The following is a 213,359-nucleotide window of genomic DNA, read 5'->3' as shown; positions in this document are numbered from 1 at the left end:
CATCCAATGGTGTAATTGAAGCGCAGAGATTTAGAGTGATTGCCCTCCAACACGTCTTAATAATGGAATTAGTCCAATAGTACCAATAGGTACAGGTGATGATTAGAATGTAATGAGGGATGAGAAATGCTCTTCTGGAATTAAGTCAATTTCTCCCATAAACATTAAGGAAAAGTCACAGCAATATCAAGTCAATTGAGTCTTTGTCCTTCTGTGCTCTGTTCCCGTGGCCCCACCTCCACCTCCGGGAACCTTGGCTTCCATCCTTCCAGCTTTCCTCCAACACATCTGGAGCATCACCCAGATGTTCAATTAGGGTTTTAAAACACGAGGCCCCACAGATATTGTGTGTGTGTGTGTGTGTGTGTGTGTGTGCTGTTTCCCAGCCATACATATATATATACATATACATATATGTGTGTGTGTGTGTGTGTGTGTGTGTGTGCTGTTTCCCAGCCATACATATATATATACATATACATATATGTGTGTGTGTGTGTGTGTGTGTGTGTGTGTGTGTGTGTATATATATATATATATATATTTTTTTTTTTTGGCAAAGAGCAGCGAAGAAGCGACAGCACGTGTCCGACAGGTGTTCCACACCTGCCTTTGCAGAGGGGTTGATGTAGTGGGAGGGAAGGCTGTGCTTGGCTGATGTTGAAGAAGGGCAGATGTATTTAATGGTGTTCAGTGGGGCATGATTTGCATAGCCTGTAATTTGTATAGAACCATCACACCGAAAACCCAGGGCTTTCTGATGGTGAATGAGTCTGATTTATATCTATTTCTAGAAACTAAAACTTTCTGTAACAACTGGAAGGCTTACTTGATCATTTGTAGGAAGTATAATATAGGTAGGTGAGGGTCTTTTTTTTTTTTTTTTTTTTTTAAGAGAGAGAGAGGAAGGGAGAGGGATAGAGGGATAGAAACATGGATGAGAAACATCATCCATTGGCTGCCTCCTGCACGCCCCCTACTGGAGATGGAGCCTGCAACCTGGGAATGAGCCCTGACTGGGAATCGTACCAGTGACCTCTTGGTTCATGTGTCAACGCTCAACCATTGAGCCACACCGGCTGGGCTTTCCTTTTTAAACTAAACCTCTTGACAAATAAATGATGATTTTAAAAGCATAATGCACAATTTTTTTTCTAATTCTGCCCTAAAGATATACACTTACCATCTGCCTCGATTTCCAAGATCTCAGACCATATTTATGTGTGTAGTGTTTGCTGTTCTTCAAAGTGGGAGCCATCCTGGAAAAATCAATTGCTTAATGAGGTTGGGTGTTCAGATTTGTGGTGGTTTGCTTCGAAGCAGAATGTCAATTCGGAGACACGTTTAAAATGGAACCACAGGCTGATGTAAGTCAGCAGCCACATGGGTGAGACAAAGGGATGGAAAGAATGTCTCCAAAGAAGACAGGACAGAGAGTCTGTTTCACGGTGAAGCTTCTTGCTTTGACTCAAGGACACAGTGAAGGTCCACGGTAGGAAGAAGGCTTTTGATTTTGTTTTTGATGTCTTATCCAGCCTTTGAAGTGCTTCTCAGAAGCAGAAATAGGGAGGAAGGTATCTGGAATTCCATTCCACTAGGCTTTGGAAGGCATGGAATGTTTATAAGATGATCCAAGAATTTGTAGATGAAACAGACATAATCTTTGGCCTCAAGAAATGAACTGCCCCATGTGGTAGATCAGCATCTCCCAAATATGAGGGAAATGTGCTGTAAGTTTGGAACTTGATCCAGGGGGTGGTTGTGCAACACTGTAAATGTACTGAATGCCCGGGAATTGTACACTCCGCAATGGTTAATTTTATGTTATGTGAATTTTGCCTAATTTTTAAAAAAAGCATGGTGAAGAGCCCAGCCGGCATTGTGGCTCAGTGGTTGAGCGTCAACCTATGAACCAGGAGGTCATAGTTCGATTCCCGGTCAGGGCACATGCCCAGGTTGCAGGCTCGATACCCAATAGGGGGCATGCAGGAGGCAGCCGATCAATGATTCTCTCTCATCATTGATGTTTCTATCTCTCTCTCCCTCTCCCATCCTCCCTCATGGCGAAGAGGCACACAAGGAGGAACCCCGTGTCCTTGGGAATGTTTGCCCACCATCGGGAGAAAAGGAGGCTAATGCTTGGCAAAGAGGGGGCACTTGGGGGCCTGCAATACCCGTGTGTCTGAGCTCTTCCATTTTACTAGTGGGCACCTGGTATTTTGAAGATGTTGCCATTCTCTGGCCATTCTGGGTTGGGACACAGTCCTGGGAAGAGTGTTATACTGGAAGGGATTTGCCTACCTGGTGAGAGCTGGGCTCATCTGACAGGCCTTGCCCTGGAGGAAAGAGCATTAGATTAGAAAACCAGCTCTCCGCTTACTCACGGTGAGGCCCTGGGCCACTCAAGTTCATTACTTCTGTGACATTCTGCTTCCTCCCTAGCAAATTGGGCATCATGAAAACAGCCTCCCCTGGCTTTAGATGACTGCCACATATGCAGAGTGTCTTGCCCAGAGGAGACACGAATGCATGTTAAAAGCCTCCCTTCCTTTCCCATCTCCCAGCCCCTCACCGCACCCCTCGGCCTCGACTTGACCTTCTCATCATAGAAGTCGTTTCCCATGATGAAGCAACAACACTGGCCTGAGAGATGACCTTCGTTTGGTTCCAGGCACACGGTGCTGGTGTGAGGCCTTAGAAGGAAATGGAGGTCTGTGGGTCTGGGGTCCAAGGAAGAAAGACCCTCCTTTTCTTAATTTAGCAGCGAGGAATGTGGGGGGCATCGTCATGGAACCCAAGAACGTTCGGATTGACTCCTAAAGATCATTTTCTCCCACCCTCTTGTTTTATAGCTGAGGAGGAGGGGGGTCCTGCCAGCCATGCCTCCTCAGCAGCCCTCCAGTTGGTTTCTGTGAGGGAACGTGCTGATTTGCCCCTTCAGGTCCACTCTCCCTCCTGCCCCCTCTCCTCCCTGGCTGGGGGGGGCGGGGGGGGGGTGGCGGCTCACCTGGAAGGAGCACAGCAGTGGGCTCCCTTGCCCTCTGGTTTCTAGTTGTGTTTGACTAATGGGAAGCATCAGAAGTGGATCAAAGGGCAGGAGGGTGTGAGGTCAGGATATTTCTATCCCGGGGTCCCTCCTTGCCAGGCCACCACAGGTTACACATGACCCTCTAGCCCAGGGGTGGGCAAACTTTTTGACTCGAGGGCCACAATGGGTTCTTAAACTGGACCGGAGGGCCAGAACAAAAGCATGGATGGAGTGTTTGTGTGAACTAATATAAATTCAAAGTAAACATCATTACATAAAAGGGTACGGTCTTTTTTTCTTTTTAGTTTTATTCATTTCAAACGGGCCGGATCCGGCCCGCGGGCCGTAGTTTGCCCATGGCTGATCTAGCCAATGGCCAGAGCTTCTGAGGGGCAGCCCTGTCCAGCACAGCCCTCCCCTGTGGGCCTGATCCATGCTCCCTTCCTTGCCAGATCATGCCTCGGTTGGAATATAGAAGCAGCTCCCAATGTGGCCCCTCCTGGTTCCTTGTTAGTTTCCCTAAGCCCTGCCCACCTTTATAAGTAAGCCTCAGGCACACAGTTTGAATATGTCACCTGCAGAGACCCTGACTCATAGAAGGAGGGACTCTGTTTCCCTAACTTGGCATTTTCTTGAGGGAGGACTTCCACTGGATTGTGCAATCAAAATCCAGCCCACTGTCTGTCTGTCTGTCTTAGCTGCCCAAGAGCTAAGAATATTTTTATTGATTTCAGAGAGGAAGGGAGAGGGGGGAGAGAGATAGAAACATCAATGATGAGAAAGAATCATTAATCGGCTGCCTCCTGCACGTTCCACATTGGGGATCAAGCCTGCAACCCGGGCATGTGCCCTGACTGGGAATCGAAGCATGACCTCCTGGTTCATAGGTTGACTGCTCAACCACTGAGCCATACCAGCCAGGCAAGCTAAGAATATTTTTTAGGATTTTAAAAAATGCTTGAAAATAAATCAGAAGAAGAATATTTTGTGATACGTGAAAATTCAAATTTCAGACTCCACAGCCATGTCCATTATGTATGGAGCTGCTTTCACACGGTCGTGGCAGAATCGAGTAGTTGCAGCAGAGACCCAATGTCCTGCAAAGTGCGACATGTTTACTCTCTGATCCTTTATAGAAAAAGGTCATGACCCCTGACCTAGTTATCACTCCTGGCCTTTCCCTTCACCCTTGGCCAATTTTGACCAAGAACCGTAAGGCACACAATGCTTTGTTTGGGGTTCTTTAGGAACTGCAATTTGGAAACACGGATCTAGGTAGAAATTCCAACCTCAATCCAAGTGGGGGAAGAAAGGGATAGGGCTTATTAAGACAGAATAAAAGGGGCGCTTCCAAGTGGAATACACAAGATGTTTTGAAAGCGCTGTGATTAGTGCTGGCCAGCTGACGGGTGCTGTGCTATGCATGATTAATTGCGTATGTCTGTTGCTAGGTGAAAATTTCATTTTTTAATAGAAAGTTCAGTAATGCAGAGCTGGTTCCAGGAACTGCATCAGGACGGAGCCATTGTGGGTTAGCCCCATTCCCGAGTTCAGTTTCATACGGACAGGGGCGTATTAGCTCAGCTTCGTAGAGGCATCCTGGCCCCATTTTTTATTTCTCTCTTGACAATGCCAACTCCATCTTGCTGTTTTGCTTTTACACCCCTCCTTTCCTCTCTGTCCTAGACCAAAGGGATGGCACCACTCTTTCAATCCAGACTTGCTCTGGGCAGGGGTGTTCCAAGGCCTTGGCAGAGAGAGAGAGAATAGCAGGGTTCAGAGAGTTTGAGAAGGCAGATTTAAAGCACTTTCTCTAATGGGCTATCTCTGTTTGACCCATGTGTCCATCTCTCAGTTGATTCTGAGCTCAGGAGGAAAGAGAGTATGATTTATTGACTCCCCGGAACCCCTAGCAATTTCTTTCTCCTCCGTCTCCCAATCTTAGTGTATTCATTAGAAACCTTGTCATCTCTTATCTGAGTCACTAAAACATCCTCCTATCTGGCCTCCCTGCCTCCAGCATCACCTCGGTCCTAGCCAATGTCATCTTTCCAAAATACAAATCCGACCTTATTTCCTGTCTCCTGTGATGATTGATGTTATGCCTCTCTCCCCCTACACCCTGGACAGTGCCTTTGTACACAGATTCTAGACTTGGGCATGTGGCCTGCTTTGGCCAAGGGGATAATAACCAACTTGACACAAAGACTAAAAACAATCACTTGCCTGTTGCCTCCTTTCTTGGACTCCTCCTGGTGCCACAGAACATGCCCAGAGTATCTGGCTGTGGAGAAAAGCCAAGTTGTCCCAGACAAGGCCATCCTAGATGAGCCAGGCCCCAGCCAACCTGCTAGCTAACCACAAATGCATAGCAAGACTAGCCCAGAGCAGCAGAACTGCCTAACCAACCAGTAGACTTGTGAGGAAGCAATTAAAAGTTGTTCTACATCTCTAAGCTTTGGGGTACTTTGTTATTCAGCAAGAGCTAACTAATACACCCTCTTAAAGCTCTTCAGTGTCTCTAACGGCCTCTTCAACAAAGCCTAAACTCCTTCGCTTAATAGCACATAAGGCTTTTCATCGTCTTCCTGAGCCCCGTACGTTTCGGCTAACCAGCCCACTCCTGTGATGTGCAACTAGCACTGTAGAGACTGGCTCCCTACACCCTTGCTGTGTCACCAGCGAGCTCCGCACCTTGGCGCCTGGTTTTCTCTCTCCTGGCAAGTTGCTGGTCTCCTCTGCCCTGCTGCCCCTCACACTGAGTTGCCCTTGGCTTCCCTCTTTGATTATAACTTTAAGTCAGCATTTTCCAAACGTTGAGTTGCGACCCATCGGGTCACGACTAGCGTTTTTAGATGAAATACAAAAAAAAATAAATAAATTAGTACAGCATAAAATAGGAAATATCAGAGTGAATCATATAATAAGAGTAAAATTTCAATGTATATGTGCTGGTTTGCCATGTAAAATATTTTGTTTTTGGTGAGATGTAGTTGAAACGTGTGCAAACACACTGCTTTAGACCCTCTCTCCTTCTGGCTACTCTGAGTCAATAACATCCCAAGTCTCCCTGGTCCTCACGCCCCACCCCAGAAGGGCCCTCACAGGCGTCTTTCCCCAATTCTCACTCGACCTCATCAACCTCTCCACCCACAGTGCTCCCACCCCCAAGAAGCCCCCATCACCCCGAAGCCCCAGCTGCACCTTTGAAATTTGTTTTTTCCTTCCCCAGTAACAACCTTTCCTTCCTCGTTCATCTGGAAAATTCCCATGTGTCCAGGGGACCGTGCGTCCTGCTTTGTTGCATCTTCAATGTCCTCAAATGGCACATTCTCAGGGCGGCCTCTCTATGCCCTCCCCTGCCCCCGATTCCGTTCCCACTTGTGATTTGTCAAAGCTTCTAAGTGTGTTGTTTTTAACACTTAACTTCTACTTCCCTGGAGAGCCCCCTGTGTCCCTACCTGCTCCACTGCCCCGTGCATGCAGCTGTCGTAGCCCCGAACAGTTGCTGGATTATAATCGTTGGATCTGTGTGTATATTTTCCGCACAAAATGGAGCCCCTTGAGGTCCAGGCCTGAGTCTTGCTTATCTTCCTACCGCCGGCACCCGGAGCGGCGCCCGGCAGCGATAGGAGTTGGCACTCAACTTGAGTTGAAAGGGTCCCCTGGGTAGATTTTGGGGGCGCACAGGAGACCCATGGGGATGAGCTACAGGTGGGCTCAGTGGGAAGGTGATGGCCCAAGGAAGCCATTTTCAGAGGGCACGTCAGTGCTGGAGCCCCGCAGAGGAAAAGGGGGAAGCCGGCAGCCGGGTCCACTGAGGACTCCAGCCGCCATGGTCCCTGGAACTTGGAAAATGAAGTGAAATGAAAAAGCCCAAACCCACACAATGTGAAGAAGCAGGGAGACACGCGCAGCCTCTTCTGGAAGGTTCTGTGTGCGGACGGAGGAGGGGAACGAAGGAGCACAGCAGCCATCAGAGGTGAGAAACCCCCACGAAAGGCACAGGAACGCCAGGGCTGCGAGGCACGGGCGAGTCCAGGCCCGGGGAGGGAGGGAGATCAGAGCTGAAGCCCAGACGGGTGCGAAGAGGGGCGTGCGAGGAGCCTGGCTGTCAGAAGAGACTCATTTCTCACGCGTCATAAAGGAGCAGAGTGAACAGGAAGTAACGGGAGCGCCCAGAGGCCCGGAAATACTTTAGTCCCCGGAAAGTGCACTCTGCAGGAAACGCAAATGAATTCCTTGTTGCGCTGCGTTGGCACAGATACCGTTGTGGGATTTTCCCACGTACCTCTTGTCCCAGATACCAGGTTTCCAATAAAGGCCTCTCGTGTGGCCACCAGCAGTTAACTACAGGTGCAAGGAAAGGTTGCCAAGCACCAAAGGGGGAAGCCAGCACAGGAGGCTGGGAAATGCCCCCCCGAGTTATGCAAGTCATAGAAGGGGAATTAATTTCTGAGGGCAGGGGTGTTTATAAACAATTGCAGGGCCTAGCACAGTGCCTGGCACACGCGTAGGAGGGGACAGCTGATGAGGAATCAATGCATCATCTTGTAGCGCTTTCACCCTTTTAAAAAAATACATATTTTTATTGATTTCAGAGAGGAAGGGTTAGGGAGAGAGAGATAGAAACATCAATGATGAGAGAGATTGATTGGCTGCCTCCTGCACGCCCCCCACTGGGGATCGAGCCTGCAACCTGGGCATATGCCCTTGACCTGGAATTGACCTGTGACCTCCTGGTTCATAGGTTGACGTTCAACCACTGAGCCACGCTGATCAGGCCGCTTTTACCCTTTCTAAAGCAACCAAACCCTGTTGGTTTGTAAGAATAGCACGTCCCCGGAAAGGCCAGGATGTCTTTCGAAGGCTGTACTAACCTGGCAAGGCGGGGCAGGGAGCGGGAAGTGAGGAGGGGGAGGCGTTGAGAAGTTTCGAGAAGGAGAAAAAGGCCATCTCCCTCTCAGGCCACATAGATCAGTTTCAAGGAGACAATTTCCCGGATGAGTGAATCTCGCAACTGACTCCCTCCATCAGATTCGGAGGAAGAGGAAGCAGGTGGCCGACTTGGACCCTGAATTCGCAATGAGGTGTCTCAGAGAACATGAGCTCGCTGTCAGCTTCCCGCAGCCGAGCCAGCTTCCCGCTTTGCTAATGGCTCGTAGCATCAGCTCGGGAGGGAAATGTGGGGATCGGAACCGGATGATGACTCAATTACCTCCGCGAGTTAAAGTGCCCCGCTCCGGGCAGGCGTCGGAAACTCCTGCGACAGAAAGACGCTGTCAGGTGACTTCTGAAAGGCGGGTGGAGCCAACCTCCTGATGTCAGCTGGAGTGCTGGGGTCACAGGGATCCCGCCCACCGCCACCCCCAGCCGGGCTCTGCTGTGGATGAAGAGAGAGACGAATTCCTCAGGTTTAGTGAAGCTGTGTGTGGCCAGTGTATCTTTTCGCCCTCATTTGTCTGCCCAGGGTTTACTCATTTGCTCCACACCTGTTTGCTGGGCACTTACTATGCGCCAGGCCCTGTGCAGGATGGAGAGGACACAGTGGCGAGGAAGACATACGTGGTTCTGCAGGAAGAGGAGACTACAGCGTGTTCCGGACACACAAGCAAGGGGCGTCTGACCCTGACTTTGGGGTCCGCTAGGTCTCACCAGCCGCTCTCCAGCCAGATTGACTCCCTCCCGGTTCCCTGCACGGGTCCTACATATTCCTGACGCCACCCAGCCTACGCAGGCCTTATTCATTCTCTAAGGCCCATCTTCCGTGTCAATTCCTCCCGAGGAGATTTCCAGCGAAGAGGCTGTGAATGAGCACTTTTGGGTCTGCACCCTGTTCCAGAGCTCCAAGCACACACAGTGGTAGACAAAAATAATTGTTACAGAAACCCGCACACAATGGGCATGCTCAGAGACAAAACAAATCCCTGCATGGACCCCAAACGAAAGGAAATGCCGTGAGCGAGGCTGACGCCATGGGCGGCGGGTGCGGAGGCAGCACGGCTGTGCATGTTGGTGTTCGGGGTGGTAACAGGGACCCGGCGTGTGCCGTGAGAGGCAGGGGGAGGGCAGTGTCACGGTGGGCGCCTGCCCCGTGAAAGAAGGAAGACAACAGGATGCCCGAGGCCCCTGCCTGGGGCAGTGGGGCCTACGAAGCTGAGTATCTGGAAAGGTGGGAACTAAGGAATTTCACCCTGAAGCAGGAGCATGGGTCAGCATCCCACTGGGCTGATAACTGGCTCTTTTCAATGTCAATGGAACAGGAAGCTCTGAACTGCTGAGAGAGAGAGAGAGAGAGAGAGAGAGAGAGAGAGAGAGAGAGAGAGAGAGAGAGAGAGAAAGAAGGAGGAGGAGGAGGAGGAGGAGGAGGAGGAGGAGGAGGAGGAGGAGGAGGAGGAGGAGGAGGAGAGAAGAGAAGGAAGAAGAGAGAGAGAAAAGGAGGAGGGGGAGAAAATGAAGAATAAAAAAGACTGGGTCAGAATAAAGCAACCACAACCTTGCCAGAGCTGGGGGAACAAAGGGAGGGAAACAATGAAACCGCCTCCCACCCTGTGCCTTCAACCCCAAATTCTAAAACCCATGGAGGAAAGGAGGCGAAAGAGATCAATAGCTAGGAGATACATTTGTTCCAGATGAAATGACAATAATATGAAGATGTCTTTAAAGTAGTCACGGTTAAGATCCTCAAAGAGATAAAGGAAGGAATAGCATGCATGAAAAACCAGGACAAGAAATTCTAAAACAAAATCAGTGAAACAGAAACAGGTGGATATAAAAATAACTAATTGGAAATCCTGGGGTGGAAGGGAAATAAAATCATTGAAATGAAAATCACAATGAATAGGCTGTACTCTAGACTGGACCTATGTGAGCAGCTCAGTCAAGAACCGGGAAATGGTACTGAGAACCTGAGCCAGGAGGCAGCACAGAATGAGGAAGAGAGGATTAAACTATAACACAGCAACTAGAAAACAGAGAAAAGATGGGGTGGCTCTAATAGGAACTCCTGAAAAAGGGAATGAGATGGCAGCAGAGAAGATGTATTGGTGGAGACCATGGCTGGTAATTTTCGGGACTCCAAGGTAGATAAATGTGTTCAACTAGTGCCGAATGGAGACTTTTTTTTTGTATTGCCTTTTGTGACCTAGCTCCTTCCTACCTCCCTGACTTCATCAACCATAGCTCTCTTCCTCACTTGCATTGCATTGGCCATACTGACCTCCTTGCTCAGCCGATCAAAACAAGTCCGCACCTACCTTACAGCTTCTCTGTTTGCTCTTTCCCTGAAATGCTTTCCCCCAAGATAATCTGCATGGCTCCCTCTCTTTAGATTTCTCTTATCAGCGAGACCTTCCCTGACAGAAGCACATAAATATTTGCGTAGGAAATGAATGACAGGAACCGGCAGACGAGCCAATACTCTCCGTTCTCTACCTCGCCAGCTCCCCACCCACAGGTCCATGGTACCTGGCACAGTGTCGGGGACATGGATCCATGGTCAACTTAGTTTCGGTAAATTTTAATGCAAAGCCCTGTCTGTGTCCTAAAAGCCGGCATCGTTGTGTGCATGTGAATTAGTATTTAGCGACAGATATGCTCAATCTGTTTTCCCTGAAGTTTATCACTCTTGATAGTGGAATAATTAAATTATGGAACATTAAAAGGGGGCTGAGCCCTGGCCAGTGGCTCCGTTGGTTGGAGCATCGTCCCGTACACCAAAAGGTTGCAGGTTCAATTCCTGGGCAGGCACATACCTAGGTTGTGGGTGCCATCCTCGGTCAGGGTGCAAATGGAAGGCAGTCAGTGGATGTTTCTCCCTCGCATCAATGTTTCTCTCTCCTTTCCTTTCTCTCTAAAAATCAGTAAAAACATATCTTTGGGTGAAGATTTAAAAAGGGGGAGGGTGCTCAGTGATCATTAGCTTCCACTTCCACATTTTACGTGAAACATTGAGGCCAAGGGAAGGGAAGAGTGGCCACCGCCTGGCAGCTGAACAGCCGGGACCAGAACGCAGACTCTGACTCTGGGTCCTGGGCCTTGTGGGTCAGGAATAACCCTATTCCTCCAATGAGCATCTCCTTACCCCGTGTCCACACGCGCCGTTTCGGGGTAACCACAGGGCACCCCTACCAGCTTCGGGGAAGATGGGGCTCCCACTTCATTTCAAATGTGATTTCGACGTGTTTTTATCTCTACAGCTTCTTGTCATTAAGAGCCTATAATTAAAATAATTAGACGGAGACTCTTGCCTGTTCATCAGTCTACATTTCAATAAAACATTTTTAAAATTCACAGTCCAAAGCTGCTACCTTGTTATTTAAGCATGAGTTCCCTTATATAAATTGTCACCACAGCTCTGCCAACCAGTTATTTATAGAGAAAAATCTGTGCACTTTTCCGCGTACAAAACGCTGAAGTTACCGGAGGGGTCGCAGGGGATGGAGGCAGGGGTGGGGGAGCTCGCGTCCCCGCGTCGCTGGCTCTGGACGACCCCCAGCCCCTCTTTTGGGGGCGAGGCTCATCAAGAGGGGGAGAAGGAACAGTTTTGCAGCAGCAATGGGACTCCTGGTGCTAGATTTTGGGTGTCGTGCGTACATATATATACACACACAGATGCACAGATGGTGACAGGGATGAGGAGAGATTGTTAAGCTGCTATAATCCAGGCAGGCTACACGCCAGTGATACCGACAGGCCTGGGGCGCTAAACACACTGTAAGTTGTAGCCTCTATGACGTCTCATCGCAGGACTCTGTTCTCTGTTTACTATACGCCCTTGGCCTCTGGGAGCCTTGGGCCGGAGCGTTTCTGTAAACTGTCCTCTGTGCCTTCCCCACAGAGGTGACCAAGGGGGGTCAGGGCTGGAAGGCCATGGAGGCGGGGTTTGGAACTGAGGCCGGGGATTTTGTTGTTTTGTTATTATTGTTATTTTTTCGTTAGTCCTCACCTGAGGATATTTTTTCCTTTGGTTTTTAGAGAGAGTGGAAGGGCGGATGAGAGGGAGGGAGAGAGGGAAGAAGGGAGAGAGGAACAGAGAGAGAGAGAGAGAGAGAGAGAGAGAGAGAGAGAGAGAGAGAGAAACATCGATGTGAGAGAGACTAAGTAAGGTAACCCAGAACTGTGGCTTTGAGTTCCTGCTACACCATTTAGTGACGGTGAGACCTGGGTTAGTTCCATTTCTTCCTCAAGCCCCAGTTTCCACCTCTCTAACGTGAAGGTAAGATTTCCTGCCTCGTGGTGCTGTTGGCAGGAACGTTTCAGAAATGCCATCATCGCCACCGACTTCACCCAGGGGAAGGGCTGCCACTTTCCCGCCGGGGCCTTTGGCGTCATGGAGTCGCTGGCCAGGCTGGTTTTGCTAGCTTACTTGTTCCCTCCAGCCAGGACTTTATATTTTAGGGAGACAGGGTGCCCTTCCGTTCATTCCTGAAAAGGTTTTCCTTTCGTGGGTCTTCTCAATATTCTCTTCTCGGGGTGCAACCCAGTTCCTTTCGTCTGGAGCAAAACCAGGGAAACACGGGCGTGATGAGGTATTAAGGGTTCCTTTGCAAACGAGGCGACAGTTGACATTCCCTCAGCGACACGGGGATCTGACCTGAGCCGCGGTCCAGGCGGCCGCTCTGCTGGCGGGGGAGACTCCATTAGCTGCCCCAGAGCCCCGAGCTGTCAGTCAGAAGCGCCCAGCAGGCTCCTGCCTTTGTTGGCGTTAGCGTATTAGAAATGGTGACATTTCCATCCTGCCCGTTCGCGGTGTGAGTCAGTGCAATAGGCAGACACTGCAGCCCATTGTGCAAAGGCTCCTCACACTCTGTGCCGGCGACACCGACCCGTGAAACAGAAACTGCAATTTTGCTCCCCTGCTCCGTCCTTGTGACTCAAAATCAGCGGAGCTTTATATTGAAAAGTCGTCCAGTGGGGAAAGCCAGGGAAAAGGAGGTCTCTTTTGCAAAACATGCGACGGTTATCTGCTGTTTCCTGCTCGACAGGAAGGCTGGGGGGCCTTTCTCAAGGAGGATCCGCCCCTTCCCTTCCCTGAGAAACATACAAGGTGCTCTTTCCCATTGCCCCGCTCCCCTTCCCCAAACTTGCCTTTCCATTTCTTTTTTATTTCTTTCTTAGTCCTCACCCGAGGCTATTTTTTCCCCATTGGTTTTTAGAGAGTGGAAGGGAGGGAGGAGAGAGAAACATCCATGTGAGAGAGACACGTCCATTGGTTGCCTCCCACACGTGGCCAACCGGGGCCAGGGAATGAACCTGCAACCCAGGTATGTGCTCTTGACTGGAAATCAAACCCATGATCCTTCCGTGCGTGCGTGAGCGGATGCTCTACCGTTGGGCCACGCCGGCCGGGGCTGTCTTTCCATTTGTTACAGCAGCAAAACAGAACAAGTGTTCTGTTCAGGAGGAAGATCCGCAGGCGTTGGTCCCTGGTTGGCACATAGAGCAAGAAAGTACTTTGCAGGGCCCTAGCCGGTTTGGCTCCATGGATAGAGCATCAGCCTATGGACTGAAGGGTCCCAGGTTCGATTCTGGTCAAGGGCATGTACCTTGGTAGCAGGTTCACCAGCCCTGTCTCACATCGATGTTTCTCTCTGTCTCTCCCACCCCCTTCCACTCTTCCTAAAAATCAATGGAAAAATATGCTTGGGTGAGGATTAACACCAACAACAAAAAGTACGTAGTTGGCAGGAAACCTCACGTTGACCCCTTTGATCTTGCAGCCTCCCTGAAACCTTCAAAAGTGAGGGAGTCCTTAGTAGCGAGGCATAACTTCAACTCCCGTTTATTATAAATGTATTCTTACATGAAATCTGTGGTCTTGCCGCCAAACACCTTTCACCTCCGCCAGCTTCTGAAAAATTGCATAACCCATTTGAGCCGCATCATAAATAAGCAGCGTTCTATAGTTTTATTTCCTTATTTTCCGTTGGAATCAGTGTGATCCATGAGCCTTCCAAAGCCGATGCTATCCAAAACATCAGTCATAAATCATACATATTTATAGCACTTCATCACGAGGCCGCCAAAGAACGAAGGAAGTGTTACGTTATCAGCATCTCATTAAGCACCCAGCATGCTGATAATCCGGCGGCGAGGCCCAAGAAGGGGTTCCTTGTCACCACTTGCCTTGCCTTCCGGCTCATCTGTGGGAAAAAGAGATGGTTAATCTCACATCCGCGGGCTTCGGCTGTAGCCGGTGTGGACCAAAGTCAATTAGACAACAGCATCCCCTAAGCCCTGGAAACCTGTCACCTAATTGAACAGCACACCGCATCCTCCTCGGCCTCCCATCACAGGAGGAGGAAGGGAGAGATGGGGGGTGGGCTGCAAGGTGGGAGGGAAGAAGACAGACAATTACCGAACCCTCCTGTGAGCGAGGCCGTCATGGCTGGAACATCGCATCTACGTTATTAATGACTGTTTCATTTTCATTCCCGATCCCCTTTGTTTGATTATTTCTGAAGGCCAATTAAATGATCGGGTGTGTCACCCAGTACACGGGAAGAGCTAACGATAAGATCCATTCAACTGGGGTGTGGGGGCTCCCTTAAGGTACCTCTCAGTGTTGGCCATGTTCACGCAGAGTGGGTTGTCCCTCTGTCAGGGATTTTGAAGAGGGGATTTCCTATCAGAAAAGATGTCCAGGGCCCTGGCTGGTTTGGCTCAGTGGATAGAGTGTCAGCCTGCGGACACATTGTCCCAGGTTCGATTCCAGCAAAGGGCACATGCCCAGATTTTGGGCTCAATCCCCAGTGCAGGGCGTGCAGGAAGCAGCCAATCAATGATTCTCTCTCATCATTGATGTTTCTATCTTTCTCTCCCTCTCCCTTCCTCTGTGAAATCAATAAAAATATATTTTAAAAAAAAAGAAAAAGGAAAGGAAAGACGTCCAGAGTCACTTCTTCAGCAGACAGAGTTGCAAACCACCTTGTCCTTCTCTGCAATAGGGGTGTACAGTCTAGAATGCCCACTTCCCAGATAGGGAACGGTAGGAGTGGCCATGTGACGAGCTCTGACCAATGGGACGTTAGCAGACCTCTCGGTGGAAGAGGTGGGGGAGGATTTTGAGACAAGGTTTTAAAAGAGACTCATCTTGACCCTCACACTGCTGGAGGGATTGTACCACAGGGCAGCCACTTTGGAAAATAATGTGACAGTTATCAAAAAAACCCGAAAACATGGAGTCGCTATGTAACTCTGTTACCAAGCAATTCCCCTCCTAGATCTATGCTCCCGAGAATAGAAGGCACGTTCACATAAGAACTCAGACACAGTATTCATAGCAGCATTATTCATCGCAGCCAAAAAGTGGGGCTAACTCCACTGTCCTTATCCAATGTGTTACATGCACACGGCTGGTGGAGATTGTACAACAGTGCAGCCAGTCGGGAAAAGACGAAAAGGAGTGAAGTGCTGATATTTCCATTCAGTGGGCAAACCTTGAGAGCCTTATGCTAAGTGAAAGCAGCCAGACACAAAAAGGGTTCCATTTGTGTTGCGTGTACAGACGAGGCATAGAGACAGACGGTGGATAGATAGTGACTGCCTGGGGTGGGAGTGGCGGGGGAGGGGGTGGGGGGGAGGGGAGGTGGAGTAGGGAGAGGGAGGGGCCAGGGGCACTGGCTATAATAGGTTTTTCTTTGGAATGACTGACATGTTTTGGAATTGCGTAGTGGTGATGATTGCACAACCCTGTGATATACTAAAAGCCACCGAATGAGACACGTCAAAGGGGTGAATTGTACGGCATGTGGATTATATTGCAATGAAAAAAGAACTGAGCCCTGGCCAGGCGGCTCAGTTGGATGAGTGCCATCCTGTACAGCCAAAAGGTTGTGGGTTCGATTCCCAGTCAGGGCACATACGTAGGATGTGGGTTCCATCCCTGGCTGGGGTGTGTACATGAGGCAACTGATCAATGTTTCTCTCTCTCTCTCTCTCTCTCTCTCTCTCTCTCTCACTCTCTCTCTCTTTCTCTCTCCCCCTTCCTCTATCTCTCAAGTCAATAAATACATATCCTCAGGTGAGAATTAAAAAAAAAAGAAAAAAGAGACAGACAAAAAGAGACAGACTCAGTGGGCCTCCCAGGAAGGCCTTTGCTTGTGGCTCTCGCCACCCCTCTCTTCCTCCCTGACGGCGAATGCGAGGCCTGCAGGTCGGTCGCTGTGCCGTGACGATGAAGACCGAGGCCACGAGAGGATGAGCAGAGCCGTCAGGACCCACTGACCCTCACACTTGTTTAGGCTGCTGCTTGTCGGGTTTCTGGGGCTGGTGGCGGAAGGCAGTCCTCAGTAACGTACCTCCCCAACACAGTTACTGTTGAGATGGGAAAGAATCGAGTTATGAAACGCGGTACCTGGTGAGACGTAGAAAAATGGCTCTTCCGAAGGTGCGGTTGAGAGAGGATTTCCCGTTTTACAAAGATGTGTAGCGCCTGTGCTGCTAAAGGAATGGTTTCAAGTTCAAGCTTATGAAGCTGCATTATGATACAAAGCAATGAGAAGTGAAATATGTGTTTAAGGCGTCTTTAAGGAGAATATAATAAATATGAATAATTACCACTATAACTGTCCCATTAAGACATGCTCTGCCGTCAGAGATGAAGAGTCTATTTTTGGATAGTTTCCAAGATGCCTGGAAGGGAAACTCATGATGGTGGATCCTAGATAAGACGGGAGACATTTAAAAACAATTTGTTACGTAATAAATAGCCATAATTTGAGTATAAGAGGAGCCATTATGAGTGAAGACAGGAAAAAATATGCTGACATTTATAGTCTTCACTGTGAGATGAGCATGTTCCGGTGCCATTTTAAGCCAAACTTTCTGAAATCTGGACTCATTAGTTCACCATCTAGTTCACATACTTTGATCGAATAGACAGACATCTTCGCACCCCTGCGACTGATTTTCCGCCCTGCCCCCAGGTTATAAAATTCTGGGGTTCTGAATTTTAAAGCCATTGACAAAAAGAACACTGTGCTTCCAGTTTGCTTAAATTGGCTTCAGCAAAACGAAGTGAAGTTTGATTCCCATGCACCATCATTCTCAGAAATAAGTCCTGCGAAAAAAAAGAGGGATCCTCGTATTTCGCACCCATCGGGCATTTTAAACGACCAACGATTTTGTTCAAAGACTGAAAAATCAAATTAATCACAGAGATGCCCGAGAAAACAATTGACAATTAAACCAGGAATTAAAACACCGAAGATGAATTCAACAACGCCAGGAATTCAAACACCACGGACAGACCAAGACAAATTTTTAATTCCCTTTATAAACATTTGGGGAAGACATAGAAGAGGGCAGAATATGATAATTTGGCTAGCACCCCCCCTCCAAATCTCTTTTTGGTTTAGACCTGATCTTAGCATTGTGTGTGTGTGTGTCTTAAATTTATTGGGGTGACATTGGTCAACATGAACATATAGGTTTCAGGTGTGGGTTTCTGTGTTAGAAGATTCTGTATGTTGCACCGTGCGCCCACCACCCAAAGTCCAACTTAGTGCTTCTTTTCCTGGTTGTGTAGTCAGCTCACAGTTTGGAAATCTGGGCTGTTCCTCGCAGGTCACGACTTGAGCCGTATGCGTCTCGGCTACGCTCATTTGGTTTTAAATTAATAGGTGTGTCACCTCCTGGTCCGCAGAGCAAACAAGAATGTGTGTGAAAGCCTTTGGAAAAGTCCAAGAAATTATAGCAATTTCGGGAGTTGTGATGGCGATGGCGTTAATAACCATACTTTGTATCTAATTATTATTCTGTTCTTCTTTTATTCTTCCTGCCGCTGTGGGCGTGACAGCTCCAAAACCTCTTCAACTCCTGTGGATAAATGCTCAGCAAAGAGGCCATCTTTGATATAAAACTATAAAACTGCGGATAATCATTTTTCAGGGACTAAAAAGTAGTTTTTAAAAACCCATAGCTTCTGCCATTATCACGATGTGTCCACTCATTATATTGAACTGTAGCTTTTTGGTTACCGGCTGTGTGCACAGCTCTCCGACAGAGGTCCTCAAAGGTTGGGGGGGTGGGGGTGGGGGTGGGAGGTATTATGCACTTGGGGGCTGCCATTGGCGCTGGGTGGCTTCCTAGAGCAGGTCCCAAGCCAGGGAGAGCAGGGCTCACGGTTTCTGGAAGCATCCGAGAGCCCATTTCTTCAGTATAGGTAGACGACAGATGGAATTCCTCCAAGGCCTGAAATACTTTTGAGGGCGGGAAGGAGAAAATAGATATGTTTCGCCCTCCAGGAGCCTTTGCTGAAGAAACGGATCACAATAATGAGTCCTTGCAGCAGACATGCATTGTGGAGCGTCGCTGGGCCGGAACAATGACGGTTCCCCATCCCACCGGCCTGTAGAGCAGCGTCATCTTGCAGTCACATTTCACGTTCAGCCCCCGCGTGGCAGCGCCCACGGCCTGCGCGGGACCCATTGTGACGCGTGTGTCTGCGCTGAGATAGGTTTATAAACAGACGCAGATGTGATAACAGGAAGGCCCTTAGACGTACACCCAGCGGCTGCGGCTTCCTTCCAGCAGTGCCTTTCCCTTATGTCAGTGGTTCTCAACCTTCCTAATGCCGCGACCCTTGAACACGGTTCCTCACGTTGTGGTGACCCCCAATTTCATTGTTACAAATTGAACATAATTAGAGCATAGCGATTCATCACAAGAACAATATGTAATTATATATGTGTTTTCCGATGGTCTTAGGCGACCCCTGTGAAAGGGCCCGTTCGACCCCCAAAAGGGTCGCGACCCACAGGCTGAGAACCGCTGCCTTACGTGCTCTTGAATGAGTGTGTGTGGTGTGTTTGTGTTTTTTAACAAATGTTTTGCGTGACTTGCTTTTAGCTTTTCTAAGGAGCGCCGGCTTGTCAAGAGGGCTCTCTGGGAGTTAGCTGTGAGCCTGGAAAGCCGGCGCCTTCCAGGTTGTGGCGGAGTGGGATCTGAGCCCTGGGACAGAGGGAGTGAGCACTGTCCCTCCCCTTTGTGCCCTCGGGCCTCACACGGCCTAACCCTCTACCCCAGCTGAGGACGGATGCCAAGAGGAGGCAGGTGAGTCCTCCTCCCGAGGACGGCATGTGGCTCAGGTCCCGGAAGTCATATGAGCTCCAGGTGATCATGGCTGCTTTAAGGATAAGTTGAATTGTGATATTTTAGAGACATTAGCCTAATGTTAAGGTTCTTAAGATGTAGGGCCAGTGTCTGTGTCCATTGGTTATGCTAAGATGCATGCATACAAGTCCTTTGGTTGCCCGAGGTGGGAATGGCTGGGGCAGGGAGGTCAATTGGGGGGAAAAGGAGACATATGTAGAACTTTAGACAATAAAAATAAAATAAAACCTCCCGCTTGATTCTGGTGCACAGACAGTTGAGAAACATTGCTATAACGCATTTTCTAGTTCCCAAGCTCACTTTTATTTTTAATTTCCATTTCAATGGTTCTAGAGCCAAATAAATAATTTTCAAAAAAAAAAAGATGTAGGGCCAGCCCAGCCAGTGTGGCTCAGTGGTTGAGCGTCCATCTATGAACCAGGAGGTCACGATTCGATTTCTGGTCAGGGCACATGCTCCATTCCCAGTGAGGGGGGAGGGGAGGGGGTTGGGAGCATGCAGGAGGCAGCTGATCAATGATTCTCTCTCATCATTGATGTTCCTATCTCTCTCCCCTTTCTCTCTGAAATCAATTTAAATTTTATTATTTTTTTTATTTTTAGAAGTTGTAGGGCCACATTAAGGGAGCAACTATTGCGAACTTCTGAAAGGAACCAAATCTTTATAAGAAAACATTACCTTTGGCCGATGCCACGTGACTTCCACGTTCTTATTCTTCATTCGTTATGGGATGTTGTATTCTGGTGTTTGTTCCGACCCTCCCCGCGCCCCCGCCTTGTTAAATCCTGAAGAATCAGTCAGCTCTTCCCCCTTCACCAGCTATTGGGAACCATAGGAAGCTCACGGGGGTGGGACCCAGAAAGTGACTTTTCTAAGATGCTCCGTTCAAAGGAGCTCTGCGATCTCAGAACGTGAGCGGCAGCGCGAGGCTCACCCGCCGGAGCAGCGCTCAGCGGCCTGCTCGCTGTGCTGTGATGGGCCTTTCAGGAGCAGCCAGGCAGCATTCCGCACAACACGCTCCTCTGTGCCCTTGCCCTGATCTCCCGGCGAAGGCGTCATGCTCCCTAGCACCGCGAGCCCAGCGGACCTTCCACTCACTCCTCCCTGCCAGCAGGCGTCCGCCCCAGCTCACTGTCTCGCTCCCCGGGGACCCGGGCACGGGAGTCGCTCATTCCTTCCAGCCACATCCTTGCTGGGTGGCACAGGGACGTGACCACCTGTCTCCCCCACCTTGTATTCTTGCTCCTTGAAAGAGGAGGAGAGAGCGGGAGAGGAGGCAGCAAAATGAAACAGCTGCTACAAACCCCACTTTCAATATGTATAGGCTTCTGGGGACGAGGGGGGGGGAAGAATAGTTACCCCAACTTCAAAGGGATGAGGACACCTCTTCACACCTCCCTAAAGAGCACGAGCCATGACGCAAGCATCGCTTCTCTGTGGCGCCCCCATGTGCCCTGTGAGGCCCGTGTGCATGGACTAGGCTGTGGGTGTTGGGGGGCGGGGGTGAGGAGGAGTGTGGGACAGAGGTTCCCCTTTCCTACTCTGCATGAAGGAGCATCTCCCCGGCAGCTCAGCTCTCATACACGCGTGCAGTCTCCCGGCTGGAAAATGTCCTTCCTTCTCTGGTTCAAGGTCATTTACACAAAACCTCCCTGACACATTCTTTCCAGAGCTCAGTGTCAAAACAGGCTTGTCTCCCCTCAGCCACCGGCCTGTTTGCCTCTACAGTGGGGCCTTGACTTACGAGTGTCCCGACTAACGAGTTTTTTGAGATACCAGCTGTCTCTCAGCGATTTTTTGCATTGAGTTGACAGAGTAATTTGAGTTAATGAGCTCCTTAACGAGCTCGGTCTTGGAACGAATTAAACTCGTAAGTCAAGGCCCCACTGTATTAGAAAAAAGGAAGTGACGTAACTCGCCGTATTTCCCTCTTTGCGTTGGTTACGGGGAAGCTAAAAGTTGGCGTGCAGACACGATGGCTTTCCTCCCCCATGGTTTGGCTGAAAGATGATTTTCGCCTCTCTTTTCCCCTCCTCGCCTTTACTCCTATGAAATGTGATGGGCCCGAATGCTATTTGAAACCCACATTTGCAAAGTGTATAATACAGAAACTAAGAATAACAGTAGCCATTCATAGGAAATGGTCTGTAATATCGGACCTGGGTAGTTTGCCTGCAGACTCTTGCCTTTTTCATAGTTTCTGCCCTATGTCCTCCCAACCCTTCCTCTTGTTTTTAATCCCAGACCTCTTTTTAAAAAATTATTTCAATTAAACTTCAACGAATCAGCAGGGGAATCAATGCGTTCTTTGGGTCACAGGATTCAGAAGGATTGCTTGGTGGGAAATTCTGAGAGAACCATTGATCATAAAGGGGTGTTTGCTTTTCTACCTTCTTTTTAAAAAGTGTTTTTATTGATTTCAGAGAGAGGAAGGGAGAGGGAGATAAAGATAGAAACATCAATGGTGAGAGAGAATCATCGATCGACTACCTCTGCACGACCCCTAATGGGGATCGAGTCCGGAACCTGGGCATGTGTCCTGACCGGGAATCGAACCATGACCTCCTGGTTCATAGGTCCAATGTTCAACCACTGAGCCACACCGACTGGGCTCTACCGTCTTTTTCTCGTTTTAATTTACTAGGTAGAAATCACACTTGCCTCATTAAAATTAGACTAACCATGGTACAGATGATTTTCTGCATTCAAATTTGAACTCTACTTCTTAAAATTGGGCATTTGTGGGCAACCTGCCATTAATATCATGTCCATACATCTCTGATTATCAGGGACTTTCCAGATTTCAAATATTCTGATTCTTTCCTATGAGAAAAAAAGTCCCAGAAATTCCTGTTAACTCGATGCCCTCAATATGTCTCACAAAATATCTCATATACTTGGTCACAGGATGAAAATCCCAGGTCACACTAGATAACCCCACTTGGCGTTTAGAGACGGTGGCCACCAGTACCCTGAGTTTTAAGAGTCACAATTGGGGGAGTCAGGAGACTGCAAATGACTGTAAGAAAATGGCCGACCGGCTGCAGGGCCTCCCATATTCGTAATTGAACCCTGATGTTCGTAATTATCGACTCGTCATGTTTCTTACCAAGACCATTACTGGATAATGATCACATTCTTCCCCAGGCATAGAATCATTCCAAGGAAGCCTGGGATCCAATAAAAGAGAGGTATTTTCTAATGATAATAATCCTCTCTCTGCTACTCATTGATAATTAGTCTATTCCCAATGACGATCTTAGAACAATGTGTTTTTGTAAATCTATCTATCTATTGATTGGTAGATATAGATATATTACTATTTCCACCGTATAGATGGACAAAACAGCTCGGAGGTGTCCCGTGGCCTGTCCCAGTGCTCTGCCCCTCCTATGTAAAAAAGAATGAAATGGCATTTGTATTATCCCTCACTCCGCATTTGTAAAGGTTAGCTGGATTAATCTGCCTTAAGCAACACGCAAGCACTGAGTAAGCAGGGGCGTGTGGACATAAATGAACCGTCATACCAAATAGCTATTAGCCTAGATATATTTGAAGAAGGCTGCCCTAGGAAGAATTCTTAAAGCTAAGCTCCAGAACTAAAGGCTTTTATGCAACAGTCCTATTCATATTCTACAAAACTATTTAGAATTGATTAGGTCACTATAACATACCACTGCAGAGACAGAGGAAACGAATAATTTTGTGGTGTTTATGACGGCCAGGTGAAGGGCCCGGGCAGTAGCTGAGGCAAACAGTGAACATTCTTTTAGGATTTCTATATCGTCACTAATATATCTACACAAAGAAACACAAAATGACAGGAATTTTTTTGTCTGAATAATAATCTCTAAGTTAATTTTGTGTGTGTGTCTAGAACAACCGTGGGCAAACTACGGCCTGCGGGCCGGATCCGGCCCGTTTGAAATGAATAAAACTAAAAAAAAAAAGACTGTACCCTTATATGTAATGATGCTTACTTTGAATTTATATTAGTTCACACAAACACTCCATCCATGCTTTTGTTCCGGCCCTCCGGTCCAGTTTAAGAACCCATTGTGGCCCTCGAGTCAAAAAGTTTGCCCACCCCTGGTCTAGAAGATAGATGTAGATGCCTGGGTTGTGGGCTCGATCCCCAGTTGGGGAAGTGCAGGAGGCAGCTGATCAATGATTCTCTCTCATCTTTGCTGTTTCTATCTCTCTCCCTCTCCCTTCCTCTCTGAAATCAATAAAAAACTATTTTAAAAAAAGGTAGATGTAGAGTTGAAAATGATCGGAAGAATAGAAGTGCCTCTGATGTTTCTGCTAGTGGAGGCCAAGGGGAGAGGAAAAACCTACTTTCTGGGAAGTCGGCAGCGGTGGCCTTGGCTCACTGTGAGCGTCAATAAGAATCAATGAAACATGCTGCCCTCTCCTTGCCCCTGTTCTCGCTCCTCATCTTCAAGGTCTCGTTGAGTAAGAAACCCTTCCCTTTCTTCAAAGCATTCCTTTCAAGAAGGCCTGCTCTGGCTCAGCACTGCTCTTCCAGCACCCTGTTCCTCATGCCCAAAAATCAGGACTGTTTGCATTTCAAATTCCAGGGTTGGCGTGGTGGTGATGAAGCTCTTGATGCATTTTTCGGTTTGTTTGTCTGTCTTATAATTAAGATTAGTTCGTATCGTGTGCAAACATTCTTCTCATTCATTAAGAGAGATGTAATTGGCGGTGCAGGCATGGAATGTCCTCACGTCCACCAGTGTAGGACCTGTTGGCATCTTCAGAGGCCAGGGAGCCGAGGCAGCCTCCCCTGGCTGGTGAGGTACCTGTTGCCATTACTCTTGGCCGAGGTCTGTTCCCAGGAGCCAGATCATCTTCACACTCCAGACGTTCCGTCCTCCCTCCCCCATGGCGTCGGTGAAAATGGTCAAGGTGACTTCGTATGAAGCAGCTACTACGCTACCTCATGGATACTGCCGATGGCATAGACTTTTTCTCTAAGGGGAGATGTTAGTATTACCCTTGGGATCTCAGAATAATTTTTTTTTCCTTCACAAAGTAAGGATGGGCTCTAGTCTTGATCTCCTAAACAAGAGTATAGCTTAAGGAAACTGCTGAGTGTTTAGACTTAGGTAACAGGAAGGTATTTGAGAGGTAGGAAACAAGCGTCACGCCCATGAGGAAATGATGAACTAGGCGGGACCAAGACAACGTATGAGTGTCAAGTGAACATTGCATATGGCATTCTAGACACTCCAGGCGGGAGGGAGCACCTGAAGAGACCTCTGGGCCAGGGGTCAGCAATTTTTTTCTGGAAAAGGTTAGACCATAAGTATTTTCAGTTTTGCAGGCCGCATGGTCTTTGTTGCAACTAGTCAACTCGCTAGTTTAGTGCAAAAACAACTATGGACAATAATGCGTTTGATTGTGTCCCAATAAAACTTTATTTATAAAAACAGGTGGTGGGCCAGATTTGGCCCGTGGGCCATAGATTGTTGACGCCTGTTCTAGACCAAACTTCACCCAATGCAGAAACCTCTTTTGCAGCACCCAGACCATTCTGTATTTGGACAGCTCTGACACCTGGAGGTTTTCCTCAGACAAAGCTATACACTGGTCTCTCTGAAACTCCCACTGCCATCTCTGACCTGGACCATGGCAGTAGCCTCCTGACTAGTTCTGGGTTTACCTTTTTCCCTTTCTATAATCTATTCTCTCTGCCCGGCAGCCACTTAAAAAAATCCTTATAAAATATAAGTCAAATGATGTCATTCTTCAGCTGAGGGACCTTTGACAGGAGCCTTCTCCCACTGCTTTATTGGTCATGTTTATGCTTTTCTTTTAAAACCCCTGTTCTATTTTATTTCAGAGCACCTAGCACTATCTAACATTTTATTATAAATATGTGTGTGTGAGCCCTTTTATATTTGCTCCCTCACTGCATGCCAGGTTTACATTAGTAGGAATTTATGTGCCTTGCTCATTATTATATCCCCAATGCTTGCACCAGTGACTGGTATATAGCAGGCACTCACTAAATATTTGTCAAATACATGATGAATGTAGCTGTGCCCTCTGCAGTTTCTAAAAATACATATGACCCACATTTACACACGAAGGCAAGCTCTACATCCCCCTAAACCTCCTGGTGTCCGTGGAGATGTGGCTTTCACATCTGTGACACTTGGCATTATTCCCTGAGGCCCATCTCGCTTCCAAGTATTGACCGTGGCTCTTGCCTGCCCTTGCCCATCAGATGACACACACCTGCCCCTGGCCACGCTGGGGGTCCACCCTCCCAGGTCCAGTTTGACTTTGGGGGACCATTGTTCCCTGACTTTGGCCCAGGCGCTTGTGAAAGGGAATCAAACCTGGTGTGCGGATGTTTGAAAACCCTCTTGGGCTGCTCCGCATCTGAACCCCGTCTTATGCTTGAGGAATCCCCCACCTTGTGAGCCAGAGCCCTCTCTCCGTCCCAGAATCTGAACGGCCCATGCATTCACTTTCCCACCTTCCTGAGGGCGAGAGAGCGGTGACAGGTCTGCCTTTCCCAGTCGGATAGGCTACTGCCGGCCTTCGCAGCAGAACCCAGCGAGGCCCAGGAGCACCCACGGCCCCAAATCCACGCAGGTGACACGCTGACAAGGCAGCCGTGACAACCCGCCTCAGAGGCAGCAAAGGCAGAGATCCTGGCGCGCACAGCTCTTCACTTGACTCACGCACGATTTACCTGTGTGTTATGTTTATTGTTTATTGTTCTAGAGCAGTGGTTCTCAACCTTCCTAATGCCGCGACCCTGTAATACAGTTCCTCATGTTGTGGTGACCCCCAACCATAAAATTATTTTCGTTGCTACTTCATAACTGTGATGTTGCTACTGTTATGCATCGTCATGTAAATATCTGATATGCAGGATGTATTTTCATTGTTACAAATTGAACATAATTAAAGCATAGTGATTCGTCACAAAAACAATATGTAATTATATATGTGTTTTCCGATGGTCTTAGGCGACCCCTGTGAAAGGGTCGTTCAACCCCCAAAGGGGTCGCGACCCACAGGTTGAGAACCGCTGTTCGCGTCATTGGGGCAGGGAGCCTTTCTTTTGTTCCCTGTGTGTCCCAAGCATCTAGAGCAGCGCCTGGCACATGGCAGGAACCCAGTGAATATTCATGAATGAGCGCATGCTGAGGTGGCATTCTTTAATCTATCAGATTGACAAAAACAGATCAGTCTGATAACGCAAGGTTTATCACCGAAGGCCAGGAAATAAACATTTACATATTGGTGGTGAGATTGTAAACGGCCTCAGACATCTTTTAGATCTCAAATGTAATACCGCTCCACCTCCAGAAATTTATCCTACATACGTTCACCAAGATCTTACTTCAAAGAAGTTCACTGCAGCATCATTTGCAGCAGCAAAACATGGAAAATAACCTAAATGCCAATCAATAGGGTGCTGGCTCAATACGTTATTATACATTCAAAGAGGAGAGCTATGTGCATTGACATGGAAAGGCTTTCAAGACTCAGAAAAGTCTGATATAAATAGGACCTCGTACTAGTTTGCAAAGACTTTAATTTAAAAAATTCAGAAGGGTATGAACCAGAAACTTTTGCAATGGCTGCTCTGGGGAGCAGGGGAGGTTGAGATGGGCAGGAAGAGGGAGATTGTTGCTTTTTTACTGTATGCCCTGCTATGCTACTTGACTTTTTTTGTATGCATGTACTACTCGTATTTTTAAAAACAAAGAAAATTGAGACATTGTTTTTGCTAATAAGTAGGCATAGTGTTTTGGTTTTGTTTATTCTTTTTTAAAAATATATATATTTTTTTTATTTCAGAGAGGAAAGGAAAGGGAGAGAGAGATAGAAACATCAATGATGAGAGAGAATCATTGATTGGCTGCCTCCTGCACGCCCCACACTGGGGACTGAGCCTGCAACCTGGGCATGTGCCCTGACGGAAATCCAGCCCTGACCTCCTAGTTCATAGGTCAACGCTCAACCACTGAGCCACGCCGACTGGCTGTTTATTCTTTTTTAATGATAATGTTGTCAAGTGGACACCCCTACATTACTAGAGGTGTTGTAAATTGTTACAGTTCTTGTGGGCAGTGTTTGATTATATATAACAAAAGCCTTAAATATTTACATCTTTTAACATTTTTTTTCTTGTAACATTTATATCTTGTAATATTTTTTAGATATCTAACTTGAGGAAATCTGTCCCACCTATCCAAAGTGCTTTATACATAAAGGTATCAATCAAATTATTATTTTACATGTCCCCAAATTGGAAAGAACTTAAATATTCAATACTATATTAAAATGCATCCGTAAGAAGTCAACATCTAATTAAAGTGATATTTACAGATTTTGTTACACAACAAACATGTTTAGGTATAACGCTAAGAGAAAAAAATAGATCCACTATCAGACACAATGTATGGAATGATTACAACCATATTAACACTTATTCCTAAAAAAAAATACTAATGACATAAATGTTATTAGTGGGTGGCAGAACTTTTTCCTACCCTAGTTTTCTATATTTTCCAAGTTTCCTATAACAAGTGTTTATTATTTATAGTGGGAAACATAACTATTTTATAAAGCGAGAAGTGAGCCACATTTGGTATGATTTGTTCCTAGTCTATCTATTCTGATATTAATCTACCAATTTAATTTCTAAGTTCCGGGCTCGCTTACCATTTCTGAAAACTGCCTACAGCATTTTGCCAGGATCAGTCATCAAACCTGTCAATTTGTATTATTCAAAGACACTGGTACCCAGGGCTGACCCTAATGAGATGCCTTCTTCTTCTAGCCTTGCTTCCTGCTAAGCTGAGAGAGCTGTGCCCGGGGAGGCTGAGGAGTTGGTAGGGAGAAGAAGGATCTAGCTGACGGGGAGTCTTGGAACTAGTCTAAGGAGTGGTGTTGGCTGGTCAAGCATCATTTATTGAGTACCTGGTCTCTTCCAGAGTTAGTGCTGAGAGCTTCATGCACGGTGCCTTGCAGAGTGGTTAAGAGCCAGACTCATGCCTGGCTTGCATCCCAGCTCTGCTCCATCATCCCATCCTCCCAGCATTCACAATTTACACATGAAGAAAGCTGACACCCTTAGAGGCCACGTTTCCCAAGGCCCCTACCTAATGAGTGGTAGAGAGAGTTCAAACTCACGCCTGCCCGATGCAGAAGCTCATGTTCTTCCCACGGCTCAGAAGAGCATCGTGGTTAAGAGAGGAGGTCGGACGTTGAGGCCATGAAGGAAGTCATTGGTCCACACTTTCTGGTGATGAGATCTTCAGCAAGTTGCTTAACCCTCTCAGGAGTCGTTTCCAAATCTCAAAATAGTAGAACCAGCTCCCCGCACTATTGTGCGTGTCCAGCAGCACCTATACCTGGCGCCCAGGAAGCGGCCGCATAGGTTAGTTATGGTGATTATGCCCCCGAGTTGCTGAGGCCGGGAAGGACGTAATGGAAAGGATGTTTGTGGACACTCTCCCTGGCAGCTGGGTAGAAGCGTTTGGGTAAAGGTAGGGAAGGGCTGTTGTAATAACCGCGATGTGAAAGAGTGAGAACTTGACCCTGGCGGCTGGCTTTGGCGGGCGTGCGGGAGACGAAAGAAAACAGTGGGCTCGCAAGAGCGTGAGGAGGAATTGGAAAGGGGCTGCTGGAAGCTTCGAGCGATACGTCTTCTATGTCTTCCATTTTTATCCTACTCTATTCCATAAATTACACGTCTCTTTAGAGCAACATCTATTTCACCAAACATCTTAACTTCGTACTTGGAAGCTCTATTCAGTACGTGTCGGTGACGACCATGATTTCTTTGTCAACTTTATTTCATGACCCGGGCCTTGAATTTTTCATTGATGTTACTGCTGAAATGAATAGGAATTGAAGATATTTTCTAATCTGACAGGAGAAGGGGGCGATCTCTGTTAATTCAGTCAGGATTTTAATATGCGCCAAATATCGTTATAACAACCATCAACCAGAAAGCCATGTCTGTCGAATGGAATCTTGTCATAACAAAAACTCTGTTAGACACACTCTTCTTAGTCAGTACGTGTTTTGGGTTTTTTCCCCTCCCAAGCCAGGGAAAATACTGCCAGCGACTTGTTAAGAATTGATGGCTAAAAGCCTTTTGTCCCAAACGTATGCTGGCCTCGACACCACTTCCTTCTCGAAGGGCAGGAATCATTTCATGGAAGTTTAGAGGTGACAGCAGTTTAGGTATCTGAGGGAAAAGTGAGGGGTACAGATTGTTTTCACTGAAGCAACACAAACAAATTGTGAAAGGCTTAGCTTAAAGCAAGTGGTTTCCGTCTAACATGTAAACTCTCAAAATGAATCGGCTAATAAGGCCTCCTCAGTAAGTCGACATACGCAATACATGATCTGGTGCCTTTAGTGTGAAAAATGATTGTTACCTAGCCTGGGGAGGTGGAGGGTGAAGGGGAGAGATAGAAAACATGCAAGGAAACGCTTGAAATAGCGAATCTGTTGTAACCACACTGACAAAGCCCAGTTATTAAGGGGCGTCTTGTGAGAGACTGACTATACAGAAGCACGGCGGCCGGCCCATATATAAAAATAGCACTCGGACCCACAGCCAGCCCTGGCTGATTGCCCCGTCTCTACAGTAAACAAGCTGGGGAGCCAGCCAGCTATAGATCAGCCTTGCAGGAAGCCGGGTGACTATCTCTGCTAACAACCCAGGAAGGTGAATAATGACTTCGGTAACCATCAGCCCCAAGGGGTCAGGACTTGATAATAACTGACAGCTCCCCTACATTTTTCTCCTGCTTCCAACTTGGGGCCAGCCAGAGAAAGGCCAATATGCTCCCTAACCAAGCGCACAGGAGGCTCCCTGTAGTCAGCCCGCCTGCAGCTCCCAGGACAACAGCCTCCAGCCAGGCCCCGAAGCCTCCTTTTCTCCCAAAATAGAGCTTCCCCACTGCTCCGCCCCCTCTAGTCTCTGCCAAGATGCTCGGTGGTGGCTGACTCCCTTGTTACCGTAGACTGAGAAGAAATGGCCTTTGCTTTTCTCATCTGGTTGGTCTTCATTTAATCCCACCCCTGAGAACAGGGAAATAATGGGAAGACTCAGGTTTTAATAGTATCAACAATAGAAGCGATGTTGCCTTTGATATCAGTAGCAGTTGTGGATGCTATAGACAAAGCTACAGGCTTCTATGTCCAAATGATTGTGAGCACAGAGCAGGGTAGGTGCTGGGGGGTGGGGGTGGGGGGGGTAAGCAAGGAGTGGGGGATTTGGATAAAACATAGCCATGTGGGGCCTGGCCACAGGTGTCTCAGTGGTTGAGCATCGACCTATGAACCAGGCAGGAGGTCACGGTTCGATTCCCGGTCAAGGGCACATGCTGGGGTTGTAGGCTCGACCCCCAGTGCAGGGCCTGCAGGAGGCAGCCGATCAATGATCCTCCCTCATCAATGATGATTCTATCTCTCTCTCCCTCTCCCTTCCTCTCTGAAATCAATACAAATATTAAAAAAGTAGCCACGGGGGAAGAGGTATGGAATACACCATTTCCCTTTGCAACCACATTTCTCTTTCTCCCCCGAGAACCAGTTGCAGGTGTATCACTGTGAGTGACAAAAGGACCATGACCCTGGACCATTCCCTTCTCTCCCCCCTCCCTCTCTTGCTTGCAGTTCCCGTGTTGCTTCTCTTCTTCCACCAGCTTGATAGGAGCCTTTTCCTTAGAACAAATAGGCGTCTGTATGATCACAGAAGTTCCCTGGGCCTCGGGCAAAATGAAAACACGAGCCCCCGGGTTCAAATTTATTAAGAATTTCTAGACAGCAACGGCAGAGGGCTACACCCTCCTGAATGCAGGGCCCTGTGTGACCACATGGGTCACCACCCCTGAGGCCAGCCCTGCCGGGCCCAACAGTAAACACATTCTAGGAAACATTTGGCCCTCCCTCTCCTTCATTTTCTCTCTGCTTTACTAAGGGGACAATGGCTGGAAAATGAGCAGGACTTTTGTCCTGAGCTTCCTCTACCCACAGTGAACCCAGGTTGCATTTGGGAGGCTCCCAGGAAGGAAGGAGTGTGTCCCTCCCCCCACCCCCCACCCCCAGTCATCATACCTGCACTTTGTCAGCTCTCAGATCCCAAAACCCCTGGGACCACCCAGGGGGCTTTTGCAGGAGGCTGGGAGGCCAATGAGTTCTTTTTCAGAAAAAGCAGAAATCTGTCAGTGACAGATAAAAGTTAGATACTGGAAGTTTGTAAACTGGGTTAAATGAATCATTCGATAGCCTGTTATTTGTTTAAAGTAATAAGAACACACGCTGAATAGCAAGTGGCCATGACTGTTTAACCATCGCATTCGTTCTTTCGAGAACAGTGCATTGCAGCTGTTATCATGTTCCACAGAGAAGGGACCGTGGAAAGCATTGCAGACAAAAAGGACATTCTTTTCCTGTTTTTACTCTAAAGGGGCAGCTTCTTTTTTTATTTTTTTTTTAATCCTCACCTAAGGATATGTTTTTATTTTATTGGTTTAGAGAGAGAGAGAGAAACATTGATGTGAGAGAAACACCTACCAGTTGCTTCCTGCATCCCCCCAATGGGGGATCAATCCTTCAACCTTTTGACGTATTGGATGGTGCTCCAACCAACCCAGCCACCCGGCTAGGGTGGCCATTTTTTTTTTAATTAAAAAAAACACACACACACATGTGGTCCCATGGTTTCAGAATACTAGTCTTCAGCGACCAAGACTAGATGAGTCTTCTATCAGACAAAAAATCCATTAGTCATCGTCCTCTGGAAAATGTATTGGCATCAAGCTTAGGGTGGAGAATTTCACAGAAGACCCGCAAGCTTTCAGAACAGGGTTTGACAGGACTGCATTCTACAAAACGGAACTAAAAGGTGATGTCCAATTACCCAACCGAACGCAAGCACCCTTGAACTGCAGCCTGGCTGGCGTGGCTCAGTGGTTGACGGTCGACCTATGAACCAGGAGGTTCCAACCTGACTTTTCTACCATCGCAGACCTTGGGATTTGTGAGGTTTGTGATCGAAGGAAGTAGGGGTCCTCTTTGCACTTATTTTGTTTTTGTGTAGGACCTCAGGCCTGCAGAGGCCAAACACTCATAGGACAAGTCGCCGAGTCTGGTTATGCTTTCCTTCAGGCACCTGCTCACACCTTCCTTCAGAACCAAGTTCAAGTCTCCTGCAAGACACTTCTATACACCGGTATAGTGAAAAGGGCAAGGATGTGCCGACAGCCTTACGACCTGGAATAAAACCACAGTCTGTCTGAGCCTCAGTTGTCTCATCTAGGAAGCGGGGAAGCAATAGGGCTGTTGGAAGGATTCAACCAGATACATGAAGGACCTGGCGTATGCTGGGTAGTCATAGGAGTCAGTTGCCTTTCCAGTCTCTCCCCGCCCCTAAATGTAGGTCTGAGATCATCATAATACGGCCCTTCACGTCAGCCAGGCTCTGACTTAGCATCCCCTGGACACTGTTACACAATCCCACCTTTTCTTAGATGTCCTTCTCTGTCTACCTTCTCTGTCTACCGTCCCTGGTTCTCCTCACCTACCTAAATCCTACTCTTCCTTGAGGATTCATCTCAGGTCTCCCTAATTCTCTGCAGCCTCCTAAGACCATGGCCTCAGGCATACCCGAAGCACTGCGGGGTCCCTGTCATCCACTCTGCCACTGTCATTAAACTTTTCACGCTCGCCTTCCCTCCCCAAAGGTGCTGAGAACTGCTTGGGGGCCAGGACGGGCCCTTCTTCCCCTTGGGTCCCCTGCAGAGCTGATTACAGTGTGACACCCACGACAAGTGCTCGATAATTACACGCTGAGTGTGTGAATGAGGGCTGCCTCCTATTGCATTTTGTTAAATTATACGTGTAAGCCTGGAGCTTGAGATGCAAGAAAATGACACCATTTCTCCTCCTAATGCAGATTGCTTTTTAAAATATGATCTGTCTAACTATTTTTTTGTTTACATATGGCATTTCTCCTCCAATATTTCAATACACCACTTAAAATGTGACCGGAAGAAACGTATCGAAGCGTGTGTGTGCTTGAAACGGAAGGGAAAAAAGCACCGGCGATGACTAATGTCTTCAATTTATAGGAGATCCAGTTGGGAGCGGACCGTGCTTTTTCATAAGGTTGCATAACCGCTAACAAAAACCTTTCCTGTTGGGGAGGGCAGTGGCCCTTCATTAACTGAGGGAAGATGTAAAAATCCAAGGCACAGCTTTCCTTGACACACATCTTACCCTACATGCAGAAGGCACTCAAGTATTTGTCGAATTGCATGGTCTCTCCTCGTAGAATGTTTGATGGACAGAAAGCAGATTGGAACAGTCTCCATGAAAACGCTTCGTTTTAGTTCTCGACATCGAGTCCTTGTAGCTACGGTAGGAATTGCCAACTATTGAGTATTAGCATCACGAGTGATTAAAGGAGGCCCTGGCCGGGGAGCTCAGTTGGTTAGAGCATCAGCCCGATAGGTCAAGGTTGCAGGTTTGATCCCCAGTCAGGGCACATACAAGAACTAGCAAATGAATTCATAAATAAGTGGAACAATAAGTCAATGTCTGTCTGTCTGTCTCTCTCTCTCTCAATTTTTTTAAAATGGTGATCAAAGGAAATGAGTGAACAATGACATGCATTTCTACTGCCACTATTCTGGATTAAATACTCAGAATATGAAATAAATGTTGCCCACTTCCTAACACTTGTCACAGCCCTTCCAAGGTAGAATAATGAGGAATAGTCCTCTAAAGCTGTGGTTGGCAAACTGTGGCTCACGAGCCACATGCGGCTCTTTGGCCCCTTGAGTGTGGCTCTTCCTAAGCCTTAGGAGGACCCTAATTAAGTTAATAACAAGGTACCTACCTATATAGTTTAAGTTTAAAAAATTTGGTTCTCAAAAGAAATTTCAATCATTGTACTGTTGATATTTGGCTCTGTTGACTAATGAGTTTGCCGACCACTGCTCTAAAGGAATCATGACTCCTAGAACTCCATTTAACTGGCTGACTACAGTTCATGTGCCAGGATGTACAACCCAAAGGTGGATCATAGGTGACATTGGCGAATAGCTCAAGTTTATACTGTACGTTGGCTGTCTTTCCTGCTCTCATACATGAGGATGTAAAATCTGGGCCAGACCAAGCTGCTGTATGAGTCTAACTTAAGAAGGAACTGAACACATTCTCCTTAAAATACACAAAAATAGCACTCTTTAAAATTTAATAACTATAACGTCATCAGTCCAATGGAAAAGTTAAAATCCTGGTTGTGCAACAATTCAAATTTTTTATTTTTAAGTTTGCAAAAACAAAAAAAGTGAAGGAACATCTAACTGTGTTATCTAAGTCAGCCGAATAAGAAGAGATTTTAAATTCTAAACTCTTCCTCTGCTTCTGATCTCAAGGATTTGTGTTGCTCTGATGTAGATGTGAGAATTAAGATCTATAAAGCAGCATTTTGAATCAATCATCAGAAGCACAAAATGGTTTTCAAGGACAGGAATGCGTCCTGACATTTTAATTACAGGCTCAGTGGAAAGTTCAGTAGTCGAATGGGAGCCTCGAAAATTATTATTGTGTTGTCCTTATAAATTAATGACTGTAAAAGAAATCAGTTTGAGTGGTAGTGGTGAATGAATTACAGAGAAAACTTATGGAACTGCTTTCCATTTCCTGATGTACTGAGTATATTCATCATAATTTGCTTGATTAAAAACACTCCAACAGTGGGAAAATGCAGACGTACATTTTTTAATGGATTATATAAATATAAAGCAGCTTTTGCTTAGTAATTTGGAAGATTCTTATCCTAATGCTATTTGTAATATCAAAAAACCTATGCAATCTAAGGGTTTAACAGAATGGGGATGAGGAAGTAAATTATAGAATATTCAATGAGTGGCTGATGCAATTATTAACAATTATAAATATAAAGATTATCTCACAAATTAAAAATATAAATGATGCAAGGTTTTAGACATTTTATAGATGCAAACATTTACGAATGCTATGACTATAAGCATGTAAAAATAGGCACAAGAGAAAATAATGAGCGAGAATGTGCAGAAATGATTGTAGAATTTATGTTGTTGTGGTGAAGTTATAGATTTTTCTCTTTTTTTTTCAAATCTCATGGATTTTCAAATCCTATTTTTAAAGAACTATTATATGCTGGGTTAAGTTCATTAGATTGAACTGTATGAAATTGCCAATTTTTAATCATTTTTGAAAACTTACAAAAATTGCAATACATGGTTGAACCTAATAATGCATTATCATTGCCCAACTAAAAAGGAATCCTCTTTGGAATTAAAGTTACTAATTCCCATTCTAAAGTGTTATTTAAGCTTGAGAATAGAGTCTTTTTGAAAAATTTTAATGAAATCAATCATTTGAAAATCACATTTGAAACTGTGCCTCCAACATCCAGAGGATTTTTTAATTTTTAAGAAAAAGAACTCAGTTCTGACTGTTCTGAGTTGATGCAAAGCTACTGCCATCACATCTGTTTTTCCTTTACATTTTTTAAATTTATTAATTTTTAGAGAGAGAGAGAGAGAAAGAGAGACATTGATTTGTTGTTACACTTATTTACGCATTCATTGATTGCTTCTTGGATGTGCCCTGACCAGAGATCAAACCTGCAACCTTGATGTATTGAGATGATGCTCTAACCAGCTGAGCTACCCAGCTGGTTTTTCCATCTTTGAAATTGTGTTCAATTTCATTGTGTTCTTTTTTAAGTTACTCAATGGCCAGTATAAAGGAAAACATTCATAATTTAATAAGGAAATGTGCTTCTAACCTGTGCTGGGAATGACATTTAAATTGCTTCATACTCTGTGATTACTGAGAGATAATTAGTCCTCTAAATATTACTATAATGAAAACCATGGGTTTAATGAACCATACAAATTAAAACCAAGCACAATCTTTATTTTTTTTTACTGAGTGTTTAAGTTCAACATAGAAATTGTTTAACAATTGGCTAGAATTTAAGAAAATAGTTTAGGGCAAGCCGGCCATAAAAATGTGGAGGGAAATTAAATGGATTAAAAGCAACTTTTAATAGCTGTCATAGAAAGAAGTTGATCAACCCAGATCTGAGGGGAAGATAGACATCACCTTTTCTGTCCAGTTGCTATTTTAAGGATTTAATATAAGGATCACTTGCAGTCTTTGATGATGTGTTTGTTAATAAAGTACAGAACTATGGACTCTACTCTTGCCAGGTAGTAGAGAGAGAGAGAGAGAGAGAGAGAGAGAGAGAGAGAGAGAGAGAGAGTGTGTGTGTGTGTGTGTGTGTGTGTGTGTGTGTGTGCCGTTCGTATGTGTACCACCAGCCCCAAGCACAGTGCCTGGCACCTGGTAGATAGCCAGTAAAAGTTTGATGAACAAAGAGCTGGGTTCATTGAACAGGGATATTAAAAGCAGTAGTACAGATTAAGGGCTTGAAGAGAGGTCATTTGTGGACTTAACCTTGGCTGTTCCATCCTGTTTTCAGTGACTTGGATAGAGACATGTGACTCATACTAAACAAATACTTCAGATAATACAAAGCCAATGACATTGAGATGCTAATCCTTCTTAGGCATGGAAGGATGAGTTAAAGCCTGAATGATGAAATTTTAAAGCAAAAATGTCAAGTCCTCCATTTAAGTTTTTTTGGGGAAAAATTCATTTCATAGGTACAGGATGACAGAAAGTGAACTTGGTGGTAACTTGTGTATTAAGAACTAGGGAACTCATGTGACTACAAACTTAACCAGAGCCAACAGTGCTTTTATAAATACTGTAGTACAGACCACATAACAACATTCACCGTGTTAACCAGTGCAGTATTGGTGACTATATGTACATTGTCGTGCAACAAATCCCTAGAAATTTTTCACTTTGTAAAATGGAGACTCTATGCCTGTTGAACAACAACTCCCCACTCCCCCTCCGGCACCTGGCAACCACATCATGCTTCTGTTTCTATGACCTCGACTACTCCGGATACCTCTTATAAGTGGAATCCTATGGTATCTGTCTCTCTGTAACTGCTTATTTCATTTGGCATAATGTCCTTAAGATTCATCCATGTTGTAGCATGTGACGTGACAGGATTTCCCTCTTAACAGCCGAATAATATTCCATTGTAAGTATGTGTTCATATATCAGTGGACGCTGGGGTTGCTTCCAATTCACACTAATTATTGTGAATAATTCTTCGGTGAACATGGGTGTGCAAGTATCTCTTCAAGTTCCTGTTTTTAATACTTTTGGATATATACCCAGAAGTGAAGCTGCTATATAATATGGCAATTCTATGTTTAATTTTTTTAGGAACTTCTATAGTTTTTTTTACAAAGTTGCTACATCATTTTACATTTCCACCAACAGTCCACAAGAGTTCCAAGTTCTCCACATCCTTGCCAACACTCATTTTCCTTTTTTTTTATAGTGGTCATCCTAAGAGATGTGAGGTGGCATCTTATTATGGTTTTGCCTTGCATTTCTCTGATGATTAGTGATATTGGCATCTTTTCCTATGTTTTTTGGTCACTCGTATATGTTCTCTGGGGAAATGTCTATTCCAGGCCTTTGCCCATTTTTATTCAGGTTATTTGCTTCCTTGTTGAGTGTAGTTCTCTATACATTCTGGATATTAATCCCTTGTCAGCTATATGGTTTAAAAATATTTTCTCCCATTGCCTTTTTACTCTGTTGATTGTTTCCTTTAATGTGGAAAAGTTTGATTTAGTTCCGTTTGTCTTTTTTTTGCCTATACCTTTGGTGTCATATCCAAGAAGTCATTGCTAAATCCAATGTCATGAAGCTTTCCCCCCATATTTTCCTCTAGAAGTATTATAGTTTTAGTTCTTACTTTAAATCTTTATCCATTTTGATTTAATATTTGTAGATGGTGTAAGATAAGGGCCTTAAGGTTAATTAAGTTTGGAATTTTTATTTTAGATATTTTTATTGCCTTAACACTATTACCATTCACATAGAAATAAGCCAACAAACAAATTTGAACTTGAGAATAACACCAAAATGAACAAAAGAACATATCATTGATTTTGATAGTAAAATGGGGGGAGTGTTTAGTGCATATTTGTTAGAAACATGGGCTTTGGAGTCAGCCCAGCCTGAGTGTTGATCCAGTGGCACTACCCACAGTGGGCATTCTGGGCAAATTCCCTGCCCCCGCCAAGCCCCACCTTCCCTTTTGGAAGAGAGAAACTGGTTTCTGTCTTGTAGGAATTTCATCAGTTCTTGACAGGTTTCAATGAAATAATGTAATTACAGTGTATGAAACATAATAAGCCTGGCTGTTATTCTTATCAAATATTGATTTATTGAAGAATTCCTGTTCCTTCTAGCTACCCCCAGACTTAGAATTAATGGAAGAGACAAAAGTTGGACTTTGAGAGCGGATAGGTCTAGTTTTACTTGTTTCTAGATGTGATGGGAAGGATTTTGCAGCAGTCTCTCCCAGAAAGTCTGTTGAAATGTTACTCGCTCTGGAAACTTAACTGAAGCGCCCCACAACTTGGCTAGGGCTACGATCTCATAATGCCTCGGCCTGAGGGACCCTCTGTTTATCTCTCTCCGGGGCATGTCTGGAGCTTGTCTCTGCTCTTTTTCTGGAAATAACAATTCATTTTTCCTCTGGGGTGCTGTCCCTCCCTGCCACATGCAGTCTTGGTGAAACTGTTAGTGAAGCTGCCTGGCTCTCCCTGGCCAAGAGATGGGCATGTGACCCACCTTGACCAATCAGACTTCTGGAATTTGCATTGAGTGAGAATGATTGACAAGATGCTGGGAAAGAAGGGAGCTAATTTATTCCAACCTTGGAGCCTTGAAGAGGTTCTCTATTCTTTCCTGTCCTCTAGGTCTTGGAGCTCCTTACGTTTCTGTTGTTTGGAGGACCTGGTTCTTCATCCTTTCCTTGAGTTTTAAGAGCTGACTCATATCCATCAACAAATATATGTATATTTAATGCCACAGATAGCAGGTTAGCATGTCTTGCTTGCCCCTGAGGCCTGGCTGGATTGGCACTCATGGCTCTGTACGGTTTACTTGTCTATCTTCCCAGCACCATGTGCTCCTTGGGAATAGGAGCTGTGACACTGCAACGTTGCATTGCCACTGCAGTGACCACAAACTTGTTTAGTCAGGAGCCGGAATCATTCCTGATCTTGTATTTGTAACAGGAAGTTCTATGTTCAGCTTTTCTTTTTAGGTCATCTTCATGACACTTAAAATTGTTGGGGCAATTAAGAAATTTTTTAAGAGTACGTGACTCTTGCCCAACCCCAGATTCTCTCCTCCCTTCCTGTACATGATTCCTCCCCTAGACATGTTCTAGAAGATGGCAAAAGTAACCAGCTGACCAGTTGCAAAGCCTACGAAGTCCTCGCATTAGCTGTTCAGGGTCTATGGCTTTTTACAGGCTTTTGTGTGTGTGTGTGTGTTTTTAGGGGAGGGTCTCTCTTCCTCCTTCCTGACAGTTAGTGGGAGCCGAGTGAATCTTTCTTCTATGATGGCCACTCTTCCCAATCTGAAGACCCTATTTGTTCTCATTACGAAATCCAATAAGCTATTCAGCTTCGCCTTGCTACAGTGGGTAATGGCCATCCCTGAAGACCTCTGGGTAGGGTGTCACCAGTCTTCGGAAGAGTCCTTTGGAGGTATTTCTTTACAATGAGTATTGGGCTTAAGGTCCATCTGTTCATTCATTCATTCATTCATTCATTCATTCATATTTATTGGGAGTCCACATTGTACCTACACTCTGTGCCAGGTACGAGGGATGAAGTGTTGAACAAAAATGGACCAGGGGAGTAGCTCTCATGGAGTTAGCTGTCCCATCAGAGACAAGGGACAATGAGAAGCTGTATTCAAGGCCATAAAGGAGATGTACCCAGAGCATTTGAAAAGGTGACCCCTTCTAGTTTGGGTAGTCAAGGAATGTACATCCAAGAAAGAGACCTGTGAACATGCTAACCTCCAAATGCTTGGGTTCGAGGGCCTATAGGATAATAGCTGCCTCCATGACCCTAAACACATCACTGAACCCATCTTGACCTCACTGACTTCCTCTGCAAAATGAGAACGCTAGACTAGGTGGTCTCTAGGTCATTTTCATTTCTAATCTAGCTCTTCAGAAGGATTCTTATTAGCAGCTGTATTGAGGTAATACTTTACATACTCTAAAATTCATTCATTTTCAGTGCTCTGATGAAGTGACTTTGGGCATTTTTTTTTTTTTTTTTTTTTTTTTTGGTAAAAATGGCTTTCTAGGTAGTAGGGTTCACTTATTTTTAAAAGTCATTTAAAGCTTCACAGAGCTTAAAAGAGGAACACCTTCAATATTTGGAAACTACACTTCAGCATTTGAATCATTTGCAGCTTTCTTTACTTCCTCAATTTAATTGCAAACACCTTCAACAGAGTGATAGCAAACTAATTAGCAATTCCTTTTTCCAAAAAAAATACTCCTAATCAAGGAAGATAATCATTTTTGATTAAGCAACAACCAGCGTTATCAAATGTAAATTTGCCATTGATTACAGGAAAAAATATAGAGTGTGCTCTTCCTCTTAATAACAGTAAGCATTATATCTTTTCCACTTGGTTATATTTAGTTTCTCAAATTAGTTTAGGTTGAGCCTTCTCTTTTGATGGTGTATTCTCTTGGAATGCCTATATTATATCCCGGAAGAACTCTACCTGTGCCAATAAAATATCCAGATGTAAAAGAAAGAGACATCTGGCAGTTGCCCCAATATTTAAATAATTTGGATTCTACTAAACTACTATCACCTTCCCAATCCTTCAGGGAATACTCAGGTCATGGGGATTGAACGCTACACCTAAGATACAAACCTGACTGTCTCATCTTAGAAAACAATTCATTCTTTCATCCACTTATTCATTCATCTAGTAAAAAAAACCCCACAAAAAACCCAAAAACAAACACACACACACACACACACACACACACAAAAAAAACACACCCATAAGTAAAACCTACTATGTTCCCCAAACCATCCAAGGTCATGGGACTCGAACAGTGGACAAGCCACAGTTCCTGACTGTGGGGGTTACAGGCTGATTGGAAAACAGGCACGCTCACAGGCAGTTGCAAATCAGTAGGACGTGAGCTACCAGGGGGAATGGTAGACTACTCGTTGTGACATTGTTGGGGTGGGCGTTAGGGAGCCCAGGGCATGCGGCTGAAGGACCTCTTAGGGGTTAGGTAGGTAAGGTGGAGGAAGCAAAGATCAATAGGTGCAGAGCTTCTGAGGTGAGAAAAATCATGTCTTTGGGGAAGACCTATAAGAAGTCCAGCGTGTCTAGAGTAGAAGGGAGAGGAGAAAATGGTGAGAAAAGAGGCTGGAATGGTAAAGAAAGGAATGTTTTATAAAGAACAGTATGCACCCTCTGAAATAAATTGCACATCCTTCTGAAGCGATGAAGACCTACTGTAGAGTCCATTTTAATGGACTTTTTATGACGCATAGAGATGAAATTTGCCTTTCCCTCCCACGTGCATTATACTGATTGCAAACTGGATCCGTTTCTGGTTCGGCAAATGCTGGGCAAAGGCAGAACATGCAGGCAGTTAAATATTCTTTATTCTTGCCCGGCAGGCGTGGCTCAGTGATTGAGCATCAAGCTATGAACCAGGTGGTTGCAGTTTGATTCCCAGTCAGGGCACATGTCCGGGTTGCAGGCTCGAACCCCCGTGTGGGGTGTGCAGGAGGCAGCCAATCAGTGATTCTCTTCCATCATTGATATTTCTATCTCTCTCCCTTTCCTTTCCTCTCTGCAATAAATAAAAATATGTATATTTTTAAAATTCTCCATTCTTGAAGTTACGCTTTATCTTGGTTTAGGTAAACAGAAGACATAAGAGTGATGACAGCAAGTGACCCCCAAATTTGAAATCACTTTCTGAAATGTGATAGGAAAATACGGCACATAATCAGATCAACATGTGTTAATCCTGAAACGGCGTCAAACTTAAAGCCCAGGTCAGCAATTCCTGCTGGACAACCAGTAGGACATTGCCTATATGCCAAAAACAAAGCAAGAAAAGGAACCAAGAGCCCCCATCTTCAGTCACCAATGGGCAGCAGAATTGTTTGGGGGGAAACACAGATTCTAATCCCAGCGGCCAGAATGTGTTGTCAAAATATCATGACTGCCTGGCCGGCGTGGGTTAGTGGTTGAGCATCGACCTATGAACCAGAAGATCACCATTCGATTCCCAGTCAGGGCAGTGCCCAGGTTGTGGGCTGGATCCCCAGTGTGGGGCGTGCAGGAGGCAGCCGATCAATGATTCTCTCTCATCATTGATGTTTCTAACTCTCTCTCCCTCCCCCTTCCTCTCTGAAGTCAATTAAAAGATGACTAGTTGGAATGTCATAAAATAGTTTGGGCAGAGAAAGAGCTTCTGAGTGTCTGTGGTTGCAGTGGGAGAGGATATGAGACATCGCGGTAACCCCCATGGACGGACATGGAGAAGGAGTTGCTTTGGAGCACTCTGGGGTCCTTAATGGAAATTTGGAGGCACCGGTTGGAGGAACCATGGTCCAGAGAAGGAAATGGGGAACCGAGGCGTGCAGATCTCCTCCCCGCCAGCTCAGGGAGTTAGAGAAAGGAGCGGCGACCGGGCAGAATTGCCAGAGGCCCTGGAACAGAAGAGTACATTTCCCACAAAATATTGTCAGTTGCAATCAAAACAACACAGCACATGGTGCTGGGGGTGAGAGGGAAGGGGACAAGGAAGGGAACGTGGACTGCGATAGTACAGACTGCGGACGGAGGTTTAGCAGGAGGAGGTAAAAGTGGGGAGGGGTGTGCCTCACCCTTTGAGGCATAAACATCAACGCAGAGAAGATCGTTGGAGGGGTATGCTGGCCCCGGGAGAAGGGTCCTGTTAACGTAGTGAGATGTAGTTGGCAGAGAAGTTTGTGACTAACCCACCAGAAGGTTCCAATTAGCCTGTTTGCATCCACACAGTTCCTCCCTGGACGTAGGTGGTGGACACGCTCGGATGGTTGATTCACAGTTTTGTCCCGTTTGGGTCCTACTTCACTAGGCTTATAATCCTATCCACCAGGCTACTCCTTTCAACTCTCCAAGACTGTGGTAGGCTTTCTAGGCTGTGCTACTTCTCCTGAGAATGAGGCCAGAAATAGAAGCAACTAAACACCCCAAGAACACGAGAAGGTAGAAAAGAAGTGGCCCCCAGGAAACCAGGTCAGCGGACAACAGACACCGAGCAGTAATAGATCTTGGCTGTAGAGTCGGGTCATTTGTGAGAACCCTTGTCGAGCCAACAGGAAAGAAACTTGGTAAGTTTGCTCACAACTCCCCGGGACCCATTAATAATGCAGGACCCTTGACTTCACAGAACCGTCCAAGACGTGAACCCTGAATTCGGTGCGTGCTGTAGTGACACGCATCAGGATGAGGGAAGGGGTAGGAGAATGGTCTTCTGTATATTTTAATCAGCAGGACTGAAACACGCTTTATGTGGCAAGCACTATAAATATTTATTGATATAAATATTGCCAAGTAAGAAGTCCTAGCTGGTTTGGCTCAGTGGATAGAGTGTCGGCCTGCGGACTGAAGGGTCCTGGGTTTGATTCCGGTCAAGGGCACGTGCCTAGGTTGTGGGCTTGATCCCCAGGAGGGGGCGTGCAGGAAGCAGCTGATCAATGACTCTCATGATTGATGTTTCTATCTTTCGCTCCCTCTCTGAAATCAATATATATATATATATATATATATATATATATATATGCCCATTCTTAGTGGCTCCCATTCTGGAGGTCTTCCTTGGCAAATGCATCGCCAGGGCAGGAAAAAAACCAGCACACACGTGTGCCAAGTTGCCAAAAGAGCAGCAGAAAGAAGACTATTAAAAGCATGGCGCCCATGAAGACCCAGGCTCTGCATCAAAACGGCTCGCTGAGAAGCAGAAATGTCTTTAACGTAGGGAAATTATCTACATGGAAAGCTGCCTTTTAAGTGACACAAATGTGCCTTAATGTGAAGAGAACCAGGCTCATCTTGTTGGAGGCAGCAGCTATTTGGCGTTGCAATAGCGGAACGTTACAATATAGAAAGTTCTTTCCCTAACAACGGAAAAATGACCCTTCCCTGTGCTGAGAGCACAGCTGGTGTAGAGCCACCCCAAAGCGCAGAGCCAGCAGCGGCAACAAGTTCAAGTGTCTGAGGTCAGCCCTCAGCGGCAGCCTTGCCCTGAAGTCCAACGACAGGTGTGTGTGTGTGTGTGGGGGGGGGGGGGGGGTGGCGAAAGAGGGATGGCGAGCCTTTGCAGCTCCTCCTGTTCCCTCTCACCAAGGTCCCACTACACTGAGGATCCAGGACGACAGGCAGGGGAAAGCCTTAGGGAATCAAACAGCCGGTCTTTCTGTCCACCCCTCCCCGGGGCCAGGCTCCATGGAATCCTGGCGTTCTGCCGGGCCGGTCCGCACTTCTTCCTCACGGTCATTGCTCTTTCAATCCCAAGGGGACTGCTCCTCATTCTACCTCCATGCTGAAAATCGTGCAACATCTGTTCCCGGGCCCACAGGAACATAAGGCTTGAGATGCGACATTCTACCTAACGGCAGACTCTATGAGGACACGGAGGGTTCGCATTTCAGGGGCTACCAGGGGTGGATGGATCTTTCAGTCACGAACTGGAGACAAAAGCGCTCACCTAGACGCACAAAATGCCGCCGTTTTGAAAATGTTTCCTTTGGGAGCCAAACAGACGTTAACCAGTGCTCCCCGTGTTTGCACATCTATGACAAGGGTTAAAATCTATTCAGAGTCGCGGCAAAGGGTAAACTGGTAATAGTGAGCAAAACTTCCTTGAAGAATTCTTGAAATTCATCAAGAAGACATCTCACAATGAGAATCTGAACTAACCTCCCCAGAGGCAGAGAAACAATTAAATTCTTGTAAATATTTAAGAATAGCTAGTCGCGGTCCGCACGACTGACTATTCAGCAAGGACCGCCTGCCACGGAGAAAACAAAGACGGGGCCGGGACACGAGGGCCTGGTTCGCCACTCTTCAGGGTGAGCGTCGCATCCAGTTTTTAAGTGGCATCTCCCTTTGTGCACATTCAAAAGAAGCCAGCAGCCAAATTCTACTTTAAAAAGAGGCGACAGCCCTCGAACTGCACAGAGCCTCTCTCAAAGGGTGCCTGCAGGCTGCAGCCTCCTTCTACACGATCCGGCAGAACCCAGGTCTCCCCGGAGCGGGAGGGCAGCTTAGAACTCCCCAAGGAGATAAGGGGGCAGAGCCTTTCCTGAGACGAGCGTAAACAGAGAGATCGCTCGCATTTTAATGGAACCCCAACGCAGTGAAAGTGGATTTCTATCACCTCGGCTCCTTTGTGGCCGTCTGTAAAAAGTATGATATTTAAAAAATAATTTAAATCATACGTTGTTGCCAAAGCTTTTGATTTTCTTGACTTCCTCATGGCCTGTCGTTATTTTTTTAATTTATCTTTATTGTTGAAAGTATTACAGATGCCCCCCCCCCCCCCGTCATTGACCACCATACATTTATTTCTTTGTCCATTTCACCGGTCAGACCGTGTTAGGCAGCAAAGGCACGCCATGGCAATATCCGCTATGGGTCAGAGGCAGAAAAAAACTAAGATTATTTCAATGAGCTTTTATTTTGCAAAAAAATATTCGATTTATAGTAAAGTTGCAAAGGGTTCCCCTTCACCCAGTACCCCCTTCCATGTCCATGAAATATTTGTTAAAACTCAGAAACCAACATGAACCTGTTTTCATTAATGAACTCTTTCCCATTCAGGATCCAACCCAGAATTCAGTTTGTTAGGTCTCCACAGTCTCTGGTTGTGACAATTTCTCATCCTTTCCTTGTTTGTCACGCACGACCTTGACAGTTTTGAGGAGTGTTGGCCAGGGATTTTGTAGAGTGTCTGTTGGTTTGGGTTTGGCTGATGGTTTTCTTATGATGACACTGGTATTGTGGGGGTTTTTTGGGAAAGAATCCCACCAAGATGAGGTGTTCTTCTCATCACACACATTAGGATGAACATGACATCATTGGAGATGTTAGCCTTCATCCCTTGGTTAAGGTGGTGTTGGCCAGGTTCTCCGCTGTAAAGAAACCGTTTCCCCTTCCCATACTCTGTTCCTGGGAAGCAAGTCATTAAGTCTTGCCCACACTCCTAGGAAGTCGGGGGGAGGGAAGGGGGTTTGCTTTTAAAATATCTTACCTGCAATAATCTGAATGTACAATAAAGCTCCCGTCTTTCATTCAAATTCAATTCAATACACTTTTAGGATCCCGTGAAGAGAAATATTTTGGAGATTTATACAGCAACAATTGTAATCCCTAGAAGTAGCTCTGGGTATTACCATCGTATGGAAAGACACAAACCTTAATCCTGGTAATGATGATGGATACTAGGAGATGCCTATCTTTGTCTTAGCTGAGTTGTTATCAAAATGACTGCTTACTTTTCTGAGCTCTTTTTGAATATCTGATGAAATCCCTGGGTGACTTTTCTTCCGAGGCTGAACATGCTCCAATGCAAATTGTACACAAGCTGGAAATCTATCTTCATATAATTGTACTCTGGGGTCGCACAACATTCAAGTGCGTGTTGCCAAGATGCTGTTTGTCTGCAGGATCATAAAAGCACAAATGAATTACTCTCTTTCAATGGTCATGCATTTATACATTTTCTCAAAGGCTTGCAAGCTACTAAACAGCTTGCAAGCTACTGTACCTGGAAGGGCATTCGAGTTCATCATTTTCATTATCATCTCTTGTGTCAGGCTCCCTTTTAAAATGTTTTTATTTTCAGTTACTGGTTTTTTCTGTTTGTTTTTTTGTTTTTTTACGTTCTCCTGGCTTTCCTTAACCTTTGAGCAATATTTTAGTTGGCACCATGAACATAGCAGACAACAAGATGAAAATGTGTCCTTCTCAATTTAAAGGAATTATGCGACCATCTTGCCAATCTGTAAGTAAGGTCTTGAGTGAGTTACATTTTTCTAATTTGCTGACTTACGTTTATCTTTGTCCCGAGCAAATTATGTCACCATAAAGATAGAGCTGCGGTAGTTAAAAAGGCATATCAACATGATCACATTTTCTCCTCAGGCTTTCATTATTAATTTTTTTCAACATCCATTACTATCTTAAGACAATATGCTAGACACTGTGGGGGAAACAGACAAGGAGCTTTCTTTTCAGTAGAGAAGCTCAAATGTATACAAAATTTCTCAGAATATAAGGTAGGAAACATGAAGTGGCACAGAAGCAGTACAAATGAAATGTAAAGCGAGGAGGAGCGCAGAAGGCTTTTGAGCAGGATAATGACAAGACCAGAGATGTACCGTAGAAAAATTAGTTCTGTAGTGTTGTGTTGGGTGAATTATAGTGATAGCCTGGAAGGGAAGGAGGATGGAGAGGAGAGAGGCAGGGGCCAAGAGATGAACAGGAAACTTTTAGTCTTAAAGAGCTAATGTGAGCTAGAGTATCGGCAATAGAATCAGGGAAAGATGCAGATCCAAGAAATACTGCAGCGGCAAAGCGAATAGGTCCTGGCGACTGATTGCGTATGGGGAACGAGGGATGGGAAGAATTCAAATGAAACGTTGATTCTTCAAGATAGGAAATGTGGTGCCAGCAATAAAAATGTAGAAGGAGCATTTTCTATTTTTACTTATTTATACCTTTTCCCACAGTGAATTCTGTGTGCGCTGAAAGCTGGCCTACCAACATTAGAAGATTTCCTTATCTTTATGTTTCTCTTGAGAGCCACTCATTAGAGCAGCCTCTATTCCTTTCTGGGATAAGTTGCAGCATAAATAAATGAATATGCATTCATTATGTGATTATATAATTGTCTTCTTTCTCAGCCACTGTCTCAAGGTGATAATGTAACGGCTGCCGCTGCTAACTAAAATCCAGGGTATCTGGGAAGGGGTATGGGCGAGCCCTTTTGTCATACTTTATAACAGCTCACCTTAGCAACCAGGAGCAGCTCTCTATGGAAAAGAGCTTTCTCATTTAATTTGGAATCAAGTAAACTAATAACTCTCCTGTTTTCCCTGAATTAGGCATTGGCATTTTTCAGTTGCCAACACCACTGTTCACACTTATCCCTTTAGAATCAAATAGCTTCTCATTTTCTGTGTCACCATTAGGCGAACCTTTCAATAATAATCATAACAACACAAGCACCACGAACTTATTATTTATGTCCGAGGCATTGTTCCAAGTTCCTTTTACATAGAATCCCCAGAATAGGGACTCTATTAGAAACCCGTGGTACAGATGAGTAACCTGCACAGGTTACCACAGGATGAGGAACTGTAGGACCCGAATTTAAACTCACAGCCTGGGTTCGGACACCAGGTGCGTGTCGACTCTGCCCCCCACTACGGCCTGAGGGGGGAAGACTCTCCATCCAGCTTCACCCTTAGTGGGGGGCTGCCATCTACCTCAAATTTTCCTGACATTGGGGCTGTTTTGTTTTTTTGTTTTTTAAAAAAATATATTTTATTGATTCTTTTTACAGAGAGGAAAGGAGAGGGATAGAGAGTTAGAAACATCGATGAGAGAGAAACATTGATCAGCTGCCTCTTGTACACTTCCCACAACCAAGGTACATGCCCTTGACTGGAATCAAACCCAGGACCCTTCAGTCCGCAGGCCGACGCTCTATCCACTGAGCCAAACCGGACAGGCCATTGGGTCTGTTTTAATAGAGGAAAAAAATCTGCGATGCCCATTGGCATTCTCAGGAGCCTTATTCATCAAGAGTCTGCAGAAACGTAATTCCTTACCCACCACGACATTTGATTTGCTGATTTTAAAATATTCACTTCCCGTGGATAGCTGCAGGAAAGGAGCATTTATACTGAAGCTGAAAGCAGTTAAAGAAGGGGAGATAAATGGAGTCGCGTTGATTTTCCAGTCGATAAAGCATGTGCAGGAGCTGGAAAGGTGCATCCGACGTCGGAGCTGCATGACGACAGGGATGCGGGACGGCGGGTGTGGGCCCAGGGCTTCGGAACCGGCCACCGGAGGGTCAGCGGAGGCGGCGTTGTGCAGACATTGATCTTCGTAAAGGTTTTTCAGGTGAGACATTGACAGCTCTCCTCATGGGTGCCTAGGAGAGACATAAATCTTCTATTTAATTCAAATATATGAAAGGGCCGAGTTATTTCTGAAGATCCCGAAGCCTGGAAGTCTATTTCATCAGGCACTCATTCCCCAAATGCCTTTATGGAGAGCATCTCCATAAATCACACGTGCCAGAAAGATCACCCATCAGAGCGGCGAATGTGTCAGGCGGAGGGGCCTTCCATCAAGGGATCGCCAGCCTGTATGCTTTTTGCTTACTTGCTGCACTTTGCTGGGTTTGGGCCATGAAATCAAGCAAGGCGCTCTCTTCCCCCCCAAAACCCTCTCCACACACACACTCTTTCTGCATCTTGGGCAATATTAGGTAACTAAGACAAGATGATTTTCCCGGAGGAACGGTAGAAGATAAAAAATTTTAACCCTACTGATTTTTATTTTTTTATCCTCACCTGAGGATATGTTTTTACTGATTTTAGAAAGGATGGTGGGGGAGGGGGGGTCGGGTGGGGGAGAGAGAGAAATATCGATGTGAGAAACATTGATCAGTTGCCTCCTGTATGCGCCCTGACCAGGGATCAGACGCGAAACCTAGATATATGCCCTGACTGGGAATCCAACCCACAACTTTTTGATGTACGGGAGGACACTCCAACCAACTGAACCACCAGCCAGGGCAAACCCTACTTTTAACCTGATTGAAATTATCCATCATATTAAATTGGATATCCTGCAAGTTTCTTAAAAGCTAAAGAACTTCAAAAGCAACTTATACTTTATTGGATATACTCACAAATAAATGTATACACACACACACACACACCACACAGTTAAACAGAAATGAATTTCCTTGCCTTTTAAATCTTAAGCAGGACAGGTGAGAAATCACTGACTGCTGCTCTATTTTGAATCTGGGATCAGTCCTACTTAGAGACATCTAATATTCTGGAGTTTTGTTTAAAGGTCACATTATTTTGAAAGTAGGAGATTCTTTCTCGTCTCAAGCTGCTTAAATATTTCACCACAAATGAATTTCCCCCAAGTTCCCAAATCTGCTTTTCTCTGCAGTTCTCTAAGAGGACGTTATGGAGGAATGGCAGCGAGGGGGCACCTGTATTTTGGAAATTGCTTCCAAAGTGGTGGAATCGGGAAGAATGAGATGAAATAACCAATGAAGTGTGTCTCAGAGTCTTGTCCCAGGAGAGTTAGTGGGCCTGAAAAGCTGGCCCCGCATCACCTAAGAACCTCCTCGAAATTAACATTCTCCAGCTGCCCCAGTTCTTCTGAGTCAGAAAGTCTAGGCGTGGAGCCCAGCGATCTGCCCTTGACCAGCCCGCCCAGGTGATTCTGGGTCCTGCTAATGTTTGGAAGGACGAGATTAGAATCACCTGTAGCAGAACTGCCTGGGGTGCTCGTTTGATTTAAAACTCAGGTTAAAGGGCCCTCCCACACCGACATCTCTAACGGGGAAACCCAGGGAGCCGAGATGCCAGCAAGCTCGCCAGGTGATGCCTATGCTCAGTCCCAGGTGTGGGTCATGGAACCTAGAACCGGTAGGTGAGCCGTTTATGGTGAAAAGGGAGCGATCGCAGGCAGTTTGCTCCTCGAGATTTCACTCGGAGGCAAGATCGCTGGCTGGAGAGTCGCCCTGCGCTGCGTTTGATTCCAGGTAGGCCTTCTGCGTATGCGACCCTTTCTGCGCCTCAGCTTCCCCATCTGTAAAATGGGCGTGAGGAATCCCCAGCTTCATCCGTTACAGGGGGTTAAATGAAACGGGGCATATACTCTGCACAGTGTCACTTCCACAGGCAGTAATCCCTTTCGTTTGGACACTTGCCCCTTTTAAAGGTGTTCTAGCCCATCTCAGTCACGGTGCCTTTCGCTGGGTAATAGTTGCCGCACAAACAGGAGGTTCAGTGCAAACAAAATTGGATTCGAGTCGCAGCTCCGCTGCTCATTAGCGGCGAGCCCGTGAGCGAGTTGTTGAACTCTGTCAATATCTAGAAAATTCGGATAAAAATAGCCTTTCCCTCTCAGGCCCATCCCAGGGATGAATCGAGTTAACACGTGTGAAAAGCTCTTAACCAGCGCCTGGAACACTAATTCTCTAACGTTATGGAGAGAGAAACATGTCTCACAAACAGACTTCGAAACTTCAGAAGGGCTCAGCTCGCAAAGAAAGAATGCAATCCAGTCACTCATTTGCCCACCAACATCGGCATAGACTGTTAGGGGCTCCGTGTGAGGCCTTGGGGACACCCAGTGCAGAGGGCGAGGCAGACATTAATCACATAATCATGCAAATGAGCATGCAGACAAGAAGGAGAGCTGGGTGCTTGGAGGAGAACAGCTGGGTGGCTGGTGTTCAAGGAGCAACGCTGGGTAGGGGGTAATGGGACAAGGGAAGCTAAGGGGTGAGGAAGGAGGAGGAGGCAGACCTAACAGGATTATCCGGCTTGTGGGTGGATTTCCAGAAGCAATGGAAAGCCTTTGTAGAGTTTGAGCCAGAAGGTACCACCTTCAGATTTGTGTTCAGAAAGGTCGTTCTGCTGGCAACTTGGGGAGGAGGTTGGAGGAGGCTCAGATGGGGAGCAGGGAAGACCCATTAGGTTTTTACAATAGTCTAGTCCAGAGACCGTGGTGGCCCAGAGTGGAGGCAGTGGGCATGGAGCGATGCAGAATCTGAGAACCAGGCAGGAGAGGCAGTGGACGGGATTCAGGATGAACTGGGAGTGGAGGCGTCTAGAGTGATTACTCGGAGTGCGAGGGCACTGGGAAGGGACTGGGCAGATTTACTTTGATGTCACTGAGAACTGTCCAAATGCAGCTGTTGAGCAATTGGACATATCAGTCCGGGGCTAGGTATCAAGGTCTGGGCCAGAGAAACAAATCAATCGGACTGTCACCGGCTTAGGGATGGAGACGGCAGCCAGGAAGGGAATGAGGTTCCCTGGGGAGAATACGGATGAGGCCCAGCTCTGTGGATCTCCTACCCTGGGTGACCAGGGGGAGGAAGATGGACCCGCAAAAGAAGCTGATGTGGCAGGAGAGTCTGTGGAAATAATAATTTTCGTTTTCTCTCTCATTTTCCCCTTTCATCCTATTCTAAGCTAATAGCTTGCTTTCATTATTCCTGGCTTCAGGGATCTTGGCAGGGCCTAAAGTAGAAGGATTCTGAAATGAAAGCCTCTTGCTGTTTTTGGTAAAATTTCAAGAAGACAAAGAAAAGCTGTGGGGCCAAGGGAGACAGGCCCAAAAGGTCTCAGCTCAAGGTCCCAACTTCAGCCAAGATCCCCGAGCCTTTCAGAGACCTTAGATCAGGAGTGGGGAACGTTTTCTCTGCCTTAAAGGGCCATGTAGATATATTTATAACATCATTCGAGGGCCATACAGAATTATCAGCTTAAAAATTAGCCTGCTATGTTTGGTCAAGCATTTAATTAACTCACCCCTAGTCCCTTGGCAGGGCCAGACCCAATGATTCCTTGGCCCTTTTATGGCCCGTGGGCCGATGTTCCCCACCTCTGCCTTAGATGCAGCAAAACCACGGAGCCTGGAGGCCACAGGTGCACCTGGGCAAGCATATTGTAGAGCTAATGAGAATGGATGACCAATGAGTGGAAAGCTCGCCCCAGTGCCCGGGGTAGGGGTGGGGGGTGGGGGGTAATGGCTTCCAGATCTTTGCCCAGTTCTATGATGGGAAACTCCAAAGAACCACTGAGGCTAAATTTCTCACCAGGCTGGTGGGACAGTAGGAAAAAGTCTGAACTTTGGTTTAAAAACATAGAACAAAATGTGATGTTTCCTGACAGTTCCATTTATATGCCATAATGGAGTCTGAGAAAGTGGGAAGTGTAGCCCTGGCTTTCACAGAAGCCAGCTCGTCAATAACATTTTCTAAATCTGCTTCTTTGTTTGCCTCATTTCCCATTAAGACAACAGAATTGCCATATTCTAAAATTTGTCTTGATCAGGTGACAATCTTAATTAATTAACTTGAAGTAAAATCATAATCTAATTTTGGTGTAAATAAGACATATTAAACTTAAAATAATGTATTAATTACATCTATTTTTCAATTTTCCAATATTTTTCCCAACTGGGTCAATGTTCAGGGAACAAATTAAGCATTACAAAATCCATAAAGACATGTGTCTAGAAGTATGGAGGGTTTTTTTTTTCTTTTGCCTTAGGCTCCAAGCTGAATATGCACAGCCCTGGTCTTCATTTAAAATTTTTGATATTTTGTTCAATGTGGATTTTTTTTTTTGACATTAATGGAACTTTAAAAAAATATTGTATTAAAATGTGATTTATGTTGTTTAGTAAGTTACTTAGCACCCTCTTAAATTTTGCACCGAACTGAGTGCAAACGCCTCACCCACCTCACCCTACTTCTTCGGCCCCATTTCTTGGACACCTAACTATGGACTAAGAATCATTCCTGGTCTATGGGAAAGAAGTAGCAGAGATTAGGGAAATCCAGGAGCGTGAGTGTCATCACAAGAGGATTTCTGACAGGGAGAGGGCCGGCGTGTCAAATGCGGCTGAGAAGTCAAGTAAGACTGAAGGGTACCTTTGTTGAATGGCCTGAGCGTCACTGGTGGCTTACAGTGAAAAGCCTGGGTGGGTTGCTGGGGTGGAACTGGGCTGAAATAGACGGGGGAGTGAGTAGCCAGCAGGAAAACTGGAACTGTGACTGTGGAGGACCCTCCCAAGAAGTTTGGCTCTGATGGAGAGGGAGGGAGAGAGGGCAGGAGCTGGAGAGAGAATGGAGTCTAGGGGGGTTGCTGTATTATTATAGGGTCCAGTTGAGAGGGAGAAGCTTAATCCACAGGAGAGAAACTGGGGTTGACTATAGTGGAAGGTCCTGAGAAGAGGACTGGAGATGCATCTGAACCAGCGATAAGAGGATTTGCATGAACAGGGCAGGTGAGAGCGGCCTCCTGTATAGCCGCGGAGGGAAGACGCAGATGGAGTGGGTTTTATAGATGATACAGGAATGTGAGAAAGCTCCTCGTGAAGCCCTCAATCTTCTCTACTGGGAGGGAGACAAAGCCCTAAAGAGAAGCAGGGGGTGATGGTGTTTGCAGGGAGAAGCAAAGGGGTGGGACCTGCAGTTAGGAGCCTGAGGTTGGTAGGCGGCACTCGCTGAAGCTCCTCTGCCTCAGGGTAAAGAAACAGTGGTATCTCCACTCCATGGAATTCTGTGTAATTATCAAAACACCCTGAGGCTCTGTCTGGTGTGGTGCAGTGGTTAGAGTGTCAGCCCAGGCATCAAAGGGTCTTGGTTGGATTCCTGGTCAAGAGTACCTACCTGGGTTGCGGGTTCTATCCCTGGCCCCAGTTGGGGCATGTGTGGAAGGCAACCAATCATTGTGTCTCTTTCACATGGATGTTTCTCTCTCTCTGTCTCTCCCCCGCCATTTTTTCTCCCCTCCTCCCCCTCCCTCCCTCCATTCTACTCTCTTTAAAAATTAATATGAAAAATATCCTCTGGTGAGGATTAACAAAAACAAAACAACAACCCCCCAGAAAACAAACCCATAAGTAGGCAGTCTAGAAGATGATGAAACATTCTCTAAGATACCCTGTTAAGTGAAAACAACAACAAGGGATAGTACTTTAGTATAATACCTTTTGGTTAAGGAAGAGGGAAAATAAGAACATAGCATTATATTAGTTGAGTTTACATAAAAAAAATGGGAGGAATACAGGGTGGGGTAAAAATAGGTTTACAGTTGCTCATTTGGGAAAATAATACAATAATCAATAAATAACAAGAATAAACTATTTTTGCATACTTACAACTGTAAACCTACTTTTGCACCACCCTGTATACAAGCAACTCATAAAAAAGTGGTACTGGAGAAATTGGGACAAGAAACGAGGTGAATGGGCACAGAAATGGGAAAGAAACTCACTGTCTACCTTTTTATTTTCACCGTTTGATTTTTGAATCATGTGAATGCATTGCCTATTAAAAAATAAATTGAACAATTCGAAAGGTGACGTTCCTCTGCAGAGAGGTGCATAATGAACCCAGAGTCTGTTTTCAAGCCAAGTCCCAGCTGTCAGGCGCCCTCATGATGCTCGACGATGACTGTCCTGTCAACGGGATTATTACATTTTTACATCTTTCTGGGAAGATGTGAGGAGCGTCAGGGTCATAAGTAAAGAGAGTTGTTATTACTTTCCCACTCGACGCTGCTGTGTTCTATCTCTCACGGCCTGAAGCAGATGGAGGCCACCCGGGGTCAGCCTTGGATGCTCTTTTCCTCATCCAGTCCCCGTCAGGCAGCAATCTCATTCATTCCTCCTGATTGCACTGGCTTTCAGCATCTGTATCTCCAACCCTAATCTCGCTTCCAAATTCTAGACCAGAATCCTAATGGCCTGGTCAACGTGGTGTATCACTGAAGGTGTCGATAGGAAACAGATTTAAATTGGGCTAATTCCAGGAGGGTTTATTTACCAAGGGACGATTTACAAAGGTTTGGGGATCGGGGAACCCCAAGGGACTAGTCCACAGGGATGAGGTGAGGGAGTTGTGGAGGACAGGTTGCCTGGAGAGCACAGTGATCTACCAGGGACACCGCCAGCCTGGGATGGCCTCAGTGGGAAGAGACCAGAGAAATAAGTACCCAGACCTTACTCGCCTCCTTTCTTCCGATTTCTTGCTGAGTCCCCCACTGGCCACACTGGAACAGAAGCCAGAGGGCCGTGGTGAGAGGGAGCGGGAGGGGGCTATGGAGGTTGTCCCTCAGATGAGCCCCTGGGTGCCCAGGGCAGAGTGAGGGAGGTTGGAAGCAGATATGCTGGGGCAAACGGAGTATATGTGACAAGCATGTCTCAGTTATGACCTGCTGGCACTATAGTGTTTCCCAGCCCAACCATATAATCTTCCCTTCATTTCCCTGACCTTTCTCCTGGGTTCTTTAGTTACCTTGGCAATGGTGCCTCTAACCCTCAGTGTCATCCTGACTCTACCTCTCCTGCCCTGCGTGTGCACACGCGTGCACACACACACACACACACACACACACACACGGAGTCTCTCTTCCTCTGGACTGAGAACTCCTGGAGGCTGGGCTCTCGAGCCTGGACTCAGCAAATGCCTCAGGAATAATAACATCTATCGTTTATGGGGCACTTTCCCATCAGGCACAGTGCTGGGCACTTCATTTGAATTGTCTCAGTCAACCCCTCAACACCACCGTGAGGTAGGCCTATTCTTATCCCCACTGTACTGATCAATACACTGAGACTGGCAGAGGTTCAGCAGCAAACCCAAGGTCACATTCTAAAAAGGGGGCATCTCACCTGGGAGCTTACCCTCAAGCACTCTGACCCCCCTCTGCCTCTCCGGTTCAAGGCTGAGTGAAGCACCCACATGCTAGCACGGGGTTCTGCTTGCTGAAGGGGGAGCCAGATGTTGGTCAAGCAGTGTCATTCAGAGACGGCAAGGGCTGGAGCGAGGGCTTGAGCTTGTCGCTGAACTTTAATGGACAAAGGGGAAAAGACATGCCCTGGAGAAGGCCCAGGAGCAGCGGGCAGGGCCTGCAGTTTGTGCCGAGAAGGACTTGACCAGATGAGAGAATGCAGATTCAGAACCAATGAGATAAGATTGAGGAGGAGACAGAACCTACACAGAACCTAGAGACAGAAGAACTTCGCTGGAGAGAACATGGCAAAAGATCCTGGACAGAAACTGGCCACAGAACCTAGAGACAGAACCTAGCGAGAGAACCTGGCTGAAGAACCTAGAGACAGAACCTGGCTACAGAACCTGGATAGAACATGGCAAGAGAACCTGACTAGAACCTGGTGACTGAACCTGGCTGGAGAACCTGGACAGAACCTGGCTGGAGAACCTAGCGAGGGAACATGGCTACAGAACCTGGCTGGAAAACCTGGCTGGAGATCCTAACCAGAACTTCGCTGGAGATCCTGACCAGAACTTGGCTAGAATCCTGGCTAGGCTAGGATCAACTGAACGCTGCCTCCGTGTCGTTCCTTCTTCACCGACTCCGTCCACACCTTTGGGGACCCCTGGACCCGCTGGGGCTGGACCCCAGCATTCCTTTCCTTCCTAACAAACCACATTTATATTTTTCTCTTATTATTTTATTTGGAACATTAATCCTTTTAAGACCTACTGTTTCATTTTAGGATAATTACCCAAATAGTATATTTATAAACTATCCTGTCTACCTATCAAAAAAAAAAAAAAAAAAAAGATTGAGGAGGACAAAAGGGATCTAGTCTGAGAGTGAGGGCCTTGCAGTTGAGGGAGCTGCTGGACCTCCCTCTAGAAGAAAATGAGAGTGGTCTTTAGGTAGATTAACTTGCCACTTACAGCGTGTGAGGGTGGATGGGAAGGGGAAGACCGTATGTGAGAGGGACCAGCTGGAAAGCTGTTCTCATGGCCCAAGAATGAATCCGCGAAGGCCTGGATGACAGTGAAGCAATGGAAATGAGAACCGAACATGGGATCCAAGAAACACTGGCCGACTGATTGCTCGGCAGGTGGAAGAGAAGGGCTTCGGTTCAAAGGATTTCATTTTCCAGCCTCTGCCCGTGATCTTGCCATTGACCTAGAGCTGGAGTTGGGTGGTAGAAGAACATAAGTCCCGTTTTAGACGTGTTGAGTTTGATGTGAGGGCTTTTGCCAATGTAGAGGTTTAGTCTTACTGGGCCCCAGAGGAGCAAGAGCTGTGGTCGTCTATCTATCTTTTATTCCTCTTGTGGATTTGCAGATTTCACCTTGGGAGAAACTTGTGTTTCTTCACTTTGAGCCTTTTTAGTGTTGTTCTCTGCTGAGTTTCGGTATATCTCGACTCTCGACACATCCAGGCCTCCTGGGATGTGTGCGCTGGGGCGGGAAGCGGGGTATAGCCTTGGGTACCGTAACACACCAGGGTCCCGAAGCCCTGTGATTCAGGACTAGCGCACTGCGGCTCTAATTGATAATATTTTCTGCTTCACAGTAACTGAGCCGAATTGCACAGACTTGGAGGAGTAAATGAAACAAGTGTTTTATGGAACAACAGGCAAACCATTTAAATCTGTAACTACTATGCTTATGTTCCCTGCTTTCTTGTCTACAATGGAATGTAAGTGGTGTCTGTGAGCCACGCAGTCACTTCCTTTTATGTTTGCAAATAACACTGCAAATGATATTATATCCTTGCTGTAGCTCATCGGAGACTTAAAAGGCTGAGCTGGCAAAACGGGAACGCTAAATCATTTTTAAGGGTGTAAACAACTAGACGTCCAACACCACTATCCTCTAAATGCTAGACTACGAAAGGAGTTCATAGGAAATCATAAATACTGATTTTCTAGCCACAGAAACAAAGATTGAAAGATTCTTTTTTTTTTTTTTTTTTTTAGCTAGAAAGAATAAATACTTCTCTGAATTGCCGACCAAGTGTCACCACGCCTAAAGTAGGTGGGTAATCACAAAGTTTAAAGATCACAATTACATAGAAAAGTACTCCTAGAATTCGACTGTGAAGATATTGCTTAGTATCTATAGCTTAATAGAAAACTTCAACTTAGAACAGAGCCTAAACGTCTAGGCAGAGACTGCAGGCACTTGTTTAGAACAGAACAGCAGCATAAGTAAAGGACTTCAGAGATAGCCGGAGCCCTGGCTTGTGTTGCTCAGTGGTTAGAACACTGGCCCGCACACCAGTTCGATCCCCAATCAAGGGCTCCATTCCTGGCCAAGGGCATGAACCTGGTTAGATCTCTGGCCATGCTCTCACATCAATCTCCCCCCCCCCCCGCCCCCCACTCTCTCTTAAAAAATCGATGGGAAAAAATATCCTCTGGTGAGGATTAACAACAACAACAAAAAGACAGCAGGCAATGTCTTCACTAATGGGTCATAAAAACAGTTAGGAAGGAGCTTGTAGGGCTGTCTGACAAATTTATGCTACGAAACAGCCTTCATTCTTCTAAAATATGGGACGCTAACATGTTCGTAAATTACCTCGCCGTGGGACTCAGCTGATGTGGGTGGTGGTGCTGCTTTCTAAGCAAAACTGCTCCAATAAGACTGTTGTCCTGGCGTCATTTGGACTGGTTTCCTCTTCTACTTTAGAAAGTGTCCTGATTTGGATAAAATATGGTCAACTAGACTTAGGTGTGGTGCACGACGCACTTTTTAAAAATCCAGAGCCCTTTATCAACCTTAATTCATTTAACATTATTTTATGTGTTACTTACCTCCAGTAAAGATGAAGCTATGGTCCCTGCCCGCATGGAGCTTGCATAATCTCAGTGCTAGTAATAACGAGACAATTATCAACTGGGCGTGTTGTTGACTCAGCCAGAACAATCTAAATGGTGATAGTGGTGCCTCGTTTTCTTGCTTTTAAAGTGAAGGGTTCTGGTATTTATTCAAATAAGTAATTTCTCTCCAGGGGTGGTTTTGAGATGTGAGATGGTTCTGTTTGTTTAGGGAGGGGGGAAAAAAATCCCAAGTTAGTTTGTTGCCAGATTCCTGGATTCAAATTCTGGCTCCATCACCTCATCGCCCAGGGGTGTTGGGCTCCTCACTTATTCTTTATGGCTCAGCGCCTTATCTATAAAAATGAAGGTAACTAGTGCCTACTTCATAGGGTGTTGTCAGGGTTCAAAGCTAATACAGCCCAGCCGCTGTGGCTCAGTGGTTGAGTGCCAACTGATGAACCAGGAGGTCACGGTTCGGTTCCCTGTCAGGAGGCATGCCCAGGTTGCAGGCTCGATCCCCAGCGGGGACTGCAGGAGGCAGTGATCAATGATTCTCTTTTATCATGGATGTTTCTAGCTCAGGGGTGGGCAAACTTTTTGACTCGAGGGCCACAATGGGTTCTTAAACTGGACCGGAGGGCCGGAACAAAAGCATGGATGGAGTGTTTGTGTGAACTAATATAAATTCAAAGTAAACATCATTACATAAAAGGGTACGGTCTTTTTTTTTTTTTTTTTTTTTTTAGTTTTATTCATTTCAAACCGGCAGGATCCGGCCCGCGGCTGTAATCTAGCTCTCTCTCCCTCTCCCTTCCTCTCTGAAATCAATACAAATATATCTTTTAAAAAAGAGCTAATGTGTGTGACAATTGAGAGTGTTGTTGGCAAATCAACAGTTCTTTATACTTGAGCTATTATTATTTAAACACTGAACTCAGTTCAGTATTCCTCACTTGTGATGGGGAGGAAAAAATTAAGAATCGCTGCTTTCTTATTTGTTTTAAATTTATCTTTATTGTTGAAAGTGTTACCATTGACCCCCTCCACCCTACACCTGCCCCCAACTCCCCCACCAAGAAGCACGACTTTAAAGGTTAACCCATTGTATGCCTTAAGCGTCTGTAGACATACGCATCTATAAAAAATATATATATTTTCCCTAAGTGGTAGCCCTGATCCACTTTAAAATCATTTTTCGTGAAAATTTCCAGCTCAAAATATTCAAGAGCACCCGAATTGTTATATATTTATAATATTCATTGCAAACTGGGTTTTTAAAATTAAATTCAAAATACCGTGGCCTATGGGGATGGTTTCCATTTTGGACGCGTGGCAGTTAACTGGTTAAAGAATTTTTTTGCTCCTCCCCACGTGAATGGAACAATGGGACCAGAGAAGGAAAATGGCCCTAAGCGGACACAGAAGGCATCAGGGACTGCTCAGCCTGTTGCTAAGGTTCATGGCAATGACAGGAGGGACTAGTTAGTGTCAAAGACACTGAATTCTATCCAGCAAGAGCCGGCTTGCAGCTTTTCCTTCAAAGATCACAAAGAGGCTCTTTCCTTAATTGAAGGAGGTGACTCAGGAGAAGGGTTACCAACTGGGGCAAGTTTTTCATGCTGACGAGTCTGTTTTGTTCCCAAAGCAGATTCACCGTAGAATGTAACATGGCCTCACTAAGTCTGTGCTGTTTTTCATATTTTCTCCACAACTCTCAGCGTGGTAACACCCCCAGTTGTCCAGGAATCACTTCTGTAAAAAAAAAAAGGGGGGGGGCAGAGGGGGACACAAATAGCTTGTACCTTTGTTTCTTAAAACAATTTTGAACCCACTGAAAGGAAACGGGGGGGGGGGGGCGCCTTGAAAGATTGGCAGGAAGTGAAATGGAGTGGGCACCGCATGCTGTGCTGAGAAGCAGGGGAGCTATTGGAGACTAATGGGTCAGGTCAGAAAGACACAGGAACTAGAGCTATTGGGGACTAATGGGTCAGGACAGAAAGACACAGGAACTAGAGCTATTGGGGACTAATGGGTCAGGACAGAAAGACACAGGAACTAGAGCTATTGGGGACTAATGGGTCAGGTCAGAAAGACACAGGAACTAGAGCTATTGGGGACTAATGGGTCAGGTCAGAAAGACACAGGAACTAGAGCTATTGGGGACTAATGGGTCAGGTCAGAAAGACACAGGAACTAGCAAGGGCAAGATACTGGGAAAGGAATGGAAAGAAATTAAAAAGTGGGGGAGATAGAGCCAATATGGCAAAATCTTGGTAGTTGTTTAATTTGGGTGGCAGGTGTGGGGGGTTCATTTAACGATTCTTTCTCCTATTTAAATTTTTTTTATTATAAAATAATTTACATAATTTAGGTCTTGAATGCAAGGCAACACATATGCGTTCTCAATCGCATTAGACAACACAGATGAATAAGATAAAAAGCATTGATGACTGGCCAGTGTGGCTCAGTGGTTGAGCATCAATCTATGAACCAAGAGGTCATGGTTCGATTCCCCAGTCAGGGCACATGCCCAGGGGGTGGGCTTGATCCCCAGTAGGGGGTGTGCAGGAGGCAGCCGATCAGTGATTCCCTCTCATCATTGATGTTTCTATCTCTCTCCCTCTCTCTCTTCTCTGAAATCAATAAAAATATTTTAAAAAGATAAAAAGCATTAGTAATTCTATCACTCGGAGATGATTACTGAACTACTATGAATATCTTTGTAATGCTTTCCTGCCATTCTTTACTGTATACACAATTTTTTTAAAAAAACCCACGAATTTCTTCTCCTTCAATTTCTCATGTCTTCCATGGCCTAAAAGCAGCACTTGTGCTATTACCCTGTTTTCTGATCTGCTAAAGTTTCCTGCGAGAGCTTACTAAATATAGCCTGGTCTCTTTGACATTCAAGGCCTTCCAACATTCTTTCCAGAATCTTCCTACTACCTTGTCTCCATAGACCTCTATGCTCCAGCCACCCTGGCTGGCCTATGATTCAATCCAGGTTGGTTTCTGTATAAATGTCATCATTTATCATCCGAATGAACTCACCCAAGACCTTTTAAAATAATGTATCTTGGGATTGCTAAGTTTAGGACTCTTGATACAACTGGTGACTTGCCCCGGCAGAGAGCCTAATTGTTGTGAAAAGGCCAATCTCTTACATAAGCATTTTGCTGAGATTCACAAAAAGGAATCAAGAGAGTGCATATCAGCCTGTAGGCAATAACTTGAAAATGAAGGGGGGGTGGGGGGCAAGTGGGAGAATCTGCTTCCACAGCTCACGGTGCTTCTGCAATTTTTGTTTCTGCCCCGGGGAGTGACGGAAGGAGAAACATCACACTTTTTGTGTGGCTGAGTCTGGGGAACATGAATCCCCAGGGGGTCTAGGCTTCACACTCTTCCAGAACCGGGCATTTGGGTTCCTTGACTAAACTTGTCCCTTGTTCCACCTCACTGCATTCCCTACACTGTACTTCTGCAACTATGAAAGGGTATAATCCTGGTTCTAAAAAAGTTGCTTTCATTGTTGTTTCTGAACTTCAACAATTCTGTATGTCAGTTCTTTGGGGTAGACATTTTTATAATTGGAAGGACTCTTACTCATGATAGATGAACATTCTCTCTCTCTCTCTCTCTCTCTCTCTCTCTATATATATATATATATATTAACATATATATATATATATATATATATATCAGCCAGTTTGACATGAATACATTCAAAACTGAGTTCCTAAGCATTTCCCAAGTTTTACTGCCTGCTTATGTTTTGGCTATGGCTTTATTAACGTTCTATAAAACTATTACATCACTTTCTTTGGGTATAAATTAACACCTGGACCGCGATAAACATGGACCAGAGCACTCTCCGCAAACCACCCCAAGAAACAAGCTGAACCCCAGGTCTCTCTAAAAACTAACATTGCTGTTTCTGCCAAGAGAGTCTTGTCCTAGTAACTTCTTTTTCAGCTTTTCATCACAACATATTCAGCTTTTCATGACAGCATAATTACGCAGAAAGCACAGCTTTTCATTTTCGATCTAAAACCATTAGAAGCACAGAACTGGCATCCGAACAGAAGTCTTGAACTGTCCTTGACTTCTAGCATGTCCACCTTTAGCTTCAGTTGGGCTGCTTTGGTGCGAGAGTGCTTCTCGCCAGTGTTGATCTACCCTTCATCTCATGTAAAGATAGTGAGCCCTGGGTAAAGTTTCATTTCTTATCAGCACAGACTACCTTCCAGGACCAGAAAATTCCCGACCTGAGTATTTCCTGCCCAAGTAGTCTGCTTTTATAAGGTTAATCAGAGTCAAAAATATCAAATTGGGACTTGGATGAGGTTCAGGACTGGTAGAGCTTCTGCATTGGGTGCTTGATTTATTCGCCCTACTCTGTGTGAGACACTGGGCGAGGCCACGTGGGGCACACGGGAAGTGGAGGTCTTGATGACATTTGTTTCTCTTCAATGTCTTCCTTTTCCTTCTTCCCCTTCCCCCAGTCCCTCTCCTGTCCACTTCACTTCCTCCTCTTCCTGGAACATGGTATTTTCATAGTTTGCTTTTTTTTTTTTTTCAAGCAACCTATGAAAATCTGGTTAACATCCACACAGTTACCATTTTTTCTTGTGATGAGAACTTTTAAGATGGACTCTCTTAGCAGACAGTTGTTATATTAAACGTGTCTTCCCAAACATGCCAAGATGAATGACAGCTTCTAAGCTCAGAAGCACCTCATCAGAACCCATAGCATCTAGATTCTGGAACAGCCGTGGGCAAATTAAGGCCCGCGGGCCGGATCCGGCCTGTTTGAAATGAGTAAAACTAAAAAAAAAAAAAAGACCGTACCCTTTTATGTAATGATGTTTACTTTGAATTTATATTAGTTCACACAAACACTCCATCCATGCTTTTGTTCCGGCCCTCCGGTCCAGTTTAAGAACCCATTGTGGCCCTCGAGTCAAAAAGTTTGCCCACCCCTGTTCTAGAAGGTTCCTCTGCTTCTGAACTGAAATTCAGCTCCTTCCCTCCCTGACCCCAAATCCAACAAGATCACTCTACAGGTTTTGAACGAAGTAAAACACAGACTTCGTTTGGATACTTTTGTTAAGTATAAGATAGGCCCCGGTACCCTGTGTTTGAATGGGGTGTGTTTATTTTAAGCCCATGGGGTGTGTTTCCAATCCTTTTTACTGTGAAATTTGAAAGTGTGCATTTGGAAAGACTTCATCTAGGCTTAGCCAAGTAAGTCAGAATTTTCCTTCTATTGAAGAAAGGGACCTTCACATCATGCTTTGCATTGGAATCTGCTAAAGACACTGGTTATTTGCTTTCCGTCTGCAATGAGCAACTAAGACTCCAGGGCCTGAAGTTTTCCAACTTGTAAAGGACCTAAAAGATGTTCTATGGTGGTAGAGCTCTTTTAAAACAAAGCTTGTGAGTGCCTTTGTAAGTCAAGAAGCAAATCTCACTTCTTCTATCAACATAACCCGTAGGTTAAAAGAACGATCTATGTTATTTCACCAACTTTAAAGTCATTGGATGTTTGGGTTGGATGCGACTTTCCTAAAGAGGTTAAACCAAACCCTTGAAGTTAACATTCCATCTCTCTGGATGCTCCTCTCCTAAACACAACAAAAGAAAGAACTGTATAAATTTAAACTTAATTAAGAATTTTTCCCACTTTTTATTTTCTAACTTCTTCCTTCATATCTTACTGTGAAGGGACATTTCTACAAAGCAATTACATTCCACAAAGCTTCTTATTAAGTGCAATTGTATCATATTTCTTTAACTGTGATCAGCCCAGGAAATTAAAACTATAATTTCTGATTTCCAGAGTGTCTTTGACAAAGTTTCAGCTTCACTTTTTCTGCTCTGGTCCATGGCACCATCCTCAGTCACTGGCTCCTCAGGGGAGAGGCGCCCTCCCTTTGCCAGGTTTCCATCGAGGATAACCGCTTCGCCTGTCACCCCCTTCCTTCTCCATCTGTCAATCAGAACCGTCAGTCTAAAATGTACAGCGGATCCTGCCACTCCTCCCCTGAAACTTCTCGTTATGCACCGGATAAAATTCAAATTCCTTTCCTTTGGCCTGACAAAGGCTGTGTGTGATCTGGCCTGCAGCCCAGCTCTCTGACTTTTTCCCTCCCTTTCTCTCCTGCATAGCCACACTCCAGCCATTCGCACTCTTCCGGTCCTCAGACTCAGACACAGGGCTGCCTCAGGTCTCGGCTATTCACTTCAGGCCTCAGCAAAAACTGTCCCCTTCTTAGCCGGACCTTCTCTGTGACCTCTGCCTCCCTCAGGTAGGCCGCGGCCTCTCCTAACTCCCCATCGCTTCGTTCTGTTTCATCGTCTCTTTTAATGATAATACTGTTACTCCTGGAAATTATCTTGACCACGCACCTGTTTCGTGTTTATTGTTTATGTTTTTTGTTTTTTTGTGTTTATTGTTGATGGAGTTCGGGACACGAGACCCCAAGAGGGCACCATGGTGTGTTAAGTATTTTAAGCTGAAGGAGTTTGGGCAAATGGCAGATGTAGGAAGGTCTCTCTGACCTTCCCCCTGCCCTTCTGCTCTGATGCTCACTCATGGGATAGGTGCCTCCCTCTACCCAAAGGAAAGGAGCGTCCGGATCTCCAACATGAGAGAATATCGAGAATAATCCCGCACACAGGCCTCGCGGGGTCCCCCCCAGGTCACCGCACTTAGCTCAAACTCTTTGCCTTCATATCTTTCCACGGCTCTCGGCTCTTGATCAATAGCATAAAAACACGCAGGTTTAACCATTTCTTCCGGTCTCCGTTTCCGTATAAAGGCTCCGGAGTCACGTTAAAACTATGTTAAAGAACTTAGTATGTTTTACTCCTTTTAATCTGTGTCAATTATTTTTCAGACCCAGGCAGGGACCCTAAGATTAGGGTTGAGGAAAAAACCTTTTTCTCCTCCACACTTTCTTTTTCCCCACGAAAGGTGGGACCTTGTTCCTTGCTGTAAACCAGCACCTAAAATAATGCCTGCTGGTAACTGGGTCTCTCTCTCTCTCTCTCTCTCTCTCTCTCTCTCTCTCTCTCTCTCTCTCTCTCTCGTCGGTATGAATGAATGAACAAATGTGTGCAAATGATACAGAAGACAAAGTGCCCAGCCAGTGCAGGAGGGAGGGGTGGAGGGGGAGGTGAGGGATGACACAAATGTTCTCAAGAATCTCGAGGCCCAGTGAAAAGGAAAACGCGTAGATGGCAGTAGGCTGTTGGTTCCGAAGAAGGAAGAGATGGGCCCCAGCAGCAGGAAATCAAGGCTGGCCTGGAGTAGGAGGCTGCGTTTAAGCTGAAAGATGAGAAGACGGGCATTTTGGTATGTTCTGTTTCATTCAGTGTTCTCTCTGCCCTGCTTTGTTAGCCAGACTTGGCATCTGACTGCCAAACTCTCTTCTCTAATGTTGGTGCTGTAGTTGATATTGAATGTTTCTCTTGTTCTGTGATGATTTGGGATTGGAGTCACTTGATCATTTGCAGGTAAGGGCACTTCTGGGCAAAAAAAAATGCACGTTTATGCATGAAACAAAGTAAGCCAGATTTTAGAGAATGAATTAGTTTAACTGAAATAAAATGTTCCATGTTATTGCTTTGGTAATTGAGACTATCTTAGCATTAGCATACAAATTAGCCCGTAGACCTAGGCAAATAAAGATGCTAATAAAATGTAAGGATCCCCAAGATCATTAATACAGAATTTGGTTAGGCTTTTAATGTTAGATGACGCTTACATCTATCATTTCCACCACAGTCCAGGTAAATCTGAGCATTTTCTAAGCCAGTGAAAGATTTTTTGTGCATCAGAATTTTTTAAAAATCCAAGAGGATTTTATAATAATCCGTGGGAATAAAAACCGGAGACCTGTTCTGTATAGGAGGCAAATATTTGTTTTATCTGTCCACTCCGCTTCACCCCCATCCCCTGCCGCCTTCATACTTGAGAATGACGTCATCGAAATAATGCAGGTTTGAGTTGCAGTTACAAGAGATCCAGGCTTCCATGAAAAGAAGCTCATGAGCATCGAACACTTCAGTGAAAGGTAACACGCCTCCCGGTGCCTGCCTCGCTCTGACAGAGCCGCGCACCGTTCCAGGGCGTTACCCACACAGCCTCCGAGGTGATGAGGGCCCCAACCTTGCCGGCTGCACAAGCTCCATCACCATCCCAGGCCACGCGGGGTTGTCCAGAGGAGCCACTGAGCATGGGCCATTTGAGAAAAATTGGAAATCTATACTGGCATCGATTGAACTCTATTAGGAACACTTGGCACAATATTATAAAACAAACCACACTTCCCACCTGGCGCCTCCCTCCCCGACCCCGGTTAGCAGCCAGTCCATGCTGAGCACGTGTATTTGTGGAGGGCACGGTGGAGGATCGCTCACCTGAAAGCCAATCCCCCCTCCCCACGCTGGCTACGAGCCCGCCTAGTAGCCTTGTGTAGCCATGTGCTGTATGAGATGCTGGGTCCCCTTCCGCTCAGAGGGTGGAATTGGATAAGGGTCTTCATTACCGTTTGCGTCTTTGGTTTAGGAAAGGACATTTGGGCAAGTCTGGCTGAGGAGCTGGAGGGGAGGTCCTGCTGGGGGCTGTGGTGGGAAGGTTTCCTCGATTTATGGGAAGAAAATGAGGCAAGGAGACACTCCCTTCGCCTCTTTCAGTTCGGACACTTCTGTGATACTTACGTTTCTGGTAGCCTTGCAGCCATCTTGGGACCCAGCTGGTGGGAATGCACATCGATACATGTCTGTGTATCTCTGTAGATTAGGTGGCTAGAGGGAGCCCCAAGAAACCTTGGAGATCATCAGCTATAACTTATTAGGTTATGTTATTAGGTTACGCACCATAGCAGAGATAGACGCTTGTAATGTGATTTTTTAAAATTATGTAGTTATTTCCGGAACAGTATCCTACCAGAATCAATTCACTGGGGTGGACAGCTATTTCTAGCGTATTTAAAAAACTGAGCCCAAGCTTACAAAGATGGGTGCATTTAATATGTACAGAATTCTAAAGGTGCCGAAACCGGTTTGGCTCAGTGGATAGAGCGTCGGCCTGCGGACTGAAGGGTCCCAGGTTCGATTCCTGTCAAGGGCATGTACCTGGGTTGTGGGCACATCCCCAGTAGGGGGTGTGCAGGACGCAGCTAAATCGATGTTTCTCTCTCATCGATGTTTCTAACTATCTCTCTCCCTTCCTCTCTGTAAAAAATCAATTAAAAAAAAAGAAAAAGAATTCTAAAGGTGATTAGCAATGCTGAGATCTTACTAGAGGCCCGATGCATGAAATTCCTTCCCCCAGCTGCTGGCACCAGCTTACCTCTGGCACCTGGGACCTGAGCTTCCCTTGCAGCCCGGCTTCATCCAGAAGGTCATCCGGAAGGATGTGTGCAGGGATGTCCAATCTAATTAGCATATTACACTTTTATTATTATAGAAGATATCTGAATAGCATGTTAAAGGTGTAGTAAATAACCTCATACTCTAAGCTTCTGTTAGTCGAATATTCTATTCCTTGTGGCCAAAAGTATCCTAATGGATACAATCTGGGCAGGAAAAGGTGTTTTCTCAGAGTTGCTGCAAAAATAGATGATGGGGAGATCATCAAGATTTCATTCCAGAATCCGTCAGTGTAGGCAGTAGTTCAGAAAAAAATACTCCAGCTTTGTCTCAGATCTGGGTAAATCTGAGCAGCCCACGTAACTGTGCTAAGCACCCCCCCCCCTTTTATTTTTTTATCTCCAGATGCAGTTTCCTCTTCTGTGTGTGTCTGACTGATGTGAACTGCATCAAAAGGCTGTCTTGCCCTTTGGCTTCCGGTTGGATTTGGCCATCAGGATGTTCCAGCAAGAGCCTGGTGGAGGGCGGTGAGTGAGGTATAAATCTCCCAGCTTCCTCCCTGGGTGATTCCATTGCTGGACAAAAGGTCACAGGCGTTTGTCAGGCTGCCCTCTCTGTACCAAGTTTTCCTAACTGTTCCTTTCACCTTGTTTCTGCAGATCTGGGAGCTTGTGGCCCCAGGGTTCCACATTCCCTTGTGGTTTCCTACCCTCCCCACATCTTTGTCAAGTTCCATTTGCTTCCTGCTAGGCCCTGGCTGATACAAAGGTGTGAACAAAATCACTGCAGCTGTGGAAGCTGGGCTCAGTCTGCCCAAGACTGGGGCAGATTCTGTGGAATTACCTCAGGGCTTTCCCCAACCTCTAAAGCAGTAGTTCTCAACCTTGGCTGCACATTAGAATCACCTGGGAATCTTTTTAAAATCCTGATTTCTGGGCCTCATCCTCCCGAAATTCTGTTTCTTTGTTATGGGGTGGGGCCACAACATTAGTAACAAAGAAACAGAATTTCAGGAGGATGAGGCCCAGAAATCAGGATTTTAAAAAGATTCCCAGGTGATTCTAATGTGCAGCCAAGGTTGAGAACCACTGATCTAAAGGGAGGCAGGAGAGTACCTCCATGTCATGTGCAAAGGTGAAACAAGCTATCATAGGTCAGAGAAGACACTTTCCACCTGAGGACAAGAAATCAGAGAAGGCTTCCTGGAAGAGATGGCATTGGGGCGGAGGAGGATGGGATTTTTAAAAGCCAGAGATGAGTGTGAGTCGAGCCAGGGAAGAGATGAGAGCTCCAGAAGAGTTTCTGGAAAGTAGTGGAAGGGACTTAAGATGCCCTTTATTCGATGGTAGTTCTCCCTCCACCTCGGTTACAGATGTGCAAGCTTGAAGCTGAGATCCGGCCAAGGTCAAACAGCAAGGCAGTAGCATGCCAGGACTCCAACCCAGGTCTGCTAGTTACTAGGCTAGTTCTTACTCCACCTTCTATCTCCACTCTACCCCAGCTCACCTCAGGCAGGTGGCTAACTTGTCAGTCTCTCCTAGACTGTGACCTTGAGAGCAGGGCTTCTGTTTTCCTTATCCTTGAACCCCAGTACCTGGCACACTTTCTGCCATAGAGTAATCCTTATCCTCAGCAGGCAGCAACCAAATGGTTAAGAGGCATCCATGCCCCTCCCAGGCACTATGCCAGCGGTTCTCAACCTGTGGGGCGCGACCCTTTGGGGGTCCAACGACCCTTTCACAGGGGTCGCCTGAGACCATCCGAAAACACATATATAACTACATATTGTTTACAGTAGCGAAAGTACAGTTATGAAGTAGCAACGAAAATAATTTTATGGTTGGGGGTCACCACAACATGAGGAACTGTGTTAAAGGGTCGTGGCATTAGGAAGGTTGAGAACCACTGCTATGCAGGTATTTTATATGCACCTCATGTTATTTCTCCAACAACTTGGAGGGGTTGAATTATCTCCATTTTTCGGCTAAGGATGCTGCCGCTCAGAGAGGTGGTCTAATTGCCCGAGGGCACACAGCAGTGTGTCCCCGACTCTACCTTTTATCAAAGGGACTCCCTGCCTCAGTGGACTTTCAATAACATTCCTTAAAAGAATGAACTAGCAAGAAACATTGCCTCAGTGTAAGGGATCGGCTGTAACAGGCCACCCTGGAGGCCCAGCCACCTCTGGCCGTGGACTCAGCCAGGAGTCTCAGGTCCAAAGTGCAGCCTCGGGGCTCAGCGTCCCTCCTGCAGGCCCCGCCCCGACTCCGCCCGGCTCGCCAGCCACGCCTCCACCTCGGGGAGTGGGATCTCTCTTCCGATCCGAGTTTACCCCGGGCTCCAGCTGCTGCCCGAGGGCCTCTGGGCCCTGCAATCTGGAGCCGGTTCCCCTCCCCTACCCCTCCCTCTCGCCCTCCCTCACTCTCCAAACTTCTTTTTTCCACCCTCTTTAAACTTCAGTCATCCCAGTGCCCGCCTCCTTCGCGCCAACCACCCAATCGGTGGCCCTCACTCGCGGCGAGGGCCCGCCCCCTGCCCGCCGGGGGCCAATCCTCCGCGCGCGTGTCGAGCGCTGGGGCGCAGTCCCGAGCGCCCGGCCAGTGACGGCAGCGCGCCGGGCGCCGCGGGCGGGGCGGGCAGGCGGGCGGCGAGGGCGGGGGCAGGGACCGGGCGGCGGAGGAGCTTGCGGCGGGTTTGAAAGCGGCAGTTTCCTGGCAGCCGGGGCAGGCGTCGGTCTCCGCGCTCCGGCTCCGCAGCGGCCACCTTCGATCCGGGCGCCGGTCTATGGGGATCCTGCGCGTCCCCGACGGATTGTTCCCGCCCCGGCGCTTCCCCGCCGACCTCCCCGCCCCTCAGCCTCCGCCTTTCCCGCCGCTGGGGCGCAGAACCCCCGGGGCCGGCGGTCGCCTGTGACCCCGCCCGACACCCCTCCGGAGCCGCCTGGGGACCGTGCCCTCCTCCTCGCCGCGGTCTAGCCCGCGGGAGAGCCCGGCCAGCCCCGAGGAGCGCTGCCGGGAGGGGCGTCCGAGGGGGCCGTCTCGGGGCTTGGAGCGGCCGGGCCCCCCGCGGGCTGTGGTCCTCGGGGCGCCGGAGCGGCGAGGCCCCCCTCGCCGGGCTGCGCGGGCCGCCCGGGGCCCCCGCCGCCGGCGCGGGGTCTCCCCCATGGTGCAGCGGGGGTCGGGATGTCGAAGACGCTGAAGAAGAAGAAGCACTGGCTGAGCAAGGTGCAGGAGTGCGTGGTGTCCTGGGCCGGGCCCCCGGGCGACCTGGGCGTGGAGGTCCGCGGCGGCGCCGAGCGCGGCGAGTTCCCCTACCTGGGGCGGCTCCGCGACGAGCCCGGCGGGGGCACCTGCTGCGTCCTCTCGGGCAAGGCGCCCGGCCCCGGGGATGTGCTGCTGGAGGTGAACGGGACGCCTGTCAGCGGGCTCACCAACCGGGACACCCTGGCTGTCATCCGCCACTTCCGCGAGCCCATCCGTCTCAAGACCGTGAAGCCCGGTAGGCTGTCTGCTGTCTCGGTGGAGGGGAGGTCCGGGGGGTGGGGGGCGGGGGGCGTCCTGGGAGCGGCGGCCCCTCCCCACCACGCGATCCCTGGGAGTCTCAGACCTCCGGGGGTGCGGGACTCCCTGGCGCAGGGAAGGGCGGCCGCGGGCATCCCATTTTGCCGCCGGGAAAACTGAGCTCTCGCCCGGCCGGCCGGGCTGCTCCGGGAGCTGCCACGGGGCTGCGACCCGAAGCCGGGTGGCCTGCGTGGGGAGCAGAGTTTTGGACTCGGGAGGACGCCAGCCCTTTTCTGTCCTCCTTTGTGGCCGAGGTCCCCAGGATCGGAGCAGTGCCTTTGGCACAGTCTGACGCCTTTTCCAGCGGGGAAACGGGTCTGGACTGTGGAGGGACTTGGCGCCAAGGTTACCACCACCCAGTGTCCCCGGGGGAGCTGAGCCGCTTGGGTGTCGCCTGCACCCCAGCAGCGCCCGGGGGCTGCCCGCCCGCCCGCCCGCCCAGGTGGTTCAGGTGTGTGGGCACCGATGGGGTCCAGCACATGACAGGCGACCGAGCACGGTGTGTGCCTGCAGCGGGCTGTTGCCTAGTCTGGGTTTCGAAGGAAGAAGACCTGGCTAGGTGCCTCGCTGAGTGAAATCCTGTGTCAGTCTTGGATTTTTACAGAATTTCATTGGAGGGGGTGGGTGAAAAGCCCCCCCCCCCCCCCCCCCCGTCGCTCTGGTGTCTCTTGTGCTAGTAAAATCGGCTGCGAAACACGTTACGTTGTATGACATTTCTGGTCAGTTTCAAAGCCTGGCTCTGCCGGTGAGCAGTCAAATCCGAACGTCTGCAACAGTCCTTACGCATTTGTAATTGACAAGAGTTGGTCGGTGTCAGCATCGGTAGGATGTAGTTCTGTTTTCTGAGATGTTTGTAGGAGAGAGAATGAAGACTACAACGTTATTAAAAATCAGACTGTTTTTGCTGCATGTGCCCGACTGCATACACAATGCATCAAAATAGAATGGGCTGCTTAATTGTGACTTGGGCTAGAAAAGGCAGTCCATCCCTTACCGCAAAATGCTAGAAAATTCTGGAGGAAAATTTAACATGTTGTTTTCCTTATGTGCCCACCTCCCCCCCACTCCACCCCACCCCCTTCTTAGCAGCTCGGGAAATACTTCTTTAATAGTCCTTGGGCTTAATCGCAACTGATGGTTCATGGTGCATTATACATATGTGCATATATTGTGGGTGTATGTATATACAGATACAGACACACTCACATGTGCCTGCAACCTCAAACTAAGATTTTCTTCATATGGTCTATTCCAGCATATTCATTTTAAGCTGATGAGTTTGTGTGAGGTTTTCTTTTTATTGCTGTTCATTTTTAAAAAACTTTGGAAGACTTAAAACAAATTTTTCTGGATAGTTTTGTGAATTCAAAAATTCTTAAGTCAAACTTTCGGAGCCATTATGTGGAGAATAGAGGAAAGGCTTTGGGGCCATAATATAGCCGGTCGGATTCTGTCTGGAATGTGCCAGATACTATATACCCAGCACTTCCTGGTCTAAGTGCCATGTAGTTCAAGCCCTGTGAGTCAGGGACTAATGAGAACATGGCCAGCATTGCTTTGTGTTTTGCTTTGATTAGTTGGGGCATAGGTGAGAGTATAACTTATTTTCAAAAATACTGTGAGAGTTGATTGGTTGAGGAAGAAGTTTATAGACTGGGGAGCGTATCTTTAATTAATATTAGTCTGGTCTGCATATTATACATTTTCCCAACCTTTATACCAAATTTAAGAAAATAATTCAAATTTAGAGTGTATTTAGTAGTATTTTTTGTGGTGAGTAAACATCCTATACCCCGGAATGTAGTTGACAATTTGTAGAGCAATAAAATTTTACTCTTGGCCTGGCCGGGTAGCTCAGTTGGTTAGAGCATCCTTCTGATGCACCAAGGTTGTGGGTTCGATTCCTGGTCAGGAATTCCTAAAGGGTATCACAGTGTGTCATCTAAGATTAATATTCTTGTTTCTAGGCAAGTTGTGATTATAAATTTTTTATCTCTTAAAAATAGTATTCTTAATTTCTTAATAGCCTCATGTTAAGCATTATGTTAAATGGCTTTCTTAAATGGCTTTGCTTAAGCATTTATTATAAAATAGAAAGGTTTTTGCAGGTGAAGCACACGACTTTAAATATTAGAAGAGGTTATTCATAGAACTTTGAGTGTGATTAAAAACCGCGTAAATATTACCTCCAGAGAAGATGAAGATTCTGTACTGTTGGGTTTAAATGAGAAAAGCAGGAAAGTACAGAGGAAGGGTATTGAGGAAGGAATCTGGCCTGCACATTGTTTGTTTTTCTTCCTTTCATCCAAGTTTGGGAGAGAAATGGATTTTTCAGTTTAATAAGTATTGAAAAGCGTATTGAGCACTCTGTCTCTCGTCTCTGTTAGTAACTCTCCGTTAAACTATATTCATAACATGTCATTTAGAAACCAGCACAATGCCAGAGTGAATGTAACCGTGCTGTAAGATGTAGTAATAGCGGGGCATGACCTCATACTGTCTTCTGACAAAGTCCATGGTAGAGGGATGAGCTGGGCGGTGGGGGTGAGCTGGGCGGTGGGGGGGAGCTGGGCGGTGGGGGGGAGCCGGGCCGATGGTAGTGAGTTGGGCCATGGGGATGAGCTGGCTGGTAGGGGTGAGCTGGCTAGTGGGGGTGAGCTGGCTAGTGGGGGTGAGCTGGGCCGTGGGGGTGAGTGGGCCGTGGGGGTGAGCTGGGCCGTGGGGGTGAGTGGGCCGTGGGGGTGAGTGGGCCGTGGGGGTGAGCTGGGCCGTGGGGGTGAGTGGGCCGTGGGGGTGAGTGGGCCGTGGGGGTGAGTGGGCCGTGGGGGTGAGTGGGCCGTGGGGGTGAGCGGGGCTGTGGGGTAGGCTGCTGAGCGCTGATTCTTCCAGCTTGCTCCTTTTCATCTATTAAGAGGAACCCAGCCAAAGCCACACCATCACCCAGATGACTTAGTGAAGGTTCTTTCCAGCAGTGACTGTCTAGCTTTGATTTGGGGTTTTGATTTTTTACTTTCCTTCGTTATAATCTTTAATGGAGCTTTGAAAGTAACTCTTTAAAATCTGGTTCCTAATTTGAGGCTTTTCCTGCGAGAGTTGGGGCATTTCTTACTGCATTGTTATTTAGTATCATCATTATTATAACTACCTAGCACTGGTACTTTCCTGCTTCTAGGAGAATCCTTAGTTCCACCTATTCTTGAACCAACTGGTCACCTGTTTCATAATTACAACCCTGTTGTTTATTTTTCTGCAAAGAAAAAAGTTTTCACGTGAACTTTGTGTTTTCCTGCAGTAAAGGAAGTTGAACTTTGGACTTCTGAAATTGTTTCATGATATAGTCCCGTGACCGCCATTGGGTTCTTTGATTTCACTTCGGTGGATGCTTTTAAACAATTCCTACCCCTTCCTTAACTTTTGGGTCTTTTCGTGGTTGTTTTTGTTGAGCGGGTAATTTGGGACTTGTGGTGAGTTTTGTTTAGATGGCTGTAATATTTGAAGACGGGAAGGGTGAGAGAAATTAGAGTTAATTGCTAGCCTCCTAGATTTGCAATCCAAACTTTTCTCCTTACCCTTTTTCAAGGAAAAGAAACTAGAGAGAGGGTGAGGCAGCCCTTGGGGAGAAAATAGCATCAAACGTTGATAAATTTTAACTTTGAAACTTTCCTGCTGACTCAAAATTTGGTAGCATTTTTTTTTGGGGGGGGGGTTCTAAAGTTAAAGTTAGTCTTAATAACCCAAGGTTCAGGTTCTGGGCTCCATTCATGGACACATGCAATTCATGATACTGGGCTTATTCCGTAGTGGCAGAACAAACACTTAACATTTGGCCCTTTCCATTTTCAGATCGTTTTTACTTCATTCAGTTTAATGCTAACACTGATTTTCTTGGCACACTACTCAGTGTTCCCTGGGAAGTATAGGGTGTCCCCCCCCCCCCCCCCAAAGGTATACACACACTTGGAATAATCATAGAGGCAGTGTTTGTTAAAATACATTTCATTTTCCAAGTTGAGCTTTCAGCTGTTAAACGTGTGTATACCTGTACTTTTTTTTGGGGGGGGGGGGCACCCTCTATAAACTGTTTTTCCTCTAAGATCCTGAGATGCCCTTTATGAAGCCTCTTGCCCTGCCTGGTTTGGTGCATTGGTTAGAGCGCTGGCTCTTGGACTCAAGAGTTGCGGCACCGATTTGATTCTGATCGAGGGCACATACCTCGGTTGCAGGCTTGATCCCAGCCCTGGTTGGGGGGTGTGCAGGAGGCAACCAATCTAGGTGTCTCTCGCACATCGATGTTTCTCTCTCTCTCCCCTTCCCTCCCACTCTCTCTAAAAAAAACCAATGGAAAAAATATCCTCGGGTGAGAATTAACCAAAAACAAACAAAAAAAGAACAAAACAACAAAATCCCACCCCTCTTATTACAGTAGACAAATTTCAGTGACTTCCTCCCCCTCCCCCTGGCCTCTAATTTATATAAACTGACGGTAAATCAAATCTCCTGCATTTGTTCAGGTACCTGACTTAGGAAGTCAGTGCATCATCTCAGGTGAATGGCTTCAGCGCATGGCTTTCCTCTCTCACCCTCAGGCTTTGTAGGGTTTGTGGGCCCTCAGTGTCTGGGGAGTGTGTCGTAGAATTCCATGCTTATGAACCATTTCAGTCTCACCTGCCAGTTTCAAGCTTCCAGTTTCCAAGTCAATTCCAAGTGGTTTGAGAACAGATAAATGTTTTGATATCGAAGACTAGAACCGTGTCTCCTTTGCTTAATTGATCGCTTTTGTTTCTCGTCTAACATCCTGGGAGACAATGTCCTTGCAGTACTACAGTCTGGTAGAGGGAAGAAACATCCTCCCTTACAACTGTTGCCAAGGGGAAGACCCTCAGGAGCTGGGGGGCTGGTGCTGAGGGACTTGGAGGAAGAGAGGCATATCCATCGCTCTCCTTGTCCTTGAACAAATATTATTCAGAATGTGTGTGTGTGTGTGTGTGTGTGTGTGTTTTTTAAAAAAATGCTTATTTTGCTTTATAAAGAGGACGTAAAAAGCTATATTGTTACTGGCTCACATTCATTCCCTCCTCATTTCGTGGTGCGCGCACCATGTGAGCCAGCACTGGCGATATAAAAAAATAAAATATAAAGATGAGTCAGAAACAGTCTCTGTCTTCAAGAAGCTCACAGTTTGGTGGGAGCTTAATAATTCATTGGTAAGGAGTACCTGGATAAAAGGAGCACCATTTTGTCTTTTGCACTTTATCCCAGTTCTTAAATAAAACTTCAGCCAAGCTTCATATGCCTGGCCCTTGTGGCTCAGTGGTTGAGCATAGACCCATGGAGGTCAAGGTTCGAATCCTATCAGGGCATATGCCTGGGTTATGGGCTCGGTCCCCAGTAGGGGGCATGCAGGAGGCAGCTCATTGATGATTCCCTCTCATCATTAATATTTCCTCTCTCTCTCCCTCTCTCCCTCTCTCCCTTTCCCTCTCTCCCTCTCCCTCTCCCCCTTCCTCTCTGAAATCAGTTAAATAAAAAGTTTCACATGAATTTTGGTGGAAGCTACATTAATGAGTTTGTTGCCTAGTATTCTGTTCTGAAAATGGTGTGTAGTTGCATCTTAGGATTTGGTGTTCTCAAGTCCTTACAAAAAGAGGGCGGTCAAATATAAACGAAATTACCTTTTGAAAAGCCCTTAAGATATACTGTGTTTTATTTACAATGTTTTTAATGATATCACCTGTATTTTATACATTGGATTTATATTGTACCATTTTTGTTGAAAACCAGATGAAATCGTTTGCTTACTTTAAAGAGATCTGTTGTTTGTTTGTTTGTTTGTTTTAAAGCCATCTGTTAATTCTAAGAAATGATTCTCATCGGGGCATGCGTAGTACATTTGTGGAAGTTACTTTTTTGTTTTACTGTGGTCCTTGCCACCTGCCCTTGTTTTCTGACTTGGCTGGTTGGGGAGGAAATGGTGAATAATTTTGAACTCAGCCTGGCTTTGAAAGATGGATACATTTTGGTTGAATGGAATTAAGATCAGCTCAGTGGTAAGTAAGAAGTGAAGGAGAGAAAAACGCGGGCAAAGAACCTGTAATATGGAAGGGTTTACAGTCTGGCTCATCTCAGCAGTTTTGTGTGTGCATGTAATTTTATTTTGTATAAAAGCACAAAATCCACTTTATGGAATAATTGGAAAGTAGAGGGAAAGCCATATTAATCGACCATATTAATAATTTACATGTGTAAGTAGTTCTATAAGTGTCTCCTATTGGCTTTTTTTTTTTTTTTTAAAAAAAGCTGGAGCTGGAAATGTTTTTTCTTCTGTAAATAATATTGGTAAGGTGCTTAATGCAGTTTCTACCTTCAACCGTATTCAACTTGTAATGTTTTCTGTATTTTAATTTAACCCATAATGTAGATGAAATACTAGCATTAGCACTGTACCTTAAGGTTAACAGGCTTTCTTGGGTTGCTTCGGAAACCTAGCCAGTTTTATGGGAAAACACCATTTGCTGGTCTAGTAAAAAGGGAGCCGAAAATGTGTTTCCACATGGACCCTGCCTTCTCTTTTGTTATAGTCACAGTTGACTGACTTGTTATAGTCACAGTTGACTGACTTGCAGTGCAAAGGGTAGTGCATATATCTCCACTCCCCTAATCCCAGCCATTTTATTCTTAGGCAGCTGTTACAGTGGTTCCCAGGGGACACCCCCCACCCCCAGGTCAGTTATACCAACATGGCCAGGGGGCACGGACTACATTTTGGGGACCATAATTTGACTTGTGACATATCGAAATACCTGGAAAAAAAAACAGACTGTGGGCATAGATCATAAGATACTTCATTTCATTCACACTTTACACTAGAGATACTGTATTAAAGCCTCAATAAGAAATATAGAGGGTCCAACTTTTCTGCTATAATTTATATGGAGATTAGGGCTTCTAAACCTATTATAGAATGGGAAATGTAAAGAAATTTTGCTTCAGATTTAGTAATTACTATACATTCTTTAAAAAAATTTTAAATTGATTTTAGACAGACAGCAAAGGAGGGAGAGGGAGGAAGAGAGAGAGACATTGATTTGTTGTTCCATTTACTTATATATTTTATTCATTGGTTGATTCTTATATATTTCCTGGCCGGGATGGGGGTGTGTTTGAGCCCACAATCTGGGCATATCAGGACAATGCTCTAATGGTTAGTAACCAGTTGAGCTACCTGGCCAGGGCTGAATTACGATCTATTCCGTGTAGAGACTTCCCTTCTCGTCTTGGGCTTACAGTATGAACAGTGACTGATCTACGCATTAAAACTCGCAGGCCTCTTAGGCTCTGTGCTATTTTTTTAAAAATTTTTTTGGCAGAGAATTTTAAACACAGAACTATTTTTCTTGCTTGAGGAAGCTTGTGCGAGGCTAACCTGTATCTCATTGACCTGATGGGAATTGCATGTGACTGGGAAATACGGGACTTTACTCTACATAAGGACATTTAAGAGAAATAGGCTTGCTAAGGGGAAATACTCCAAAAGGAAGGCAAGAAGAAGTCTTTATGCACAAAGGCTTTGTTTTGAACCTAATCAAATAGAATGAAGCGAAATTGGCTTTTCCCCTCTAATAAAATGACTTTAAAAAGCCACTTTAATGGAGGAGTCCAGACGATCTATTACTCTTTGGACGTGGCTATCCTGTTTACAGCAGGCACCCTGTGATATGTAGCTTACATCGCAGCAGGAAGGGCAAACAGTTCCTAACTCACAATCCAGTTTATGAACTTGGGAGGATCCTGTAGCAAGTGGCAGAAACTCTAGAGAGAGTAATGTAGGCGGAGAAGGCGTTCATTGGCTTACATACCTGAAAACGCAGGCACAGGGCGTGAGCAGCTCACTGCGCATCCTCCGCTCACCTGACTCCCTTTGCCTCTGGGCTGGCTTCTTTTCTCGGTTTGTTCTCGGTGTAGCGGGGAAGGTGACTTTGAATCCAAGTCAGAGTTCTTATCTTTTTTGTCTGGAATCCAGTGACAAACCTCATGCAGGGACTTGCATTGGCCCAGTGCCCATCGCTGGGACCAATTGTGGAGAGAGGGCAGTGGGGCTTCATGATGGGCCAGGCCTGGTCCCATGTCCACGCCTGCAGCTGGCATGAAAAGCACAATGATGAATAACCGGACCAGGACCCCAGGAGAGAAGGGAGGGGTAGGCCCTTAAAAGATGGGATGCTGGGAGACAGTGCTGGAGGAATTGGCCTCTTGTAAAACATTTAATCTCTCTTATTTTGAAACCAACAGCAGTACATAGTTTCCATAAAACTATCATTTTTTAAAAAAACAGTTATTGGCCATAGACCAAAACCGAGACACCGATTTTCCTAAAATATTATCTTTTTTGTTTTTACAGTTGTTGTTAAATCCTCATCCGAGGATATTTTCCCATTGATTTTTTAAAAAGAGAGTGAAGGGAGGGGGAGAGACACAGAGAGAGAAGCATCGATGTGAGAGAGACACATCATTTGGCTGCCTCACACACCTGCCCTGACCAGGGCCAGGGATTAAGCCTGCAACCGAGGTACAGGCCCCTCATCGTAATCAAACCTGGGGCCCTTCAGTCTACTGGCCTACCCTCTATGCACGGAGCCAAACCAGCTAGAGCAGTGGTTCTCAACCTTCTGGCCCTTTAAATACAGTTCTTCATGTTGTGACCCAACCATAAAATTATTTTCGTTGCTACTTCATAATTGTAATGTTGCTACTGTTATGAATCGGAATGTAAATATCTGATATGCAGGATGGTCTCAGGTGACCCCTGTGAAAGGGTCGTTCGATCGCCAAAGGGGCCGCGACCCGCAGGTTGAGAACTGCTGAGCTAGAGCAATGTTATCATTTTTGAAAACTTTAACTCTAAAAAATGGCTCTTATCTAAATGCTGTTTCTTAAAAAGAAATTGAGATGTTAATGATACCTTAACGTGCACAATTTAAAAGGCCTGCTTGTAGTTTTTCTTTGAATTTTTTATGTCAAATATGATTCTCTAAATCAATGCTGCTTGTTCTTAGGTAGATAGGCTACTTGGGAGGACCATTTCATTATCTTTGGCATTGAGAAAATGATTATTAGTCTAGTTAGCGCAGTTTTTAAAATATATTTTATTGAATTTTTACAGAGAGGAAAGAGAGGGATAGAGAGTTAGAAACATCAATGAGTGAGAAGCATCGATCAGCTGCCTCCTTGCACACCCACTACTGGGGATGTGCCTGCAACCAAGGTACATGCCCTTGACTGGAATCGAACCTGGGCCCCTTGAGTCCGCAGGCCAACGCTCTATCCAGTGAGCCAAACCAGCTAGGGCAGTTAGCGCAGTTTTTTTAAACGTAATACAAGGGTGGGCAAAAGTAGATTTGCAGTTGCATTGTGACACTCTTTTGAGTTAATGAAGCTATTGCAATAACCATAACCTCCATGTCTTTTTCTATATGAACAACTGTAAACCTACTTTTGCCCACCCCTGAGTTGTACCATTTTGAAAGTGAAATTCTCAAGTCATTGCTTTCCAAGCTGTTTTGCTTTTAAAACAATGGCCTTTTAAAAACGTAACTGGAGACTGCATTATTATTGTATTATTTCTAAGGGTTGGTTCCCTAATGATAGCTTTTTACCCATGATCTCATACAAGTTACACATAAAGGAAGTACTTCACTGGCTCTTAACGTTGAAACACTGCTTAAGTGTGTAATGTGGTATCTGTGTAATCATCAGAACAGTTGTCTGGCAAGCATTGCAGGGTAACGTCTGACCACCTTTGTGAAGTTTTTTTCCTGCCTGCCCTGCATGGGGGCACAGAGGTACTCGGAGTGGAGGTGGAGGGCTGAAAGGGAGGGGTGGGTACCCTGAATATCTTACCACACTACTAGAGGCTCAGTGCATGAATTTGTGCATGGGTGGGGCTGGCCACCTGCCCCGATGGGGGCCAATTGGGGCTGGGCCGGTGGGGGGTAGGGGACGCGGGAGGTTGGCTGGCCAGACCCGCCCCTGATCGGGGTGGGGCTGGCCAGGGGGAGGGGCTGCAGTAGGTTGAGGGAGGCCCAGAGGAGGGATCCCCTGATCAGGCCGGTTGGCCACTGCAATGCGTGTCATAGCGAACTGGTTGTTCTGGTTGTTCTGTCGTTCCGGTTGCTTGGCTTTTATATATATAGACTTTTATATCCTACTTAATGTCTTCAGCTTTGGTGCCATAAAAACAACTGTCATGTCAGCCTTCCGTTTGGGAATGGCGTGCACAGTAGCAGCTTTGCAGTTGTGCCTGTAGTTGGGCCTTCAGAGAGTGTGAAATGCTGGTAGGTTATTGGTAAATGCACGTGTTGCACATAAAAATGAGCATCCATGGAACTGGGTGTGAGGCATCAATAAGAATCATAGGAGGGCCTGTGTATGTTTACACTGGGTTATGTTCCCTTGGGATTTCTTTAGACCATCTGTGGAAAATCACCGTGTCTACTGCAGTAGCCTGCTAGGATCCGACTTCTCCAACATTAATTCCATAGATTGCCTAATTAAGCCCTGAAATCTGTTACAATAATACTAACGTCCTTACCTCTGCTCACAGAACTGTGTTTTTACCCACCTCACTGTCTTTCGACAGAACACTGTGTCAAAACATTATTCATTTTAGCTAAGGATACTATTCACTGATTTCGGGGTTTGATTTTTGTTGGGATGTACATGCTAATGAAAAAATTGAATTCCCTTTGAATAGGATTAGATTTGCTAACTAAAGCTCTCTCTCACATCGTGCTGTTGATGAGTGAAATGACACCTGCAACTCCCTTTGGTGGCAACTGTCAGTTGACAGCCTTGCTCTCAGTCTCATCGGACTATTCCGACTTGGGGACTTGTCATGGTAATACTGGCTGCCACCAAAGCAACAGCCATACACCAGGGTGTCATCCACCCACCTTGTTTGGTTTATAAGGACCTGCGTGTTGGCGCACATGTGTTGCCTGTAAAGAAATGGGTAGATTGTTACTCGCCATGCTCTGGGCCTTATCGCCTCCCTTTTACGCATGACAGAACGGAGGCGTGCTTGGAAAGATGACACAACGCAGGTCACACAGACTCCCAGGGAGGACCGTGAGCTGCAGCAGTCCTCCCTCACTTGCCAGAGAGCATTATTTCACCATGTCTGACAAATCCGTCTGACTTCCTCTTTCTCTATTAAAGCGAAAACCCCCACACTCCTGAATTGTTCGAGTGGGTGTCAAACCCGGTGACACACTGGGCAAGTGCCTAAAATAAAAGCTCCGTTGCTTGATTCTCTTTCTAAACGAAGTTTCTGGCAGTGCAGTGTCATCTGTACAGCTGAACTGCACAGTCAATCAGTTATTCCCAAGAATTACCAAGCATCACCGTTAGCATGAATTCTTGCTACCTTCGCGAGGCAGTATTTTCAGCGGTTTGGGTAGAATCGGCGCTCTTAGGGGACGCCTCCTTGTGAGATTGTATCCTTGATGCTGGAGATGGCACCTTGTTCTCCTGTTTCCTGTCCGCTTGCTCTGCAATTCCCTCCAGGAAGGTGTCGGTCAGCCCACTTACCTGGAGGCAGGAAGCCTTGTAAAAACGCTCTGATGAACGGAGAGGCATGAATATGCGTTCGAGTTAAGACGTTTTCGTAAGTGTGCAGACCCTTGTCAAAGTACACGTCGCTGAAGCAAAACTTTGCCAAGCTGGGCAGGGAGGAACTCCTTGTGCTCGAGTGGATGGCTCCCGTTCCAGGCCTGAAGGGCTGCGCAGGACGGCGGTTCTTTTGAAGAGGCGGCTGGAGCGGGTGCGGAGGATCGCCGGCTCTCATCCTTTAAGTGTTTGTGCTGTCGTGTTTTCCACTTGGGCTCAAAGTCAGTCAGCCGGTCACCTGGGAGGAACCAGAGCCATCCGTCCAATACCCCTGGTCTACAGATGGGTAGCTGCTCGGGACTCCCGGCAGGAAGCTGGCGGAGGGGGGACCAGAACTCAGGTTCCTTTTATTGTTTTTGTAGGAAGTTGAGCGGGTGGGGGTGGGGGGAGGTGGGAATCTGTTCAACAAGCCTGTCTCTTTAAGAAATCTGCGTTCTTTTGGGATTACGTGGGGCGCACTGACTGGGTTGGTGAGGCCATCACCACACAGGCGTGGATAGAGGCAGGGAGGAGGGGTGACCAGGAGCTGGAGCACGGGACAGGCGTTGGCATCACCACGTGCCACAGGCTTTCAGGGCATCTGCAGCCCCCGTAATGCTGCAGCGTGTGGTTAAGATGTAAACAACAGGAAAGGGTGAGCCGGCCCAATAGCCGAATGTTCTTGTTCGTTGGATTAGCTTTGCAAACGAAGCTTTCCATCAGAAATGGTCTTCACGGCGCTCACCGTGGGATCCTCGTGAATGGATGCTGTCACGTGGACATCGCCATTGCTGTCCTAGGCCCCCCCCCCCCCCAATCTCTGTACCCCCCAACCGGGGGATGACAGAGGGGGAAGATGATAAAGAGGGAGGATGAGTTGTAGGGCTAGGGCCTGCTGAGGGATCTGGTAGATGAACCATCGAGGGCACTTTGGCTCAGGGTCCTTGAGCTTGTCTGGCTGTGAGGATGGTTGATGTGACTAAAAGGAGGGCTGTGCCCCTGCAGGGGCCAAGACAGGTCGATGTCTCAGGGCACTGAGAGCTGGCAGCACAGAGGAGAAGGGGTGCACCTGTGAGAGGCCAGCTGAAGAAAGGGGATGAGGAGGCAACTGTGGGGAAATGGTATTCACTGGGTAAAACGGATGGGAAGGGTGATCTGGTGCATGTCTGGGAAGGAACAACATAACTGTAGACATGAAACAAATCTTGCTACAAACAGCCTTTGCAGCATCAGCCAGGGTTCCGTGCAGGAAGAGAAAGGGATATTATGTAGGGAGTCAGTTGCGTAGGGCACCTTTGTGCGGCTTGGAGGGCTGGGCTCCAGGCCAGGCCTCTGAGAACGACTTCCAGGACACCTTGCAGCCACTCGCCACGGGAGCTGCCGCCTCTGCCGTGGTCAGGGAAGTGGCAGGGAGGAGGGTGTCACTGAAATCACGGCGGGAAGATGCCACTGTAGCTGTGATCACAGCGATGACAATAGTCATTGCTGTCACCATCATAGCTGTTGGAGTTTGGAATGTAGCGTCTGACCACGGCTGTGACAGCTTCTTGAGGCCCGTGAACGGGTGGCTCGATGCTGGAATGCTGCATTTGGCACTGCTGCCACTGTCCTCAACACCCTCAGTGCTGGAGACTGGGCAGGGCATGGCCATGACCTTCTTTGCTAAGTTGAAAGCAGCTAAAACTACCGGCTGATGGGGCGCCGCTTCCCTCCTGCCTTCCTGACTGTGTCCTGCACCCTAACCGTGGCGTCAGGTCTGCAGCCTGAATGCTAGCTGTAAAGGAGTCCGGACAAATACAGTTTTCAGTTTCCCAACCTCTGCATTTCTGGAAGGCCTGCTAGAAGGAGGTGGATGCTGGGTGCCAGCTGAACCTTCCAGACACTCACCTTATTAAAGACAGGATTTTAAGTGCAAGGTAGCCCTTTCTTGACAACTGTGATGTCCGTGAGCTGCTCCTTTTGAAGGGACCTGTCGTTGGCATGATCATGGCCGACGGACTGTTAACACCTGTAGTGACCTTTTGTACGAGGTTGGCTTGTGTCTGTCCGACCTGCTGTCTCTGCTGCTGAGACATCTATGTTTTATGTCACTTGATCTCAGGCTCCCCTGCAACCTGCAGGCATCGCCACTGAAGCAACCACTTCGTAGGCTGGTCAGCAACCTGCGATTTCTGGGGCTTAAAAAGATGAATGGAGCCCGTCAGACTCTTTCCTGGGGATTTGAACGAAGACAGAATGGAAGGAATTTCCAATTAGGAGTCGGAGCTCGAGATGAGAGGTTTTGCCGTGATGTGCTGGGGTTGGCTGTACCCTTTCCTGAGATTGTTCAGTTTTCGGGAATTTGGCGAGTTAGTTGTCCAACACAGACATTTAAAAAATGATAATTAAATAAAGGAGCAGCAGGGCATTGTCATGGCAATGTGGTTTTGGCTATTGTGTGTTGGAGCAGTGGTCAGATTAAGGAACTCGAGGGTACGCATATAAAAGAGGCTGTTCAGCATGGAGAGGGTGTAGAGCTGGGTTTTTGGTTCCGTTGACCTTATCTGACACAAAAGGACTGTCGCTGGCATTGAACTGACGGAAGAAGTAAAACTTCCCCTATGCTTGACATCCTTACAACCTGAGATATTTCCAGAGTTCAGGGACAGGCTGGCTCCACGCCAGAGAAAGCTTTTGCTAAAGGGGCATTTCATGCTTGTTAGGGTCGCGCCTGTGGCCTTGTACAGGGTCTTAGGTTCCCAACAGGGAATTCACAGCAGTGTTCTCTGACGACCATCCCATGAGATCTGAGGGCTGTAGCGCCCTCTGAATGTGTGGCCCTGGGGGTGTGGGGGAGGGCAGGCTCCTCTGTGCTGACACAGGCCACTCACTGGCTGACCAGCTGGGGTATAATGTGTGCACTCAAAATTTCCATCCAACATTGGTTTGCAACATCATGTAAGTTTTGGGTTTGCAACATTACCATTCAGCATCTGAATATACTATATCGTGCTCACCACCAAAAGTCCAGTTTCCATCTGTCCCCAGCCAGTTGGCCCCGTGTACCCATTTCGCCCTCCCTTTCACCCCCATCCCCTCTGGTGACCACCAATTTGCTACTCGTCTCTCTGAGTATTTTGGTGGTGGTTCATTTTTTTAAGTATTCCACAGGAGTGAAAGAAGTCCTGAAGTATTTGCCTTTTTCTGTCTGGCTTATTTCATTTAGCATTAATTCTCTCAAGGTTCATCCGTGTTGTCCCAAGTGGCAGGATTTCGCCTTTTTATGGGTGAGTCGTGCTCCATTTACACATGTACTGCATCTTCTTTATCCAATTTTCTGTCGTTGGACACTTAGATTGTTTCCATATTTTAGCTGTTATAAACAATGCTACAGTGAGCATAGGGATGGACACTGAGTGGCCAGATTATTATGACCACCACCCCATCAGTACAATGAAGTGAATTAGTTATGCTAATAATAATAATAATAAAACCTGGAGAGTATTTGCTTAGGAAGTTTTCAGTATTCAGTATTTTTGGAAGTGTCAATGAAGTACTGATGGGGTGGTCATAATAATCTGGCCACTCAGTGTATATGTCTATTTGAATTAGTATTTTCTTGTTCTTCAGATACATACCCAGAAGTGGAACCCGGATCATATAGTAGTTCTATTCTTAATTTTTAAAAAAAATATTTGTATTGATTTCAGAGAGGAAGGGAGAGGAAGAGAGAGATAGAAACATCAATGATGAGAGAGAATCATTGATCAGCTGCCTTCTGCACGTCCCCTACTGAGGATCGAGCCTCAACCCGGGCATGTGTCCTTGACCGGAATCAAACCCGGGACCCTTCAGTCTGCAGGCCGACACTGTATCCACTGAGCCAAACCGGCTAGGGCTACTCCTAATTTTTGAGTCCTACTGTTTCCCATAGTGGCTGTACTAATTTACATTCCCACCAATGGTGTACAAGGAGGGTTGCACTTTCTCTGCATCCTTGCCAGCACTTATTCTTGTCTTTTTGATAACAGCCATTCTAACAGATGTGAGGTGATATCTCACTGTGGTTTTGATTTGCATTCCCCGAATAATTAGTGCTGTTGAACATCTTCTCATGTGCCTGTTGGACATCTGTGTGTCCTTTAGGAAAAATGTCTATTCAGATCCTCTGCCCATTTTTTTGGTTGTTTTTGTTGAGACGTACGAGTTCTGTATATGTTTTGGATATGAACCCTTTATCGGATGTATGATTTGCAGGTCGTCTTTTTCTAGTCAGTAGGTTGCCTTTTTGTTCTGTTGGTTTCCTCTGCTGTCTGCCCTCAAAATTGAGGTGTTGTGAGAAGGAATCTACTGACAAAGTAGATTAACAGGCATTAAAATGCCTCTGAACCACCTCTCCTTCCATTTCTTGCAGGAAATTCAGCTCCTTTATAACCTCATGGGGCCAGCGTCCTATGTGTTGACTTGGAGCATTGTTCGGTGCACATGACTAGTTCTCATCAGCTATAGACCCATGTTCTGCAGTTAGAGCCCCGGCCTTATTCATCTTATAACTGAAAGTCTGTACCCTTTTACTAACCCCCCCCCTCACTTGCCCCACCCCCAGCCCCTGACAATCAGTCACCATTCTACTGTTTCTGCGAGTTTGCCTTTACGTCATTTCCTAATTTCAATGTATTTTACGGCTACCCGTGCTCTTGGGTGTCTTTGCATGTATGTTTCCCTGTGTGGTAGGAATACGGTACAGTGGCCTGCTCCTGCACTTGTCTCCCCAGCGCCGTTTTCTCTGTCCTCACGGCTGTGGCGGGAATTGGTAGCATTTACCAAACGCACCACCGATTGTGGGGGTGGGGAGCAAGAGGCAAGGTTGCAGAGGCCAGGCTGACCGCGCACAAACTACCGTCATGGGAGAAGGAACTGTGAGTAAGCAGGAAAACTGACGCGTGTTGTCAGGCTGAGCGGGGAGACAGCAGAGCCCCGGGGAGGGGCTGCACGTCCTCCCCAGGCCCAGAGTCATTCTGGAGTCTTCCTCCAGCTCCAGCCCCGTTTTACTCCCCGCTCCTGGCGTTATGTGAAACTGCGAGTTCCTCTGTGTTATCTACCTTAGCATCACTCTGGAATTTTATTTTGCTTACCATGTCGATGGAGGAGGCCGTATGTTAAAAGTTTGGGTTCAGGTTTTCTGGGCTCCACGTGGAGGTACATTAGGGAGAAAGAAGTGAGATAGAGAATTTCCAGAGGGGACAGCTGCAGCTTGCAGTTCAGGGTCCTCCCCCCTCCCCCAATACATGCCACGTTAGAATAAGATTGAAATCTCTATAAGGGATGATTATCATGAGTACATATTTGTCTTTTTATTTACATAAATATACATATCTCTTAGCCTGAGGCATTTTTCATCTGTAAACATTGCCCAGAGGATGGATGGGAGCTGCTGGTCCGCAGAGCGGCTTGTTACTGTGTAAGTGCCCCCGCTTCAGGGCCAGAACCCCGGTGGGGGGGGGGGGGGCGCTGGCAGCTCTCTCTTTGCTCCTGTGGCTCCTGCCTGTGCCCATAGGAGCCGCGGAGGTGCCGACCGCAGATGTGCACCGTCTGTGTCGGCGGCTCCCAGCCTTGGCCTCCTCCCTGCCTTTGATCCGCTGCTCGCTCTCTGCCCATCTCTCCAGCTTTGTTTTCTCTCTGTGCCCATCGCCTCTCCCACGCGTCTCCGCTTTCCCAAGGAAAACCCGGCCTGTGCGGTCCCCCGCCGGCCAGGGCGGCTGCTGGACCTCGCCACGTGGGGTGTCTGGGGCCGGGGGTCCCTGAACACCTAGGGTGGGTCCTTCGGTTTGTTATGTGTGTCCTTCCTTAGACACCTGGGAGCGGCTCTTTACCCCTGGCACATGCGTGTGTCTGTGATTTTTTGGTTCTGTTTCTGGACTTGGAAATATTCCAGAAGCTTGGTCCCTAGATGGATAATACTTTACTGTTTATTTGATACCTTGTTCCAGAGGTTCGTGTTGGACTACATGTAGTGAACCACACCCTCTCTTTTAAAAGTCATTGAGAAGAAGAGCGGTGGGAAATGGGCCTTTGGAGGGCCAATAGGTAATCTCTTAGGGTACTTTCTTACTGAATGAAAGAATAAAAACGGTCTAATTGTATGTAGCATACGAATCCACTGTCCAAGCGTTATAATGCACATGAGAATTTAACCAGCATTTTTAATGTATTCAGTAACCTCTTTTTTTTTTTTTTAAATATATTTTATTGATTTTTTACAGAGAGGAAGGGAGAGAGATAGAGAGTTAGAAACATCGATGGGAGAGAAACATCGATCAGCTGCCTCCTGCACATCTCCCACTGGGGATGTGCCCGCAACCCAGGTACATGCCCTTGACCGGAATCGAACCTGGGACCTTTCAGTCCGCAGGCCGACGCTCTATCCACTGAGCCAAACCGGTTTCGGCATTCAGTAACCTCTTATGATGAAGAACAATATAGAAATACCATTACAAACATACTGAGTGGAAATGTGTGTAGTTTTTCTCATTACCCGAGTTTGCAAACTTTTCACCTTCTGAGGTACTGTTTTTCTCCATCGCTGGTACTGGTGGTGATTGAAGAAGCATCTGAACAGATGTTACTAAAAGCTCACAGCTCTCCTGTGGTCATTTTCTAATTTCTGGGGCCTGGCTAGACGAGTGGATACGGTCAGAATTTCTTTGGTGCCTATGCGGAGCCCCGTCTTTAAGTAGTGCTACAGCCTCACTGAGCTGTTCCTAAGTTTACTGAAATGCCTGGAGTGCGGTCCTCCCAAACCACTTGGCAAAGCCCCTTTCTCTCCCAGAAGTTGTTTTTAAAAATATATTCTTGCTGATATCAGAGAGGAAGGGAGAGGGAGAGAGAGACAGATACTTCAATGATCAGAGAGAATCATTGACCGGCTGCCTCCTGCACGCCCCCTACGGGGGATAGAACCCACAACCCCGGCATGTGTCCTGACCAGGAATTCAACCGTGACCTCCTGGTTCACAGGTCAATGCTCAACCACTGAGCCACGCCGGCTGGGCTAGCCCAGAGCTTTCAACATCCCAGCCGAAGGGAAGCGCAAGTTCAAAGGCCTCACCTAAGAAGTGGGTGTGTTACAGGACTGGAAAGGCCAGTGTGGCTGGCACCTAGTGAACCCGTACAGAGGGACAGGGATGAGATCAAAGCAGACAGGGCCAGGGGGGGTCTGTAAGCCTGGGTCAGGGGGCCTGGGTTTTCTTTGTTCTTAGTGCCCCTGGGAATTGCAAGCTTGGAGGCTGATTGTCTGGTATCCATTTCACAAAGCCATTGTGATTTGGAAGCAGGGGATTGGGGTGGGGGGAGAGGGAGACCTTTTAGTTTAGGCGAAAGATGATGGATCGGGCAGGTACAGAGTCGTGGCAGCGAAGTGAAGTGGACGGATTTGAGATGTGTTTTGAAAGAGGATCTAGCAGACGTGCTGATAGATTGCAGATGAGGGAAGAAGAGGAATTCAGGGTAACTTCTAGTTTTTTGCTTTGAGCAACTTGGTGAGTGGTACCATTTCCAGGGATAGAAAAGATGGCAGCCTGGGAGGGCTGCTCAGGCTTTCTTTCTGTGGAGGAGGCATATTTAGCACCTAGATCATTTTCTCAACTTTTTAGTCTTCTTGCTTGATTACATAGTACTCCCTCTCTACCCACCCATTAGTCTTTCCTACTTTTTAAAAAATATATATATATATTTTATTGATTTTTTACAGAGAGGAAGGGAGAGGGATAGAGAGTTAGAAACATCGATGAGAGAGAGAGAGACATCGATCAGCTGCCTCCTGCACACTCCCTACTGGGGATGTGCCCGCAACCAAGGTACATGCCCTTTACTGGAATCGAACCTGGGACCCTTGAGTCCGCAGGCTGACGCTCTAGCCACTGAGCCAAACCGGTTAGGGCCTTTGCTACTTTTTTAAGCATTTCAAAGTAAATTGAATACACTTCCCCAAGGAAGGCTTTCACATGCCCATTTTTCCTCCTTTTACAGATGAGAACAGTGAGGCTGGGAGAAAAGTGGCAGGCTCAAGGTCATGTGGCCAATTATTGGTGGACCAGGGATTAGCATACAGGTGATCATTTGTCTGGGACTCTAACTTGATCCTTTTTTTTTTTTTTTTAATGTAAATAAGAATCAAAGTGAATTTTGGAAACTGCACAAGTTTTGCTGCCAACTGGTTTATGTGCTAAAAATCTTTTGGACTCACATTTTGGAGGCAAAATGCAAAGGCTGCAGAACTACTGTTGCATTGGATTGGATTACAAAGTTAGCTCAGCACTTAGGACTTGTTGGAACTCACAGTCTGATGGTGTAGAATTGAGGACATTTTCAGATGTTTGGTCCAGGAATGTAGCTTGGGATTTGTCCAAGCGTTAATCCTCTTGTTGGCAAGGCCTGTGCAATTAATTAGCCAATGTTCCTTGCATGCCTACTATGCACTGAGCCTGCGCCAGGCCGCAGTACAAAAGGGAATGATTCATTTCCTTTCTTTCAAGGAATTTAGCCTTTGACTTTTGTTCCAGTTTTCTGAAATCTCTCTCCATCTTTCGCTGTATGTTTGTTTTAAAAATATGTAATAAAAGCTGAAGTTCAAAAAGATAGAGGAGCTTATTCAATCGAGATAAAAACACACACCACAGAACCACCTCAGCATCAGGGAAAAATTAAATGCACACGGACTTGGGCTGGAGATTTTTCCTTTGCTTCGTGTGAGGACCTTATTTTCTAAGGAGTGAAACTATGTCTTTTTCGTTTCTACCTGGTGGAGTTAACCAGCCAGGTTAACAGGTGAGTCCGCGGCAGACTTGGAAGTGAATGATTTAAGGGGGTCCAAAAAGCTGAGACATGTTTGTCTTTTAAAAAGCGACACTGTCTTATGTTAATGTCATTTTTATGTTTTCTCCAACAATAAACGTTTTCACGATTTATTGACTTCTGATCATTAGGGTTTTAAGGAAATGAACCAAGAGAGTGTGTGTTCTTTCCTTGGCTATGATTTTCCTCCGTTCTAACATTTACTATCCTCCAAACTCTCAACAATTTGCAGACTAATTTCTCACGAGTACCCAGTGTGGATCCTCTATTTTAGCCAAACCAAAGTATTTTCCAGGCTTCTTCAGATCCAGTGCTAAACTTATTTCCTTCAGGAGTTTTTCTAGTATTACTCGATTATCATTTGTATTTCTATGCTTGGCAACCCCAGGGTACTTAAGTAGTTCCGGACTTTGCCATTATACATTAGTAATATTATAGCTCTTAGTCCAGTAATTCAGACTCCATCGTGGTGATGGAATTGTTCTATTACCAATGCTGAGAAAAATGCTCAAATTTACATTAATCAATAAAACACTGTCTAGACTGGAGGGCACGTCTATACTTTCGACTGAAGGCCTTCACCTTGGTGGAAAGGTTCAAGGGGAACGCAGTTTACTCTCCGAGGTTTGACAAGGAATAAGAGAAACGAGTGGAATGTAGTTCCTTGTCAGTGAGAATTAAAAAAAACACAGAAGGAGAAGCAGCCCAGATTAAGGACCATTTGAATTTGTTTGGAATATGTTTCGCCCAGGAGTTGACTTTTTAAAACCTCCCCTTTTTACAGACACAACACAAACACAAAATGACTTTACGCAGCTGCATTAAGCAGGTCGTGTGTCCTTTTTTTTTTCTTTCTCTTTGAACTTCACCTTTGGGAACAAAGTTCGGTAAGGGAGAGAGGTGGCGTGGTTCCCCATACACCGAATATGCACATGGTTTTATAAAGTATAAGATTATCATATGGGAGTTTTTTCTTTAACACCTTTGATTTATCCTTGTGAAATATTCCTGAAATTTTCCCACTTAGCACAGGAAGCTTGGCTAGTTCGGTCATACTCAGTACCAGTTTGGTAGGAGACTTAAAGGACGTCGGCGGCGGCATTAGGGAGGCATCTGGCTGAGGCCTAGGCATAGGTAAGACTAGAAAGGGGAATTAGCACTTGGTAACTCCTCCCTCTTACCCCCCCATCCCATCCTCATCTTCACTTCTTGCTGTTATTTTCCTGTGTCTGGACACTGTCCCCTGCCTGTCCAGTCCCACCCCCTTCTCCTTGATTGGCACACCCCACCGCTTGGCGTTTCCCATACATGGGTGTCAGGAAAGCTATCTCATTAACCTACCGAACTAAGTTATACCAAACTGATGTGACGAATTGCCACGGCTGAACGCACTCAGGGATATTTTCCCCTTCACCTCCTTTATGACGCAAAAGAACAGAATTTTAAGCAAAGTTGTAAGAACTTTTCCTGCAGTCACCCCTTTCAACTTATTCTGCCTAATTGAACCGACTCTGGAGAGTACAAGGGAGGAGGTACCTGGGGTTCCTCACCCACCCACTCCTTGGTGGTCACATTCTTCACGCCTGAGGGTTACCTCCCCCCATCTGTCTTCTCACCAGATTGCTTCCTGGAACAGTGTTTGTTGTCCAAAATAAATTAATTGAGGGAGTGCCCTGTCTTCGGAGATTCTTTGTAAGCTGGACTGAAATGTAAGTCGGCTTCATTTTTCCCCGAGTGACACGCCTTTTGTGGGGTTGGACAAACCTCTCCTTCTATTACAAAGAGGTCTAGAGCCTGGATTTTGGTTATGAGTCCGAAGTTTGCTGCAAGTCTGTATCCAAAAGTTCCACAGAGTATAGAGAATCAGGACAAAAAATTACTCACCATTTACCACCCAGAGGCAATCATAATAATTATTTCCCTTTTTCTTTCGCTATTTTAAATTATTTTGGCTATGACAGTCCTAGACAAGATTACTTAATAAGAAACTGTGAACATTTTGGCGAATCTTGATAACTGTTACATTCTATCTCTCTGGTGCTGGAGCTAATAATACTTTTCCATTATACTAGAGCAGCGGTTCTCAACCTGTGGGTCGCGGCCCCTTTGGGGTCGAACAACCCTTTCACAGGAGTCGCCTAAGACCATCGGAAAACACATATATAATTACATATTGTTTTGTGATTAATCACTATGCTTTAATTATGTTCAATCTGTAACCATGAAATTGGGGGGTCACCACAACATGAGGAACTGTATTAAAGGGTCCCGGCATTAGGAAGGTTGAGAACCATTGTACTAGATGGTCTCAACATCTTCAGAGTTTTCTTGTATTTTTTTTAGACAGCTGTCAGAGCTTTTAGCCAAAAAGAAATCCTTTTAGCCAAAAAGAGGTTCTAAAAGTTACCCATTATTTTGGATCATTTGCTAAGCTGCCATCTCTGCCAGGCTGGTAAATGGTAGTGATACATGCAAGGTTGTTAACTGGCCCAGTAGGGGTGCCCAGTACCTATTGGTGATGGGTGGTGTTCTGTCTTCTACACCTAAAATTTTGCCTGGGTAACTGCTTTGGTCAACACAAACTGTCCTATGTAAGCATCTCCAACTCGTGTCTCTGGAACTTAACTCCTCACGTCCCAGTTTCCGCCCTCCTTCAGATAGCCAGATGGTCCTTGTGTAAAAGCAGAAGTAATCTTGGCTACACCACCAAGCTGTTAATATTTCCATTTTTAAAAATCGAGTGTCTTAAATTTCAAGTCAGTAAGCAAATCAGAAACCAAAGCCAAACCTGGCTAAGCTACCAAGTGTTTAAAGACGTGAACTTGACAAATAGAAAACCCTAATAAAGGAAGCCATGGTTCCCAGGAGGCAGAACTGGTCCTAGGAGGAGGTGCCAGGGGATACCAGGTATCAAAGGTAACTAATCTCGAGGTGCAGAAGGAGCGAGAGTATGAGGGAGAACTGTTTAAAGAGGAGTATGATTTAGATTTTAAACTTGTTAAAATGATGATAAGATATGAACTGAGACCTCAGGTTAGATTCTGAGCTTGAGCATTTAGACTTGTGTCTCGAATTCAGGGTGAAATGCAGAGTTCCATTCAAGTTAAAATTATATTAAGAAAGTACATGTTTACAGCATATGTGTGGAGTACTGTAAATAGTAAAGGTGATATTGGCATGTACTTTGTCTCTAATATGACATTCATAACTATTGAATCACCTTGGAACAATGGCCATTGAATTTAGCAGTTAAGTCTGGTGATTTTTTAAAATGTCAGCTTTATTAAGATAATTTACATGCAGTCAAATTCACCCTTTTTAGGTGTATACTCCTGTTGGTTTTGATGAATGTATGGTCACATAATCGTTATCACAATCAAAATTAAGAATATTTCCATCTCCCATAAAATTCTCTAGTGCCCCTTTATAGATTGGTGAATTTTTGAGAATGCAGTTTCATTTTGTAATATAAAAATTTTGAGTTTCAACCAATCAAATTATCACAGAAGTAAATTTTGAGGGTTCTTAAATTAGGGATCACATTTATTGGTCTCTGAAAGCTTAATTTGAATCCCTTATATTGTAACTGAGTACTTTAAGAGAGGGACTTAATGAATATGTATACTTATACTTTCCTACTTTTTGTTGTCGTCAATCCTCACCTGAGGATATTTTTCTATTGATTTGATTTTTAGAGAGAGTGGGAAGAAAGGAGAGCGGGGAGACAGAGACATAGAGAGAGAGAGAGAGAGAGAGAGAGAGAGAGAGAGAGACAGACAGACATGCAAGAGAGACACATCACTTGGTTGCCTCCTGCATGCACCCCAACAGGCCAGACATAGAATCTGCAGCCTTCGTTGCTCGTGCTGACACTCTAACCACTGAGCAACAGAGGCCAGGCATTCTTTTTCTACTTTTGATTTCTTTCCCCATTTGATTTCCTTCCTAAAATCAACTGCCTGTCCCGACCTCAGTCTCTGTACTTTCCTGTGAACTTTACTTTGCTCATCCATAGCGTAGATCACGCTGTTATGACTGATACTTGCTTTTCTGTGTCCTATTTAGCCTCAAAACCTCACTGATGTAGTTCATTGTCACGACCATTATTTTGTCCCTGTCCCCCAGCTCAGTGACTGGTATAGTAGGTATTCAGTGAATGGTTTCTAAATGAGTTTGCATCGTCACCCAGACTTAAATACTTTAGAATAATTTTAGACTCTTTAATCTATGTCATGGAAAAGAGAAAAGCAATGACCAAGTTTTGCCAGTCCTTTCTTTATAATACTTTTTTACATGCCCATCCATTCATTTTCATTTTTGTATCTAGTTTCTTGTCTGGGCTTTTCCCACCTCAACTCAGGGGTCGTTTAATTTCAGTTTTTTGCTTTTCTCTTTTCTGTGTAGACGGCTGCCAGTCCTGTTTTATGGAAGTCATTCTCTCACCCAGAGACCTCAGCGGGTCCCTGTTGTTTACCAGAGAAAATATGAACTTATTTGTCTACCATTGAAGGCTTTTATTTACACTGTATTTGAGAAGTTTCAGGGTCTCATATGTGTCGTGCACCGTGATGGGTGATTTGTTAGGCTCCGTAACTTGTCCCCAACTCACCTTTCCTGCCAACTTTTTCCGTTTCCTACATAAAATTCTCCACAGTGTCTAATTCGTTTGCTTACTGTTTCTTGAGCCTGTCTTTCGCCTTCTTGCCTTTACTGACGCTATGTCACTGGTTGGGTATGATCTTTTTTCTCATTTCTTTCTGAGCTCTACACCCGCCAACTTCTTTGACCATTCTAGTCTATAGAGCACTCTATTTATGTATGTGTTTTTTAAATTTTATTTTTAAATTACAGTTTATAGCCAGTATTATTTTGTGTTGGTTTTAGGTGTACAGCATAGTGGCTAGACCAGCCGTGGGCAAACTACGGCCTGCGGGCCAGATCCGGCCCGTTTGAAATGAATAAAACTAAAAAAAAAAAAGACCGTACCCTTTTATGTAATGATGTTTACTTTGAATTTATATTAGTTCACACAAACACTCCATCCATGCTTTTGTTCCGGCCCTCCGGTCCAGTTTAAGAACCCATTGTGGCCCTCGAGTCAAAAAGTTATCCCACCCCTGGGCTAGACAGTCGTCTCATTACGAGGTGATCCCCCAATATTTCCAGGACCCACCTGGTACCACACATAGTTATTACAGTATTGTCAACTATATTTCTTATTCTGTGCTTTACATCCCCTATGACGGTTTTGTAGCTACCAATTTGTTCTTCTCAATCCCTTCACCTTTTTCACCCAGTTCCCTACCTCCCTTCCCCTCTAGAGAACTCTCTTTGGAACTCTTTCTGGCACATAACTGTCTGGGCTGCTCATTTGTTACATTGCCTTGTGTTATTCCTTTTCCCCTCCTTTTGCTTATAAACATGCCAGCTTCTTGTACAAGATTGAAAGCAAGTTGAAGTTGGGGAGCATGTCTTATACACACTTGAATTTCCCACTGTTTTTAATGTCGGGCTTGGGCTCAATGGTCTTCAGCAAATGCATATTTGATTAGAATAAGTGGAGTCCTGTTTGCCCTAATGCATAGAAAGAAGCTCAGTGAGAAAGTATGATAGTGAATCATTTACTATCTAACACAATTCTGAAATGTGATCAGTGCACTAAATTTTAGCATCCACAAATAGTGTTGGAAAACCTTTAAGCTTGTGAAGTGAATTATACCAGAAGCACAGTGTTTATTATAGTACATTTGTACTTCTTTTCTCTATATCATTTTGCTGATACAAATGAATGTTGTCAGACAAAGCTATTATGCAACCATTTCACTACAGTGAAAAAAATTGGCTTAACCGATGCTGTACTTGCGTTTAATTGATTTTTGTAATAAATTCTACAATTTGCATGTTGATGAAAAATAAATATAGAGTTTAGGGGACCCAGGATTAGGACACATGAATGGTATACATAATGTAGGGAACTTTTTATCTTCACCTTCCTCAGTCATCCTATTAGTCAAGGAGTCATATAACCGCGTCTCAGCTAAGGAGGCATCTCTCTAATCTACATTCTGTTCTCTTACATCCTTATAGACGGGGGAGGAGGGAACTTGAGAATTCTAAAGGTTAAATTATATTTTTACAACTCAGTTCGGGAGAAGAGAAAGGAGGCCTCTTAACCTTTGAGAAGATCAGAACTATTGGGAGTTCTGAACAGTTGTTTCATGGCAACTTCATATTTACTGAGAATGTGCTTGGTAAGGGCAAGAGGACCAAAGGGAGAGGGCTTTCGGCATCATTGCTGGAGAGAAAATGTAACGCTTTGGGCCAGGAGAGGAGGTGCAGGGCAGGAGGAGGGAAACACGTGGGCTTTCAGACAAAAGGAATATTGGAAGTATTCTAAGGATGAGATTTGAAACTGTCATCCGGAGAGTGGTTGAAGCAGTCTTTCCGTTTGGAAAGAGAATGAGTGTATTAGTTTCCTATTGCTGCTGTAACAAGTGACCACACATTCGGTGGCACAGGAGAACCACTTACTACCTTCTGGAAGCCCGATGTCTAAATAGGTGTGCAAGGCTGTGTTTCTCTTCGAGGCTCTAGGGAAGGACCTGTTTTCTTGCTTTTTTCAACTTCTAGAGCAAGCATGTCAAACTCAAAGGCTAACACGAGCCAAATAAACAAGGTTTAAGTTTCTGTGGGCCGCAAAAAGCAAAAGCTTCAATTTTCATAGAAAGGTAGGTTTATTTTGGTAGAGACTTGCTGAATACAAAGGGCTGAAATAAACGAGTCATCGTTAACATAAAGTAATAGATCATTTTAATAAAAATGAATATTTTTTTCTTGAACATTAACTTACCAGACACTGAATAACTGCACAAATTAATAAGCGCAATGCAAATAAACTTATTTTTCTTGTTCTCCAAAAGCGAAATATTTCCTGTTGCGCACACCAAACAAGTCAGTCCAAGATCAATGACGTGGCCATCGGCTGCTAAAATATTCGCTGCTAGTATTAGTGGAGAGAAATGGTGCACCTGCGCGCAAGGTGTGTAAGGGAAATGAATGCAACACGATTTTAGTAATCAGTCATTAGCGAACGTTGTAGTTCATTATTAATAATTAAGTATAACAATATATTGTAAAGATTAAGTTACAAAATTTTTATTAAAACATTTCTTACGTACCGTTATATTGGCTGGGCCGCGAGTTTGACATGCTTGTTCTACAGCAGTGATGGCGAACCTATGACACGCGTGCCAGAGGTGACACGCGAACTCATTTTTTTGGTTGATTTTTCTTTGTTAAATGGCATTTAAATATGTAAAATAAATATCAAAAATATACGTCTTTGTTTTACTATGGTTGCAAATATCAAAAAATTTCTATATGTGACACGGCACCAGAGTTAAGTTAGGGTTTTTCAAAATGCTGACACGCCGAGCTCAAAAGGTTCGCCATCACTGTACTGCAGACTGCCTGCATTCCTAGGCTCATGGCCCCTCCTTCATCTTCAAAGTGCATCGCTCCAGCCTCTGCTTCCATTGTTACATCTCCTCTCTCTCTGACCCCGCTACTTCCCTCTTACGAGGACTCTGGCGATTACAATGGGCCAACCAGGATAATCCCGGCTAATCTCTCCATCTGAAGATCTTACTCACACCCGCCAAGTCCCATTTGCCATGCTAGATCATATTCCCATCGGTTCTGACGATAAGAATTTAGATAGTATGTATGTGGGGGTGGGGAGCATTATTCAACCTACCACAATGATCATGGGTGGCTTGGTGACTCTCTGTCCTACTATTTGACACGTGGAAGGTCGAAGAAGGCTGAGGCTTTTTCTGTGTGGTCCCAAGGGATGGAATTAGAACCTGTGGGTGGAAATGACAGAGAGACAGATTGGTACCCACTGTAAGAGAACCTTCTAGCAGAGCTGCGGGGACGGAGTGGGCAGCCTCAGAAAGCAGCAGCCTGTCCCAGAGACTGGCGTGTTAAACGGGACGAAAGGCCTGTTCCTGGAATTGCTGCAGACGGAAGCTGAGCCTCGGCTGGGTGTGCACCAGCCTTGGACCCTCGCAAGCGCTGACCTCGAAGGACTCGCGGGGCACAGCCCAGTGCTCTTAGCGTTTGGCTGTGAACGTGGCCCCTGCCTTAAGGAATTCAGCTTTTACTCCATTTGTTGTTTGACCGCGTTATTGTCAACACTGCAGCGAACACAAGGTCTAAAAAGAGAAACTGAAAGCAAGGGCTGTGGATTTGGAAACTCACTGCGAATTTTATTTGGTAAAAATTCTTATAGATTAAATAGGTTTTCACTTATTTTAATAACTCCAGTTCTTTCAGGGGGGAAAAATTAGACTTAAAAAAATAGCATAGATGGCATTCTTAAAAAGTTACTTGGAAAGGAGTTAGGATAGTTCATCCTGCAGTTTTCCAAATAGGGTATACATTATTTTTTGGAATTCAGTTGGTGGATGTAAAGATTTCTTTTTAAAAATATTTTTTTAATGGATTTCAGAGAGAAAGGTAGATGGAGAGAGATAGAAACATCAGTGAGAGAATCATTGATTGGTTGCCTCCTGCACACCCCACATTGCGGATCAAGCCTGCAGCCCAGGGATATATCCTGACCAGGAATGGAGCCGTGACCTCCCGGTTCGTAGGTCAAGCACTGAGCCACGCCAGCTGGGCTCTTCTTTGATAATTTCTCTCCTCCCGCCTTCATGCCTGAAGGATCGTTCCTCTGGATATAGAATTTGTGGTGGACAGTCCTGTTCTTTCAGTGCTTGAAAAAATGATGTTACTTCCTTCTGACCTCCATGGTTTCGACGAGAAGTCAATGTTGTTCAAACTTGTGTTCCTGTATAGAGAATGCATAGTTTTTCTCCGGCTGCTTTCTAGATTTTTTTTCTGTGTTTTTAGTTTGCAGAAGTTTAATTATGATGTGTCTTGACATGGATTTCCTTGGATTTATCCTGTTTGATGTTTGCTCAGCTTCTTGAATGTGTACATTTGTGTGTTTTGCCAGTTGGGGAAGTTTTTAGACATTATTTCTTTGCGTACTCTCTCAGTCCTATTTTCTTTTCTCCTTTCTTCCTGGGATCCTGATACAAATGTTGGTTCTTTCATTGGAATCGCACAGGTTCCGAGGCGTCGTTCTTCTGTGTTCAGTCTGTTATCTCTGTTGCTCGGATTGGTTAAGTTCTGTCATTTTTCCCCTCAAGTTTACTGATTCTGCCCACGGCACCGCTGAGCCCATCCAGAGATTATTTTTTATTCTTGTCAAAGTATTTTTCAGTTCTGGAATTTCCATTTGGTTCCTTTTTATAACTTCTAATTTTTTAACATCATAGTTTTTTAAAAATTGAGATGTAATCGATGTATCACATTATATTAGTTTCAGGTGTACAACGTAACGATTCAATATTCGTATACTTGTGAAATGATCACAATATAAGTCTAGTTAATATTTGTCACCTTACATAGTTACAAAAAATTTTTTTCTTGTGATGAGAACTTTTAAGATCTACTCTCTCTCTTTTTTTAAAAATATATTTTATTGATTTTTTTTTACAGCGGGAAGGGAGAGGGATAGAGAGTTAGAAACATCGATGAGAGAGAAACATCAGTCAGCTACCCCCTGCACTTCCCCTACTGGGGATGTGCCTGCAACCAAGGTACATGCCCCTGACCGGAATCGAACCCGGGACCCTTCAGTCCGCAGGCCGACGCTCTATCCACTGAGCCAAACCGGCTAGGGCAAGATCTACCGTCTTAGCAGCTTTCAAATATTATTTGAATAACAATACCATTAACTGTAGTCACCATATATTGCATCTTCATGACCCATTTATTTTATAATGGGAAACTTGCCCTTTGACCTTCATCCATTTCTCCCAAGCCTGCCACTCCTTGCCTGCGGCAACCACCAGTCTGTTCTTTGTATATATAAGCTTGGTGTTTTTGTTATTTTTTTCTTAGATTCCACATATGAGTAAGATGATACAGTATTTGTCTTTCTCTGAGTTATTTTACTTAGCGCAATGCTCTTGGAGTCCATCCATGTTGTTGCAAATGGTAAGTTTTCCTTCTCTTTTTGTGGCTGAATAGTATTCCATTGTATTTACAACACATTTTCTTTGTCCATTCATTCATTGGTGGACACTTAGGTTGTTTCCATATGTTGGCTATTGCAAATAACACCACAGTGAAAATGGGGGTGATTATATCTTTTGTTTTCTTAAGATAAATACCCAGAAGTGGAATTCCTGGATCATATGGTAGCTTTATTTTTATAACATGTACAGGACCAGGGAAGAGGTTGGAGTACTTGATGGTTCTGGAAATTATATACTTCTCTATGCTACTTGTAGTCCTTAGTACAGGGCCTGACACATAGTAGGCATTGAAATATTTGAATAAATGGAGGCACTATACTTAACAGAAATCTTTGATCCGATATGAAGTCATTGTACTTGTGGTTCACAAGCTAGGCCCTCGGTTACTGTAAACTGAGACTTTTTGGTGAAAGTGGCTGAGTAATATAATACAAAGTAATGTATGGCATTTTGGCTTTGTGACATTTCTTTAAAATATGAAAAGAGGTATTTGGGGATATAATTACAATTGAGTTAGTATATAATTTGGTATAACTCATGATGCATGATGTATGACGAGAAAGTGAATTGCTCTGATTTGAATAGAACATTATTAAAGTAAATCATCTCATGTTTTTTAAATAGCTCCCAAATCGTATTCACACAAGACCAGTTATCTGGCTAATTGTTCTGACATAAACACTGCCACATTGAAATCTTTGATTTCATCAACACTCCAGTGAGCTGACTTATTAAGTTCTTATTCCAAAGGCATTTTCCTAGTGGAATAGACTTTCCTAAAGTAACTTCTGCATGGTTCTCTTAAGTTAGGAAATGTTTAAAAAGTCAATGTGGCTGTGGTGTTAGGTTGAGCAGTCAAAAGAGCACTCATTGGGTTTCTTTTTCTGACCATGTGACTGCTTGACTCTTCCAGTTATAACAGAAAGTCATTTATTTTATTTTATTTTTTAATTTCTTTATTGATTAAGGTGTTACATATGTGTCCTTATTCCCCCCCCCCCCCATGCCCTCACCCCCCTGTTGTCTGTGTCCATTGGTTAGGCTTATATGCATGTATACAAGTCCTTTGGTTGATCTCTTACCCCCTCACCAACCCTCGCCTTCCCTCCTAGGTTGGACAGTCTGTTCGATGCTTCTATGACTCTGGATCTGTTTTTGTTCATCCGTTTATGTTGTTCATTATATTCCATAAGTGAGTCAGGTCATGTGATATTATCTTTCTCTGACTGGCTTATTTCACTTAGCATAATGCTCTCCAGCTCCATGCATGCTGTTGCAAATGGTAAGAACTCCTTTTTTACAGCAGCGTAGTATTCCATGGTGCAGATGTACCACAGTTTTTTAATCCACTCATCTGCTGATGGGCACTTAGGCTGTTTCCAAATATGAGCTATGGTGAATTGTGCTGCTATGAACATAGGGGTGCATATATCCTTTCTGATTGGTGTTTCTAGTTTCTTGGGATATAGTCCTAGAAGTGGGATCACGGGGTCAAATGGGAGTTCCATTTTTAGTTTTTTGAGGAAACTCCATACTGTTCTCCGCAGTGGCCGCACCAGTCTGCGTTCCCACCAGCAGTGCACGAGGGTTCCTTTTTCTCCACATCCTCTCCAGCACTTGTGGTTTGTTGATTTGTTGATGGTAGCCATTCTGTCAGGTGTGAGATGGTACCGCATTGTTGTTTTGATTTGTATCTCTTGAATGGTTAGTTACTTTGAGCATGTTTTCCTATGTCTCTTGGCCTTCCTTCTGTCTTCTTTCGAAAAGTATCTATTTAGTCATTTTAAGTGAATGGATGAGTCTGCAAAAGGGAAGGAGCGGGTTATGGGGAAGTGAGAGGGCTTTGTAGGCACTGGAGACCCTGGGGACATATACAGACCTGGCTGACCTCTAACCAGAGCACAGAGAAGCTGGGGAGTGAGATAAGGGCTTCCCGACCAGGTTGGAGACTCCTTGAGGGAAAGGACAAGCCAGTGTGCAGGGATTTTTATAAAGTACTCACCCTGCAGAAGTAGGCACAAGAAATGTCCTCTCTGGCCTTAGCTTTAAAAAAAAAAAAAAAAAAAGTCTCCCCTGAGAATGTATGGCCACTCCATCCTCACCCTCATGTGTACATTTGGGATTTAAATTAACTTTGTTTGCATGATCTGAAAGACTCTAAATCCAGAATTATAACTTAACACGGACCTGGATCTTTATTGCTCTAGGTGATGGGCAGAGCCATCCTCAAATTTGCCTGGAAGGAAACATCTTAAACCAAGCAGCAAACAATTGCTAGAGTTCCTCATGTTGTGACCCAAACATAAAATTATTTTCGTTGCTACTTCATAACTGTAATGTTGCTACTGTTATGAATCGTAATGTAAATATCTGATATGCAGGATGGTCTTAGGCGACTCCTGTGAAAGGGTCGTTCGACCGCCAAGGCGGTCGCGACCCACAGGTTGAGAACCGCTGTGTTAAAGGCACCGAAGAAGAAATGGAAACGTAAGGAGCAAGTGGCTATTCCTGACCAGGCAGTTTTTTAAACAAACCAAACAGAAATTGTAGAAATGCAAAATAATGAAACACATTTTTTCAAAAGTCAGTGATAAGATCAAAATGGCAGATTAGAGAGCAGAAGAGAAAAATTGCCAGCGGGTAGACCTGGAGCTAGTACAGAGAAGACAGCACAGGCAGGGGGTGGAAACTGTGATAAAAAGGATAAAAGACATACGGAGTACGTTTCAGAAGATGTTAAGGGAGGATGGTGAAGAGAAGACATTTGAAGTGCTTAATGGCTGAAATTTTTCCAGGAAAAAAAAAAAAAGATTCCAATCAACACATTTTGAAAGCCCAAGAAATACAAAGAAATGCAGACCTGGGACCATGGACTCGAGTGAAATCAGAACAAAGACAAAGATCTTAAAACCCGAAGACAGTGGAATAATCAAAGCGCTGAAGGAAAATAAGGGCCAGTTTAGGGCTGAATTTCTAGTCAGACAGCCTTTCAAACATGAGGGCAAAAGACAGCTATTTTCAGATAAACAAAAAGAGTTGATCTGCTTCCCTAAGCCCCTCCCCTCTTCCTCCACAGAACTTTACATGATTTACTTCTGATCTCAGAAGGAGGGTTTGGGATGTCAGAAAGAGAATAATAATATAGAATGATAAGTATGGGGATAAAGCTAAACATATATTAATTATATACAAACACAAACATCTAATTTGTGGAGTTTAAAACAGCTTGATAACATCAGGGTGGTGTAAAATACTGGACTACAATTTGCTATAGGTGGGAAGGGAATAGTTAGATTTAAAACCTGCCTAAGAGCCTGGCATTATGGGAAAAGAGTTAAAAAAAAAACAGAATTTCAGTAACTAGGAATGTTAAAAATTAAATTAAAAGAATGGAGATCTTCTAAATGAGGAAAGAAAAAGATATGAAATGAGAAAAAAAAAAACTAGTCAATTCAACCAAAGGGCAAACAAGAGGGAAAAAAAATAAACAGAAATGTGGGGAAAATAGACAAAATGAAATGGTAAAAATAAATCCAGATATCAATAATCAAACTAAGTATTAATGGGCTGTATTCTTAAGTGAGAAGACACAGGTCAGACTGCAAAGGCAAGCAGAACCCAGCTCTGTCCCGCTTGTAAGAGAACAGCACCTAAAGGAAAAGAAGGACAGAGGGAGCTCGGAAGTAAACGAGGGAAAACACTGGCAAATACAAACCAGAATATTTCCTATGTGGAAAGCATGTTTCAGACCCAGTATATCTTACGGCAGAATATTAGCATCCGAGAAGGTCAGTATATAACGATAAAGTGTTGATTCTACTAGGAAGCTATACTACTTCTACGTTTGTATGAACCCAATAGCCTCACTCCAAACGATAAAGAAAATTTTGACGAGTCCATCGTTTTCTTGGGAAATTTTCACGCATCTCTCGCAGTAATTCCTAGATTCGCCAGACAAAAATGAGTCAAGGTCCAGGAGATGGAACCTTCATAACAGATTTCATTTGGTGAATGTACATAGAACTCTGTTCCCAACCATTGGAAAATAAACTTCCCCTCGCCCCTCCCCCCCCCCCCCCCCACGAGCACATATTGGACATTTGTGAAAACTGATCGTGCTTTAGGCCAGGGGTTCGCAAGTTTTTGATAAAGAGCCAAATAGTAAGTGTTTCCTGCTTGGTGGGTCATATGGTCTTTCCTGCAGCTACTCAGCTCTGCTGTGGTGAACGCAGCCGTAGACCATATGCAGACACATGCTCGTGGCTACGATCCAGCACAGTTTTATTTACAAATACAGGTGACTGGCTGGGTTTGGCCTGTTAGGCCTCAGCTTGCCAGCTCCCGCTTCAGGCCATAAAAGCCTCCAACAACTTGAAGAACAAGTTGGGGGTGGAAGTCGACACTGTCCAGTATAATTACTGTCAATAATGTGTAGTTTGACAGTGTGGCAGCAGCACGGAGACAGAGGAATAGACTAATGAGGCGGAAGAGAGGCAAGAAACAGACCTTTATGGGAGCCCAACACGTGTCAGAGGGACACTGCGCATTAGTGGGGAAAGATAAACTATGTGCTGTGCGGCATGTTGCCGGAATAATTGGTTAGCTATATGGGAAGAAATGGATCCTCTCCCCCCCCCGCCCCCCCTTTCCAGATCAAGTTCAGGCAGATTAAAGACTTAATGAACCAGCTAGACTTAGGCTGCACTTGTGATGCGCTTGACCTTGCTCTGGCACTTGGCATAAGTTTACCCCTTTGATCATCACATTTATCTTTAATGGTAGCTGCTGTCACCATCTCCATTTCTTATATGAGGAAACGGAGGCAAGCACAGAGAAAGCAAGTCCTTTGTCCAGGGCCCCAGTAGCAGAGCCATACTCGAACCCAGGTCGTCTGGCTCCAGCGTCTGGGCACTTTAACCACCGTTCCTTACTGCCCCTTCCACTTAAAGGTGCAGGACAAAATTCTAAAGTCTTCAATGGAGAGGCATGTCCTTATGACCTGTGTATAGGGAAGGACTTTTTCAGGAAGGATTTTGTGTTTATCATAAAGGAACAACCACGATCGATAAGTGTGGCTACCTTAACATTGAGAACTTGTGTTTGTCAGGAGATACCATAAAGAAAGTGACACGTCAGAAACTGGGAGAAGAGACTTGTAATACTTATTACAAGAAAGGATCGTAACCATGACTGGAAAGAATTCCTACCGTACCAACACAGTCCACACCTTCTTCCAGGATTGGTATTGTTAGACTTTTAAATTTCTTCTGACCCTCACGGCATACTTATGGTTTTAGTTTGCAGTTCTTGATTTTTAGTGAGGCTGAACATCGCTTTTTATATTAATGGCCATGTGTGTGTTTTCTTCCATGAAGAGCCGGTAGGAGATAGGGCATGGGTGGCCAGTTGGCACTTGGGGGAATAGCTTCTGATTCCAGCTGTTCCTGGGTCTTTAATTTTATCAGAGAGCACGCATGATCAGATCGGCTTCTCTGGCTGATTTTTTATTTCGAGGGGATTTTTTAAATTTATTTTCATTTTGGACTGTACTCTTAAATCATTTAAATAGAACACTGAATTTGCTGGTACAGTTCATAACATTTGAAAGGATTAACATCTGATTTATTCTCTCTAAGTCCACAGCTATTAGGAAATAGCCTAAAACTTCAGGATTTACTTTGCAGAAGTGACTCCCTCCTCATGCACGCTCTTTTGAAGGAATTCAGAATCGCATTACATAAGAGGCTGTAATCCCATGCACTGATATTTAGTGGCCAGTTACACTTCAAACGAAAGTTTTAGATTTTTCTAATTCTCAAAGTAATACACACTCATGTAAGAAAATTTTAATATCCAGATCTTCAGTTACTTTTCTATTTGGTCTTCACCCAGAGAGCTTAGCGATGTGTATGTTAAGACTGACATCTGATTATTGCATGACTCTGACTGAGTTTCACTCTTGGGCTCAACAGCATTGTTTTGCAAATCGATGCTAATGCCAGATTTTCTAGAACTTGGATCCACTGGATGGTTTTCAGTTACTCAGAAGCCCCTGATCATTAAGTGCTACAACAATAAACACAACAATGATGACTAAGTTCAGCTTCCAAATATTGACAGGCAGCATAGAAGCTTTACTGTGACAGTTTTTAGAAGCTGTTTGGAGGTACATGAAGGAAAGACAGAAGACATGTTAGAAGCAGATGTGGTATGACTAAAGCACCCAGCTGTGTACTAACAGAATGAATCTCATGCCGATTAGTTAACAATTCTTTGGCAGTCAGAGACATATGTAAAGCTGTAAGCACAGCATGGGGAAATGAAAAAAAAAAATTAAAAGCATTTTCTAAGCTTAAAACATTGGCAGTGTCTAGTCTACCATCTGTGTTACTGAAAAGTTGAATTTGTTGTGGATAAGTCAGACTAAGGTCACTTCCCCCCGTCCCCCAAAAAACCCACAAAAAACAACATGGCTTAACCCATTAGTGTCTTTATTATTAAATATTGCCGTCACATGTCTTGGCACTTTGATTTAGTGAAAAATGTTATTTCAGTAAAATAAATTCCACTTGGTATATATAAATCTAAATAACTGTACATTAGCACTTCTCTTTGTTATGAAACAGATTTTTTTGTTTCAGTTTTGTTCAGTCCTTTGAATTCTTTCAGGTCAAATATGTTCATTATTTTTAAGTTTTCCACTGAAATGCTCCTTTGCCTAATTTTAGAGGTATGACCAGCTACCTACAGAGTATAGAGTTATTGACCCATATTGTCATGGTCTTCAATGGGAAGGGGCAGCGTTTCCCATCCTAAAAGTCTTCCCTCTTTGGTTGATGGTAAAATCTTTAGGATGGCCTACTGGGGCTGAAATTCACTCTCCCATACTTAAAATAATCTTCCATTTCATTTTCTCGTGTAGGACCAAAAATTGAAAAATGTATACCCATAGATTATTTCTGTGTGCTACATTAGCTCTTTACAATTAGTTTCTTTTGGTTCAGGCATTTACTTCCCCAGTTCTTAGAGAGCTTGCAAACCACAAAATGGGATTTTCTTAGAGAGATAATGAAATATCTTAAAACCTTATAGAAATCAAGGCTAATATAATTTACCTGAAAATGAAAGAAAAGTATAATTAAGCATTTCCTAATGTGTGGGTGTGATTATATTAAGCTGCACGAAAGATAAGCTTTGGTGTTCATTACTCCTGTATTAATAACCTGCATTAAATTGAAAAAACTTTTAATTTGATTCAAGAACTAAAGATGGAAGTTCTTATAATACTTTGGATCAGAGAAGATTCTTTCATTAGGGTAGTTAAGTTTCTTTATATATAACTTATTTTTTAACTAAAACCTAGAATTCTGAGGTTCTTGCCATCTCACATAATCTATAATAATAAAAGCATAATATGCTAATTAGACCAGACGTCCTTCCGGACGACCTTCTGGACAAAGCCAGAGCTTCGAGGGAAGCCCGGGTCCCGGGTGCCAGAGGGAAGCTGGTGCCGGCAGTGGGAGGGGGAGGGGGGGGAAGGAAGATCTACTCTTGCACGAATTTCGTGCATCAGGCCTCTAGTCTATAGTATTGTTCTGGTTATGATGTCTACGAAAATTTCAGCTCATTGGCTGGTCTTATTTTTGCCTCTGTACCTTTGCTTTTGATTAGAGTTGAAAATGTTTTAGGCACAGAATGCAGTGCTGTCTGCCTTGTGGAGCGCGTAGAGAGAAGCTCTGGCTAAGCGCCCATCTGGCAGCACCGTATGGAGCTTAGGTGGGAAATGGACCCTAAGAGAGGGCTGCTTGCAGGGAATGGAGTGAGTTATAGAAAGAAAGAGGAGAGAGGGAGAGGAAAGCCATTTTGTCATCGAGAGACTTGCTCAAGGGCCTGCTAGATTCTCCATTAACTCATCCAGTGTCTCTGTGGACCGGGGGCGTCTTAACCGAGGGGTACAGAAAGGAAGCTTCTCGTAGCTGTTGTTCCCATCCTTACAGTCACTCCTCAACATGAAGGGAATAAGGTTAATTGAATTTCTGTGTGAACATATTTCAGGAAATGTATTTAGTTGACTAAAAGCATAAATTAAAAATCATCATTAAAGATAAGTTTTTCATATTTAAGTTCTACCACATGATCAGTAAAAAAAAAAAAAAAAAAAAAAAGCAGCGCCTGGGAAGCACTTGGGGTTTCATAAAATTCTGTAGTTTATTATTATTATTATTTTTAAGGAATAGTTTCAATCATATTTACTGAAAACCTTTATTATAACTACGAGATTATATTAAATCCTCTCAGCTTTTATGCCAGTACTTTCAAATTTGCCGTTATCTCAAGGGGGCCGGGAGGGCTGGACGCGGTTTTGTGAAGGAAACGACGAATACTGACAGCATGCAACTTACTAATGAGCTCACGCTGTGTCTGTCAGTGGGCGGGGTGGCTTTGAGATGCTTCTTCATTCTGTGGGTCTCAGTTTCCGAGTCTAGAAAGTAGAGGGCATGAAATAGTACCGGAGCTCTACACTCTGTATTTTGGACAGAATCGATTCATTATTCAGTCCAAATCCCGTAGCATGGCATTCAAGCCCTTTCACAGCTAGAAACCTCTAGAATTCCGTCTTATTTCATTTACTAGTCATCGCTAGTCATTGTGCTAGTCATCGTTCTCTAGTCGGACCCCAGTTGAAGTAGTTAACTAATCTCCACCTTTGCCTCCACGTCCAGGTCTCCCTGTACTTCCTATCATTGTCAGCTGGACCACTGCTGACCTTGTCATCCCCTGTAACGGGCACGATGCTAAGTGCTTTTGCATGCAGTCCTTTCTAATCGAGTCCTCCTGACAACCCCACGTAGGCACTGCTACTGTCTCCATTCTACAGAGGAAATGGAAACCTGTAGCGATGAAGTCATTGTCCAACATACACATCTGGAATGAGTCAGAGCTAAACCTCTAACCCAGTGATGGCGAACCTATGACACACATGTCAGAGGTGACACGTGAACTCATTTTTTTGGTTGATTTTTCTTTGTTAAATGGCATTTAAATATATAAAATAAATATCAAAAATATAAGTCTTTGTTTTACTACGGTTGCAAATATCAAAAAGTTTCTATATGTGACACGGCACCAAAGTTAAGTTAGGGTTTTTCAAAATGCTAACACGCCGAGCTCAAAAGGTTCGCCGTCACTGCCCTAACCCAAGCATGTCGGGCCGCGAGCTTGACATGCTTGCTAACCCATGGGTGTGTTTTCAAAGCCTGTGCACGCCTTAACCTCTAGGTCAGGGGTCCTCAAACTTTTTAAACAGGGGGCCAGTTCACTGTCCCTCAGACCGTTGGAGGGCCGGACTATAGTTTAAAAAAAAACTATGAACAAATTTATATGCACACTGCACATATCTTATTTTGAAGTAAAAAAACAAAACAGGAACAAATACAATATTTGTATTTGCATGTGGCCCGCGGGCCGTAGTTTGAGGACCCCTGCTAGGTGATGTTGCTTCCTCTGTCCGCATTCACCCAATTCCTGTCCATTCTGCCTCCTCATCTGACCTTACCCTGCCATGCCCTTAATTTAGATTCTTCATCATCCCCATCCAGACTGTTGTGTTAGCCTCCCAACCGGCCTCCCCCAGTGCCTAATTGTGTGTAACACGGTAGATGGTTCAGATCATGTAATGGTTTCCTCATTACTTATAGGGTAAAGTAGAAATCCTCAACATTTATAGCCTGTCCCCAGTTTATATTGCCTGCTCACTTCCATCTTGTATTATATCATAAATTTCTTATTATCTTTGTAGTCCTCACAATGCTGTGAACGTAACTGCTTAGTGAATAGTTGTTGACTTAATGAGGTAGACGTAGGCAGGTTCTTGGCTTGGCAGTTCAGTATATTTTGCTAGAATTAAAATGAATTATTGGGTAGTAGGAGTAATACAATTATTTTAGTGTGTTAATAATTTACACATTGTTATTTTAATGTAGTAATAATTCATACAGTCCTCCAGTAATATTAATTTGAATTAATAAGATTTTAAGCTATTATATGCCATTGTTCTGAGTTCCTGGAGAATTGTCTTTTTTTTCCAGAAGGGCATTAATAGAATTGAGACATAGCAAAAGCATAAACACTAGGTTTTGGACATTTATTGTGGTGCAGAGTGAAAAATAGCAGTCATTGACTCCTTGTTAGAAATTTGGCTCTGCGTCAAAATTTTATCATCTCTACCTTGTGTAAATAAGTCTGTAATCAGGGTCATTTATGATGCTCAAGATGTACCAGAGACCATGAACCACCCTAGGGAATAGTGGAAAGGCTATAATCTTATACTTGGTTTTGTTTTAATTTGCAATTTTTAAGTCTTTTTTTTGTTTTAATCTAAAGTGTTAATGGATATATTGAGATATAGTAAAAGTTGTTACCCTTTGAAACATTATTTTTAATTAAAATGTTCATATCATAAAAGCAAGTTTCTTAGACGTATCGAAGCATAACTTTTCATGATTGATGAAATATTTAAAACAGGCTTCATTTAATATCTCATTAAGTTTCACTAACTGCACTTTCCGTGTGTTCATTTATTCTTTTTTTAAAAAAATGTAAACTATAATTCACATACAGTAAAATTTACCATTTCATAGTGTATCATTATGGGCTTTTGGTATATTCAGAGTTGTGTAACTATCACCAGCCTATAATTCCTGTACATTGTTATCACCCCAAAGTAAATCCATGTCCATTATCAGTCACCTCCCTTTCTTCTCTCTGCCCAGCCCCTGGCAACTACTAATTTCTGTCTTCTATGGATTTGCCTATTCTGGATTATTTCATATGAATTTATACAATAAGTGGCATTTTGTGTCTGGGCTTCTTTCACTTAACTTGTTTTCAGTGTTCATGTTATAGCATGTATCAGTTCTTCGTTTGGTAGAGAGAAGGAGAGAAAGAGAGAAAGACATTGATGTGATCAGTGTGAGAGAGATCCATTGATTGGTTGCCTCCCGTACTTACTCCAACTGGGGATCGAACCTGCAACCTAGGTATGTGCCCTGACTGGGAATCAAACCCTCAACCTTCTGGTGCACGGGACAATGCTCCAACCAACTGAGCCACACTGGGCAGAGCTGTTTTCCACTTTTTGACCATATATATATATGCTTAAGCAACCGGCTGACCGGCCAACCAGCCGGTAGCTATGACGCGCAATGACCACCAGGGGCAGATGCTCAATGCACAGGCATGAAAACGTGGAACAGACTGATGAATCTCAGAGGGAAGGGGGAAGAGATTACCCAAAGATCTTACATGCATACTAGAGGCCTGGTACATGAGCACCGGTGGGGTCCCTTGGCCTGGCTTGCACCCTCTTGCAATCCGGGACACCTCAGGGGATTGTCAGAGAGCCAGTTTCAGCCCAATCCCAGCAGGCCAGGCCGAGGGATCCCACCAGTGCACAAATCCGTGCACCGGGCCTCTAGTAATAAACAATGCTGTTGTGAACATTTGTATACAAGTCTTTATGTGGCTGTTTTCTGTTCTCTTGGGTGTTTACATAGCAGCCGAATTTCTGGGTAACACGGTAACTGTACGTTGAACCATTTGAGGAACTGCTGGACAATTTTCCACAGTGGCTGCACCGTTTTGCATTGCCACTAGCAATGAATGAGGAGTCCAGTTTCTCACCAACACTTGGTATCTGACTTTTTGATGAGAAAAATTCTAGTGGATGAGAAATGACCTCTAAGACAATTGAGTTTCCTTGTAACATGGTGTTAAATTAAAGGAAGATAGTAATTATTTTCCAGTTTATAGAAAAGTAACTGATCTTTTTTTAAAAAATTCTTTGTTGAAAAGTAATTGATTTTTAATTTTTCTTCTATAACTACTATTAAATAATTGAAACCTACTATTACTTATAGTAGCTCTGGATACACAAAGTTATATATTTAATTATTTTTTTAAAAAATTACACATATATAGGTTTCATAATTGTTTCTGGTGCTCCATCACCTAAATAAATTTGAGAACTATTTTTATATATTTAAGGCAGAGTACTTAAGCTCATAGAACACTGCTTTTTCTTTTATTGTTTCTGTTAATTATGAAAGAACAATTCTCTAGTCAGTAGGTTCACATTGGTTTTAAATGGTTTAACAGTGGAATTTAAATAGCATTTTAAGCCTTTCCTTTTAAAAATGTGCAAATGTTGCATTTTAGTAGGAACACTAAATGGATAGTGGAAGTTTAAATGACTAAAAATGAAAAAAATGGAAACCAGCTGTAACAGGACTACGTTTTGTGTTAGTGTGGGTAGTAGTCGCTATCATTTAAGTAGACAGATACTTACAAAGGGTGAGAACTAATGCTTTCCACAGTTTTCTTTGGTTGGGCTGCCAAGAAGCGTCTTCAAGGCAGTCATGCCCTGAGAAGGCTAGAGTTCCTTGGTCGCTTGATTTCCTGTGCTGAGAGTCTTCCTGGAGTTTTTGTTGTTTTTCTCTGTGGGCATAGGTAGCTATTTGATGAATTTTCTCAAATGTTTCTTGAGGATATAGCTAAGAATAAGGATTAAGTTTGAATAGTAGAATGAGCCTCCCCTTGTGCATTGGGTAACATTACTCTAGTAAGGACTCTTTCTTGCCCTGGCTGGGGTGGCTCAGTTGGGTATCGTCCTGTGTACCGGGAGATTGCCAGTTGCATTCCCGGTTAGGGCACATGCCCAGGTTGCAGGCTTGACATGCAGGAGATAGCCAGTCGATGTTTCTCTCTCACATTGATGTTTCTCTCTTTCTCCCCCTCTCCCTAAAATCAGTAAAAACATTTTATTTATTTTTTTTAAAAAAGATCCTTTCTTTCCCCAACTTCTGCTGGGAGTTGAAGTATCTGGGAGATCTCAGCCTGTTCTGCTACAACATCCCTTAATCACCAGCGCCCCTGCAGCTATAAGAGCAGAACTGTCAGGTATTCTTTTACATAACGGGTAGGAAAATTTATTTTACTTGATAAATAACCCACATAGGGTAGCACTTCCATATTCTCCCCTAATCTATTAGCCTGTCCTTCCTGAAAACTAATATCACAGCCCTTGGGCAGCTAGGACTTGCCTGCTCAGAATAATAGCAATATTTTTTCATATAGGTGACCCTAATTTCCTTTAATGTGACGAGTATCATATTATGATCTAACTCAGCGGTTCTCAACCTGTGGGTCGCGACCCCTTTGGCGGTCGAACGACCCTTTCACAGGGGTCGCCTAAGACCATCCTGTGTATCAGATATTTACAATATGATTCATAACAGTAGCAACATTACAGTTATGAAGTAGCAACGAAAATAATTTTATGGTTGGGTCGCAACATGAGGAACTGTATTTAAAGGGCCAGAAGGTTGAGAACCACTGATCTAATTGAATGTTTTAATTGTTACATGAGTTGCTTCAAAGCAAAAGAGCATTTTGCAGTATCAGGTGGCAATAGTGTGATATACTGGATGGTAGAATGTCAGCGATGACATAGATGCTTAGGCCAAACAAAATGGATAAAAAAGGGCTGATCATAATTGATGATGACGGTGACTTCACAGTGTCACAAGGTCCCTTGTTTAGTCTTATGTTGGGGCAGGAAATAAACGCCTTGTAAGTGTGGTATTATATTTGGTGTCTGTGTGTGTGGCTTCAATCCTTAAGTTATATAATGTTAAGAAAAAAACCCCACAAGATAATTCTTGGGGTTCAGAGCATGCTGGAAATTCTGGGTAAATTATATGCAAATATACAGTAATTGAAATTCTGGGTAAATTATATGCAAATATATAGTATAGTAATTGAAATTCTGGGTAAATTATATGCAGATATATGTATGTTAATATCAACATTCAATTTGCTAATTTTTTACAAAAGAAAAATGAAGTGCATCTGCGTAAGTAAAATTGGCCTAGCATTTGCATCAGGGGAGGCTGTTTTCATTAAATTTTGTTATCAGAATTATGTCAACTGATAGAACAAGCTGACCAATTTTCTCTAAGGATCATGCATTATTTGGGGCTTTAACCTCTGAAAATGATCTCACTCTAAATGGCTTCGAGGGTCTATCGATAACTGACTATTTTCCTGATGTCTGGCTTTGGGTCTCTTCAGATGGTTTTCATGTTCTGGAATTATTTTTGGTAATTTACATTTTTTTAAAAAACAGTCAAGTGACAGTAGATTTTTCAATCTTTAAACGTGCACATATGCAGTTACGTCACTCTTCGTCGATGATGCTTCAGAAGGCTTACTTTTGGATGCCAAGGGTTCTTGAAAGGGCCCTAGTAAAGATCACCACGGGAACCATGTTATACTTGAGATTTTTTGTTCCTTTTAAAGAAATAGGCACCCGTTTGGGAGGTGTTCTTTTTTTGTTTGTTTTTCTGAGGTGGACTTGGACAGTGCAAGTCTGTTCTCCTGGGGAATGTAGCATGGACGGAAGAAAATGATCCCAGACTTTAATAGTTTTCTTTGTATGATGGAATGGTGGAAGGGTTTTTTCTCTCTAGCATTTTCTTCTCTATTTTCGTACATTTTATAGAGAAAAAAATCAACAGATAGCAGAAGTAGTTGTGATCTTCATCGCCATGGCAGTGTGTCTACACATTAGTTTTTTTCTCTCTGCCCACCTGCCTCCCATTGCCAGTCCCCCAGCTGGTTAAGCAGAATGAGGATGGATGGACAGTGGTTTTCCATGATTACTTCCTTGGCTCCCAACAGGGATCCTGAGGAATCCCATTTCACAGGAACAGCCAGTTACAGACACACTGAAGCCACCTCTTTCTGCTCCGGAAGGGTATTCTTTGCTCACGGAGGGGAGAGAGATCAGTGTTTTTCCTCCCTGAGCTGTACAAGTGTAAACTGTTGATTCTTCTTTTTGCTGCCCTTTCTGGAGGGGAGGAGTGAGAGTCAGGGAGGTGAAGGGAGCTAGTCAGCAGTTACCTTCCCTTCGGAGGCCTGGAGTGCAGTTAGGAAGGCGAGGTGTGTAGCCTCAGGGCATTCTGTTTGGGAATTGAGATGCAGTGAAGTTGTTAGGCATTAATTCAGTTCAGGCTTTTGAAACAAATGCCGGCCTTCACGGCAGAGTTTTATTCTGCAATCTGTTCTGAAGATTGATGACCTTTCTGAAAGATCTCCCTGTGACCATGCCATTAGACATCAGTGTTAGCCGAGGACTGATGCGTGCATCCTGCGGGATGAGTTTCTGTGCGCGTGCACACACAGAAATTTCATTGTTCCCTGAAAATGTTATTTTTTAACGAGTTGACCTCTTTTTGTATACTGTTAAGGAAAGCTGTGGTGGAAATGCAACACTGAGATTGCGCGGACAATAGATGTGTTTTCTCTTTTTGATGTCAAAGACGACGCTAAAGCCCTTTTACAGAGCCTTAGGAATCGGGACAGTCTCTTAGAAGCAACTGCTTTTATAATATTTTTATAGCAACAAAAGGAGAGTCACAAACACGGTAGTTGGTTTGTATACTTTTTTCTCTTGACGATTTGAGGAGGATTAAACAACCTCTAGGGTGGTCTGCTTGTTGAGCAAAATGGCACGGCCCGAACAGTAAGGAGGTTGAAGTAAGATGAGGGAGAAACGAGAAAAATGGGACAAAAGAAAATGCAAGATTAGAAAGATTCAGTGAAGAAACTGTACTTAAGGACACGGAGAGCAATACGGCAGGAATTCTTGCTTTGATTATTCATTATCAAGCAAGTGAAAGTGGAATCAATAGATGGTAGGCAGACAGATACATTCTGCCTTGCATGCAACAGTCCGGGCCTTGGAAATAGGCTACTGTATGTCATTTTATAAATGACCTATATATATAAAAGGCTAATATGCAAAGTGTCCCCCTGGGAGTTCGACCGGGAGACCGGGAGTTCACTCACTCGCTCTGATGTGTGCTGACCACCAGTGGGCGGCACAGAATGAAGGAAGGCCCCGGTCAGCAGCCAGACGGCCCCGATCGGCCCTGATTGCCGGCCAGGCCTAGGGACCCTACCCGTGCACTGCATGTTATGTTATAAATGATAAGTATATAAGTATAAATATAGGTGTAAGTTCCACTTTCCTTGTGGGAAGGCAACCCAGCGCAGCCTTGCCCTGAGTATTGCCTGGTGCTGTCTTCTACATGTGGGATATAATTGGAGCCAACAGTTGACTGACTGAAAATCCTAGTTTCGGAAGAGAATGACAAAGGTTGACATATACATTCTATAAACAGTTTGTTTTTAATTAAAAGCACATATTATATGGGAGTTGGCAAAAATAGGTTAATAATAAATAATACAAGAATAAACTGTTTTGCATACTCACAACTGTAAACCTACTTTGCCCATCCCTGTACATGAATATCTTTGGATGTGAAGTCCAGTTCTTTTCATTGATTGGGTCCCCTGACTGGGGACTGCTGCCGTCGGTCTTGCATAAATGGCCCACAATGCTTAGCTCCTGTTTTCAATCCCAATTTCCATAAAATAGGCCAAGAAGTGAGCCATTGGCAAAGCAAACTAAGTATGGAACCTTCTTGATTTTTACATTTTTGTTTTTGTTTTGTTTTGTTTACATTTTTTAAAATGACAATTTCTCTTTCCTGATTTTCTAATTTAACTCGCCAAAAATTTTTATGTTTTCCCAAATCATTCCTTGTTTTCATAGAAACACCTTTTTAGAACTCACATTTCACAATGCTTCATTTTGCCATCACAAACTGCTATAACAGCGTGAACACAAAGCATATATTTTGACTCGGGAAAAACAGACTGTGACAGCAGACTGCTGGTGGAGTAGGCTGGATCCAAGCATTTAAGTTGCTTCGGATAACTGGGCGTTTTTTAAAAGAGGAAATGGAGAGCTAGCCCGTAAGTACAGTGAAGGCTGGCCCACGTGGGGAGCTTTTATTGTGTTTGATTTAACTAATGCCTATGTTCTTCTTTAGGGACTTGGCTGTGATCGGCCATTATGGTTAAGACTTTTAACAGTAATCTTTGGTGAGGCAAGTTTTTCAGGAGCTAAATATATACACGCTAGTATGAGAGGAGCTTGTGTCCTTGACCACTGTGTTCTCTACAGCTTCGCCGGTGGGAAGGATTAGCCCACAGCTCTGTGTCCATGACACAGCACTTAGATTAAGACAGAAACGATGCAGAGTAAATAATGGAATAGTTGTGACTTACTCTCTCTGTTACACAGAGTAGACTTTCTTTGTGGCTGTCTCTGGAAGAATTAGCCAAACCAATCTTCTATTAGGATAGCAGTGGAGCAATGAGTGAGTGAGAAGAGAAATTATGCAAACCATTTATGCAGACAAAATCCAAACAGAATTATGAGTTCATAACAACACGAAAAACCAAGTTGGCTGTTGATGGTTATTTGGGAGGAGTATTTTGCTCGCTGTGGATCAGTGTTAGTCTCCTACCTGGTGGGGAGCTCAGCCCAGTCCTCACCCCGATTCAGATCCTGAAGATAAGGGAGGATTACCTTTGACCCAGGGGCAATATAGTTTAGGCTCGAGGCCAGACTAACAAGTATGCCCAGCCCACACATTTTTATTTCACTCGGTAGCGCCACGTGACTCTGGGCAAGTTACCTAACCTTTCTCTTCTCAGTTGCCTCGTTATAAAACAGGGATTAGTGCCTCTCATACAGAATTTCTATGAGGATTAAATAAACTCACGTCAAGTTCTTAGAACAGCCTGATGTGGGGCAGGAGGAAACTTGACCTTCCCAGGTTCTTTCGGCTGGTCTGTTAACAAAATCAACATGAGGCAGATTAATAGGAGAAAACAACTGAATGTAACTACATACATACGCATGGGAACCCCACGTACGTGAGGAGGTCAGGGGTGGAAACATACAACGAGGAATACATGGCATTCTGAGGAAGGTGCCTTGGGGTTTCGGGGAGGGCGGGAGGGAAGGTCATTGCAGGACCATAAGAAGAGCAGATGTTCAGTGATTAGTAGTTTGCCCTGCCCTGTAGATGGGTCATAAAAAGTTATTTCTAGTGATTAACTCTTATTATGGGCAAGACCCCTAATTTAAATTCTTTAAGGGAGAGGTAACGTTTCTCACGGGCCCGCAGAGTCTCAGTTGCCTTCAGCTCAAAATAACCCACATGCCAAAGTGGCCCATCATGGGGAGGCCTGCTCTGAGCTCCGACACTGGTCTGTGGCAAATGCTCAGGTGATGGTAGCCACCGTCATCCTCGTCATCGATGAGAAAGGGGACACTGAGGGTGTGGTTGAAACGTGCCCCGAGAGGCGCGGTACTGGCGATGAGGCCAGAAGTGAGTCAGTAGGAGAACCAGGGAAGGCGAAAGGGAGAACTGGTGTGTGGTCTGGGATAGCTGTCATAGTCCTGGGCTCTACCTCTGGTTCATTAAAAGCTAAGCACTGCGTCAAAGTAGAAATAGAAAATCAGCTAAAAAAAGGAAATAATAAAAACGACACAGAAGTTGATAAGAGAGAATAGAAAGATAGTGTGGTAAATATGAGCATGGACATTAACCCTTTTCTTCCCGCTTTAATGGGGTATAATCGACAAGTAAAAATTACATATATTTCTGATATGCAGTGTGATGTTTTGATGCATGTCTACATTATGAAATGATTACCATAATCAAGCTAATTAGCATATCTATCACCACACAGGTTATCATTTTGTGTGTGTGTGTTAAGAACATTTAAGATTTATTCTCTTAGCACATTTCATGTTTACAGTGTAGTATTAACTGTCGTCACCACGCTGTACATGAAGAACTCATTCATCCTGCATAACGGAAACATTAGACCCTCTTACCAACACCTCCTCATTCCCCCCTCCTCCAGGCAGAACGGACTTTTTGAAAAGTCCCAATAGAATTCAGAAACCTCTAGCCAATCTAATTAAGGAAAAAAGAAAGAGGGGAAATGGTTTTTAAAAACAAATAACGAATATGATAAAGTTGGAAAGAGGTCTTAAAACTTATGAGACCGCAGAGTTTTGTGGTAATATATTTGGAAACCTTGATGAAATCTAAAATATCCTAGCAAATAGAGATGATGAAAATCTAGAGTGGTGGGAGCATCTGATATGCCATGCGTCTGCTTGAAATTCCCTTAAATAGCTCCCATGGTCCGCCAGACAGAGATGCCAGCACTGAACTTGCCCGCCATCCCGCACTCTGACCTGCGCCGGCCTCTCTTGCCAGGGGCCCTTCCCCACTGGCCCCGCACTCCAGCCACCTGATCTTCCCATTCGTCTAACAGCCGCCATCCTTCTTCACACCAGGGTCTGCGCTCGTCCTGTTTATTTTGCCTGGGATGCTGTCACCCTTGTTTCAAAGGTTAATATCCATTTATCTTTAGGGTTTCAACTCAGAAATTTCACATCCGGGGGAAACTGCTCCTCGCTCCACAGACCAGGTTTGGGTCCCTGTGCCACATGTTCTCATAATTTCCTGTACTCGCGCTTCCTACTTAACCCTGTTAGCAGTCGTTTCTGATGATTTGTGTTTCTTTTCCCCCAAGTAGACTGGACTCTCTGCGAGGACGGCGTGATGGTTTTGAACACCAGTGCCTAGCGAAGGGAGGGGCATTCCATAAGTCCTTGCTGACGGAATCAACACCTGCACAGTCATACAGCTCTTTCCATTTCTTCTTCTTTTTTTCTTTTTAAATATTTTATTGATTTTTTACAGAGAGGAAGGGAGAGGGACAGAGAGTTAGAAACATCGATGAGAGAGAAACATTGACCAGCCGCCTCCTGCACATCCCCCACTGGGGATGTGCACGCAACCTAGGTACTTGCCCTTGACCGGAATCGAACCTGGGACCTTTCAGTCCGCAGGCCGACGCCCTATCCACTGAGCCAAACCGGTTAGGGCCCCATTTCTTCTTTAACGATGAGAATTACAAACCCATTCTCTCAAACAAAAAGAAAACCCAAATCAAATGGTTTTATGAACAGATTCTTCCAAACTTTCTAAGAGATAATTAATTTTCTATATTAAACTCACAGTATACCTATATATGTGTGTGTGTGTGTGTGTGTATGGGACGCTATGCAGTTCATTTTGTCCCAGTATCAAATTTGACCAAGTACCAAAAAGTATTACAGACCTGGTTCAGTCATGGGAAAAGCCAATATAAAATTCAAGCAAATCAGCTTCAACCGGATATTAAAAGAACAAAATGTTATATAACCAGATGGAATTTATTCACCGAATAAAAAAAATGTGAGTGGATGTGAAGTCAAATATGAAAAACTATATGATTATCTTAACTGATGCCAGAAAAGTTTGATAAAACTCAGTATTCGTTTTTATTCTTTAATAGGATGAGGACTACTTTAGTTAAAAAAGAAAAAGAAAAAAAAGAACTGCTGTCCAAACCAATAGCCAATATCATGCCCTGCGATGAAGTGTTAGAGACATCACAGCATAGAGTAAAACAAGGCTCACCAGTACCACTGTTAGTGAAACTTCTGGTTGTTGCCCAGTTCTGGACAAGGCAGTAGGACTCAGGAAAACATCTTACTTTCTACTCATTGGTCTATTATAAAAGATAGAAAGACACAAATGGACAGCCAGATGAAGAGGTGCGTATGGTGAGATCTGGAAGGGTCCAGTACAGGAACTCCTGGCCCCGTAGAGTTGGGGGTGCACCACTCTCCTGGCACATGGATGTCTACACCAACCTGAAAGCTCTCTAAACCCTGCCATTTAGGGTGTTTTGGTTTTTTTGGTGAAAGTTTCATTATGTGAGCATGATTAATTACATCCTTGGCCATTGGTCATGGACTCGATCTTCAGGCCTTAGAGGTCTGTGTGGAGTTGAAAGTGCCAACCCTCATCTCGCTGGTTTGGCTCAATGGATAGAGCATCGGCCTGTGGACCGAAGGGTCCCAGGTTCAATTCCAGTGAAGGGCACATACCTGGGTTGCAGGCTCAATCCCCAGTAGGGGGCGTGCAGGAGGCAGCCAATCTATGATTCTCTCTCATCATTGATGTTTGTCTCTCCCTCTCCCTTCCTCTCTGAAATCAATAAAAATACATATTTTTTTTAAAAAGTGCCAACCCTCTAGTGTCACATGGTTGCCAGCCCCCACCCTGTAGTTATTGAGGGGCTTAGGACACTCACCTCATTATCCTACACGCAGTTGTGTTTGAAAGGTCCGCATGTGAATAACAAAAATAACCTTCTCATCCAGGAAATTCCAAAGGTTTTAGGACAGTGGTTCTCAACCTGTGGGTCGCAACCCCTTTGGCGGTTGAACGACCCTTTCACAGGGGTCGCCTAAGACCATCCTGCATATCAGATATTTACATGACAATTCATAACAGTAGCAACATTACAGTTATGAAGTAGCAACGAAAATAATTTTATGGTTGGGTCACCACATGAGGAACTGTATTTAAAGGGCCAGAAGGTTGAGAACCACTGTTTTAGGAGCTCTGTACACACACACACACACACACACACACACACACAGCGGGGCTCTTTGAAAAAGACAGTTATGCTAGGAAAATAGAAGGCAGCAGGAAGAGAGGAAGGTGAAATATGAGGTGGGTTGACTCCATAAAAGAAGCCACAAGCCTGAGTCCGCAGGAGCTGAGCAGGGCCGATGGGACGGGACACTGTGGCCATCACTCAGTCATAGGCTCCCACGGGAGAAGGACCCACTCATGGCGCCTAACACGCACGCCTTTTGCTTTTGTGTCTGTAAAGGAGGTAGGTAGGCTGAGTGACCCCTAAAGTTCCCTTTGGTTCTCAAAGGCCGTGACCCTTTTAACCTGAACCCTGTGGTACTGGGCTGCTGGGAAACTCTCCTTTTGTTTCTCTCTGTGTGGACGGGTATCCGTGCTTTTATTTCCTTCAGTCCTCACTCCTTTTTCAAAATCTCCATAGCTCTGGAGCCCAGAGTTTGGCAAGGAAGAGGTTAATACCAGGAAAAGGGTGGCAGTTCAGGGGACCAGAGTTCACCTCAATGGCCTGCCGGTTTGGAAGGGCTAAACACAGTTTCAAATGACTAAGAATGACCAGAATGTAATCTGAGTCGGAATCTGGACATACTTTTCTTTTGTCCTCTAATTGAGGAATTTAATGGGGGTTGTGCCCCAGAAATTGGTTTCAAATTATCAGTGTAAGTCAGGAGAGAAAGTAGAATTGGATAATGCTACGTTTTATAGATAGCAGTGGCTTTGTCCTATAGATAGATGGATTTAAAATTTTAAAAAGGCATTAATAAAAAAAAGATGCTCTTCTTCCTTTGGGCCCTGCCTTAAAAAGAAAAAAATATGCTTAAAAGAAAGTGCTTTTACTGAAAGCACTTGTTTTCATTATCTAAAAAGCAGTTCTTTTTATGGTTTAAATTTCAAGCGAGTATTTGCTGGGTGGTTTACAGATATTACAACTTTCACCTGTGCTTGCTTTTAAGGGTGGTAACTCGTTTTATATGTCTATACTTACATCAAAATTATATTAATTTGGGGGAGCATAAAATGCTGGTATCCTTCATGGGTTTTGATTAATGCATCACTTTTTGTGAATATGCCTCTTGGATATTTTCATTACGCTAATAGAGTTTTGTGGAAATACCTATTTGACCCGCACGGAGTAAGCATGTTAATACTGATCACCTATTTGAGTCTGAGACTGTGTGACGAGAATGGATCGACACAGACATTTCCGTTCCTTACCCAGTAAGGATGCTGAGTGTGTGGAAGTGGAGGCCATGTGCTGCCCTCTGTACCTCGCATCTTGTCCGCAGCCAGGACTACATGGCAACGTTCATGGATTCCTCTCTGTTGTCTAAATGGCTCCTATTAATTGACTACCTGGTTAGGGCCTGTTCTTGGTGTGGGAACGCCTCAGTGATCAAGATAGTTTCTACCCTTAAGGGGATTGCGGAGGGGGGTGGTTAGATAATAAACAGGTACAAAAGTAAGATCATTTAAATCATCAATAAGATAATATCGATTAAGGTGGAGAAGATGAAATAGGTATTGATTGATTGTGAAGGCACGGGGTGAGGCACCGGCTGTTCAGCCGGAGTCAGAGAAGCCTCCACTGAGGAGGTGGCATTTGGACTGAGGCCTGAGGCAGCCATGCACGGACCTCTGGTGAAAGCACTCCAGCAGGAAGAACTGCAAGGTGACAGCATGTGCGAGGACAGAAAGGAGGCCAGTGTGGCTGAAGAGCAGTGAGCCCGGGGGAAGAGTAACAGAGAGGAGGTTGGAGGAATAGCCAGGGGCCCGGTCACCTAGAGCTTTGTAGGCGTAGGAAGGAGCTTGGATTTTGGACAGTGTGATGGAAAGCTTTTAAGAGTTCCAGACTGGGATGTCTGTGGTCTGTGTGCACGACAGACAAGAGGGAAGCACAAGGCTAGAGTACGTGGAATTGGAGGTGCGAGCCAGGGAGATATTGCACCTTAAATTAACATATTAAGGCTCTATATTCATTCATGTCCTCATATTAATACTCTCTAGAAAGTTGCATACCAGCCCCTGGTCAGTTTCTCCTTTTCTCTCTCTTTTTTGATGATAAAAAAATTCTGCTAGGACTTTTAGTTGCATTTTGTCTATTAGAGACAAAAAAATACGGAATACTGGCCTGCATGTCTAATTTTATGATACAAATCAATAGGGAAACATTGAAATCTTTGTTAACCAGATCTCAGTTCTCTGGGATGCATTTAATACTTTAAGCGATATATACCTGCTAGCTAGATTTCCTTATCTTTTGGGGATTGTACAAACTAATAATTGCTCTCTGAATGATAATATGAATTGAGATAAGCATTTAATTTAGAATAGTCTAAAATTTGAATTCAGTTATTGTTTTCTTATATGAATGTTGCTTAGGATTATGAAGAACAAAGGTTCTGAAAGATATCTTTTTTATTTTTTTATTTTATGTTTTGAGTTATAAATAATTAAAATTGAGGAAAATGTCTTGAAACTCTTTACTGTAAGAACTTATTTGCTAAAATAACTATTGAATGGGCCAGTTTGGAAGAGTTGTGACTTGTAGTTAAAATATTATGTTTCTTTAAAAAATAATGTTTCTCCAGAGAGTGTAAGGGTTATATTTCCATTGAAGTTGACTCTGATCACTTCAGAAATTTTCTTATTTATCTGCTTTGGATTTAGAATATGGTTTTCAAAAAATTTAATTGTTTGGGATATCTAGTTATGTGCCAACTTCATAACTTTATGATTTAAGAGAATCAAAAGAACTACTTTACAACTTTTCATCTTTAGTCTTCATTTTAGTTATTTTGTGTTAAAATCTTAGTCCTCTGGGTTATATGTCATAGCTGAATATTGTCAGCCTGCTTAGACCATCAGACTTCCTGGAAGAATTCTACGTGATATTCCGGGAACTCAGTGGCAGTTAAAGAATACAGATGTCTTTTGGCTCTTGAAATGTTCCTGGTTGGCTTCCATTAGATGAAGTTGTTGGATGCAGAAAATATTTAGCATCATTGTCAGAAGTCCCTTCAGAGTAATTCCCAAACCTAGTCTCTCAAACTTTCCAAAGAAGCAACATCTCAAAATTTCTTAAAAGTCAACTGTTTAAAAGTTCTTTGGTGTTAGTGATAACATAGTCAGTCACTTGGCCTTATTTGAGATAACATCTGCCAAACTATTATTTTACATCTTTCTGTCCCAAAATTTGTATTTTAACATTTATTTGGCCTCTTGGACTGAAGACAGAGTTTCCTTGATTCTCCCCTCCTTCCTCTCACTTCAACGCTGACTTGTTTCTTCCTCCCTGTGTCCACAAGTTGAGGGAGAAAAGGTCTCCTGCAATGACTCTCTAGTACAGCGGTTCTCAACCTGTGGGTCGCGACCCCTTTGGGGGTCGAACGACCCTTTCACAGGGGTCGCCTAAGACCATCGGAAAACACATACATAATTACATATTGTTTTTGTGATTAATCACTATGCTTTAATTATGTTCAATTTGTAACAATGAAAATACATCCTGCATATCAGATATTTACATGACGACTCATAACAGTAGCAAAATTACAGTGATGAAGTAGCAATGAAAATAATTTTATGGTTGGGGGTCACCACAACAGGAGGAACTGTATTAAAGGGTCGCGGCATTAGGAAGGTTGAGAACCACTGCTCTAGTGAATCCTCCAGTATTACACCCCGGGCTGTGAAACTCTAGGATTGGGTCCCTGTCCAAGGGCTGGCCAGTTCATGTCTTTTGTAATTTTGAGCTATTCTTCGTGTTCCTGGTAAACCCTCCGCAGGTCCCGGGTCTCTTCTCTGGATTTTGTCCCTTAACCTGCCTTCTCTCTAGCCCTGCAGCGTCCAGAAGAGGGGCTGCTACCCACACATGGCTGTTGAACACTTTAACACATGTCTTGTTCTGTCCAGCCTGCTTGTGAACCCAATCCATGACGTTCTAATTTTTAGTTATTATCTTTTCCAGTTCTAGAACGTTTGGTTATTTTCCCTTCAACTTTTTAGTAAGAAAAATTTTGAAAATTTTAAAGATGAGAACTCCCAGTACTCATGTACTCTCTATCTGAATGTATCCGTTGAATACATTTAGCCACATTCGCTTTATCTCTGTATGTGACTCCATTTTTTTCTCCCTGACCATTTGAGAATAAATTACAGACGTGTATCTTCTTCCCTAAATATTTCATGATACCCTCCCCCCAAATACTTGAGCGTGTATTTCCCAAGAATAAGGATTTCTACTACATAATGTAATTAACACACTTTAAAATTTAATATGGATATAACCCTTTATGTAATATAGAGTCCATATTTAAATTTTCCCAAGGGTCCCAATAAAATTCTTTATAGCTGACCCACCCTGATCAAATATCACATATCGCATTCAGTTGTCATTTATCTTTGGTCTCCTTTAAATTAGAATAGTTTGGGGGTGGGAGTGAAAAAGGTCTTTTTTGGCATTGACATGTTTAGGTTCTAGGCCAGTTTTGCAGAATGTTCCTCAATTTGGATTCGTCTGTTTTCTCATTATTAGTTTTGGATTAAATATTGTGGGAAGAATATACTAGGACGTCGTGAACTTAGTTGGTCTCATTGGTGATGTTTGATTATTTCATGAAGGTGAAAATGCTTGTAAAAATCACAGTCTCTAAACGAGTAATAGTCCACACATAGTAAATGATGTATCAGGGCATCTTTCCTTAAAATATAAAACTTGGCAGAAACTCAAATCATTTTCTAGTATTAGAGCGGTTTCAAGGGGAAGGACTCCTAAGTGCCGTTCACATTTTATGCCTGTCACTGACAACTCAATTAGCATGTCCACAAACAGCTCTGTTTTAGTTCATTTTGAATTCTGATGGCTCGCCGAAGGCTCTTGAGTGAGAGCTGATAGGGTACATTAATATACTCAAAATAAGTGCATGGGTTTTCTTAATAATGGTTTAAACTAGCAAGGTTTTGTGTGTATACTTGTTTTCGTTATTTTAAAGAATGATGGATTCCAGATCTGCTGGGCTAGTTTAAGTATATTCTCAAAATAAGGCTGGACATTAACACAAAAACAACAATAACAAAACAAAACCAAAAACAATGTAGGCATTTATATTGGAAAGAATCTTCATAGTTTTTTGTTAGTACTTTAATTTTTCTAATTTTTCTTAGGCATTAACTCTTGTAAAGTACCTCTTAGAGTATATTGTCTGCAGGCAGATGCTCCATTTACTTCAAGATGCAAATCAGTTGGAGCATGTGTAACTGCTAAGTGATTGGAAACAATACTAAATACATGTTCTAAGAAATCATAAAAGTCTAAATCTCTTTAAAACCCATTTGCCAGGCTCTCATAAAAATGCAGTGGTTAATAGAGCAAGCTCCTCATGCTGCTTTAGAATTCAAGAAAGTTATTTAGCTTGTACATTTCCAAAGAATGGGGTTTTGTTTTGATTTAGCTTTTGAAGATACTGTACCTTTCTTTTTTATTTTCATTTTATTTTTTTAATGATTTCAGAGAAGAAGAGAGAGTTAGAAACATCAATGATGAGAGGGAATCATTGCTCGGCTGCCTCCTGCATGTTCCACACTGGGGATTAAGCCTGCAACCCGGGCATGCGCCCTGACCAGGAATCCATCTATGACCTCCTGGTCCGTAGGTGGACACTCAGCAACTGGGCCACACCCCGCGGTCTTTCTTTTAATGCTATCTTATGATGTATATTAGGACTCCTAACTTTGTAAGTCTGTGAAGGCAAGATATGCTGAGTAGGAACTAACCCTGATTAAGATCATCCTGTTTATGCAACATCATTAATTTTAACAAGCAGATAAACTGAATAACCATTTAGGGCTAAAGTGTGTGCTTGTCATTAGGGATATGAAGTCTGTTATCTCTAGGAGCTTACAGACCAACAGAAGAGACAGAAGGAATAAGCAAACGCTTGTAATAAATTATCCATAATAATGCATCATAGAAAATACAGAAACACAACAGAGGGCTCAGCTAACTGTCATATTAAAGCAGAGCTGTATTATGATTCCATAAATCAAAACAGCTGACATCATTAGGCCTGTTATGATTCATAGAGGTCTTTGTCTTTGACAAATGGTTGTGCTGTACAATGACATTCCTAGGTTTGCTTTAATATTCCAGCGGACTGGTGGTTTAGAGGCTCTCAGCAGTTAAAATTACTTGTCAACTTTTAAATTTATTTGTTTACTTTTATTTAATACTTATTTTAGCCTCCTTGTCTGATGAGGGTATTATGCTTTAATTTGCTGCTATTTTGCCCGTTAATGCTTTTTGAGATTTAAAAATATTGCAACTTTAATGTTGAACAATAAACCTTTTCAGATAGATAATATACTTTAACTAGTGGCCCGGTGCATGGATTCATGCACATTGAAAGGAAATTAATTACCACAGCTCAGCAGAAAACTGGATTCAGGGCAGACAGTGCCCCAGTAACAACGTAACCCATGGCCAAAGGTGGAATTGTGCAGCCCGCAAGGAATCAGGTCCCCCGTCCCTGGTTCCGGAGTACATCACCCAAGAACCACTGCTGCCGAGTCACCGCAGCTCGGCAGCTCCTGTGTTGAGCGTCTGCCCCCTGGTGGTCAGTGCACGTCATATGTACTGGCCAGTCGGACAGTCACCTAGCCTTTTATATATATATAGATTATTACTTCAGTTTAAAGTTTGCTGAAATTTGTCTTTGCCAAGGGTAAGGTTTGTGATCAATATAAAGAGAAATATTCTGTGTCTTTGTTCCAGAAAATGTTGCATGTTTTTGAGTTTGAGGTTTGAATTAGGAGTGGCAACGGGTGGATGGATGAATGCTTGCCGTAGCTCACTGCCTAAGAAATCTTTACATGTGCCCTAACCGGTTTGGCTCAGTGGATAGAGCATCGGCCTGCAGACTCAAGGGTACCAGGTTCGATTCCGGTCAAGGGCATGTACCTTGGTTGCGGGAACATCCCCAGTGGGGAGTTTGCAGGAGGCAGTTGATCGATGTTTCTCTCTCATTGATGTTTCTAACTCTCTATCCCTCTCCCTTCCTCTCTGTAAAAAAATCAATAAAATAAAAAATAAAAAAAGAGAAATCTTTACATGTGTTAAGTGTGACTGTCAGCACTATAAATAAATCAAAAAGGAAATTACTCTCCAACCCAAGTAAGGGTCTGCAAAGTCTTAGAATTTCACAGAAGGAGTGAACCTCTGCCTTGAGCGAATAAGCAATGATAATTCATTTCTTGTATATTATGTTTTGTTTATTTTATGTTTATTAGTCTGTTACTTTCTTGCTGTTATGATTGCATTTTACTGGGGAAGTGTTTCCTTATTTTTAAAATCACTTTGACCCAATTTTCAATTTTTTTATATTTTCAAGATGTTTAAATGTTTAGTGTTTATAGTTTTCTGCATTTTTGCTCAGTCTTAGAATAGTACTGATTACCAAAGAAAAGTTGACCCTTACTTAATAAGCAAGTAAATTTGCTGGCTGGACACACTTTTTAAAAAATTCATGTTTATCTAGGCCAGATTACCGTTCAAGATAAGCGGATCTATTGCCTGAGGCTTGTTAGCTCTCTTATAAAATGCATTATATATTGCCTGACCCAAATATTATATTAGCTAGGTAAAACAATGTGATTAGAGCTTAATTGATTGAACTAGATTAAAGAAAACGGTGCTAAATTTTAATTTTCTTAATACTGTAACTATCTTTTTCAATCTTCAGCTTGATTAACTTCTATAATTTGCAGTGATCCCAGTTCCTAATTTCTATGCACTAGAATTCCTTAAATTGATCTTGAGTGGCATTTTCACTGAATAGTCATTTTCTGTCTGTATACAACATATTTATATATTAAAATATATCCACATATACATTACATACCCATTACTTTACCATGGTTTTAAGGTCAGAAGCTGTGTTTTCCTTGTCTTTGTATTTTTGTTACTCGGCATAAAGTAGATAGTCATTGGAGGGGAATGAGGAAGGGGATGAATAATTTTTTGGCACTAAGAACATTATAATTTAATTACTAAGTCTGATGACTATTCTTTTATATATTTACTTAGTGCGGTTATTTCAGCAGGAATATGAGAAATATCCGTGACTCAGCATGAAATGAATAGGAACTGGAAAATGGGATGGAAAGGTCTAGAGAAGGAATGAGTATCCCATCACTGGAAATGAGCGAGCGGCGGTTCGGTTATTCTTGGACAGTGACGCTGAGGGTCCCTGTGACGGATAAAAAGTTGAAGGTGACAGCTAGTATCTTTTTTATCTTCAAATTTCTGTGAAAAGTCTATTACTTTAAAAATTAGAATATCAATATTTTGCAGTGTAGTTAAAATATGAGAGTCAGAAGAGCCAGGTATAAAAAAATGTGGGTTGGTTCTTAGCAAAGTACAATTTAAAGAAGATCTCTCATATTTTTGTGGAAAGGAGGAAGAGACTTTTATATTTAAGTAGAAATCATTTTAGAGAATGTTCTTAAATAAACAGGAATTCTAGAAGCTGGACAAGGAAAAAAAAGACTTTTGGCTCTATCAAAGTTAAAATGCATATGGTAAAATAGAACGTAAACTAAATAATAGTTCACAGCAAATTTGGAAAATAAAATATTTGCGATAAAGATATCAGATAAAAGTGTTTGTATCTATAATATGCAAAGACCTCTTACAATCTGATAAGAAGACAAACAACCAAATAGGAAAATGGGCCAAGGATGTGAATAGGCAATTTTAGAAGAAGAACAAATTCTGGTGGGCAATCACACTTCAAAAGATGGTCAGACTTATTTGTTGTCAATACAGTGCAATTTAAAATAGCACCAAGCTACCACATCCATGCCACTGGCAGAAATTAAAATGACCAGGAACACCTGGGCCAGGGTTGGTTTGGTATATTCTAGAGACCGGGAGACCAGAGGAGTCCAAGACAGAGAGGGTGAGAGGGAAAGTGTGGCTAGATGAGTTTGTCCACATTTCCTCACGTAACGAAACTGGATGTTAATCTGGTTGTGAAGGGAAGTGATTGGAGGGTTAGGAGCACCGGGAGCGAGCTCACTGGCGCTCGGGGCAGCTCGCGCTGGCTGCTGTGTGGAACCTTTTCGGGGGCACCGAGGAGAGCCCATGAAGACTGCGGCCCAGCGTGGGCCAGAGGTGACATGTCTCTATTAGCAAGATGGTAGCGGAGGCAGTGAGAAAGGGCTCAGATTCCCGATGGGTTTGTGAGAGTTATGAGAGCTCTAATAGAGTTTTCATTGAGCCTGCTTTGGAGTCACATTAAAAATACTTTAGAATTAGCATATATTTAGTACGCTCAGCCATAATAGAGTAAGAGAACCCTTAAGTTTAGGGTATTAAAAAGCAAAGAGATAAATTGAAGGGGGGTAGTAATGAAAACTTCTCTTTTTTGTGAATCTCACAGCAGTCGCAAATCCTCTCCAAACTTCAGTCTTTTTTTTTTTTTTTTTTTAATATAATGGTTCCAGATCACCCAGTGTTTTGCTTTTCCTATTCTTTCAGATTTGCTTTGACCCTCCATGTTGTTGTTGTGTTCGAATGCTAGTGAGAGTTGAGGGAACAAAACCATTTATAATTTATCACATGCAAGGTGTTGATTTAAGTGCTGTGGGGTCCAGAAAAGTCCACCCCAAGATGTGCTCAGTGGCACGCAGATTACTTGGAGCTAAAGGCACTTTTAGCTTCAGGCTCAAGAGAAACTCTTGCCCTCCCGGACCCTTAACTGCCCAGAAGAATTTGAATCAGAGGTTTAGCCATGAGAGATCATCAGAGATAACTTCTTTTGAGCTGTCCACGGGGGAGAGCAAGCTTCTGTTTTCGGAAGGTCTTATCATCATCTCTTCTTATCGTCCTGTAATGACCTTTTGAAGACTCCAAGGCACCTTGCCTCATCCCTCGATGGAATGTCTTACCTGCCTCAGTCCCCCTTCCATCCCTGACCCTCTCCTGTGTGCGAGGTCTCTGACCCCCTCACGTATGTGGGGCATTAAATTCTATTTTCTCTTGTCAATCTGCTTCCTGTTGAATATTCGGCCAGAGGAGGCAAAGGGATTGTTTTACTTTTCCCTGCAGTGCTTTTCGCATATGAAATGCTTCCATTCCCAAACAGCCCTGAGAGGTAGCTGCTGCTGTTGCTCCTGTTGTACCCGTGAGGAAGCCTCTAGCACAGCGGCTCTCAACCTGTGGGTCGCGACCCCTTTGGCGGTCGAACGACCCTGTCACAGGGGTCGCCTAAGACCATCCCGCATATCAGATATTTACATGACGATTCATAACAGTAGCAACATTACAGTTATGAAGTAGCAACAAAAATAATTTTATGGTTGGATCACAACATGAGGAACTGTATTTAAAGAGCCAGAAGGTTGAGAACCACTGCTCTAGCATGTGTGCACTTTGAGTGGCATCAGATAAGCCTTTGCATCAACCGCATCCTCGTTTTTGCTGTCCCCAACCCTACTTGTGAAGGGGTAGCATCTATGTTTTCTCATTTCACGAATCTTTTTATTCTTCTATTTTACATGGTGTTGAAACTTGTAATGTTTGAGGAGCTAGACGATGTCTTATAATCATGGCAACTGTAAAATTTGCCTTTTTCCTATTATTCTTCAACGTCCTGTTGACCACTTCTCCTCAGACTACCCAAATGTCTTCAAAGTTAGCTTAAAAACAAACAAACAACGAAAACCCCCAGTGTCTCTCAGGTGATATTTCTTATGCAGAAGTTACATAAAAATCTTCCAGCAGATAATGCCTGGATTTCTGTGTCACAAAATACAGTCCCCATTCTGCTTGCTTTTATATCCCCGGTACCCAGCACAATACCTAGCGCTCAGCAGGCGTTCCGTCATGGTTAACTGAGCGATTGAATGGAGGGACCCGTTTCTCTTTGGATATGGGATCATGTTTATGTCCTAAAGAAGGGCAGGTTTACTCTATAAGACAGGAAGACGGAACTCTGGCCTCCCCAGTTTAGCCACTAAGGGGAGAGAAAGATCCTGTCGCCCAGTATTCCCCTGCCACTCTTACTGAAGAACCCTGGCCCTTTGGGAGCAATCAGTCCTCCCCCTCCCCCCGCCCCCCCCCAAAATGAGACATTGGCCAGGCCAGGCCACGGTATATTTCCTTCTCATGGCCGTGCAGGCAGGTTCTGGAAGGAAGCGTACAGGAAGCTGGAGCAAACCACCACGGCGACCGTCATTGTCCACCGCACAGATTAATTAGAATTCAAACTCCCAAGCAAGTCTCCTCTTAACCCTGCTAATTTATGAAAAAGTGCAAATCCTAAAGCGAGGAAAGAAATGGGGCATGTGGGCATGGGGCATGTGCAGGCCTCGTGTTTTGTCAAGGGGAAAAGAGAGACGGAGCCTGAAGTGATTGAAGGATGGAAGTCTTCAGGGCGAGCCCTCTCTTCGTTTTCCTCGCTGGCCACAGGGCTGGGGCCCCGGCTGCTGGCAGGCGTTGCTGGAGGCCCCACAGGGCCACCTTCCCCACTGGTTTCCTCACAGACGAAGGCCGCTGCAGAAGTAAATACACGTGAAGCGATCGCAACTCCCGCCTTGTTAGCCGAAGTTGCTGAGAGCAAGTTATCACAGTTCCCAGCAGCCAAGCTTGTTCCTGCCAACAGGGCTGGGGGTGCGAGAAGGAAAAGAATTCGCTGGAGAACCATTTGATCGGCTCTCCTCCGCCTTGATCACCGCTGAGCTTCTGAGTGTCGCCCCGTGTCCCTTCCCGTGGACCCATGTCACCTTCTGTCCGGTGCAGCGAGGATTCCCTTATGGGAGGATGGAGCCGGAGCCAGAGGAAACCGGAGGCGTTATTGATCTGTTCCCACAACACTCCTCCCCACTGTGAAAACCATTGATGTTTTTTCAAAAAACAAAAACAGCCAGGAGCCTTTGTTGGATGTTGCCCCTGCTGTTTCAGAACAGGCAAACAATGATGCATAAATGGTGTGGAGGAAATATTTTTCTTCATTTCTTTTTTTCCCCTCCTAAAACCGAGTGGGAGGAAATGACACAAAATGAGTAAATGACGGTATTATTTATCAACGATCCCTTTTTCACTGGGGCAGCCCTAACATTCGCCCGGAGAGTCTTTGTGAGGACGCTGCTGTTGTGTTTGCATATTTACCATAACCCTTTGTTAAAAGTGTGTGTTTGTTCTTAAATTACTATTTTGAGATCTAGAAAATTTTCCAAAACAAAAAAACCCCCACCATATTCACACGGGCATTAAAAAACAAACAAACCCAAAACCTATTATTTACTAATCCCACTACTTGTCCACCTTAAAACGAGCAACTTCATGGTTATTTTTGCCGCCTTCTTATGAATGCTCTCAGCTGAATCAGGATAAAGTTTCAGTTTGTCGTCGCTCTCACGTGAATTGTGCCGTTGTTGCCAGTGTCTGTGGTGTGAGAATGAGCATGCCACTATGAAAATAATTCTTAAAGGTCGCCTCCGAATAGCTTCTGTCTCACTGTTTCTGTGTCACTGGGTCTAGTCACGGTCCCTATTTTTGCTCAGGAGATAAAAAGTGCAAGTATTAAGCTTTATTTTTAAACCAAGTATCTGTAATCCATACTCGCCCGCAGATTGCTGGTATTGTAACTGCTTCTTAGGTAACAGAAACTTAATGAGTCTTTGATAAGATGATACAGAAGAACAATGAGCTGGGAAGATAAACAGACGTAAAATAAACTGCGTCCTAGGCCTTGACGAACCTGTTTCCTTTGACATGTGAGACAGTATTCTTCACCCCCAGGACATTTCACGTGTGTACATATGCATGTTATTCAGGTCACCAGATATTCGTGTGGCCTTCTCAGCCTTATTTTTTTTTTTAAATTATGCTGCATTCATACATATTAATGTATGGAGAGTCCATATTTTATTTTATTTTTTAAAATATATTTTATTAATTTTTTACAGAGAGGAAGGGAGAGGGATAGAGAGTTAGAAACATCAATGAGAGAGAGGCATCGATCAGCTGCCTCCTGCACACCTCCTACTGGAGATGTGCCTGCAACCAAGGTACATGCCCTTGACCGGAATCGAACCTGGGACCCTTCAGTCCGCAGGCCAACACTCTATCCACTGAGCCAAACCTGTTAGGGCTCAGCCTTATTCTTGAATCCACCCTTTCTGCTGACAACTTCCGCTTTCACTCAGACCAGACGTGCACTTGGACGGGGACCTCTTCTGGAAGCGTCTCCGTGCTTTGACGGGTTCTCTTTCGCACCGTTGCCAGACTCTCTGGACCGGAGGCCAAGTCTTGGTCACATCACAGTCCCGCGTCAGTGTCTCCCACATGCTGAACTGTGCAGCGGAACCTTCCGAGTCCCTCAGCATCCCGGCCTCAGCCTGGCCTCCCCCAACCACCACAGGGTGAGGCCTTGCTGCACGGCTCGCTTGTGGCTTCCAGCCTGGCCTTCGTGATTCCGACCTCACACACTGTGTGCCCCGAGAGTCATTCTCTTATTTTTTTTTGCGGCTCAGATGTCCTTTGATTCCTCTAGGACTCTGCATCCTTGTAACACGGGTCCGGGTCTCTGTTATATCTCTAATACATTACATTACGATGAATTATTTGTGTCTTTCCCACTAGATTGGGGACTCTTTAGAAGTGTGGACCAGTCATTATTTTTGTAAATTCACCCTCTGTACCTATTGAGGTGCCTGGCATGCGGTAGGTGTTTCATAGACCTTCGGATGTTGAACCGGGGACAGATAAAGAGGTAAAACACTTTTTCCCCAAAAAGAATTGGTTTCAACTGTAAAAACATGTAAGGAATATAGTATCCTCTGTTCATCACATTCTTCCAAAGTACGAACTGTTCAGAATAGTCTGATAATTTAGTTGTAGGTGTGGGGAAGTATCCTTAAAGCATGATTTATATAACCTTATTAAAATTTACCTGGTAATATTTAAAATGAATTAGATAGATATTGCAGGAGAGTGATCTTATGCAAACACAAGCTGGGAAAGATGGATGATAGTCACTTTTTAATTATGCAAACTTAAAAGCAAGTTTTTTTTCAGTATTTTGTATTAGTTTCAGATGTGCAGCATAGTGGTTAGAGACAATCATATACTTTGCAAAGTGTCCTCCCCAATATTTCCTGTACCCACTTGGCACCATACACACTTATTACAGTACGATTGGTTACATTTCCTAGGCTGTACTTTACATCCTGTGACTTTTTTATAACCACCGATCTGTACTCCTCAATCCCTTCGCCCATTTACCCAGTCCCCCAGTGCCCCTCCCCTCTGGCAACCATCCGTTTGTCCTCTGTATGAATGAGTCTGTTTCTGTTTTGTTTGTTCGTTTCTATTGTTTTTCAGATTCCATAAAAAAGTGAAATCATGTGGTACTTATTTTTGTCTTTGACTTATTTCACCGAGCATAATCCACCCTAGGTCCATCCATGCTGTCACAAATGGTAAGATTTCATTCCTTTTTAATGGCCAAATAATATTCCCTTGTTTGTTTGTACCACTCTTTTTCCCCCACTGGTCTACTGATGACCGCTTGGGTTGCTTCTGTATCTTGGCTATCGTAAGTAATGCTTCAGTGAACACAGGGCGCATATATTCTTTTGAATTACCGTTTGGTTTCTTATACCCAGCAGTGGGATCGCTGGGTCAGATGGCAGTTACACGTTTCATTTTTTGAGGAACCTCCATATACTGTTTTTCACAGTGGCTGCGCCAGTCTTCATTCCCACCAACAGTGCAAGAGGGTTCCCTTTTCTCCACATCCTCGCCAACACTTACTGTCCGTTGATTTACTGATGATAACCATTCTGACAGGTGTGAGGCGATATTGCATTGTGGTTTTAATTTGCATCTCTGATGATGAGTGATGTTGAGCATCTTTTCATATGTCTGTTGGCTATTTGTATGTCCTCTTTGGAGAAGTGTCTATTCTGGCCCTCAGCCCATTTGGTAATTGGATTTTTGTTTTTGTGGTATTGCGTTGTATGAGTTCTCTATAAATTTTGGATATTAGCCCCTTATCAGGTATTTATTTCATTGGCAAATACGTTGTCCCATTCAGTGAGTTGTCTTTTCATTTTGTTGATGGTTTCCTTTGCTGTGCAAAAACGTTTTAGTTTGATGTCATCCATTTGTTTATTTTTTTCTTTTGTTTCCCTGGCCCGAGGAGATATATCAGAAAAAAATATTACTAAGAGAAATGTTTGAGGTTTTACTGCCAATGTTTTCTTCGAGGAGTTTTATGTTTTCTAATCTTACATTTAAATCTTTAGTCCGTTTAGAATTTATTCTTGTTTATGGTGTAAAAAGGTAGGCTAGTTTCATTTCTTTTGCATGTATTTGTTCAATTTTCCCAACACCTTTTATTGAAGAGACTATCTTCTCCCCATTGTTCTCGCCTCCTTTGTCAAATATTAATTGCCCATATAGGCGTGAGCTTATTTCTGGGCTCTCTGTTCTATTCCATTGGTCTATATGTCTGTTTTTATGCCAGTACCCTGCTCGAACTCATAAATTGCATCTAAATTTGAGCTTGTTTTTTTGCATGTTCTGTTTTCTGCTTGAATAGAAGAGTGGTCAGTGCAGAGTACTAAATGTTGATTACTTGGAAGCTTGTCAGTTGAAGCAGCTGGACCAAGTGTGCCCATGCTCAGAGGGGGAAAAATCAGTTTTGCTTTATATCATCTGGTTTGTTGTTTCCTCTGTTTCAGACAGCAACAGATCTGTTTCAAATTTAAACATAAGTCTGACGGAGCTTTAGTTTTTACTGTGCAAATGTGATCGCCGTGTGATACTTTTGATTTTTATGTCACCAGGTGATTAGCTAGAAGATTCTGATTCCTGAAATGGCAGGTGTCTTTTCAAGGTAATTGCAGGTTAATTATGTTTTTGTATCCTACTATCTGCATAAAAATAGAGCTATCACCGCATAGACATGTGGCATACCACTACATGGAATGATTGCATTCATCAGGCAAATATTTATATTCATATTTACCCCCACACACACCCACAAAGAATAGACCAAAATATGTTTATTTAAGTAAAATCATGTTAAGTTGAAGGATAAGGGAAGCCACCCTCAGCATACCGCCTGCTGGGTGTACATGTCTGAGCTCGGAGGCACAGCTTCATCCCGTTGCCATGGACATGAGAGCTCGTCTTCCGCATCTATCGGGGGGCCTACCTGGCGCGGACCGGGCAGTCAGAAGTGTTTCAGTGAACGCACGCACGGCTGGGAATTGAGATTATGTTAGTAGCCAGAGTGGTACTGCCTTTTCCACTTACTGTCTTCCTTAGTTTTTGCTAAAATATAAAGAAATTCTCTTATTTGAGGTCGAATTAGGGTAGCTTTGCTTGTTGTTGTTTCGCTATCAGTGTTTCTTTTACTTTTAGGCCTTTAAAACTCAGTAGGAGACTTGATCATTGTATTAGGTAGTAACACAAAGTAGAGTGAAAATGATCATTGTATTAGGTAGTAACACAAAGTAGAGTGAAAATGATCATTGTATTAGGTAGTAACACAAAGTAGAGTGAAAATAAATCTGTAAAAAAATGTCATGTGTTAACTTTCTAGGCACCCTTCGGCAGGTCCTGCATCTCGTGTGTGTGTGTGTGTGTGTGTGTGTGTGTGTGTGTGTGTGTGTGTATGTGTGTGTGTGCGCGCACGCGTGTACCCCTCAGTTTTTTTCCACAGTACAATTAAAGGATTGAATCAGAAATCTGAAAGATTTCTTACTGGGTAGTAGTAAGTGCCTCATTAATAATTTTATGAAAACTAATAAGGAAGGATGGCTAATGAAGCTGATATTGAGCTATAACTTAAGTGGTTTTGACCCAATGGAAGTTGAATTAATTGAGGAAAAAGTCACCTTTTAGGAGCATTGCTCTCAGGGGGGCAGCAAATTGGAGCTGACTTTTAAAATTACAGTAACATCATTGCGAATTATTATCTTCATTACACTCTCCGCAAACCCCCTCCTGACCTTGTGTTGATGGGAGGTAAATTAAAAAAAAAATTCCTCTTTAATCTTCTTTATTTCCCTTTAAATTTGGACGTCATTTAGTACTTTAAGGGGGGGAAGACAGTAACTTTAATATAAAAATACTTAATGGCAAAAAAAAAATCCCACATTTAAAATCAATAAAGTAGTTATTCTTAGGGTAAAAAATGATTCACATGTATTTGTGAGCCTAAGGCAGTGGTCGGCAAACTCATTAGTCAATAGAGCCATATATCAACAGTACAACGATTGAAATTTCTTTTGAGAGCCAAATTTTTTAAACTGAAACTATATAGGTAGGTACATTGTTATTAACTTAATTAGGGTACTCCTAAGGTTTAGGAAGAGCCACACACAAGGGGCCAAAGAGCCGCATGTGGCTCGAGAGCCGCAGTTTGCCGACCACGGGTCTAAGGGATCATCATAAAGAAAGAAACATTTTCCTCTATGTCAAGCGTTAGATTCCTAAATCAAAGTCATACTTGGCAGAGGTTTAAGCACATTAATCTCCTATTCGGAGAACTAATAGACTTAAAAATGAAATGGTAAGATCTCTCTTTATTTGGTTTTAATTGTAAATTGCAGGCCTTGAAGAGAGCATAATTAACTCCATTACTGCAGCAGACATTTAACTATCTAAACATGTTTGCGTGTTCGATTTGAAAATTAGGGCGAGAACTTCTTTCTACAAAGCCATCCATCCGCCCCGCTCTCTATGTGCTTCTTATTCTGTCTCAAAATACAAACAGTTACATTTGTAAGGAAGAGGAATAAAAGGCTGCTTCGGGGTCACAATGGTTAAGATTTTTAGCCGGTTCTTTTCCTTCTGTCCTCCCTGGAGTGGTCTCCTTAATGGTGAGGCAAAGCGCTTGTACCCCTGTCGCTTCCTAAAACCACAGAGCCAAGATCCAAACAGAGAACTTAACTCCACTGGCAAGAACAACGACCCCACGTAAAATCTGAAGAGCAAGTCAGAGGCGTTTTCCTGCCCTAATAAGCCTAGCGTCCTGGGTCAGTGCCCTAATTGCCAGCCCCTGCCTGGTGTTTTTAAGCACATAGTATGCATCTTTACAAGTAAATCTGATGTGGATACAGTATGGCTTTTCACATGTTGGTTTTAGCCACTGTATCAAAGTGTCTTTTCTGTAGAATGTCACAGTGACAGAATAAAAGCGGGGGGGGGGGGGGAACCATTTCTTCAATAAAAAGGGCAGAAAAACAATAATAATACTGTGATCTCATTGCAACGAACTCCCAGAGGCCGCTGATGTTTATCATCTCGTTGTGATACCTGCCTGATGTGACTAATGTTTCAGACTGTTCAGTTTTGTGACACGACGTTCGTTGGTTGGAATGGAATCTAACCCGTCAGGTGGTGGGAGTGTGGCTTGATGTGTACAGTTTTGACTAAAAGGAATGAGAAAGTGAAGACTAGGAAATAAATTTTACTCTCTTTTCTTAAATGTTTGTCTAAAATTAGTTAAGAACTGTGTTACATTAAAAAGCAGTTAAAACCCTGGCCTCGTAGCTCAGGTGGTTAGAGTCTTGTCCTCATACACCAAGGTTGCAGGTTCCATCCCCGGTCAGGGCACATACACGAATCAACCAATGAATGCATAAATAAGTGGAACAAATTGATGCTTCTCTGTCTCTTTCTCTTCGTTGTTCTGTCTCTAGAATCAGTAAATTTAATAATAAAAAGCAGTTACGTTGCGCAACTTAACGCAAGTTGGTTTTATTTATCTGTGACCTCCAAAAGTGAGCTGGCATCTTTTAATGCATTCTCTGCGACAGTCCGTGTGCTAACTAAGCCTTTAACACGATTACCTCCCTATCTCATTTCATCCTTAAGACAACCCCATAGAGTAGGCAGGCATTCTCTTAATTTACAGATAAGGAAAGTGAGGGACCAGCGATAAGTAACCCTCTTACCCAGCTAGTGAGTAAACGACAGAGGCAGGACTCAAAGTCAGGTTTGTCTGCGTCCTCCCCGTGCGTCTCTACTGAAAGTGCTGGATCTGAACCGGAACGTGGATCCTGCTAATACCCTTCCTCCTCACCCTTTAATGTTCCTCCTCGCCTGCAAGGACTCTGCTGGCACATCCGCGGGACCTCTAAAGTCGAACGCTTCCTCTTCGGTGTCTCCAACTCACCTTACTAGGTTCTGTCGTAACCAACGCCATCCCACTGACATGGCTCTCAGGGCACAGAGACCGGCGACGGTTTAATTCATATTGACGAAGTGGATGAATGAGGTTTAGACTTGGGACTATAGTTCTTATTCACTATGTTCAACCTGACTGGTTTCCGGTGTTTGGTATCTCTTCGTGTACGGCTTCATAAACTAGCAAGCAGACTTTTTTTTATTTATATGAGCAGTGGCTTTACATGGGAAAGCAGGGCAGTTAAAATTAGGAAGAAGGCTTGCTGTGGTGTTTTATTCTAACGTGTCCACATGAAGTACAATAGAAGCGTAATCGTTTGTATATTACACTTGGCTCCTTGGTTAGATATTGAAGCATTTCACCCATAATCAGAATAGCAAATCGCCTACCCCCATCCCTATTCCCATTTACCAGTTGCCTCTGTTCAGACTGCAATGTAAAGTTTCGGCAAAGCACCTAATCTCTCTGTAGCTAGAAGAAGAATCTCAAAGTGAAATTGCTATGAAGCTTGTTAGGCCAAATATATTTTCCTGTGAGCGGTAAAAATGAGGATTGTGGATTGCCTGGAGAGAGACTGTAAGTCTAACCATTTTCACTTAAAAAGTAATTATATTTATTTAGAATGTTATTTAATACTAGAGGCCCAGTGCACGAATTCGTGCACTAGTGGGGATCAGGCCTAAGCTGGTAGTCAGACATCCCTCTCACAGTCCGGGGCTCTTGCAGTCTGGGACCCCTCCCTTCTTACCGCCCGCCTGCAGCAGAGGCAACCGTGAGCCCGGCTTCTGGCTGAGCAGCGCTTCCCCTTTGGGAGTACACTGACCACCAGGGGGCAGCTCCTGCATTGAGCGTCTGTCCCCTGGTGGTCAGTGTGTGTAATAGCGACCAGTCATTCTGCCGTTCGGTGGATTTGCATATTAGGGTTTTGTTATATAGGATTTTGCATAAAATAAGCCTTTTCTGAAATATGAATGTAAGAGTTCTTGCCAGTGCTTATTTATGAATGGAACTATATATATGATGTAGACAGCAACTAGTCAGTTTTTTAATATATACTGTCCCCAAATTTTATTTCTTCTGAGGAGTGAATAACAGTGTGTTTCCCCCATTATTAGGAGCTACTCATCATTGTAGACGTAAAGGGGAACATTGATGCTTTCTGCCATCACCCTAATCCTGTCTATGAAACAGAAACAAAAGCCTCAGGAAACTTTCCTTTAAAACGTCATCTCTGGGCTCCAGACACCTGTCCCAGAGGTGTGTCTACGGGGGTTGCTGTGGACTTTTTGATGGTGGAGTGGGATAGAAATGAGATTTCTTAAGAACAATTCCATTGCTTTGGAGGCTTGAGACGTGATTCGTAGCTTACAGTATAATTGAATTTCTCATCATTAATTATCTTTTTCTTCCTTATCCCATGAGGGAGGCCTAGATAGATTAACCATCGGATAGAAGGAAGTGTTATAAAACACAATCCACAGTAAAAATCCTAGTGGCTTTTACTAAATTTCCTTTTGTTATGACTTTGCGTGGAAATGTGCTACATGTTTGATGATGTTCCTTATCCCTAGTGATGAGCTTGGTGCGGCACATCTGTGTCTCCAGATGGTCTCCAAGTCCACTGGCAGGTGCTGACCGCCTCAGAGGACCCAGACTCCGCACGCCGTCCTGCTCCTGGCCCTGGTTAACTCCTGCGACTGGGAAAGGCGCAGGGCACCGAGTCGGAGGGAGCCAGGCCCTCATTTCCTCCAGCACTGAGTTAGGAGGGCACAGGTGCAGCATCGTCCACCAGGGAAGCTCGTTAGAGACCAGGGCCCAGTGTCTACTTGGCTGGTCACGCAGGCACCCTCTGCCTGCAGGTGCCAGAGCTCCAGGCTCCCAGGGGGAATCGGATACTCGCATTGTTTTCACAGACGGTTTAGGCCCCTGAGCCACTCTCGTCGGAACGGCGGGAACCCGCCCGCAGTCCAGGCTCCTGGAGGCGCGCCGTGGGCCAGGCTTGCCAGCAGGCCCCTCTCAGCGTAGTCTCAGGTCTGCTGTGTGAAATTCTTTTCTGCGCACGTGCGATGTAACTTAAGTGACAGATCTGCCTGTCATAATTATTATAGCTTCGGAAGATGATAAATTCATGCCTGTTTCATGATATGATAGCTGATTTCTACGGTTTAAAATATAGACACGGTCAATTCAGACTTGAATGCTTCCGGCATATTAACTTTTGGATCTGATGTTATTTGTTAAATAGAAATGAAAAATGACATGGTACAAAATGATCACAGTATGAATGAATACCTTGAGACTGTTTTTCTCACTTCTGTGTAAAAAAGATTCATAAGCATGTAGAAGTTGAGCAAACATTTGTGTGCCTACTGTGTACCTATCTTTGTTTTAGATGCTAGGGGTGCAGAACTGAACCAACAAGTAAATGTTGACAAATTAACATAGGGATGTGATTTTGTTGATTAGACTGTGTTTCATAAGAGGTTTTAAAATACATTTCTTCCGGTCACTGTGACTCACAGGGGTATTGTGAGGGTTAACACACAGAAATATCCTAGAACAGGGTCCGGCCTGGAATAATCACTCAGTGAATATTAGCTATTTCTCCCCAACTTTTTTTTTTTTTTTTTTAGTTCAAACCTACCAAAATGGGAAGAGAAGAGTCAATAAGCATTAATATACTTTTTGTTTAGACAAATTTTAACTTAGGCCAAATTTGCTTCGTGTGTGTGTGTGTGTGTGTGTGTGTGTGATTTTTTTTAAGTCAACCACTTGGAAGTAAGTTGCACATATTACGTACTCATGACACTTCGTATTATATCTCCTGAGAATAAGGACATTTTCCCACATAGCCACACTATCTTTATTTTCACACTCAATGAATATAAGGATGAGACAAAAGTATTTGCTATACAGGCTACGTTCAGATTTCCCCAGTTGTTTCAAAAATGTCCTTTAGAGTAACATTATTCATGGATTTTTCTTTGTTTTATGGCTTTCTATCTTTTTAAAAGTCTAAGATCCAAACCGGAGTCACGTTTACTTGTCCTGACTCTTCAATCTGTTAATTTAGTCCAATCTTCCTCCTGCTTTTTAGTGTCTTCCCTTTTTCTTTCTTTTTCGTGACATTGACATTTTGAAGAGTCTAGGACAATTGCTTTGTAGACTGTCCTTTTGAAAACTGCCTGTGGAGATGAAAAGACAGACTTTCTTAAAACTATATTTTCTCACTATAGTCTTCACTTAACTCTACCGGTTCAAAGTTTGGAGGAGATGAATGAGTAATGTAGATAAGTGAGTAATGTGGAAGGTCATTAAAAGTAAAATACATGTTTGGAGTAGAATATTCTAGAAGATAAGATTTATAAAGAAAAAAAAATACGATTGGACCCAGAAGGTTGTGCTCTTTAGCAAAGACTTCCAGCTGTTTCGTCGCATTTTATTACTTCTTCAGTCTCTCTCGCGTTCTTGCTGCCTTGTTCCTGTTCTCCTGATGCTGGTAACCCAGGGAGTGAAACAGACAAGCAATTAGGCAGTTAAAGGACCGTGGAATGAGGTGTGTATATTTGATGAGGGGATTACAGGGTCCCAAGGAATTAACCAAGAGTGGCAGCTGACTTAGAACTGGGGGATCAGGAGGCTTCAGAGAGATGGCATCCTCGTGCAGACATGAATGCAGGTGTAAAGAGTGTGTAAGAAACGGCCATGCCAGGGGTTGGAGGAAGTGTCCCGGAGAGAAGAAAGCGTCGCGTACACCGCCCAGGGAGGGCACTGAGCTTGGAGGAGTGTAAGGCTGGCAGTGGGCACGGGGTATAGAGAGGGAGCTGCGAGGAGTCGAGGATGAAGACAGCTGGGGAAGGCCGCAGGCCTGTGACTCTAATGAACGGACTTGAACGCTATTCTGAGTTCAGCTGGAAGCCACTGGGAGGTTATGTGGAAAGCAGAGGTGTGATCTACTCAGATTTGCCCCTTTAGGAACATCACCCTGGCCAAATCTATTTCATCGGGGGTTGCTAATTCTGTCATTCCGTCCACATCTGTGAGTTGGCATTCTTAGGTAAAGAATTTTCCGCCCTGGCTGGTGTGGCTCAGTTGTTTGGGCATCATCCCTTACCCCGAAAGGTTGCCAGTTCCATTCCTGGTCAGGGCACCTACCCACATTGTGGGTTCGATCCCCGGTGAGAGGCAACCTATTGGATCCACCAGCTATCACCAGGCATTCAACTAAACATTGCCCTTTTGGCTTCTTCTAGAAATGTATGAGCAGCATGTTTTGTCGTCTCCTGATGTTCTTCAGAATGTGGTTCCCTTTTCCTGATGTAAATGCCCACTTCCTTACGTTTAATTGTTGTATAGTTAATGACCTGGACCACCGTTTCCGCACTCTGTTCTCTAAATAACTGTTTTTAAAACGTTGGGTTGTACGATTACTCATTGTTCAAGGCTGATTCCGGCTGTCTGTAAATATTTGTGTCTGATTAGCTCATCTAAAACTTCCTACCAGAAGAAAAGGTAACCCAGAAAAGAGAAATGGCATAGGGCTATCCTTGTTTGTTTGGAATCTATTGTTTGAACGTCGTATGTCACAAGGGCTAGAGACAAACTGGAGCTTGGCTCATTTCAAAGCCCTGCAAACTTCTGAAGTGAAAGCGTACAACTGAGCGTGTCCATCAGGGGCCAAACTGGGAGTCCTCCACGTTAAGTTCCACATCTAATTTAAGGTTTAAGAAATAAGTAATAAAGCGTCTAATTTGAAGCTTACGTATGATTAAAACTCCCCAGCAACCGGGGCAGTTACTTAGCATTTGTGACAAAGGAGTTTTTTCAGGGTGTGTTTTATTGCTGACAGTTTTTAGAAATTGCTGCCATGTGACCATAGGAAGTAGGGCAACTTTTAGTTTTACTTCGTAAATTCTCTATGGAGAATGCACCCCGTTGCTGGGAGCCCGTGGCCGGTCTGTTTCCAGCCCCCCACCCTGGCCGGGTGCACCAGGGCACCAGGAGCAGGGTATGGAAACAACCTCACCAATGCTGGTGCATGTTTCATCAGTCCGATGGCGAGAAATGGCATCTCAGCGCTGTTCGAATTAGCATTTATCTGTTTGTGAGTGACGTTGAATACTTCTCGTGCATTTCTTTTGATGTGAACTGTCTGTAGTCATTTATTTTGCCATTTTTTTTCTTAATGGCTTTATCCTGTCCCTTTTCTCTCCCTCCTTACCTCCCTCCCTCTCTCCTCCCTCCCTCCCTTTGTTCCTTCCTTTTTTTCTTTTTGTCTTATATATATATTTCTCCCTCCCTCTCTTTTCAACTAATAAAAGAAGAGTTCTGTATTTAAACAGAAGTTGTATTGGGGAAAAAATAGCAGGGCACCATCTTTGACTAAATTGATCTTGCTATGGGAGCCTTGATACATAACACGATATTAACAGAAAACCCTGTCCCCCCTAAGGTGGCTGGTGCAATGCTGCTTAAACGATCTATTTTTGGACATTCAGAATACCTCATAAAATCTCTTTGAAGGTAGGCTTCTGTTCTTGCGAAATTTTTTAAACTACTGCTATAAAGTAGGACTCTTTATTTAAAATTTTATAATGTATCATTTTTCAATGACAGATAGATAATTATGAGCCTATTAGAAATCATTAATTTAACAAATAAAGTCAGTTAAAGTGGTTTCTTCACGGAATTAACTAGGTAATTTAATTAAAATAGTTATGATATACATATAGCCTTACTGTTAATGATTATCATATTTGGGAAGGAAAATGGTACAAATGGTAAAAAATAATGTCATCACTGACTCTTTAAAAGCTCTTGATAACTAAGAAGTCTTTTCTGCGGTAGGTTTTGTGATGTTAGTCCTTCTTAAATAGGACAGATCGTATTCTTCAAGAGCAGCAAAAGTGGACTTGATTTTAATTTTAGATTTAAAATTTAACCAAGTATGTGACGTTTACTGAGCTATAGACACAAATGGATCATTATCTTTTGAGAGTTTAGAAACATGAATTCCAACAGGGTGTTATCAAAGGGCCTCATAATGTCAGTTGCAAGGTGATATAATTTTATAATTATGAAGGTACATGTTTTTGAGGAGCCACAAAGAGGATCTGATGTTAGTCTTTTTTAAAAAAACACACACATATTTTTATTTATTTCAGAAAGGAAGGGAGAGGGAGAGAGAGATAGAAATATTAATTATGAGAGGGAATCATTGATTGGCTGCCTTCTGCACACCCCCCACTAGGGATCAAGCCCGCAGCCCAGGCACGTGCCTGTGACTGGAATTGAACCCGGGACCCTTCAGTCCACAGGCCGATGCTCTATCCACTGAGCCAAACCAGCCAGGGTCTGATGTTAGTCTTGAACTTACCACAAAGTTTTTCCCACTGAATTGTGGTCAATTTCTATTTCTCTCTGAAGCAGTAATTTGGGATTTTCCCCCATGATAGTCTGTGTATTGTGTCCACTTCCTATTGGTCTTGTTACCTTTCCTCTGTCTCACATTTCTTTCTCAGGTGTCACCTGTTTATTTCTTATCGCCATGATAATAGTATAGTATAGTATTTGCCTACAGTAGCTCTAAATGATAAGGTTTTCTTTTAGCTTCAGTCACAGAGTTCTAGATTATTCCTGTCATTGTTCTCTGAAGAAAAGGTAGTTAGATGAAAAAATAATTTTTTTTAACCCACCACTACCACCAAAGATCTGAAAGACTTTTCATTGCCTAGCAAATGGGGTACAGACATCACATGTCTTTCACCATGGAGTTATCTTAATCTCTCTTAATTTTGACTCTAAATAATTTTTTTTTTCCTTTTGGGAAGCTTAGAGACTCAAAAAAAGAAGAGTTTAAATTTGGGTCCTTGTGATGCTGTTTTCCTTTTTCTTGACGCATGCTGAGCCTTTCAATTTCCAGTCCCATTTCTCTCAAATGTTTTCCGTTTTCTTCAGCCTCACTCCTTGTTTATTGATTGTTTAGTTCATTCTCTTTTCTCCTCCAGGGACTCCTATAATTTGAAGTTGGAATTAGAGCGCTCTGCAAATCTGTGAGCCTTCACTTCGTGTCTCGATTAATGTCTTATGTTCTGCGCATGTTCCTTGAGTTGCCTTCGCCAACCCAATTTTCTGCTCCCTTGCTTCTTCTGTTTCTGCTGCTGCCAGCATTAATTGGGTTGTGGCTGAACCCATTCTCTGCTGGTCTTACTGCCCTCCGACTGGTGTCCGGTGTCCACGTTGTCACCGGAATGATCCACCTGAATAAAACTCAAGTCTTGGCTGTGCTATTTCAAATTTTTAGTGACTTCTTCACTACAGAGTAATGTTCTAACCTTTTAGTGTCATAGGTACAGCCTGCTCTTCTGAGCTTCCTGCCTCTCTACCGTACAACCCACCGCCTCTGCTTTCACTCCCCATGTCTGCTCTTCGCTGCCCAGAGTGCACTGTGCCCCCATCCCATCCTCCCCATCCGCACTCCCAGCCTTGGTCAACTGGCTTTCCCCATGAGACACAAGTAGTTCCTATGAACCAGGGGGTCGCGGTTCGATTCCCGGTCAGGGCACATAACTGGGTTGTGGGCTTGATCCCCAGTGGGGGACGTGCAGGATGCAGCCAATCAATGATTCTCCCTCATCATTGATGTTTCTGTCCGTCTCTCCCTCTCCCTTCCTCTCTGAAATCAATACAAATATATATTTTTAAGTCAAAATAAAAGTTTTTTCTCATTATAGTAATAGATTTTTCAGTGTAGAAAATCTGAAAACATAAAAACCGTGAAGAGAAAGGCTTTTAAAGGAAAAAAAAAGTTTTTTTAAAGAAATCACTCAATTATACCCTGCAATAATATTTTAGGTATTATTAAGTATTTAGAATGAGTTTGCTTTATATACATCCCTTACATATTTTTAGTTGCATAGCCTCAGACGTGCTATAATTTGGGGCCACACTACATATTCTGTTTTGTGACCTTTTTCCATTTAAAATATGTCATAAGCATTTGTCCACATTGTTATAGTCAAAACATTACTTGTAATGGTCTGCTGATTGAAAGAATGTTTGTGTCTTTGAGGATTGAAGTGCAGGTATTTTTCTAAGCTGAATTCTGTTAAAGCCCCACCATTACAGCAATCCCATTATTTGAAGTGCCAGCCTGGTGTGTTTTAAGAGAAGTGTTTATTCAGCCTGTGCTAGGTAGTTTGGGCAACACAGAGGTGAACAAAACACAGTTCCTGGTTGTTCCCAGGCCTGAGATGCAGTGAGGGAGGCCGACATGTATCCCCTGGGGGGTGGTCCAGGTCCAGGCCTTCCTCTCTAACAGTATTTACATGCACACAGCACGGGAGAGGGTCTGGGGTTAGACACAAAGCTGAAACCACAGGGAGAGAGTTGGGGGTGGAGCCTGGAGGGGTAGGACAGAGTGTTCACAGGAGTGGGGTGGGGTTTGCTCAGAAGTAGGACATACATACATACATACTTACATACATACTTACATACATACTTACATACATACTTACATACATACTTACATACATACATACACATACATACATACACATACATACATACTTACACACTTACATACATACTTACATACATACATACAGCAGCGTTTTCCTCTGGAGCACCTACTCTTTTTCTTTATAACTCAGATCCCTGACCACACATCAGAGGTTTTCTTTGGAGAAATTATTGTTATTTGCAACTATTACCCTCCACGGAAATACTAGTACTTGTTTTATTTACCCAAATAAAAACCATGAGCTGGTTTTTGTAAAGTATACAACATGATCATGGGTTTTATTTTTTTTTTAATTTGAATATAATGAAACAATTTCAATGCTGCATTACTATTGGATTCTACATGTAATAAGCACACAGTCTTAGGCTTTTAGTAATGGGGATGTTTAGCTTCGTGCAGTTCAGGGATTTTTCTGACGTATAGGCTACCCAAACCAAAGAGTGCTTTCTTTGGCTATACTCCCAAGTCTTTTGATCGCAAATTCATTGAAATAATAAGAATAAGGAAGGGAGGGAAGGAAGAGAGACTTGACCTCACACTGCCAGAGATGTAGGACCCAGGGCGGTAGGCGAATCCGACCGATGTGTTTATGATGGCTGCTTCTAGGAACGAATGGAGAATGGACACTTCTGTTTAACATATACTGTTATCATAATTGACAGTATGGGCAAAGAATGTGACCTGCGACAGAGAAAGACTAATACTGTATGCCTTCATTCAAATGTGGAATTAAAAACAACAACAACACAGAACTCTTACAAATGGAGACTAGATTGGTGGTTGCCAGAGATTGGGGGTGCGGGGAATGGGGAAATGTTAGTCAAAGGGTACAGACTTCCAGCTATAAGATGAATAAGTTCTGAAATCTAATGTGCAGCATGGTGACTATAGTAACAGTACTGCATTATTGACTTGAAAAGAGTTAAGAAACTAGATCTTAAATGTTATCACTGTACCCACAAAAGATGGTATTATGTCAGGGGTTGGAGGTGCAGACCTCCATAGCAAATCATCACCTCGTACACCTTCAACTTACATATGTCAGTGAAGCTGGGGAGGGCAAAAGAACGAGTGTGAACTCCATCAGCAGGAGACCGTCTCCTATCTGGTGAGGTGGCAGCAGTATTTTGCAGAAGATATGCTTGATTGCTTTAGTTTGTGTTAATTCTTCAAATTAACTCAGAAGACTACTAAAAGATGACCAGTTTTCAAGAGTGAAATGGCTCATAGGATTCCGGAGTATCAAATGTTTTTCTAATTTGAGACTGAGCAAGCATTATACAAATTAGTGTTAAAATTTATTAAGTGCCTACTTGCCTGTAATGACAGTGGCATACTTAAAGAATGTTGTAGATGTGGGTCTTCTCAGCTTACAGCATTAAGTATGCTCGTCTAGATAGAATAGAAATAACAAGATGGCATTTGAATACAAATATGGAAAATTCCAACCATGGAATGTGTCCATAGTTGTTCGTGTGTGTAGCAATTATGAAGGGCCTTGGTGTCAGACCTGAGCTAGTTGATGTTCTTTTAAATTACTGTTACAAGGTTCTACTCAACCGACTGGTCCCTGGGTCTTGTCCCAGCTTGTGTGAGCTCTTCCTCACTCTCTAAGAACCAGCTCTACTGGACTTCTCTCAGGTCCTGTGAGCACTGTGTTCTTTCCCACCTCAAGTTAGTACCTTTGTGTGTCCTTCTACGTCCCCCCTTTTTTCTACCTGTCTCCTCTTTATCCTTTAGGTTACAGCTCCATTGTAACTCGGTGAAGTCTTCCCAGACTCCTCAGACTGAGGATCTAGATCAGCCGTGGGCAAACTATGGCCCGCGGGCCGAATCCGGCCCATTTGAAATGAATAAAACTATTGAAAAAAAAGACCGTACCCTTTTATGTAATGATGTTTACTTTGAATTTATATTAGTTCACACAAACACTCCATCCATGCTTTTGTTCCGGCCCTCCGGTCCAGTTTAAGAACCCATTGTGGTCCTCGAGTCAAAAAGTTTGCCCACCCCTGGCCTAGATGATAGATGCCCACAGTGCTCTAGACTTCTCTTTCATAATGCTCCCGGCTTTGGAATTTCTATTTTAATGTTCGTCTTTCCTTCAGGCTTTGAGTTCCAAATTGGGGCACTCTCATTCACTGCTTTACCCCCAAGTGCCTACTGCCAAACACTGGGTAAATATTTGTTTACACAGTAGATGTGACTGCTTCGTGGAAGGGTAGGTTCTTAGGAGAGAGCTCTTAAAAGCTGTGCTCTTATAAACTTATGCTTGAGAAGAAACTCAAAAGATGGGGGTGCATGGGTGGATGGATGGGGCCCCCTGCCCTAAGCCAAGGAGCCGGTTTGGAGTTCGGTTTAGGCGTATCACTTTCACCGTTCATGGAACTTTCTCTTACTGCTGAGGCGCCCAGAGGGTGGAGGAAGTAATAAAACACACTGCTCTTCGGAGTCCAGGTCTCCTGGGAGAGGGCTGGTCATTAACCTTAGTGTTGAGCTAGTTAAATGGACAGTTTATTTGGGGAAAAACACTGAGCCATCTTCCAGTCGGGGTAAGGAGGAGAACTGAGGCATGATTTTAGCCATACTTTGCCTTTGAGGAAAACGGATTTTTCTTTACAGATTCCATAGGTGTGGTTCCAAGATGAGCTTTCTGAAAGAAAATTTACATGAAGAAATCCTTAAGGGTGCACAGAATGCTCTCAGCAGCTCAGATTTTTAAAAAGATGTATATGATTGGCAGGTGGAAGGAGACTGAATCACATTTCTACAGCATCAAGTAGACTAAGAAATAAACATTTAAGGGTTTTTTTTTCTAAAGGAAGCTCACAAGGAGCTGTGATACTTCAGAGAGCACGAAGAGCTTTCAAGGTTGTGTTTGGAGTGAGAGTGACAAGAAGGAAAAGTAGGCTTACTGTCAGATGTTAATGTTAGCTGATTGTAGGCCGATTTCAGATAGCATAGATGAAATTAGCAATAAGCAATGTGACTAGCAATCAGCATTGGTTAGATCACTGGCTTCCATGATCTCGAACTAGCAGAATTACTTTTCCAAGAGTAAAAGGGAAAACAACCCCAAACAGGTGAAATTACATTTTTTTTTTGAAGATTAGGAGATAGCAAGAGGATCATTCACTTTAAATGAATCTAAGTTTTTAGGAACCAACTGAATGGCCTCACAGGAGTTGAAGGGAATCTCAGACACGATCCTAGGGTTATTGTCAGTATTCTTTGTAGAACTATGGAGGATGTGGGAAGTACCAGGAGAATGAAGAGAAACAAATGTCCCAGTTTCTAAAAAGACATAAAGTCCATAAAGTAGATGGTGAAAACTCAAGTCCACTTCCCTCACGTTATTTATTTTTCAATTACAGTTTACTTTCAACATTGTTTTGCATTAGTGTTGGGTGTATAGCACAGTGGGTAGACAATCACATACTTTACAGGGTGTGCCTTCCCCATGATATATTTATATATAGTTATTATATATACTTATGGCACCATATATAGTTATTACAATACTAGAGGCCTGGTGCATGAAAATTCATGCACTGGAGGGGGGGTCCCTCAGCCTGGCCTACTCACAGTCCGGGAGCCCTCAGGGTCAGGAGGCGACACCCCCATCACACTTCTGCTGCTGCCACTGCCAGCAGCACAAGCTTCGGCTGGCCCTAGTTACCTGAGCCTCGGGCATCTCTGGGCAGCTGGGAAGCTGCCATCCGAGGCTTGCCTGCACCTCGGGCCTGCCCTGGGTGGCTGGGCAGCCAACATCTGAGGCTTGCCTGTGCCTCGGGCCAGCCCTGGGCACTGGGGGGCTGAGGGCGGATCCGGCCACACTGTGCACCTACTGCCCCCCACCCCCCCAGCAGGGCTGAAAGGACTGGGGGACTCTGGCAGGGTTGAGGGGACTGGGTGTTACCATCTTGTGGCTATGGGCGCTGCCATCTTTGTGATGGTGTGATGGTCAATTTGCATAGAACATCTTTATTAGATAGGATTGTTAACTCTATTCCCTGTGCTGTACTTTACATACCTTTGAATATTCTGTAACTGCCAATTTATACTTTTTAATCCCTTCACCTTTTTCATCCAGGCCCCCAACCTCCCTCCCCTCTGGCAGCCACCAGCTAGCTCTCTGAGTCTATGAGTCTGTTTCAGTTTTGTTCATTTATTTTGTTCTTTAGATCCAACATATAAGTGAAATCATATGTTTTTTGTCTTTCTCTGCAATCAAAATTTGAAGAGATTATTTAAAAAAAAAAAAATACAGTGTTGCAAGTGCTTAGAAAAGAATGGGATGATCACCAGGAATCGATGTGCATTTATAAGAATAAGACATGTCAAACAGAGCCCATCTTTCTATTTTTTTATTTGATTTTTGTAATGGCTGGATTGGAGAATGCTAAAGACATGTTGTATCTGGACTTCGGGAGACTTCGCCAACCACTTGCTAGGCGACCCCCATGGGAAGACAACGGCGTGTCAGCATTAGGCTGACGCACAGCTGCTCCTGTGGCCACACCTAAGCCAGCGAGCCGCAGGGTTTACCTAAGTAGTAATCAGTGACCCAGGAGTGGATATTAATTTGCATACATTCTGAAAGCGTGGATTTCTACTTCAGAGTTCTTTTGACTAAGGATTTATATATCAAAACTAGCGTGCCTGAATTTATATGATTGAAATTTCGGTTGTAGGCCTTTCCCCACCTGAGCTGTATTTTAGATATGTAGACCTGTTTGTAACTTTCATAAATCAGCCTGACTTATAAATCACTTAGAAGTCAATGGATGAGCTCAGCGCCTAGAGCAGAGGCTGGCTGGGTGAGAAGGCTGCTGTGAGGAACCTTTTTTCTTATTTGTTTGACAACAACTACATTAACCCCGGGTAGATGTGTTCCATGCCCTTGACATACCAAGTTTCTGTGAAATGCTCCCTACACAAAAGGCAGAAGTTCATGTACATTTGATAATATAGGTTCTTCTGCAGTGACTGTTGGCTGGCCCTCTCGTCACTTTAGCCATCTGCCTGTACAAGTTATTTATACTTAAAAATTTTTCCTAGAATCGTATCAAAGAGGCAACAGTAACATTCTGTCCCCTTCTGAAAATTCTTCTGGTTCCCTGAAGCAAGGAAAGTCTATGATGACTGCTGTAGCTAGTGTAGTTCATTGTTCATTGTTCATCTTAAGGAACACCAACCCATATAATTGGCTAACCTTTATAATTGACTTGTTGAACCCGTTACCGGACATGTTTTTATTCGGTAAGCAATGAGATTGTGCGGTATTGATTATGAATTAGGGGTTCCTTCTACCCAGCGACAAACAAGTACTATGATATAAATAACAAATGAAATAATATGCTCCCATCTGGATTGGACTCCAGTTGATGGGGCCCCTAAGTGCCTGGCAGAAGCAATCTGTGGGATTAGGGATTCTTCTGTGTTCTCCCTGTGACTATCTTTAAGTTTTTCCTTTTTTTTCTCTCTTTTCCTTTTTTTTTTTTTTACTGTTTTTTTTTTTTAATATTTTTATTGATTTCAGTGAGGAAGAGATGGAGAGATAGTAACATCAATGATGAGAGAGAATCATTGATTGGCTGCCTCCTGCACACTCCCTACTGGGGATCAAGCCCGAAAACCAGGCATGTGCCCTTGACTGGAATCGAACCCCGGACCCTTCAGTCCACAGGCCAACGCTCTATCCACTGGGCAAAACCGGCTAGGGCTTTCAGGTTTTCTTTCATCATAAAAGTTCCCGGCTTCCTTAGCATCTATTTTTGGCAAAACAGGGACATTTGGGTTTGTGTGTATTCAGTTAAGGATCTGAATATTATCTCTAACTTCAGAAGGACTCTGATTTCCTGCTTATATTAGCACCCTCTCATATGGGTGAAAAGAATGAACTGATCTGTAGTAACCTTTTGATTTATCTAACCTTGTCATAACTATGCTGTTCAAATAAAACAAAGAGCAGCCTGGCCAGCGTCACTCAGTGGTTGAATGTCGACCTATGAACCAGGAGGTCACAGTTCGATTCCCTGTCAGGGCACATGCCCAGATTGCGGGCTCGATTCCCCGGTCAGGGCATGCAGGAGGCAGCCCATCAATGATTCTCTCTCATCATTGATGTTCCTCTCTCTCTCTCTCCCTCTCCCTTCCTCACTGAAATCAATAAAAATATATTTAAAAAATAGAGTACATTTTAATCAAGCAGTTATTTCTTATTCGGTAAGATAATCTATTTTGTCTTAGCATTGCTCTTTCCTAATTATCTGAGGTCTTTCCACTCCACAGTATGGATTGCTTTGGGTTTCATTTTAAGTTGGCGAGAACATATTTGAATAGAGAGGTGATAAGAATTCGGAAGTTGTCAGCATATAGATGGTATTTAAAGCCATGGGACCGAGTGAACTTACCTTGTTGTCTTCTCTGACCTATGCCATCTCCCTCCCCTGCCTTGTAAAATCATGTATATATTTGAATTAGAGTGCCCTTAATAATTTGGTGTTGGTTATCTTGCTTTTAGTAAAATATGCTGATTTCTCTTTATTGTTCATTTTCTGTTTATTGTTTAAGGGTATTTTGTCAATATTTAACTGGAGAGCTAACAGTTAACGCGTTTTGTCTTCTTTTGTTTTCTTTTCTAGGCAAAGTCATTAACAAAGATTTGCGACATTACCTGAGTCTTCAGTTTCAGAAAGGATCAATTGACCACAAACTGCAGCAAGTGATCAGAGATAATCTCTACTTGAGAACCATTCCGTGTAAGTAGGAAACGGAATAAAAGAAACAGATCCTTATGTAACTGGCCGAACACCTAGAACGAATTAGAGTAGAGCATCTCATATGAAATTGTGAAGACTAAGGTGCGGCCCTGGAATGCAACAAAAGTTGGAGAAAGAGAAACATTTTTCGGAGAACTTTCAGGGGTTTTGTTTTCCAAAGTAGAAAAACCCAAAGATTCTATATTGGGACTTTTTGAAAAGTCAGTCTGTGTACATGTTGCTAACTAGATTTTATTCTTATAAATCAATTTCTACAGCCTGAGCAGGAAAAAGGCTTCTGTGCTCTCAGTGCCTCACACATGGAGACATTTTTGTATTGCCTACGAGGACTTTGCTAATTTTAAAGTCTGCCCCATCCCCAAAGGGGGAAAAAAAAGGAAGAAAAACGCAGTGCCTTCCTTTTGGCAACCATTTTGAATGTTGACATTGACGTTGGTGTTTCTACTCCAGTCTTAATGGTTTTCATAGGACCTCGCTGTTGTTGTAACGGTGTTTGGGGTTTTTTGATAAAACACATAACAAGAAATCATGTATGCTGAAGTGTTAGCTGTAGTTAGCGCGGGTCTGGTGAAGAGTAAAAAGCAGTAAACAAAACATAAAAGGACACTTGGCTGTTTTCCTTTCCACTATCTTTAACTCCTTGTGGATGCCTGCTTTTGTAAGGGCTCTGAAATTCTCAATTTCTTTTTCTTGTTATTAGTCTCACACAATGCACAGTCCATTACCAGGCTTTTCCAATGATGCTTCTTAAACATCTGTCCCTCTGCACTGCCTTAGACCTCACTCTTTCTTGCTTGGACTTAAAAACAAATAGCATTATGTAGTGACAAAGAGCTAGGCAAGACGGAGTTCAAAATCCTGATAGCATCTTCCTAGTTGCTTCACTTAATCCTCCTGAGCCTCAGAGAGAGAAACATCCATGTGAGAGAGACATCAGTGTGAGAGTGAAACCCCCATGGGCTGCCTCGTGCACACCCCCTACCGGGGATCGAGCCCACCACCCGTGTATGTGCCATGACTGTGAATCGAACCGGCAACCTTTCGGTGCACAGGACAGTGCTCAGCCAACTGAGCCACACGCGCCAGGCCTATTGCTGTTCCTTCAGTGATCACGGTTGTCTAAAGCTTGTTCTCCGCTAGACTTGCTAGGAAGGGCCCACTAGACCACCGTGTCCGTTTGCTTGTGGTTTTTATGCTTCAAGTTTGTTTGGACGGATATGCAATGTCGGGCTCATATTTTCTTTCCTGGTCTGTCTTCATTATGTTAGTCAATTGTCTTCTGCTGTAAAGCATTGTTCTGAAAAATTCTGAAATAATCTGATTATCATTCCCTTGTAAGGAACTTGGTGCTTTGCCTACACCGGGTGTCTCGGGATAGCATTTTTAGGCTCCTAGCTCTAGAGCTCCGTCGTCCTTGTTAAAACAAGTTAATAAAATAAGTGCCTGTACCTTCTGCTGCCCTCTGCCACTTTTCCTTGGATCTTCTTTCTTAATTGACTTCTGTCCTAGTTTTGCACTTTCTCCTCAGTGTGAGGTTTTGCCCTAGAAAGGAGCTACACTTTATGTAGTTTTAATCCGTAGGGTCCACACAGCTGCAGCCTTTCAGATCCTCACAGGACCGCTTCACTTGCTCATGGAGGTGGCCGCAACCCCATCGGGTCTCTGAATATTATTCTTTACTAAACGATACCAGATCTTCGTGGAGAAAATTCTGATTCCAGGTGTGGGGCAAGGGAAATACAAGATGAGCTTGGAACATCTCATTGTACCAGAAAGTACATAAATGCTTAAGAAATGATGGGGACACATCAGAAGGACTTAAAAAAGGGGGGGGCACCTAGGGGTTCTCCACTGACAAAATCTGAGGCAATGGAGCAGCAAAACTAATGTCAGAGAAAGAGAATGGGCGCTGCAGTTGCCAGTCACCGCAGTAGAGACAGAGTGTGACACGCGAAGGGGTCCTCTGATTTCCTCACCCTCTGCCTGGGTGCACGCTGGCCTCGCTCAGGGAGAGAGCCGGACAGAGCCCAGCAGTCTGCCCAAGCGCCCCGTCTGCTGCTGAGCCCTGAGCCGAGCATTGCCGCGTGAGACCCCCCCCCCAAGGCCAGGCCAGGGGCTCCGGGAGCTGCTTGCTTACCCAGTCCCCGCACTTGCCCCGGACGGGAGAGTTCTCACCAGCCTGCCCAGAGACCTGTCAGGCTCCCGCCTTGCACCAGCTCCTGCAGGCCCGTGTTCGCAAAGGCAATTAAGCCAGCCCCAAAGGGTCCAGCGAACATGCTTGTGACTGAACTATTCGCAACAAGAAAGGAAGGAAGTTGCCAGTGTCTTTCCCCCCATCCTGCCTGCAAAACGACACTCTGCAATGTCAGCCCCGCACCAGCAGGCAGCTTCCCAGAGGCTGGTGGGGGTGAGGGTGTGGGGGGGGTGGAGTGGGGACAGCTGTGGGGCTTCCCAGCAGCGAATCAGCAACACCTTCCCAGGAGGCTTTGTGAGCTGCATGGTGCGCCAGGACTTCTCCGCTTCCTGACGCGTTCCGTGGGCACCCCAGCTGCTCCCCACATTTCATTAATCTCCCCGCACATGGTTTTCCAGTGGGATCTGGCAAGTCCAGCCAGCATCCCAGCTGGTTCTCTAGTAAGTTACTAGCACCTTCCACACACCACTCCCTGCTGCCACCATAGGGAGCTGGCTTGTCAGTTTCATCCAGGCCCAGCAGACATTTCCCTGCCGCAGCCTGACGATGAGGATGGGGAGCCACTCCTTCTCCAATGAGGTCTGGTTCCCAGGCTGGGAGTGTCCCTCTCTTCCAAGTTTTTTTTTCCTCCTTAAATATATTTTTATTAATTTCAAAGAGAGGGAGAGAGAGAAACATCAATGAGAGGGAATCATTGATCGGCTGCCTCCTGCACGCCTCCTCCAGGGGATCAAGCCCACATGCCAGGCATGTGCCCTTGACCGGGAATGGAACTGTGACCTCCTGGTTCATGGGTCAAAGCTCAACCACTGAGCCAGGCCGGACGGGCTCTTCCAAGTTTGTTCCTCACTTGGGTGTTCTCCCTCAGCTCTAGGGCGGTGTGCTTTAGCGTTCCCTTTTACTCCCTCTTAGTTAGTTCCTCGGGAATCTATAATAATAAAAGCGTTATTTGCTAATTAGACTGGATGTCCTTCTGGACGCAGCCGGGGCTGTGAGGGAAGCCCGGGTCCCGGGTGCCAGAGGGAAGCTGGTGCCGGCAGCCGGGGGAAGGAAGGCCTACTCTTGCATGGCTTTCGTGCATCGGGCCTCTAGCGGTTAATAATTCTTTATATTAAGCTGTCCTTGTTCGGGTTACCATGCGGTTTCTCTCTCCTGCTTGTACCCTGGCTGATACAGCATTGGCACTGGCGGTGGCCCCGGGGGACAGGCCCCGCAGGAAGGAATTTTAGACTTGGTTTTGGTTGTGTTCTTGGGCTCAGTTCAGTGCCAGGTGCCAGCCAGTGGGAAGTCGGGTGTTTGTAATTCAGGACCAGAAGTGGCATCACAGTTTAATCACAGGGTAATTTTTGGTTGATTGCGATAAAAGTGCCAGCTGAACCAAGTACCTTGGGACCCGAAATGACTGCGGCAGGTGACCGTTATGGCAATAAAGACGGCTCCAAGCACCGCGGGGCGGGGTGGCTTCTCCCCAGAGCTCCATGTGCTTAAAGAGAGAAAAGGACACTGAATCTGCCGGTTGTTACCATTATGGACTCCTATAGCACGACTATTAGTAACACCTAAATGGCCCGATAGTGCCGTTTGCAAATAGATCAACTTAAAAAGGGGGAGCGTTAACACAAAATAAAAACAATTACAAAATTTGAAAGGAACCATCACACATATTTACTACGTGACTTTTTCACTCCTACAATGAAATTTAAAGCACACAAAGTATCAGTTACATTATCTGCTCGTCTCCCCTTTGTTGGGTAACAGATATTCTAGACATAAAAGAAATTGCTCTGACTTGCGTGGATATTCACCAGATTGGAAGCGTGTATCCAAGAGCGTCTTTAAATTGGGCGTCAGTCATTGGCCGTTCATCTGAGCTTGCTTTCTGTTTTAATGATGAAAATATTTTGTCTCCTGGCCCTGATTGTGGTGTTGCCTTTGAACTCCATGTTGCTTCTACTTCAGATTTTAGACCAGTTTCTGAATCGGGTTGGCGTGTTCCACATCGATCTCCGCATCTTCTCTCTGCACCTCTCCTGTTAGAGTATTTGCAAAGCACGGGAACTTGTAGCTAATACTCAGACGGTGGAAAGTGCCAGAGAATGCTGTGAGGCAGTATTATACCATTCAGAACGCCTAATACGGCTAACGTCATTACCAGATTCACACGCCAGAACTGTCCAGTTAAGGACTCCTTTAGCCTTCAAAGTTGTAGTATTTTGGGAACACTGGTCACAGAATTACATAGTGTGCAAATGCATCTGATCTTAATAATATTGTATTTGCAAGGAAGACCAGCGTTAGCAGGCAGGGCTTGGCCACGCACTGAATTGTGGGAACAGCTGCAGGGAAGACTGAGCAGGTGGTGACCACCGCTCCCCACACGCCTCTGTCCTGGTCCCTGGAAATGCCAAGTGTAAACTTTGATTCTGCTTTGTGGTATTTCCTGCTCTTGCCTTCCATTGCTATCGGTCGATTCCTTCCAATCTGTAGCATCTCTGTGTCAAATTGTTAACCTTTAATTCTCACTGGAGAAATATGATACGTTTTTCTCATTTCCCCTATCAATTGTGATGGTTCCCAAAACTCACAGAATTGTACTGTTAGAATTAGTGAGTTTTGTTGTAGGTAACTGACATCGGAATACAGCGACCAAAGGAGTTCCCACAATTACATTCTTTTATACCATCAACAAGATGGAAGTTTATAAAAAGATACCCTTTATAATATCATAAAAATTTGAAATACTTAGAAATTAATCCTTAAAGAACTATAAAGACCTCTGTAAGGTAAAATTAAGGGACATTGAAGATCTAAATATATTGGCAGAGATTTCTTGCTTGTAGATGCAATATGGCAAAGATATCAGTCCTTCTCAAATTGATTAATAGATCAATCTAACTCCATAAAAATCCCAACATTTTTAGCTTGTTTATTTGGCTCCAGAATTTAGATGGAAAAGGCTATGCATAGAAAAAAACCAAGATTGTCCCTGGCCAGGTAGCTCACTCAGTTGGTTAGAGCATCGTCCCAATATGCCAAGATTGTGGGTTCGCTCTGTGGTCAGGGCACACAAGAAGCAACCAATGAACGCATAGATAAGTGGAACAACAAAAACAAATGGATGTTTCTCTCTCCCCCCACTTTCTTAAAGAACAAAATCAATAGACTTGCTCTACTAAATCCCAAGATTTATCATGAAATGTAATTACCCCATCAGTGGTGCAGGGGTGGTCAGGTCAGGAGGCAGGTGGGATGTGCAGGAGAGCCCGGTGATGGGTACCCAGTCTTGCACCGACAATTCTACGTAAGTTTCTGTGACAGAAGCCTTGTGGTGGATCGGAGGGGAAGTAATGGTCGTTTCAGTAAATCATGCTGAGTAGCCATTTGGTAAAAAAGGAAAGTCGACCACTACCTCTCGCCAGGCCCCCTAATTAAACCATCTGAGTGCATTAAAGTATTAGGCATGAAAGGCAAAGCTGTGATGCTTTTTTAAAAGAATATAGCCTCTCCCCAGGATCTTGAAAAAAATGTCTTCAGGACACCAAAAGCATTAGCTATAAAGGAAAGGATTGATAAGTTTAACGACATTAACATGAAAAAAAACATCAGTCTTCAAAAGGTTATTTTTTCAAAGGTGAAAAAAAAAAATAGAGTGGGGAAAGATACTCTCTGTTCTGCTACCACATTTGTTTCCGTGATGCAAATAAGTTCCTATGTGATTGGTGAGTAGGTAGGAGAACGATGTCAATTTAATTGAGGTCATACTGGTTTGTATTCCATTTTCCTGAACACGTTCATGTTTTGCGTCATCAAGTAGCAGCAAATAAACACTGAATATACAAACACAGCTGAATGACGTGGGCTGTGCAGGATGCTCATTCATCTCAGTTTGGCCTCTTTTCTCAATTGGAACATGTGCTTTATCTTAAAATTGCTTATTGCACATTTTGCCTTATCTTCATCGTTCAGTAGCCTCACCCCTCCCTTGTACCCCTTTCTGTCAAGCTACCTTTTCTTTTCTTTAAAAAAGACAACAGCCCATGAAGGCCCGGCTGGTGTGGCTCAGTGGTTGAGCATCGATCTATGACTCAGGAGGTCACGATTCAATTCCCAGTCAGGTCACATGTCTGGGTTGTGGGTTCGATTCCCAGTGGGGGGCGTGCAGGAGGCAGCTGATCAATGATTTCTCTCTCATCATTGATGTTTCTATCCCCCCTCCCTCCCTCTCTGAAATCAATAAAAATACATTTTTTAAAAAACAAAATATTTTAATGATTCTAGTATTTATAATTAGGAATGTAACATGGCTCTTAAACTGTATTAATATTTTAAATTAGGACTGTTATCGATTTGGGGGTGCTAGAATGCTGACATAGGTTTTGAGGGTTCAACTCGGACCCTATTTTCTCCAATCCCCATGGATACCAAAGGACAACAGTAGTTGTGTTTTGGGGGAGTCACAAGTTCTATGGGGATTTTCACCTGTGTGTTAGGGGGTTCGTGCTCCTCCCCCTCATTGTTCAAGGATCAACTGTACTTTAGCATGAATTCCTTAGCAGATAAAATTCAGGGTTCTGTTGCTGAATTTCATTGAACAGCTTACTTACTGCTTAATTTTTAAAAATTACTTGAAGAGAATAATGGCTAAGAAGCAATGTGTAAATACCTACCTTTATGAAGCCTTAAGCCTTTTTATTCACCTAAAATAATTTCATAATTAATATTTGTCCAAGTTTTTAATATAGAGTTCATTAGAAGACCTTAAATTTTTTTCTTTTAATTGTCCTTTATGCGTCTAGTAAGTAGAATGTTCGTTTCTTTTCTCTAAGGAAGGAAAAAAAAAAATACACGTTAGCTACCTAAAAATGAAGTCTATCATTGGTGGATTGTTATATGTTAAGGAATGATAACTGAGGTTTAAAGGAAGAATTAACTGTTGTGTCTTAGAAAGTTAAGCTTTCTCTGACACTGAAATTTTATAGTCTTTGTAGTTTTGAATTTTATGGCTACCTGTAGGTTTATTCAAGTTTATTGACTCATCCTACGTTATTTATTTTCCTGCGTTCGCTTAGGATTCTTAGCTTGCCTCAGATTTCCTGATCCTCATTCTAGTAGATACAATATATTCAATGTTCTGTTTCTCCATGTGTTCTCTATAGGCTATTTATTCTATTATTTGCAATATTTTGTAAGTTTAAAAGCACTTCCATCCTATCTTTTTCTTGTTGTTTTTTTTCCTTAGGCACCACAAGGGCCCCCAGAGATGGGGAAGTACCAGGGGTGGACTATAATTTCATTTCTGTTGAACAGTTCAAAGCACTGGAAGAGAGTGGAGCATTATTAGAAAGTGGAACGTATGATGGTATGTCCCCAAATATTGACAACAGTAACCCAGAAAACTATCTGAATGACTGGAATTATTTCAGAGGGAATTTGATCAGTAAAATACCATTTTACAAAGAAGTTTTATCTGTCGGTTTGGGGGAAATTTTTCTCTTAATTAGGGTAATTGCAATTTGCTAGTTAAAATGGGATTAAACAATAAACCAAAAGCATTTCATCACATTATGAATAATATACTAAAATTATTCAAATTAGCTAGTTTGTATATTTCATAGTAATTCATATTCATCATATGAGCTCAGCAAGTGTTGGTAGATTGCTTTCTATTTGTGATTGAGAATTCAAATACTGTAGACTTTAAAAAATCTATTTATACTTTGGATCGCTTGGAGAAAAGAGAATATAGAATGGGGGAAGAAAAGCAAAAACAGAGTATTTGGTTTTCTTTTCATATATCTCTCCTCTACCCACTTGATTCCAGGAAGTACAGATTTAAGATCAAGTTCAAATTTTATTGTTCATCCTCACTGAGGATATTTTCCCATTGGTTTTTAGAGAGAGTGGAAGGGAGGGGAGAGACAGTAGAGAGACACATTGATTGGTTGCCTTCGGTACATGCCCCGACCAGGGCCGGGGATCTAGCTTGCAATCTGGTATGTGCCCTTGAACAGAATCGAACTTGGGACCCTTTAGTCTGTGAACTGATGCTCTGTCCACTGAGCCAAACCAGTGAGGGTGTGTGTGTCTTTTTTTTTTTTTTAAATGGGATCTCAATCACATTCCAGTGGCAGACATTCCTTAGATATTTACATATTTATTTCTATATGAATCACCTATTGGATACAGATATTTTCTCCTATTCTTCCACCCAGTAACCTTTTCCTGTGTTGCTTCATAAACAGAAATCCTTAACTTTCGTCCACCGGGTTTATCACTGTTTTCCTTATGATTTGTACTTTCGAAGTTTTAAGAAGTCCTTCTCTGCCCTTAGATCACAAAGATATTTTCTTCTGTTAAGTGTAAGCACATGTTAGAAATATGACGAAGTGGCAAATTGTGCCCAATTAAAGGAAATGCAAATTGAAATAACAATCATACACCATTTCACACCCATCATGTTGACAACAGTTTTACAGGCTGATAATGGAGGGAATGGAAACTCCCATAGGCAGCTGGCGAGAGTATAAAATGATGCCTTCCCTTTGGAGAGCGCCTTGGCCACAGCTAGTAACTTCCAAGATGCGGGTGATTGACGCAGCAGTTCCCCCTCAGATGCCCATGGGAAACCCTGTCTGTGCGCATGTGTGGACAGTTCCAGAATAGTCCCTATAGCACTGTTTGTGAGAGGATGGAAACAACTCTCTTCTCATAGGGGAATCAACCAAGTACATTTTAATTTGTTCATAAAAATGGACCATCCTACAGCAGTTAAAGTGAACTAGAATCTACGCGTCAACAGGAATAAGTCTTAGGAATGTCTCTCTATATAAAAGCCTGATATGCAAAGTGTCCCCTAGGGAGTTCGACCGGGAGACCAGGAGTTCGATCACTCACTAGGATGTGCACTGACCACCAGGGGGCGGCGTGGAACAAAGGAAGGCCCCAGCCAGCAGCTGCTAGGGACCCTACCTGTGCATGAATTTTGTGCACTGGGCCTCTAGTAATTGTATAAAAAGAAAGTTGCAAAAGGATGCATGCAGTATGCTCCTCAGAAAAAAAGATATGAAATGTCATAGGATGCTTGTGAAGCTTTTATGAACAATAATATTTATACATTATGTGTGCTTATACGTATGTCCTCACATACACACATGCAGGGAAGTGACATGCTAACTTCAGGATGACTCGGAGAGAGTGGGAGGGCAGAGACAGGAAGTTAGGGCTTTAATAGTGTATGTGACCATACATGTATGTGCTTCAAGGGGAAAGGGGGAGAGCTGAAAGAATCCGGCAAACTAGTCCCCTGCGGATGTGTAAATAGGTAAGGAGGTTTCGAATACTCCTGTAAGACTATTGTCCGTGGTTGTATATATGTTTAAAATAGCTAATAGTTCCTTCGTAAAAATGAAAACACCTTCAGAAAAGAGAGAAAAAGGAAATGCCTCAATACAGCTTCAAAGGATGAAAAAAAATTTCTGTGAATAACTATAGTCAGGGTTCACAAAATTTGTAATTATATACCTTGCTGTAACCTGCAATCTTCATATTTAACAATAACTCAAGAAAAATAGATCAAATTTACTTATAAGCATGTTTAGTACTAATACCAGTAATTTTTTAAAAATAAGGGAACTGCCAGAATTTATGATCAAGTCCTAAAATCTTATCAGTGTCTATGGATAACAATCACAATATCCTGAATTTTTCTCATTTTTCACCCTAGAAAAAAATTAAACTTTCTGGAGCTAAAAAAAAAAAAAAAAATTACCAAGGATACACACTACAATGTGTTTCTAGTAAAACTCCCACCCTTAGGAAAAGTGGACTTTTCATCATCATGGTACGTCCACACCCCGTGGGAGTGGGATCGCTGCACACGACGCAGGGACTCCTAGCGCATCCTTATCCCCAACCAAACCTCCGTTTGGACCATTTCGCTGCCCTTTGCCAGCGAAAGTGTGAACTGACTTTCCCACCAGTTCCTTGCTCTACTTCAGCGACAGAGACGTGTTTTGATGCCAGCCTTTGCGTCATCTGCGTGGCGGGAGTGACTCCATCTCAAACATGGATTTGAAAGCAAGGGAGTAGTGGGGTCAGGCAGGCAAAATGTTGTTGCAAAGCTTTATAGTTTGATGCCACTGTTTTGTCTTGAGCATTTGAATAACAATCCCACCTCAAGTCACGTTTCCAAAGAATTCACCTTCGTGCTTTCCCCTTCAAAGCACATCCCACCTAAGGTAAACTGTGTTATTTGTAGACTTGCCTCAGTGTTACGATCCACAACCCATGCTTTCTTCATCCAGGAAAAGGAAGCCATTATACCCCCGTGATTTATGTTGTGGGAAATGAGCATCTTAATTGCCTCCTTAGGAGCCAAGGAATTCGATGAGACAAAAAGTGATTTAAAAAATAAAAGAAGGTCATGAATATTTTACTCCACAATCATATTTGTCTTCCTGTAACATTAGCATAGTGATTGATACAAGGTCAAAACTAGCAGGAGCCACAGACTGTTAACGCAGGTAGATCTAGTGAGCATTTTCCCATTATATGTGGCTGCCTAATGAGAGCTACATGACAAATTGAGAAGATATTCCATTGTTCTCATTCTATTCTGGAACATTTATTTTTACTGCAAAAATGACTGATCCTGAAGACTTAACATATTAAAGCATTTCTTGCTTCCCTGAGAGTAAGCCAATATTGAAATATGCTAATAATGTCTCTATTTGTTCAACAAATTGTCAGATAAAATGATATAATTAGAATCTCAGGAAAACTTTCAAAAATTACTTTTACAGAAACAGCCTACATTTCAACACAGACTGGGTAGTTCTTAGCTTCATCCTTTGCCCACATATTTCCTCCTCTTACCAAAATAGTTCATCATGTTGCACATCAGCACACAATTATCTGAGTTGGTTTCCTTCTCCTTTACTCCCACTTCCATGCCAGGGAATCTTACACGGGAGCGTTAATGCATCTAAATTCACAAATGAGGCCCTACTTTAGAAGCCCTGCAAAACAGCCCTGCTGGGATCAATAAGCCACACACACAAAGTCAGCTTCCTGGCTTTATATCAGCGGTTCTCAACCTGTGGGTCGCGACCCCTTTGGGGGGGTGGAACGACCCTTTCACAGGGGTCGCCGAAGACCATCGGAAAACACATATATAATCACATATTGTTTTTGTGATTAATCACTATGCTTTAATTATGTCCAATTTGTAACAATGAAATTGGGGGAACTCTATTAAATGGTCGTGGCATTAGGAAGGTTGCGAGCCACTGCTTTCTATGGTGAAGGGCACTTAGGAAATCAGTTATTTTTGCTCTTTCTGCCTCCTCCTCTTCCAGGCAGTGTCTTGGCCTTTTGGCCGGTGGTGGTTGGCTGTTCAGCGTAAGGTAACAGGGCAGAGACGTCCACGGGGTCAGATTGTCCTGACTCTCGGTTCAACGTCAGTGTTCCCAGCTGCTGTTCCTGTGTTCACTTAGGAAACTTCTACGGGACTCCCAAGCCTCCAGCAGAGCCCAGCCCTTTCCAGCCCGATCCTGTGGACCAGGTCCTCTTTGATAATGAGTTTGACGCCGAATCCCAAAGGAAACGAACCACCTCTGTCAGCAAGATGGAGAGGATGGACAGCTCTCTCCCCGAAGAGGAGGACGATGAGGACAAGGAGGCCGTTAATGGCACTGGACATGCAGGTTCGTAGAGGGATGAAGGACTTCTAAGTGACTCTCCCGGTTGGCTTTAACGCGACCCTGCCTTGGAGGTCGTAAGGTTTCCCACAAAGCCCATGCCGAGTGAGGGGGGGGAGGGGGTCTCATATGTTTCTGTAAAGGTTTTTGTGTGGAACAAAGTGTATCTCTGTCCCTCATCTTGTAAGGCTGCTCCAAGTGGCCATTTCGATACGTCAGTGATAAGCTATCCATAGCGATAATGTGAGATGGCATTGCCCTACTGCTTAAACGATGTGGGATTCACTTCTGAAGTTGGAATATGGGAGTCTTGTTGGCCTACGTCCTACTTTGCAGGATATGAACGAAAGTAGATGTTTTAAGATACAGCCTTCAACCAAAACAAAGCACAGAGTTTTGGAGATGTGCTAGTCAACGTTATCCGAGAGGTTTGCAAGCAGTACTTTGATTTTACGTTCAGAATCACTCAAAGAAAATTTCCAAACTTGCCTCTTCTATTTTTCATTAAATGCAAAACCAACAGGAACTTACTGGTGGAGAATCTTACTCTTTCGAATTCCCCCCAACATGTGGCGATTGCTTAGGAGACTTCTAGTTGAGAGTATGGGTAGGAAACCACAGAATTGCAGTAGACCTGGTTTCAGTGCTATTCATTATAACACTTCCATTCAAGGCATGACGATAAAAGCTGCGTGAGGGGTGGAATTTTTGCTTGTTTTGTTCATTGTTGTATCCCTTGCAGCATAGACATGGCCCGGCATGTAGCAGGAACTAAAAGACATATTTCACTGGTACCCAATTTGATCATTTTCCCAAAGCATCCTGGTGTTTTCTTTATCAGTGATTAACATTTGCTGTCTACACTGTATTTGTTGTTTCAGTGCATTCATTGTTTGCATTCCCCTCCAGAATGTGAGTCCTGTTTTATAGTCCTAGCATCCCACATAATTATGCCACTTCATACATTTGATGTTTAATGTATTACCCCAATATATTTTGGTGAAAAAAGGTCTAAAAATGTTTAGGTGAATTCACATCTTATTTTTTAGGGGTTGTTAAGGGAATTCATCATATCGTAGAGCCTTCTGATGTTGATGTCAGCTTTGCTCACCCACAGAACTAAGTTTGTTAACATCTTTAAATGTTTAAGACTGGCATTAGAGACCGGGAATTTGTCCCAGTGTGGGAATGTACGTGTTCTCGGGTAGGTAGGGCAAGGAGGACATGGCTAGGGCGGGGATGGGGGTGAGGAGCAGTGAGAGGTGGTAAGTAGTGCGGTTAAAGGATGGTGGCGCTTGGTTAGGGAAAGGATGGGTGGAGTGCAAATACTACTGTCAGGACAAGGAAGGCTGTAGAAGCATGTCGAAGGCCGCCTCTCAGAGTCTCTGATGCGGAGGCGTTGACTGCAGTCCGGGCTTATTACAGTTGGGTTGTCTTGTAAGTTCTAGAAACAAGTTTCAAGTTCATGAAATGTGCACTCCCTGCAGTGACCCATGTTTAGTGTTTTTACCTACCTTATAGACTCTGGGACTCCAAAAGGATTTCACTGTCAACAACAGAAAATTTTATTTAACAACAGGAAGTCTACTGCGTGTCATTCTGCAAGGCCTGTGTTACATGGGTACGAGGCAGCTTGGAGTAGCATAGGCCACTGGGGTTGGAATCCTGGCTTTGCTGTCGATTAGCTGCGTAACCTTGACTACATTAACTTAACCTCCTGTGCCTTGGTTTCCTCATCTATAAAATGGGAATAGTAAGACGTACTCACAGGCTTGAGAGAGGATTGTGAGTTAATACATGTGAAGCGCTTAAAATAGCGCCTGACACGTGAAGGGATTGTACACGTGCTGCTGGGCTGTTGTTAGTGTCCTGTTGACTGATCTGTGTTCAGTATGAACTGACTTGATTCTAGAGTTGTTTTTTGCTTCTTTCCCAGACTAGCCCCCAAGGTGCTGTACGGGGTTAATGTCACTTAGCAAATGGGAAAAAACGAACAAAAAAACCTCAGTATGTTTCTGTTTGTTTTTTCTAAAGCTAAAGCAGAATGTGGGCCCAGAAGACAAGGAAATGTGTAATAAATATTTGGCATTTTGTTACAAATGAAGAGTGCCGTTTGAAGACAGTATAAGCTCACCTGCTTTGCATACTGTTCTGTTTTGAATAGAAAGCAGAGAGAGGCATTCTGAGTCCTCGGATTGGATGAAGACCGTCCCGAGTTACAGCCAAACCAATAGCTCCATGGACTTCAGAAATTACATGATGAGAGATGAGAACCTGGAACCGCTGCCCAAAAACTGGGAGATGGCCTACACGGACACGGGGATGATCTACTTCATTGAGTAAGCCAATGTCCGTGTCTCCTCACCAGCCCTGCCACCGGGAGGCTTGTCTGAGAACGTGCTGAACCTCCTTTCTCAAGGCCTCCATGTCTGTCTTCTTTCTTTCAAAATATTTTCCATCCACGTTATAGTTGATCCTTAATCTGACTTTTTTTTTTTTTTTTTAAATATATTTTATTGATTTTTTACAGAGAGGAAGGGAGAGAGATAGAGAGTTAGAAACATCGATGAGAGAGAAACATCGATCAGCTGCCTCCTGCACATCTCCCACTGGGGATGTGCCCGCAACCCAGGTACATGCCCTTGACCGGAATCGAACCTGGGATCCTTGAGTCCGCAGGCTGATGCTCTATCCACTGAGCCAAACCGGTTTTGGCCTTAATCTGACTTTTCTCCTGGACGGTATTTTGTTTTTACTTGACTTAGATGAAGGAGTAGTGTATTTGATCTCTGGTTTTATGAAAACACGAGGATTGAAGATAGATTTATCACTAAGAATGAAAAATGTAAGGAATAAAGAAGGTTTGGTTTGCTTTCTTTAAAAAAAGATGCTTTCATTGGTGAGAGAGAGAGAAACATTGATGAGCTGCCTCCTGCACGCCCCCTACTGGGGATGGAGCTCGCAACGTGGACGTGTGCCCTGACCAGGAATTGAACTGGTGACCTCTGGGTGCATGGGACGATGCTCAACCAACTGACGCACACAGGCCAGGGCTGCGTCGCTTGTCTTTTTGTTGTTGTTTTTTAACTTTTGTGTATATTGTCCCACTTAACACACATGTCAGGAATTATCGTATGAGGGGGACATAGTTCTTTTTTTTTTTTTTTTGAGTTGATACCCCTCCCCCAGGAAATGGCTTTTTCGGGGACATAGTTCTTATCTGAGCTACATATTTTCAGTCCTAAAGATTGGGGTTGATGTTTTCAGGCAACAGAGTCAAATAGTATATGAGGGGAAAAAATCACTGGTCCTCAGAAGAATTGGTATAATATAAATCCCCACAAAAAACTATTTTATGAATAAGCACTATTAATATGCTTATATTTACAGAGATATAGAGTACCGTATGTATTCAGTCAACCTAAAGGTTTCCATTGCTTGCACCTGAGAATATTATGTAAATAATTTATTAGAAGTTTCATTTGAAGTATTTTTATATTCTCATGCAGCTGTAATTCTCATCTTTAAACGAATTTACCCGGAGGTAGAATATCGAAGTAGTGAAGTTACAGAATATACTAATTAAAATACTGCGGGCTGGATACTACACTCAAAAGAACATATACACAGACATGAATTAGGAGTGAGAGATTTGAGTGGGTTTCTCAATTGGTCCCCAATTCCACATCCTTCAGATAGAATAAGCATCTTGCTGTACCAAGTGAGAGTCTAGCGTTTCAAAGACAAAGATTTTGTGTGCAGGGTATTCTTTTTACCATGCGTGGTAAATGATTGATTTCGTTATATATTTATGTAAACATTAATGACCAGGATTACACACAATAGACAAAATCAGGTATACTCTTCTCTGTGGCCAATTTGAGGAGTTTTTCAGGGTAATTTAGACTTTGCCTTTCATGCTGACTTGGGAACTAACCCCCTGGGTAAGATGTAGAGTCACGAACAGGAGCTAGAATATCTTTAGAAGCAGATTATGAGACATCAGATCTGACAGCACCTCCCCCTGCAAACGGAGAAGTGAGTAAATGACGGGGCTGGGGAATGTATACAACAAATGTCTTTCTAGGTGAACATTTTTAAAGTGGATTGCGGTCTACCTATAAGATTGGATACTATAAAACCTTTAAAAGAAAAGCTTTGTGACATTGAACTTGGCAAGGACTTCTTGGGTGTGACACCAAAAGCATAGGCAACGAAAGCTAAAACAGAGGAAAGGGACCACATCAGACTGAAAGCTTCTGTGCAGCCGAGGGAAGCAATCAGCAGAGCGAAGTAGCTGCCTAAGAAACAGGAGAAAATATTTGCAAACCATCGTCTCATCAGGGGTTAATATCCACGCTAGAGCTGAATATTATTTGCTGCGAGATTAAGCCTTCTTGCTGCAGCTCATGTGCTTGGTCTGTGTGACTGCTGCCGTTAAGTCATGCATCTGTCAGTAAACAATGCCTGTCTGCAGTCTTTAGCTATTATGTTTCAGGCACAGCCCCGATGGGCATGTCTTTCCCTTGAGAAACAGTGGGTAAAATCCCAGTGGGTTGCCTACACCTGCTAACCTAGCGGTACAAGTTTTGGATCATTGAAACCAAAGTTAAGCTTTTCTAAAAGTTATGAATTTGGTTTTATAAGATATGCCCATCATTTGTTTTCAACCATATGCATGCTGCTAAGCCTCAGTGGAGACCTGACCCTTTTCGTTTTACTAAAATCGCTTTAGCCAGTTTTCGTTTGGGGAAATTCTCTCTGACAGAACGGGTAACAGACTTCCTAGAAGGAACCCCAGGGTCTCCTACTTAGATTACCCATACTCGCATACAGGAGGGTCTCTACCACAGTCGAGAGTCAGGCCTGGCACTGTGCAGGGAGGGCTGCCTAGCTAGCCCTCTCAGTAGCGCAGGGGTGAGGAAGGGCGTGGGAGATCTGATTCATTTCCGGAAACCACTGGCTCCATTTCCTGGGAGCGGCCAGTGTCGAGATGAGCGAGTTGATCTCAGGATATAGACGCCAAGAAAAGATAACTTGTCACAATGCTATCCTCGCACTCTTTGAGAATCGCTGTCATTTATATTTTGTTGCCTTCCTATGTATTTTTCTTTAGTGATTTTTTCTTGCTTTCCTATCCTCATATTGCAGACACTTAAACTGTAGCACCGTTGGCCCAGCAGTGGTTGTAGCATCAGTGCCCACTGCACGGTGGCCTGGCCTGCGGTAACCGGGGTGACCAGTGGTGAGCTCAGGCAGACACTGCTCTTTGAAGGCGTCCACGGCCTACTCCTTAAAGAGGGGGGTGGGGTGATCTTTTTGTTCCACCTTTTCTTCCTATTAAATACGTGGTCCATACTGATAAAAACAGTTTCGTAGAGTTGAGTTTAATTATACCCTTCATTAAAAAAATTTTTTTTTATTGATTTCAGAGAGGGAGAGGGAAAGGGAGAGATAGAGAGACAGAAACATCAATGATGAGAGAGAATCATCACTCGGCTGCCCCCTGCAGACCCCCTACTGGGGATCGAGCCCGCAACCCAGGTGTGTGCCCTGACCAGGAATCGAACCATGACCTCCTGGTTCATAGGTCGATGCTGAACCACTGAGCCACACCGGCCGGGCTGTACCCATCCTCGTTACTTGCAATGCCACAGAAACAGGCACTATAGAGCTTTCCCTTTCATTTCACTCTACATGATGTTATTTTAAATAGCCCCGTGAGTCCACAGGCTCGGTCTGATCATGCATCTCCATGTTCCCAGCCCCCAGCAGTGTCCACACATCACAGGGACTCAAGAAATACAGCGGTTAATGAAGGGAAGGAGGAAGGAATTCGGGCAGCAAGCGAACCAGGTTCTCACGCGGCCTTTCCTGCTGTTGGCTGTGCACGGCGGGGGCCGTGGCGCGCCCTCGCTCAGAGAGGGCCTGTTACTCTGTCCTTGCTGCTTATCTCCTCCTTAGAACCTCCATCCTCAAATCAGTGCCTCTAGCATTGCCTCCCTTCATGGCAGTTTTGAAGCCACAGACTGAGAACAGTCGGATTACTGAGTCAGAGGTAGGCAACACAGAGCCCGTAGGAGATGACTCTTCTAACAACGTCTACCTTGTAGTCACTTTTCATCTTTGCTTTTGATATATGTTTCTTCATCTGTATTTTACTGTTTCTAATTGCAATCTTTATTCTGCAGCCACAACACCAAAACGACCACCTGGCTGGACCCTCGCCTTTGTAAGAAAGCCAAAGCCCCTGAGGACTGTGAAGATGGAGGTAGGTTCCCGAAGGCAACCGTCAAAACAATCCCAAATGAATATTTTAATAAGTTCGGTACATTCTCGGCCCCAGGGTAGCCTCACCATGCCCGCTGAGCCTTCAAAAATATATTTAATTTAGTATCACGAGGATGGATCGTATCTCTGGCTAATCCCTAGGCATTGAGAGCAGTGGTAGGAACCCAATGACAGTCTTTATAAACCCCACCCCACAAACAGTCCTTACTGCTCAGTAGTAAAACGGTTCCTCTAAGAATCATCGGGTAATTATTATTATTGGATAGTAATTCTGCCTCGTATATTATAGACTGTATTTAGTGGCAGAGTCTTACAAGTAAGTATAGAATTTACCCCACCCAAAATGGTTTGCTATGCCTTCCTGAATATAGGCTGCAGAAGAATAAAATTTGTTTTGAAGAAATCGATAAGCTGATTCTAAAAATATTGATGTCAAGACAAAGGCTCTATTCCATTGTGTATATGTGCATCTTCTTTAATCATCTATCGAAGGGCACTTTGGTTGTTTCCATGTCTTGGCCCCGGGGAATAATGCTGCAGTGAACATAGGGGCACCTATATCTTTTCAAATCAGTAATTTCAAAGTTTCCAAGTAGATCCTCGGAAGAGGGGTTGCTGGGTCACATGGTAACTCCAGTCATAATTTTTTGAGGCAGCTCCATACTGTCTTCCGTAGTGTTTTTAACCAGTTTACATGCCCACCAGCAGTGAATAAGGGTTCCTTTTTCTCCACAACCGCATTGACACCTGTTATTATGTTAAGAAATCATTTTTAAAATCATTTTTATAACATGCCCCCTTTGCGTATAAGGTTTTCAGCAGTAAGTTTCTGATGGTGAAATCAGCCCTCTGAGGGTAAACTGGCATGTATGACCCTGTAGACTTGGACTGTTTAACGATTGTGAATGTGGTATTAGTCTTCTCAGCCATGCCTCTCTCGCTGGTCTCCCCCTGTTTCCTGCCCACTAATTGTTTCAGTTCAATTCTCTGCTGTTTCCTGTTTTCCCTGTAGAGTGTATTTCCGTAGCTTTAACTATCGATTCCCTGTAGTTGGGTCCCTTATCTACGTCTCCAGTATTGTCCTCGGTTCTAAATGCTATTTCTGTATTTCCTATTGACTTTCTTTTTTATTGTCCAACTAGCACTTCAAATAACTGTATTTAAAACTAAACATTTTTCTCCCGAAGTCACCCACCCCCCCTTCTGTCATCGACGCCATCCGAATAGTCACCCGCGCCCAAGTCCTTGCAGCCATATTTGCTTCCTCTTCTCTTGCTCTGTTCCCTATTGCTCTTTCCTTTTCTACATTTTGCCAGTATATTGGTATGAGAGTTTTCCAGCAAACAGACGCATTGACAGGACTGTACAGTGAACACATGTGTGTCCACCACTGAGGTGTTACAACGAACACTTTGCTGTATTTGCTTTTCCACACAGCTGTCTGCCATCTATCCTCTTTCTCTCTATGCCTTTTCTTCTACATCTGTCTCTCCATCCTCCGATCACCACACACTTGCATTCTCCTTAGACTTGCTTTCTTCAGTTACTTCTCCAATACATCCCTAATGCCAGTGGCCACCAAAGTGTCGGTGTTCAGACTACCTTTTGGTGTACAGGAAAAAAGTGTTAGAACTTATTTTCCACAGTGTTTCTTTTAGGAAAAAAGTAGATTAAGCTTCTCTACTACTTTAGAGACAGACTGGCAATCCTACATGTGATTCTGTGTGATTATCACAGACCCACCCAGGGTGCCTTACTCTCGTCAAGGGCGCCGTGGGCTTTTGCAGTTGACTGTGTCCGTTCCGTGGATTTAGAGACCATGTTGCACGGCTTTTAATCCAGACCAAACTGAAAGGTGACTTTAAAATTTTTCTGCAAAAGATAGTACCGATTGAAGATCATTCAAATAATAAGCCCAAGCTAACAGTAGGAACACGGCAGAGCTGATGAGTTTTATGTCACCTTTTCACTTTTTTAAACCAGGTAGTATGGACCGGGTCGGGTACTGTCCATGGTTTCCGGCATCGCTGGGGGTCTTGGAGCCACTCAGACTCAAACTGTTTGCTCTTGGAAAGGGAGCCCTCAGCTCTCTGTCTCCCAGAAATGTCAGTTCACTCACTGGCGAGTCCTCTCCTGTCGGTTTTGAGTCTGGCATCTCACTCCGTTCTTTTTTCTTTCCTTTTCTTACAGAACTTCCTTATGGCTGGGAAAAGATAGAGGACCCTCAGTATGGGACATACTATGTCGAGTAAGTCTGATCCCTCGGTTCATGTTCTCCCAACTGTGCTTCCTCCGCGATTATGCAGCCTTAGGGCATCCACGGTGCAGACTCCATGCTCCTCCGCCAGCTCCCAGGGTTTTCCGGGAGGGGAGGCGGGGGGAGGGCCTGAGCCTCACTCTCCGATGCTGGGCTTCCTGGAGTTGGCTCTGGAGGGAATCGAGAGGGAAGCTGCCGGATGATGAGTAGTTATGGGCGCTACTACAGCCTCCACCGAGAGAGGTGGACAGCGGGCTGTGGGGCGAGGGCGCGGGACGGGTGAACGCTGAGGCCTTTCTAGCACAGACGCCGTAGGGTCCGAGATCAGTGGGGAACTGTAAGGGCAGCATGTTCCATGTGACCCAGAACGCTGAAGTGTCTGATTACAAGTGTTCTCTTTTAAGGAATGAACCAAGGAAAATGTAGTAAGGGATTTTTTTTGGGGGGGGGGTCGCGGGGGATGAATGGAAGTTGCTCCTTACACAGCTGTTTTGGTTAAATTTAAACACATATGTTGGCAGGCATTCCAAGCCCCTGCCTTTGTTAGCCTGAGAAATTAAGATGGCATCAACATCTAATTTTTCTCTCCGTTCTCCCTTTATCGAATTGTTGTTATGACCATTGGGGCTGCTTTCCTTCCAAATGCTCTCGATACAATTCTGACCTCAGGCGTCTAGTGCCAGGCAAACAACTGCATGAGAAATGTTACTGTTTCCTGGGAAACGGGAGCCTGAACCTGCTGCCTGGCAAGTGAAGGCGAAATGACATTATTACCTGGCAAAAGCAGCAAACCTGATACCCTTCTAGCTCTATGACGGCTTATTAATTTGTTATTACTTGTTGGCAAAAACAAATGCCACTTCCTGGTATTTGTCCTGAAAGTAAGTACCTCTGACTCCGGTTGTACTAGTAACTCTAGTGTTTATTCCAGTGTGTGTGTGTGTGTGTGTGTGTGTGTGTGTGTGTGGATTGTCCTCAAGTCACTGGTCAGGGAGGTTTGTGGAAATCCTTAAAAATGTAACTTGTACCCAAAGGAAGTGACTAGCTTGACGCTTAGGTCTCTAACTTCTCAACGTCAGTATTTTGGCTCCTTTGCAAGGCTGTGCTAATTGTATGTCCCTTGTGCGATTTAATGTCTTGCTGCTACTGTGATGTGAAAAGTATACAGCAGCTCTTTGGTTATGTTTTTCTAAAGCATATGTAGTGAAAATAAAGAAACAATTATGTTTTAAGGCCAGGGCGTATTTGAAGGCCAACCAGAAAGGTCTCGTGAGCTTTTCCCCCTGGTAGCTTCGTCTATTGGGATTGGTGGGCACAGCCGGAGGCTTCTGAGATAATGGTCCTCACGCTCTTATCGTCCATCCCAAACGCATTCGAACACGTGGTCGGGCGGTGAAAGCCCTTTGCCTGTTAGAAACCCTCGGGCCCGAGGATGCGGGCGTCACTAAGCAAGGCTGTAATGTTGAAGCAACGTCAGGGCAGACCCTGGGCGACCCGCCCCGGTGGCCGCGGAGGGCCGCGTCAGAGCAGCACGACGGGATTGGCTGTGGTTGTTCCCAGAACTGGCTCGTTTCACAGGAGGGTGATTGATTGGATGGAGGAAGAGCAGGCTGTACTGAGAGGCACGTCCCCGCGGAGCCCGCGGAGCTGCGGACTGTGGCTGGGTTCCCAGATGAGTGAGGCTGGAATCTGGGCCGCAGGCCTCGCAGTCATCCGCGGCGAGTTTGCTGATGGAGGTAAAAAGCTGTTGCTTGAATGGCTACTCTTTGGCTCTCTCCGTTTGTCAAACCAGATGGCACCAGATCGCTCTTGGCAGGAGCCTCGCCGTAGTAGCACCAACTGCGGTGGCAGTGTTTCTGTGTCGGTATTTAGTTCATTGTACGAGATTCGGAAACGGATTAATCTGTTTCTGAATATGAAATTGTTCCAAAAATGTGACGGCAGGCCTTCCCAAAGAATGCCTGTATGTATTAGGAATAATGTTTTCTTATTGTTTCACATCAGATGTCTCACTCAGTGCACTTCGGTGACAGAGTCCAAATAGACGTCTCTAATATCTCAGGTTCTTCCTAAAAGAATAATGGTTTTGTTTGCTGAGATGAAATTTAAAAATCCACATAGCATGCACAGACCTTTAGTGCAGATGAGATTCCCAATTATATGTAATATTTCTGATCATGCTTCTTTGCTACTCTGTTTAATTTTTCTGATAATCTTCCATCTCCTCTCTTACTTCACAGCCAGTTCTATGGAAAACAAAATCTGTTCCACTTAGCAATAGTGTGGATTACATAGTAACTGAATGAAAAAGAGAGTGTTTTTACTTTTTTGTTTTGTTTTTGGGTGGCATTAATCTAGGTACCTACGGTGACAGGTGCAGTTACTCCCTTCACGACAATCTTAGATTCTTCTGTCAGAGAATTTTCAGGGCTCCTCATTTGCATACTTCTGGTCTCTTCTCCCACTCATTGCAAAGAGGACAAATACAAATGACTACTTTTATGTTCTAATGCCTGGGCTGAAAGTCATTCTAGCCCTAGATGACATTGGGGTGAGCCAAGGTCCTTTCTAAACAGGTTTGTTTTTTTTTTTAAGGGTCAGTTTCTGGTTGTTTTATTTTTTCAAGAATACGAAAATGTCAGTATTTAATAAATAAGTGTAAAAATAGTACCTTGCCTAACACCAGACGTCTTCATTTTCTCAGAGGGTTGCAGGTAGCTCAGCTGATAAGGCGCCCCTCGTGGTAAGAGGCAGAAACATGCTTGAGTTTTAGGGACATCAGAACCCAGAGTGTCTGTCACGCAGAACTTGCCTCCGTTAGAGCTCCGAGACGAAGTAGCGAGTCTTGTCTCAGCGTTAACACTGCATTCGACACAGAGACACAGAGGCCTACCCGCTCCCCCGCCTCCACCTTTAATGTCCACACGTGGCAAAGTAATCATTCAAGTGCGTGACTGTTTCTGTGCAGATTCTATAAACCTCAGCCCCTCTAAAGGCAATCATAATGTGAAATTCTGTTGACGTGATATTTAATTGTTGGTGTTCACTAACGCCACTTTTAAAAAACGGGTTGCACTGGATGATGCGTATCATTTGGCTGCAATAGATCTGTGCTTTGGAAGTGCTCGAATGTCATTCCCGTCGCTTCTGTATTAGACCCGTTGGTGATCCTAAGCACCTGGGCAGTGGTTGCATTCTTACCACGGCCGGGTAACCAGTGCCCTGTCCCTCTGTGATGCTCACCGACTCCTGTTGGCTGACCGCCCACCCTGTCGTCTCCCTCCGCTCTGCTTTTCGCTGTACGCGCTCCAGGAGCCCACTGTGAATGTCCCCAATTCAGCAATGCCAGTTACACTTGCGTGGCGTTTACATAATCCATTTAATCATTTTATAATTATGAAAGCATTTAAGCGTGGAAGAGTTGTTCTGTGCTATCATTTGGTAAAAGCAAACCTCTTTCTTAGTTGCTGCTAAGTCGATGCAGGTGAGTCCGTGGAAAAGTCGGTAAATTTCTAGAAGGCTCTGTACTTGGATTTCTTCAGAAGTGTCTTTACAGCTGCTTTAGTTTAGAGAAACGTAACACCCTCCTGCTATTAAAAAATTAATCCATTACCAGACAGCTCTGATTGCATCGGTATGAGGGCTTCTCCTGCAGTCTGAAGCTGCCGTTGGCTATCTGGGGTACGTTGATGAAGAAGCTGAGTGCCTGCCTCCACAGCTGGGACTGCTAGGCACCTTCTCCAACTTTTCTTTGTTACAAAAGCCCTCCTCCTGTGGCCTGTCAGCTCCTGTGCGTCCCATGCCTGAAGGGACCCATTTATCCCTTACGCCATGGTGACAGAATGGTCTGGTAGTCTCTTTTAAAATAATGTAACTCACCCTAACCGGTTTGGCTCAGTGGATAGAGCGTCGGCCTGCAGACTGAAGGGTCCCGGGTTCGATTCCAGTCAAGGGCATGTAACTTGGCTGCAGACACATCCCCAGTAGGGGGTGTGCAGGAGGCAGCTGATTGATGTTTCTCTCTCATCGATGTTTCTAATTCTCTATCCCTCTCCCTTCCTCTCTGTAAAAAAAAAAAATCAATAAAATATATTAAAAATAAAATAAAATAATGTAACTCTTCCATCTTAAACTGAAATGCCTATTGTCTTTTCTCCATTTACAGCCACCTTAACCAGAAAACCCAGTTTGAGAACCCAGTGGAGGAAGCCAAGAGGAAAAAGCAGTCAGGGCAGGCTGATACGGGGCCTTCCAAACCAGGTAAAGGTCTTTCCTGACCGTGACATTCATATACTGAACGAACGGGAAGCGACTGAGCCTTTCGTAGTTGGGGCTCTCACATTCAACAGAGAACGTCTAATTTTTGTTGCTATAAAAACAGGACTAATCGTAATAAAGCAGCAGAGGTTTTGCGGCCACTGAGAGTTTCTCGTGCTGCTTATACAGAAAGTGTGAAATCGTTGGGAGCAGGGACTGAAGCCTTTGCTATGGGTTTGAGGCTCTGATGTGAAGATCGAATTGTTTCGTAAAGTTTAAGGCCAGGGCAGTGTCAGATCTCTCATTCATTGTGTCTCCCAAGCTAATTGCTTAGGTCTGACATCAGAACCCATTCAGGATCCTTCATTAACTGATATGAACAACTACTAAAGAAAGTCACCATATTACCTGCCTCTCAAATGGGAAGGTGTTAATAATACTAGGATCATGTGGGGACATTTTTAAACAATAGATCCTGAGAATTTGGGGAGCCTCGCCTGTGTGCATTTTGAAAACACTGCCCAGAAATTTCTCACATTCTATTCATCTCTCCCCATCTCCTCCCTCTGTCATTAGTAGCCCTAGTAACGGCCTTTGTGGTCATACTGTGAGGTTGAGTAGCTCCCCACCTCTGTTGCCCATGAGAGAAACATTCTTTCTTATAGCTGCTCCTCGTCCCTTCCCTTAAGTTTTCATTTGATTTAGCCAAATATTTTTAGTTTAACCAATATTTTTGAGCACCTACCATATGCCCAGTGCTTTGCTAGGCATGTGGTATTCAAAACCGATTGGGGGCGGGGAAGAGAGGGGAGCGATTAGGGGTAAGACGGGTCTTGCCCTCAAGAGCTCACATCGGTGCATACCAAGTGGAGTGGATGCAGAGTTCGCGTCCCTGACTTTCAGGAGCTTAATACTAAGCTGTCCCTCCCATTTTGACTCCAGATAAGGGAGTCTTTGGGGTGAGAGGAAGTAAGTACAAACAAGGAGGAGGAAAAGCAGGTGCTTTTACCTTTCAAATAAATGGAAGAACCTTAGAAAAGAGTAATGACACTCGCTGAGTTTTATTTTTCAGTGATTCAGTTTATGAATTTAAATTCTAACTGTTCTATTACATTAGAGTCCCTCTAATTTTTTCTTTCTCTGTGGTTCGTTATATTTAAATTATATAGACGACCTTGAATATTGCCTTCAAGGGCCCTGTTCATTGTGGGGATTTTTGTTCTCAAACCCATTTCTCATTTTCGCACAGACACAGAAAAGTCCCACTTCACGCGGGATCCGTCCCAGCTTAAAGGCATCCTGGTCCGGGCATCATTGAAAAAAAGCACAATGGGCTTCGGTTTTACCATCATCGGTGGAGACAGGCCTGACGAGTTCCTGCAGGTGAAGAATGTGCTGAAAGACGGCCCTGCCGCTCAGGACGGGAAAATTGCACCAGGTGAGCGATTTAATAAACATGTGAGTGTGTGTGTCCTGGATATTATACACCATCGCCATTAGCCTCTGCGGCAGCGCCCGGGTTCAAGCATTTTTAAATTTCTGTAGCAAAAATGTACGAGTAAGCCCTGGCTCAGTTGGTTGGGCATCGTCCCATGCATGGAAAGGTTGCTAGTTCTATTCCCCGTCAGGGCACATGGCCGAGTAGTAGGCTCGATCCAAGGTAGGAGGTGTGCAGGAGACAACCCGAATGTTTGCTCTCACATTGATGTCTCTCTCTCTCTCTCTCTCTCTCTCTCTCTCTTTCCCACTGCCTTTCCCTCCCTCTAAAAATAAAAAAATAAAAAAAAAACTATATATTTTTTAAATGTATGAATAAGTAGATAATTCTTATATTAAAACATCAATATTATTATATATAATTTTATATAGAGAGAAGAACTAAATAATATAACTGAAGACTTCTGTGTTAAAATAGTTTATCCTTTAAGTGCATACTAGTTTTACTGTTTTTAAATTTTTTTATTGATTTGAAAGAGGGAGGGAGAGAAACATCAATCTGTTGTTCCAACCATTCATGCATTCAGTGGTTGATTCTTATATCTGCCCTGACAGGAATCTACCCCAACCTGGGTGTATCGGGACAGCACTCTAACCAACGGAGCGACCTGGCCCAGCCAAAGTGCATACTAGCTTTGAGGGAGGGCCGTCTTTGCAAATAACTGGAAACTTAGAGGAAATGCATTAATTTTTTAATAGTTTGTATAATTCTGAAATAACCCTTTGGCTGTACTAAGCTAAAGATTTATGAACCATCTCAGAAAACTATTTGATTGTTTTGTTTTCTTCGATCATGTGGGGTATTTTTGGAGCTACCTAACACTGACCTATAACCTGTTTTGAAAAATGATCCATTGTGATGTTTAGAATGACGCCACACAAATGGTTATGTTCCGAGTTTTCTCCCAGGTTGTCTTGTTTGCTTGGTCTCACTGGTCGGGAATAAAGCTGAGCAGCTTTGTGAAAATGATAGACGTGGATATTGCCATTGCTGCAGAGCTGCATGCGTTTGTGTTTAATAGCTTTTCTAACTTCTTCATTTCTAGAAAGTTTTCTGTGGCTGACAGTGTCTGTGGCAGAGGGGATTCAGGACTAGTTACAGACTATGAGGGGGGCTCAAACACATTTTTCCAGAAGGGTTTAGTATCCCACTGAGTTTGCTTCCCATACTGTTGACTAGACTTCTCTAATCCTCTGTTAGTTCACACACCATGTAGGCCGCACATGGACAGCTCCCGCCGCCATAGTTCTTTTCATGGTGGATGTTGGCTTATTTCCAATTAGGATATGGGATCTCTCAAACTATTCCTTCCCATTTAGGTGATAGAGACTCAAAACATGAAACTTACAATAATCAAAAGTTGTACTTGTAAAGAAAATTATTTTTAGCTCTCCTCTATTACTTTATAAAATAAACTCTAGAGATTAAAATGAGTAATAAGGGGATTTTTTAGTTCTCAATTTTGACTTTTTGAACATTTTGTCCATGAAGTGGACATTGTATATGCTGTTGGGATTTTATAATATTCAAATTTGTCTAAATTTATCTAACTTGCACAGCAATATAATACTTCCATGAAAATTCTGGAATTTTTACTAGGGGAGGAAAAGTCAAAACTTTGTTTCTAATTAGTCTAATTTCTGTATCTTCTTAGATTGTGGGCAAATTTCCACAAACTAATGTTTTTTAATACCATTCATGTTGATTTTTTAAAAAATATGTTTTCATTGATTTCAGAGAGAGGAAGGGGGAGAGAGAGAGAGAGAGAGAGAGAGAGAGAGAGAGAGAGAGAGAGAGAGAGAGAGAATGAATGAATATCATTGATTGGCTGCCTCCTGCACGCCCCGGACCTGGGATGGAGCCCACAATCCATGCAGGAGCCTGACCAGGAGTCAACCTTTCAGTGCCCGGGAAACACCCAACCAACTGAGCCACACTGGCCAAGGCCGGCCATAACCTTTTAAATAGTCATATTCAAAAAAATAAAAGCAGCAAATGGATAAGACAACAGAGCACACGTTTTAAAACTTAAGGCTGCATCAAAAACACACAGCTGATGAATGTCAAGTGGCAGTGGTCATAATAATGCAAAATCAGGGAAGCAAAACCAACTAACTTTTCAGGATTAATTTAGCTGACTTTTCAGTGTTTTAATATGTTCTCTGCTTCTGTTGACTGTTTTTGTGGCTTGCTTCTCCTTATGAAATCAGAATGACAGCAAATTGAAACTCTAGAAAAAGAAAAATGCTAAAATACATTCATAACAACATTAGTCTAATCTTTAGCCCTACATTATGAATTTTAATGACATCTTAATGGCTTCTTAAAAGTCGAGAAACAAGGCAGTGTTTAAAGATGACCTGTTGGTACAAGTAGTCAGTGGAGCACGTGCTCCCCGTCGGTGTACCGGACACCCACTACAACGCACCCAGCCTGTGTGGCCACGTGGGTGGGACCCAGAGGACATGCTCACAATGACAGTATGAATGTGCAGTTATTCTCAGCATGCTTCCCTTGAGAGTGAGGTCATAAGCCTTTGCTGCAAAGATAATGAAGATTTATGCATTTGTCTCCCCCAACAATAAAAACGAACTTACTTGGTGGCTGCAGTATTTCTAACACGATTATCTTCTACCAGGCGACGTTATTGTCGACATCAATGGCAGCTGTGTCCTGGGCCACACCCACGCAGATGTGGTCCAGATGTTCCAGCTGGTGCCCGTCAGTCAGTACGTAAACCTCACCTTGTGTCGCGGTTACCCGCTCCCGGACGACAACGAAGACCCTGCCGTGGACATGGTTGCTGCTACTCCCGTCATCAACGGACAGTCACTGACCAAGGGCGAGAACACTCAGGATTTTAAGTCGGGGGCGATGGCTCTGGACCAGAATGGAAAACCGGGACAGGTCCTGGTCGGTGACCGTCTCAACGGGCCGTCGGACGCGAGCGAGCAGCGAGCGTCCATGGCATCCTCGGCCGGCTCCCAGCCCGAACTCGTGACTGTCCCTCTGATCAAGGGCCCTAAGGGCTTTGGGTTTGCGATCGCTGACAGCCCCACCGGACAGAAGGTGAAGATGATCCTGGACAGCCAGTGGTGCCCGGGCCTCCAGAAGGGGGACGTCATTAAGGAAATCTATCACCAGAACGTGCAGAACTTGACGCACCTCCAGGTGGTCGAGGTGCTGAAGCAGTTCCCAGTGGGCGCCGACGTGCCCCTGCTCATCCTGCGAGGAGGTGAGTGCAGCGCGGCCGCCGGTCGCTGCTCACGCATGCGCATCTGTTCCTTGTCCTTCCTGCGGACTCAGCTGGGCCTTCGTGGGCATGTTCCGGAAGGTTCTGTCTGACTGCCTCCGTAAGCAGTACCCTTTGCAGCAGGTTCTTTAGTTATTAATGGTTTCCCTCCTGTCCATGGTGGATTCCCTTCCCTCTCTATTCGTTTAAAACTCGGATTTACGGCTTTAATGAGAGGGGAGAGACCCACCTTCACGTGAAATAGATCCTCTTCCTTTCGTTTTCTCTGTGAATGACGACGGGAGAAGTTGACTCTCTCCAGCCCCGGTGCTCGGCCTGGCCCTCGGTGACGTGCAGGGATGCTGGAGCGGCCGGCTCGCAGTGGCCGAGCGGAGGGCCGGCAGTGCGCTCATCCGTTCCGTAGGAACAGTCAGGATAGCTTGCTTCCACCTTAAGCTTGAGTCTCTATCCTTAAAGGTTCATTAAACCCACAATGCCCACGTGAGAGAAATAAAGTTTTTATTTTCCGAGGTCCTCAGCCGACGGGAACTGCTCCGGGCGATTATACGTCCCGTTCCAATGTTAACGGGCTTCCTTCAGGCCACACCGGAGCGAGGCTGGTGCTCGGAAGAATAAAATCTGGCCTCCACGCTTCTCTCTCTCTGGCTTTTAGTTTTCATTTTTGAGGCACATGAGAAGTGTAGCTGCATGGGGCGTTTCCCCCCCGTATTCTCATTTCTTGAACGAATTTGTTTCTTCTCCGGGGGGTGAGGCAGAAGGTGCTGAGGGTTCGGGGAGAGCCTCTCTGCTAGGGCTGGAGGGTCCCCGGGCTCGGCGGACGTAGCAGACCAGCGCTGGGCGCAGTCGGGACGCCACTTGCTGCCTTGCTCCCCGCTGGCCGTGCGGGGTGGGGAAGTTGTGCTACTCTCTCTGAACTTGGTTACCTCGTCTGTAAACGGTAGTAGCATTTATGCCTCAGGATTGTCACAGAGATGAAATGAGGTCGTCTGTGCGCGATGCCTGGCACGCAGGAGGCGCCAGACAGAACCGCCCAGCCCGCACCGTCGCAGCTCGATCATCCTGCACGTTAACTGCATGTGTGACCTGGACATGCTTCCTCTGTTTTTAAAACTCGGCTTGTGTGTTTGTTTGTTTTTAAGGTCCTCCTTCACCCACGAAAACTGCCAAAATGGTGAGTACACGGGGGGCCCTCGAACGCTCCTTCCCAGCACACAGCCCACCCCCCCTCTGCAAGGACCGCCCCGTGGTGGTGCCTGTGGGACAGGAGAAGTCGGGGTCACCCTGCCCGGGCTGTGTCAGACCCTCGGGGAAGCGGGGGAGTCAGAAGAAGGCCCGCAGAGGAGAGCGGTGCTCTCGGGGTTCAGTGTGTGCGTGGAGGCCCGGACAGCAGTGCCCTGCCCCCCGGACAGCAGTGCCCTGCCCCCCAGCGGGGCAGCGCGAGCACAGTGCCTGCTCAGGGCCCTCCCTGCCTGGAGAGGAGCTCACGGAGGGCCGTGGACACTCACCTCCTCTCCGTGTGCCCAGAGGGAAGACGTGGCTGCCTCGCCCAGTCTCATGGGGGCTGTGAACGCCCACCTGCAGGTGACCTCGCAGGGAGGACTGAGCGAGACTCTCTAGGGAACTGTGGTCCCCTGTGCTCAGGCCGCTTGTTGTCAAAGTGACGGGCTGTCAGCCTGGAACAGTGTTTCCTCAGCATCCCCCTGGGTCGCCGAGGAGCCGCCCGAAGGACCCATGTAGAGAGCGAGGCCTATAAAGGAGGCACCAAATAATGCTGCAGACGCCGTGTCAGGCGCACCGTGTGGCCGCCCACTTGCAGCGCGAGTGTAGCCGCGATGGTGTGGACGCGGACGCACAGACACTTCATTGTGAATCTGAATTCGTTTCGTTCGCTTGCGTTGTCTGTCCTCTCACGAGGGAGAGGTGGTCGTGCTGAACCGTAACCAGGGGCTGCTAAAGGACAGACCGTCGGAGGTGAAAGGGGTGGATCTTCCCTCACCAAACCTGCTGTTCTGTGGATCCAAAGGGAAGGAACTCTGCCCTTTTACAGAGGCTGTACCACTCGGGCCCGGTGTGCTCAGAATTCGTTTTTTCCTGTTCAGTTAAAATTGCACTGTTGTTTCCTGCATCCTCTGGTTCCTCCAGGAATCATTGGCCACCCCTGTGCTTCATAATGGGTGCTGGTGCAGCACCGTGACCCTAATGCTTCAGAGCTGAGGGAGGTCTCCAGTGACCCCACTGCTCCGACAGAATCCCAGGCGCCTGGGGCGGGGGGTGGGGGGGGGGTGGGGGCTGTCCGCACCTCCCCCGCCATCTGCCTGGTCCGGGTCAGCGAAGGGTCCCTCACCTTGCAGGGCAGGCCCCGCACTGCCCCCTGACAGACGGCGCCCCTGCAGCCCTCCAGGGTGGATTATTTCATCTTCCACCCCCTCTCCTCACAGTAATTCAGGACACGCTGTTCTCAGAACCATACTTATTGCTTAGGCTGCTCATGGGGCTTCATTTTTAGGATGTTATTAAAGAGCTCATTTCGCTTGGCTATTATTTAGCGCAAGTTCCGCCTGAATGGGGGAGCGTGGAACCGTCCTCCTCCAGTTCCCCCGTCTGCCGGCCTGGCAGGGGCGCGTCTCTGCTTCCGACGCTTGAATCGGCCACGGAGGCTCCCACAGAGGCGTCTTCCCCGCGGAGTTAGTTAGCACTTCCTGTCCAGTCGCTTAGAAAGAATATCATCCTCAACATCGTCCCTGGGCACTGGGTCCAGTGAGTGGGGTGGGGAGTTTCTCGAGAATTTTCTGTGTCCCTCCTGCTTCCCTGCCTCCGGTCTCCCTTCCTCTCCAGGCAGCGTGTGTCCGGGTGCAGGACAGGGCAGGAGGGCTCGGCCAGGGCTTCCTAAGGCCTCGCTGTTGGCGTCCCTGCGGGCCTTTTCTAATGGTAGTGAACTGTGTCGACCGGCCCCTCGACAACCACCATCAGTTGACATACCCGGTTTAGACAACCGTTTTACGAACTCATCAACCATCTGGCTGTTTAGAATACTAAGTAAAGCCCTTCTCCATTCCAGAAAACGGATAAAAAGGAACATTCGGGAAGCGCGGAGGCCGTGAACGAGCCCGTGCCGCAGCCTCTGCCTTTCCCACCCAGCATCGTCCGGTCCGGGTCCCCCAAGCTGGACCCCTCAGAGGTCTACCTGAAGTCCAAGACGTTATATGAAGATAAACGTAAGCAGTTGTGGGATGTCTCAGGAGAGCATGTGACAAAATCAATGTGAAATTTTTTTAAAAGCTGGGACCTACCATCTTTCAAAACCATGTCGAAAAGTCACTTCTTCATTCCATCCTAATATGACTCTGGTCTTCCATTCGCATTCAACATGCATTCATTCATTTTCTTTTCTTTTTCAAAACCACATGTTAAGTGCCTACTATCTACCCAACATCAAAGTAATGGGAATACAGAGATAAATAGGTTACGTAGGCCCTGCACCCGAAAAGACGGCGCCGCTCTGAGCGCTGGAGTCGGTCAGAGGCCTGAGGGGAGCCGGCGATGGTTTTGACCGTAGGGATGATGCTACTGGACTGTGTCTTAGAAAGACGTTGCGGCAGGGGTGTGGGGGGTGATGACGCAGAGGGTGTGCCATCTGAGGAGGAACCCGGGAGCACGCCCCGCGGAGTCCCGCTGAGAGATGAGGGGGAGAGCGTAAGGCAGAAATTCAGGTCCATCCTCGTTTACTTACTAATGCTAACCTCTTCCGCAGTAAAATTGCAGATTGAATTTGGTTTGCTTTTTTTTTTTTTTTTAGGTTTGCTTTTTTAATGTATTTGTTTTTAGGAAAAAGGTCTAAATCTGCCTGGGAAGAGACGTACGTAGATGGAACTGTTATATGTAATTAATTTCACACTTATTTCACCAGTTGTAGATGCTCATGGTGATGGTGCCAGGCCGTATTCAAGGAAGAGGAAAACAGGCATAAGTGCCGAGAAGCAGTCATTTAAATTGGTGTGACTGTGGAGAATCCCTTTGCTCAGACCCCCACTCATGGCCTGACCCAGCCTGAGGCTTGATAGAAACTAGTCAGCCCCTTGGGCCTCACCCACACAACAGATGAGTTGGGCTCCTGAGGCCTTTTATCTCTAAAGTTCTAGGATTCTGATAGCAAGTATTTCTCAGAAGAGATCGCTTCTAAGGAACGTTGTCAGGAATGACTCTATACGGTAGCTCACTTTTGAAAGCACTCCCTGACGTGTCTCTCTTTTCCCTTCCTGGCAAGTGCTTCCTGCTTATAAGTAACATCCATGCTTTCGCAGAGATAAAATTTTAGTCATGCAGTAGCTGTTCCTGACTTACTGTTCGGATGATTACCCGCTTTGGGGTTAAGAGCCAGACCATGGAAACCAAGCTGAGTTTAAACCTCAGCTCTGCCATTTCCCTCCGTGTGATGCTGGGTCCTCAGTTTCCCCAGCTAGAAAATGGGGCCAATGATGGTGTTAACCGTTACTTACTTTTAAAATAATATCATTTTGCAAAATTAGGCTAAGTCAGCAGTTCATGTGGAATGCTTTTCTGAAACCAAAGCATTAGGTTAGGAGCAGAACTAAGACATTTTACGGACTCTCTTTTTCCAGGATTTGCCCCAGTGTTAATTTAGGTAATTGACACTATCAAATATCACACTTAAGTTAGGTAATTTTGAATTTAATATTGTAATGCTGATTTGAAGGCATGAGGAATTAATGGCAGTGTTAGCACTGAGCACATGAATGTGAGGGTAAGTCTTTTTTTACATTTTTTTAAATTGATTTCAGAGAGGAAGGGAGAGGGAGAGAGAGAAACATCAACGATGAGAATCATTGATCAGCTGCCTCCTGCACACCCCACACTGGGGATCGAGCCCGCAACCGGGGCATGTGCCCTGACTGGGAATCAAACCGTGACCTCCTGGTTCATAGGTCACTGCTCAACCCTGAGCCACGCCGGCCAGGCGTATGGGTAAATCTTGATACAAAGTTTTGTTTGGAACTCAAAGCAAAGATTTACAATTGAATTATTATTTTTTTTTTTTGGTGTTTTACTTGGGTAAATTTTTGCATCTCAGAACATTCTAAGGATGTAGTTTATTGACTCTATAACACTCTCCTACTAAATACTGAACTTAATTTCATTTTACTCCTTTTAACATAAGCCACAGTATTTATTTATGTATTTAATATCTTCTGGTTTTCCTTAGCGCCAAACACCAAAGACTTGGATGTTTTTCTCCGGAAACAGGAATCGGGGTTCGGCTTCCGAGTACTGGGAGGAGACGGCCCTGACCAAGCTGTGAGTGTGAATCCTGGGGACACGGCTGCTCCTGGCACAGCTGTTAAGTGGCAGTTTGGTAGAAGAGGGTGTTTTTGTCATTTTCTGTTTTGTTGTTTTTTTAAAGATTTTGTTTTCTCTGTCAGTTTCGTTAACATGAGAAGAATTGCATTTCTATTAAGTGTCGTAGTCCCTCCTTAATTTGGTGCAGCTAAAGCTGGAGGTGAAAACTGGATATGTTGGCTGTCAATCAGACAGGAATTAATTTCTCTGTGTGCCTAGGGCTTATTTAAAACCCTTTCCTTCCTTTTGCCTTCATTAAAGAGATCTTAAGGCATTTTCCGTTTCTAAGAAACCTGTAATTCAAAATCCTATTTACCACGGTCACTCTATCTTCCAAATGTTCCGCCAACAGTTGGCACGAGCCATGAATATTATGTCACCTCATCCGTATTACTCGCCTTATTATTAATGGGTTGACATTTTTATGCTCAGAAATTTGCCATTTCATTTGTTACCTATGAAACCAGAAAGATATAAAATAATGAATGTTTCTGTCCAGGAAGCATGAGGGTTATGTTTTGCAAAGCATTTAAAATCCAGAATTTTATTAATACGCGATTCTGGTGTAAAATTAAAGAGCAAACGTGGTGGGTATCATTCTTAAGTTCTGCCCTTAGTTTGAATGACTAAGAAGTAATGTGCTTCTTTAGAATTTAAGAATGTATTGAAGTGGGTTTTTTGTCTAATATCAAGAAAGACTGAATTATGATGATGCTTGGAAGTTAGGTGAGTAACAATAATCTTTTCAAATGACAGGCTTTCTTCTGTTTCTGAATAGAACATTTGATTGCTATAGTATAAATGTGTCCCAGTGAGTCCTATCGGTTACAGTTAATACAGTTTCCCCTATGTAGGCCAGGCATAGGGACCTTCATTATTTCTGATGATATAGTTTTGTTTGAGCCCAGCTGGTGTGGCTCAGTGGTTGAGCATCGACAGATGAACCAAGAGGTACCAGTTAGATTCCTGGTCAGGGCACATGCCGGGGCTGCTGACTTGATCCCCACTAGGGGACGTGCAGGAGACAGCTAATCAATGTTTCTCTCTCATCATTGATGTTTCTCTCTCTCTCCCTTCCTCTCTCTAAAATCAACAAAAATATTTTTTTTTAAAAGAGAGAGTTTTGTTGGATTGCTTCCTGTTTTGTTGGCACTCATAGTGGTCATTTAGACATTTTAAAAATTTATCTCAAACAACTTGGAAGAAACCTTTCTCTTCAATGTCAGGTTTTGGCAGCTCTGAAGTTAGCCCCAGCACTGGGGCCTGCCTAATTGCAGGACTTTAACGGCAGCCAGCGGAATGACCTAGACACGCTCACCTGGAAGCCGCTGTACCTTAGCCACTCTGTCCCCTAAAAATAGTCACTGCTTTGAGATTTAGGAACCAGAAATGCTTCTGTTTGATGTACTGAACTTGGACTGATAGCGGCATGCGACGGCAGCGGCGTGAGAATTACCCAGCTGCTGTGAACAGCGTGTGAAAGGTTTTCCTGATGGCGACAGACTTTTGTCGACTCTTGTAGCTGCCCCACAGAATTGGGCTTTTGAGTTTAATGGTTTGGCTCTGTTGCAGTGATGGTGGTGATGGCGGCACTTTTTCAAGTTATTGCGCAACTCGGTGTTTCCTGTCTTCTTTGTGCCCCGCCCCGAGGGCCCAGAGGGATGGTGTGGTTACTTAAGGGGCCGCTGTGGGGAATGGCCACTGTCTACGATGTCGCCTTTCTAAATAGGACCGCCCCAGAGCTGAGCGGCCGTCACCTGTCGGTTTGCACAGCGCTGGGTGGGGGAGCCTTAACCAGTCGTTAAGGGTCTGGGCCGGCTGTCTTGTCAGATCTACATCGGGGCCATCATCCCTCTGGGCGCCGCCGAGAAGGACGGCCGGCTGCGCGCGGCCGACGAGCTGATGTGCATCGACGGGATCCCGGTGAAGGGCAAGTCCCACAAGCAGGTCTTGGACCTCATGACCACGGCTGCTCGCAACGGCCACGTGCTCCTAACTGTCAGGAGGAAGATCTTCTACGGAGGTACTCGCACTGCTGCTCCGACGAGTTAAAAAGAACAGAAACTCGGGCCCCTTCCTGCGGGGGGACGGGGGGATGGCAGGTTCTTTTACATAATCTGTGGAATAGTGTGTGAGACAGCCCATTGGGCGGGACCCAGGGCCTCATTATGGAAGGTCAAAAGGATTCAGAAACAATAATCACACTGTCAAAAAAGAAAAAGGTGGGGGTCCATAAAATTAGATTAATATATTGATGATTTTACCAGGTTAAACCTGCTTTCTGAAAACAAATACAAAGTTATCTAGTCATACTGAGGCGTCCCACTCGCTGAATATCAAAAGATTTTGGATCCTGATGAAATCCTACATTTTCAGAGGACAGAATGCCTCTACTTGAGAAGTTTTGGTATCATGTAATTTAACATTTATTGAGAGCTTACTGTGTCCCAGGCCTATGGATTCCGTCATTTAACCTTCACAACGCTGTGATGTAAATACTGTCATGATCTGGTTTTACAGTTATTCCCAGAAAGGTTGGGAGACACAGAACTGGCGGGGACTGAAGTGGGTGTTTAATTACAGAGCCCGCCGTCTAGACTGTGCACTCAGATACGAATCTCCCTCACATTTTTCTCATCAACAGCTTTGTGAATGTTAGATAGGAATTTTGAGAGGTGAATTCTTGCCACTTACAGTCTTAAAAGGACAGCCCTGTAGTGCGGACGGTGAGCCCCCCGACGGTGGGGGCACGGACCCCTTCGGTGAGGAGTGCCCGCGCGGCACAGCGAGGACGTCCAGTGTCTGCTGACGCGACGGTCTTTGCACATTACCCCGTTTTTGTCTTTATTGATTAAGGTCTGCATTACTCTGAAAGAGCGGGGCACTGTGTTTTTGATGGCAGCATCCTAAGCAAAGCCCACGGCGCTTCGGGAAGATGGGGCATTTAGGGGTGCACACAGATGCCAGTGCATGCGGCCTCCGTGTGAGCCACACGCAGGGGAGCGGCCTGGCCACCCACCGCTGGCTCCCTCCGGGGCGGCATCGGAGGCAGCGTCAGGCCCACGTGGCATCACTGGAGGCATTTAGCTAATTCATCCTGACCGTGAATTATGCCCCGAAATCCTTCATTTTTTTCATTAATGATTGGACGTTGGTGGCACTTGGTTGAGATTCAAAAGCAGTGCTAGGATCGTGTCGATTTTGAGCCAAAACAGACAATGTACTTGTGTAGTCATCGATGGTGGTGTGTTGTGGTTGTTAATGGTGGCTTCTATCAACGTATGGCACAGAATTTGCCTATTTAAAAAAATCAGGACTAACTTCCTCGGAGAAATCCTTGGAGAAAAGGGGGAGGTTAACTGGCCATTTGCTGGGGACGCCGTGGGCCGACTCTGCCCCAGAGAGGTTGCTGTTCTGTGGGCAGCTCGCCACGTGCCTGCGAACTGCTCCTGGCTCCCTCATCCGGTGCCATCACCAGGAAACTGCGGCCTAAACGCCGCCATGTGGGAGCACTGTCCCACCTGTGATGGGCGGCACCCTGTCCTGGTGCGGCCGCTGCCCAGGCGTCATGAATCTCAGCCCCGGCTCTCAGGGCCATTGAAAGTTGATCTTAAAGGGAAGCTTACTGCACCATTTCTCATCATTGGCACTTGTTAAAATTACTGGTCAAGGTTAAAACCTTTCTGGAATTCTAACAGTTTCAAGAACTGTTTTCCTATCAAATTTGACGGAAGCTTTGAAAACCCCCTTGATAGTGAGGTCCTATTGTGTATTTCTCTAGTTGTTGACATTAAGGGTGTTTCAGTCCGCAGACAGCTGCCGCCCACATCTGCCCTCAGATTACGCCCAGAGCTTGGCGGGCAGCTTTTCTATTCTGTTATTAGAAACTAATTTTTTTGTGGCAAGCTTAAGCACAAAAACGCTTTCGTGCTCAAAAAATTATGATGTGTATTGATCCATGTTTATTGTAGAGAAACAGCCTGAGGATGACAGCGCCCAAGCCTTCCTCTCGACACAGAACGGGTCTCCGCGCCTGAACCGAGCGGACGCCGCGGCCAGGCCTGCGCCCCCGGAGGCCTATGAGGTCGTCTTGCAGCGGAAGGAGAATGAGGGGTTCGGCTTCGTCATCCTCACCTCCAAAACCAAGCCGCCCCCAGGAGGTGAGGGCCGCTGGGCCTGCCGTCGCGACCTCCGGGTCCAGCTTCCTGAGCCTCCCACTGGGGGTTCACGAAACTGACCAGGAATGAGGCTCAGGTGGCTTAGAGACGTCACTCTTTAAGAACGATGAATATTTCCTTGGTTTCCTCCTAGTTTATGTGTCATCTCAGATTCCAGGAACGAAGGGTTCGCGGCTCAGTTCGCATCAGGATTCTATGGCAGTATGTGGGGGACGGGACCTGACTCCCCGGGAGAGGACAGAGCTGAGTGTTCTAATGAGGGGGCACAGGTCGCGTTTTTAATTCGGAGAAATCGTGTATGCAGCAGTGAATGCCATGCTAGAAGCAGTTGAGAGGAAGCAAAACAGATTAACAGAAAACCCTTGACCCAAATATGTCTTCAATTGTCCCTTTGTGTTATTTAACAGTAATTGCCGTATTTTACCTCTAAAGCGACCTTCTTGTGCATGCTTCATTGAAAGGCAAACATTTTGTCAGAACCTTTGAAAATTAATCTAGATATCCTGAACTGGCGTAACGGAATATGCTCACCTGTGAGGGATGAATGTATTCACTCCCTCACCAGAGAGGACTTACTCCCAGCATGTTCAGGGCTGTTATGATTCACCAAATAGAAAATGTGTCTCATCTTAGTGTTTCTAAGAAATAATTATCTCTAAATGTAATTAGAAAATCCAGATGAATAAGAGAACCGGCAAATGATTCTTTATGTATCATGTTTGTCTGGTAACGTTGTTTTTCTTAGTCAGGTGATAAGCATCTCTGACCACATGACAAATGCCTCTTGTCTTTGCCTGTGGGTTGATTTCTTGGGTCGTGAGATCCTTTCAGACGAGATGGGCACTAGAATCTTAGTGACAAAAGCCAACACTTTTGGGAGCCCAACGAATTTGCAGAAATCTCGCTAAAAGGAATGCCCGCGTGTGAAGGAGGAAGCCAGTGACATGATGAGTTATGGCTCTAGTGTCAGGCCACTGCTCACTGCTACTGCTTTCCCTTTTCCATAAGCAGTTGCCATGGTAACACTTGGAACTGTCTCTGGTGCTGTGAGGATGATTATGTGGCCTGATTCAAAAACTGAAAGAAAGCAGCTTTTAGGTGCCTTTTATGTTATGTCGTTGGAAATCAGGATTTCCAAAAACAACCATTTCAGATCATCGTATTCTAAACCTCAGTACAATAACCCAGCCTTCCAGATTAACCAAGACAATGAAAGATTATTACTCGGTATGATGGATGCTACGCACTTTTTATATCGAAGCTATTCCTTTTCTCAGACTATAAAAATCAGGGGGGAGTCCACCTTCACCATAAAACTGAGCAATATGGAGGAATTCAGTAAAATCAGTTGCATTACTTAAAAAGTAATTTCTTGCTGTTTCGGTGGTTGTGTGTGCCATCGGTCTCTATAAGATAGTGTCATCGGTGTTGGGCTCTGTGACCTGGCGACCTTGGGTTCAGGCCCTGCTGGAGTCTTGTAACAGCTTCTGATCTGGGCACATGGTTTCCCCTCTAAGAGCTCCAGGTTCCTCTGTGAGGGGAGGACGGTGGTACCGATTCCTGTCTTGCTTGCGTCTGCGGATTAAAGGAGCTACAGCCCAGAGGCCCGTAGCCTGGACCCGTGCTGGCCGGTAGCCGCTGCCGCCACCGCCATTATCCTCGGCATTATTTGTGAAATTGTTTGTCACTGTCTCTTGATCTTTTTTTAAAAGAAGCTTTGAGAAGTTTATTAATACTTGAGTAATGAGATGGGAAAGAAAGCTCAATTAAAATGTAAGAGTGAAGCAGCAGCTAATGTGCGGCAGGAAATGAGTGTTTGCAGCTCATTAATTATCAGCTTGAATAGTAAATTCGGCTTAGGTTGGCACTGCATCTTACATCAAGTACTTGGGATTTCAGTCGGGTGCAAAGCCAGAAGTGATCATCGCACTGACATGCTCGTTAACGGGCTCACAAGACGCGGAGCTGCGAGCAGCCTCCTAGGACCCCGGCAGCTCCTGGAGACGGAGGGAGGCCGGAGGCCGGGCCGGTGAGCGGGACGAGGGGCCCTCACGCAGACGGAGCCAGCGCCGCGCACTGGGAGGCAGAGGAGGTCTGGTTTAGGGAAGAGAGCACATCAGAGCTCAGGCGGGGGCCTGCCTGTCCGAAGGCCTTCCTTTATGGGCCTGGCTTTGGTCTAGGTCGGTCTCCAGCTCAGTATGGACTGTTTTCCTTCGGACACTTGTCACAAGGGCAGTTCCCAGTGGCGCCTCTCGCAGCAGTTCTGAAGTCTGCGGCTCCGCACGGTGACTCTGTCCGCGGTCGCTGGCGGGCCCCGCGGCATCAGTGCTAGGTGAGGACCCAGAAGAGACTCCTGTTTCGGGTGAAGAGGACTGGCTGGCTCTTGCTTTGCCAGGACTTCAGCGTGTTCGTGTCTCTCTCCCTCATCCGAGACTTTTCAGTGCTGGTTGCAAAGGGTTCCTTTGAGGAGGGGCATTTCCAGCTACTGCCCTCGCTTTTCCTGAAACGAGAGCTTTGGAGGGCCTGTGAGACGGGCTGAGGCCGGAGCTGGATGGAGGCGGATGAACGGGCTTGATGGCAAAGGTCTGTAGGCTTTTCTACCAGAGAAGCCGCGGCAGGCGGCGGACTGTGCTGAGCTGTGTGTGCTCCGAGGGGCGGCCTTGAAGTCCCGGTCCTTCCTGGGCCCGTTCAGAAGCTGTCTTCCTCCTGGTCTCTCGCTGTTCCTAACCGGCTTGGCCGTGTCGCTGTCCGCGCCGAGACGAGGACAGTCCGATGCTTTTGCTGTCCCTCGTCCCGGAGGCCCCGTCCTCGGGTCTGAGAGGGAGCCGGGACTCGGGAATTCTGGCTGATGCTTTCCCGAGTCCGAGCCACGCTCTCAGGCCGAGGGGCTGGCCGTTTTCTTCCCGGGGGACCTAGAGGGAGCGCTGCGCCCGAGGAACTCTTTCTGGGAAGGAGAATAGCCGAGGTATCGATGTGCAGAGTCACCAGGGCCCCGTGTCAGCCCCGCGTCTCTGGTCGGCCACTGGTGGTGCCATTAGTGTTGGCTCCCACCTGACACAGGACGTGGCCCTTCCTCCTGCCACTTGCCTCTCCACCTTGTTTGTAAGGAAAACAGCATTGTACGTGCTTGAGATGATTCAGAGCTAAAAGGCACTTGCTTCCCACATCGACCTCCTCGGCTTTCAGATCAGATCTCTCTGTGAAACCCTGGGAGGGCCGAGGAACAGCAGCGTCCGTGGGGACGTCAGTCACGGCCAACAGCAACTTCCAGTCCCAGGTGAGGGCCTGTCAGGCCTCCAGCCCTCGCTGGTTTGGCTCAGTGGATAGAGCGTCAGCCTGCGGACTGAAGGGTCCCGGGTTTGATTCCAGTCAAGGGCACATGCCCGGGTTGCGGGCTCGATCCCCAGCAGGGGGCATGCAAGAGGCAGCCAATCAATGATTCTCTCTCATCATTGATGTTTCTATCTCTCCCTCCCTCTTCCTCTCTGAAATCAATAAAAATATATTTTTTTTAAAAAGTAAAATGTCTCTAATAGGCACCAAACAAGACCAGAAATACTTAAGCAAGGAGCCCATTGCTGTGGGAGTTAAACCTCATCAGAGTGCCCCTTAAAACTATTAATTGTCCCTTCTCATAACAGGCAGCAGTCACAGGCCCAGGAGCCTGCGGGGTCCACGGGCTCAGGCGGGGCGTCTCGGAGACCCGGGAAGGAATATCCGTGTCTAGCACAGATGCCCCACCAGTAACAGGAAAGTGTCCTGATAGTTCGTCGGGAAAGCCGTTAGCCTGTGAGCCCGGCGTCCGTATAGAACCGCCCAGGTCTGTGCAAAGGGCGTGGCCCAGCTTTGTCCGGTCAGGGTAGGGTTTTATCCATGGGCCAAATAATGTTAACATAAAGCGTTAATGTTCTAATTCCACTTCTTAAAATTCCTAACTTTAAGAAGATCTAAAGGTCTAAACACAAGGAATTAATTTTGCTCTAGAACTAAGTACGATTCATTTGAATGGTCAGTCGTTCCACTACACGTGGACTTCTAACCAAGAACTTCCGCGTCCTCCCTGGAGTTTGAACTGCGTTTATCCACAAGGTCCCTCGTGGGAGTCAATGCCCTGTGAGATCCGCAGGCTGTCTCATTGTAGCCGTTTCTAACACACCCACGATGCGACAGCCGGAACGGCCAGCGACAGACAAGGGCCAGCACACTGGCAAGATGCTCTCATCGTATCAGCGAGGTCAGGCATCTCTCAACAGGACTGTAGGATGACGGTATAAAGACTGTGAATGGAAAACAGCAAAGGGGTTGGTATGCTGGGGCTGCAGCTATGTGAAGAGAATGCATGTGGCCTGGCCAGCATGGCTCAGTGGTTGAGCATCGACCTATGAACAGGAGGTCATGGTTCAATTCCTGGTCAGGACACATGCCCAGATTTTGGGCTCAAGGCCTAGTAGGAGGCATGCAGGAGGCAGCTGATCAATGATTCTCTCTCGTCATTGATGTTTCTCTCTCTCTCCCTCTCAGAAAGCAATAAAAAAATATATTTTTAAAAGAGTGCATGTCGGCAAGAAGGGAACGGTTATAGATACGGAAATAGCAGCATTTAGATAGGAGGCTCACATTTGGTGCTTTTTTGCTGTATTTTTCAAGAATTTTCTTTGATGTTGTGTTGAATTTTTAAATGATGCTGATAAATCTAACACTAACAGATATTTTAAATAATTGAAAACCTGGGGATTTTTTTTTCTTACAGTTATTCCTCATAAAATTGGCCGAGTCATAGAAGGAAGCCCAGCTGACCGCTGTGGGAAGCTGAAGGTGGGAGACCACATCTCAGCAGTGAATGGGCAGTCCATCATCGACCTGTCCCACGACAGCATCGTCCAGCTGATCAAGGACGCCGGCGTCACTGTCACGCTGACAGTCATCGCTGAGGAAGGTAAGGGAGCAGTCAACCTAGATGCCCCGAGGGGCCCAGAACCTGCAGAAGGCATGGCTCCCTCTAATGTGCCCTGGAGTCTCATTGTTTGCCTTTTCTGTTATATATATATATATATATATATATATATATATATACATATACACATACACACACACACACACACACACACACACACACTAGAGGCCCGGTGCACAAAATTTGTGCACGGTTAGGGTCCCTAGTGGCTACCGGCCTTCCTTAGTTCCGTGCCGCCCCCTGGTGGTCAGCACACATCATAGCAAGTGGCCGAATTCCCAGTTAGTCAAACTCCTGAGAGGACACTTTGCATATTAGGCTTTTATATATATAGATATTTCAGAGAGGAAGCAGGAGGGAGAGAGAGATGGAAACATCAATGATGAGAGAGAATCATTGATCGGCTGCCTCCTGCATTCCCTACACTGGGGATCGAGCCCGCAACCCAGGCATGTGCCCTGTCCAGGAATGAACCATGACCTAGTTCATAGGTGGACGCTCAACCACTGAGCCATGCTGGCTGGGCAGCCTTTTCCATTTAATGGATTAAAACATTTAAAGTGTCAGTAGCTCAAGACAACAGTAGCTGCGGCTAGTGAGTGGTGGCCATTTGTGTGCCGGGAAAGTAAGCAGCCAGCAGCGAGAGATCGGTAGACTTTTCCGACCGTGTGTCCTTTTAAATAGTCTTAAGTCTGCTGGAGTGAGGGAAACCCTGAGGAGCTCAGAGTCACGGAGCCTCGGTCAGGCCCAGGCCAGCTGCCTTCGGGGAGGTGGCTTCCTCTGGGCGGCCCCTGTAAGGGGGGCCGGGAGTGGGTGGGAATGGCCAGTAAATGGGGCGTGAAACACACTTAGTGTCTCGCTTTGCATTAAAGCTGCCTTTGGTCAGGAATTCCTGCTTAGGAACCATCTTGAATAGCCCCGTTCTGTTCTCTGTGAATTACTAGTGCTCATCTCATCTTTCCCGATTGTGTAAAGCCACTGAGAAGCCTGAAACAGCAGAGCTATGAGGCGTCAGTCTTGCATATTAAGATGTCGGGCACTGCAGTGCATATTGGTGTCCGTTCCTCCCACGACCTCTAACCCAGTCCGTCTGTTCTCTTCCTGCGGCCCCACCGCCCTGTTTTCATCTAAGGAGTCACCCAAACGTCCTGTCTGCCCTGGGTCCTGGGCGGACACCGCTTGCTGGGGCCCCCTCATGCCCTTCTGAGGCCCGGGTGATGGGCTCAGGTTTCAGCCCCATCAGCCCTGCTCAGTCACGGTCTTACTCACTGCGCTGTGCCCCCTCCCTCGGTACTTCAATCTCCTACGTTTGCTGTTTGGACGGGATAAGACATTAGAGTTCCCGCGTTAGAGCTGTGCGTCTGACCCTCTGACAGTCCGGGCCCATGACTGCCTTTGAGCTCTAGCTGCTGCACTCGGTACCAAAGCTGCCTTCAGGACAACAGGCCTGGAGCTGCTGCCCAAGAGGCGGGAACAGATGTGCCTTTTCCTCGCCTCTCTGTGCTCTTAGAAAGCTCTGCCTGCGTCTGTTTTCTAAACGCTCGTCCACTCTGGGGTGGTCGTGGGCTGGAGTTCAGTGTCAGGCGAGATAACTGCTCCGGATGAGGGATGCAGCTGGAGGAGCGTGGGGCTGGCGGACGGGCCTCTGCTCCCGCCTCCGCAGACCTGTCCCCTCCTGCAGTGGCTCAGAGGGGGGGAGCTCCGGAACCCACAGGGGACCAGGCGAGGAGGCGGCTCCTGGAGCCCGTCCTCACCGGCAGGACCCACGTGGGTTCCTTTCTGACCGTCCTCTGTGTGGACGATCCACATCAGGGTGGCGGCGGGGAGTGTGTGGAGTAGAATGTGACTCCCGTTCTCCTCCGTAAACATAAACATGACTCCGGGGACACGGGGAAGGCGGCCACGTTCCTCCTCCCACAGCCGGCCACTGAGGCGGGAAGCGGCACCATGTGTGACCGCCTGGTGCCCGTGGACCCACTCGGCCTCCACATTCTTGGGGACAAATGCTTAGTTCTGTTTCCCCTCCTTTGAACAGAGCATCATGGTCCACCGTCAGGAACAAACTCAGCCAGGCAGAGCCCAGCCCTGCAGCACCGGCCCCTGGGACAGTCACAGGCCAGCCACGCGCCTGGCGACAGGTGAGGCTTCTCCTCAGCACCCACTGCCCCCGCCCCGCCCCGCCGTGATGCGGAGCAGCCGGAGGTCAGCACGCGAACCTGCATCTTCCACCTTCAGGTCCTTCCTGGTCCCCCTCCCTCCATCCCGCCCGACACGCGGGCACTGGAAGGTTCCACGGCCCCGCGGGCTCGGCCACTCGGCCCTGGTTGGGGAGGGAAGCCCCAGCCCACAGAGACTGCTGTCTCCGAGGCGACCCGAGCAGAGCAGTGCTCATACCTATTATTTCCACTTCGGTCACAGCACTGGCCGTTAACACTCGGTTACGGGAAACTCGGCGCAGCCCCTCCCGGCGTTGGCGCGCAGAGCCGTCTGTGTGGCGCGGTCGGCTCCCGGGCCGCAGGCTGTCGCTCGGGTGCAGTTCCTTTGGCGCGAACTGCCCGGGACCCCTGGCCCTGCGGACGGGACGCTGGCGGAAGGCCGGTTTCTGCCCGGCATCTCCGGCATCCCCGTCCGGTGTAGCCTGTCCCCACAGCAGTGTGCCGGCGGGTGGCCAGGCCCAGCTCTGAAAGGAAATGGGGACGGTGCCTTGACGTGCAGCCGGTTTTGATTGCTCAGTTCAGAGGGGGCCCTGGCTTCTCTCCCGCAGTGAGACTTACAGACACTCGTGGGCGGACCACAAGCAACTCCCCCAGCCCGACGCGGCCGTGATCTCCGCTGTGGGCAGTCGGCACCACCAGGTGAGATGCCCACCTCCCCCCCAGTTCACACTGTGGTTTTTATTGCCAATCAGGTAAATTTGTTCAAGTCAGTCACTCTTGAGGACCTACTGTGTGGCTGGCAGTCCGTTTGCTTCCGGAGAGAATGGAGAACGAAAGGAAGGTTTGCCCAGTGGGTGGAGAAACTTGAACCCTGGTTGAGTGCTTAGAGCAGGGCTTGAGTTCCTCAGAGGAGCGGTGGGTTTTTCTCTTTTCAGGAAAATTAGTTAAAATCTACTTAAAGGAAGCACGTCCCCAAATTCTGTTCTCTGATTGACCAGCTAGTAGAGGAGACATGTAACCCCCAGATTTCGGCTGCATTTATAAAAACTGCGTAGCCCTGGGCCCGCAGCGTCCGCTCCTTCCTGCCGCCATGCAAGTGCTGCTGACGGTAGATCCTGTCCCCCCGCCGTGAGCCAGCGGCCCCTGCAGCCCGTATCCTCCCTTCCTCCCCTCAGGGCCTGGGCTGCTACCCGGTGGAGCTGGAGCGCGGCCCCCGGGGCTTCGGGTTCAGCCTCCGCGGGGGCAAGGAGTACAACATGGGGCTCTTCATCCTGCGCCTGGCCGAGGACGGGCCCGCCCTCAAGGACGGCCGGATTCACGTGAGTCGGCCTCGCTCTTCACCTCTGCTTTGGCTCCAGCGGGAAGTAGTTGCTGAAAGGGTGTGCGGACGGCTCTTGAGTCTAAGCAGCGAGATCTTGCGTCACTAAAACCCGAGGGGCACGTGCCTGCCAGTTCCCTCTCTGACCCAGGGCGCCCTTCTCTCCGTCCCTCCCCTCCCATCGCTCCAGCACCCTCGGCACCTTGGGTAGTGTCCCTAGTGGGCGCTCCACAGGCATTTGCGGGAAGAATAGAATGGGCGGATAATGCTTCTAGCTAATGAGAGGATTACTGTTACTATTTAGGGTTGGTTCCTGGAACCGATTGCTGGTAGGCAGGACCTGGGTTATCCGAAGCAGTTAGCACACAGTGTAACTCGCTAAAACAAGAACACGTGAACTTGTAATAGCTGGAGAGCTGTTGAGAGTATCTGTGGGTCTCAGGCTGGTCCTTAAATCTGCTTCAAATGTAGAGAGGAGGAAATAAGGTTTCCGGCAACGCTACTGAGAAATCGGCCGAAGTGGGAAAAGTTCGCGTTAAGGAATAATGTCCATGTTTAACATGGAACAAAGTCAGAAAGTATAGGATCCGCCATCTCCCAGGCAACACGTTCTCCCTGTGTTAGTGCGAGTCTCACGGCCGTGAGGTGGGAGCCGGCCCCGTACAGAGTTCACCTGAGGCTCAGCGAGACGGTCCCTCGCCGGGTGCCGCAGCCTGTGGCGGCTGCAGAGGGACCAGGCCTGTCCTGCCGATGCCATTGGGAGGCCTGTGGGCTCTGGACATGTTCTGAGATGATCATGTGAACAACTGTTAGAAATACTATTTTTAGTGGATGTTTTAAAAACTGTGAGATTGCCTTAAAGATAGTGTTTTTTAAGACAGCCAAATTTTTCTTTATCCCTTCTTCCTTCTGTTCTCTTATTCTCCATCCCCCACAATTTTTTTCAGTAATACAAACCTGAACATGACTTTGTGCTATTTGCCAAACAATGTATTCTCATCCCATTTTAAAATTTTAAAGTAACCAAGCTGTACAAGGATGTCTGCATTTCCCTCTCAAAGTGCCGCGGTCTGCCCTGGGCCCTGCACTGGTCCCTACAAAGCTGAGCTGCCAACATCTTCAAGCCCTGGCCCTCTTCCGCTCCCCCCCAGTTTAGCTTAAACAAAAACGACACCTGGTGGCAAATCCGTTCAGTTACAAATTTTATGATAATTTACTTGTGCTAAAACAATAAGAACTGTACAGGTCTGGATAGTGAATTTAAGCCAAAGACTGTGCTTAAACTTCATTATAACCTCAGTCATGCTTTCTAAGATGCACCCAGAGCACGCTTCACATGCTGTCTGCTCTAATTCTCTCTTCTCTAGCTACCAGCGGGATTATACAGCTAGTGCTAATTTGTCATCTACTTCCTCATGAAAATGTTTCTTCTTCGGTCACTTACAGGAAAGCTGGGCTTTTTAAAAATCAATTATCTTGCTTTTAAAGATTTCTTTTCCACTTTGTGAAATCTATTGATCTTGTTTCTGATATCCTCCTCCGTTTTTTTCAAAAGTATACAGCAAAACACTTACTCTCCTTCAGAGTTTACTTGCAATTGTTACATTGTGCTCTCTACAGTGAACTAATTCATACGCATGCCCTACAGCGGTTCTCAACCTGTGGGTCGCGACCCCTTTGGCGGTCGAACGACCCTTTCACAGGGGTCGCCTAAGACCACCCTGCATATCAGATATTTACATTACGATTCATAACAGTAGCAACATGACAGTGATGAAGTAGCAACGAAAATAATTTTATGGTTGGGTCACAACATGAGGAACTGTATTTAAAGGGCCAGAAGGTTGAGAACCACTGCCTTAGGACTTTTTTGGAAAGCCCGAAAATAGGTAACTTGACACTAACATACATTTGTGCTTGGTTTGTAATCATGTTCTATCCCTTTAAGTCCTCCCAACGCCCCCATTTCACAGAGAGGGAGGCGAGCCCCCTGTGGGGGAGGAGGTGGGTGACGGTCGCGGCCTCCCGCTGCTGCTCCTGGGAGCTTAGCAAGCTCAGGTAGCTATTGCTTTCACTAATTTTCCCTTGTTTTGTTCTGAAGCCAACACCCTTAACTTACTTTTCACTTTGAAATGTAGTTTCAAATCTGGAGTAAAATCCCTACCATCATCTTGAATCAGGCCTTGTGCAGAAGTTAAACTTGTCCGTGTTTTTCCTCTAAAAATAGCAGACATTTCTAGGAAGTAGCAGAGGTACTGAGGCATCTTATTCTAATCCCTAGTTTTCTAGGGCAGCAGCCACCAACCGGTGGTCCGAAAGATTGGCGACTGCTGTTTTAGGGAAATCATTTTACACTACAGTAATGAAATATGAGCCGGTTATTGGATTTAAATCCGTCTCCACATTAATATATTCTCCAAGGTGAGTTTTAGTTTTAATCTATGAATATTTCATTTGGTTCTTGATTTCAAGATGCCCAGCTCCTGCTTCCTAGTCATGTAAAGCTAGACATTCCTCTGCTGCCACCGTCTGCCCCTCAACGCGAGAGCGGGCGGCGCTGTGCACAGGTGAAAGGTCTTACCAGTGGAAGGGGCGCTGGGCCAGGCTGAGCGGCTCTCGAGTCCACGGAAGCGAAACGCGTGACGGTGTGTTGCTCCCTGTCTAGGTCGGGGACCAGATTGTGGAGATCAACGGGGAGCCCACACAAGGCATCACGCACACGCGCGCCATCGAGCTCATCCAGGCCGGCGGGAACAAGGTCCTCCTGCTGCTGAGGCCGGGGACGGGCCTGATCCCTGACCACGGTGAGCGGGGCGCCTGCAGCTGCAAAGCGAGAGGGTCTGGAGGGTCAGCAGGAGGAACGTGCACTGGGAGGGAGAGTTACCCGCCCAGCCCCAGCAAAAGCCAGAGTCAGCTACAGCCAGCGGCACCGCATGGTTTTCATCAGTTATAAATAATATCACAGAATAGGTGGCTCCAGGCAGGACTTTGCTGGAATGGGATACACGTGAAGCTAATTTCAGCAGAAAATGCAGAAATGTGCCTGTAAAGAACAAGGTTGTCAGAGGCGAGTGGTTTAAATGTCAGGAAAAACACCTGAAACCTCTGCAGCTGGCATTTATTCCGCAGCGGGAGCTGCTGAAATGTCTGCCTGGGTTGGTGCCCTGGCCTAGAAGGAGGCGGCCCCTCTCAGCCTGCGATCCTCCGCCTGTCGCCTTCCGCCGCTGCGTGTAGCCGTGCGCCCGGCGACGTCTGTGCTAACTGCGCTGCGATGTGTCACACAGTCCTGGGCTTTCTCTCTTCCTCCTTCAGGTTTGGCTCCTTCCGGTCTGTGCTCCTTCGTGAAACCTGAGCAGCATTAAGGCTTTCAGGGCTTTTCTTGGTCTTTCCTTAAAAAGACTTGGTAAATCTGCATGTCTTGTCGATCACTTCCGTCTTTTATTTTTTTTCTTTTTAGTTAAATGATGCTATGAAATACATCTAATTCTTCTGCTGCACTTTTCAGTTTCCTTTTGACATTATTGACAAATGCCCGCGGACCACAGTGCGGTCTCCTGTATTAGCGAGTTAGCATGTCCTTAGGCTGTGGCCATTGGTTAGAGCTAAATTAATACGCCTCTTGGACCAGGTAGTTTGGCCGAATTTTAAGTTTTAATTGGGCTTTACACATAGTAACTGGAAAAAGTGAATCCTGTCATTTGCTGTATATTTAAACGCCCTACCCTGGATGTACAAATACAGCTGTCTGCACACACCTGCCTTTCTAGAGACACTAGGACTAGTGTGTAGAGCGACCTAAACGCCTGTAAACGGTTCCGATGCTCATCTACTTCAAATGGCTGTCATAGTTCAAACCTTACTGCTCCCCACTCAGCCTTCTAACACTTAACTGTGTTCCACTCACCTCCTCCCCAGGCGATTGGGATCCCACTCACCCTCCATCTCCCCACGTGATCTACGACGAACAGCCACCATCGGCCCCGTCCTCGCGGTCCGCGTCCACGTTTGAAGAGCCGCCCGTGCCGGTCACTGGAGACTCCGCGGCGAGGGCTCAGACGCGGGACCAGGCAGAACTCCAGGACGCGGCGCCTGGGAGGAAAGGCGCTGCCCATCAGCCTCTCCTCCAGAAAAACGCGAGCAAGAGGGACCCGCCTGCCAGCCACGGCGACAAGAACCTCTTACAAGTGGAAAACGGCGTCTCCCAGCGGGGTAGGTCCGCCAGCCCTAGAAAGTCCGCCAGTCGCTACGCGGAGGACCATCTAGAAACGCTTCCCGGTCCTCTCAAAAGTGACCCCAAAAGAGGGCCCCGGGACCGGTCCTCCAGCCCCGGGAGAGGGGAGAGTAAAAGCGGGCCCAGCAGAGGGCGCTCTTCAAGCCCCAAGAAGCAGCCGCGGGCCGAGGGCAGCGGAGACCGCCCAGGGGCGCCCGCCCAGCCCCAGCCGGCCTCGGCCTTGGACGGGGCCGGGCGCGAGGCGAAGCGGGGTCCGCCTGGGAAAGCCAGAGCGCGCTCTCCAGAGAAAAGCAGCAAGAGGCCGGAGGAGAAGTCGCTCCCGTCCAGGAAGACTCCTCTGGTTGCCAGCCAGGCAGCTGGGAGTGAGAGAGGAAGGCGAGCCCCCTTCGGAGAAGCGTCGGGAAAGAAGCCGGAGCCGGAGCCGGAGGCCGACAGCGGCCGGCGGGCGCCCATCACACCGGGCCCCTGGAAGGTGCCCAGTGCCAGCAAGGCCTCGGGCCCGACTGCGGTGGCCGAGAGACGGCTGTGACGGTCGTGTAAGCATTTCCCCCAAAAGTCGTTCTTCCGGAAACCCTCACGCCTGAGAACATTTTGACTTCGCCGGTCGCCGGGGCCCCGTGAAGGGCCCTGGTTCGCTGAGCCGCCGGCCCGGGCGCCTGCCTCGCCCTCGCGCTGTCCCAGCAGACGGCGTCCGGGACGTTAACTGGCCACAGCTCACTGTAGGTCTGTGCCAAGCTCTCAGAAATGGCTGCCCGCGTCCGTTTCCTCCTCCTCGCGAGGATTCCCACGGCCGTGACGCCGAGGGTGGCCTGGAAGCCACGTTCTCATCGCATGTTGCATGTTTACAGAGGCCCCTCGAGTCCCCGCAGGAAGGGGACCTCGCTCGCGGCTGCAGGTGGCGGTGCCTCTTCCGACAGCTCCCGCTGGCGTCCCCGCTCAGAACGGCGACGGTCACTGTCCCCGCCGCAGAGAAACGCAGGTAGTCGGAGACGGACCCCGGTTTTCTGTTTCGGTGCCGCTGGGGAAGGTGGTCCAAGGAACTTAAAGGTATTACTTACCACTGCCCGTGCCACGGAGCCCGCACTGAAGCCAGGCAGCGTCCTCCTCCCGGCCCCCCAGCCGCATCGTGGCCGCTCCTGGGGAACGCCGTGTGCTCCTGGCCGGAGAAGAACTAGCAGGCTCCGGTTTCTGGCCGTTTTGGTGGCACCTGCTGAGTCATTGGTGGTTAATTCATATTTGAAGCGTCACAATCAGAGCCCGTCTCTGCCATGCCAGCAGCTTCAGAGGCTGTGACCTCAGCCCCCTCGCAGCTGAGGACATGCAGGGGACAGGCCTCCCTCGCTCCACGGACTCCGTCTAAAGACGAGAAAAAGACAAGAAAGGGAGCCCACACCTCCGGTCGCCTGTGCGGACCCGCGGTCTCAGAACCACAGGAGAGGCGTGTTTGCAGCCCCTGGAGCAGCGGGCAGTAGCAGCTAGAAATCGAGGAACTTCTCAGAACAAAACCCTGCGGGGTGTCTGGACACACTGCCTGTCTCTCCGGTTCCTCTGGTTGTTGTGAAAGGTCGTGTCCAGGCCCCTCCCTCTCGGCGTCCGGCTGTGACGCTCCCTCCTGGGATGAGGGACTCAGCCCTGTCCCGACCCCCCTCCCGGGACCCCGGAGCAGCGCAGAACGAGGCTTGGTTACGCTCAGAGTTAGCGCCACAGACACGATTTACTTCCCCCGTCGCCCACAATCAGTGATAACCCTCCTATTTCTGTTAACTGTGACATGACTTGGATGTCATGTGTTGTCAGTCTGTGGCTGTTTCCTAAGTAACCTGTCACTGTATTGATTCTATTCTGACTTAGCAATGTGGCCTTGGAATGCTAAGCAAATATGGATGTACTGGTTGTAAATGTTTATATACTGTACAGTACCTTTATATATACACCTGAGGTTCTGATTAGAGAAAGATCTGTAAATGGCTCGCTATTTTTTATATAGATATTAAAAAAATCAAAAACCAACACGTGGTCTGAGTCCTCAAATAGATTTAGTCCCTCCAGGTAACACACACAGCCCTGCCATCAAGACGATGACTTAAACATATATGTTTACCTCTAAACCTGTTTTATACCTTTTATTGTGAAGAAAATAGCTTTGCATAAGTAACTTACTGCCACCCAAAATCCTTTCTTATACGTACTGGAAACGCACTACCAGCCTTTTCTCACGGGGACAGCGTAAGCCCAGTTACCACAAGGTCACAAAAGCTATTTTCATCAGACTATGTGGTTTCACATCTTAAAGAGTAACTTTAAGAGTATTTACTACAGGTTACACTTACTTTTAGAATGAAGCGTTCTGACTTGATTTTGTTTAATTCTTGGTATGAATAGGCCTCAAACCTATTTCCAGACATGGTTAATTAAATCTTCTTAAAGGGAAAATGAGTTCCTACCATCGCATGAACCCAGCACTGAGAGCAAGGCCCAGGCCCACAGTGGAGGTGGGACACAGCGGAGGATGCAGGAAGTGGCAGCGAGTCGTTTTCTTGTTATTTGGGTGGATATTATTTTCTTACTGATCACAAAGACAGTTCTGGGTGCTGTTATGTAGTCTCACTAGGAAGAGCAGACCAAGCTC

At 45.1% G+C, this 213,359-nt stretch overlaps 1 protein-coding gene across 4 annotated transcripts; it reads left to right on the top strand.

Annotated features, from left to right (window-relative positions):
- The first annotated feature begins 71,610 nt into the window (after positions 1–71,610).
- On the top strand, positions 71,611–212,740 carry MAGI3 (membrane associated guanylate kinase, WW and PDZ domain containing 3). Of its 4 annotated transcripts, none has more exons than XM_036342680.1 (22): positions 71,611–72,445; positions 158,953–159,069; positions 166,524–166,721; positions 170,779–170,988; positions 173,147–173,321; positions 177,174–177,253; positions 179,464–179,521; positions 183,696–183,790; positions 185,037–185,225; positions 187,924–188,520; positions 189,678–189,709; positions 191,597–191,753; positions 193,760–193,851; positions 195,724–195,916; positions 197,865–198,053; positions 202,822–203,007; positions 205,061–205,163; positions 205,790–205,880; positions 206,357–206,500; positions 209,165–209,303; positions 209,812–209,902; positions 210,415–210,525. In XM_036342680.1, exons 1-21 carry the CDS (start codon positions 72,130–72,132, stop codon positions 209,859–209,861), a joined length of 3,411 nt encoding a protein of 1,136 aa, XP_036198573.1. In that variant the 5' UTR covers positions 71,611–72,129; the 3' UTR covers positions 209,862–209,902; positions 210,415–210,525. The 4 variants fall into 4 exon arrangements, with proteins under 4 accessions (XP_036198573.1, XP_036198575.1, XP_036198572.1 ...); XM_036342682.1 differs by having other exon boundaries at positions 71,612–72,445; positions 166,524–166,643; XM_036342679.1 differs by lacking the exon at positions 209,812–209,902 and having other exon boundaries at positions 71,612–72,445; positions 166,524–166,643; positions 210,415–212,740.
- The last annotated feature ends 619 nt before the right edge of the window (positions 212,741–213,359 follow it).

This window comes from Myotis myotis, unplaced genomic scaffold (genome assembly GCF_014108235.1).
Source record: "Myotis myotis isolate mMyoMyo1 unplaced genomic scaffold, mMyoMyo1.p scaffold_m19_p_18, whole genome shotgun sequence".
Taxonomy (NCBI): domain Eukaryota; kingdom Metazoa; phylum Chordata; class Mammalia; order Chiroptera; family Vespertilionidae; genus Myotis; species Myotis myotis.
The sequence above is the reverse complement of the archived record's forward strand: the minus strand, read 5'-3'. Positions and strand labels throughout refer to the sequence as shown.

Coding starts and splice junctions, on each gene's coding strand:
- MAGI3 (XM_036342678.1), top strand. CDS start 72,130: ATGTCGAAGACGCTGAAGAAGAAGAAGCACTGGCTGAGCAAGGTGCAG. Junction 203,008..205,060: donor GACAGTCATCGCTGAGGAAG/GTAAGGGAGCAG, acceptor TCCTTTGAACAG/AGCATCATGGTCCACCGTCA. Junction 206,501..209,164: donor TCAAGGACGGCCGGATTCAC/GTGAGTCGGCCT, acceptor CTCCCTGTCTAG/GTCGGGGACCAGATTGTGGA.